Source organism: Phycodurus eques, chromosome 20 (genome assembly GCF_024500275.1).
Source record: "Phycodurus eques isolate BA_2022a chromosome 20, UOR_Pequ_1.1, whole genome shotgun sequence".
NCBI lineage: Eukaryota > Metazoa > Chordata > Actinopteri > Syngnathiformes > Syngnathidae > Phycodurus > Phycodurus eques.
This window is the reverse complement of record NC_084544.1, coordinates 12,256,336-12,500,128: the sequence shown is the minus strand read 5'-3', so window position 1 is coordinate 12,500,128 and position 243,793 is coordinate 12,256,336. Positions and strand designations below refer to the sequence as shown.

Below are 243,793 nucleotides of genomic sequence, written 5' to 3'. Positions count from 1 at the left end.
TTACAGAATGCACCACAACGTGGCGGTGTTACATTTGGTAACATTCACACGGCTTTTGCGGCCTTTACCGTAATCCTACAAAAGCTCCACTTCAGAAAGAAAATTGCAGCTATCAACCTACTGATTTTAGTTTGTGTAACATCCTAGCTTGCATAATTTGAAATATTATCTCTCATAATACAAATACACTAAGCATGTCCGACTCTATAAACAGCATTTGATGGATTATAATATTGTATTGCAGTTCTACTTTTACAGTTACGGTTTCGGACTTACTTCTCGCGATACTTCCAACATCCGCCGGAGCAGAGAACTTGACATGCAATCAACACAGGCAAATTATTATCACCACACAGGTAATGTAATTTACTGTTAAATGTGTTACTTGACAAACTTTAACACTTACATCTGTATTTAGGTTTCGTTTAGATGGTCAACGACTCCTGAAAAGCTGTCGCCTTTTCTGGCTCCTCACTTAGCTTCGATGACAAGCACTCCACTTTTCCATATAGAATTACGACCCACTGCTCAATTACTGCCAGTTTATGCCGTTTTAAGCCAATTCGTTTGTGTTATTCTTTTTTCGGGATGCCATCTTAACGACTTTTACTGATGCAAAGACACTTCAAACAGACTATTGTTTCCGAAAGAACATAATGCCCACCCGAAAGTTCATTTCTCGTCTACTTGTTCCTAATTTAAATTTAATTGAAGGTGATTCGTCACACTCTCCTCATCAATCCACTCACTCGCAGTCTGAAATGTCTTTTTATGGTGCGTGTACTTGTAGTTTAATCCTGTTGGATAGTACTTGAGAAAATTAAAGTGTAATGTTTTGATTGAAGGCAAAAAGTTAGAGTAACCTGCAATCTTGTATTTGATCAAGGCAAATAAGGGTCTGAACCGCTTCAATCATCAACCTGCTGTCTCCATGACAACCCCTCCACTAGTGTCACCTTTTACCGGGCAGCTACCGCCTCAGCAGCAGCAGCAGCAGCAGCAGCAGGCCCAGGCAACTCGTGATGTTAACACGGCCTCGCTGTGCCGCATTGGCCAGGAGACTGTCCAAGACATTGTCCTCAGGACCATGGAGATCTTCCAGCTCCTCAGGAACATGCAGGTGTCTTCATCTTTTTCTCTTTTGGTCCCTATGCTTGCCAATCACTCATTGATAAAGCAAAAAGTGACACAATCAGCACACCTAACATCCACTTGTCACACTCAATGACTTTTGTTACTATGACGGTGTCGGGGGGCAGCAGCATTTCATCACCAAGTCGCGGAATTCCACTTAATCAATTAGTGTAGCTGTGTGGCCCATGACATCGCCAAACACAAAAGATCCTCCACGCCCACGTAGATTACTTGTTGGAACATCTCAGTATGTGCTGGTTATCAGAAGTTAATGCTGGTAACACTGTTAGGTGATGCTAATATATGCTAATACTGCCGCTCGACTTACCTTTTGGCAGGGACACGTAGTCCGTTCATCTTTATGCGGCTCTGGAATTTCTGGAATTGGCTGAGAAACGAAGTGTGAGGGTGGTTATTATGTAAACGAGGTCCACTATTACATAACAGTGGAGCCGAAGTGCGGAACGGCTCGCTTTTCAGATATGGGCAAATAATGAAAGATTTATGTGATTGTTCAATTTCACACTCGATAGGTCAGGCACTCAAGAGACCCAACTATGTGTATACAAGCAATAAAAGGTCAGTTTTCCAAAAATGTTTCATTTAATTTCAGTGGCACCTTGACTTCTGAGTTTTTTTAGTCACTTAGTTGATTATTTTAATTTTTTTGCTTTGGGTTACGAGCCAAAGATTTCAACTACAAGTGCATTTTAGATATGCTGCCAGTTTGATGAAGCATAAATAAAAAAATGTAGCGACATTTTTAGGTACAGTAATGCTCTCAAATGTGGGCAAGGAGAGCCACATTCACTGATGCACTTTCAGCCATTTATTGAACGGGACAAAAAAGTTAAACACAAATACAAATTAAGAGCATTTGCAAAGAGGCGTGGTCTCACGCCCAGATGCTCAAACTGAATTATAACAGGCCAGCCTGGTTTCAGCTGCTGCTGTCACTCACTGGGCCACGCCCCTTAAAGGCACACATTCGACTTACAAATGCAACAGTATGTACAGTAATACATCTCTATAAAATCAGTACATTTCTTTACATCAGGGTCTCAAACTGGACACTGGAGATAGAGTTTGGGCTGCATCAAGTATTCGACAAAAAAAGGTTTCAACTAGTATTCAAAAATTGCACAACGAATCCAGTGTTCTCAATCTTTATTAATAAGAGTTCAGAACATTAATAGTTCTTCAGAACATGATCAAATTTGGTGAACCGGTTCTCTCTCTCTTTGAGACCTCTGAACAATTGCCCCCTATATTCTCTTGTTTTATTATGTTTTTATAGAATACAGTTTTATTTCTATTTATAAAATTTTGGGGTTTGGAACGGAATTTAAATACATTTCAATGGGGAAAATTAATTTTACATGAGTAAACTGAGTTACGAGCTTGGTCACGGAACTTATTAAATTCATAAGTCCCTTGACTTACGAGTTTAATACCACCATATTTTATCCATAATATTTTGCTGCTTTAGTATTTCTGATTGCTGTGCACTCAAAATGTAGCTCAGCTTTGATCGTGTCCTGACAAGGAGGTCAGCATGCGTTAATCATGGAAGACTTCCTGCTTCTTGGAAACAGCCAATGCTGTAACTTGCTCAAATCACCGCCGGCAAAGATCTGTACAAGCAGCACAATGGGCACATACGGGGTTCCTATTTTTAAATTTACTTTAGAATCCATAAAACATATTTATCTTCCTTCTCCCTCCCTGCTTAGCTCCCTTACTGCTTTCATGTCTGTCGATTTTCTCCATATGTTTTTAATACTAGGTCTTCACCTCGTTTGCCCTCAAGGCAGGCTCGTGTCATGTTATGCAAGCAGTTAATATCAGATGTTCTTGTTCCTTTCTAGCAGCCACTGCGATTATGTCACGTCTTTCTTCCGATTTTGTCGCATTATTACAAACGGCAGTCTTTAAATTGTCATTCTTAAACAGCAAGGAGGGTGTTCAGATATTGCAATGAAGTTGCATCTATTTTGTATGAGTTGGAGGAGGCTAATGGATTACTACAAGTCAGAGTGCATTTAGCGGTCATTGGGGATCAATGCAGGCCTTTACTTAACACAACATTTCCTCTGGTTCCTCTCAGCTGCCTAATGGAGTCACTTACCACCCCAACACCCACCAGGATAGACTGGGAAAACTCCAGGAACATCTTCGTATGCTTTCTGTGCTGTTCCGCAAGCTGCGCCTTGTCTACGACAAATGTTCCGAAAACTGTGCTGGGCTAGACCCAATACTTCCCGAGGTATGTCTTTGAGGAAGAGATGAAAATGCAATTAAAAATTATTTTTGCAAATGCATATACACTAAAAGGTAAATGTCAATTTTCTACAAATTTATATGCTTATTATATTGCAATAAACCTTCAGGAAAAGTAATCAAACAAAATAGAGGATGGACAACAGAATCAGCCCCATGCAAAGGGCTGTTCTAATATATATATATATATATATATATATATATATATATTGTGCATTGAAATCTTTTTTTTTTTCTTTCTCACCAACGTGCAGTTTTAATTACCAGTATTATAAAACTGTCCTCTAAATGGAGCATGGAGATAATGTGCATAAATATGTCACCACGGCGGCCAAGAGCTCAACATGAATGAGTACACCCAACAGACTTGTGAGAAAAGCTTAACGTTCCATACACAGTTAATTTCTTTTACATACTATTTGGAACTGAAAATATTATGAAAAATTGATTGCAAAGGAAAGAGATTAGTCAATGTGCAATATAAATTCTCCAACAAATTCGTATAATGTTGCAAAAATTAGTACAATGACCGTTGAGCTCACTTCACAATGCTTACTTTTTATTGAAACCTTACAAAAATGTAAAAAGAGAAACCAGTGAATACAGCAATTTGGGTTCTCAGGAGTTGTTAAACTTTAATTTTTCATTCCCAGGACCAAAGTATTCTTTTGCTTATACATTGCCATATTTCTCCAGTTACCTGTATCTGAACTACTTTTATGTTATACTACTATTTGCAGTACTCACTACACAGCTGTTTTAGCTTTTGGAATTTGACTTTTGTCCAAATGATGCAAATTGTGGTTGCCATGATTAGTGCCACCGTCACATTTATCCCAGCTTTTGACACATGATGCTGGCCAAATTAGAAGACCACTGGAGGAAGTACCGGTACATTGTTACCGCTGCAGACACGCTCTCATTTACACACAAACACACACACACACACACACACTCAGACACACACACTGATCTTTACTCTGGGGGATTATTTATTCACTCCTTTCTAGGTCTTTCTTTTCTATGCTTACATCAGATCCAACGGGCCTTTCAGGTGAGTCTCCAGAGTGTCTTTAGGCTGGTCACGGTCACCATCCACCTTCCGGGACAGCAGCACTTCAGCTCTGCCGCATTCCCTTTATGCATGCATGACCAGACGCACACCAGTACACATCTGTGTCGTGTCCCACTCGCAGACATGCATGTGTGCACTGTAGCATGTTAAGGTAGTTCATAAACAGATGTGCGCACACACACACACACACACACTGGCTCATTGGTCATGCAGTGTTCAGGGATCCATACAGCAAAGCTATCCCTCACTGTTTGATTGGATTTATGACTGCAGCGGACCCCAATTTCGACAGATTGGCTTCGAGCTAATCCCTCTTGAGGATGAAGGAGGATGTGAGAGATCAGTCCTGAATTGGAATAAATCTTTCATGGTTGCCACTGTCTACTCTTTCCGTATTTCTCTAAGGCATTTTCAATAGGACATTGGGTAAATCATACAGTATGTAGTTTGCTGTCTGTGGTCAAAATCAGTAAATGGGAATGTTAACTTGGGACTGTTAGCCCCTTGCTTCTTTCATTTCCTTCCTTCCTTCCTTCCTTCCTTCCTTCCTTCCTTCCTTCCTTCCTTCCTTCCTTCCACTTGTCTTCATTAGGGTTGCAGGTGAGTTGCAGCCTATCCCAACTGACTTTGGGCGAGGGTACATCCTGGAGTGGTTGTCAGTCAGGCGTGGAGCACATACAAACAAAGATCCATTCGCATCTACTGTAAATTTAGAATCTGCAATTAAAGTTATAAAGCATGTTTTTGAATGAGAAAGGAAGCCAGAATACGCAGGGAGAATCGACGCAAACACAGCAGAACATACAAACTTCTCAAAGGAGGCCCTGAGCTAAGATTTGACTGCTTGGAGCTGTGATCTCGGATTGAGGCTTTATGTAGTTCAAATTTGTCACCTTTCCTGGTTGTTCTTTTCTATCAGGTTTGACCCTAAACAGCATAATGGTTACTAACATGAACTTGATTGGATTGTTTGTGAGGTTGGATGGATTTTTCCGCCCAAATTAACGTTGGTGGAGTTTGTGATAGAAAAAGGTGGTCATAGGTTTGGTCTGTACTCAAGTTTGATTACAGTAGTGCCTTGAGATACGATAGATTTGTTCTGTGATCGTACTTGTATCTCAAAACACCTCAAATAATCTTTTCCCATTGAAAGGAATGTAAATGCAATTTATCCGTTCCAGACTCTCCACAACACTCAACTTATTTTTTTAACAGAAAAATTTCACTCAACTGTATTGTACTGTATAAAACCACGTTGTAATAACATTTGTTCTCCACATAACCTGCAAACACAGAAAATGTGACCACAATACATGACTGTACCTAATGTATTGTCTTGTTCCCCTTCTTCTCTGGGGTTGTATTGGCATTTGATAGTGTAGATATAGTGCTATATACTGTAAGTGATACTGAACTGATATTATGCTTCCACTGCAAGGAGGCCAATGTGACTTGATGGTGGCTGGATGTTGTGAAGTGTGCTGCCGCCATCCAGTGTGATTCCGTAGGTTTTCTGTGAGTGCTCTGGTATCGTCCAATATTCCGAAGAATGTAAGCTAAATTGGTTGAAGATTCTGAACTGCCCATTGGTGTGAATGTGAGTTTGAAAGGTTGTTTGTTTATAACTGCCCTGCGAGTGATTGGCAATTAGTTCTGGCCAAAGCCAGCTGTGGTAGGCTCCGGATAATCCTGAACAGGATTAAGTATGGACAGACTTGAAACTGACAAATGTGTACTAAAAATGTACTGCAGGATAAGTATGAGAAAATGGAAAACAAGCCTACAGTTCAATATAAAAGGGTGGGTGTGAGTTTGAAAATTCAGGACTGTCACCGTTCTGGTCTAAACCTTCATTTAATCATCCAAGGCATCCAAGCTATTTTTCTTCATTGGTGTTATTAAAATGCTTCTTTGCGCCCCTGGAGACCCAGTTCAGGGCTGGCCAACTGATAGCACAGCTCACACGCTCACCTAGGACAGAGCGTTGTTGATCTTGGCGTGCGCACCATTTATCATCCTGGACATTTTAGACGCCTGCCTGACAGCCGCTCACTACTGGCTACCCGAAACAGGAAGAGGGATCAATGACTCAGGCAGTGTGACCTCATTGCAGCCCAATTTGCAACAGACCCGATTAATGAACAGATGGGCCAAAGGCACGTTGGCGTTTTTCTTTTCAGCTGTTGTTGTGGCCTAATTCTCAAGCCTTTTACATACTTAAATATTTTGTCTTCGCTTTTCCTGCTCTTACTCTTTTAGCCTGAACTGCATTTTGACTCTTTCCTTCAAACGGTTCCTTTATGCTTTTTTTCGGTGATGCTCCTGCTTTCTCCTTTTATTTACTTATGTATTTTTCAGGTGTTTTCCTACTTTTTCTTATAGGAAGGCAACCTGGTGAACTTCATTATCCCATTCTTCTCTGTCAGGGCAGGAAACCACATCCATCTTTTCATAGAGGAGCCAGGGGTTATGACTCACAGGCACACACACACTACAATCGTCATCCATCTTAGCCCCCTCACTCAGCACATTTTACCCCCTCACACACACACACACACACACACACACAGGCGCAAGCTGCCAAAGTCAGGCCAGTACCTTTTTAAAATTCTATAAGTTCTTGTCAGTGTTGTGGAATTAAGTTCCTCTCCTCTCTCTTTCTCTCTCTCTCTCTCTCTCTCTCTCTCTCTCTCTCTCTCTCAAACCAAAGACAAACTCATACGTTGTCTAATATCCCGCTCATATCATTGCTACCATCTCTCTGCAAGAGTTGGAGCTCATATTTTGGGAGGCTGTCCAGAAACGGATTAGAGCACACAACTTTATCTACATTTTTGTATCTTTTCAGATATTTTCAGACATTCTCAGTCTCCTTTTTTAAATTATATTTCTGCTCATGAGTCCCCTCTTTCTTTAATTATTTCTCCCACTGGACTGCACTCCTTTTTCTGGTCTCTCTGGGTAGTCATGTTTTCCAGTAATTTAGTTTCAACCCTCCTGGTACTTATTTCTGATTCAGTTAGTTTTCTATCCATTTTGTTCTTCCAGACGCTTGATGATTACAGTCTCTGTTTAGTCACGAGTCAGTCATTGTTCCTGGATCATGCAGCTTTCTCTAATCATTTTTCTTAGTTTCAACACACACTCAAATGAAAAGTATTGAAGCAACAGGTATTGAAGCAACATGTTTATAAACATTTTTCACAATTCGTTATTATTATTGTGTTTGTCTGTGTTTTATATGGTGTATCATTGTTTAGAGAATTGTAACACTTGTTTTTTTCAGTAAACTTTTAACTTGAGATTGCCTTTCACCAGTAACACATTTTCATGTTTGAATGCACATTTTAGACCTCTTATTCATATGTTGATTTTTAACAGTGTATTACATACTATTATTACATACAGTGTATTATTACATACGTCTGGCCCACATTCAGAGTTTGAATCTGGGCTCTAACCTTTCTCTGTGGGGTTTTCATGTTCTCCCCTGTGATTCTGTAGCTTTTCTCTGGGTAAGCCTTTTTTTTTTTTTTTTGCAAAAACATACGAGCTAGGCTAGTTGAAAATTCTGAATTGCCCATAGTTGTAAATATGACATTGAATGTTTATTTGTTAATATGTGACCAGCGATGGACTTTCAATTAGTCCACGATATACCTCCACCTCTCGCCTAAAGACGGCTGTGATATGATAGACTCCAGATACACTATATTGCCAAAAGTATTCGCTCATCTGCCTTGGCTCACATATGTTTTGAAGTGAGATCACATTCTAAATCCATATGGTTTAATATAATGTTATTCTAGCCATTGCAGCTGCAACAGCTTTAACTCTTGTGGGAAGGCTTTCAACAATGGTTAAGAGTGAGTTTATGGGAATTTTTGCCTATTCTTCGAGGGGCGTATTTGTGAGGTCACACACTGTTGGACAAGAAGGCCTGGATCAGTGTCCACTCGAAATCAACCCAAAGTTGTTCTATTGGGTTGATGGCAGGACTTTGTGCGGGCCGGTCAAGTTCATCCATACCAAATTCTCTCACTTTATGGACCTTGCTTTGTGGAGTTGTGCACCGAAATGTTGGAACAGGAAGTGATAATCCTCAAACTTTTTGACTGTCGAAAATCTCTCGGTATGCTGAAGCATTCAGAGTCCCTTTTAATGGAGCTCAGGGCAAATATTTTGGACATTTCCAACTTTGTGGAATAGTTTGAAGATGGTCCCTTCCTGTTCCAACATGACTGTACATCAGTGCACAAATCAAGGTTCATAAAGACATGGATGAGAGAGTTTGATGTGGATGAACTTGACTGGCATGCACAATCCTGACCTCAACCCTATACAACACTTTTGGATGAATTAGAGCAGAGACTGAGAGCCAGGTCTTCTTGACCAACATCAGTGTGTAACCTCACAAATGCACTTCTGGTCATAAATTCCCCAAAACACAGCCCCGATAACCTTGGGGAAAACCTTCCCAGAAGAGTTTAAGCTGTTAACTGCAGAGGGTGGACCAATGTCATTTTAAATCCTATGGATTAAGAATGGGATGTCACTTAAATTCCTCTCTGAGGTGAAGCGAATACCTTTGGCAATATAGTGTATAATAAACAAGATTTAAATTTAGAATATACTAAAGAGTCTTGCATGTGAAAGCGCCACCAAAACACAGGACTGACTTGAAACGGACAAAATAATCAGGCAGTGCTCTATAATTATAGTGATCAAATGAATGCTGCAGAATCTCATTTAGCCATTCTAAAGATAAATGTCCTGCCCATGTTACAAAGCTTGGACTCAGCTGCAGACCAAGGCTTCTCCATTAGGATAATGACCTAAAACACACAGAAAAATACCCAAGAATGGCTCAGATCAAAACTTCGGAGTATTCAGAAGAGCCCTGATATAATTTGTATTGAACACCTGTGGAATGAGCTGAAACATGCGGTCTTCTTTCCAACAATTTTGTCCGTGTGTGTACATGTTTTATAAGACAGTTGTTGGAGGCTGCATACTCCTTGACCAAAATTATCAACATTGTAAAAGCCTAATTGGCCCAACACATTTTTGAAGTTGGTGTCTCGAATTTTCTTCGGAGTACTTTGCACTCCCTCTTTCATTCGTTAGATTTTTTTGTCTTTATCAATGAATTTGAAGCATATTAACAATTAATTGGTGCTAGATCGTTTTTATTTTAATTTTTCTTACCTCTCTTAAAGTTAGTAGATTCAATTGTTCATGCCAAAACAAGATAAGGAATCCCCAGTTGCTCCTGGAGCTGTTACTTTACAACCACGACTATATACCCATTAATCATTATGGGACTGAAGGAAATGACAGTGTAAAATACTTAAGGTACCTTGAAGACAAAAGCGCTATTCAAGTGAAGCCTATTTACCATTATTTAAATATTTCCTGTCGGAAACACGACTACAGCATGAGTCATGCTTGCATCTTCTGGGATGACCACTAGGGGTCACTGTGATATTAAGTGGGTCTAAGGAAAGGCCACTTGCTTGAAGGCCCTTGCACATCAGCCCCACTATAGTGTCGAGTAGACAAGGTCAAGCACACAGGGTGTTTAAAAATGAATGAGTTCCCCACTCTCTCTCCTGTCTTTCACTTTGTCCTAGGAAGGCAGGAGAGACTTATCTTGCATTCACAAGCTTACACAGAATCCCCATTTTCACTACTGCATAGGGACAAGATTGCCCATAAATGCCTCATTTTAACCTATAACTGCACTCAAATGTTAAAGTAATGCTTTTACCCGAGAGAGGCAAAAGGGCAGTTTCTTTCAAGTTTGGCTTTCGATTAAAGGTGCGTTGGAACTTAACAAGTCATACTTAGCCAGTATAAGCGCAATAATATGTAGGCAGCTGATTTTTTAAAATTATTTTTTTATTTTTATTTGTCTCTCTCTCCCCCCCCCACCCTCCTCCTGTCCATTTCAGCAACTGATACCCTTTATGGATGACGATGGCACCAAACATGATGACCACTCAGCCGGCCAGAACCGCCCTACTGCCGAGGACAGGAGAGAAATCCAGGAGGTCAACAAGGTATTGTGTCTCAATACAGCCACGCTCTCTCAGGGTTACACACATTAAGTTCCAGCGAGGTGGTTATAAAAAGACAAGGTCGGTTTTCTTAAACAGTTCAAACCTGTGTGGTTTCCTTGTGGTATGATAGTGTTTCATACCATGAACCACCTTTACCACTGCCTGTCATTCAAAGAGCTCTGTGCTGGCGTGGACAAGGTTGTGCTAGAATTAAGGTAAATTCAAGAGTTGAGCCTTCGCCTTTGTTCTTTTTTTTTAATGCCTTGTCTGTTTGGTACGCGCTTTAGAGAGCCTTGCGACAAGTACGATTTATCGCAATTATCTTTTGATACTTTCATCTATGTGATAACGCCAGCTCCTTGTACTTTGCCTTATCTCGCCAGCTTCCTGTTATTTCTGAGCTGAGGTAAATCTGTCCGGACCTCCACTCACTCAATAGATTAAGCAACTTAATTCGATATTTTCTTGACCTTTGAGCCCTATGATTAGAGCCATGTGGGAAAGGAAGTTCCTATCAGGTTACGCTATGGAATTTTGGGAGGAAATTCTTGTGTGCCTAACTGACTGTGATGAGTTTTAAGGTTTTACAGAGATAAGATTTTGTTCCTCGGGCAGCAATCTGGATGCGAACATGCACGATGGATGTGAGAGTTGCTCTCTTTCTCCCAGCAAACCATACCAACACTTTTTTTAAGGGCCTTAAGGGTTCTTAGCAGGGGGATCATATGGTTTTGTTTTGAGTGGGTGGGTAAAAAGGGAAGAATAAGCTGAGCCTTATTTATTGACTGCTGTATCATTAAATTATAATAATAATTTAAAAAAACGTAGTTTATTGCGGATATAAATTACATTTGAAACAGGATTTATTTGGGAATGGGACAGTATTGATTATCCATCCATCCATTTTCTGTACCGCTTCTCCTCACTAGGGTCGCAGGCGTGCTGTAGTCGATGCCAGCTATCTTCGGGCGAGAAGCGGGTACACCCTGAACTGGTCGCCAGCCAATTGCAGGGCACATATAAACAAACAGCCGTCCGCAAGCACTCACATTCACACCTACGGGCAATTTAGAGTCTTCAATCAACCTACCGCGCATGTTTTTAGGATGTGGGAGGAAACTTGATTATCCGGAGAAAACCCACACAGGCATGGGGAGAACATGCATAATTTATTGATTAGACACTTTTTGGGGTCATTGATGTTTGGCACTTCAGTGTTTCTATGATCAAGAGAAAAAAAGAGCCATTTATTATTATTCAAATTTTTTGTATGATAATGATATTTGTGATGTCATAAAGAATTGCTTTCGTCTACACTAGTCTTTCCCAAACAGTTAAGCCACTCTTTCTATTCAACTTCCTGACTTTGACACAGTTCTATTCTCGCACATTTCCGGAATGACACTTTTGAGCATCCATGGTTTTACGCCATATTACTTTTGGAAAGGGTTGTTTACAATGCCTTTGATGTGAATTGGTTACCATAACCAAGAGTGTGGTGCCCCCATTGAACAGATAAAAAGTTTTGATTCCAGTTTGCTTAATCAAACCATTGTGTTGATTAAAATACATAAATAGATATATTACATGATCTTGCCTTATAGACAACAGATGTATATAAACATGTTTTTCTTTATTTCTTTTAGCTGAGGTGTTGACTTTTTGAGTGGCCTCAAATGTCAGCACACTCCTTTGAGCTTTTTCAAATGCGTTAGCTGTCAAATGTTTTTTTGCTCTGCTCTGATAGAGGGGCCTGTGACGTGCAGCACAGATAACGCTTCTTTAGACCGACACGCTGTGTTGTCAGTCAAGTCTGAAAGTCTTTTTGTAAACAACAACAACATGTTGCTTTTCATATGAAAAGATATAACAGAAATTTGCTATTTTATCAAAGTTCTTATCTTAGCACTCAGAAAGTCTCTTGTCAAACCCTCCCTCGATGTTTCATAGCATTTGCCATTATAGATTGCTTTTGGCACATTGTTTTTTGTCCCATTTGCGCCACACAGTACAGTTCCATTTGATTGGGCACACATCAGGTTTATTAGTTTCCACTGTCAAAATGTCAACGCCAAAGGGGCAGCAGTAGCTTAGTCTGTATGGACCAGAGGGCCAATGGAATGAAAAACTACGCAAATCTGTTGTTTGAGCCATGCCAGTCTGCTTGGTGGTCGCCCGAACGGCGCCAAACAAGGGGCAGGCACCACTGTTTCCTTGTTCACCCTAAAACATCCCACTTGTCTTTATGGGCATTTGCTCTTTGTGGAATGTGATTATTGTATTTCCAACTTTGTAGCAGTGTGAAGTTTTAATTCAAATGTATATTGATTCAAAGAAATTAAATAATAAGTTGTGAGCTCCAGATACCACATTTTGTCTGTAAATGGTGGAGCCAGGCACACTGATACACAATTTAGAACTTAGCATCATTACTATATAAAAGAATTGACATCACCAATACTTTTGAATGGGAGTGTACATGCCCCCAAGAACTCCAGTGAAGTGCCGAAAGATGGCAATTTGAACAATATCGACTGTGCTGCTGTAAATTACACCGGCAGCACAACTCACTTAAGTTCTGGCCTGAAAAAGTTTTAGTGGTGCCTCGAGCATGAGAAACCAAAGTTGAACTGGAGTCTTAGACAAGGTGGAGGAAATTGGTAATAACGGGGTGTGCAACCACATTATTTTAGTTAATTTTTACTTCCGTTCTCAAGGAAAGCTTTTCAATTGAGTTATATAGGTTATAGGTCAAATTAACAGTGAAAAAAGTTTTGAAATGATTTACTTTGGTCAAATTTTTTAGATCACAAAAACCTGACATTTGAACAGAGCTGTGTAGACTTATGGCCAATATACTTCAAGTTCAAAGCCACAGTATTCTGGCTCATGCACGAGCATGCATATGTCGCTGTTTGTCACTCCCAGTTGACGTTTACTGTAAGGCAAAGTGTAAAAACAAAACAAGACGTACAGATACAAACATAGAAAAAGAGAATTGAACATTGTATCAACCAAACCATGTCATATCGTCTAACGAAAGTCCCCGAGCTTAATCCTAACCACTATTACGAAACGTCATAGACAGATTTATGGAAATTAGCATGGATGATGCGGTAATTATTAACCTTCAAACAAATGCTACTTTAGCACACATGAAGCAGCATATACAAACACAGCATACAACCTTACTCACAGGCCTATATTTTCCCTGCTCTGTGGGAACGACCACTATTACAGCAGCTTAGTAGAGGAACCTCTTGCTCTTAATTAAGCTGCGTCTACATCCAGTAGAACCCGGCGCTGCATGGCATGTTGCAGCTTAAGGTGGTACTATACTGAAGGCGTGCTACTGTAAATCCGGTTGGTCTAATGTATGAGGAGTGTTGTTCTACACTTGCTTTATATGTAAAGTGCCTTGAGACAAATTCTGTTATTTGACGCTATCTCGATAAAACTGAATTGATTTGAATTCAATTCGAACCTACTTGCATACTGTAATAAACGATGATGAAAGCGGAACCGCTGATATACAGAGGGTTCACTGTATTGTGACGTGTAAACCATCTGCCTGTGTCCCTGCCTTTCTGTGGCAAGCTGAAATGAATTGTACTGCGTAGTTAAAACTTGACCCATTGCTTCAGTGTTTTAGCTTCCATTGCTTAAGGCCCGAGTCATAAAGTTTATAGTAGATGCATAAATACATGTTGCGTAAGTGTGCGGTATTCAGACATTACCTCCTTGCAGTTCCCATATTTTTTTAGAGCGCATTACTTACTGATATATGAAGTGCACCACAGATTCAGGTGAAGCCCCGTCACGTATTATCTAGGAGGCCTTTTAGCTTCCCTTTGTCTTCTGTGGATACCGTATTTTGTTTGTGAATGTGTGCGCACGTACTGAGTGAGAGAGCTTTTGTTTTTTCTTCATAGAAAGAAGATTGTGTTTTCACTTGCACATGTTCATTGAGTGTGTTTGTGTGTGTGTGTGTGCGTGTATGCAGGTTGAAGCCCTTCAGTTTCATCCCTCTCTTTATGTCCATTACTGGCGCTGTACAGATATTGCATGCATGTGTGCGCTGCAATGATAATGGTCCCAGGTCAGCAGTGTCAGCAGCGGTAGAAAGGAGAATTGGTTATTTTTAAGCACTGTGCAGTGCTCCCCTGGCTGCTTTTAAATGTTAACAACACAGGGAAACATTGAGGTGAAGCCTGAGCTCAGCTGCGTTCAGTTTCATCCCAAACAACAGCAGAACAAAACACACCGAACAGCATTTTAACACAATGGCTAAAAAGGCCTAGGAATACTGCTAGATAAAATAATCTATTGCAATACCTTTTAATATAAGCAATGTAAACAAAAATTAACAATCATCTTGCAAAAAAAACAAAACAAAATGCACAAGTGCGGTGGAAATAGGATTTTCCTCTATCAGACACAGCTATACATAAGAGATAAATAACCTGGTATGTGACGTGACCTTCCCCCACTGCAGTACGTTTGCTTGCAAATTGAGTTCTGTCAAATGATCCGAGCATACAGTATAGAGGTTGCGAAGACACAACGGAAATTTGCTCTCAGCAAGTGTTAGGCCTGTTACACACACACAAAGACAATCGGGCTGTTTTTCTTTCAATTTTGCCCTTTGCCCAAGGACATCAAACGCCAAACTTCTTATCTCATGGCTTGTATGATTATCCTGTAAGATAATTCTTAGGTCTAATGTGTTATAACTAATGGATAGTCCCCGATTTTAGGGTTCGAAACAGGTCTGGGCCCGACAACCTTAATATTTACGACCAAAACTCTTCATGTGTGTAGGAAAAGCCAACGTCTCGTGACGTGAAACAGAATGTAGCCAATCAAAGAAGTGCAATGACTCAGGAACAACAAAGTGGCTGTAAGTGAAAGCAAACATGTTTTACCTAATGTCATTTTTTTGTACTGAAGTGGCTTCCCCAGACGGCAAGAAGCTTTTTATTTATCTGCACTACTTCTGACTCCATTCCCTTCGGCAACACTCTGCAAAGATCGATGCATACCCGGAAGTGTCTGACAGTCTTTGTTTTTGTGAGAGCATGTGTGCTCACGTGAGATTTTGAGACCGGTGGCGGAACAGAATCTTTGTGTGTGGTGTTCTGTGTTGAGATTATCGGAGTACACCACACACAATACGACCTAAACTGTTAAATGCCTGATTTTACTCTCTTCATGTATGGCGTTTGTCATAGATAAAAAATATTTTTAAGATTTGAAAAATCCTTGTGTGTCCCAGGCCTTATCCACTACACATGGAAAGAACTTTATATTATATTGTACTAATAAGGAGCTTCCTTGTATGCTGTAGACCTGTTGCTCTGCTGATGCTGACGTCAGCATGCAAACATTCTCACTAACATCGTGACATGTTTATGTTTGGCAGGTGTAATGCTGACCTTGCTTACCATGCCAGTTTTATGTAGCTGTATAAACAACATGAGAAATGTTTATTTTTTTTAGCGTGCCAAACACAGGTTAAAGTTTAGTGGCTGTTTTATTTATTGATGTATTCACATTTTAAATGTTTGTAATTGTACTTCGGATGTCAACGTGCAATAGAAATTGTACAGTATCCTAAAAATGCATGACGAGTTGATGGCACTGGAATTAACTTACCCACAACAACTACACACTGATTAACCTTTCACCCACTGCCTTGCTGGAACATGACAAAATACATAAATATGGCCTGAGGGACTCTAAATTATCCTTGGGTATGAATACGTGGGTGAATGTTTTTTTATTTTGATTTGTTTTGCATATATGGCAACCACTTCAGTGTGTACTCCGCCTCTCGCCCAAAGTCAGCTGGCACAGGCCCCAGCACACCTGCAACCCTAGTGAGGAAAGGCAGTTTAGACGATGGATGTTCTGAAGGATACATTGTGGATCTGTTTTTCTTGCAAGTCGAGTCATTTGTCAAGTCAGTTTAGCCCCTATTATAGGTCACTGCAGGACAAATAAATCATACAAAAATGTAAAGTCAGTATAGCATCACCTCATTCATCATCAGTCTGAGCTCTAGTCTTATGGCTTTGAGTAGAATACTTCATTGCTTAGGGCTACATTATGTAGAGCAGGGGTATCAAACTTGTTTTCATCGTAGGCCAGATGGTAATTATGTTCTCCCTGAGGGGCCCGGTTGTAATAGTGAAAACACACAAAAATATTAAACCGCTACTGTTGTGATGATACGACAGAAATCCGTTATATCGACACACAATTGACAAAATTTAATTGAAACGAGGACAACACGGGTAGTTTTAAACAGAAGTTAAGGAAACATTTTAGACAGCTTTTGTGGGACATAAAATGACGTCGAGGTCACATCTGGCCTGCGGGCCTCGAGTTCGACTTGTCATATAGCGGCGGTGGTACATTAATGTTCTTTGAGAGAAAATCGGGTGAGTGACGTAAAAAGGTCAAACTTCACTGAGTTAATCTAAATATGATCTACAAATAATATATCTTTATTCATCTGTGTATGCCAGCAGTGAATAGTGACAGGCAGTTAGTTACATGCTCTTCCACCAGATGCCAGAAGGTTCATAATAAAATTGGTTTGTGACATTTTGTGAGATTTTTCAAATGTAAAATGTGTGCATTGGCTCTTTAAAGGTTAAGAAACAGATATACAGTTTAGTTTATATTTTATGTAAACCTTACTGTAAACTGACCCACCCGCCCCCCCAAAAATCTCTTTAGTCACTAGCTATCATGATGACATGTACTGAAGTTTCTAACCGTTTAATAGTCTATAAGCAATTTATGCACCGTAATACAATAATTCAGGATTATACTTTCTAAAAGCAGTTTATTCATTTATATTCTCCTTTATTATGTTTTATAAAATATGGTTCTATTATTTTTTATATAGTAAAAACACCTAACAAAGTATTGTGGAGCTGGAGAGTATTAAAGAAATACGATTCCTTTCAATAAGTAATATTAATTTAATATACAGGTAACTTGAGTTAGGAGCTTGTCACAGAATAAATTAAAATTATAAGTCAAATTACCACTGAATAGAGTTTGAAAATGGGATGTCAGGATCAAAGTAAATCGGCATTTCTGCCGGTATGGGGCTTCTATGACTTTTAAACACTGAACCTTCATCGCACAAAAATACTTTGTTCTGGCTCCGAGTTTGGGAAGTTGCTTCATTCGAGTTTTGTGTTTTATTGCTGTGAGTCATCAAACTTTGCTGCCATACTCTGGCCACATGTAGTTTAATGTAGCCCATGTGTCTAGTATATGTACTTCAAATTTTGTGGCAATCAGACAAAATAATAATAAAAGAATACAAAGTTTTTGAAGGATGCCTGGAAATGGCTAAAATGACCTTTTCAAATGGCTTCTTCAAACCGTGGCTGACTTTCCATGTGGATTAGGGCATCGGTTCTTGACACGTGGATCTACTCATAATAGACATGTCTCGCAAACTTCATGCTGTAAGTTAAAGTAGCTTTCGGGCTGAATTTTCAGTCACACCCTCATGGGCCCTACTAGATGTAATTATGTTCACCAAAGTTAATCACACTTATGGATGCAAAGTTTTTTGGGACATGGGAAATTCCTCAAAAAGGTGATTTATTTGAAAAATGATGATGAAACAATTTCAAGAAGGGCTTCTCACTAAGTGCTCATACAATAATACACCGTCCTTAAAATGTAGCCAATTATGCATTTTAGGTTAACTTTCATTTAATTTGTCACCTGTCTGTGATGGTTGGCCATTACCTTTATGGTATTGCTCATTATTTCTCTGTTTTTAACACTTGGTCCAACCCAAAGTGTAAAACTTCATTTTATTAGAAGTGCTTCCCTCTCTGGGACTTGCGTGTGTGCCCCATGTGTTTTGAACATATTTAGTTGTGATTTTCGCCGCGCTTCCCAGCTGCACATTAAGGCGGCAGTAAGGGCAGCAAGCTTTGGGGAGTTAAAGTGGTTAGTCTGATAAGCAGAGTAAAGATGCAGCAGGACAAGGGAAGCAGATGTTTGCAGCCGGGCCACATCTGCTGCAGTCGCTCCAGCCAGATCGAGTGGTTCTGGATGAAGTAGGGAGCAAATGGGAGTGGAGTGTGATAGCTTAGCAGAGGAAAGGAGATAAAAGAAGAACAAAAGGGTAGTAAGATAGATGAATGTACACTGCTAGGGTAAAAGGGTTGATGGAGAAAGAGGTGAAAGATTTATGATAAAGAGTGATAGAAAGGAGAAACACTGATAAATAGCGTGCTGAAGGCAGAAAGAAAAATGGACTATTGGGAGAAGGATGGATGAGCAGATAGCAGATGTCAGAGGGGGTACATTTTCAAACTGAGGGGTAAAGGATGAAGAAATGTGGGAATAATACACAAACGATAGTAGTGAGTGAATCCGCCATTCATGAGTTTTTGAAATGATCTTGTCCAGGAACATCTACTAGGGCCACCTGTCATATACGAAGCAGAACACAGGTTAAGATTGATGAAATCATGTAGTGATGGATGTGTAGACAGCTTGTGGCTTGTCAAGTTAATCAGTTTTATAAAGAAATAACCGATGACTGATAAATGTTAGTTGCAGTGGGGAAAATAGAATGCTCCTCTCAGCGAATTCTGAGAGGAAGATTTATGCTGAAGTGAAAAGATAAGTCCAAGCATTTTGCAAACTTTTGAGCTGATAAGTCACACTGCTGAAGATCAAAAACAGTTTTTAAAAATTGCACGAATATTTTCGGAGACTGACAACCCATGTTGATTTTTGACTTTCTAACATGAGATTTTTCTGTGGTCTCCTGTATGTACTTTTGTAGCTGCATAGCTAAACAACCAATAAAACGGTCTTTTACAATGCCAGTTTTGAACAAGTATCTCCATTCACTGCTAGAAATAATAATAATATTTCATTTTATTTATAGCCGCCTTTAAAGCCAGTGAAGGTAACTGTAATGCAGTTTAAAGGAACTCAAGCAATACAATACAAATAACAGAACATAATACTCAATTAAAATGGCAAATGATGTGGTAAATGTTAAAGTGAATATGCAGTGCGTTATAGGTGTGTCTGGAGTTTGGATTTGAAGAGGGTTAATGAGTCTGAGTTTCGGAGGTCAGGCGGAAGTGCTTTCCAGAGACGGGGGTTTGAGCAGCTAAAGGCTCTGTAAAGGCTTTGGGCAAAGCATGGCAACGTCAAGGCGTTACCGAAAGATATGTCACGGAGAGGTTATTGATGGCCTTGATGGTGCAGATTAGTATTTTACATTGGATATGCTGTAGCCAGTGGATTTGTTGCAGGGCTGGAGTTATGTGGTGAGTGGGGAGTCCTTGTGGGTGGCAGAATTCTGGAGAAGCTGTAGTTTTTGTAGTGACTTGTGGGGGAGACCAGACGGGAAAGAGTTGTAATAATCCAGGCGGGAAATGACGAGGCTATGACGAAGGACCGCAGCAGTGTATGTGAGGGGGTGTGGGGTGTGTGAAAAGTGAAACCATGCAGATCGGTTGATGTCGTTTGTGTGCGCTTGGAAGGAGAGTGTGCTGTCGAGGATGACACCCAGACTCTTAACCTGAGGGGAGGTGGAAACAGAAGAATTATCAAGTGTACTGAAAAAACTGAAATGTTTGTCAGACACTTCAAATTCAGAGCACACAGCGTCCATTTTCAACATTGTTTTTACTGAACCTATTACGCACAGGTCAAAATCAAGTGTCCAAATTAGCCATTTACTTGGGTGACATTGTAAGCTTTGTCAAAACACGTCGTTTTACCGAGCCAACTATCTTTACAAACTGAGAGGCACATGAGCAGGTGATTTGTTGATCACAAGTATCTATTCATCAGAGTGAGCCATTATTTCAGCCATATGCATGTCCTTGTTCTGGCATAGGCATTCCAGACGAAAGTTTGCTTCAACATTTGAAAGCACATTCGTTTGATGATCTTACATTAAAGGGGGGCCTTGGGGAAACTAAACAAAAATATTAGAATTTGAGAAGGGGCCCAATACCTTTTCACGACACTCTACAGTATGTTTCTGGTGTTAAAGCTGTCTCATAACATTTGCTTTTGGTGTTTTTATGGAATACTTGACTGTGATGCATTTTTTTTTTTTTTTTTAAAACATTATTGCTCTTAAAAAACACAAACGTGACATACAATACATACATACATGTTTATGGAAAAACGTGATAAAGTGCTCGGATAAGAGGATTTTAAAATCATACGCATTTTCCTCACGTTCGCCTCTGACTAGAATAACCTTGGAACAGACAACACCCTTGTTATTATTGGACAGGAGAGAGCAGTGTGAGGGAATCCATTGAAGTGTATGCTCCCGAGAGACTATCACGGTAAACAGGAGTGTCGATTTGACACTGCATGTCCACGCGTTCCAATCCCTCACTAATCCCCTGTCTGTAGCCATAGTATAAGCAAGAGACCATCTAAAAGAGACAAAAGCACAGTTGAAATCCTAAATGGAACAATACGTTTTGGGAATATCAGCTATGCGACACATACTACTGTATATGCTATTTTTATGTTTTGGAGGCCATCAAAACTGAAGCTAGTCTCCCCCAGAATAAATTTTGGATAACACCCTGACTAACAGCATGCGTACCAAACTTGGTAATTGAAGATTTTTCAATTTCTGTGCCTTCAAATAATCTTGAGTTGCTTTTGCAGTATAATTAGGGTCATTTGTCCATGTTGAACTGTGAAGCATTATCAGTTTTGCAGCATTTGACCGAATTTAAAGAACATCTGTCAGGTGTTACATCATGTATTAAAAACCAGTGAACCCCTTCCATTAGAGGCTACAAGATGTGGTATGCTTTGGATCATGAGCTGTTCCTTTCCCTCCATCATTCTGATACAAGTTGACCTGGGTTTCATTTGTCCAAAGAATCAAATTCCAGAACATGGGCGGTTTAGTGGTTAATCTGTCAACCTGTAATCTGACAATTTAATGTGGTAATTTTCACTGGAATACTGCACTGCATTATATGAAGTGGATTAAAAAAAAATCTTACTTTATTTTATTCCATGTAATGGGCAAAATATTTGTAGTTATTTGTCCGGGCTGCATCTGCTACAGCAGAGAGACACAGGTTACAGTTTTATGGGGAAGAAGATGTTTATATAGTATAATATTACTTTATTTTAACATGGTCCAAAAACAGCTTCTTCAATGTTGATAAATTTATTACGATTGTAACTATTTGATTATTTCAGCGATTTGTGATGTCATCTACTGTACTTGAGCTTTTGAATGCATGAGCAAATCATGTACATGCCCAACATTATGTTGTGGTAGTCTACATTTCTTACACAACTCTTGTATTGGATATCATTTGATTGTGCAGCTGTACTTAGTTGTGGGTATACTTGTGTAATGTGTATGATAGTCTTCTGTCTGTGTTATCACCTGGAACAATCTTACTGAGTCACGAGATATTACAAAATATGAAATTCGAAAGCAATCAAGTTATTTGATGCAAAAATCATTTTATCATTGGGTTTATTTTCTTCCTTCCTTAAGTAACCAAAATATGTTCATTTTGACATTGATCAACTTAAGTTCAATCCAGACCACATTTTGATCACCTTATCCTTCTACTGTTGTTTCTGGAGACTCATCTAGCTGCCTTTTAAAGGAGATGCACTTCAAGCCCTCGTATTAGCTGTCACTTCCACTGAAACTCCACAACTAAAGCCTTTAACCCGTTGCCCAACATGCCTCTGTCAGATCAACTCTGAAGACATATCCAGCACACCCCCACCTCAATAATTGTGTTGGACAGGTAAGGGTGATAGAGTCGAGGTGGATAAATGAGCCCTTCTTGGTATTGTCTAGATGCTTTATGGGGCATCCTGGCTGTGAGTGATAGTCTTGGTCTCGTTACGTGTCGATTGGGGTAATTGCTGTTTGTCGGGTCTGGCTGACGGATGGTTATGTGATCTGGAAAAGGGTTGGCGGTGGGGAGGAGGTAAGGGGGCCCAAACCTATCACTCGCCACAAGTGTCTTTACTGGGCAGCAGGCTACGTGTGACAATATGTATTTAAATTTAAGTGTACTTGAAAGTATTCTGTCGTTTTGAATAGCCCCCTTTTTGCTATGCTCCAGTGAGATTGTGTGCCTTGCCAGACGATATAATGGGCATTCTCTCCCATCCATTATGGGACTTGCTGTTTATGTATGACGTTTCTGAGCGTGGAAGAAACTTAATATTGTTTGCATAAATATTTCACAAGCATTAGCCATAATTCATTGGTGCCTAATGGGTTGCGATTGCTCAATCTGTGTGCCTCAGACCCCTGGTGTGGTAGAATGTGATTGTGCATATCAATTCTAGGTCCTTAGTCAAATGCAGTGTTCTAATAAAAAAGATGCAGTCACACCCATGTGACCACAAATTACATCTTTAATGGATAGCCTGCGTTACTGGTCACATGCCAATTAGGACAGGAAAAGTACATTTAACTCCCTGCTCATTTAGCTGGAACTTAGTGTTTGGTACAGCTTTTTGCCAGCTGTCTGTAGCAGCTACTTTCCAAATATGTGGAAAGCAACCTTCTGTCTGACTGATGGACCGAGGGTGCGTTTTGCGGAATGAATCATAGCGACTCTTGATAATCATTCCATCTGGATTGTGGGACAGGCAGTCTTGTCGTCAACACATCACTCATCATTTGTCTTCACTGTACTTCCTTTGCATGCGCTGTGTCTCCTGAATGCCTTGGAGATGAGCTTTTATCCCACAGGGGGGTTGTCATGCTGGACCTATATGACATGGCCCCCATCATTCCTCTATTGTGCATCGCCTTCTCTCCCACCCCCCGAGCTGAAGCCTGCCACTGCCACTTGCCTTGCGTTTGATTTGATACCAGCCTAAGTGTGAATAAATTCCTGTCACAGCCCATTAAGGAGGCCTTGGAGAGATCTGGCATGTTATTAATTCTCCACAGTTCCTCATTTTCACGGCCTTCTTCTCTTCGCTCTCTCTCCCACTCTGCTGCTCTTCTCATGCACTCTCACCCCTCTCCCTCTCCTCCCTCCCTTCCATACTCACTGGCTTTCTTAATACCCTGTTAATTACCATGTCTGTTCTCTTTATTCAAATGAGAAATTAAAAGAAGCGGGAGGGTGCTTGCAATTTCAAATTGAAAAGCGATGCATCCACAGTGTGACTCTTTCTCTTCCTTGCAGACCTGTTCGGTAGCTGCTGGCTCAGTGTTTATAATGGATGCCAGTGACACTCGCGGTTAATTGAATCTAAAAAGCACGTGGGAGAGCCTACGGAAGCTGTTGATCAACAAACGCAACCTCTTACTTGCAGCAAGACCCGTGGGAGAGGGATGGCTTGCCCGGTTGCTAGATGTTCTCTATCCATTTACCCCTGCTGTGCCACATCGCTCTCCATACCTTTCTACTTGTCTTCCATCCCTCGTTCCTGCCAATGGTCCCTTTACCAGATCTTGCCACTATGTGCCTTCTTCGAATTAGTAAGCTGTTCACAGCAGGTGCCCGTACCTCGGTCTTATTAGCCCATTAGAGGGTCTGTGTATGCCAAAACGTTTTTAATTGTTTTGCCAAGGTCAGAAGGGTAGTGTCGCCACAAAGGTCTCCCCAAAAATAATCTCAAATAATCTAGTATTTTTTTTGTTTTATTTTATCCCATGCATTTAGTGTCATGTGTTTTGTTTCCCTACGACTATTGCTTACATGGGAGGGGGGGGACGGAGTCTTTGCTCATGCTATTTTCATTTTCATGCTCATTTTCATGCTATTTTTCAGGACCACTGTCTCACTTGTGAATCTCAACTAAAAACATTGAGAAGAAAAAAACGATTAAATGCTTTGATATCCAAAAGCATGACTCTACTCTTTATAGAAAGATCCAGCACAGACTTGTTTAAGCATCAAACCCAAGTTCACATGAAAAGGTTCAGTAAAAGAAAGATGTTTTTAATTTACTTTGAAAGGCTTCACAACTTGAGGCAGTTCTCATGTCGTCAGACATCTACTGGGATTCTGAACAAGACTGATTAAATAAGAATAAAAAAAAAAAAACATATGTCATTTTTCGCTGCTCATTCACACACCAATTGCATTTTGGAGATGAATTGTTAACTTTTAATAATCCGTCCATCCATTTTCTGTACCGCTTCCCAGCTATCTTTGGGCGAGAGGCAGGGTTACACCCTGAACTGGTCGCCAGCCAATCGCAGGGCACGTATAAGCAAACAACCATTCACACCGACGGGCAATTTAGAGTCTTCAATCAACCTACCACGCATGTTTTTGGGATGTGGGAGAAAACGCGAGTACCGGGAGAAAAGGTGGTGAGTCCGGGATTTTAACCCCAGTGACTCAGAACTGTGAGGCAGATGTGCTAACCAGTCGTTCAGCATGCCGCCCACTTTTAATAATGTGTTTTAAAATAGAAGTTTTTGTTACCACTGAAGGAGGCCCCTTTTCTTTCAGGTCAGAGGACAAAGATGTTATGGGGTCAGTTAAAATTCATATTTGCATTGTTTATATGTTACGTCACTTCCAGCAAGTAGTCAACTATAGTTTAGCGAAGAATGAGGTTTTCATTACGCGTATTGAGGACTCCCCGAACATCCCAGAAGCGCAACTCTATCCACCGCAAGGGCTACCGGAAGTGACGTTGCACTTGCCAAACACAACGCACTGTACTCTATACGCAATGGCAAGCAATGTGTTGGAATATGAGGGGGAGGAGGAGGATTTCAACGTGCAGGTGTACCCAACTGAACTTGGCGTCATCAAAACATACGTTTGAGCCGATCAGGAGGTCGGAACCTGACAGTAATGACAACGAGCAGCCAAGTAGCATCTGTACAACAGAAAAAGAGAGTGGACACTGGGTCGAATGGACGCCATGTCAAAAGCATGTCTTTTTCTACAGTCATGGCTAGAAATAACGGCACCCCAGGGGTGGCAATATTTTTGAGCACGACTATACGTATAATACATTCATATATGTTTCAGTGGGCGGCACGGTGGACGACTGGTTAGAGCGTCAGCCTCACAGTTCTGAGGACCCGGGTTCGATCCCCGCCCCCGCCTGTGTGGAGTTTGCATGTTCTCCCCGTGCCTGTGTGGGTTTTCTCCGGGCACTCCGGTTTCCTCCCACATCCCAAAAACATTCATGAATTGGAGACTCTAAAATTGCCCGTAGGTGTGACTGTGAGTGCGAATGGTTGTTTGTTTGTATGTGCCCTGCGATTGGCTGGCAACCAGTTCAGGGTGTACCCCGCCTCCTGCCCGATGACAGCTGGGATAGGCTCCAGCACGCCCGCGACCCTAGTGAGGAGAAGCGGCTCAGAAAATGGATGGATGGATATGTTTCAGTGACACGTCACAAGCTTTTACATCGTATGCAGTATTCCTATATATTGTGCGCACCTTGCTCGAGTAGCTTTATAACACGCCCTTCAGAAAGTCTTTGTCGTTTCTGTTGGCTTGTCATATAACCAAATGTACAGACGACAGTACTGAAAAGTACTGCGTGGGTCTTTTTTTTCCTACTGTCCAGTGCATAATAACCATAATATTATTATCACTTGGAAAGCCAAAGAAACTCTTGCCACTGCCTGAACCATTTGTACAACCAAATGCCACACAATAAACCATCGTGAAATCGCTAAATCATATGACAACAATATACAAGGACGGGAACAACGGCATGGAACGATAGGCGAATGAACAGGCTGTTTGGCTAGTATTACGTCACAGCGCCGGAGAAAGCCGAAAACCGGAATTCATATTTAGGGATTTAACTAAACTAAACTCTATGGAGGTCTAAATAGCCAAAATACAGGACCTTTAAAATTCCTTAAAGGGCCATATTTGTTTATTTATTTATTATTATTATTATTATTTTTTTTTGTCCTGTTCGGCTGTTACGTCAAGCAGAATGGAAAATCTGTGTCCCTTTCATGCCGGAACAGTTTTACTGTCAGAGTGGAGTTTTTAAGCTTCCGCTGTGGTTTCTTATTATAATTGAGGTTTATTGTGAATCAGAGTTGATCACTCGAAGAGGACAAAGTTTCTAGAAGGGAGAGAGAAACAAAGACAAAAGACAAAACACTAATTGTAAACAGGATGAGAGAAGTAAATCATTACATTATCTACAACTGGCTGCCCATCATTGACTTTATAGCAACAATACCCCAACCTTATTGCCCCTCAGTTATTGGCAAAGAGGACCAAATCAAGAAGGTAAACCCCAATCGATGGGTCTAAATAGCAGGCACTCAAGTTCTTAGCAGAGACTGAAGTGCGTGCTAACTCCCAGATATCAAACGACTCAATTTATCAAACTTGTTCTGCCACGGTCAGCTGGCACTGCAGACGTTCCACCTCAATGCTGAGGAGAGCGCCACGGCGGTTGGTGTATGTGAGGATGACAACATGCCTATTGTATTTCTGCCACCTCTGGAAGAGAAGGCTTTTATCTGCCTTCAGAATCCTTTATAAAAAGGCTTTATTCCCCAAGGAAATCTCAATCCAAACACGCACTGGCACTTAAACCCTCCCTTTGAGGAAAGCCATAAAGTTTAGTCAATTAAGTTTTGTTTCCCCCCCCCCCCCTAAAATGGTAGCAAATTGAGTCTGTTTGGCCTGGCTCCCTCTGGGTATACTATCAGATGGTGTGACACAACCCACTTAGGGTCACTGTTCCCTAGGCAAGCATAAAGCTGCTTACTTCCACAAGTTTGACTTTCCTCAAGTATCCCAATTTGTAGAGGATTTTATTGCATGTGCAGTTTGAGAAGTTCATCGGTTATTATATATATATATATATATATATATATAATGAACTTTTTGGATATTCAATATTTGTCATAAATAGTCTTAACAATTTAATTAATACAAATCCATAATTTTATTTGCATTAACCACATATTGCTTTTCAAAGACTGCCTTGTAAGTCCACTTAATAATGACTTCTTAATATAATGATGCTCGCCGTGTTCTCCTGGATTGAATGATAAGTGTGGAGCATGTTATATTTATATTTTAGTTATAAAATATATTTGGCAAAAGTTATATTTTTGCCAAATCCAGTGTGACTGATGCAGATGAAAACCGTGTGGCTGAATTAACTATTAAACTATGACTCACAGTTTTCAAAATGTAAATGAAATTCTTTGATGTCATGAGCGGAAATCTGGGAATGTCTTTACCTTGCTATTCCTCATAAGAATTTGTTCAACAAAGGAAGCCATTATTCTCCCTACGCATAGCCACAGACATCATTGTAAATAAAGTTTAACACACTAAACGTATACATACTACCTACAGAAATGGCTGTGAAAAGATGTTTTATTATGGTATAAAACTGTAATGGAACCTTCGTGGCTGTTGTTGGTTACAAAAATGCCGATTACCCATTCATCACTAAGCCTATCCATCAATACAAAGGTTATCGCAGTGGCATTTTTTTATGTTGAATCTTCATGGTGTGTCATCATCCATAATGATTATTATTGAACGCACACTACATTACACTTTATAATATTTTGCCTGTCTCATGTAGCTAAACAAGGTAACAAACAGGATTTCATACAGCTATTGTATTAGATCCTATTACATTATGCAAGTATGCCTAATGTTGTGGTCAGTGAGTGTATGTTAAGTCACTGGATCATTAGGCCCTTGTTTGTTTTATCTTGCCTTATAAGCGCTTGCAGTATGAAGTTTTGGCTTCTCATCAAAAAGGCCGTTTGGCTAAAGCATTTCCCCTATTTGATTCCTGACTGAATTACAGTGGAGTTAAATGGACATCCGCTCTGATCTAGATTTAAAATGGTATCTGATATGCAGTGGACTGCGTTGCTATATGACCTGATTCGTGTACAGTATATTGTTATAGGTCAACTGGTGCAGAAATTAGCTGTTCTACCTTTTCACAAGTCGAGAGCTAGACATATACTGTAGAATGAATGCGCTGCAGCAATACCTTAAGACTATGTTCTGTTTTGGATTTCTGAAGCAGAGCATACCTGATTGGCTGCTCCTTTATTGTTACCTGACCTGCTAAATTATCATCAGTGTGATGGAAACCCTGCCACAAACTGGGTAGATCTAATTAGTGTAGGTTCATATATTGTGTTTCTTTGGGCTGATTTAGTGTAAAATCCATCATATTCTTTCAGCTCTTGGGTGCCATTTATGTTCTAGATTGTGTTATGACAGTGATCAGAAATGAGCTACAACAGGGCTACAAGAGACAACGCAGTAGATCAAAGTGACACACGGCCAATTGCCGCGAGCACAGTGCACTGTGTTGTCTACAGCGATGCTACATTATACGGTACTGTGCCAACATTTTATGCCACCTTTAAAATTTTAAGCACATATGTGCTGAGAAAACATATTCACAATGTGGTTTAGGATAAAACCTGTTCAGGGTTGGGGCCCACGAGTATAGGTTTTGTCTACAATGTGAGATGGCAAACTGCTGGTCCCGCACAAATATTACAGCTTTTTCAGACATATTTCCAATCTCTTTTCCCATTGTTTTGTTAATGTACCCTGATGCCCAATTCTCCACAGCTCTACTCACCTAGGTTGAGGCAATCTCTTTTGCACTACCAAACAGTACCGCACGAGTCGTCGTGGGAAATCCTTCTGAGGTCAATATAGCGCTGCATCAGTTGGAACACACTGATAAAAACCAAGAATGGATGAGAACGAGAGTCTCTTATATCTATGGCTGCACAATTATAAATTCACCTATTTTGAGAGTGTCATTTCAAGTCAGTTTGATGAGCACCAGTAGTGGTTTCCGTCACCCATAGGTTATCAACCCTGGCTGACCACGTATTAAAAATGATACCTGAGATTATCTGTGGAAAAGCACCAAAAGATATTAGAGCCGGAAGTACCATTCTGTAGAAAAGGGGCATCAGTGTTATTCTCTCCAATCCAAAATATCACGGGTAAAATAATTTGTTTGTTTGGTGTCTGAGGATTTGTTATTTGCAGTTTCAATAAATTAAAATAAGTGGCACCTTTTGGTTTAATTTGGTACTTGGATGACTGTGTGATTCTGACTGGCAAAACTGGAACCGAAAAGTGTACAATGCTCTACTCCGCTCTTCTCCTCTCATCTAATCCCCTCTCCTCACTCACAGACACTTACACTTGTAATTCCCAGCCACATCCACGGAGTCAAAGCTGCGATTTGAGTTGCCAGCGACAGGGCGGATTACCAGAGGGATCCTGAGTGAAAGCACATTTATGCTCCACTTGCTACATTCCCCCCTGCTCCCGACTCGCTCCCTTTACATGCTTGTCATCAAACGTGAGCACATATTTGAATCTCATTCATTTTCAAGCAGCTGCTGCTATCTCAAATCTCCTCTTCAAAAAGCAACAGTGGGGTTCTTAATAGTCACTGAAAGCTTTGTGGTCTTGTTTTCGATTTTGCATTAAATGGGGCAAATGCTGATAAATGATTTGTATTCATCTTGTAATACCATTACACGATTAGCTTTATTTTTCTTTACTGCATAATGGCTCAACAAACCCTCCCCAATTGGCTTTAATGTGATGATAATGCAAGTATATTAATTAATGGAGCGATGGCAATTATAAAGCTTGATAAGCGTGAAGATTTGATAAATCCCAAGTGTTAACCAATTACTTGTGTGATGCACCCATTGAAGAATGATTTCAAGCAAAGCAGTAGTCAACAGAAATAGACTTATAATTGAAAAAAATCCCTAAAGCCTTAAAAATCCCAAAATAGTTATAGTATAGTTCAGATAAGGGATCTTGCACAGCGTCTGTGTTGTCACAGAAATGCGAGAAACTATAGTGACCAGTGGAGCTGGATGGAAAAACTGGTTTGCTTGTCACCCTCCTACTGAAGGCAGATTCTTTGCTCTGATTTGGACTCAGGAGGCAGCATGATGAAGTGCATCAGAAAATGGTAGAAGAGCAGATCATTCAAACTAACGGTCAGATCTTCCGGTAGCAGAATGTTCTTCTTGCTTTATAATCTTAGGATAATGATTAAGCAATTTGGATATAATCCGTCTAATCAGTTAAAATGTTGCAAGAGATCAAATAAAAAAATTGAACTAACATAGCGCAAAACGTAAGGCAATTTGTGTTTGCTACCTTTTCCTTTTTTGCAATAGTGTTTCTTGGCAATAAAGCTTATACCGTTGCAAACCAAGCAGATTACCTTGCTCTTGCCATTCACCCTTTTTTTTGAAGATACAAGCGATTTTGGCAATTTAACAATTTATTCACTTAACAATCAGTAGTGTATGAAAGAACCGTAGGCAGCCAGAACAGCCTGGCAGGTCTTCCAGCCTGGTCAGAAACTGCTGTGGAATAGCATTTCATTCTTCAACTCGCTTTTACCAGCCTGATGTATGTCTTCCATGCGAGGTATATACGACCCCTCTCAACCGTGTGAAGATACTTAAAGGCACGGGTGCCCAAACGTTTTTGCCCCGAGATCTACTTTTCAAGCAACCAACCTCCCGCGATTTATCTTATTTGGGGGCAGGGGGGTGGGGGTGTGTGACCATGTGTCCGGTTTGGGAGCGCAGAGCGCTACCACTGAGCTAAAATTCTGGGCTGCCGACACAGCTCAGCACCAATGTATGTTAATGTACCTTGCGTCACCGAATGAGGCAATCATTACCTGAGTTTACTCCGATGACTTGCACTGAAGTGAATCAGCCAGGGATGATGCCTTATTTTTAAAGTCCCGGAACAATGCCTCAGCTGCTTCAACGAATGCCTCTTTTACCATCTCTCCTTCTTGGAAGGATTTCTTGTTCTTAAGGATGATGTGACTCACCCGGAACGATGCTTCAGTGGCGGCGTTTGCTTTTGAAGTACGTTGTGTGAAAAATAACTGCTGTCCAGACAACTTGGATTTTAGTTCCTTCACCTTTCTCTTTCTCAGCTCGCTTTTTGGCGGGAAGTCAGTGTCGTATTTTCTATGAACAGTCCTGAAATGCCGCTCCACATTTCCCTTCTTTGGTAATGCGATGGCAGACTTGCAGATGAGGCGTACACATTTCGAAAATGTCATTGTAAGAAAATACTCCTCCTCCCATTCCGTATGAAAGTGGTAAGTTTTTGTCTTCTTACTTGGTCCAGCTGCCCCACTAATTTTTAAAGCCTTTCTTAACTTTAAGAGAAAACACCGAGAGATAAAAATTGGATGTAACACCCTGACGAGCTTGTTAGTTTTGACACACTTAGCGCCGTTGTTTGCGCATCTGCAGTTACCTTTTAGCCCCGTTGTTGGCGCATGTGCGTGACCTAAGGGTCAGAAAAATTCAGATGTCATCGATTGGCTGCTCTATATATCAATCAAGCGACGGGATGGATGATTGGATGACATCTTTTTGTTTTTGAATGTCACGCAATCTTATGCGATCTACCAATTGACGCATTGAGCACCCCTGCTTTAAGGTAAACACAGATGACAACATGAAAGCCGGCTGCAAATTATGCTCTGCAAAAAGTGTGAAAAACTTTGCTCGGGCGTCAACGAAAGTGGCCATCCTCCCCCCGAGATGCAGCGGCGGATAGTACGGCAAGCATCGAGTTTCTCAAGGCCTGTCTCCCGCTCCATGCCCTGGAGGCTACCTGGTTCTCTTTCAATGGTACTTTCTCTGCCTACCATGGTAACAACGGGTGGAGTCCAGAGGAAAAACTAAGCAATGGTGTGGAAATGTATCACTTCAGTTGTCCTATCACTGTTTTATTGAAGAACTGAAATGCCTTGTGTTCCAGGCTACATTTAAGTGAAATGTGTAGCAAAATATTGGCTCCGTGGAGGCGAGTGTTGTTATCTTGGAGGTCTCAGCCAGTGGAGTTTAGGGATTGCCAGTGATTGCAAAATCTCATCTCGATAACAGCTCTGCAAGGATAACAAGCCTTGTTTTTCCACTTTTCCACCATCACCACTGCCTTTACCATAAGATGATACTCTATAGGCGTAACAATCAGCATAGTATTCTCCACATCGCCACAATTTGACCCCTCGATCAAACTGCTGTAGTCAGAATCTGGAAACATTGCTGAACATAACGTTCCTCCGCATGCTCAAGTTCCAGTGCACGTGTTGACGATTCCAGAGCAATCGGGCCTCACGGTGAAGGGCAGTCATGGCAGGCCTCCTGGCAGCTGTATGAGACTGTACGCAGTCTGTTCAAGATTGTCTTGGTCTAGGGTTCTGCAAACCTTGACTGCAAAGCATGTAGTTGCCCAGTCAAATGTGGTATGCTGATTTTTGGAACTGACACCTTACTGACCACTGTAACAGGGTCTATGCTTACAGGTGGGGGTATCAGAGGCTCAAAACAAGAGACAAAGTAAGCTGTGTGGAATCAGCAAGGAAGATTTAGCACATTTTTTATGTGTTCAACCCACATATTCAGCTCTGCTGCTCATTCCATAAATGGATGTTTCTTACAAATGTTACAAACATTTAAAAGGGAAATAAATGTGCCTTATAATGCTATAGAATTTGTCAAAAAGCAAAGTAAGATCTACCAAACACAAATTTCCTTACTTTTTGCTGTATTTATTTCCAGCAACACGTGTCATTGTAAGCATGCATAAACCTTGCAGTCATACTCCAGTAATATTGTCAACATGCTGTAATTGCTTTATTCTTCCATCAAAACAGAAGAAAACAAATTATTTCATAGCTGTTAGGGATAGGGAATACAGTTTTATTTTTTATTTAATCAATAAAAAAATACTTCATTTCAAAGTAAGCCAAAACATGTACCCTTTTCTATTGATGAAAAGTTTTTTTTATTCTGTATGAAATCTCTTAAGTCCCGTAGAGAAAATACTCAACTCAGAGTTCATGACTCAGATGCCCTGCTCTTCATGCCAAAAGCTTCAGTTGGTAACGTGTAATACAATAATACAGCAATCTCCAACTTTACAGGATTTTTTATTCCCCCCCTCCCCAAAGAACAGCAGAGAATGATTTAGTTGTTGGATTCATGATCATGAATGTAATGGCAGACCTGCATAAACAAATGTCATTCAATAGAGGAAAAGAGCTGCATCAAATATTCTGCCTTTAGATTAGTCTTTTGTGTACTTGTGTACATTACATGTTTGGAGTCATAGAATACATGTTACTGAAAAGGGCTGTTACTAAGTTCTATTGTTGGAGTTCCAGAGATGAACACTTTTGGTCTAGTTTCGGAATTGAGTGCATCTATTGATTGTATTCTTGACCTCGGACTCAGACATTCCCTCGGATTTCCATTAATTTTCTTGCCTTGGCTTTAGTTTTTTTCTCGCATTGCTTTTTTCTCGCGTCAACAGTTCTTTGTAACTCATTGTTACCTATTTGTCACCCATTTGAAATGGAAGTCATTGTCAATTTGACTCGGTAAACTATTAGATTGTCAAACCCACACATCACAGCAAGATTATGAAAAAAAAAAGTACAAAAATGACTGTCACAAAACTTTGAAGAGGGGGGTGGGCCAAGAAGACCCCATAACAGTTTGAAGATAGAGGAATTTATTTTCCCTATGCGTCTTTTCCACTGCATGGTACCTACTTAACTTTCTGTAACTCTTTTCGCTATTGACCGTTTATTTTTATATTGGCAAAACCAGGTACTTTGAGGTAATATTTTGAGCATGCTCAGCCCATACCATTTGGGCGACACAAACCACTGCCGGTCGCTCATTGGTCAAGCAGATCATTGCGCCGACTATTCAATGTGGCTTTATTATTATTATGATTATTGTTATTATTATTATTAAGTGTGCCATCTCAATAATCGTCTGTGACATCCCCCATGCACCAGGAAGTAGCTTGCTAACTAACGAACATAGACATAGTTTAACCTTGATGGAGTGACATCTTACATATATATCTATAATGCTAAAACAACCAACCAACCAACCAACCAACCAACCAACCAAGACTTTTGCCCAATATTGTATACTTCTATGTTCGTTCATCCACACTGCCATCTTCATATAAGGCAGATCTGACACTTCAGGCAGTCTTTTAGGACAACAGCACTTCCTTCTTTAATTTCTTTGTTGAGTAGTCACTGACCACCGTTCCAAGGCTGCATATCAGTGTGTCACCAGAAGTCTTTTACAGATTGAAAAGACATCAAAATAGAATTGTGCGTTGGGCTGTTGAAAGACAAGAAATGCGAGAGTGCACCTGCAGGGTGAGTTTTGTGTGTGACTGTCTCGCCATTCTGACACAAAGGAGATGGTGTCAAGGTCGCAATCATTTGCTCTCTTCTTCACGATGCAAACACAATACATCTTTGAGCCCTTCCTGGTACTTCTGATGTTATAAATTGAATACTGTATACCTGAAGTTGCAGAAGACTTTTTGTGATAATAGCATTTTAGTTATTTGCATATCGGCACGCTTCCTATAATGAGGATTTGCTGCCTCTGTAGTATTGTCCACTGTGGAAAATGTGGAATTTCATATCTGGAAGTGCTTGGCTGGATTTTTATGTGAAGCAGAAATGAAATGAGGCAAATGTATTGCCTCTGAAGCCAAATTCACCCAGTTATGCTTGAAATTGTCATGACAAGTGCACCTATCTATATGCACTTTCCTTTAAAATCATTAAGGGAAGAAAGAAAAGTTAAACGACACAGTGCTCTATTACCTGAAATGACAAAGGCTTTCGATACTATCTCATTAATGCAGGGTAAATGGCCAAGTTATCTCAAGAGCTGCTCATCAGGGTAATGAGCCATATCATGTATAATACACTCATATAGCCACATGCTCACTCTCAGAATAAAAAGACAAAGTCAAAGAGAGAGATAGCAAAGGGAAGATCCAGGCAGGAGCGTTCATAAGAGGCAGTGAGAGTCCTTCAGAGAGCTAGCGAGAAACTGAAAGGCCTCCAAATGTTCCACTCAGGATTATCTTCAAGGACGATCAGCGAAACAGATGATATTAGAAGAGCTGTGTGAAATCGATGGCTCAAGTTGTAATCTGTGGCGCAAAATGGGCCCGTAATTAGTCATGGCTAAAGGAGTGTTGCCGAGAGACAGAGAGACAGAGATGGATTTCATTTTCGTAGATTTCACTGCAGATACAGTCAGCTCCTACGCAAGTAGCTGTACGTGTTGCACTAATGCTACATTTGACAAATTGGAAATATCTGCATCCAATCGGGCAGTAAACAAAAGACGTGGCTGACCATTCATTCATTCATTCATCTTTCGTTGCGCTTCTTCTCACGAGGGTCGCGGGCGTGCCGGAGCCTATCCCAGCTATCTTCGGGCGAGAGGCGGTGTACACTCTGAACTGGTCGCCAGCCAATCGCAGGGGACATGGCTGACAGCTGCAGCCCAAACACTCCATCATAGATAAAAGAACAAAACAAAAATATTTGACAGAATAACTTAATGTGAAGATGATTAAGCGTTGGCTCCAATTCCATGCGAAACAGCAAAATGAGGACAGGAGGTCCCAAATTTTGTGGGCGACGCTGTTATTGCATCTGGACCCACGGATTGGACCAGACTTCATGATTGGGAAACTCTGACCTTTGCGTGGTGCTCCTTTGCACTTTTCCTCCAAATAGCAATTTTACCCCATTTTATCTCCAAATGGAAATGCAGTATGTGTTTTTTTTTTTTTTAAATCTTCACAGCGTGAAGCCTTCGTTTCTATTTTATAATGCTCATCTGTCGTAATGCGGATGTTTAGTGTGTAGTGATGAGAAAAACTGAGGATATATTCATAAAGATTCTTAACTAAAATCTTTTAGTTAGGTGGCTTAGCCCAGGGCAGGCTCAATCTCGGTCATTTGATCTGATCTGCTATAATGGCTATACAATACAATAAAGCATTACTGCAACTTTGCAGTATTGAATTTGAGGAAGATTTCTAGTCGGGTTTATTTCTATTGTGGAAGGTCCCTTTTATCATTCAAACTTGGTGAGAGGAACTTCCCGTGGCCTTTAATGGACTGTCCATTACAGTATTTGTAGTTCCATCGATGCATTTTCTATACAGTTCAATCCTGTTCTATCCCAGCCGACTCTGGGCGAAAGGCAAACTACATCCTAGACGAGTCAGCAGTCAATCGCAGGGCATTGAAAAAGTATTCATACCACTTGAACGTTTTCACCTCACACGCACAAGCCTGAATGTATTTTGTTGAGTTTGTATGTGCACGGAATTGATATACGGGTTTCAACATTTTAAGCAAACATAAATCTGAAAAGTGTGGATGTGCATTTCCATTCAGCGCCCTGTACTCTGATACTCCTAAATACAATCCAATGCAATCAGTTGACTTCAGAAGTCACCTAATTAGGAAATAGAGTGCACCTTTGTGCAATTTACTCTCAGTATAAATACCCGTGTTCTGTGAACGCCTCAGTGGTTTGTTAGAGAACACACGTGAACCACATCATCATGAAGCCCATGGAACTCAGCAGACAAGTCTGTCTTAGCGAAGTCTTTCGTCGGGTTATGGTTAAACTCTCACATACATTCACTCTTTATACACCTCTATTAATCCATACATAATAAATCCATTTTCTATAGAGACGAGCGAGAGAGTCACACTCAACTTCCAATGCGTGTTTTTGGAATTTGGGAGGAAAGCAGACGACCCACAAAATGAAAACCCCACACAGAAAAAGTCTGAGGCGAGAATGCACTTCATTCACGTCTATTGAGCAAATGCGTACAAATCTTTAATCCAGTTCAGTACATTTTACATGAGTTGTTTGGCCATTTATAGTTTATAGTATTACTACTGCAGCTGCCATAACCTGTTTTCCATTGTAATTAGTCCAGCCAATAAAAAAAAAAAAAAAAGCACACAAATCATTTGTAATTGTCTTGTTTTTACGACAGAAGCTGAAGCAGAAGAACCAGCAGCTGAAGCAGATTATGGATCAAGTCCGCAACCTCATCTGGGAAATCAACTCCATGCTGGCCGTCAGAAGCTGAAGCGCAAACCACAGTCCGCACGCGCACGTGCACATACACACACCCCGAGGACAAGTGGACCCATGAAGATACGGCAGATTTGCTGAGGTGGCACTTTACTGACAAAGCCAAGACTTTATTTCCTGACGAGGAAAGTGGAAAGATGAAGACGAAAGGGCGTCACACTAACCCAGCGGTGAGTTGGAAGTAGGCAAAACATGATATTTTCGGACATCTGTCTACCTCAACAGTCAACGTTTTAATCACGTTTTAATCAGCATTGATTTCAATTGATTCTCTGTGTTTTAATGTATTTGTAGCTCCATAGAGTTTATATCTGTAGAAACACACAAAATCTATTCAATCCTCTTATTTTGTGCGAATGATGAGCTTAAATGTCTTAAATGTTTCAGATTTAATAAACTTAAATGCTGAAATAAGACAAACTTATTATATTATAATTTCGGTCATGATTAACTCTTCACCTCCAGAGTTTTGTTTAAATACACAATATTTTTTTTGTAATCTACACCAGTTGACTAACATGCATGTGATATGGTGTTCATTCACTAATAAGTGCGCTAGAAACACTGTAGACTTTAATTACTTGTGCTGAGATCACTTATAACGACACAGGTTATACTAACATAGCAAGTCACAGGTTCTTGCAGGTGTTTAGACACTCAAAAGAAGAATCCCACCGCACCACTCGACAGTAGCGCTGCCTTGCTCATTTCCCCCACATCCTGTCCTGCCCTTTTCCGTCCTCCTGGCTAGTTATTGCATGTCCTCACCGGGTGTCCCCCTTCCAACCCACAAATAACTGTTGTAATGTTACTTGTGTTGAAATAGCTAGACTGCCTCACTATTGTTCTGCTGTGGTTCTCACCCCTTGGCCACTCTGTTCTGCAAGGCCATGTAGCTGAACAGGACAGGTTTTAAGAAAAACTAGAAACAAAACAACTTGAACACTAACAAATAAAAAATAGCCGATAAATGGAATGAGTATCTTTGAGTTGATGAGTGGTGAGCCTTACCATACCTGATACTTTTTTTTCTTACAAATCATTACTAAAGACAATTGACAGTGCAATACGCGTTTTCAAATAATTTGCCTCAGTTATATATTAGCGTAAAAAAGGTCTATCCTCATTCCGCATTAGTAGTTTTCATTTTTGGAAAGTGCATGTTGGACTTCCATCTAAGTTGGACTTTTTTTGTACAGTTGAAACCTTCAAATTTGAAGTCCCCTGATGTTGGTGCGCAACATAAGGTATAATACTAATTTGAACGACGTGACAGCCGCTAGCGGCCGTTGAGAGTCAGCTGAAAGTCTTTGCGCGCTGTAATCTAAATGAGTTAAATGAAGTAACACAGTGGTGTGAAAATTAAGACTCACGAACAAAAAATGAACATTAATGACTCACTAACAAATTGGACTGTGTTCAATCTTTGAGGTTCCGCTGAATCAGACTTTTCAGAAAGAGGCATGCTTCACAAAAGACTCCATTTGGAGCCACCCAGAAGCAGGTTCAGTGCTTATTTATCATCCACACCGTAATGTCAGGTCCTCATGTATACATGACAATATCAGTGTCTGATACGGTTGTGTTCGATAAAGCGGGAACACACTTGCTTTTCTATAAAGCATTACCACACCTTTGTCCTCATCAAAGGAGGATAGATGCAATTTTGAAGCAAAAAACAAAAGCCTCACTGTGTGTCTGATTAATAAACCTTAGTGGTCAACCACTTACAGGATTTTATTATGTTCCAGGGGGCATTGCTGCATGGAGGCTCTATAATTACTGTACAAATGTGTGCTCACACAGTGGAAACGGAGGTTAGGCGAGGAACATGTTTGTGCTGCCGATGCTGCAAATGAAAACAAGTAGGACTCATTTGTTAGTAAGGCACAAACCATTATACTTGCTAAAAGCTTAAGCTGGCTACATGCACACCGATTTAAAAAATAAATAAATAAGTAAATAAATCCAACTTTTTAAAGTGTGAGAGAGCCCCACACCACGGGCTTCGGGTCGCTTCCCTCTCTAATTTCACGTCACGATCACTTGGTGTTGACAACGCGCACAATATAAGGTTTGGGAAATGTAAATTTTGAGCGAGTTTAATCTTTACAATTGTTGGCCAGACTGTTTTCTGAGCTTATTGGGGAGGGGGAAAAAAAACCTCACTTTTAACTCACTACAACACAGAATAATTGCTCAGAATAGTCTTTTAAAGGAATCCGATCATCATACCTCGGGCTTACATTAGGTCCAATTATTGGTATGTCTGTAGATGTGCATGCACAGTATAATGAGATCCAGTTCTTGCGAGCCAAGGCGAAGGAATCCTAAAATCACCCAACCTACCTTTTTTGATTCGTTCCAACTGACACTGTTTAAACCATAAACCATAGCTCCCTGCTGGATCCCTGCCTCACTTGGTCCTAATGCAAGCAGACTGTAACACCCCAAAAATAAAAATAAATTCCTTGACCTGCACCTTTTATCCAGATCCGAACTTAAATTGAATTGTTTCTTCTTTCACATTTATGTTGTTTTTGTTTCGTCCTACTAACTTGCCTTGCACTTTTTGATCCTGGTGAAGGTAATAATGATGGAGGTATTAATTTAACCGTAAGTTTGTTATTGTGGGTGTAATTTGGTTGCTGTGGAGCTGCGCTGCATTTTACTAAAATGCTTTTGTCTTTAATGGATGCAAAATATTAGAAACGCCATTGCTTCAGCCACTATAATTATATTTTAAGATGCATATCTACCTCTCTGACAGTGTCAATGTAAACTCAACATTATTATCTTTGTAGAGGCTAATATGTCATAGTTATTGTATTAATTTATTTAGTCAGTTTTAATACTACAGGTACAATATATTGCCAAAAGTATTTGCTCACCCATCCAAATAATTGGAATCAGGTGTTCCATTCACTTCCATGGCCACAGATGTATAAAATCGAGCACCCAGTCATGCAGACTGTTTTTACAAACATTTGTGAAAAAATGGGTCGCTCTCATAGAGCTCACTGAATTCCAGCATGGAACTGTGATAGGATGCCACCTGTGTCCAGGTGTGAAATAATTTCCCCGCTCCTAAATATTCCGCAGTCGATTGTATAATAAGAACGTGGAAGCGTTTGGGAATGACAGCAACTCAGCCACAAAGCGGTAGGCCACGTAAACTGACGGAGCGGGGTCAGCGGATGCTGAGGCGCATAGTGTGAAGAGGTCGTCAACTTTCTGCCGAGTCAATCGCTACAGACCTCCAAACTTCATGTGGCTGACAGATTAGCTCAAGAACAGTGCGCAGAGGGCTTCACGGAATGGGTTTCCATGGCCGAGCTGCTGCATCCAAGCCTTACATCACTAAGTGCAATGCAAAGTGTCAGATGCAGTGGTGTAACGCGGTTTCTGGAGTGACGAAATACGCTTCTCCATCTGGCCATCTGATGGATGAGTCTGGGTTTGGCGGTTGCAAAGAGAACAGAACTTGTCTGACTGCATTGTGCGAAGTGTAAAGTTTGGTGGAGGGGGGATTATGGTGTGGGGTTGTTTTTCCAGGAGTTGGGCTTGGCCACTTAGTTCCAGTGAAAGGAACGCTGAATGCTTCAGCATACCAAGAGATTTTGGACAATTCCATGCTCCCAACTATGTGGGAACAGTTTGGAGCTAGCCCCCTTCCTCTTCCAACATGGCTGTGCACCAGTGGACAAAGCAAGGTGCACAAAGACATGGATGACAGAGTCTGGTGTGGATGAACTTGACTGGCCTTAACTCCTGACCTCAACCAGATTTATTAAAAAAAAAAAAAAAAACTTTGGGAAGTATTAGAGTGGAGACTGAGAGCCAAGGCCCTCTTGTCCAACATCAGTGTGTGACCTCACAAATGCGCTTCTGGAAGAAAGGTCATAAATTCCCATAAAGACACTCCTAAACGTTGTGGACAGCCTTCCCTGAAGAGTTGAAGCTCTTATAGTTGCAAAGTGTAGACTGATGTCATATTGAACCCTATGGATTAGGAATGCGATGTCACAAATATGTGAGCAAATAGTTTTGGCAATATATTGTTGTACGCTGAACCGCTCCATCGTTCACTCCCCAACTATATGGCAGATTTTAAGCAATTATTATTATTATTATTTTGTATTTTTACAGTCTAGAGTGGTACCTCGCTCGGGCATGTTTTTGCCTTTTTTGTTACTAACAATGATTTGAGTTGTGCCCGCTAGATGACGGCAGCAAACTAGAGGCAGCAGCAGTGAAGTAACATTTGCCATTTGAGAATATTTGTATCCAGATGAAGGTGAGTGATGTCGGAAGGGCGGGGTCAAATTTTTGGGGTGTTGGGATTGACCATCAGAAAAATGGAGTGAGGTCCCACATTCTGACAGTTGTATCCCACTGTCATGAATTGTGGCCACTGTATTCTGACCTTTGGGGGATCCCATTTGAGAATATTTGTGTCCAAATGAAAGTGAGAGGATGGCAGAAGGGGAGGATAATAGAGTGACGGGGGGGGGGGGGGGGGGGGGGGTGGTTGAACTGTGTTGAACTTTAGAGCTGAAGGTGATCAAAATTTCCATTCGCAATCACTGAGTGGTAATGGACCCACACAGACGGAAGTCAAGCGAGTGGACCACTACACCACCAATGACCAAATGAGACGTGTATCGTCAAATGAGTTTATTTTATTATAAATCATCCTTACAAAATCATTTATCTATCTCATTTGTGACCTCTATAAAAGTCTTTACATAGTAGGAGGAGGGGAGAGGAGAAGGCATCAGGACAGCCGCACGTCTAGTTTGACCTCACACATCAGCTTCTGGTGGATCACGTGACTACAGACGCGAAGACAAATAATCCGAAACATGGGTGTGCAAATGCTAAGATGTAAAGGGGGTTTGTGGTGATATGACAACAAATAAGCGGGCATTGATAAGCACAACAGATGTTCCTCGGAAGTGCAAGAACTCACGTTGACAAAAGGCACAAATCAAGATAAACATCTACCATCTGGCACATTTTTTGTTTTGTTTTTCCCCCCATTTGGGAAGACCTTTCTCCCCCAAAATTGTAGAAGTTGCATATTATTTTGTTTGTTCTGACCCAATTGCGAGCTTGCAGAGGTTATCTTTGTGATCAGCTGAAATGAATCACGTGCAAAATCTAACTCTGGACTCTCTGAAAGAAAAAAAAAAAGACGAACACAATTCTCTGTGCCAACTCGAGGCGAGCAGTGTGGATGAGGCAAACGCAGCACGAGTGTGTCACCGTCCCTCAGTCGTTATCACGTGCAATAACCACAACGTTTCCATCTGGTGCAACTGCGTGTCATTCTCCACGCTACTTTTTATCGGGCCTTTGCAGTTTGACTCCCGCTGAGAGCCAACATGGCACACCCCAATCCAATTTTAGACCAATGGCGTATGTGATCGTCAAAGTTAAAACTCTTACAAAATGTTCCACTTTATTACAAGTGGGACACCAGTGGTTGGTTCCCAGGGGGAAAAAAAACCTCAACAAAAAACAATGTTGAGTGAAACTTAATATGGGTGGTCTTATTGGCGTGTGAACATAAAACTGAATAAATACTTTAACTCCCCTTTGCAATGCAGGATCATCTTAATGTCACTTTATAGTCGAACCAGTCTTGTTTACAAAAAATAAATATGTTTCTGTACAGTGCAGGGAGTTGTCGGCAAACTTGCGGGATATGCAATTTTCTTGGTGATCTGTGACAATTATTCAAACAATCAGGCATTAAAAAAAGGCTTGATGTGAATTCAAGACAAAATGGGGAACAGATGCTTGAAAAAAGTGCTGTAGATGAACACTTTCGCCACGAAGAAATCAAATAAAAGAAACAGGACTGCAAAGGAAATACATGAGATTTCAAATTGGGCGGTGGAAGTAGGGCTTCTAATATGCAAAAATAACTTGATTGGTCTGGATAGCAATACATTTGAATCTGTTCCAAGTATGTTTGTCAACTCGAAATTTCCTGTGAAGAAGTATTCGGGCCACACTGAAGAGAAAACAAATGATGAGAATAAAGTCATATTGTTAATGTGAGGAAAAATTTCTTCAATTATTTTATTTTTTTTCTGTGTGGCCCGAGTAGCTTTCTGTACACACCCACAATCCGCTGGGATTGCCTCCAGCACGGCCGCGACCCTGGTGAGGATAAGCGGTACAGAAAATGGATGGATGATGCTAATAGCTTGGCTTGTATTCTTTCTGTTTCCATTATATCTTTTAGGAAAAGCTTTAAGGTTCCACTGTACTTGTACTTCCTCGTGATTTGGCTTCTATTTAATTTTGCTGTGACATTTTCGAGATTAGCCTCTTTATCACGGCAACATCACCCCTATATGGCACTGTTGCATATTCCAAAAATAATAACATACAAAAAAGTCAGTTAGTGATTCACAGCTTTGGCTGAATGAGAGCCTGACAGAAAGGCAACAAAATGCACGTTTTTTTTTTAAATTTTTTTTTTTTATCATCCCCCCCAATTCAAGTGTCCGAGTAGACTTCTGATCTCGCCAATTAAGGTGCAAACTGTCAGCCTGTTTGATGTTAATATGACAGCATTGTTCGGAGAGATGCTGCTCATTGCAAAAAAATAATAATCTCACAACAATAAAGAAAACTATGGTTACTGGACTGAGGGGCATTTCAAAGGAGCAACTAGGTGTCTCAAACTAATACAGGCAGCGTAAATGTGCAATAAATAATTCTAAAGGCAGACCTGATGTCAAAATGGCACTCCCAGGAAATGATAGTGTTTGCACAAATAGGAAAAGGCCGGCAAGGATGTTACATTTCTGGCCAACGGCGCAAGATGAAATGGCAGTTTGGGTTAGAACATTCTGGGTTTTGCTCCATTCCATCCCAAAATATTCATTTAGCTTGACTGCAATGGAGGGAAAATGTACTCAAACTTATGGTTGGATGAGCTGTCTTTACAGGGCTCACACACGCACACACACAGAAAAGTAAAAGAGTCAGGGGACAATAAGATGTGAAATGAATGAGTGAAACACAGACTAGTGAAAACAAAATAAAACAGAGGATCGGGGACAGGATTTGAGATTTCAAGCTGTGTCAATAGTGGCGACCATGAAGAAGTACAGTATTATGATTAAAATCTCATCAGGATATAATCATGTCAACATCCTTCAAATCAAAAAAACAAAAGAAAAATGGATGATTCTCTGTATTCCAACAATCTCAGAGACAGCTGATTTGTACAAAAATCAAATCAGGCGATCAAGCAGTGGGAGGGTCGAAGTCGGGTCGGGGTGTGAGCAAGTCCTGTATTATGTCCTAAAGCGAGATGGATTGCTAGGAGTTCCTGGGGGGCATTTTGCAGTGGGCGTTGTTATCAGAAACACTGACAAAAAGACACCTTCCCTCTTGTACGGACCCGCTGGGAGAGCAGGATAGTCAATGACATCCACAAAAAAATATGTATCCAAGAGTTGTTGTTGTTGTTTTCAGCAGTGTGCGCAATCTACTGTTTAGTGTCCCCATGTTTGTTTTTGTTCTTCTTCCGCACTCCCAAACATCTGTTCAAATCAGCAACAGCGCTAATGTTCACTGGCGTGGAGGGCGGAGCTTCATTGTCCCCCGCCCTCACACATCCCCCCGGGTGGGGTCCGGCCCGAGGGGGGGCCGGTCCTGTCAGAGCCTCTCGATGTCCCTGTATTTCTTGCGCAGGATGGACACCTGGTCCTTGAACAGGACCGGATCCAGTCTCATCTGGGAGCGGACCAGCGGCATGGCGCCAAACCAGCTGGCAAATTTGTTCATGCACGTCTGCCGCTGAGCGAAGTGGTCCGGGTCGGCCCAGCGAGATGCCCTTGAAGACTGGGGGGGAGGAAAATGGAGAATTAACACTCCTTTTTGTAAGCCATGTTCACACGATCACCTAAAAGTCTAAAGTCCATCCCAAAAGATGAAGAAAATAGTTGTGATAGTGCCTAAATGTTCGCAGGAATTGTTCCAACTTGTGCCTTATTAAGGTTATCTGTAATGTTTAGTTTACAAGGCGTTTTCAAATTAGAAGCAGGGCAGACATTAAATAATTTGAGCATTTATTCAACATCATACAAGAGTTATCCATGTACTTACCGTAACTTCTCGTGTATAATGCGCACCCACAAAGTTGACCTCGAAATTCTGGAAAACCCTTCTATCTATTTATAATGCAGTTTTACAATGCATGATTTTGCTTCTACCCATATGATCAAACCATTTTGTTAGTTTTTTCCCCAAAAACTATTCTGAAGTTAAGCACTTTATTTGAACACGTAATACTTTCTTTTCTTGCTCTTATTTTGAAATTCACAGCCCTATTTTTATTTAGTAAATGAGACAGCACACATTTGTGCTCATGTGTTTGATTACCCAGGCAGAATTTGTAAGATGGGTACAATTCTTTAAAGAAAACATGAAGGGCCAAGATACTTGAACTCCTCCACTTGGGGCAGGATCTCATCCCCGACCCGGAGAGGGCACGCCACCAATTTTCTTTGGGGAAAGAAATGCCTATTATAAACGGAACATTACAGTATATGATCTTTGGGCCCGAGCCTCCCGTTCACTCTTAAGTCCTTTTTCAAGCCCCTGGCACTGGAATTAAGGCCTTTTCATTCATGTGGCTTCTTCCAACTCTCCACCATCTGAATGTCCTTGAAATCCGTGAAAAATCGAACGCACACTTTGAATTTGAAATGGCCTAAAATTTTGACGGGCAGCGTGACTTTTTTCCTTTTCAATTCCATATGAAATATATCCGAATAAAGTCATTTCATCAGAACACTGTACCTAAACACACATGAGATTAAACTGATTAAAAACTTGGTAATGCTTTACTATTGGCCAAATTATAGTCTGATTATGAAGTATAAGAAGTATAAAAGCACTCAACTTTGTCAAAGCAAGTAAGGAAAAGAAGAAGAGTTTGGTGTAGTGTGCCAAAAGGCACCAAGCAGTTTTGTTTGGTTGTGGAGCGCTGACGACTAACCCTCGCCAAAAGGACCAAAATGACCCAGGATGCCGTTGCCGTTTGGAGGTCACGTGCTCTGAAGCACAAATGGAGAGACTACGGACCTCCATGTAGAACAAAATCTCTGCGTGCGATGCAGAAGGGACCGGAAGTGCCCCATTGGCGCCTCCGCTTAATTGAACTGGACTTTGTGTAATCCATATCCAAAATGACACACACACAAAACATTTATGGGAGCTGTGTTACGGCCTCACCTGTCCCATCATGGTCTCCTTGTACTGTTTCTTCTGCGTGACCTTGATCGGCGGTAGCTTGGTGACGGCAGAGACCAGGAAGTTCATGAGGATGTCCTCACAGTTGGCCAGCTGATCCACCATGGTCTTGAGACTAGAGGGCAGGTAGTGGGTGTACAGGTAGTGGTAATACCTGCAAGACACGGTAGAAACCATTCACACCGCTGAGCGAAAGACAGGATCTCACCTCCTTTCCAATGCCAAGTCCTCGCACTGACTAATGACATAATACAAGAGCTACCTTGCTAGTAACAATTAATACACTTTTACAACAATAATAATGCTTAGTTTTGATTATCACTATCAGAGAGGGATCAATCGATACCTTTATTGTTAAATTAATTTCTTAATTGTGAATTAATTATTACCTTTGTTTCCCCCCTTCACAGATATGTGACATATTTCTTTTCACGAAATATTTTTTTAAACAAACTGAACAGTTCGTATTTATACTTGGTTGTCATTATTTTCCATGACTGCTGCTTGGCCATTGTGTATACATAATAATAGAATTAGGTGATTATAAATTTATGAGGTTCACGGTCTTCTGAGGACACCGTAACGATGATGTGGCTCGTGCGTCACAGCGCAAGAAAGACAAAACAAGCAAAGAAGGGAGACGTGAAAATGAAAACAAGTTGATGTGCAAGGCAGCGCTAAATCAGAGCAGCGTGCAAATTTAAAGTGTGAAATAAGCAATGGAGATCTATCCATGCATATAAAGATATAACAAATTATGTTTATGATTGTGTTTGAGTTCACAATGGTGTATAATTGCCCTTCATGATCATTTAAGCTGTTCTGCTTACCTTATTTATTGAGCTTCATGAATACCTGTTAGTATGATACAGGGCAGTTTTACACCACTACTTGACGGTTATTATCTTTATAAATGATGATTCTTTTAAAATATGAATTTGGATTCATACCTAATGAAGAGTCAATTGACTGCATTTGACCAACACTGACGAACGTGTGAAATTTCTGGAGATTAAGATCACATGCAGTAAAGCGAAGAACTAAATGTGAGAGATTTGTCATCGAATGATGAACTCCAGTGGGGGATCACTGTCTATATGGTCTTCATCAAACAAAGGAAATATAACGGTGGCCCAACACTGAAGTACAGCATAAGGAAAAGTACTATACCTGTGATAGATGGCGGCGCCTGTCAGCACCATAGAGTAGTCATTGGTCCACTTGGAGGTATAACCCCAACGCTCCTTGTTGCCGTCCCAGAAGTGGCTGCGTGCGGGATAGCCCACGATTCGCTCGGGAAAACTCTGCCACACGGTGAAGGCAAAGTCCACCTGCACACAGACGGTGACATTTGAACGGAAACAATTTTTTTTTTTTTTAATAACCGGATTTAGTCATGGTAAATGTCAGTAAAAAAAAAAAAAAAAAAAAAAAAAAACACTCCATGGGAACAGCTGAAATGCATTTGTAATTCCATCCATTTTCAATACCGCTTATCCTGGTTAGGGTCGCGGGGCGCTGGAGCCTATCCCAGCTGACTTCGGGCAAAAGGCGGACTACACCCTGAACTGGTCGGCGGTCAGTCGCAGGGCACATATAGACACGGACGACCATTCGCACTCACATTCATAACGTCACTGAGTGGGAACTGAACCCACGCTGCCCGCACCAAAGTCAGGCGAGTGTACCACTACGCCATCAGTGACTTGCATTTGTAATTCATTTGCATTATTTTAATTTGGTAGCAGGTGTGCACAGACTACTATTTGAGTTCGAATGTAATCAGCTAATTATTAAAAATAAACACCCACAAATATACAAATATGCTGCAAAACACTTTTTTATTTTTTTGTTCATTTCTCAACTTAATTCACACACCTGGAATTTGTCAATATTTTCAAAATTTGTGTTGCTTCGTTTAAAATAAATACAGTAAATACAAATGGGACATTTCACAGGGGTTGCGGGCTTTGTTGACCAAACAAAGTAGATGCCAGCAGCCTTCTTACTTGGGGGCCATCAAAAGTGTTCAAACCAAATACCGTAATTTCTTGTGTATAATGCACACCCATGTATAATATTCACCCCCAAAGTTGACCTCAAAATTCTGGGGGTAGGAAAGTATTCAGACCCCCCCCCCCCCCCCTCCTTTTTTTTTTTAGAGAAGAAAAACTGAAAGAAAAACTGAAATATTACACAGGATATCCCTGTACTTGGCCGCGTTCATATTTCCTTCGATTGCAACCAGTCGTCCTGTCCCTGCAGCTGAAAAACACCCCCACGGCATGATGCTGCCACCACCATGTTCACTGTTGTTTTTCGATTGCGGCACTACTAGTCTTTCTTCTTTGTATGTTCCGGCACTATGGACGCACTGTGACACCATGCTGCCTCTCACAGGTCAGTCTTGGTACTACGCCAGACATCTGATCGTCCGTAAGTATATCATTAAGTGAGGAACAACAGACACTATAACAGCAGTAAGAACACGTAAATGTTTTTTTCCTCATCATGTGTGGGGTCACTCACATTTTAAAAATTGGTTACAATGTTGAAAATGTGTGTTTGTGTGTGTTTTTATCATTAACAACACAAAAGGGAAGCACATTTTCCCCCAAACATAGAAACAGTTAAAAAAAAAAAAAAAAAGGCATTATAATTTGTAATTTAAGGCCATGTTTGGTGACCTATACAAGATTCGAGTGACCAGATGTTTCGTCATATTGATGAATACCACCATGAATAATGACACACAGAATTGCTCACCACGAAATGGATTTCGATTTAGCTCCCCCCAAAGAGTGTGACTGGAAAACAGGAAGAAAGCTTTTTGTATTTTGTAGGTTTACTGAAGAGGTCACTGTGACCTGAACTGTCAGATATGAGGATGTCACTGAAGGGAAAACGAAAAGTATGGAGGCACCCTGAAGGAGATTTTGAAGTAATTTAAAATAAATAAATAAAATAGGTTCCACACTGAATGACAAAGCAAATGTGAGTAGAATCTGACATTTATGAAAGTTTTTGTCCAAAGGTAAAGTCATTTGGCATACATCAACACACCTCTGTGGTGGACAACACCGTGTCTTCATCCAGGCTGAGGACGGCATCGGTCACTATGGTCTCGTAGGGGAAGAAGCGGCTGCTCATCACCTGCGGGGCGAGACAGGAAGCACAATGCATTGAAACCGTGTTGTTCCATTCAGATTAGTCCATTCAGGATTGCCTCTCAGGTGTATGAGAGCAATTCCTGAAATACCTTCCTGATTGTCCATTATGTTCGTCAACCCTTCTTTAAAAGTCATTCTCTTATTATATGGAAGTACAGACTCAATCAACTCAATCCATTCATCAGACATTGAATGGATCCAAAGAGTGATTGATCATGGTTAACCACGTACACATATTCGACTCCCCTTCCCCAATTTTCCCTTAACATTTGACCCTCAGGTTATTTCAAGCTGTGACATCACTAACCAGAAAAAAACAAGATCTTTTTGCTCGATTGCAAGCTGCGCCATGTTAACAGCAACAGTGCTGATACAGGCTTCCATGATTGGTCCAGTGTCATCTTTCTCTTCAGAATCAATAAACATAGAAACCACGCAACCAGAAACGACTTGAGTCATGTGTCCAACATTTGGCACAAGCCTACATTTCTTCCTCCTGCCCCCCCCCACAGTTGGAAACTATATACTCTTTCTAGCCAAAACATTTGCTACACCTACACAATACAATGACATCCAGTGTACAAACTAACTCCACCTTTTGTAATCATACCGCTTCCCTCTCATGGATCTTAAAATATTATTGCGTGAATGCTCTTCAGCGGACATACTATTGTATTATTCTGTATTTTGGCTATTTAGACCTCCATCGAGAGACCCTCTAACATGGACTTAGTATAAAAGTCAATTTAATAAAAAAAAAACACCTCGGTTTCGTCATAAAAGTGTCCAGAAGAGGCCCCTCTAAGCGCTACTTCTGTTTGACCCATTTTTGTAGCCGCTTTGTCCATATTTGGCTAGGACCACCCCTTTTCCTCTGATTGTTTGCCTCCGTGTAGAAGACCCACTTGTGAGAACACACGTGTTTGTTATGTTGACAGCGCTGGCTCGGGAGCGGAGAGGTAGGTGGAGATCTTTGTTAGTGATGTAGATAAGCTCGACAAATTCGAATGACCTGATTTCAGGCCTCTCAACAGAAAAGTCTCTTGAACTCAGGAATGTGTGGACAATTTTAATTCATATTTGACATTTACTGAAGCGATATAGAGACAATATGACATCCCAAATACTAGAAAAAGTTGGTTTGGCAAAATATGTTCCCTTTAATGGTCTTACGCATTAACATAGTATGTTGTTTATACTGCACCAACGTTCTTTATTTTGATTGTATTCTTACATTCGCTTTTTGGAAGATCCAAAATATTCACATTTCCCCACCGAGAACAACATCAAAAATGTCCAGCTCATACTACAAATTTCCACTATTCCAATAATGAAGAAATCAACTCAAATATATATTGTTTTCAACTAATTCAAATAATTACAAAATCAAAATGTTCAACTTTCCCATTTTATTATGAAAAACAGTTACAGTCCTACGCCACAAGACACGCGACGAGACTAAAAATAAAACTAGCTGTTTGGATTCATACGCGACGGCGACGCGGAGTAAACGTCTTTTGCAAAGCCGAACGATGACGTCATCGATTGGATCGGCGAATTATGACATGAAAGCCGATTGGCCGATCAGCATAAAATGCTAATTATCGGCCGATACCGATCAAACCGATCAGATCGCTGCAATGTCTAATTACGAATCATTGTACTTATAGTCTATTACTGAATAAACATTCTTACATTGTCATATACGCATTGCTAATAGCTTTCAAAACTGAGCATTGTCATAATTGTAAAGGAAGATACGGCTCTTTTATTGGGTGGCATTAAGTGTGCAAATGCAGCTCTACGGGGTAAGTAAACACGTTAGGTTACTTTGCCAATCTGCTAAACACTATAATAATAATAATAATCGTAGTAAATCAAATATAAATGTGTAAATGCATGTAAATTAATCATATAAATGCTGTCAAAGTATTAGTATACACCAGAGTACTGTGTACTGGAAGTGATAGAGATACGTGGGTGGTGAATCTTAATATTTAGGTCTGCTGTGATGAAAAACACCCAGATGAGTGAGCAGCAGTGTGTGTGTGTGCGTGTGTGTGTGTGTGTGCGGTCAACCTCCCACACAACAAGACACAGCTCAGACACTCAGAACTGTGATGGACACACGCACACTTAAGTAAACACGATTCCAAGCTAACAAACTGGGGAGTATTGCAATTTCATACTGTGTCTTTTTAAAATACCATCTGTTCTGAAAAGCTCTTACAGTTCAATGTCAGTTGACCTTATTTCTTTTCAAACACCTGGCGGCGGGAGCCCGGTGCACTTGGGCGACGCGACCTCGCTCTCAACAGGGCTTCGTCGCCCCCGAGATTGGAGAAAAGAGCAAGAATGCGTGGGATCGGTATTTTGTTGTGTTACTTCACAGTTTTTAAAGAGCTATGTTGTCTTTTGCATTTGTTAACAGATAAAGACAACCAAGGATTATTCACAAACTTTCTTATCAGATTTGTATCTCTGAATGCGAGAATGAATTTGAACACTGCATACAAGTCATCCCCCGTTTACCGCGGGAATTAGCTTCCGGATCACAGCCGCAATCGGTGAAATCCACAGGGTAGCCACCAGAGGCTGGTGTGTGGCTTGCGGTTCGCAGTCGCTTTTTTAGATTTGGGTCGCCAAATGCAGCCACCCCTAGGCTTCGCCCCAAATCGTCAGGTCCACAAAATCTATATTCGCCATTGGCCCTCTGCAGCATGTGGGCTGCCCTAATTTTAGCAAAACAAAAAAAATAATGTCTTTAAAGTCCAGTGAACCCCACTATTCCAGCGAGATGCCACCAAATGGCACAAAACCAGCAAACAGGTGAGTTTTTCAGTGAATACATTACATTCGAATTTCTTGATTGTTGGGGTATTACGACAAAAGCATGTCCCAGACACAGACGCACAGTCTCTTTTACGTTTCACATATGCAGCATCATTTCCCGCGAGTGTTTCGCTTGTGGCCCACATTGTCAGAGGGCGAAAGAGAAAGCGAGGACGGAGAGGAGACTGGAAAAGCGTTCCCTCCCACTCACTTTTAATGAGGCCTCGCTGTGTCATCATTACAGCTGCGATTTCCTGCGGGCACGATAAGAGAAACAAAACAAAGCCCTCACCCCTCTTCAGACTCGCCACTTCTCGAGACGGTGAGACCAAGTTGAGAAGACGAGTACGACAGGACGGTGTGTGTGTGTGCGTGCGTGTCTTCGTGTATAGTGACAGAGAGACCAACAGAGTAGCTGAATAACAAAAGAAAAGGGAGAGGATGAGAGGTGAGTGTTTCCAAACCCCAGGTGGTTTGTAACGTTAGAAGTGCGACATATTAGCCTGGGGCTTCCCGGCGCTCTCCTGGAATGTGAGCTCTTACAGCTGGAATCTGCCTCCAGCAGCAGGAGGAGGGGGGCAAAGAGGGGAAAAGACCATCGATGTGTGCCGGCTACATTAAGCGCACGTTGGGATTCTCACAAGGCAACCGATCGTTTTTGGTAGAGGAAACAGACGCGGGATTGTTGTTAATCCCATAAAAGCACGACATCGCAAATTGTATTTGTTTCATTTACTCAATCTATTGAGACAGAGCTCAAGCCTGTTTGTTCCTACGGGAAGGAAACAATCATTACAGTCGTAAATATGAAGCCAAAGGGCAGACGGCTTTTTGTAACAGCTGTGCACAGTCATTTGGAGAAAATGTGGCACTAAAGACAATAAACTCAGATTTTTTGGGAGGGTTTGTTGTCTTTTTTGGACTATTGCAGCTGTAGATTCACATCCACATATACCCCATTAAGCATCACTAATTAGCAGTTAAGAACATTGGGTGAAAATTGCAAACTGCGTAAACACATAAAACATGTCTGGTATCTTCAGCTCTTCAATCAGATAACATTTAAGGTCAGTGTGTTCTTGCTTAGAAATGAAATATTCTAATAATAATCTGTAAAAGGTTGAAGAAGACGGTGTTCAAATTGGGTCCATTAGAGCGTTGACAAGGTAGGGCTACATGTCCAATATGAGCATTTTCCTCCCCTCGCAATCGACGTCATCCAATGCTCACTTATCGTCTGTGTTTGAAAGATTATCTTAGCGATTACCATGTGGTGTGCGCCAGAGGTGTCAAACATATGGCCAGTGGACTCAATCTGACACGTACATTCGCTGCTATTTTTCCATTTCCAGAGAAACTCACAAAGTCTATGTATTCATTTTCAAATGAAAATAAAATAAATTCATTAATTAATCCAATTCTTTTGAAATGTGAGGCTAATTGTTTCTTTATGGTAAGTCGGTGATTTTCAAACGTTTAACACCAAGGAACACCTAAAAAAAAAAATCTCTCTCCAGGTACCGCCGTAATGACAAACATTAAAATACTGCAGCGTAGTAGGCCCAAGTGTTGATCAAAAACAAGGTCAAAGGTATATTTAATATTATTGTAAGTAACTGTAACATTATGGACAGTTTAAACATTGACACTGTGCTTAAATACGGGACAATGAAAAGTATACTAAAATGACGATTCAATTAAAGTGTATTCCATGTACGTTAAATAAACAGTACTTTACTTACCATATGTACTTTGCTGGATTCAAGTGTTTAAACCAATGTAAGATTATGCACTGTTTAAACATTTAATTCAGTGACTATTTTGTGTACCACTAAAAGGGAGCCCACGTGCCACTGGCGGTACGTGGACCACACTTTGAGAACCACTGTGTCGCTGTCAAAGATTGCTCATATTCAATTGCTTTAAAAAGTTAATCATCAATAAATATGACTATTTTTCAAATGTACTTGTAATATTTGCGCCAAAACAATGGGAACCTTTTTGAAAAGTGGTTATTTATAGCTTATTAAGCCACAAATATCCTAGTCTGGCATACTTGAGATCAAATTGAGGTGAATGTGACCCACAAACTAAAATGAGTTTGACACCCCCGTGGACTGTGTTAAGAGTACATTTTTTTCTGCCCAATCGCCTCAGACAATGGCTCGGGCTGACGATCTTGAGTTATAAACCCGTTCAATATTTCCTCTCGCATATCTTCGTGTGTGTGGTCAACACCCGAGTTTGGTCAAGCCACGGCCTTCGTGATGCGAAACGGAATAATAGCCAATTCGGAACTGACCTGAAACCCGCGCTGTTACCAGACACAAGCAGAGGAGCAACGAGTTGTGTGGAGTGTTTGTTTGTATGCCAAGTCATAGGTTAGTGATAGAGACGATGGCGTGTTCAGACTCGCGTACAAAATCCGGTTACGTCTGTGTAGTGGGAACGGAACTCCGTGAAGACCTCTGAACTGCGGGGCAGATGCGCCTAACCATTAGTTCACTATGCTGGCCCCCTAAAGCTATCCAAGTAGAAATACGGACAATTTAGTGAGGAATTTGCGAGAAAAATATGTTGTCTCTTTCCTTCGGTGCTGACGAGAACAAGCTCGGTAACACACAGTAAACAGCACCCGCCGCAACCACAGAACATTACTACCGTGGTCACATTTGATATAGCTCTTACGTCAGACCTCGTCAGATTGTGACCAGTGGACATGATTTGCAAGAATGTACTGACACTAATACAATTTCAGATTTATTTATCTATGTCAAATTTAATTGAATTATTCCTGTGGCGATGATAGCTGGGCGAGGCTCCAGCACTCCCGCGACCCTTGTGAGGTTAGGCGGCTCAGAAAATGGATGGATGGTTTAAACGGCTTAAAGTCATTAAACAAAACAACAAAACACGATAATCTGCTGAGTGTACAATTCTTCAAAAGGTTTTGTCCCTCTCGTCAAGTGATTTGATATTTTGCTGAAGGAAATATAACAACTACATCCATACACATACATTTGCAATGAGGCTCTTCTCTTTCCCGACATTATGCTTGCGATATTACTTTTCATTTTGCCCATTGCTGAGCCTGAATTCAAACCACCCAAACTGTTCTTTAGCACGGTACAAATTCAAACTCATTAACTCCCAGACACTTGCCAGCTGAATAAAATGCACAATGAAACAATGTCTTAACAGGGTGAGCATCTGCATATTGTGGTACACATAATTTGAAGTAACAAGAATTGGACGGCTCACCTTGTTTTCCCCCTCGATGACTATGACGGGTACGGAGGTGGCGGGCCAGTGGTGCTTGGCGGGGAGGGGCTTGTCACAGTTCCACAGCACAACAATCTGGAGAAAATAAATATACTGCATGAGGAAAATGCCTTGCTTAAAAACAGCTTTAAGTGCTATAAAAACGACATTTTCCTGCCCCGCAGAAGCCAAATGTCAACTATTTATTGCCTGGTTGAATGTTAAAGAGCCACAAGGGCAAGTGAAGTGGTAAAATATTTCCAATCATGGCTTGAGAATGCTTTGTACAATATAATCCTGAGCCAATCACATTGTCAGACCCAGCTTTAATTATGACAAGTAACCTTACCCACTTGCCCCATGTAACGTTTGTGCACAAAATTACGCTCTTGGTCTCGTCTGGGGTCACGTAAATGCCATCTGAAGTTGCACCTTCCCCGTCTCCTATTAGATTCCAAGACGCTTGAGGGGAAACATGCACCGTGTGATTGCCGCCGGACCTCGCACACACTAACACCCACTGGTACATACATCCTCATATCTCTACCTCTTCTTATCTTGAAATGGATGTTTTGTTTGGCATTCACTAAGCTTCAACTCCAAACACTGATTGTGAAATTCTTGTTTGCAGTACACCCAACTGGGGATTTCTCTATATTTGCATGCTTTTGTTAAACATTCCATCTGCGTGTGCCCTGCGATGAGCTGGCGACCAGTTCAGGGCGTACCCCGCCTCTCGCCCGAAGATAGCTATTTTAGGTAAAAAAAAAAAAAAAAAAAAGAAAAACAGTAAGCACGGCGGTAACTGAGCGCGTCTTGTGCTCCGCGCCGTTTGTAACCGAAACATGACGTATATGAAGACCGTCCTGAACCGTGAGCAAGTGGTCATAATGTTGCGGCTGGTCGGTGTAACTACAAAGTCACTCAGTCGAGAGCAAGACCTCCACCAAGACCAACAAATGTTTTTGTTTTTTGTGTGTTTGCCCATTACCTTGTTAGCTAGCATGCTACTTCCTGGTTCATGGAGGTGGTCACTGCAATTACGATTCTGGGAGGTGGACAGCCCCGGACAATAAAAGTACACCGAGGCCCTCTTTAAAAAGGTTTATAATTGCCTACAGATGCCACAAGATGGCAGCAAAACACTACTTCTCTCTTAGACAGGACTTTGTACTGAGCAAGTGCAATTTGGTGAATCTGCGATTAGCGAATGACAAATATGAGGGGAGCACTGCAAATTCTTGTACCTGCAATTTAAATGCTTTTTTCCTTGACCCTTGTAAAAGGTGACTGATGTCAAAATGACTGCAGTGAAACGCGTCATAAAAACAACACAACAAGTGGTGCGCATAGTACGAGTATATTTTAACGTGCAAATGCTGCCCATGTTGATAAAAACATTCTTTATGGGCTGGAGTCCTAACATGATCTAAGGTAAATAACAGTTATTAAATATCTTCTTGCACACAAACATGTAAATGCGATCTTACAAGGGTCTATTTCGGTTTTATTAGAAGGACAGATGGCGTCTTCGCCAGCTCACAGGCTCTCTCAGGGTGCTGATGGTGTGATTGTGGATGCAAGACTTGAGTGTGTGTTTGTGCGTGTGTGTGCACAGCAATGACTGCAGGGAACAGAAAACTGTTGGTGAATCGTTATCAAGGCTGCAAGAAGTCTGTCTTCTCATACACAGCAGGAGGGTTCACTGTGTCAAAAACTTCCAGAGCGTTCTCAAACGCTTTTTTCTTTTTTTTTTTTTTTGCATCAAATTTAGATTTCTTTTTACCCTCTGTGTTATTCCCAGTCCCTCTCCTCCATTCACTTATTTATATCCTCATCTACTCATCGCCCGGCAGTAGTGGGACGTGTACCTGGCTCTCCATCCTGCATGCACAGCCTTAAGAACACAAAGCAGGCTGAAAAAAACAGAAGGTAAAGCAAGGGGAAATGACATAATTTAGCTATTATCATGTTATAGTGGGAGAATAGTCCTGAGAACAAAAGAGCAACCTTGCAATGTGAGGTTGGGCTTTAAAAAAAAAAATCTATATATATATCTTGGGTTATTTTTTATTTTATTGACACATAAACAGTTCAACCTTCAAGGATTTTTACAGATGGGAAAACCTGATCGAGGTTGTTTTTCCACCATACGCTGTAAAGTCAGGATGGTAATCTCTGTGCCAGCTTTATTAAAAATCACGAAGAAAAAAACCGCAGCAGTGTAATCCACAATTGAACCTTTTAAAAGGCTAATTTTATCATCTCCCAATTCATTCTGGTGATTATTATCCGTCACCGTCAGTAAGCGGACTGAAGTGTGTCTCGACCCGCCCTCTAGCCACCTTAGTGCAATACCAAAGCTGTATGATGATCAAGTTAGCACGCACAACTCCTCTTATATACTAACTGAAACCATTTCAACCCAAAGTCACCGACTTTGCGAAACTTGCACAGTAAATACAGACACACACACACAGACACATGCACACAAACACACACAAGCAGCCATTGGGGAGCAAATTCCATTTCATTTCCGATGCTGGTAAGGAGCGAGCCGGGGAATCAATACGTGTTGCCGTGCTGGAAGGGGCCTTGGCTGCCATGGAGACAGATGCAGCACTGCTACAAAGCGCTGTTCAGATTCAGTCCACCAGAGTTAACACGCACGCACACACAAATGTACATACGAACATATCTCTCACCTGTGCACAGTACTGGGACTTGGCCACTGCCACCAGCAGCTTGAGGATGGGTTGGGACTGAGACACCAGATTTGAGACGGCGTGGATGACAGCGGTGAACTTTGGATACGGTTTAACACCTGAAACATAACAACATGACAGACACACATACTTAATAATGAGGTTAGGCAAATCCACAAAACATGGACCGACTGGTAGCTATTAGCGGAATTTAAAAGTTAAGTTAAGTCTTTTTTTGTGCGAGAGATTCACAAATTCGGCATGGAAAACCAGCCATCGTTCCTTTTGTGTTCGGAGGACGAGACTGGAGCAGAATGACAGGGACGCAGCCTGTTCTCATTCTTGGATGCTGTGTGCGCCATTTAGTGCTTGAGTTTCTGGCTTTCATCCCATCCAGCACATTACAGAATCAGCACATCTTGCCAGCTGAATGATTAATGCATCATAGCCAGCCCGTTTGATTCAGCCTTTATGAGGCCTTTTAATACCCACACTAGTGCTGCTTTCCTGGCGGTTTTACACACTTTCAGGCTTGACCAGTTTGTGGTTTCGGATATGGAAGCTTAATTCACGACACAATGAAAATATCTGTTAATGTCAGATATTCTTCTTTGTCAATTCAATATGAAAGTACAGCGAACCCCCTCGTGCGCTGTAGGGATTCCTATTCCTGCTGCGAATAGCGAACATCGGCGAGGAATGGGCATCCCTCCTCAAAAAACCTTTTGATGCTACAAGATTATGGCAAAACACTATTTTTGTCTTAATGAAATGCCTCCAACTCACTTCAGCATTGTTCCTTGACACCAAAATGCTACAACATGGCGACAAAGCACAATTTCTGTCAAGATAAAACTCCAACTCATTTCAACATAGTTCATTCACATTTTTGTCATCAATAAACTACTCAACTTTCTTCAACGTAGTCCGTTGCCACCACAAGATGGTGACAAAGTAATTGAATATTTGTATTGCGCTGGCCTCAGCACAACAAGAGCAAATAGGTGAGTTTTTCGAGAATAATGTAGGATAGGCTAAACCCAACCTTTGAATAGTTGAATTCACAAATCCACTCCCTGCAACAGTCAGTTACTTATATCAAAATATGTTTTACATTCACCAAGTTGAACTCGACATGCATATTTGTAGAGGACCCCAATTTATCCCACCTGGCATGTTCCAATTGTTAATGATTATAAAGAAGAAAAGGTGTTCTGACCCATGGAATGTGATCCAAACAACTGTGAATCTAAAGTATCCCCGGGTTTCCAATGAACACCTCACTGAAAGAGTCAATCAAGACTGAGTGTTTCTAAAGACAGCATTTTTGACACAGCTCTTGCACTGTAAAATCCCTTGGAAATAGTCAACATTACTTTTTGAAATTATAGACAGCACAGTTATGTGCTTCGACGAACTAGATTTATATGTTCGAATCTCGCCTCATTTATTAAAAAAAAACCGCACATGCCAGACTGATCGAAGACTGTAAATTGCCCATAGGAATGAATGTGAATGCTTGTTTGTCTAGCAGCGCCCAGCGATTGGCTGGACCAGTCCTGGGTGTGCCCTATCTTTTGCCCAAAGTCAGCTGTAAAAGGATCCATCTCATTCGCGACGATAAGCCGTACAGAAAATGGATGGATACATGAAATCTTTGATGATAAATCTTCTCATCGTTTCGAGCCTAAAAACATAGTTACTCATTTACCGCTAGCTACTGTATGTGCCATGTTGCCACAGAACACCATGGCATCTTTAAGAGACTCATGTTTGAAATGTGCTCATGTGCTTGCAGGGATGATAGAGTGAAGAAGCAGGGGACGGAGAGGTCCTTGGGTCACATATATGCAGCGCGGGGATAACTCGGCGCTACTGAACCGCGGCGGCGGCAGCAAGCGCTGACTTAAAAGCGATGATGGAGAGGCCAGCGAGTCAGCAGGACAAATAGCACCATCCGTCAAAGGCCCATTCCTCCACTCGCTACGCGCAATAGGGGCAGTCGATCAAGAAGCAAGGCCATATATTTCTGCTGCTCAGACAAGGTCCAAATTCTCAGGCTGAGGAAAACGAACGCACTGGTCACATTACGTACACTGTAGCAATCGAATAATATGTAAAAGACTGTAATGTGACAATGTTGCATTGGATCTCATCTGATTTTGTAGGTGTACCTCGTGTTTTGGACAGTAAGTTCACTTGTTAGGTGATTGGGTGATGATGAGGGAGTTTGAAAGGAGCAGCACCTCTCATTGCTGCATCGTTATATGCGTACATCTGATGAAAAGTGTGTTCATGTGCATCTTACAGACCCAGTGTGGCGTAGAAGAAGGGGAAGTCTCCAAGGTAGCTCGAGTACTGTGGCAGAGCAAAGAGCCCACCGGGGTGACTATTCCACATCAGCGTGCTCCTAGAACTGTGCTCCAAAACACGGTCCTGGATGATCTGCACATAGAAACAACAAGAGAGCGAGCGACATCAATAAATACTACATACAAGCCTCCTAATAGATGTTCGTCTTTAATTTACTGTGTGTGACACAGTGATGTGTTCAATCGGAATACATTCGCATAGTGCTACAGTATAATGGATAGACGCTATGGATTTAAAGGGTGCCATTAAAATGGCAGTGAAGCACTTTCTATTTCTACTCTTACATGTTGGGAATAACATCGTTTGACAGCCCAATCGACTCCTTCCATCCATTCTCAGCTTGTGCCCGTTAGGGTTGCGGGTTGTTGTCTCCCTGGATTGGTTGTCAGCCAATCGCAGGACAGGTATAGACAAACGACCATTCAGACTTATGGACATTTTAGTCTAACGCTAACAATGGTTGGTAAAATGGTTTTGAAAACATCAAAGAGTTTATGGGTCATTTTCATATAATTTGATCAATAACGATACGGACACATTCAAAAAAAAAGTTCTAATTCAGCAATTCCGATAAATGTATCCCATGCTGAAACAGCATGGTAAAGACAAAAGTGCATAACACGAAAGACAAACAGCTTCATAAGACTCGCGAGTTGCACAATTTACGTGTTGCCCTCCAAACGAGTACATAAATGATCCTAACTACTCATTAAACCCTTTCCACGCTTGTCCTTATACAATCTTAACAACGGTAAAGACACGTTCACATATTCACACATATCTTGGAGATACCACCATTTCTCTTGCCGTCTGCTATTGTGTGAATGCAAAATGGCTGCCCCACCCTGGCACTTGAGCTCACAGATCCCGCTGGTGTAATACAACAGCATAATGAGGCTCTCTCCAGTGGCATTAACAGTAAAGACAGCTTGCGGGACAAAGCCTTTTTTTCTTTGAAATAATTATTACCTCTTGATGGACAACAACTGTCAATAATTCAACACAGTAAAATTTATTGATTTTCAAAAGGAAATTCAGTGGGCCAAGTCTCTAGTGTTATTGCTAAAAGTATATGAAAATGGCCCTGATACGATCCTGTGTAAACTGCAATTAGATTTGATGGTATCCAGGAGAAGACGACAATTTTTTATTTCTAAATACTTCAAAGTGCACATGCGGACACGGCAACCAAATTTGGCTGACAAACCGAACTGCACTCTCTTTAATTGGTCCAGACGCTTTGATAACATCACGTTGCCAAAGGCATCTGCATTGGCAAGCTGCACACTAAAACACACAGGCATGCACACGCATGCAGTGTAGTCTTTTAGCCAAAGAGTTCCAGTAACAAAGTCATCAGTCGCATCCAAGCAGGAAGTTAGTCAGGCCTGCCTCAATCCTTTCTGAGCCCAAATGGAGCAGTCACTCAGTGAGTCAGACAGCGGAATGGCCACTATTCTCTCAGCGCTCTCTCCTCGCTGGCGGCCTCGGCTTCTGCTGAACAGGCAGGCAGAGAACAGAGATATTGCTCCCTTGCCCTTGAGCCAAGCTAAATTGCTTCAGTCAAACAGGCACGGGTTTAGGGGCCCTGTTTTATGGCCGCTATTGAATCGGGAGGTGATGGCTGCTGGCTTGGTAACTCGGAGGAGAGTCCGGTGATTTGTAGCGATGGGTGAGGGAGGAGCTGATAGGTATTTGGAATGTAAAAAAGTTATTATTATAGCTCGAGGGGCCCCACCGTGATAATATTGACAAAGCGACATAATGATTCTTCGTAGGGCGGGGGGGAGGTGCGAAAAAAATGCAAGGGGTGAGCTTTTTTAACATCCCCGAAGCTTTGTATCATTTGCTTTTCCCGGAAAGATTAACGCGCTCGCCATTGACTTCTCTCTCAAAACACTGCCTGCCACCTTAAAAGGCCACAGCCTTTCCACCTTACGACGGGCAATTTGGCTCGCTTGACTGCCGCTCCTCCCCCGTCAGCAGAACCTTAGTCGCGGAGTGATGGACGACTTAATCTTCACTCAGAGCAACCGCAATCAACCAATTAGAGCATGACAGATAAATCCTGGTTCTCCGGGAGTGCACAGTGAGTTTGGCTTTAATAGGTGGCCTTTAATAGGTGTACCAGCAACTCTAATTCAGCGGTATTGACCTTGAGTTTGGTAGGATGATGTGTGATTAGACTGCTTCCTTGCAGGAAACGCTGCATGATGGGGGGAACCTGTCGGAAAAGGGGGCACACGCGCTAAGTGTGTTGTAGTGATACGGTCGAACGCAACTGACATGAACCACAGCGGGAAAACTGCAGTTGGCGACGCACACCGAGCGATTGAGCAAAGCACATTTACTGACACGCTGCAACGGAAAACTGTGGCCTCGTATCAGAAATGGAGGCTCCCCATACAATATACTGCATTATATCATGCCGTACCCCGGCGATTCAAATTTTGAATTGCGACAAAACAAGTGGCTGACAGTCGGTCACTCATGAAAGCTCGTGCGCAACCCCGCAAACAGCACGACAGTTCAGTCGGGTCCGGCCGCGCCGCTCTGTGCGCGGCGTGGCCTTAAGCGGATGCAAGGAGTTGTGGAGTCCGGGCGGACGGCTGTAGGGTCGACAGCATGAATTAACCGTGCCGCTTGTTATCTGTGGGGCTGCCACGGTAACGTCATTTACATATGTCACCCCCTCGCCACCCCCCTTTTGCTCTGCTCACCTCGCTCGCCTTGTGCTTTTACAGGATAGTCAATCAGGATTAAGGCCAAGCTGCATTCCACATGCTCACACACACACACACACACACACACACACACACACACACACACAGAGACACACGTGCTGAGTCACCTTGCTTTTTAGTGCAGAGTGACAAAATGGCAAGGCTTGTGTCTGGGTGGTGTGCCTTGTGTATCTGAGCTGACACACCTTGACATATGGAGATGCGCTTTTGACGCGGTGTGTGTATACGCGACAGTTACAGCTTACCGCGAAGCAGGTTAGATAACACTAGACCTGCGACGTAGATATAGTTGCAATCAAATGGCCCCTCCATGCTGTAGCCATGACAGATCGCGAGTGAGAAAACGCTGCATTCGGCAATAAGATCCGACAAGTTGCACTTGAAGATACACCGAAGGGAATCCCGTTCCCGTGTAATGCAGCAAGAGGGTAAATTAAGTGCGTGATGAGATATTTTGATATGAGCAGAGAGAAGAAGTCGATCACATCGGTAAGCTCGGAGAGAAGCATTAGGCGCAGCCTACCACGCAAATTTGATCGAGACGTTCCGGTCACAAACTCCATGAACCAGTTTACTGCTGAATAAAATATGAGGTCAGTGGAAGAGAACTTCAGTTGCCCTGAAGTACTGTGATTCAAATGATAAAACACAGTCTCTGTAGGTTGTATTGACTGGGGGGGGGGGAAGCATTAATAACGGAACAAAACAGCTCATGTCATAAAAACACAGTTCAAATGCTCTCACCCATGTACGACTCCAAATAATTGGTGGAGTCTGCTACATCAACAATTTTGTGCCTTGAACTCATTTTAAGTATTCGGAAGAATTTAAAAAAGTGCTTTGTAAACAACATTTTCTGACAACCTTAATTCTATGAGGTCACATTTGGAATAATCAAAGAGTCTAGGTCATATTTGGAGTAATTTGATTTGGAGTGGATTAAGTAATGAGTATTCCAATCTTTGCTTCATTATGTAAACAAGCATCCAAAATAAATCACTTTGGAGGAAAGTTTGCAGAGATGTTTTCAAGCCAGACTGTCAGTGACGCGGCCTCTGGGGCACAAGAAAAGTCAAGCTTGTTCCCACATTGATGAAAATCTCAGTAAAAGTAGTGTTTACCTAAAGGTGTTTCCTTAACATGTTACTGATTTTAGAGTTTTACTTTGAAAAACAGTTAATTGTACCTTTTTGATGACAATCACTTCCCGGAACAACATGCTGTTGTGACCTAAACTCTAATACGCTCTTGTTGAAATACCCCAGAAAATAACCATTACATTACACGGCGTTTATAGTTTCATATTTTTTACTGTTGAGGAAGGAACTATTACATTTATAATGACATTGTACCAGTATAAAACACGTTTGTCATCGTATTGAATTAAAACTCTGTCATGATAATAATTCCGTTTATTTACTGATTGCTTTGGTTACACTGCCTTCAAGTGAAGCAGGTGACATCCATTTCAACAAAGTTTCCAGGTGTTTTAACAACATTTCGGTGACACACTCGTCAAAATACCCAAGGAGCAAGGATTAGAACACACTTTACACATCCTGTTTCTTGCCTCGCAGAAATTGGGCTGTTTGAGAGAGCGGCCCTGTATGACCCACCGCCGCATATACTGCTGGGCCAACGGTGAGCAATTAATTATGTGCTGCTTATCAAAAGCTAATGCTACTCTGTGCATTGAACAAAACTCATACTGGGAACAGTGTGGTTGTATTACCACACATACATAGTGGTGGAATATGGTTTGACTGAGAAGAGGGTCACTAGTGTGGTCATTGCTGTCTATGTCGACGCGCCCATTGAGACCGAGTCTTTTTCAGCCCTCGCTATCACTGATGCTGTAACTTCAACCACTTCCAAAACAAGCACCACTAATGCTGCACCTCTGTGAGTACCACTGGAATCAATGTATGAGTACTTCATCACTTATCATCAACTACAACCAAATGTGACACGTTTATTACCATTCATCATACTACAGAATAATAGATTCTTTATTGACACATTTGAATGAAAAGAGATTTTCCGTGTCATAGAATTATAAAATTTAACGCAGGCCTTCTCACTGCTTTGTGAACATGCGGTTTACATTTTTGCGCTGTCTATAAATGAGACCCCACCGCGTGGCTCGCGGCACGACACAGACGAGACAACGCGGAACGAAAGCCGGATTTGATCGAATGTGCTGTGACACCGCGACGCCCTGAGAGGGGGATTGATAATGAGAAGCGGTGAGGGTCCGGCTGCGTTCGTGCGTGGGATCCTCACCTCAAGTGTGGTCAGCACTATTTTTTCCACAGAGGAGAAGTAGGCCTCCCACAGGAACTGCGTCTGCTGTCGAAGCGACAGGATCTTATCCTGGTGGATGGAACGCACCGTGGTGGGAATCTGTGAGACACAAAGCAACAAGTGAGTAGTGTTGTTTGTTTGGTTTTGGTTTTTTAATATGTGACGATACTACGTAAGGCGGTGCCTTGAGATACCAGTTGAATTAGTTCTGTGACCACGCTGGTAACTCAACACACACATTTAAAATCATCTTTTCCAAATGAAATAATTGGAAATGCTATTAATCTGATCCAACCTTCCCCCCAAAACAGCAAAACTTGTTGTAAGGTGTATTTTAAATAGGAGAAATAGCACTCCATATTATTGAATTATATAAAAAGATAGATACAGTTATGACAATTAAATAGAATAAAAATATTTTTTGTCACACTGCATCAATTAAATGCTGCTCCTTCTGGTGTGTCTGCCTGGGCCACTTGGGGGCAGTATAAGCAAGACAGACAAATATGCTGTTCCTCAAAGCGTTATTATGAATGGGGGGGAAGTTCTACTAAGAACTGAAGTGGGATTCATAATAAAATCTCAACTCCTCTCTGATGTCATCAGTATGGCACTAATATCCGTCATCCTATGCAGAGGATAACGAGTATGTGACTTTGAGTACTGTTTTATTGTCTGTCTTCATGTTGCTGAACCATTGGTGTTCAAGCTTTTGCTTAAAAGGGTTAAAGCATGGCAACATGGCTATAATTAGCATTAGCATTAAGCTAGCAGGGCTTTAGGCAGTTATTGGCTGTTTTAAATACACAAGGTGTAATTCTCTGTTTCATGTTTCGTTTGACAGTAAACCTCAACTGGGAGTGGCATTAAACAGATTGAAGCCTCTTTTTTGATGAAATTTGTAATTGTTCTTCTCTCACGGTTGGTAGTGAGTCTTTTGAAGAAGTCCTGGCCTCTGTTATGTTGATTTATTAACGTGTCATAATTCATGGTTAAGAAGTCAGTCAATTTTGTGGGTTTGATTGTTGAGTTGCTGCAAAACTGAGTGCCCACGACTCAATACTGTGCCGTTGATTACAAATAGTTTAAAAAAGGCTATTTAAAAAAAAAATAATAATAAAAAAATAAACGAGTAGCATGGCACCCGCAATTCAAAGTGAAGACTTTTGTCTCAATACTTGGAAATAGGAGTTCAAAACACTGAAAGAGAATATTCTCCCATCACATTACAAAAATAATATTTAAAAAAATAAACAATTAATTAATCACAAATGTTCCTTCCCGCGACCCTTGTGAGGATAAGCGGCTCAGAAAATGGATGGATTAATTTTCCTATTTTCAATCAAGGACATTTGGTCAAACGCCCAACCTAAAGGTAATACTAGGATTTTTATTACACTCTTGAATGCTTGTTGTTGTTGTAAATTGACACGACTACGCCTCATTCATTGCCAGCCTTCCCAGTTGAGATGGATATTTGACTTCTAAAGCCATCAATGGCAGTGAATGTGTTAAGTTTTACTGCTTATGGGTATACAATTGACCTTTTTTATTACCTTGGAATCCCAATAAAACTAGATAACTATGTGACGGTCAAACATGGACTACTATTGTACAGTTGTTTTTTTTCCCCCCAGGAGAGTGCATGTATGTCAGCAATAATGTCAATATCATAATTTGTTCATCACTCACTGGACAGTATTAGGGGGACAGGAAATATGGAAAAGCAGTTTGTTGATCCTTTTACCCTTTTTATTTCCAGTGAAGAGTTGTGTACCACATTACATATAGTGATTAAGACGTGATTCAAACTGTATTGAGAAGACTTAAAATGCAATTCTAGTGAGATGCTGGACAGCATAATGAGCTCAGATTAGCCTCCTCTTATGTTGAAAGACTCAATGTCAAACAATATTATTCTGCACTTGATTAAAATTTCAGACTTAATTGGCATATAATTACTTTCCCCCCCAACTCATGAATATCATGCAGTTCCTTCTACTTGCTCATTTTATTTACTTCCCCTCCGGTGTAACAAAAAGCGAGACAGTGATATTTCTAGGAATTGCTGTAGCTGCTCGAATTGAGTTTGGTTGACGACCCCGAAGAAAACAACAATAATGCAATCAATTCTAAGGAAGATAGAGCATGACTTTGCAAGTCATATAGAGGTTTACTTCAGGGGTGGGAGCGCTGCCGTTTGCCTCTCTGGTACCGTTTGCGGGTGATTTACCTGCAGCAGGAGCCTCTCGTCACCGATGACTGCTGCCGTATTCCAGTTGATGATCTCGGAGAAAGGCAGCTCCCAGCCGTTACTAAGCATCACGGGCACGCATGCAGCCTGACAGAGACATATACACACGCAAAGTCAGGGAGGGGAGGTCAGACAGGATACGTTGCCTACACAGACACTATTGATAAGACTTGATACAAGGTGCCTAGCTCAGTCTGGATGGACCTGGCATACACAAAGTTGGGCTTCAAATATACATTACTTCATCTAGAGTAGTTGTGGGCAGTGTGAGTGTGAATGGTTATATTTGTCTATATGGTAATCCCTCACTACAATTCATTTATTGCTGATTCAGTGCATTGAAGATTTTTTTTGTATTGGTCAGTGTCAGTCACGTGCATATCTCCGATGCAGTTAGCTTTAGTGGCTATATGATTTTAATGTGGCAGCAATGACTCACATAAGGACAATTGGGCTCTAATTCTTAGCAGGAAAAGCAACCTTATTGAGTAATCAACTCATACATTCAGTAAGTCAACAAATTCCTTCAGGATACAATGAGCATGACAGAAAATCCACTGTATAAAACACGAGCAGCAGTCAGAGTTTTAGGAAATAAATTCACAAATACCAACCTTAGCCCGAAAAATAGTTAATACACGCACTCAAAACAATTTTGGCAGGAACAAATGCAAGTAAAGAGCAATGTTCAGCTTGATTTTCTACAACTACAGTACTGTAGTTAACAACAACCACAAAGAATTTTGGGGTCCCATAATGATTTTCGCTGAGTACATTCCCAGGACCTATCAGTTAGGACAGAACTAACTAACTTGGAGCATAAATAGTTGAGTTTTTCCACAACAACTCAGGCTAGGTCTGTCTTAACTAAGCCTTATTATATGAACTAATGAAGCCTGTTCTGATGAGTGGCCGAAACATCTAAGTCAACCAGAACAGTGCAGTTGCGATGAATTCAATGCCCTGAGAATGAAATGCCCTGGATGTACAAGAATATTCATAGGCATGGATAACATTCCTATATCAGTGGTCCATCTTTAAAAAAAATTAAATATCATCTCATAGGTCACAAAATTAATTTTGAGAATTGTTCCAAAATAGTAACCACTCCATTTTAATATAGCCACTAAAATCGAAGGTGCCATCCAAGTCAAGAGCAGGTCAATCATTCTGCCATTATAAATATAATAATTCTCTGTTTTGATTGACATTGTCACAGAGGTTAATTTGACAAAATGTTTGGTTTATTATTATTTTTGTAGTTTGCCGTTGCGTAGAACAGCACAATATCACATTGAGAGCTATGTCCGTAATAGTTTCGTTATTTAGTTGTAGTGCGTGTGAGGGGCAATATATTGTAATATTGTGAAACTGTGCTATTCGACACACAACTACAAACTACAACCAGAGTCATGATGGTTAAACGAATTCCTACCAGTGTCAAACAATCTTTGCAAAGGCAAATTTTGGATTCTGTACATGCTTTGGGCGAGTGCTTTTAATTTGTATTTTTGTGTTTGACTGTTTGTCAAAATTACAAAGCAGTGGCTTGTATCTTGGAAACTTTTAAGTTACAGCATTCTTAAAAGTCAAGGTTCCACTTTACTGTACTAGAGTAACTCATAATTTGGATGATGGGGGGGGGGAATAAAAATCAATGTACACTGTGTTTATAGCTACACGATATGATTCTTTGACCACCTTATAAATGCCATACATGGAGCAGGTTAACAAACAGTAGTTTACAGATCCAGGTTTTGTTGTTTGTGGGTCAATATGTGTTCTCTCAAGGGGAATTAATGTTGTGCGCACTACGCTGTAGACCGCATACAGTGAGTACGGAAAGAAAACTGCTATTGTGTTGCAACTGGCAACAAGAATGATGAGTGTGAGGAGATAGTGAAGGAGATGCAAAAACACCCCACACACTGTAGGTGTATGGAATGAGGGGCCAATGGAGTTGTTGTTTCACATTGTAAAAGGGTAATCAATATATCAATAATCAATTTGATTGTTTGTACGAGGAAAAATAGTGGCTGCCTGAGCTACAGTAATTGCACCAATACTATATAGGCAAAATTATTGAGATACTATTTTTAGTACTTTTGTCCATGTAGTGCATCTCAGGAGCATGCAAATGAAACTCTGCCGCTGCCTAGCCTTAAGACTCAGTAGAAAGTTCAATATGAGGACTCCTTTCCAAACACACAAGTAATTAGTCCCTCAGTAAATATGAGGACATGGATTAGTGTGGCTAAACATTTTTTGGGGGGGAAGTCAGCATGAACAACAAGAATGACTCAAAAACACACATCATACGCTGTGGTAAAAAGGGATTATGTTAAATGGCAAAATATTGACAAAAAGTGCATTTTCTTGAACATTGCCAACTCCCCTTTAAGGGCGTATGCAATGTCTGTGTTGTTTGCGCCGCGATAAAACAATACTTCACACAAATAGATAAACCTATTCAAACAAAAACATAGCATCCTACGTAGAATCTTGACATCGAGTGCTTTCATTTCGTTGGGGTGCATGTGAATAAAGCTGTCAAAGGGTGCTGCTGTTTACATATTAGTATTAAATTTGGAACTTCAGTTATGTGCAAGTTAATTATTCATGGGCCACCAGGAGGCAGAGAGCGAGGAGAAAGGGGACTTGAACTCATGATAAAAATAGCCCAATATTTCTGTTTTATTTTTATCGTTTAAAAAAAAGGTGTAATGAGGCTGAATGTGACCTTTGGCAACAGCGTGGCACCGGGATGGAGGCGCGGTAGCGGGACCAGCTGGTGTGTGTGCGTGCGAATTTGACGTCACGACGGCCCCGTCGCTCCCGGGTCATAAAGGTGTCGGCTCAACCGCAACTGGCCCTGGGGCTCCTTCACACACGCACAGAGGTGGCCTCTGTTATGAATAGCTCTGCCCTTCTAAGAGAGCCTTGGAATCCTCCTTCCTCCAGTAGTTCGCTAATCTAAACGGTGAGTCGGTGGATCCAGTGAGTCAAATAGTGAAAGTCAAGTATTGCAGATGAGAGTGAGGTAAGTGTACTTATGAGGTGCACAAGGTCAGGTGAGGTAAAGGACAGTCCAGCAGTAATGCAGAAATAATACAAACGAAAAGGTCAAACGAGTAGTGCCAGTGAGTAACGAGGGAAAACCAGAGTGAATAATGAGGCAATCTTAAGAAAAGCAAATAAAAGGAAGGCCATATTGTACAGCGCTGGAGCAGTGTTGTTAAGCCCGCATTTTTTATATATTCGGCACTATTGGCAACAAACAGAAGTGACACATTTATTTCACCAAACCAGGAATAAAATTGAATTGCCATATTTTGGGGGAATTGTTATTTAATGTGCAATTGAAGAGGTGGAATCCACCCTTTATCCTTTATCAATGGTCTAGGATTCTTAGACAGGATTATTTGGGACTGACACTGTGGTTAAATAGCCTTGTGGCATACATGGTATGTGAAACGTATGCTGCTTCATACGTCTCCCCTTACAGCAGAAAACTATGACAGTAGCCCAATAATAATACTAACAATTTGCAAAGTGAGAATGCAAACCGCTATGAGCGGATAATCGTTCTAGAGTCGTAATTAATGGGGGGGAAAACATTTTTCTTCCCTCCATCAGCCATCTGTATTCGCCCATTTATCAAAGTGTAGCAGCAATTACCAAGCTTTCAAATGTTTTCAAGTGTGAAACAACTGAAAGGGAAGATTATTATTAACGTCGGTCGTGGGCATGAATTTGCACCATGCTTTCTCTTGTATGTTACTGCGGCTGCACGCGAGTATGTTTACCTGCAGGGCCTCGAGAAAGCGAAAGGACCCCAGCCTTCTGCCTCGGGGTACCAAGCAGAAGGTGGAGTTGTGGAGCATCTCTTTGTAGTCATACCTGCGGAGACACAACACACAGGGCTGACGTGAGGTCAAATGCGGAAATGGTAACAATTAAATCATCGCAGGACACAGTATAGACAACCATTTACATTCACAACTTTACAATTTAGACACACTAACCATCATATTACATTTACAAATTACATTACATTTGGTGACCCAATGTGGAGTTGACAACTAAGAACATTTGACCACATATACTATTTTCTTGAAAAGGACGACCCAAATTGTACATAACTCAAATGTAGTATCCTCTTGGGATAATGCTTTCCGTCTCCATCCTGCTCTCTCTCTCTCTCTCTCTCTCTCTCTCTCTCCATTCACATTGAACTCGCAACACTCCACTCATTTGACTTCTTCTCATATCTCGCAACAACATGCTCACTTCCACCTCCGCCTGCACCTCCCGGCGTATTGCTCAAATCCCTCTATCTCAAAAAGCAGGGGAAACCCTCCTTCCCACCCTCACCCTCTGCTCTCTCCAGTGAGGTGTGTCTTATTGCTCACCAAACAGGGTGATCAGCCCTGCCAGGGGTAATGAGCTGAGAGTGACACCTGCTTCCACCAACACAGCTGGCTCAGCATGTGTGTGCGTGTGCGTGTGTGTGTGTGTCTATGAGGGAATGAGGCAGGGGGGGAAACAGCAAAACTGGAGAGAAATGGTGTATATACGTTGTAGGTCCACATGTTCATAATGATCCCTTAAAGCGACACTATTTTCAGACTAAAATAATTTTAAACTGCTTGTACCGTGGAACAGTGTTTGTATGTACTGTATTTTGTCATATTGATAGATGAGGGTGGGATTGGCGTTAGATGTTGAACAAAAAAAAAACAGGACAACATGTAGAAAGTGATGTTGACACAGATGTATCAATATTTTTCCCAAATTCCTCAGCTAAACAGCTCATGAGAACTTATGTAATTTTAAGACTACAAATTTAAAGGTCATTTCTCCTCACACTGCAACTCTACCAGGGACAGAATTTAACACGTATTGTTGGTTGAACAGGGGTGTCAAACTCATTTTTGTCACCGGCCGCGTCGTACCTAAGGTTTCACTGGGCGGGCCATTATGACTGCGAACCCATATAAATCTATGATTGCCTCATTCGCTGACATCAGGCGGAAATCTCTTTTCTCCATCTCTTGTTTGTGGAGCAGGCCATTTTCAACACTTTGTATTTGTCAATAATTTGCAATGATAACATACTCACATGGAGACTGACGAATAGTATCAATTTGTGAAAAAAATATGAAATTGACCAAATTTGGACATCACCGAATTATACACGACAAATTGATCGATAGCTAGTTTTGAAATCAGAAGCCAGTAAAAAAAATTGTTCAATTGTTTTTCCATTTATTTTAAAAGGGAGCTTGCCCACCGAGTACAGGGATGCGTCCATCGACCTGCCATCTGTCTCGCAACTTTTTTCCACTGTTCTGCTCGAAATTATGTTTTCCATTCAGGTCATGGCAAACAAGTGCTTTTTTTGGTTAAAATTGAAACTTAAGGGTGCAAAGACACACTAGGGAAGTCAGCCAATGAGAGAAGCACTTTCTGCAGGTTCTTTTCTTTTTTTAAAGAGTATCGACTTTCAATGTAAAATGATGTGGCAACACGGCGGCCACGTGTCAAATCTTTTGACTCATCTCTGTGACCACCATCCAAAGTGTACACCAATGACAGCTCGCTGTCAGTCAAATACAGTATATAACCTATCTTGGGCTTTGTCGGGCACACAATTTCATTTTTGTTGATGCTGTTTATAATTTGGTCAAAAAAAAACCAAACAAACAAACAAACAAAAAAAGAGTTTCTGATTGATATCTTTTGTATTCAAAATAAATGATTTTGCTGTATCTGTGATTAGTTTTAGCAACATTGTTAGACTGATAATCATGAAAATTTGTCATTAACACCATGTGTTGTGAAATCTTTCATTTCTACTTATCATAACCGAACAGTATAAGGCTACTCTTGTTAAAGTCCAGGAATAATGTAAACTCATATAGGTACACTACATAGACAAAAGTATCCAGACACATTTTTTAATCAGTTCAATTGTGTGTACAGGCCAGACAAAACTACATGGAGACAAGTCAATTAGGTCTGATTTTCCAACTCTAAAATCCCCAAAATGAATGATGAATCCGTTATTTGTTTTCAAAAACAATTTGACTAAGAGGCTAAAGGGGTTGCTTAGGTGAGGGATTAAGTGAGAAGAAAAACATAAAATCTTTAGCCACTAATCGATACAAAGTAAAGGTTACAGGACTCGCACAACAATCTACATGTGCACCCGGCAGTCATTCAGTGGCGCACGCGCGTGCGTCTGATTACAGAGCTGGCCTCTGCTCACACAGACGTGTGCATACACAGTGAGAATACTGTCTCATCTGTTCTTTAGCACTAATGAAGAGCGGGGACATGACAGCCTGTGATAACAACCCACCCTCGTTTACGACTTTATGCACACCGTTCACGCACACTCCAAGGCACATTTGACAGTCACCATCAGCGGATGCTGCCGCATAAATGTGCCTTTCGGGCTAAAGCGCAGTGGACGTGTGTTTACTCCTGGACTCAGGACAGAGTTTCAACACCGCTGCGTTACAATCTTAAACGTATACGGTTCGTTGCAGGCAGGATGGCCGGATAGTTGCGTTTAAGCTCCCCCGCACCTAATGAGGTGTCCAAAGGGAATGAAGGAATTTAATTGTAGTAGTGAAACTCGTGTCATAGATATGCCCTCCAGACTACACACAGTCAGAATCAAATATGATGACTTTTTAAATATATCTACAACTAAATACATTTTAATATAGTTGAAAAGTTTTTCTTCAGTACTCATAGAGTGATTAAACAAATACTTTTCAGAGAGCAAATTCCAGCCTAATATTCATTAAAAGTTACTTTATTTCTTTAATTAATTCACTATTTCTTTTGACGTTATATTTTAGTTTCTCAATATGGGCATTTTTTTCAATTTGCTATATGCCACAATCATCAAAATAATACATATTTTAAATATGAAATACTTCACTACTTCAGTGTGTGCAGTGTGCTGTTCATCTCTATAATTTCACTTTTTGAATTGAACTACCTAATAAAAGATTTACACTATTCACGTGTGAGCATGATTGAACTCGTGAATGCCAGCGATGTGTGCAAGAATGTCATTGACGTGCTCGCGTGAACGCATTTGAGTAGTGTTGATGAGAGCAAGACGCATGGGTATGAGAGCATTTGAGTAGTGTCAATGAGAGCATTTGAGGAGTGTCAATGAGAGCATTTGACTAGTTTCAATGAGAGCATTTGAGTAGTGTTAATGAGAGCAAGACTCGTGTGTATGAGCGCATTTGAGTAGTGCCAATGAGAACATTTGAGTAGTCAATGAGAGCATTTGAGTTGTGTTAACGTACATAGCGTATGAGAGTGTTTGAGTGGTCCTTATGAGAGCCTTTCAGTAGTTTGTGTGTGTGTGTGAAAGCATTTGAATAGTAAGTGTGAGAGCTAATCCTGAATAATGTCCCTAAGGGCCCCTCATATGCACAGCTTCACGTTGCCATTCACCTGTCAAGAAAGACACCATCTTAGCCAATATGCGTGTTTCAGACAGCAAAAAAAAAAAAAAAAAAAAAAACTTCGGGAAAAAGATATTTTTGGAATTTAACACCCCTCATGGAATTTAAATAGACATTTTCCTCCAGTTTTGATAGAAAGCAAACACTATTAAACTGAACCATTTGCAAAACAAATGTCTCCACTTCCTACTGTCTCCATAACCAATCACAGCAGTTTCGATGATGACTGACAAAGCAAATTACAGGTTAAGACCAGGCTTTTTCAGGACTCGTCCACCTGATCACCACTGTGCATGACAGTGTCACCAGGGTTGTGCCAAATGAAACAGGCTCTTTTTATGAGTGCTGAGAGTTTTGAATGTGTTGGGTCCAAGTGAGGCTGCAGGTGGAAGCCTAAAATAGGATGAGCCCTACTGTGTAAATCCACCTTGGCTTTATCTTCTTCCTGCCTCCCACAGCTCCTTTCCTCTTTCCTCTCCCATATTCTGTTGATTTCGACTTAAAATAAGATGTCAGCCTTGTTTTACTTCAGATACATTTTCGGCGCTGTGTGACAACAGCTATTTTGCTGTGTTTGTCCTTGAGGCCTCGTAGCGGTTGAAAGGAAACTACCACTCTCCCCTGCAGGTGTTAACTGACCTTTTCTTTTTTACTCACTAGTATGCAACAAAAGGAGTCTTCAGTTCAGCATGACTCATTTACAAGTCAATGCTACAAAAGCTTGGGCGATGGCGATCATAACTGATAGGTTGAATAATGAATTAATTGTTGACCATTCTGTCGATTGTGTGGGATTGATTGTTGGCTAATTCAATCAAATTATGCATAATAGAGCGCACTGCTTCACTATAACTAGAAGAGACACTGTTAATTTAGCTGTAACTAGAATGTGTCCTGAAGAACAACCACATGGCGTCAACTAAGACCAACAGTAGAACGGTTTTGGTGCCTTGACTCGACAAACCGCATAGATGTCAAACTGGGGGGGGGGGGGGGGGAAACTGGATTTTTATGGTATGGGACCTTTATCGGTTTAATTACACTCCTATAAAACCAATTTGTTTACATTGTCTTTTATTATGTTATTATATTTACATTTTACAATACGATGCTACTTTTCTTTGCGAAAGACGTACCGAAAAAAAAGGGTGTTTTCTGGGGCTGGAACGGATTAATGGCAGTTTAATTTAATTTCAATGGCATCTATATCTTTTATTGAGAATTACATCTCAAAAAGCACTTTACTTAATAAACGGTGGTCTACATTTGATATGTGAGCCGAGTTGTTTCTGGTGCCAACGGGTATCCAACTGATTCTAATTACCGCCTGTTGCTTCAAAAACTGCCACCAGCCAATGTGGTGCCCAGCCAGAGAAAGATCCAATTTGTTGCATATTAAGAATGTTCGCACAGATCACGCTGTAGCGATTATGTTTGAAATAACAATTCTAATTAATTTAGGATAAAGTAATAAGCCGGGAGCGACATTTGCGTTACTTCCGGTTTATCGTAAGTTTAATTTAATTGTTAAAATTCAAATTAATGGATTCGAAAAGGGCACCACGTCAAATTTTTCAAGTTTAACTTTAGACGAAATGACGACAAACCTTCAATCAGTCTCATGATCTGTAGGTTGCTACACTCTGTGACATTTTGAGTCCTAGGTTACAGAGGTCTACTTAAATTCAGAACACACACAAAATACAACCATGAGTGGAATTCTATGGTATATTTAATGAACCACAAAACTACAACAAGAAAATAACACGAAGGAAAATAAGGCGAACCAAAATAAGGCGAACCAAAATGGAAATTAGAACCTCGTGTGTGGTCGCTGGGCTAAACTAAATGAGCGTGTGAGTGTTTAATGCGTTGAGTCAGAGCGAGAGAATGCAAAGTTGGGATTTTGTATGAAGCTAGTAATTTCCCCACAATTATCACGCAATGATGTTGTACATCATAGTAAGGATTGCAGTGTCGACTCACGAACGCTAATCAGCTGGTCTTTGGGGTGGTCTTCCGCCGGACCTCAAGCGGGAAAGAAGCAGGTTCGGTTGAAGATGCACAAAAATAAAAAGAAGTAGGAAAGAAAAGTTGTTGTCCCATTTGGGATGCGCTCATAACTTCCCTGCCAGTTGACCTGGTGGCGAGCCGAGCTCTGGCCCTCAGAGGCTTGCGGGATCCGTCAGGGATGCCAGCAGCTGCTCGTTGAGGGCCCGCCGACCGATCGTGGTTAGGGAAAGCGATAGGAGCCGCATGGTCGACTTCTTCGATCGAAAACCCGCCTCATCGTTCGCGCACGTGGTGGCACCTGAAGGTGCCTGAGGACAAAAAGGGAACAAAAGAAGGGGGAGGGGTGGCCAGAGGCCACCCAGCTGGCGAGCTATCAGCACAGAAGGAAAAAGAAGCCTCAAATCAGCTCAACTCTACACCACTCAACTGAGAAAGGTGTGAGTTTAGAGTTTAAATACCCCAGAGGCGGGGCGGGGCGTAGGAAGAGGGAGTGCCGACTTGGAGAAGACCACGCCCACCAGCCTGAATCTTGTTCACAAATTTGAGTAAATAGGTTTTCAAATAATAATCTCAAACACTCCCAACTTTGTACTCTCATGCATAGAACAATTGTTTAAACTTTGGTCGTGGCAGATGGGTTGCTTATTGTTCAATACAACATTTCGTACTGTTTGATTTCAAATCATGAAAAGCTTTCAAAATCATGCACAGGACCTGACACCAAGGCATTCATTTGGAATATTTCTACAGTTTGCAAGGTATAAAAACAGACATTTGATCTCCTGTGAACAAACATCAAAGGCACGTCCACAAATTGTGCTTGCAGTTCCTCTCAACGCCAGTGGGTGGCGCCTCACGTGCATGGGTGAATATTAACCACATAGTCCGCTGGAAGGGAGTGTCCCTCCAATCTTTAGTCGGGGAAGGAGTCTTTTGAAGACAGGAATCAAGATTTGACGGGAAGCTGCTAATTAGGTCAAGGTCCACTTGACGTACACCAGGCATTGTCTTCGTCACCGTCTAACAGCAGGGCAGTGTGGAGGAGTGGGAGTTCTCAGGTGGTCACAAGTCTCTGTGACGCCTCAAAGTTCCGCCGTGCATGTCCGCTACAACGCCCTCTACCAGACCACTCGCTCAATGCCTAATTTGCTCTAAAGTGTTTGTGCATGTGTATGGATGTGAGTGCTTTCCACCGATGGACATATTTTCTTCATTGTGTACTCATGAGGTTTTATAATTTAACCAAATCTCGACAGAAAATCTGTTGGTCTGTGCATGTTTGGAAGAAGAGGGCATTTCATTATTTTCATATTTGTATACCAAAGCTTGTAAAGGTTCTTCATAAAGATAGACGTCATCTTGGCATAGATGTGCACATCTGTCTCGTAAATAACTCCCAAACAGACCAAGAAAGCAGATTCCAGCAGTAATTAGAAACGAGCCTCAGACTCATTATAGAAGTTGAAGCATATTGTTGTGTGTTCCCATGGGACTATAACAGATGTGCAGGTTGAGTGAGCTTTTAAATAAAAGGTGGGAGGGAGGAGGACAGTTTCTACTGTTAGGGTTTCTTATTTAAAATTTTTTTCAAAGTGTTACTTTATTCCTTGAAATGCAATTTTTTCCCACATGGATCTTCGTTGTGTAAACATTGGCTTCCTAACAAGTGGATCAAAAACCCTGATTCACTTTGGGAGGTCTAAGTCTGGTCTTACCACTCCTCTTGTATTTTTGAAAGCTTCTTTAAATATAAATAGTGAGTTTTAATTATGTTGGTGTGCTGCGATGGATTATTGGGGCCACTTATGAAAAAAAACTCTCTCTTTGTTTTACCTTGAATCTCATCCACTGCCCTGCAAGCTACGACAATACACCAGAGACTTCTCAATGTAATCTGTGTGTTAAGGACACAGAATTTAACAAACTTAAATGAGTATGAGTGGCCTCTTCTTTTTACTAATACTTAAAGGAGTTATATTATGGTTAATTGTTTGCATATAAATAGTTGGGTCTCTATAGACAGATTAACATTAGCTAACAGTGCTACCAGGAATAAGTTCTGCTCAGCGACTCACTTGAATGTTCTGCTTAATTTTTGACGCAGGGGTAAGGGGTTTCGTGTTTGGCAATATAAAGCGCTCCACTTAAAATGTAATTGGCTTGGTGATGAAATGCTGCCCCAAACACGACTCATTTGCAGTCTGGACCCAGACGGGTGACCATTTTCTTCTCTGGAGAAAGTCTCCAGAAGTCTTCAATAACGCGACAAATAGTCGCTAGATTTTCTGTTCATCACTTTGAAAGAAATATTGGATAGAGGGGCCGCAATATTTAAGCCATCGCTCGCTTCAATGCATGCTCTAGCGCCGCCCCAAGCAACAAAATTTGCATTCCGCATTTTAATGAAACAGAACCAACTGGATATAGATTGCGCTGTAATTAAGATTAAGACATGACCAGCATTCAATGACTGCAAAGACCTCTGTGGTACCTTTAATCTGGCATCATTAACAATCATTATTTATCCTAGTTACAGTAAGCATGACTAAGACTTCTGCGTGGCCACCCAAATAGGATTGATGTACTCAGACCATGACAACCCTGATGTCTATCCATATGCAAGCCAAATGTGATTACACCCACATTACAAGACATCTGTCAAACTCAGACTGCAAATTTCACAGCTAGTTTAAAGAAAGTCCATGCATGTATACTGAATATAATTTGAAGTTTACTAATATGAATATCAGAATTTATCTGAACAGGATAGGTTAAAAAGAAATGACTATCAGAATAAAAAAAAAAAAAAAAAAAATCAATTTGATTAAATGCAGTCAGTCAGTGGCTTCTAATCAATAGTGAGTCTGAATTCACTGCTCATCCGCAAATATCTTTAAAATCTTCATTCTTGTGCTGAAAATACACTTTTAGTTCTGCCTTTATGTCTGATGTTGGTGATGTTTTAGATCCTCCGTGATCACTGTAAATGCTAACACAGTGACAAATATACCTCTATGACTGTCAATCAAAACTAAGATCGTCTTTGGAAAACATTGTTTTAAATGTAGCTCTTATATTGGTGCGCAACAGATAACCAGTGTTGTGTGTGAGGTAATGTGTGCTTTAGGCATGCATTTGATTATGTCCATGAGTACTTATGAATAGGCCAAGGTAGGGTAATGTGTGTATGGAAGTGCAGACATAAATATTTGAATCATCTGTAGGCTTGTTCAGGTCACAGATGACTAAACCAAATTTATGGTTCAGCAGCTCTTAACTATCTTATACCCCGTTTGGTCAGATTCTAAACATGTACACTGCAGCTCAGCGTGACGGACAGAGACATGATTTTAAGCTTTTGATTTGCTTTATTGCTATTCTCCCTCTCATACAGATGCAAAGCAGAGTGTGTTGATATTGGCTATTAGCAACTCAAAAGGTCAACAACAAGACATCGCAATTAAAAGGTTAAACAGTCCAGGGGAAATATCCATTAAAACAAATGTTACCGTAGCATTCTAACAGGCATCACAAGTGCTGCTCAATAAATAGAAGACAATTTTTTCAAATTGAAACACAAACTTATATATAAATATGTGTGTGTCACATTCCTATGAATTGCTAAAGGTATCATATTGGATTATTTTTCCTACGTGGTTTCATGCATCATGAGTTGAACTTGATCTGACATTCACTTCAGGGGCCATTTTTACTGAACATCCCAACCCTAACCCTAACCCTAACCCTAACCCTATGTAAAATGTCTCTCTCTCCCCCCTCATAGCTTGTTGTCTATCTTAACTTACAGTGTGTACCTTGGAGAATTCCCCTCACAGCTGCCACAATATGAAGACTTGTGACAATCTCATTTATCGTACAGGTACATACATGCTTCCTGGAAAGTCCCAGGCAGTCCAAGTCTCTGGATGAGATCGAAAAGATGTTCAAAGATGGCGCAGTAATTTAATGCTGGGCACTAAGTAAGGCTGCATGTGGTGGCTGTAAGCCATGTAAGATGAAACAAATAAAAATAAAAAACAAAACATGTCCGCCCACACCCATAAGGACTCGTATAGCAAGCAGGCTTATCAACTTACACAGACTAAATCAGTTGAAGTCAGCAGGCTGCTTTTCCCCTCCAGTCAGTCACTAACACTGATTCTGTCCTACTGCAGATGTGAGCCTGAATATTGTACAAATAGCCTGATAACAAGAAGTCTTCCTGACATGATACTAATTCATTCTGATGGCTTCATCCTTGAAATCTTTTCAATTTGTCCCTTCACATTTATACCACTGTCTACGGATGGAGGCAAGTTTTCAGTTACATTTAGTGTCTGAGCAGGACATAATGTTGCGTTACAGAAAACTGTGAAGTGGAATTTTTTTTTAACGTCAGACTTCATGAGATCCAAGTTGGATACAGTGCATGTATTTCTCGTTTCAATTCCCAGCAGTCTGGAATACAGCATAAGAGTCCCAAACTGCACACACGGAGGACAGACGTGAGGTCAGTTCCAAAGTAGGTGACATGTGCTCCACACACACATCCAGGAAGATTTGGTGGATTTATTTTTGCCTGTAGCGGGATGACTGCTCCTCTACATCAACAATCAGTTCACACTCAAACACGTATATGGACACAAACACACTTCAATCAGTAATTGGCGCCTTGCTGTGTGATCTTGCAGATAAAGGGTCCGTGCTCAGTGGCTGTTCGCTGGGGACCAGCTGTGCCTTCTTGTGCCGCACATCCAGATGGCCCTCAGGATGCCGCACTGTGCCTGTTAGTTTTGTGCACTCGTGTGTGATTGTCTGCTTGTCCAAAAGTGTGAGGCATTTTCAGATTCAGACATGTCAGCGCATGTTCTGCAGTGTCCTCTTTTAAAACATCGACACATTTTGTCATCAGAGCCACGGAAAACAGGGACGCTGGCGGACACCCTGGATGCAGTGTCCTTTCATCTAGGCCACACATGCACATACCTGTGCAAACCAAATTCATCCTAATCTGAGACTGAACGTGAGCTCATTTTTATCCATGAAAACATAAGTTAATGCTCATTTTCAATGCCCTCTCACTGAGAATGATACACGCAAACAAAAACGCACACAGACACACCTTAATTCCTTCCACAATTACTGTATATCATGCATGTAAAATCTTGAAAGGTCTGAATATTACACACTTTGCGGTCGACCCCCTCCTTCCACACACACTTCCAAAGATGCCAGCATGCCGTAACGCACAATGACCCAAATTTCACTTTTCACATGACATGACATACAGTACAAAAGACCATTGCAAAAGCCCCATCTGCAGGCAAACAATGGTTGAGATCTGTGCCAATAGGTGAGCAGCAACTTAATCACCTTTAATTTCCTGTCTGCTAACACATTCTAATGTATTCCCTCTGAAGACTCTTCAAATCAAAATGTAATCGTGTCCCACAGCCAGCTGGGTCTCTCTGTATGGAAAGAAACAGAAAACCTATCCACCGCAGTGTCTGAGATCTCATGGCCTGTAATTTCTCACCATTTCCTCTTTGTAATGCTGTATTGCTGGAATTCAACGTCTGTAATAGGACAAGACTATTTCAGGAGTTGAAAGCAACCCATCCCCCTCGTTCAGCAACTATTTAACCAGTGCAGAATCACTGGAGCATATCACCTGTCAATCACACAGCTGACAAATAGAGGCTTCTAAAGTTTTTAGTTACATCTATCACATGTGTAGAACAAACAGTAATGTTGTGTTACAGAAAAGCAAGCAGTGGGAAATGTTTGCCTTCCGACTAGGAAACATGCATTGCAATGCCACTTGAAGACTCGGAGCAAACCAATGTACCTCGACTTCACTGAGATGTACGAAACCGGACATAATGCTGACACAAAGAGACACACACTTAAAAGAGAGAAGAAGAAGAAGAATCTTCAGCTAACCCAACAAGCATATTTTTGGACTGTGCAAGTCATGTTTCGTCACGTTTGATAACGAGTCCCTCGAGTCTGCCTTTTCTACAAACATGCACCAAAGCTCCCCGCCGTCCACGTTTCATCCGTAAAAAGCCTTGACAGATCATGGAAAACGTGCCAAACCTTGTTCAGAATGGTAGAAACATGAGGTACCAGAACATGAAGGGACAGGAGGGAATAAACTGACATTCGTGGTAGACCCTGGGCAGAATCGTAATGCCCCTTTGACCTTCCAGGACTCAGCAGCCCCTTCGCCTCTCAGGTCAATTATGGATACCCTGATAGACTATGAGAAAATTTAGCAAGATTGTAGTCCAGAGAAACAAAATGGCCGAAATCTCTGAGGTCCTGGCTAACAGGGCTGCTGAAAACATATTCATTGCATCTCTTCCCGTCGAAGTCATGGCATTAACAAAATGCTAAATTGAGTGACCCCCCCCCCCAAAGCCATGTTCGTCAGTCCTTCATAATCTTTATTGTGCATACATTTGAGTTCCAGATCAGTATTATACAGAAAGTATGTCAACCTCATGTGACACCGGGAAGCATCATCCAGTTGGAGGCCGTTTGGGCTGCCGGGGTTTGTGTGTTTCTGTGCGTCTTCAACAGAGTGCATAGAAAGGGGGGGAGGAGGTACAGCTGTCAATCAGAGGCAGAGAGGCAAGCAAAGCGATAGGGTACCCAATGGGTTCATCAGTACCATGTGTCACTCATACGCAGAGATCACACTGATTGTCTGTCGGCACCCATCTGTGAGCATGTGTGTGAAGAGGGAGTGTGTGTGTGTGTGTGTGTGTGACAGAAAATCACGAGGATGGGGTATGAGAGACAAGTATCATGGGGAGAGAGAGACAAAAGGACAGGAAAAATAATGGGAAAGAAAGAGAACAGAATGTCTTCTATGATGCAATTATGATTCAATTTAGATTTTTGCATCAATTATGCAAACATATTCAAGAGACACGTCAAATATTGATGGGCTCTTCAAACTTCTCACACTGGATGTACTAAAAAGGCGAAAAACTTAACCTGGACCTTCTCATAAATCATAAATAGGTGTCAGCTGGAGGTCTACATTTAAATTCAGCCAACACTCCAATGCAGGTTTCGGTCTCTTTGTGTGTTTCTGTATTTATCGGCTTATTTGTGTGCAGGGCACTCTCATGTTGCTGTTGTCAGCGCTGAACTGTGACCTGTCATGTTCGTGTGTGTGTGTGTGTGTATATGTATGTGTGGTGGGCCAGTGCTGGCAGGACGGCTGCATTTTGGAATTTAATACGGTGCTTTGGGAAAGAAGACAAAAAATATCTACTACGATGATAAAACTAGGCTTCACACGATCACGATTCTTGGGGCCAGTTCACCAATCAGCGAGTTTAAAAAAAACAACAATCACTGATCACCGATCCAATGACAAGATGGAGCAATGTGTCTATTTAAATGACTTGTTAATTCACTGTATATACTTGTGTACTGTATACTGAGTATCTTAAAGTATTTATTCTCTAATCCAGTGATTCCCAAACAGTGTGCCGTGGCACATTAGTCTGGCATGAGCAATCTTCAGGGATGCCGTGGGAAATTATCAAATTTTACTAACTGCTCAAAAAAATTATTAATTTACAAGTAATAATGTATCTTTGTTCCTCTATTTATGCCAGTGAGGCATAGTGACAGACAGAACAAAGTAATGCTCTTCTATTAGATGGCAGGAAGTACAATAATTACTGTGTGTCTACTTTTTGTGACATTTTTGTTTGCTGGTGTGCCGAGAGATTTTCCAATTGTAAAATATGTGCCTTCGCTTCATAAAGGTTGGAAATCACTGCTCTAGTCAAGTCATGTATTCTAATCAGTCAGGTCAAACCAACATTTCAACATGACAGAAATAATGGGAGCTAACATACTGTAGTTGAATTACTTTATTATTATCACGCCGGGATGTTTACGCACAACCATTAGTAGTGGCACTGGCTTGCTAGGCTACATAACGTTTTGTTGCCTGCTTGCGAGCGGTATCGTATAATAAGTATGTGAACATACCACAAGCAAGCCTTAAATGATCGTAATCCCCCGAGCACCGGTGACCACCAGCACAAGTTTTTCCCCATTTTGTTCTTATAATAAATGTGTCGCGATGTGGGCGCCATGGTAACCAGTGTACCCGGTCGCGTGTATGAGTTGTCAAGATAAAACCCAGCGATCGTAAAAGACGGGATGCGGTGGTATCAGAATACAAGATTTTATTGCCATACCATTATTATTGCGTACCACACCCTCTGGTGACCAGTATTAGGAGTGGTACTGTAAAAAATAAATACAAATAAAAATTAGTTTTAATAGGAAAGGTGGCTGGAATGTGGCATCCACATTTAACTGTTTATCGTAGATGGCGCAGAAATGGATCCCATTAGTAGCCTCATTTGTATTGATGAACTGGTGACAATGACCACATACATCCTTGCTTTGCATATGCTGTTTTTGGTCGCAGCTGGTCATCGTCTTCAAAGAAAAACATCCCAAGGCTCTCTGGAAGACTACCTGCGAGGCACTATTTGCAAATGTTAATGGAATTAGAAAGTCAAAGCATTATGTGATTGAGCTAAATGAGTCCAATACTCTCCTATTGACTACGAAAACATGAGTCAGTATTGGAGTTCCATTTACAATGGTTTCTACTGAGCTTTGGCTAGACACCTGAATGCATGCCATCTGTTTTGTAAAAATAATGTTGAATGTCTCAGCCATGATAACGACTCCAAATAAGTGTTGAAAGGACAAGAAAAAAATGCTTCTTACGTTGCACAGCTCAATGAAAGGAAAAATCCATTTAATATGGACATGCATTTTAAAATACATTACCTTACCGGATTTGTGTGCGTGTGTGCGTGTGTGTTTGTGAGACCATCCACATTCCTTTGTGTATAGCGCCATGATGTCACTGGCACAAATAGCCCCCTGCGGCTGCAACTGCTGCATGTTGATCATATGACACACCACTGATGGACGAAGGTGGTCTCAAATGACTGAACTGAGGCTCCAAAGCTGTATGGGGTCATGGCGCATAGGTCAAAGGTCACCCTGGTCCCAACCCCAAAGAACAAAAGGGAGGGCTCGACTTTTCAGCAGGAGACTTCGAGTCTGGGTGGCTGGGGATGTCCGACTGTGTGTTTGCTGTCTGGGTCAAGGTGCAACCAGAGTGATGTCGTTGCACGAGTTTGTGTCGGGGTTACAATAACATGCAACATAATGAGCATCTCTGTTCGTGAGAGATAAGTGGTGAAATTTCATGTTCGTGTCAGACCACATATGCTTGTGTGTGTTTGTGTATGTGGTAATGAACCCTGCAGGCCTCCCTCTGAGCGCAGCACTTGGCTGGTATGTGTGTGTCTCTTTTGCGTGTCTGTGTGTGTGTATGTGTAAAGGGAACAGCTGTTCTGCAGCACAACGCCGGGAGGTCAGGGAGAGAGACGGAGCAGCTACAGCTGTGGCCCCGGGGCTTGTGGGAACTGTGGCTTGAACATCGTGGGACAGGCAAGAAAAAGAGTCACGGACAAGCAAAAAGAGACAAAAATCTCAAGTTACAAGCTGAGAAAAGATAACCAGGACTATGTGCAGTGAAGCTGAGAAAGGTGTAATCATGAAATAAAGGAAACACTTTTGTGTGATTTAGAAACCTGTAGAAGGAACACCTTCGAGCCACAAGGTCATTCAAAAGACGAGCGGATTCCTGCACACTGAGGGCTATTTTCCAAGCCACTTAACATGCAACGTAAGGCTTTTAAACATGAATCACACTTCTAAGCTCATAAACAACTTGACTTCACTTGTATATCAGTCCTCTGGCCAAGATTCAGAGTAGTACTTGAATAAAAGACCCCATTGCTTGAGATAATGTCTATTTCAGGGCCGCATATAATAGGATAATTCAGAGAAATCCTTTTTGCGCTGACAATAACAAGCAGTGGTTGAGAGACAGCTCCAGCAGAGATGACCTTGTGGCTGAAAAAGAGCTAAAAGTAACAACTAACTGGGCTTGTTGCTGCATGTAGTACAGCATTTCTGTTAGGGACTCAACACTAAAATCCCTCCTGACAGATTCGGCAAAGGACAAACATCAATAGCAAGAGCCCCATTTTTAGCCTCCGTTGTAAGAGAATGCAAGGGAAGAGCAAGAAACAATGCAAGTAGACGAAAAGATATGGCTTATGTGGAGTACCCACAAAACAAAAAGCAACGTATTCAAGGTGCAGTGTAAAGTATTCTCTCTTTCATATGGAAGCATCAAATAAACACTGCCATTTGCTGTCTGGGAGGGAGCCGAGCCTAAAATCATGACACGTCTGTGAGATTAAAAAGCAGCCGTTTCATTTGTTGTTGGGCTTAAAAGACAACAAATGAGTGTGGCCTTAAAAAGAAAGGATGGATTCTCAGAAGTTGAATGTATTTTTTGTCCCTCACTGCTTAGAAAGTCAGACAAGGTTGCAAAAAAATTGTTTATACAATAACAACATCAGCTTCCTTCAGCTGCTAAATTTTGACTCTAGCAACAAACCAATGTGCTTCTTGTAACTGTGTGTGCCTTCATCTGTCCCAGAAACTCAAAAAGAGACACGGGCGCATATACTGTAGATACACAACACCGCAAGCACAGTGAAGCGAAAACAGGCTAGTAGAAACTCTGCTTCCATGGTACGAGATATCGTCTGATATGCCAAAAATGAATCCGATGGTCGTATGAACACTCAGGAGCAGAACATGACGGCTAATAAAGCCTGACCTGACTTGAAAGCAGCCCAGTATAAAAATGAATCTCGGAATCTGGCCTGCAACGGGCTTAATTTGCACAGTGCATGCTTATCTTACGGTTTAACACAATTTGCTGCGAGACTATGACTTCCATAGGAATGAATGGAAATAATTAAGTAATTAAGCCACAATAATTAGGTAATAATTAGTTAGTCTGCTGTCAAATTGGCACCACTGCAAAACATTGAACAACTCCTTGGCAATTTTGTTATCTTATACATGCTTATGATGTTCTCTTAACACAGCTTGTTGAAGGTTGTTAAAATAGCAAGAAAGAAAAAAAGCTAAAGTGGCACTGGCGTCGGGCCAAAACATCCTACGTCAAAATTGTATATTTTTTCCCAAATGTATACTATTGGTCAGCCCCGAATCCCAATGTGCGTGTATTATTTTTACGAATCACTGACCAATCTAAAGTGTTGAAAATGGCTTGCTCTCTTTGACGATGCAATGTTAATAATAATAATAATAATAATAAATGTTTGGTCTCCTGAAAAGTGATGCTCTGGAGGTACGAGGATTCTGCCCGATACCAGCGATGCCAGTTTATTCTTTGATGTTTGCGGAACTAATGTTTTATGAGCTCTAACGGCGTTTTTCATGACAGAGGTTGGAAGTCTGAAGCAACTGCACAATACAACCTCAGGGACATGCGACTTTTGTGGTTTTGCTGTAAAGTATATTTAAACAAGACCGCTACAAAGATTGATGCACGCAAGTTGCTTGGTTGTTCTGTCAAAGCCCGATCTCTATCGCTGTGGGGAATTTCTCTTAACCCATTACGTTAAGGACAGCCACTGTTTTTACTCAGCCAAAACATGTCATATTATCATCATGAGGGTACAAATTTAAGAGACGTTATTCAAAGCGCTGCCAACAACTGTGACAAGATTCCAACTTATTCTCCAGTTGAATCTGGCAAAGTGCCCAAACACATCAAAAAAGTGCCACAGCAAAGTTCATTTACATACGCCCAGGAACATGCGGTGATGGAGTATTTGTGACCTACTTACAGTATGCTACTGCTACTTACTAGCAGCATCCACATGAAGTATCCATGCACACATCTTTTTAACAGTACTTGGGTGTCACACTTCATATTTATTAAAAAGAAAAACAAATTAAAAAAACTAAAGCATTTTGTTGATTTTGTCTACAAAAACAACTTCAACACGTGTTATTTCAGCATGTGTAATTTTGAAATCGGTAGAGCAAACTATACATTTGGTATGTTTTTTTGGAATTGTGCTATGTTCATTTGTTTTGCTCAGTAACAAACAACCTTGATTCCAACAGAGTAAAAAACAAAACAAAAACAAAACTGGAGATAATTGTATCTCACTATTGTCTAAAAGAGCAGCAAAATGTAGTTTGTAATTGTTAAATGACTTTCAACCAACAACGTAAATCCATTAAAGTCTGAAAAAGCAGATTTACGGATTTAGCTAATTACAGTGTACACTAGATTATTATTATTATTATTATTATTATTATTATTATTATTCTTTCAAAGACTAGCGTGTCATTCATTTAAAAAAACCCTAACCCTGAACCTAATATGAGACAAATCTTGGTCACAATCACCAGCTCAAACCATGATACTGTACATTGTATCTGGCCTGGTTGACATTCTTTCATGTTCCTCCCTGATTATTACTGGATTTGATCGAAGATAGCTGGGATAGGCTCCAGCATACCCGTGACCCTAGTGAGGCTAAGCAGTGTAGAAAATGGAGGGATGGATCTTTCCATCTTCCTTTTTATTGCATCTCTCTCTATTTTGGGGGGTTTCCTCTGTAGAGATTTTTGCACTTTTCGAAATGGAATGAGGACATAGAAAGGAAAAATATAGTGAAGAACAGATGATGTGGTTGTTCCTTAAAACCTTAAAAATGTTATGTGGGAGATTATAAATAAAATCCAATCTTCACCATCCTTCCGATCTGAGTTTGCACATGGTATTAACAGAAATCCAGCAGGAGAAAGCGCAGTCTCCTCTAAATGTGGAAAGGGCATACATAATGTCATGCACCAATAGATGAAGACAAATGTTTTTTCGCATGATTCGCTTTTGCCTTGAGAAACCTTCTTCTTCCCTGACGAGTAACATGGGGAGATTTTTGTAATAAATACATCATATCAATGTCTGATCAATGTTAAAATGTGAAATGAGGAGTGGAGAGAGAGAGAGAACACAAAAGGTACAAAATAACGTAAAATAAAAGAGATGAACAACTTTGTTTGCAGGCACGCAGAAATGCATCCCTCTTATCCAAGCACTTTTAGAATCTCTGAATCTCCAATCTAAGCATGTCTCTCCACTGAGACGCCGGGCAAGCGTCACCCCTTCCCCAAAGCCATAACAATCCAACCACTATTGCTGCTGCACCAAATGGACCTCATTCTAGCAAATGAGTCAGAAGCATACACATAGCCAGTGCTGTTTCATAGATATAAACCTAGCGTCTGATTTACTAAGATCCCAAATAGTGGGCGGCGGGCGCTGAATTGCCTGTTCATTCACTCGAACAGATGGCTTGCGCTGTTGGCAACAGGCGTACAAGTGGTGAAGACCACTGTATTTAAAATAGGGTTTTGCACTTTAGGTAGCGCTGATAGTTTTCACCTTGGAAATTTTGGGGGAGTATTGCAACTGCAAAATGAAGTTTGAAATAATGGAATTGGAAGTGTTCGTGGCAGAGGTAAATAAACATATTACTGAGTGACAGAAAATAATCGATTGAATCTAGCACTGATAAATTGGGGGAAGCCAGCAACTGCATAAAAGCAATGCAATAAAAGCAATTTGTTGATTCAATCACCCAGAGTATGTGGCAGTTGGATGTGTACGCCCATTCTGCATAACACTGTGTTTAAAACATGGGACAGCATACCCAAAAAACTGCTTTGGGAGAGGACAGCACCCATTGTCACCGTGCGTTGAAATGACCCATGTAGATGCAAGGAAATGCAGAGTTGAATGGAGTTTTGTAATAGGTTATATGGCGTGACTCCTTCTTGTGACTGGCTACAAGTCAGCCCTTAAATCATTCAGAATCTCTAAAATTGCAACGCTGAATAGATATGTCGTGATCATTTTTGTTTCTGGCATTTCAAAAATGTTTACACAATCTGAAAAGATACTTTCTCCCTGTCGCCACTGATTTTGCCTGTGCCTACTCGTCAGTGGATATGTACAGCGATGCCCTGCCTTCCAGACGCAGTATTTAAAGATGGTCACCGCAATTCGGCTAGAAACAAATACTTAGCGTCTGCAAAAGCCATCTGCATAAACTCCATCCAAAACGCAGAAAATGAACTGTGTGGCAATTTTGTGCAAATCAGAAAACGCAATCTTGGTGCGCCTGGTTAGATCGGTTTGCGTGGGCAATTAAGATTGCGCTTGTTTTCATACACGCAAACCTTTAGCAAATCAGACCCTTAGTGCTCAGGCTAGTCAGCACACACACTACACCTTGTCTTAGATAAAAACATAAAAGCACATTATGCTTACATAACTTCACACACAAGTCCACTCTCTCTCGGGGAACATCTCAATGTCCCAGGTAGAGACCACCCCCGTCTCAATAAAACAATTTAAAGAGTGCAAAGCCATTTAATCGCACAGTAATGGATTTACCACAAGCTGAGATTCAAATTACCAGAGCGATAAATGCTAATGGTTGTGCTACTCATAACGACGGCATCACATTTTAAAACCACTCGCTAGTACACGGTGACTGATTCCTCCCAACAATTACAACAACACGCATGAACGAGGCAACTTTTTAGTTCATTATCTTAACAACTACTCACCATTTTCTCTTCCTTAAGCACTAAAAGCCGATGCAAATTTACCTCAAATTAATGCATCTAGTAGTTTGAAAACAATATCACACTCGACTCAAAGTATTCATGTTCGTCACGCTTTATGTAGTATGATAAATACATGTGAAAAGATTTTCAAAATGGACATTTCTGTAGATAATGGCGTAACATTATATGCGCACGCATGTAAAAGACTAGCATAATTATGTCCAGTATAGAGGGCCCTCTGACAGAAACCTTTTCCAGGTACTGTATCTGTGTGGTCATCAATGCTGTCTCCCATCCTCAAAGTCAACTGGTTCATCTGTGGGAGAGGGCCTGGATTTCTACTGAGATTGGCACATACACCACTCGCCTTCCTTCACTCAGAGTAGTTCAAAGGACCCGTATAAAACATTTACAACATGGTTCAGCCCTCTTCTACCCCTCCAACCCTGTCAATCTGCTCCTCTGCTCCTTGCTTTGCATCTTTTCTCCTTCCTCGGTCTCTCTGTCGTGATTTTGTCTGAAGTCCGGACATCTCTCTAGGCTTTTATTCCTCCTCTTTTCTCGGTTGATGACCTTGGGTTAAACGCATTTAATTAGCGTACACAGAACCCTCACGCCCCCGTTCGACTGGCAGCTCAGAGACGAGCCCTCTGGTCCAACCAGCCCAAGCAGTGTGAGTTTGCATACTATATGTGTGCAAGGTTTTGGTACCTCCACAATCTGTGAACCCAGAGAAGTAGGTTATGTGATACACTGGTTGGAGACAATAAAAGCAGCACTGGCAACAGACCCAGTCAACAATACTTCGCAGCCCCCATTGAGCCTTCCTCACTCGTCATCACTTTCATTGAAACATACAGTAAAGGGGATGTTGGACTGAAAAAAAAAAAATCTCACTTTCCATTTTACAACCGCTTCAATTGAAATTTTGAAAATCTAAGTTATGGATCAATGAATAGTAACATGGCTTCATATTGAGACAATAAAGCAGGATCATTTTCACTCTCTATATAATTAGTAATTAAAGATATTTTCATGTCATTACCAGTAGATTACACAACCACAAGTATTTGTGGTTGTGTAATCTATTTCTATTGTAAGAAAGAAATAATAATAATAATTCTTCACGGTGAGGAGTGAACAGCTCAGCCGACTGTCTTTTAATCAAAATGACGAGAAATTGATCAAAACAAAAGAAAAAACACATCCGGCAAACAGAGTAGGAATTAAAACAGAGCCGAACAGAAAACAAATACAACAGAAAATCAATGTCTGTTTTGTCTGTAAAAATAAATAAATAATCCCCTCTTGGATTTGAAAAACTCAATCAAACGAAAATGGAGGCTCTGTTGAAAGCCAATGCAATCAACTTTACAGTGGAAAGTCAATAAAATAAAATAAAAATGAAGCCACCAAAATGTATACTGGTAATTGGATGCCGCGGGGAGGAACATGCTTCTTTACTGTAGCATGCAGCCAGAAGAACAACAGCCCACAGTGAGGAAACAAACTAATGTACCGTAAAGGCAGCCCACTGTAGCACTAATGGATTATAGGGTCGTTTTGTAGGGTCTGACTGCAGAAAAACACTGCGGCGCTCAAGACATACTGTACATTTCAATGCTTGGGAAAATTCACCTTCTGATGGGACCTATGTAATAGAAGTCACATTGAGGTCTCACTTCCTGTTTTAACTTTCTTTTTGAACAATAGTGGCCATTTTAAAGTGAACTTTCCATTAAGGCCACTGGGTTTTTTGGTAGGCAGGACTTAACAGTGGCAGGAAAAACAAAAACTAAAATTTAACAGCAACATGGAAGTTGCAATGCTTCCTTTTAGACAAAATTCTACTTTGAAACCGTTCTCAAATATTTGTGACTTCAAAACTCTGGTGTAACATCAGTAAATGGTCAAAGTGACAACATTCGTATTCATTTTGGAAAAAAATGCGCTTGTGTAAAGGCCCCGAACTCACTCAGCAATGTCTTATCTCAAGAGAAAGGGGAGCTACATGGTAAATATGAATATGGAGACCACCCTGGGGACTTGGCTAAAGAGAAAGCCTTTGAGGTAAATGCAGGACTAATTAGGGTACATGAAACACCCAGGGATTCCCACAAGGCCGTGATTTCCTCCTCTCCTTTGAAATGCTTTGGTGTTGTCTCCACTAATGTAGCTAAGGCCTTGTAGCCTTTGATTATACGGAATATCTGTTGTGGGCTAAAACCACAAAAGGGGCTGATTTTCAACCAGTGAATAACCTACAGTATTCACGTTAAAATACCGAACATTTCACCCGACCATCTTTGGATAAGCAGCAGTTACAATATAATAAGCCCATCCACATCATCATAAATTCAAAGAAAAAAACTATTTAAAAAAATGGTCCTATTCAGGATCACAAGGAATCCCAGGTGACCGTGTGCAAGAGGCAGGGTACTCCCTGGACTGAAGACTAGACAGATGATTAACACTTACACATTTAGAGGGTCTATTTAAACTACTTAACATGCAAAATCTTCAAAGATCAAGACGAGATTCAAACCTACAATCTTTGCCTACGAGGCAGACATGCTTAACACGTCTTACATTCCATCGTTCTGACAGAACTTTTAATATGTACATTATTTGATTTTTCCTTGAGATAGAGACCCAGATAGAACCAAAATCACTGTGCATGGGGGCTCTGTGGTGTACGTAAGAGTTCTGTTCCCATGGCGGCAAGTTAATGTAACTCAGATTTGTACATGCGTAGTTTCACTAACCAATGCTAACGCAGTAGTAAAGTCATAATTCGTCAACATTTGTTTGGAAATACACTTCTAGGCCAAAAATATGACGCAATCAAATGAAAAAGAGTAAGTTCCGCGGTAACTGAGCGTTCCTTCTTGTCGCTCGCACGAAATGACGTATACTTTCGCCGCGCAGTTCTTATCCTTGAAATGTCGTAAGTGGGTAAACTAAGCAACCTCTGTAATCTCTTTTCAAGCTTTTTGTATTTGCAAATCAGCGCTCCAATACTCATTATAGGAACAGTCAAATCCACATTAACTACTGAAGACTGCTTCTCGTTCATTTATTCAGTAAGCATTGTTCTTTTTTATAGCTGTCCTACATTTTCAAGCTGCTTTTCATTTGCAAGCCCTTTCATTTGTGCTTTAGGGATTGATTTTGAAGGTAGCAGACCGTGAGGTCAACAAAATATATTCACAAACAATCTCTACTTCTACACCAAATAAGGCAATCTGGGTAAGCCTATGACTAACTGCCAATACAGTCACTTCGTTCCATTGGCCAATCTGATTTGTAGACAATAGCTAATGTAAACTGGTGGCGCATCAAGCTGCACCATCTGCTGATCTGCTGACTATACAGGTCTCTTTCAATCGTCTTTGTGGCACAGAGAGGTGAGCGTAAGTACACAGGAATGGATAAGGAAATTAAATCGTGTTTCAATATTTGTGCACTGCTGTGCACTGTTATATATGGATTTCTGAGGAACTGCATAGGATATTGGCCAGCGCTGATTCAACTTTATTACACAGCAGTCTGGCATAAAAATGGAGATGAGCTGCTTTTTTCCCCCCCCACGGAAAGCCTGCAGTTCTTTTTAGATGCTGTATACTACAATAAAACAAGTTCTCAAATCTCAAAAACAAAACAAAAAATCAAATCTTACCATTATTCTTAATAAGGTGCATCAACTATTCAATTAAATAAAGCTTGTGACATGCACTACAAAGCAGCAAGAAATGTGATTATTGCAAAATGAAAAGGGTTCACCTAACTTTGCCTCAGTGTGCACAGACAGTATTAATGTTTGCTTGCTTTTTATAAAGCTCCGGGTCACATTTTCCGAGCATTGTTTCACCATTTCGTATCGTGGTTACTGCCTGATTCATGAGTCACTGTGTTAGGAAAATAACAGACATTTGAGTAGAGGAACAATGAGTCTGTATTGGGTTGGCGTACATCTCAAAACTGTAGAGAATGAACTCATCTTTGAATGAGGGCTTTAAAGTGAGTCATGCCAGCCTCCTCAGTCATGCTCATTACAGTTGAATTAGACCATATCGTTGCAGTAAGCTCCAGTAATCAGACTACCACGGCAGCTAAGCTAAATTGGCTCATCACTCAGCTGACATTCACTCACATGAGAACAGACATGGCTCCTGACAAATACTCTATGAACATAAATATTGGGACATTTATTCATCAGTCAGGGGTTGGTCTTGACCACTTAGTGCCTCTTAATTTGAATGATTTTATTCAGAGCCTTTTCATGCTTCCAACTATGTTGGAACAGTTTGGAGAAGGCCATTTTACTTTTCTAGCATGACTGAACCCCAGTGCACACAGCAAGGCTCGGCCGAGTTTGGTGTGGAGGAACTTGACTAGTATGCATAGAGCTCTGAGGTAAACCAGCTAACCAAGCTATTTAAGTTCGGTCTTTAAATGGTCATCTAGACAAAAAGAGGGAACAACCTAATGTTTTCTACTATTTTCCAGTAGACCATATTTCATTATCCCAATATGTTTGTCTACATAGTGTCCAGTATGAATTGCGCTTGGAACAGTTGAGGGAGAGCAAATGCGTGGTTAGAATCACATCGTCTACAGGTGTAATATATGATTTTTAGAACAAGGCCACACTCAATCTGGTCGAAGCAGAGCAGGATATCAATATGGTAGGCATCAAGGAGAATGTAATATTGCTCATGTTTAAACCATAGCTACAGAATATGTGAGCATCCCCAGTGGACAATATTTGCTGCAACTTCGCTGCAAAACAAAAAGGAGGGAAAACGAGAGAGAGAAAAAGAAAACCCCAATACACTTGCGTTCATGAGAGGATTGGTGAAATTTTGAGAGGGTTTTAGATTACGTTTTATGTTCAGTTCATTCATTCAGTTCAGTTCAAGTCTCAGGGTGTACTCACACTAGGCCATTTGAACCGCCTTGAGGTGTGACATCACTTAATTGTGCAGCCCTGCATTCCTACAACTTTCCTGACTTGGGGGATTTGTTCGAGTCCTTATGTTTATTTCTATCGTGCTAGGTGGTGATTATCATTAACTGAGCAGAGGAGCGATCGCATTGATCAAGACACATACAGTATATTGTAGAAGTACATGTGCCTGTGCATGACCGAGGGAGCCATTGACTTCTTTTAACTATTATTTCTAGCAGTTGGGTTTATTACGAATGTCCAAGGTGACGGGTAAACATCGTAGCACTCAAACTAGCCGAGCATACCGGACTTCATGTGTCAAGTGGGCAATTGTCAGTACGCCCCAACTTAACTAACATCAAAAATGCACATGTACTGTGTAACACTGTCATTTTAAAAAGGCTAAGTGGCTGCAATATGATTTTTTGCACTCATGTGCCTGTTAAATATTCCAACCAGTTTCATAAAAACAACAACAAAAGACAATACAGGAAGCGGATGACTATGAAATTAGAGAGCACAAGAGGAGAAATGAATAAAAAAGTGTGAGGGAATGTGGAGTCCGGCAGCTTTTGTCGGCTGCTGTGGGCCTCCTTCTGCCGGCCTCTGTGAGAAGCTCACATATCACGTTAAGTCTGCCTCTCACTGTGTTTGACAGTGGGTCTACTGAGGCTCCACTTTAAATGAAGATGCTCCTACTGCTAACACATTCAGATAAAGAAACGCTCTGAGGGGGTTTCCTCAAGCCGTGGGCCTCCGCTGAGCTGACATGGACGAATGAGTGCCTTCGTGGAGGGCAGAGCAGGGCACCGCGGTTAAAGCAATGACCAAAAAGAAAGGATGTAAACAGTGAAACAAACACACATTCAGGCAGTAGGACACAAGCTCAACGGAGGAGGTCCTGTGAGGACATTTGTTCAGTCCTACAGACGGCTGTACCACACATCAATGCATTCCATTTCCTTCAGTAGGATGTCGGCCAATTCCAAAAGCTGAGTCGGGATCAAAAGTTGCAGCATGTATTCGGCATTGGTGTGCAAAATAAACCAGAGGATGTTTGACCTGATGATCAAAGAGCACAAGCCGTATCCTGATGCCGCCTTTAATCAAATACAAAATCTTAAGATGCACGATTCGGACAGCATAAACATTCATGTGAAGTTTCTAAATATAAAAGTTATAGTTTCCCTTAAACAGCACAAGGAATCAAATTGTCAATCAATTAGTCAAAATTCCAACAACAATTGTTGTTGGAAATTTCCAACAATTTTGCACCAATTAAATGTCAAAATTTAATATATTGGGGCAGCATGGTAGGGGTAGTGGTAGGGCATCTGGCTCGCAGTTCGGAGGTTCAGGGATTGAATTTTGCCTTCAGCCTTCCTGTGCAGAGTTTGCATGTTTCCCTGTGCTTGCGTGGGTTTTCTCCACAACTCTAGCTTCCTCCGACATTCCAAAACATTCATGTTAGGTTAAATGAAGATGAATTTAAGACTCAAAATTAGGTTGTACACGGATGTGTGAAGGGATGTTATATGCCCTGTGGTTGACTGATGACGATTCCAGGGTGAACCATTCTTCTTCTTTTAAGTCAGGTGGCATAGGCTCCAGGTTAACCATGACCTTAATGGGGGAAAGCACTATAGAAAATACATGGATGGAAGTTAAAATAAAGAGTAAATAGTGCAAAACAACATACTGTATTCCTTCCTTAAGGAAGGGATGTCGAAAGTTGTTTTCACTAAGGGCCAAATGCAGAAAAATGGAAGGAAGAGGGCGGGCCACTTTGACTTCGGGTTTATGAAACATACTAAAACCATTTAATTAGGCTGTAGGTCAACATACGCTAAGCAGTTAAACATATTTAAAGAAGAAAACATCTAAATCTCAGCTTGGTGTTAACTATTTTTTTTTTTTAAAGTAGTGTGCTGAGTTTAATTGTATTATTACAAAATGTGATGGCCCAATAAAAACGGTGCAGCGGGCCACAAATGGCCCCCGGGTCGGATTTTGGACACATGTGCCTTAACGTAAACAACAATGAATACATCAACTCATTCAAATTGGCTTGAAGATGGACCAAGAGCGACTGTTTGAGAGTCTACATCCACCACAAGTCTGAACACAACCAATCGAGCTAGCAAACAAACTTAACGCAAAGCAAGATACAGTAGGTTTAGAACAAAACAAAAATCAGATCTGTGGTTATTAGGTATAAAGACTGAGGTGACAGTTACATTACATTTTTCTAAAAATTAAGCATATAATGTAGTCAGAAAAACTTAAATACAGCTCTATGCAAGGTCAACCTTGGCAGAGGTCTGGACTCTATTGAGTGCAGCAGTCAATCATGAAGACTCGAACCTGGCTACGAGTCTTCATGAATTATGTGCATGTACAAATTGGGGCTGGGGCCTCAAAGCAGTCAGGGCAAACAATATCTTCCAATGAACAAGGTGGTCATAATTGCATCAATTTATGTCAAAACGACAAAATCTCACGAGAGTGTGGTCGTCTGTCAAAACAAGCAAGAACAGATTTAGAAGTTCCGAGGTAATTCTGAGACAAAACTTCAATAAATAAGACACCACCAGACTGATTGATGACAGGCAGTCGATCTCAACGCTATATTTCATCTCTTACTTATCAGGCAGCCCTGATTCTTAATGAAACTTCCAGAGGCGTGACACACAACCCTTGTGTTGATTGAAGCCAAACACAGCCTCAGCTGTGCCGTGGTTTCTAAACAGGGCGTTGTAATTGCCACTCGTTACGCTTGCCTATTTAACAGTCTGCGCGCCTCCTGGATTGTTCGGTTATCTTTTGACGTCGGCCAGCTGAGCGCCGCTCGTGCTCGGGTTCGCTTTGCAACACATTTTGCAGGGAATATTCAACAGCATTTTTTTTTTCCTCCCCATAAGCTCTTCAAGAGTGTTTACTTATCAGTGAGCACACACTCCTATCGACAGCTCTGCTCCAACACACCGTGAGCTGAGGAGCGTTAAGGCAAGAGAAAAGATGTGGAAAGAGAAAGACGAAAACGCGGTGAAGGAGGCTCTCTGCGAGGCTTTGATATGTACTCAAGAACATATATGGCTCCTTCACCGGCTAATGCTGCCACTTCTTGAACACATCTGTGTGTGGTACGGAAGAGGGAGGTGGCTTATGTGCATCAAGGTGTCTAGTCTCACATTCTCCCGCCCCTTGAGAGCCATTCTGCTGCTCTTAAAATAAGTGGGGAATTCAGGCTTCGTGGCAGGATGCTAAAAAGAACGCGTTGCGATAACTGACTGCCAGGACACGCTGAATCTGGTCACCCAAAGCTTAGAGGGAAACTGATAAAAGACCATTTAGACCACTCTGACAAGATTGGCTGAAAGGCAACCACTCACTGTGAACTAGATGGGCCTAAAATAAATATATGAGCCCCAACAATTCGATGATCAGGCACCCACGAGAGCTTTATTACTTGTAGCGGGGCGAGCAGTACTGATGCCATAAGCCCCTGCTATGCAACAGAATGCGGACTTTCAAGTTATAAAGGTCTTAAATCAAAACTCTCGCTTCAAGTGAAATGCAAGGGCCATGTGACTCGAGAATGCATTGTTATGTGTCATTTAGAGGCGCGCCGACCCAATAAGAAGCCATAAAAAGCATAAATGTGACTGCTTTAGTGGCAATGACACGGTATTGTATACTGCATCTACAGCAACAATTCAGGCATCATTTGCTTCTTTATACACGAACATTGGAATGAAGGGCAACGCTAAAATAAACAAACCTGTGCAGTTAAGATGAAATGGATTCGGAAAAAGCATGAAAGCTGAATATAGTTGCATGGAGTCAAACAAATACTTCCAAGTGAAAAATAAAAAGCATAAAAGAAAGTTGATCAAGATCTTGGTCAAACTGAGCTACTTGTTTGAAGTGTAAAAACTGAATTTGTCGAGTAAACTGTCCTGCATGTCATACTGAAATGCATGGGATTAAATTTAGTGTACCGGTAAATGAAAATGAGAACATGAGAATAAGCACAATTATAATGACAAATGTACATTTGTTGGCAACCTAAGTAAATATATTGGGCATTCAAGATGCATTTTGAAACTAAAAGAGCTCAAGAATAACCTGATAGGATCATATCGAAAAATATGCCTTGGGGATACAGTACATATTCCAAAACATGCAGTTTTACTCTCTAAAATGTCAAAACGTCTCCCCGTAGTGCATTCTGAACAAATCTCTAAACATTTGCCAAATTGCACGTTCCAGTATGTCTAAATTCAATGTGATTTGTGGAGTAAACAAGTGATTTTCTCCAGGGGATGCGAGCCTTCACAACCAGCCCCCAGCCAAATGAGAAAACGAAGTAGCGTGTCAGCCATGGTGCTGCAGCCTAAATGCTGATATATAAAAAATAAAATAAAAATACGCAGTGAGGGACCAAGGAGCCATTGGAGCAAGGTTAACTTGAGCGAGAGCAGGGTCTGTGTAGGAGGGAGTGCGTGGCGGTAAAAAGGCCTGCCGCTTTCTCCGCTACCACCTCGAATCACTTTGTCTGACTGATGAGTGCAAAAGGGACATAGTAATAGCCTGTCTCCCACATTTCGCTAACCATAAATCTCTCGGCATGAAAAATGGGGATGCAATCAGCTGAGAAGAGGGGATCCTGTGCGCGTGTATATGCATGTGTGTTTAAAAAATTTTTTAATGCTGATTGAACGCTACAGCTCCTTGGGTGGTAACCTCAATTATACTGGTCTTGTACATTTGACAAAGGCACAAAAAGTTGCCTTGGTAACCGCGGTGTCTGTAGTCAATAGTTAGTCCTATGAGGTTCATTAGTGTACATTGTCTTTAAAAGGGCAGACGATGAGCCTACCCCTTTTTTGACAGTATTCAGACTCAGTGCTTAATATACAGTTTACACATACTCACAGTCCAAAACAATAAGGACTCTGGCACACTAAAGTAGTTAAACCATCAAACAGAGCTTGTTATTGTACAGTGGCTTTTGACAGGCAGCTCTAGTTGGAGAGTCTTCAAAGATTAGGGATTTGCAATGAAAGGCAGAGCATGAGAGGGGAAAATGGAAAAGGAGCAGGGTCCTCCCTGGCCAGTGACAGATATGTTTCTGCCTAGCGCCTGAATATCAGCCAGCCTGTTTTTGACCCTTCAACTTTCCACAACAGAGACAAAAATCACTAATGGTACTGCACTACATAAAGTTGTGTCCCACAGACTGGTACAGCTTAGTTCAGCTTGGCGGTTTGTTTCCAGCAGGGACTGTGTAAGTGGGCAAGAGCTGCACGAGTGTGACATCATACCAGTGTGACCATCTAATTCTAACATCTAACATACCACAACAGAAAAAGTGGTATTGTCCACACTGCTTATTTTGGAACTCATTAAAAACATTTGACAAAAGCCAAAATTTCACAAAGTGCAACAGATGAGTTCAACAGTTTGGCTTGCCGCAGTACAGTTTGGAATGAATATGTCCTGATCTGCCTTTTTTCTGCCTGGCGATGAGTCATAACTGCGTCAGCCATACAAATATCATGGAATCAAACCAGCATAACACATTCGTAACCACAAATGATTGACTCCAACAAATTATTCTAATATTAGCCAAATAAAAGAAATGAAAATCATCACTGCCTGCTTAATCCACTGTACAGTACCTTTAAAGATGAAGCGTTTTGAGTGGAGTGTTTTAGAGTTAAGTAATGATTCGCTTCCAACCAATTATCAGAATGCCTACTTGGCTGAACACTGTTCTACTCGCAACATTTCTTTCATTATCAAAAGCAGGGACTACCTGGTAGGCTACTATTTCTAGTTGACCTGGTCAGCGGGGCTTCCAAGCCTCACGAGCCCATACAATATTGGCGTCAGAAATTACTGCTGGTTGCTCTTCGGTCAAGCAGATTGGTCATCGGAACGCCATTATAACAATTGGGGAAGCATAGCAAGAAATGACAAAAAAAAAAAACACAAATACTGTTGATGGATTTTGGGCGTCTCGAGTTTGCTTGCCGTTTACACTCACATTTTTTAGACTCTGGTCTGAACATGTTAGCCATGTCCGCCTAGTCGTCATGGTAACAAAAGCCACTCTTGTGTTGGCACAACTCCAGTAAAGGAGGATGGGGTGAGCAGTGGCTAATTTGGATCAAGCCTGTCTCCCAAAACAGTGTGATTTCAGTGTGGCTTGAAAAAGAGGGTGAACGATGTACTAATTCTAGATCCTTGAGGTATTATGGCAAAAGCTTGTCATAGACATGTTAAGGCACCAAAATAAAAATAAACAATAAAAAGTATAACAAACCATTTCTCTTTTAGAATATAATGTCTTGGCTTTATGTTGCAGCATGGGCACACATACATACCGGAAATACCAAGCCATCGGCTACATATGCACACAGTGACATGCACATTCGCACACACACACACACACACACATAGTGACCAAGATGTAGGGCCTCAGCAAAAGCACAATGCTGCCAGTATGCTCGCCGCGCTGCATTCAACCATCAGGGCCGTCAGGTCTGCCAAACAGCTTGCTGCGACACTGTGGCAAATGATGTTGGAGCCCACCGAGGGAAAGAGGGGTGGGAGGTTGGTTGTTGAGGGGATAATAGTGTAAGAGGGAGATAAAGAATGCGAGAAAAGTTCATTATTCACTGCAGTGAAAGAGAGGAAAGGAAAAGGAGGAGGATAAGTCAGGAGGGCAGGTGGAGAATGGGAGTCTCTTGATAGACTGCTACGACTCCCAGACATGGGTCGCATGATCGATGAAGCTAGTCGGACTACCTCCAAGCTAATCAGCCGGTGTGTTGCCCACCATTTCTGGGGTTGGAGTGGTCTCCTTGCTGCTCCTGCTGCTGCTGGTGAGGCCATCAACTTTCCGAAACTCAACTGTGTCAGCGTGCACATACGCTAGATATTGTATCATGTGTGCACCTACTGCTTCTAAAAAGGTGGGCTGCTGCAAGCTTGATACAACATAATTACTTTCGTGAACACAAGAGTTAATGCATACTGTGAGCTTTCTACACTGTCACTCAGACTAAGTGGAGCGAAACCACAAACCCCAGCAGTAACAAACAGGACCGGCTGACCAACACACTGCAGCATTAAAACACTTATTCCAACTCTGGGGCAAAGAAATAAATGTGATCTCTACAGCAAATAGAAAGCCCAGATAGAGGCAAAGATTCAAGCTATTTCCAGTCGGTGTTTGGAGCCATGACATTCCAAACTATAGCTTTCTGACTTTAAAAGCACTTTCAATAATAAAAGTACTTTTTGATTGCAGCAATATGCAACAATATGAAAATCAGAAGATGAAATATCAAAACTAGACATTGTTGATAATATGTAGAGTAGCTGTGATGCCGTTCTAAATTAACTCATTTTGTAATGGGAAAGAGAAAAAGAAAAGTCCTGAAAGCGCAATTGAAAATTGTTCCCATCAAACTGCACTAAAAACGTGTACCGATGTATTTAACCTTTGAGCTCAACAGTCTCAGCCATCTTGCAGTCGGACATCCTTAAAAGATAAAGGACAAGGGATGTACCTTGTAAATTGAACAATAATCCTTGAGATTGTTAAGGAATTGGGACCAGCAGGCTGCTGAAAAGAAGCAAGTTTCTTTGCCAGCTTTCTGATCAAGAGGAACTTCTAAGGTTGAACACAATCTGTTCCAAGATGGTCGGCCTCCACTTTTTTGTTTTTTTAATGACATTTTCTTCAACATTTTTGATGCAAAAATACCAGAGAAAATTAAATATGCTTTTCTGATCTGGTGTGCTGATGGCCTAATTATAAATTTACTGTATAACTGTTGTTGTCTGCTGCAAATCCTTCCTTGGCACGCCATCATACAGTATGTCAAACTCCTGCAATAAAGCAAAGACACTAGCAGTCAAAAGGAACATTTAAATGTTAATGTATCCTTGAAAAACAGCTGAACATTTAATCCACACAGAAAGCATGTCCTCCCTGGCCGTCCCTTGAGGGCTCACGACGTCCCCGCTGCAGCCACAACAGCCGACACCGGGGCCACATCGCTTTCAGGAAACTTCCATAAGAGAGAGTTCAGTGGCCTTCAAAGCTTTGTTTATCTGAAAATAGTCCTCGGAGATCAGAGCAAAAAAAATCTACCCCCCGGCTGCTCTAAATAGCCAAAAGACCCCACACTGAAGAAAAGAGTGTGGGTTGTAATTTGAAGGGATACGGTGGGCAGGGTGAGGATGAAATGAAGGACTAGGGGTGTATGTTGACCATACGGACAAACAATGAAATGCTTTTTAATTCTGTTTATATGGTAATTAAATGTCTACTTTGCTTACCCCAAATAAGTGGCTGTACGTTTACCACCTAACATCCAATGAAACTGTATCAGTACAATTACATGGGCTTGTATGCAAACATGGATGCTAATTAATGTTATTTTCTGCATGATTGTTGAGATCTAAATTGTTGTTGTTCGCGCACAGAAAAACAATGCAAACACCAGAGTTGGCCTCGCGTTTGGGAATTCTGGTGCAGCACTGCAGGTTGCCATGTTTTCAAAAGCGGGCAATTTACGGCACACAACAAAGACCCAAAACAAACTTTTAACATCACTTTGTGCTATTAAAAAACCCAGCAGCTCAAACCAATCGACAGCACGAGGAATGACAGTCTTAAAAGATGGTGCTGAGGGGAGCGTGAACTTCAATTTCACTTATAATGACGATGAAACAATTACAGAACTATTTTTTTATGTTTTATTGAGCTGCGTGTCAAAAGCTGGAAGGAAAGAATAGAAGCGGTGAAGGCTATTTATCGCAGTTACCCTTTAGACTCTGCTTCTGTTCTTTCTTCTCTGCGGCAGAGCAGATAATCTCACATTTTGGCAGAGAGAGAAAATAGTTATTTGTGTGTCTCTTTTCAAATCCCTCCTATTATTTATTTGCATCATTGCCATGCGGTGCATGTACATGTTTCCAGTGTGCCAGTTCTCACGACCAACTCAGCCATGCATACATTCGCACATCACAAACTCACACGGAAAACACACAAGGACGCTCAACGGAAAACACACTTCTCACACAGCCAAATAATCCTAATTTGGATCGACATCGAATTGTACATCTTGATCGATATGGAACTCCTATATACGCCTGAATAATTGTCATTAAGCTGCATAAAATAGTCACTGACGAATGAGAAAATGTCAAAATTGACTCTCTCTTGCAACCAGAATCAAATGGGTTCATTCATGACAATTTGTGCAGTATGTGGTTTGTGTAATCCTGACAAATAATTAAATGCCCTTTTTGTTAGGATTGTTATGCTCATTTCAATCGCCAGCGTGGGTTCGGTTCCAACTCAGCGATGTGTGAATGGTTGTCTCTCTCTATATGTGCCATGTAATTGACCAGCAACCAGTCCAGGGTGTAGACGGCCATTCGCCCAAAGTCAACGGAGATTGAAATTCCACCTCTAGAAAATGGCTGGACGTTATCATGAATTGTTATTTTTCCTTATAAAAAGCCATGATGGCAAATAACGTATACAGAGACAATTGTTGCAGCCAATCAAACACACAAATCAACATGTCTTGCTTTTGCTCTTGCAAGATAACCATGAAAACAGAACTACCACAGCAAAGGTCAAAGGAAAGCTATTCTTACCTAGATAGTGTTGATCAGCAAAGATGACGGGCGGCGGCGGCGGCACCAGGAAAGTGGATGGTGAGGAGAAAAAGAGACACAAAAAGAAGGATTGATGAGTGTGCAAATTCAGCGCCAGTGTAACCTCTTCATTTGAAGTACCAGGAATATAATGCAACAAATCCCCTCTGTTGTCTGAGGGTAAAAATATAATTTTTCCCTTTTCACACTTACACCCTGATTTCATGGACAAAATTCCTAGAGGTTTGCTACCTTTGTTGTTTTAATGACCTTTTTAACAGCAGCCACTTTGACATGGGAAATGAAAGGACAGCTATTTAGTTAACTGGATTACACAAAAAACAAAACAAAAACAACAAAAAAAAGCCTGGTGAGGAGACATGGCATCATTGTGACCTTAGTGGAGGTCTGTGCTCCACAGAGTGAAAATCATAATAGCTAAAACAACATCTAATGTCTAAGTGCTTTAAATCTTTACCACCTTATAGTGAGTTGTCCTAAATTGTCATTTGTACTCTACAACCAACCCATCCTATTTTACCCGCAAACGTCTCCTTTTTCTTCTCCCTTACAACCTGCACTCGACCAGTAGAACACCTGTGGCATACTTTAGGAACTGGCGAAAGCTCTAAAGGCTTCTTCATTCTCGCGCGGATGGCGACCGCTCTGACGTCACAGCGGCTGTCCCGCACGTAGTTTGCCTTTATACTCGAGCGCAACCCACGCGCGCAGTTTTGAAAACGTACTGCAGTTCACCTCCAAGTCGGGGGTGTCGCTACGGCTGGTATTGGATAGGACACCACAGGGTGGAGTGTCGTCTGCATTTTTTGGGCCATTTCCGGCAGCCGTTTTTACTTTCCTTTCAGTAACAAGGATCAAAGCAACAACAATGGCGACCGTGGAACAGTGTCTGCTAGAACAAATGGACCTAGATGACCAGATTATACATTTAATTATGCTGCAAAATCGATCGAGAAGGCGGCAGCGTAGATGGTAGGTAGAACCAAGGGGCACACTGTGTACGTCGTCATAGCATGTGACTAAAACGGACCAATCACGAGAGATGATCTCCGCGGTCGCGGGGCTGACAACGCCCGCATTGCATCACGTGGCCGACGAATTGCCCCACGCGGTCCCTCTGCGTAGCTTGACGCGCACACGGCAAAGATTGTTGCTGCGCGTCGAACGCCGCGGAGATAATCTCTCGTGATTGGTCCGTTTTAGTCACACACTGTGCACATTGCATTACATTTTAATTTTCACCCTTTCCTATTGGAAGCCTTCTCAGGAACACTACACTTCCTCACGCAATCCCTAAGGGGCATGGGAGTGTCTCTGTGGAGGGTAAAGTCAAATACAAGGATGGATTGGGAGTGGGCTGGATGGAAAGCACAGCATGAGTTGGACAGATAAGCTTGAGATGGGAACCACAGCAAACTAAATGTGCCACATTATTTCCCCGTACTATTTAATCAATTTCCCATAAAGTCTGTCGTGTCTTGAGAGAGTGTTATGTACACTATAGCAATCGACATTAATTTGCTATTTTGGAATTGAGTTTATCTGAAAAACATCTACATGGGCTGTATGCCTGGCTTCCTTTTACAAATTAAAGGATTGAAGCATTTTGTCAGATTTCTGCTTGCAGTCTGTTATGATTGCCTATAATCTTCAAGGAATATGGATGTGGCATTGCTATAGATCATGGCTATTATGTTTTAATTATGACAAAATCATTATTACATTAGCACTAGGAGTATTTAAGTAATCTTTTCTGCAAAATAAGAAGATAAGGAATGATCCACTGACAATGAAATGTTCAGGGTAGAAAGTCTCAGAGGTGGTTACTTGCAGTGAGGGGCTCCTTGTTTATGAGAATAATTATGGTCATATTTTATCGCTTTTAGGATGTTACACAGAGCAGCTTAAACACTTAAAGTTCTTCAGGGGCATTTTAGGGTTCTGTCACTCTCAGTTACTTTCCCACCTTCTGGCTGTAAATATTCTTAAATGTCTTTTTGAGACACAGTGTTGGCAATGACAACCTTTTGTCTGCAGGCACCCTGAGACTACCAATTACAGCAAGATGAGGACATTTAGCAGAAGCCTGAGGTCTGCAAGTCTCTTTTAAGTTAACCAGGCACCCGCTCAGACATTCGGTAAGTAAGGGGAGCCTGCGGCCCAAGGAAATCTTTCCGTGGTTGAAACAAAAAAGGGAAAGGGCTGGTGATGAGGCGACTATACAGAAGCTGCAGTGGTTTTAGTTCCACAATTTACATTGTTCAAGTGACCTTGAGGTGTTGCAGGCAAACAACACTGTTTTTGTTTGTTTAATGGTTTTCAGTTTTTTTTTTTTTTTGCAAAGCATCATTATCTTATCGTGTACAGTGGACCCCCACTATTCGCTGGACCACAAATGGCAAAAGAAATCTGTGGATAATTGACACTCATTTTAATTGACCCCCCCCATCCCAAAAAAGGAAAAAAAACGCAAACAAAAATGTAAAAACATTGGGAAATAATCTGCAAATAGGAGAATCCACGGGTGCCGAACTGCAAGTATGCAAGGGTCCGCTGTATATCATTATAACGGACGAATGCATAGAAAAAGCAGGAGGAAAGGCAAATGAGGTTCCCTTTCTAGATAAATATACATATGGCTGGATAAATTGATGATAAGTGAGGAAACATGATGAAAAGGAAGGGAAGGTGGTGGAAGAACACATGAAGGGTATGGAAGAGTCGATGGTTAATTGGATGGAAAAATTGAAGAATGCACAAAAGAAAGAAAGGATCAGAGGAGATGGGGGTGAATAGAAGGAAGGGAGGCTGGAAGGAAAAAGCAACTGCGATAGAAGGAAGAAGGAAGGCTCAAGCAAGGATCATGACAGAGGAGGGAAATACGTTATTGTGCATGCAGAATGTTATATCATTCAGGAGTCCACCGTTAACTGCTTTGATAGGCTAAAAATGTTCTACACTCTAGTCAAAAATCTGGTATATTCTTACGATAACAAATTCGGACAATCCAACTATTTGAGGAATCTCCTGACGACAACATCAACTCAAACAAAACATTCCCGCTGTGATTGATTTATACAAAACAAGAGTAATTCTTGAATTAGACATCGCATAAATCTTAAGCGTTGGCAACATCTGCGCCAAGCGTTGACGGAGCAACCCTACTCTATCAAGGAATCCATGCCACTAAATATCGGAGTCGCTTTGGCCATTACATGTGTTAGAAGGAACAAAGCTTAAGGGAGCCTGAATGGAATCCTTGATAGCCTTGCTCTTTCGAAATATGTGCTCGCCATGTTTATTAGACTCCTTCGGGGTAATCTCAGTATGAAAAGAGGTATACAGGGCACACCATTCAAGTGCCAACAATATTAATTATCACACGGGTAATGTTCACTGCCGAATTCATGTTGGTGTCAAACAAAAGAGAAAAATTATACAACTTGGACAAATAAAAGGCAAAGCACTTTCTGCAAAGGTTACACAGTCATCACTAAGGTTTCCAACCAGTTTTTGTTGCGGTGTGTCGAAGCAGAGGTTGATGGTCATCAGGTGCAGTCACGGCCCTTGTCCATCCCCCCTCAGGTGAATTGACATTTAAGGCGAATTTAAGCACGGCAGTCGTCGGCCGCTGCCCAATACCACAGCGGGCTCTGCGCCGACAGCAGCACCTGCATTTGTCTCCTCAAACCAACCCTGACATTTTGTCTTCTCGGCGTGAACCTGCGTTCGTTCTGTGTGTCTTTGTGTGTGTGTGTGTGTTAAAGAACCAATGTGCTGCCACTTCCTTCCACCCACGATTTTCTTTTGAAACTGCACACACTCAGGTGTCGAACCGCAGAGGAACATCTGTGTGGGCTGAAGGGGAGAGAACACTGGAATCCTCCTCAGCATACCAGCCAGTGTTCAAGGAAAGAAGCCATGGATGGTGTGCTGAAGAACACCCACGGATGATTCAAAGTTCAAATTTTTTGTTTGTTTGACCAACTGAGAATCTCTTTGTGCACGTGATGAACCATCTCTGCACCAGATGGTCACAATACAGCCTCATTTCTACCGAGCAGTACAGTTTCACATTGTACACACATTAGGACTTTTTTTTTTTTTTTTTAAACTGTCAAATGTTTTACAAGGTTTGAATAAAACATTATGTGTACCATTTTGTCACCCACCCAATACTATACAGTTCCTAAAAGGTGACCAGGGCCTCTTCAGTTATTAAAGTACTCTAACGTGTTACGCAATGATTTTAAAACTTTCTGACATTTAAAGATTTGCTAAGGAATTTTTTGTTTGCTTGGTATTGGCAACGATCACTACCACGATAAATAAGAGGGTTCCCAATTAAAGTCGTCCACCATTTAAAAGTACAGATTAAGTCCTGTTTTAAGGGATGGGATAAAATCACAGCATGGCTGTTTTCATCAGAATCAGAATCTTCTTTATTTGCCAAGTATGTCCAAAAAACACACAAGGAATTTGTCTCCGGTAGTTGGAGCCGCTCTAGTACGACAACAGACAGTCAATTGAAAGAGAACACTTTTGAGACACAAAGACATTGAGAAAAACAGTCACTGAGCAATAAAGGGTTGCTAGTTATCTGGTAATGCCGGTACAATTTTTTTTTTTGTTGGGACAATTGTGCAAAAAGTGCTAGAGCAGTTCGAATGACTAATCTCGCAATAGTCCGGTGCAATGACCATTGTGCAAAGAGCGCCAAGACTTTAAGGAGTGTATGCAGTTTAAAGTGACGAGTCGAGCGATAATCTGGGACAATGTTGATTGTGCAAATGTTGCAGATACTCCTCAGTCAGTGTGCAAATGGGGCAGATGCTACTCTGGCATGAGTGGCCAGTATTGGTCAACAAAAGATATGCAAATAGTGCAGCGTGGCGAGACTACTACAGTGAGTGCACGAGTAGTATATAATTGTATAATTGATTCATGCTGGATTCTTATCTTGTTAAGCAGCAGATAAACCACTTAAATACTTTCAGATATGTACACTAGTTCTACACAATCACCTTGTTGGCACTATATTGTTGTTGGCTGCCACTCAAGCAAAGAGCGATTATTGGTGAGCTACATTAATGATGTCACTGCAAGCTCATGCTACTGTGAAATACTGTAACACTTGTGGTCAGGTCACAACACACTAAAGAGGTCTTGTTCCTGTTTAACAACAACAGAAAATATGTCCCTAATTAAGAAGTGATTATCTGTTCTGTTCCAGTTCTGCCCCTGTGCAGAAAAAGCAAGATCCATAAAGGTATGTTTGGATGAGTTAGTGTGGAAGAACGTGAACCACCAACCCTATTGAACACAGGGATGAAGCGGGGGGGGGGGGAGAAAAACCATACGTACACAAACTTCAACATCTTGTAGAAAGCCTTCCCAGAAGAGTGGGAACGCCACGTTTTCTTTAATTTTCACTTCCAGCTATTGGAATGTTTAGTTGGACCGATATTGTGTCCATTTAACGTAAATGTATATGCGCCTCAGCGCAGTTATTGAGTTCAAGCCCTTGGAAAACTCAACAAAATAATAAATAAAATCAACACAAATGTCCAATCATCACAATTCATCATTAGAAAAGACAACTGACAACTGCTCGTAGCTTAAATTTTCAAATTGGACCAAGTCCTTTTCAATATAAAAGTCTGGCACTTATTGAGTATTTTATATCTATTTTTAAAGAGAATAGCAGCTTGGGAGTGAGCTCTTCATGGACGCGTTTACACACACATCCTTACTGCGCCTCTTCACCACTTCGGAGAACAATAGTTCAAACAGGAAGAGAAGTTGGGCATTTCCTGTGCTTTATCCAGTCAGACACTTCCTTTGCACTTCCCTGCAAATAAGCTTCTTTGTGTGTGTTTTAAAAAAACAAAGAATAATAATTATCATCACTGTGTGGCTCACTTTGGAGTGTACCCAAGGGTGTTAGCTGTTATAAAAACTAAATCGCAGCAGCAGACAAAAAAGGACATCATGGGAGAGAAGAACAATCCTTCAGTAAGCAGAGAGGAAATCAAAACTTCCCGAAGTAACCCTGCTTCCTAAGCGGCACAAACATCTTGTGCATGTTCTTGCTTATGAGTTGTCAATCCTCTAACACCCATACATCAACTGGTCTATGTGTGTGTGTATTGTTGCATATTTTCTTGGGTTTGAGTAAGTTTCCAGGTAGAGATGATTGCGCATATGAAGTAAACAATCTACAGTGTTCCCTCGCTATATTGCAGTTCACCTATTGCGGATACAGTGCATTGCAGATTTTTTTCCCCATGTTCACATCGCACATAATTCACCATATGGCAGGATTTTGAGTGTATGCGGTAACTTTTTGGTGGTAAAAATCAACATTTAATAGTCTAAAACAGAACTGTGAAAAAGAGAGTGAGGGGAAAAAAGGGGGAAAATTCATTACAACATACATTACAAGGAATAAAATGTAAATAGTGTACAATACTACTGTGCATTAGTGTATGTTTAGAATTTTACCAGGTGTTTAAGAGGATAAAAAGTGTTTAACAGTATGGTAGAGTGGTAGAGGTTAAAAGGAGTGTCGGGAAGATTAATAAGAGTCTGGAGAGGTTCATACAGCTTTAAAATATGCGGTCACTACTTCGTAGATTTCACCCATTGTGGGGGTGATCCGGAACCTAACCAGAGCAATAAACGAGCGCCTAATGTGTACGACGTAATGTGCTGTCCTGTGTGTTGCTGCACAATACATAATACATTGTACAAGAGCGGTTCTCTCTTCAATTTGCATTGCTTTTGAATGTGTGTGCTTGGGTTTGTGTGTAAGCTTGCTAACTAAAGGGCTGGGGGGCTGATATTAATGAAGCATTTCTCTCAGCGGAGCTGCTTCAGTAAAACAAACCCCTGACGTGATTAATGCTTCCCTTTTGAGAGTCTGTCAGTACGTGAGTTCATGTTTGTACGAACGCATGTGCGCGGGTATCACATTCCTTATTAGTGTGTGACCGACTTTTTGCCTGACATGATATTAGCCTATTCTTACTGTGTTGATGGATTTACGAAGACATATTTACTTCTCGTGTTATATTTTCTCCAGTTGAAAATCATAAAGATAAGAACATTGCAGCAATTACAGCTAAGCCGTAGCAACAGGGTAAAGCTAAGGTAAGCTTGTAGCTCGATATCTTTAAATGTTGATAAATCTGCCAGACCAGAAACCACTGAACAAACCCCACTGACCAGGTACTTTAAATAATTATTTACTACCAAGTAATACATACTTTTGCCAATGGAAAAGTGTCAATCGTATCGAGATGAGTAGGTGCAGTGCTGGAAACAGAACCCCAACTCGAAACAGTAGCTCCTAAAACCTAATGATAGCTGCTTTTGCCAATGGAAATATTACCAATAGTGAGAGAAGACACGCCAAGTCGGAAAAAAAAGCACTCTGTTGATCCCAGGAAGGAGGAATCTGATCTGGTGCCATAGAAACTCTTAGAGAACGAAGTAACTGGAAATAATAATTATCATGGCATCTACAAAGGATCTGTCTAATCTGCTTTAACCACAATATTGCTTTTCTGATTGGTATCTCTATTACATTGCCCTTTCTTTTCTGACTCATTAATGGCACTAATTTAACCTCCTGTTTAGTTTCCAGTTAACAATCAGTCAGGCACTTATCCCTAAATGTACGTGGATGTTTTCGTGTGTGCTCACGTAAGCTTTTAGAAATGACTAAGTTGACATTGATATGGGAAGTACATTAGTGCTTCCTGTTTATGCCTCTCTGCTGCTGCCTGCCTAATAAGCTTCATATCAGCACTGTATTTTCTCAACAGGGCGCCAAAACACTTAAAGCTTCAAGTCGTTGTAGATCCAAATGGTTTAATGCAAGCACAAGCAATGGAACAAAGCTCGATGGATCTATTTTACATGACAAGAAAGACACAGCACAGTAAGGTTTATAAAATGCTTTTGTGCATTGCATAATGTGCATAAACAAAGTAGGAGGCTGTGGCGGGTGCAATGCGTGCGCCCACATTATCTCCTAAGCTTCTCGCAGCGCTGTTCAGCAAGGCGCTTGTCATTCATCTTCATTTCCCAAGGTGCCACTTTCTGTGTGCGTTAAGTGCAAGATGGAGGACATGAGATTCAAACGAGGTTCAATTCTTTGTGACTGTCCACAAATGTCTAAAAATGCTAGCTGTGTTGAACTTTTGTGTTCCCCAATGATGAAATTCAGTCAACAGCCTTGCAAGTGTAGTGGTCTATTGCACTTAATTCATGGTAACCATATCTCCTTCTATCTCCATAACTCCTTCTGACATGAAACACTCTATTGAGCCCTCAAGTATTACCAAGCAACATACCTCATGTACCAGATCAGTGTGGACTCAGTCTTAAGGAAACACACAAAAAAACCAAAATGCCTGGCAATAAAAGTAAAATGACATGAACAGGGACCAAGCACCACATCACTCGGTTCTCTTTCCACTCTCTCCGTCACAGATTTCAGATGTCTGGCAAGAAGCTCGCCAATTTCATCCATTTTATACCGCCTCATCAAATAAGATCAGGCTTTGCGGTTGGTGAAAGCTGTGAAATTAATTGTGTCTAATCACCACAAGCTCCGACAATGGCAGAGCAATTTATGTAATTACATAGCACTAGGAGCAAGAGTGAAATATAATCTTTTATACTTTAGGACAACGATCACCATGTTCAAACATTCTTTTGTAATATGGAGGCTATCAAATGCATGTATCTCTTCTATTTTTTAATGCAAGAAAACACAGTTAATTTTGTTATATACCCATATATTATGGTATGTTGTTTAGTTTCTGATAAAAAAAACCCAAAAGAAAACAAAAAGAAATGCTAATGCACGACAAGTGCCATAGAAAGAAACACATTTGTAAGTCAAACACTAGTTAATATTATTATTATATTCATAAAAATTACACAATAGTACGTTGAATTTGCCTCTCGAGGCTGTGAGCTGCATCGGGATGACATCAGAGCAACCTGATTGGATGCTAATATTTCCTTGCCATGCCAAAATTAAAAAGAAATGTGACTCTAACCCAAAATGATCCCAATATTATCCATTCGATTTCTAAATTGGACTTTAACTGGCTTGGTTCTAATGCTCCAATGGCCTGCACTGCAAAGGCCTTTTACTTGGAACCACTATGAGTTCCTATACCTTGTCTTTTTTATGAGCACTAAAAGGTAGCTTGCATTTAAGATACTGTATGTCTGCTAATAGGATATTATCAAGTCCATCTGATACGCAAAGTACGTATGCTGGTGAGTCAGCAAGAAAATTAATATCTTACTTTGTAAGCTATTTATCATTACAAGGGGTTGTATTAAATGTGGAAAGGGTCTATTATACAGTTAATTTGGTTTATTGGTCACATATCAGCAAAATGAGAACTAAAAATAAAATCCAGTGCTGGTCATCCAAAATAGGCACAAGTCTGCTTTATCAATGACTGTGTAATAAAGTAATTCACATATCATGTTGGGTACTGTACTCCCTGGGTTCCCCCAATCCGCCTAGAGCGATCCATGGATTATGTCAGCATGGGCACGGAAAACAGATCAAACCAAAACAGGCTAAATCTTTGAAATGCCCCACTTTTATTATTATTATTTTTATTTTATTTTTTAAAAGGTCTCAGCCCTGAAATAGCCTCTTTGGAGGGGTAGCAACCCAAATTGCATGATGAAGATGCATTCAGGGCATTTTATATGAGGACAATGCTGCAATCTTAATAAATATTGAAGAGTAGAACATATATATAAGGAGTGCTGTTTACCTGTATGTGGCAAAAAGGTTCAGGAAATAAAGCCTTGGCTCACATGTATAATCATTTATGTCATTTAAACTAACTGTGGTGACAACATAAGGTGCTCGTGTCGAAGTACACTCACTGACTACGACTTTACCACTATGGCTTATATTAAGTGTGTTACATAAACAGCAGCTACAGTTTGAAACGAGAACTGATAGTACCGAGCAGAATCAGCCTACAACCTACGACCTACAAGCAAGACATAAGGTCCAAACAGGAAGAACTTTGTTGCAAATGTCCCTTTTTCTCCTTTTCACTTTTCTCCATCCTCTCCTGTAAATCTTCAGTACTGCATAGCATGGGACCTTGAAGCCAAATTCTTTAAAACATTCCAACAAGGCTTGAGTGTTACAAATGTTCAGCTATAAGGCTTGATAAAATATTGGAAAGAAAAATATTATTGTGGTCTAACCATCAAATTCTCTTGACACATCAGTTAGGCATAGCGATATGGAAAACATTCCACGATCATAGTGTATATTTTTTTAGAGTGTCAAGCATAAATACCGGTAAGTGAGACTAATTCATACTGAGGAAAGCCGTCTGAGGGGTTGTACTGTGTCGCCAGCAAAGCTATTCCTTCTGTTCTGGTCACTTTGTATTTAAATAACAATGCCGCCCATTGATCTCAGGGGCGAGGCTGTCTTGACTCCAATTTATACTGCGCAAGAATGCTGGAATGTTTCCTGACCAGCCCTTTGACCCCTGCCACTGCAGAAGGAGAAGCCTCGGATTTATGTGGGGGAGGGTTGGGAGGTGAACGGGCCTAAAGTGGGCCGTAACCACCACAGACTCACACCTTCGCATGGTTATTACTAACTTCATATTACTCGATAGAGCCAACTCTGGCCACAAATACGTGCAATGCAGGATATGGATGGGAGCATGTCCTGTGGTCATGGATAAATACACAAGTGAAAGGGTGACCACATAGTCAAAACACACAGAGCAGCAAGTTCCAGAGTATACATAAATACACACACACAGCACCAGACTGCCTCGAATAATATGCAGGGATAAAGGCCTCGTAAAACAAACCCTATGTCTTACATGTATGGATAATTGATATGTAAGAAGATATACTGTACTTTAGTCATTCAAAAGGCAATTAGAAAAATCATCTAGCAAGAGTCACTATACCATCAGCCTGGCTTAATGTGAAACCTAAAAGCTTGTTGATGGTCTCTGTGTGCTCTTTCTTCACATTCTTCCATAACCAATGTGATCACAAAGTAGGGACACAGGAAAAATGTGCATCATTACATCATCAGGACTGTGGTCACCTAAGCCATGGGCAAAAACATCCCAAAGCACCAATGCAGAGGGAACGTGAAAGTTATCCCCCCCCCCCAAAAAAAACCAAATAAATAAACGTGGAACGGTAAAACGCCAAATTGACTAATCGAGGTGGAGGGTTACACTAAGTAGCGTGACCAAGGTGGAAAGAATAAACTCTGGGACTTGGCCAAAGCAATTTCAAAGACCTTTGTGAATTGCATGCCCAGTCGACTAATACTGTATGTGCCCCATCCGTAGTGTGGTGCGATTTGTACAACATTTGAAATTTCATTTCCTGATATAGACAATCTCATATCTTGATTATGATATTTATTTTTGTGTTCAAATACGTTTAAATTTGTTTTATTATGTTAAAATGTGCTTAACTGTGCTTAGAAACTTAACTGAGAAAACTATCCTTGCGCTTCAGACCACAACTACCCTATTCACTCAGTCAAGAAATGCGCCGATCACTTCTACTTCGTCTCCTTACTAAACCAAGTATCGACAACTTTGGATCATTAAGGTACCGTAATTACTCGTGTATAACTATTGACTTTTTGTCAAAAGTCAATAGTGCGGCAGAATTTGTGAAATCGTTTTTTTTAATATGACTGAACAACAACCATTTATTTATGGTTATGGTTTGTTTAATGATAATTCTTTTGTGAAATGCTTGACCGTTTTAATTTGAATCCCATTAAAATAAAATGAAATGTGTTTTGACTGGTCCTTCAAATTTTCTTTAAAGAATTGTACCCATCTTACAAATTCTGCCTGGGTAATGAAACATAGGAGCACAACTATGTGTTTTCTAATGTACTAAATAAAAGTAGGGATGGAGCGGTACAGAAAATGGATGGATGGATGAGAATTTCAAAATAAGAGCAAGTAAATAAAATTTTAAAAAATTACGTGTTCAAATAAAGTGCTTAACTTCAAAATAATTCTTTGAAAAAAGCTAACAAAATACCGATAATACTTAATGTTTTGATCATATGGGTAGAAACAAAATCATGCATTGTAAAAATGCATTATACATAGGTAGAAGGTTTTTCCAGAATTTTTATGTCAACTTGTGACAATGCAGGTATATTTAAACAGAGTCCAGGTGGCTAAAATTAAACACACACAGTATACACTTAAACATTTCAAATTTATGGCTTAATTCTAACAGTAAACACTATATACAGTGGTGGCAGTGAAATTATACATTTCTGGTGCTAAGTCTAATGACAGAAATTTGTCATGGAATGCTTTGCTACATCAAGTAGTGGTAGTGAAAAGAAAAGGAAAAACAAATAGGACATACACTGCAGTCATTGGACAGTGACGAGATTTACATTAACCATGAATTATTCCTTACTCTTGCTTAACATGGTAAGAGTTAACATTTAAAATAAAGTCAGGCTAGGGGAAAAATCTAATACAGTCAGCAAGATATGCAGTATAAAGTGAAAAAACATTTGTGTGTGAAAGGCAACCAGACACGAATGCAGATAAATATAGAGAAAGTGTGCTCCAGTGTTGGCAGTTGAGGGTAATTTGAGATGATGGCAAGGGTTACTTTCTTAACTCCAGCTCTGCTACTTCCATTAGAGACCCACACAGGGAGTGTAAACCCTTGGCTGTGACGTATGACTTAGTAAGTACTGGCAGCAGGCGGAGTGAATGGACGATGATAGGTGTACAGTATGTATGTTCTCTATTGGGAAAGCATCATTGGTCAGGCTGATTAGAAATTATCTAAAAAAAATATATATATTTTTTTAAAAGGCAGAAAAGCAGCATTATAGCTGGAAAATAAAGGAGCCCAAGCATAGAAAACAGGGCATTCCCTCAACACCCCGGATCCAACAGATTTGGAAACAGAGGAAGTTAAAAAAAAAATAATAATAAAAATGCCAGTGGGGGGAAATTATAGATCTCCCCGTCAGTCTGCTTATGTCATGAAAACTGTCCAACCACACAGCGTTACCCGAGGTGGCTCAGCGCACTCAGACACTGAGACATGGTATTAACAAGTGAGAGGTTTTGTGTGGTTACATCATCGCACAAAAAGTCAGAAAACGGAAACAAAATAAAACCGAGAATCACCCGAGCTTTGGCGTGCACTGCCGCAGAGAGTGATTACTAAAAAGAAGGAAAGCAGAGACTGAGACTTCCACCCTGTATGACGACGGGGTCTTTGGGTGTCTCAACTGTGCAGCCGCTCTCACAGCGGATCAAAGGCAGCCAAGTGGCATGGCTCTCAGCAGCATTAAGTCAACTTAAGCCTTGACGGAGGCTATACACATGCTCACCCAAATAAAGCTGGCCGAGATTAGACTGACAATGGCCCACAGGATTTCAGACAAGGTCAGACCACAGACACGTAGGGAAAAAGCACGCAGGGAATTAAAGGAGGCCTGAACGAGGGCTGTAATGCTCAAAGTATGGTTGATTTAATTTATAATATCGAAAAAGGTGTTTTAAAGGCCACACATGATGCTCATTTCATGTTATATTTCCTTCAACTGGTAGCTTGAGTCAAGAGCATTGCAAACCATAACAGGTAATGCTTTACCGATCACTACTGAATAGAGTTCAGGAAAAGCTCAATGTGCCCTTGACAGAAGTGAGCGGAGGCCTTCAAATGGGGAAATTTCAAGGGCCTGTGAAACTATTTGTTGATTTAGGAAGTTTTCCTTCCAAAACAGTTTTGAGAGGCAGTGAGTGTCCTTGTGCATCACAGGTGTGCTGTCCCTGATGCAGATAACTGTATAAAAGCTTCCGCTTGTTTTTTAGCTCTTTTGATTGAGTATATGACACACATTAGGATTGATGATGTTAAGTTTTGCCTCCAATCTTATCGATCACAGTTACTATAGCAAATTGCTACTCTTTGCTATTAGTCATAAATCTGTACACACACTGTAAAACACATTTGTAGTGGTTTATCATTTTGTCCACATGCTTTGCAGACTTGGAAACATATTTTAATAGATCAGGTTAGCAATGGTATAAATTACACTGGCATTTTCTATTATTATTATTTTTTAAATAAACCATGTAACATGAGAGAACTGAGCAAGTTTGCATTTGTTTTTTGTTGAACACATTCTGCTGTTTGGTGTGCAGAGCAAAACAAGGTTCACTGACATGGTATGGTAATGGGATACTAATAATTTCTTGAGGAGACAGTTTATCAGTAGTCTTTCTTTGAACCGGTACAAAAGCATTCACAGGGCTTGGCTTGTAAGGAAATCTCTCCATCCTGAGTCCTTTCTTTAATATATCCATCCATCCATCCATTATCTGAGCCGCTTATCCTCACAAGGGTCACGGGAGCGCTGGCGCCTATCCCAGGTATCATCGGGCAGGAGGCGGGGTACACCCTGAACTGGGCACATATAAACAAACAACCATTTGCACTCACATTCACACATACGGGCAATTTAGAGTTTTCAATTAACCTACCATACATGTTTTTGGGATGTGGGAGGAAATCTGAGTGCCCGGAGAAAACCCACGCAGGCACGGGGAGAACATGCAAACTCCACACAGGCGGGGCCGGGGATTGAACCCTGGTCCTCAGAACTGTGAGGCAGACGCTCTAACCAGACCTCCACCGTGCCGCTGTTTCTTTAATATATATCCACCAATTCTTTGCACGTTTCCTGTGTCATTGCCTGTGTCCACATGTATTATTCACAATTTTTGACAGCTTTCCATTACATTTTTGGATCCATAGGGATCTCGCAATTGCGTGTGCATTGGAGTCTTATTTCTGAGTCATAGTCAGTGAGGAAGCCTTCTTAATTTCTTACTAGAAATGTGCTTCCAATATAATAGCCATTTAATTAAATTAGCCATTGGGATTACGACTGTCACAAAGTGCAAATGGCATTCTGGATTTATTTAGTTAGTTTATTTTTTTACATAATTTCTTAAAGAGTATTACTCATAGTATTTCTATTTGAAAATCTGTTGGAAGGCATGGTTTCATACATATCAGTTAAGTTAAATAAAACAATTTGTTTTCACACAAACCTGTTAGATTTTGGAACCAAGTCTTACACCAACCAGCAAAAATCAGTTGAACCTGGCACTACATTTCTGTTAGATGCACCGCGGTAACGCCGAGAGGTTGGGGGATGATGAAGTTGTTGCTCCATAAGTTGCATTATCACAAGGGGACTGAGGAGAAGGACGTTAAAGCTCTTTGGTTATCTTGAAGGTTTGAGGTTTAATATTCAAGATGACAGCTAAGGCCTGTTTTAGTTGACTGACTGACATAAAATAGAGTTGACCTATTTTAAACAGCCCAAAGAAAAATCACCAAGAAAAGAATTGAAACTTCCTACACTGGGAAAATGAAGGAATGATGTGATCAAATTGAGCCAACGGTAAATTTTCTGACAACAGGATGTATTCTCTGCTTCACTTCGCTCACAGTTTTTGGCATACAAGTTAGCTGGGGGGGGGGAGGCAAAAGTAGTTTCATCAGCTGTCACCTGTTTTTGTTTCAGCTGCTTTCATCCACTCAGGTTTTTGTCTTCCTCCTTCGGGCAAAAAAAAGTATGTATTGTTCTGCTGTGACCATCTACAAATGACCTGAAGCTAATGTATGAATCTGCAGTTGTCTCTATGAGAGTTCAGTTCAGTAGACAATGCAGCTTTTTGCATTTACATTGGCCAAATTAACCACTGTAGACCAATTTCTACCAATCAATATGGCCCATTGTGTAGGGTCCCATAATATCAAACCTATACCTGCCTTTTCATTCGCCTTTCATCAAGGTACCGCTTGCAGAAGTTCGACAATTCACTTGTATACAATGGAAGGAGACATTTCTGTCCTATGGTGTTAATACTTGAATATAAAACTGGAACACTGAGATATGTCACAACCAGAAGACTGTATTATGTCACATCTATTTTAATCATTTAATTCATTGGTCAGTCACTGTTTAGTACAAAGTATAGTGGTGAACTGAATTGTACTGTGGGGTGGCACTTGTCGCACGTAGGGACCAAATCCAGATATTGTTTCCGCACCTTGGTCAACGAAGCAGACTGAAAAATGACTACATTTTTTGAGTTGTGGGAGGATACCAGAGCACCCAGAACCCAAAGCAAAGCAGTCCATGCTCGAATCAAACCAGGGACAGAGCTAACCACTTGGAAGGGAAGAAATCATAAATTTCTTAATTTATCAGATTTATGAGATGCATTCACATGCAGATTTGATTAATCCATTATTAAATCCTGTAATGTTGGCAAAATAATGTGAGTGGAACTTGAACACTGCAGTGACAGACTGTTGGCGCACATAAACAGAACCACTGCGAATGTATAACAAACTGAGTGAATAACAATCACTTATATTAAAACTTTGGGGGACAAAAAAAATTCTGAAAAGATTGAGACGCAAGTCTCAATCGCGTGCTCGCGTCTTGTCGCCTTTCCCTACGTACTTTGCACAATGTATACGTTTAAGTCCTGAGTGCCTCAGCTTTCTGCGAGGCAAACCCGCATGCAGAAGGCTGAAGAGTGCGACTCCTTTATTATTGATGTGACTGATATGTGATCGGATTTGTGTGTGATAAGACTCCACTCCTACTAAACACTCTTCCACAATACCGATTGGAGGAAAATGTCACTTCAGTAGAAAGAAACATATTTTTCAGTGCCCGCAATGTACTGTAAAGTTGAGAAAGAGAGGCACACTGCCAAGCACACAGACTTGTACTTACATATAAGGCAAACTAAAAATATTAAAACCTGTGACTCATCCGACTGTTGCCAATGAACCCAGCACCTCAGTCAGAAGGACAGTTCAGCAGGCCAACAGAAACTTTGGATTAACAGAACATTCCACACAACCCATGTGAACTTGAAGAGCCTGGAGTTTGATTATGCCAAATTAGTAGGGCTCAGCTCTCACTAATTATAAGCCTGAAAACATTTTTACTAACAACACTTGTGAACAAAAACGGCATGAACACCAGCGTGATTTCCGAGCAAATCAACACCCAACCATGTGCGGTTCCATAAGACACATGAACAACGGGCATTATCATCATAACACCACAACTCTATAATGTATACTCACCACTACAGTTTTTATCTTCTCTGTCCTTTTAAAGTGTGCTGCCCTGATGTATGTATGTTTCTGAAATATAGCAGTGAGCACAGGCAACAGGGACTATCCCACAGAGCAGAATGAGCCCTCATGCCTGTATACAACAAAAAACTAAACGGACAGCAGGTTGTGGATGACTGAAACTGCAGAGGTATTATAAAAGGGAAACAGAAAATCAGTGCGACGTCCCTGCAAGCACTGACATATAGTGAGCAAAATTGTGAAATAGCTCTGATTTGGCTTTGAAAAATGATTTGAACCAGTTGGGATTTTCTTGTAGAATCAAGAAATAATTGATGATGATGGGTTCAGAATTGAGACCAGTAGAGTGGTAACTAAATGTGACTGAGGCCATGATGGACTGCGACTTTCATTAGCATTACAGAGAATGTCAAGCATGTACCAAGCAAAGTGTAAAAGGCCCACGGGTCTACTTTTTGCCATTTGTCTTCTCTCACATTGTCCCACAAGACTTAAAACGTTTTCAGTTCACAAGACCGCAGTGGATCCTCATCATTTTATTATCCCCGAGAAAGTTCCCAGCTTCCGGTTCTTTCTCAGCTACATATCGACACATACTGTACTAACCCACCTCCACCACCACCTGCCTTCGTTGCCTCTTTCTCCTCACAAGTACATTGCCTAATGAGGCTCTGTGGGAACGCTCTCCGACCCACCTCCCAGAAGACAGACCTGCTTGTGTTCTGCTATTTCTAAGAAGGCACGAATCGTCTGCCTCATGTACCATATGGGTTAATTGTCCAAGCACTCGTGCAGCAAATACAAAAACAAGCATTTATAAAATGTCTATTTGCACAATCATTCATTTAGGGAGCATGAAAAAAAGATGTAAAAACACAAAGATGCAAGAACATTCCACATTCTATCCCAAGCTGATCCAATAAATTCTCTACCCACGTAGAACATTCAGTGTCAGTCGTTTTTCAGGCCATTTAAGTAATTGGCATAGACTGCACCTTTAGCTGTTTTCTTAATGCTACTTACTGTATGTCATGCTTAAGGAAATTTGCACGAGGTCTAAAAACTACGCTTCACGGAAGTGGTGTTGAGGCATTTTTTTTGTCAAATTCCAAATGAACCACAATCACAATTTTGCTAGTTAATAAATAATTGTGGTGCACGGTCGAATAACATCAATCTTCTAAACGAGATGCAACAATTTACCTTTTTTATTTCCATCTTGCATATAATGAAATGAGTCATTAACCAACATTAGTCACGGCATGTCTAGTTTAAAATATTTCTGCTGCTGCATCTATTCGATAGATAGTACATTTTCGGTGACTCAGTACTTCCCTGTTGGTTCACTTGATTAAAATGGAAAATCTCATTCCAGAGGCCCAGTAAAAGGATAAGAAACTTCACATCACAGGGAGCTAAGGAGACTGTCTTTGTTTCTCTTTTTTCGATTAGGAAAAGTCTGGCTGATTTGTTTACCAGGAGACTAATGAGTACTGAATGCAATATGATGCTTCAGATTGGATTTGCTTTGCTTCCTTTTCTCCTTCGCTACTGCTTTCCGTCTTCCTGTTCTCTCATCTCACTTTACTTTCTCTTGCACTCTCACTTTCTCCCTCCCTCTCTCCCTCCCTCCCTCCCTCTCCCTCTGAGTCATTCAGTTAGCAAGTAGATTGTTCTGTACAGATCGATTTCTGTATGCCAAACTTAAGTTAAATGAGGAAAAATAAGATCCTGGACATATGGAAGCAAAGTGAGCAAACGTGATATACTGTATTTCAATTTAAAACTTGGATACTAACAATTTATGCTATTATAAAACTGTCTGCTCAGCAAAAGGAAACACCCACAACCTGTTTATGAACGCCATATAATGCAAAACATTCTTCATCAGACACACTTATCTTGACAAAGACACTGAGTGAATTATACTGAGTCCGTGGTTGTTGCAGCTCAATCCATAACTGAACTTGATAGCCCTTTAACAAATAGATTTTTTCAAATGAAGCTTTAAACAGATGGAGGCAGAAGATTCATGCAGCTATAATGTTAAACTTCTGAATGCGTGCATATCTCAATCTTCCATCCATAGCCATTTACCAAAGCTTTGTCTTTCTGTTAGAAACCCTTCTCACATTTTTCTCTTTGTACAAAACATTTTGGGCTTTCCCCCACCATCCAATTGTTCCAGGGAGTTAAAAAAAATTATGTTTTTGAAAAAAAAAATTTATTATTCAGGACACCAGTTCATTTTTTTATAGACAACTGCAGGAGCATACCGGATTTTTCATTTTACCTTCTCCTGACATTTTGAAGTTTTCTTGAAAGTCCCGCAACAGTTTGATGGAAACACTGAGTCATCAAGAGGAAAATGGCACAATGTCTATTTTTAGTAGATTGTTGGCAAACAGATGATGGAAAACTTATCAAAAGTTGAGATAACTTTCATTGGTGTCTTGCTCAATACCTCTGAAGCAGAAAAGCCTTTAACAAGACATAACAGGGGTCCTTACAAATTTGCTTAGAAGGGTTTCAATATGAATTTGGATTGTTTTTCCTTCCCTCTAGTTTATTGTAATCTACTCAATTCATAACAATGACGACGACATTGAGACTCTCTCTCTCTCTCTCTCTCTCTCTCTCTCTCGCTTTCTCTCTCTCGCAGAAGGAGACTGCAGTGGAAAAAAGGCAACTTTCAACCATTAAAACATGCACCTGCGCATATATGCGACAAGACGACATTTTTAATCGTACAAGCTGAAAAAATTTAAGTCGTAGTCAGTCGCAGTCTTGAGCCCTGTTCCATTTCCTCAAGGTAAGGTCAAGGTAGGTTCAGTTCATTCTGAGTGATCCTATTCGAGGTAATCCCATACCGGTCTAATACACCCAATCCAGCATCGACATATCTTCGGTCTATGTATGCATGAATAATGGTATCAGAGAAAACCCAAGAGGGGGGAAAGCAAATTGGGTTAAAAAGACAAAATTATATGTATTTTGTCCTGGATAAACAGCTGCAGCATTTTTCTGCTGTCAAGCTGCATGGCAGGTCTCTGCAGATCAGCCAAAGAATGTGACTTCTCACACGGTGGCTGGGCTGAGCTTTGAGCTTTGATCCCTGACTGAAGAGATTCGGATTTTCCGGAGCAGTGAGTGATGGGCCAACGAAAGGGGTTGGCACTGGGAAAAGCCAGGAGGTTACTAAGGCAAAAGGGATTGTGTTTGCAGGGGGAAAATTAGTTGGAGGGATTGGAGGGCAGGGGGTCCACCACACATTCTCCTTTTTCAATTCCTTTCTCTCTTGGAAGCTGCCAGCTTCACTCAATGAGACGGAGGGGATGTGGAGGAATAACACTTGTCTGTAGTTCCAGGGGTATTTTGCTGCCAGCACTGTACCAGAGATGTGACAAGACAGATTCCGAACAATGCTAGTGACATGCATAACTAATTATTATGAGAGAGCTTTGACTTGGTCTCAGGGTCGGGCTCTTGATGTGGCAGGTCCCGCCTCTACCAGGCAATTCTGCACTCTGGCTGTCTGGTCACACCATCCCTCCACACCCTTCATTTCCTTTCTCAGCGGACATCCTTTGAAATGGTGAACAATAAGGCCAAAGTCCACACCTCGGTTTTCCCCTCAAACAAATTTTTCCCTGGCACTGGTTCACCCATGCTATTCGCGCATGTCTCCCGGGGATCTTGTTGATTGAGGGATAAAAGCCTTAAAAGCAGCTCTAGTCTGCTGATTAGGGCAGTTAAAACAACAAAGCATGCTTATTTTCTAGTATTATAAATAGAAAAAGACTGTCATCTTATCTTTAATGAAGCAAAGGAATACAAATTATTTATCCTGGTTAAAAAAATAAACTATTAAAACCAGAATATTTGAAAGCATTCATCTTCATTTTGATCAGAAGTACCAAATTCCAGATTAGGTTCTGGATCTGCATCCCATTGTCACTTACAATGGCCAAATATAAATAAGAAATAAATGATGACCTTTTACTTTATAACATGCTGCAGATTAAATTGCTGTTGTTTAGTCACATACTGTTAAACCAAAACTATGAAACCTTCCGGTCAATCCTTGGATTCTGTGGGAAAGTACACAAATGTACAGCGTGTGCCCTCTTTACTAATCCCCTCAGGAAATGTTAAAAGAAAATAAAGAGGCTATGATGCATGAGGGACGTTTTAAGATGAAACAGCTGGGTTCTCAATTCAATGATTTCGGCCATCTCTTTATTGTGGGACTTCTTATGCTTGATTGCCACTCGAGAAGCATCTTGTTTGCAGATTGAATTGGTGTTGTGCTTATTACACCAACTCTTTTCCAGTTAAGTAAAATCCTTCATTAATTAAAAAAATAAAAATGTTCAGGGACAGAAATTCTGGCATAGAATGAGGTTTGGACACAAACAGTGGTTAGTGCTGACCACATTGGCTACAGCAGCTGTTTGCCTGTGCTATGCTGTGGCTTTAAGCAAACACTAACACACGTGTACAGTGTACAGTACATAAATATTTAAATGCCCAGACAGGGCCCGCCTGTTTCTATGTTCTGCTCAGGAGCGGAACGAGTCTCTGTGGTCTTGGAAGGTTCACTAATGCATATGCGCTGTTTATCTTGTGCTCATAGACCTGCTGTGGCCCGACCTCCTCCAGCTTGATACTATCTGCCGCCGAGGGGCACACATTCTCCCATTGTCCCTTAACTCAACTGTTGATGTTTGGGTCACAGCTACTGTATACCCACAGTTTGGTACATTGGTCCACAGCTATGCAGTTTTGTGAGCCCAACACTCAGTTCACTACTCTCTGGCCTCGACTCACTTTGTCACCCTCTTAATTTCTCCTTTCCACAATCTCCCCTTGTCTCCAACACTGCGTCTGCCTCCCGACCCTGCTGTGTCTCATTTTGTGCTCTATTGTTGGAAACAAGTGAGTTTACGGCGGAGCCGGTCAGCCTGAAAACACAAGAAGGGGCCGGCACGGTCGCAGCCGTGCGTGACAGATACAATAACCCCTACAGCGGAAGCACCCATGTGCTAAATTGCTGCCACAAATGTTCTTCCATCAGGTCACCGCATGACCATGAGAGCCATTCAGCATTTTCAAACCATGATGCACCTTCCTTTCCTGTTACATAATTGTTGTCCACCAATGTCTATCAAACTCTCAGTTCAAGGTAAAGGGGGATTGATGGGAAGATGAGAAATTATGAGGTACTGTAGCTGGTCAATCTGAAATAAATGCTCCAAGAAAAAAGAAAACTGAGTTTCAGTGAGGGATCATACACACAGTCTAATGTCGTACAATTGGTATCACATGCAGGCTCATGGAGCTACTGTAATTCAGCATAAAAACCTGCCCATTATGATGTTGAATAAAACGTATGAATTTCCCCAGACTAATAAACGTCGCTACGGCTGAGGGGAGGAAGATGTAAACACATGCAAACTGTCGTGGGTGGCCGCCTGTATTCCATCAGCCAAAACAGAGCAGCTGTGCAATAGTAGTATGTTCTGCAGTCAAGGATTTTCCTCTCTGCACCAATGGGAGTTTAACACATATTTGTGAACATCCATCCACGCAATAACAGACTGATAAGGAGTGACTGTGTGACACATATGGCCTTGATAAGGTCATGTTGGCTAATGTTGGCAGACAATCATTAACACCACAGTTACCACATAAGTTGAACTCTGGGAGAACGACACACTTCGGGGTGTGATGAGCGTGTGTGAAAAATATGCCTCAGGATGTAAATGATACACTTAAGTTGTTGACTAGGTGGAAATTTACAATTTGTTGTAATACAATAGCCCCCCCCCCCCCCCCCCCCCCCCGTTTAAAATCTGGAAAGAGTGCTAATTCGGATTCTCAGTCTCGCACACATCCAAATACAATTATGGACATTGCTCCCGAGTGTTTAACGGAAATCATGCTTCTACAATGGTTACCAGTAATTGTGCCACAAGAAGGAATACAGTATAATAAATCCCCCAGTTTTTATGACATAAACCTTCATTGGGATACCACCATGCAACTACAGGAAATAAGGGGGGAAATATGAGCTGGCCTCTCTTTTGCAGCTTGCACAGATTCTATTCTCCAGGGAAAACATTCTACAAGAATTTGAAGTATGTCTGTGGGAGTATTCTCCCATCCGTCCAGCATCTGTGAGGTCAGAGGTCACTGATGTTAGATGAAAGTGCCCACAATATTAGTTCCCATTCATCACAAAGACCCCAGTCATGCATGGTTCATGCTTTGGTAGCCAAAACAACTTTGACAGTGGAAATACAAAAAAAAATAAAAAATATGTACTGTACTGGACAGAACCCAGTTCTTCTGTTCAGTGCAACTGGGACTTCACCCAGTACAAACCCCAAAATTGTGTCTCACAGTTAAACATTTTTTTCAATATCAGTAATGGAACACACATATAAAGATTGCTATGGGCTTGATTAAGGTAAGCAAGTAACTGTTAAAGATAACCTTTATTAGTCCCACAATGGGAATATTTGCATCGTTTCAGCAGCAATAGCGGATACAGCAAATTGACAAAAAATACCATGCATGGAGGACACAGGATATGTAACCATTGTATATGCTCACCTCAAATAAGGTGTGCAGAAATTTTGTTAAACTATCACAAACATCTTCACAATTCTGCAGCCATTCATATTTTTATTTCTCAACAGGTCAGAACTGTGTGTGAGCTATTTCAAACATCACCAATAATACTGTGAATGTTATATAAGACACGATTTATGGCACTGCCATTGCTTGCGCCGCATAAAAGTGGCACGAAATATTTTGAAATGTCTGTATAAAATCTGCATAAGAAACTCTTGATGTTGCATCTTCTGGGGAGTCACACATTCATGTTGCTAATATCAACAAGGGAAACAGAACTCTAATCAAACCATGCAGTTTTGGGTGTGTATCAAATTCAAATTATAAATCCAATAGGAAAAGAAGATTCAGGAGGCGTTTCTGCAGCTGGAGAGGTTCTGATTTATTTAAGGGTAATGATTTAAAATGGAATAGGCACAGCGGATGAAGCAGCTTCAGTGATGCTACAGCCAAGTAGGGGGTGATAGAGCTCTCAGATCTCCTTGCCTCAGTTGTTTTTTTTTATATATATAGTATATAGTATATAGTATAGTCCGTGTGTTGCCTTTCCCAAAAGCTGTCGTGCTTATCAGCATCCAGAAAGCGACGCCGCCGGCTTTGAGGCTCATTTTGGTCTCACTCCATGCTTCACATTAAATGCAATTTATTGAATAATGAATCTCTTCTGCTCCGCACATGAGTAAATTCACTCAACCTTCAACCCAAAACACTCTGGAGGAGTTGTTCTCCATGACACAGACAGAGAGAAATCTGATGTCCTCATGCTGATGAGCAAAAATATTACGTAAAGTCCACAGGGTGCCCATTTCGTCCACCATAGGAGCACTGCTCTTGGGTCACATGGCTAATTTGTTTTGCCACTGAGTTGGAAAATGTATGTTTCATATATACCAAATATTACTTCTATTAGTTTTACAGTTCCATTGTTTCGGCCATGTTGTGCATACTAACTAGGGGACAGGGGGTAACACGTGACGACTTCTACCTTTTCCTCTCTTTGCAAAGACTTTTCTTTTTTTTTGTAATAAAAACCCACAAAGACAAGATTGGTTCCTTACTTATTCTGTCATAAAAATATTTGACAAAACACCACGCTGACTACTACGAGTACCCCAAAAAATACTTGAATAGGAACCCTACATGCTGATACATTATTCATGTTCTGTAGCTTCTGGAGGTTCCACATGAGTGGCTATAGTTAGAGCTAGGAGCATTTTCTGCCCAAACAACACCCTGCTGAGTATGCAGGAAGGATGATTTGACTCCTGTGTTGACAGTGATGAAGACGCTGGGTAGGAAGGTTGCCCGAAGGCTTAAAGAGGAGAACACTGAATTTAGAGAGCAAGACAAAGTGGGTACAGTACTGAATCAGTTCTACTTTGTTAAAGGGAACAGACATTGGCCTCACACCATGCATGCATGCATGCACATGCACACACACACACACAGACACACACACACACTAGCGCACGCACAGCTCAGACTGCAGAGTAAACCTAACACATACTTGTCTGGATTTCTGTCTGACCTCTCGCCGGCTACAGTGTAAACACTAAGCAGATATTCCAACCAATGCAATCCTGAAAAGTTCACACCACAAACTTAATACATACTAGACTTCAGAACAAAGCTTCAGACATTAGCCAATAGCGTGCATAACCAGCAGTTATTAGCAAAAACTTTCCTTATTCCCCGGAAAAGTCATAAATCCCAGGGGAATACAAGTGTGTTTACAGATAGTGAGCTATGTAGCTGGGAGCAAATACCCCCAAGTCACCAGATACTGCAAAAACCGCAGACAAGCAAACAGAAGCGCTTCCTTTTACACATGCACGCACACGCACACACACAACGGAATAATCTCTGGAGAATTGGACTTTTTACCTCAATATAAAGGGAATGACATTGAACACGTAGCAAACACCACCACCGACTAAATAAGCTCTGAAACAGTCTTTGACATGCAGGAAGTGATGTTTTAACCCCCAATGTTGGAGAAAAGCCATTACACTCATCGTACCATCATGGACGGTTTAAATTAGCAGTTTGAAAAGTTACTTTTCTTTTTAAATGAAAGACAAGAGCACATTCCAAGGCTGGGAATGAATAATGGAGTCTGTTTTCTTCATCAGACTGGAAGGTCAGTGAAGTACATTCTATAGCATATTCAGAGTCTGGGCAGCAAAATTAATGTTCAGGCAACCAGGTGGTACACAGAGAGGATGAATGCACCTCTGGAGACAACTGGGCAGAATACCAAGTAGAGAGTGCTTTGACAAATACAATTAGTGGGAACAGGTACAACACTGTGCCTTTGCGGTAATGCAATTATGTACCATCTTAATATGGGCAAATGCAGAGAAACTTTGCATGTTAGCGGGCATTCCCTCGTTTGTAGGAATTCAGCTAATTTTCTTAGATGCTTGGATTTGATGTCATGAGAAATTTAAGGTTCTTTCACATGAGCAAAAAGTGATGAACACATGAAGTCCTTGCAGAAGTCCCAACAATTACTGATTAGTCAGGCTCTCTCGTCAGTTTAGAGTACTGACAAATGACGTACTATGTAATGGATAAGACCTTTCAACAGGGCTTCAAAAATATTAAATGGACCCTGGATTTAGCAGAGAATTAATCCCGCATTCATGGAGAAAATCGGTTCCTCAAACAACAATAGTGACATACTGTATAAATCAGCAGGGTGTAATAAAAGACCTGTTGAAAAACTAACGTACTAATGTATTGCACCATTTATTTGAACCTTTCAACATCCCATGTAGTAAATCTTTTATTTAAAATGTATTGCGTTCTTTAATGACAAAAAATTATCCCTGACAGCTTGAAGACAACTAGAGAATTGTAGGTGGTATGGCGGTGATAAGGAAAATGTTGATGTGGCAGAATCCTAGCAGAAAATCCTTGTCCTGCTGCTTCCCATGAAAGACAAAAACATGGCATTTGAATTATCGCACATGTAAACACATCAAACATTGTTTGTAATCTCCTTCATAATCCCACTTTTTAAGACATTTACTGTGGCAGCGGTTTGATGAAGGACGTCTTCTCAGATGCAACCCAGATTTATTTGAACATCTCTGTGATCTGAACTCGTGTGCAGCTGCTACTTGTTTCACATCATTGTCGACACAGCGCGTTTAGACAAGGAGACACGTTCTCATGATAGTTGCAACAGAGCATCTCGCTTCTGGATCAAAAAAGTGCCTCTTTTTCCCCCTCGCCTGTCTGGCTTCTGGATGCCATTCTACGCCGTGTCAAAGACAAACAAGACGAAGACTCTTTGATAACAAAGCAGTCTTATGTGACTATCTGGGGATATAAGTGCTCCAATGCACCCACATGAGCATAAAAATAAACTAGAAGAATGGCACTCAGTAGAGCACAGGCTCCTCCCAAGACTAAACAACGCCAAACATGGCTCCGTTATTGCACATGATTTCTGCAGGTGGCAAAAATGCACATAAGGTGAGCGTCACATCACATTAGGACAAAAATATGAATATAAATTCCAAGTTCGGCGCCAGCGTGTATTTGGTTCTTCTTGGGAACATATACACCCAGTTATCGGTATGTACCTTTTAACCAATCAATTACCTCAATGCCTTTTTAGAATCATTTGCTTTGTTTTGATGGGAAGAAAGTGTTAAAGACACACGGCAGCAGTTTGGCACACACGAAACAAATAAACATTTTTTTCGACTCAGGAAAACAAGACCCAGACAGGAACAACTGGACAAGTTTAAGATGGACTAACCAGTAGGGGAAAAAAATGCCACCAAATATCAAACCGCAGTGGAAATGACTCATACGCTCAGAAATGTTTCCATGTGTGATGTCATAAAATCGTGCAGACGCCGCTTAAAAAAAAAAAAGCAGGGTCTTAAGAAGCTTTTCATGAGACTTTTTACTTGTATGCAATATTAAGAGGTTGTTTATGTGGGGGCTTTTAGGCTGTGGGAGCATGATGATGAGATAAAACTGTGAGCTGAGAAAACAGAGAAGCAGAATTAACTCATGAAGAGTGTGAGTGTTAATTTAGAATATTCAGCATTACCACCACTGGCTACACTTTGTCCCTGAGCCTAAAATGAGCGTATATTCCTTCTGCGCATTCTGAAAAGGAGGCTCCATCAAACTCGGGAATAAATAGCATGAAAGTGAACCACCAAACAAGCTGCCAAGGCAACTGGGAAAACCCTTATAAACCAAAATGACAACTTCCTTCCTCTTTTAGGTCAATCATGCACCCATGTTCTCCTCCGTGGGACCAGATGCACTCATCTGGCCAAACCCATTTCTGCTCTCGTTTATTTTGATGTATCCATTGATCCGTGAAGTGCGATGGAATCTGCCAAATGAGAACCTGGTTTGGTAGCCGACACTGTGCGAGCAGCCATTGCCCCAGAAGCAAAAGGCAAAAGGGAAGTAGGAACTACAGCAGTCAAAGTCATGGATGGAAAGAGCTAAAACACGAAGGAGTGACATTGGGCCATATGGCAAGGGCTGCGATGTCAACAAGGCACAAGTGTTTCCTCAGGAAGAGAGTAAACCTCAACACAAAAGGACCCATTGCAACATTTACACCCGGAGAGTGGAAGTCAAACCGAGTCATAAAGCACGAAGAACCAGAAGGGGAAAATAGAGCCCTTCCATCAGCCTGCGAGACAGCCAGACCTACACCAACAAAACACTCTCTCTCTTTCAAGCCTTGGCCCCTTAAACATTGAGCTGTGCACACATTCTTCAGTGACATAATGCTTTTTTAAGCTATTGCCCTCTTCAACTCCAAACCTTCACAACCCCCTACCCATCCTTGTTACCTTGACTCAGAATACCCTCTTCTGTCAATTACTATTTGAATATGAATACAAGCAAAGGGGTTACGTGTTTGTTTTCACTCTTGAGGCGGTGAGAAACAAGGGAGGGAGATCAATGTGCGAACTGACTTCAAGGATCCACTGCCATTGAGGTGCCTTTCGGTAAATGTAAGCCAAACGGCCTCTTGAGGCCATAAAAAAGCTGCCATTTTGTAGGATCGTAAAAAAACAACCCCACCTCCCATTTTCCCCAGTGGTGCAGTTGCAACAGCCAAAGGGATAACGGTGCTCAAAGAAGGGATGGGTCACGTGTTCTATATTGAAGGATTTTTTTTTCTTTTTTTTTTTACGGTGAGTGTGCTTGTGCCTGGGGCAAGCCACTTACATATAAGCCATCTTTTCTACCCACTTCCCCTCTTTGATGAGATAACTCTGGTCAGGTACTCCACAGTGGCAGTCACTCAGGAAGAGGGACAAACCCTTGGGAGCAGCGGTGACCCCTCACTTTCTCTCACGAACCCAGCCTCACCTCTCATGCAATGAGCTCAATAGATTAGCTGAAGAGGAAAATATGCCCATGTACGGTATTAGCATATCTTAATTAATTCATAGATGAGCGAAAGAATAATGTTTTATGACATCACAAAATCCATCCGCCTATCTCGTTTAGGGTCACAGCAGTAGCTATAGTCTGTCCCACCTGAATAGAACGAAAGGGGAACTACACCAGAGACGGATCACCCATCAGTGGCCTGGGAATTACGCGGGGTCCGGCATTAACAGTGGGGAGGTGGCCCGGGGCCACCACACCGCTGTGTCGGGCCACCACCTTCGTATAGACACTGTCCCGCTCTGGCCATTACAAATTTCTAAATCACAGAAAATTTCCGCTTGCCAGAAGTAGCCCAAAACTGCATTCTCGGTGTCGGTCTGAAATTCTTTTATTACCGAAACATCCCATCCAAGACAGGATGTTTTGATGATAGAAGGAGAAACCGCTACCAGCACCGACCAGCACAGCCTGACGGGATAAACGGGCACAAATTCGGGTTAGCCTCAATATGACAGGTAATATAACAATACTCACAGGCATAAACTCCTTTTTCACAGATTAGAAAGAATATATTCATATTATAATCACGACTTTCATCTTCTACTCTTTTTTTAAGCTTTCAGTAAACAAGTAGCTCTATGCATGCATCGCCCCACATCGCCCCCTAAGATGCACACAATAGCAACAACAGATACAGTCAATGACTGTATAAAAAGATGATTTTTTTTTTCCTGACTGTGACATGAAATTAGACTAAACATTTCCTGTTTTAAGTCAATTAGGATTACCAAAATATTTTCTATTTGCTAAATGCCAGAAGAATGACGGATTTGTTATGACAACTATAATAGACAAGACATCCATCTATCCATTTTCTGTACCGCTTTTCCTCACTAGGGTCGCGGGCGTGCTGGAGCCTATCCCAGCTATCTTCGGGTGAGAGGCACCCTGAACTGGTCGCATGCCAATTGCAGGGCACATATAGACAAACAACCATTCACACTCACATTCACACCTATGGGCAATTTAGAGTCTTCCATTAACCTACCACGCATGTTTTTGGGATGTGTGAGGAAACCAGACTACCCGGAGAAAACCCTCACAGGCACGGGGAGAACATGCAAATGCCATACTGGCGCGGCCGGGATTTGAACCCCGGTCCAAGGAACTGTGAGGCAGATGTGCTAACCAGTCTTACACCATGCCGCCTAGACAAAACAGTCATGGCTAAATTAATTGGCGCATTTTTGTATGTATTTATTTTTGGTAGTTGAATAAATACAAAGTTTTTAAATAAATGAATAATTGTGTTTCTTAATCATGATTTCAATATCAACAAAATGATCGGGATTATTATTTTTCCGATCATCGCCCTAGTGTAGCATCCCGACCCCCCTTCAAACTGCACAGGCGTGCAAGAGCTGCAAAGCAAACCCAAACAAACATGTCAGATAATACAGCCAATAGCACTCACCTTAAATATATTGAAAGATTTACAGCTAATCCATATGATCGGTATCGTCAGATCTCACTCATGGATTATCGGTACGGGAATCGGCACCATAAAACCCTGATCGAAGCACTCCTAATTATACATAGTGTGCACAACATCAAGACACAAGATAAAGCATCGTTGGAATATCAGTGCTAAGTAAATATTTTAATTATTTTGAAAACAATTTAGTCTTTTAAGCATTATTATTCATTTGTGCAATCGCAATGCCTTGATTTTTGTGAGGTTAATACAGGGTCTTCGCCATGAATGCAACTGTACAAATAAATTCTTAAAGGGGCTTAAATAATACAGTATAAAGACGATAAATACAAAATAATCACTAAAACTAATTATATCATGAATATACTGGGCCAGTACAAGTTCTGACAGGGCCTCCACAACTTGGCTCATGGTGGCCCTGTCAGGCCACCGCTCAAAAAGGCTTAACATCAGAGCCCGTTATGAATGGGACTTCGAGTGGGATTCAATCCCATGCCAACTGCAGAAAAACTACACTAATGGCCTCGCAAAGAGTCTCATTTTATTACGAAAAAATCGTGAGGTACACCTCTTCATTAACCAGTCTAGGGTGTCTCCTCCCATAATTTTCCATATATATGAAAAATAAAACGTTTTTTTTCCAATAATATGCTGTGCATGACTATCATTGTTTTGAAAACACATTTCAATGCGTATCCTTCACTGCTCAAGAACACCTATTAGCACAGCTGTAGGTATGCTTGTATGGCAATGGTGATACGTTGCGTGAGATGATTTATGTTTTGTATCTTTTCTTGATACAGCATGGCCTCAAAATGCCCCCAACAATAAAAATCAAGTTGGGTGAGAGCGAGGTCACTCCACAGCACCACGACAACCAATCCAAGTATCGGGAAACTGCTGATCTAACTATAGACGCAACAACCATAATGAGATGGAACTCCATTTTGCTGAAAGTAAACTGGGACATTATGATCCTCGTTTAGCAGGAATTGAAAAATGCACAGCATCAATTTCAGGGCAAATGGAATCTTTGTCGACTCATCCAGTGAGGATTAATATTATTCCATAACATACGTTTTGCCAATAACCTAGCACCATGTTTTATTCAAATTTGATTGCCCCCATGCAACTTCTTCCTGAGCTGACCCTCAGGATGAGTTCAATTCATGTCGCTTCATATAAAAACATTTTTAGGGTATCTCAAAACCAAATGTAGGGAAGTGTATGGGACACCCTGTATAAACTCTTTGTTAGACACTTTAGTAATCTCTTAATCTTCAGTCTTTTACCTCGTTTAACTATTCGGAATCAGAATTAAAGTATGTTTAAAAAAAAAAAAAAAGGAAATTGTAGCCACTAGCTTGTAGACTTTAGTACGATAGCTAACATTGTACTTTCAAATAAAAATATACACATTTATCATATTTACACAAATCATGATCCCAAAGATATGACGGAATAAACGTGCGCAACAGAAAACTAATACTGATTAACAACACAATCGCCTGAATTTCCAGCGACGTGTCAATGCTACTATGATGAAGAATGGATGTGGAAGGCACTTCTGTGCCGGTGTGATGTGCCCCAGTGCACATAGTAAGGTCCTTAAAGGCAATGTTGGATGAGTTTGGTGTGGAAGAACTTGACTGGTCATATATTGCCCTCTCAACATCAGTGACCAGTGACCTCACAAATGTTCAAGGTGAGGAGACAAACATTGCCACAGACACGCTCTAAAACAGATCAATATGTTGTGTAAGTGAAGTCATACTATGTTGCACAACCTAACTGCAAACTTTGCACTGGACAGAGTCGATTGCGAATGTCTTTTCTGAAATGTCCTCACATTTTAATTGAGGATTTGTCAATTCAAATAAGGTCAGTAAAGACGTGTGTCAAATGATGAGATGGATTGACGTCATTAACAAACAAGAACATGGAGTGAAATTCTAAGACTCAGATTAGAGACAAAGAGAAAAGGACAACAGAACTGAAGGCTAAACAATGCTGAAGCTGAATTGGGGAACAGTGTGTATGTGTGCTCTACTCACATTTGGAATGACAAATAGATGAGTGTGAATTGTAAATTGTGTTAAAGTAAGATTAAACAGCACAAATTACAAAAACGTTGGCTGTCAAATAATAGACTGTGGACTGATGTGGGGAATGTGCAGGAAGTGACTCTCATCGGTATGTTCATTACTATTCAATCGGCCCAATTCGGCAGACAGAGGGAGCAGGTGTCACTGCTCTGCATACACGCCTAACTCATGGCGTAAATACAAACACACAACTCAATATTCAGTAGTTAGGATGACGATGACTATTCCTGGGTGGCTTATCTCATACCTCATGCACAGATAAATTTATATAATCTCCAACACTACGACCAAAGCAACTGTGCTGCATTGAGACTTCTTTTATAGCTTTTGCCCCTAAGGACTAATGTAAATATCTTTCCAAAATTGCGGACGATTTATACACATCCATTAACGCTTGTTGGAATATTTAATTACGTATGTGTTTTGGGTAAAAACACACCTGCAAACCTCACCACAAACGCGACGACTCACCACAAACGCGACATCATAAAACACAATCGAATGCATTCTTACAAAGAGAAATGTTCCGGAGCAATTCATTCATTTGTGACAGAGCAGGTATCTAAACATTGCAATTTATTTCAACTATTCACCCTGCAGAAGAACCAATGACAATGATAAAAGCTGTGCAGATATTATCAGACAAATAGCACTGTCTGAGAGAAAGTTATTTGTAGCCTTTAAACACAAAGGAAATGTTTAATGTATGTGGTACATTTGTATTTATTTAAACAGAAGTTGTACTTGGGAAAAATGTCACCAGTGAGCCCTGTGAATGTGGGATGACAGTAAACAGAATATGCACCCAGAGCTGTGCTGCTACCTCAGCATGCCCTGTTTCACACAGAGAGAGCGGAGACATTTTAATAGTATGTCGTTCTAAACAGGAGGGGGGGGGGAAAAAAAAGGGGGGGGGGGGGGAAGAAAGACAGATGGTAGAACTCCGAGTTCATTTTGCTCACCAACCATGCAGACAGCAGCCATGTCTTTGAATCTCACTCTGGGAGAGATTTTAATGGGGGGGGGGGGCAATCACCTGTCTCTTCTGATCACCACTTTTTGCTCACCCTCTTTCGTTTCTGCACCGTTCCCAAAAAGTAACCACTACTCTCGTGTCTGTTTCAATGTAAAATGTACCATGTTACCAGCAGGAGCTGAAAGACAAGACAAGGTTGACATCTCCGTGTGTCTCCTGTGAACACATTCCTCTGAAGATTTTCCCGACAGTCCTGGAAATAAATACTCACGCCTTGTTCTTCATTACTGTTTCAGTTTCTGTTTCCACGATCAATCAAATCGGAGGAGAAATTTGTTTTTTCCTGTATAAATGTGGAGAGCATGCTAATTCTCTCATCAATTGTGATTTTTGGGAGATAAAAAAAAGGTACAAAGTCTTGAGGTTCACAGACTAGTGGGAGCAGAGTTCACATCCACCCTAAAATTGTTTCCCCACTCTTGCCCCCCACACCACCGCCGCAACCACCTTTGAGGCCAGAGGCGGCTTGGCTGCACTGGTAATCCCTCAATGAATGTGGGTCACCGATTGGGGCTTTGCCTTCCTCGCTAAGCAAGGGGACAGACAGCGGGGTCGTGACCCCAGTCATACAGGGTGCACTCACACACACACATGCGCCTGTTCACGGCCAATGTAGCAAGACAAAGAACCGAACGCAGGCATGTGCACGTACACATATGGAAACGACGCCATAGAAGACAGAAAAAAACCACACACAAAAAAACCCACTTTTCAACCCAAAGATTTTGGAGAGAGTGACAACTAAACTTAGGATGGCATTACTCCTACAGAGACTGAACATGTAAAAAGAAATGTGGCCTTGGTTCCTTTATACCATATATGTCAAACTTTTACTAGTACCGTATACACATGTTTTGGCGTAGAGCAAAAATATGCAAGGGCCAAGTCAAAATTCTGATGTTTTCATATTTAAGGGGCTTTTGATGGACCCTTCTTCTCATGTACAAGTGATACAATGACCTGGCCCAGATAAAAATCAAATGAGGATGAAACGCCTTAAACAGCACCATGAACCACACTAAAATTTTGAAGGACTATCTGATGGATATCCTGTCAAATAAGATAAAATAGCATGCACCTTTTTTAGAGCCAATGGCTTATACATCGCTTACGCAAACACATCCAAATATCAAAGACTCCTAATTAGGCTGCAAGAGCCATGCTCCAACTAATTATATGGTCCATCATTAACATTCTTCGTCACGAGGTGATGTGTTATCTAAGGGAGAACAGGCAATCATGAAATATTCATGATTTATTAATCTGACAACAGGAAAAACAAACACAGGGAGCCTAAGCAGAGTGACACTCTCTGGTGCCGAGCAGAAAGGTAGCGACATGACCGTCTGCTTCTTGCTGCTCACTCCACATCGCCAAGCAGGAGTCCACTCTCAGGCAACACAGTGCTGACATTCAGGTGGCTGCAATATTCCCACTCAAAGGCGTGTTTTTATGAGATAAGGTGGAGAGAACGCGGTGCTCGCTTTCCTGCACTTGGCCAACCTCAAGTCCCGCCTCCCTTTGCTGTTGTGTCGACAAAATGTCAAACCCTGCCTGGTCTTTTGGAAACGGTATGCACGGAAGTGTGGCGAGAAGCCATCTCAAGCACAATAAAATCATGCGTCTCCATTATATTGACAAAGACTGGGAAAGGGAGGAAAAAGTGCCAACTGTACAAGAGTGAAATGAGCGTCACAAAAGCACTAGAAAGGATTTCTCCCGAGCAAGAACATTTTTACTAATGAAACTGCTGCAATAAAACAAGCAGTGTTCAGTTTGTGTTCCTGTCACTACGACCTAATGGGAACAAATTCAATGCGTTATTTTCTCGACCAAATTCCTTTATTGCAGCACCTGCAATAACTCCAATGATGTGTTGCCAAAGTAGTCACATCTCACTTTTCTTTTGCAATGTTACAAATCGGTTTAGGACATTTCCATTCTGCAAATGTCTTCTTTTTATTCACTTTTCCATGTGACATTGATGGTGGCAGCCATTCAAGTCGTACCGAGACAATTCTACCTTAAAACGCTTATAAGGCAATTAGGGATGCACCACTTTTTTTAGACAGAGTCTGCGTACAAGACATTTTTTTTTTTTTAAGTCATTACGTCTTACAGTGGTGATGAAAATGTTTTCCTTCAACTAAATATTGTTGAAAACCACAATTGTTTTTGAACATGGCAAAGGTTTCACTAACATATAACACTTTTTAGAGGAACAACTTGTCATTACTGACATTATAACATACAACAGCAAGCATGTTTTTCTAAATCTTACCACACATTTCACCTAATGTATCCTGTAACTCAAGGCGTTTCATCTGTGTCTCATTCTGAACACTAGGGGATACGATGCAAAATGAGTGCATGCATAAAAGAAAAAGAAGAGATGAAGAAGAATGTACAGTCTGGTGGACATAAAAAAAGCAGGTATACAGTATGGATGCCATGTTTTTTTTTCATTTAACAATGACAGGAAACCTTAAGTGATACCTTTTTATGCAATCTTTCACTTCGCTTTACTCGACGAGCCGCACCACGGCTTCGTGACAGGATGGGAGCGTGGCGTAGTGGAGCGGGTGACCGATGTTAAAACTAAGCGCGTGCTGGAAATACCTCCGTCGTGGCTTTGTGATGGGAGCGCGGCTGGCTCAGCCGGAGCCAAGCAGGGCAGAGCCAAGCAGAGCGGAGCCAAGCAGCGTGGAGCCAAACAGCATGGATCCAAGCGATGCGGAGCGGGCGATGAGGCTCCCAACTCTGTACTTGCCGAACGGTTCACAGGTGAGCACAGCCTAATTTGCAATTGGTTAAAAGTGTCGCCACCTTATGTTTACCTTAAAATATCTCCTCATGGCTGACATGGCCTCTACCCGGAAGGTAGATCTCAGGCTGGTAAAGTATCGATGCATTTTTACAAGTATGGGTACGGTACAGAAATGCACTACACTCCAGCATCCCTAAAAGAAATCATCGCAACAAAGGAAAAAAAGGGAACACAGTATTTTCAGCCCGGCCTTGTACAACGCTCGACAGTAACATACACACTTAGAGACACACTCTTGATATTAGATGAAGCTGTACTTTAAAATTGAACACCAAAAAGAGAACATCATCACCCTTAAAGTGTGCCTACAATTGCGCTGCCTTGCTTCTTTCTAACTCGTGACTTTAAATGGCAGTCCAGGGCATTGTAAGTGTTTTGGTCGTCCCATTTACAGACATTTAAATGGCACTGCTCCATCCGCTGCCATTTAATTAGGGAAGGTTTTACAAATCTTTCAATTTTAGCACAGTTTACAGAACGTGGCGGAGCATTCCCAAAACAGCTGTGTACAAGGGACTAGTAATTAATGTAGGCCAATATGTCCTATAAGAAGTGAGCACACATGCCTTTGTATGAAGAATAATAAACATGTGTAGACACATAATTACTGTCTAACCCTTTAGACATTATAAAGGGGTTGAATTTAATGACCGTTTCTTGAGGCAGACAATAATTTTAATGCTCCTCTGATGCAGCGGATGCAAGTCGTAACAGACATGATGCATATTCCACAACTTGAAAGCAGCTTGAAGTGATCACATTTTTCACATTCCTTTCCTGTGTTCCAGTGGATTTCCTGCACAGTCACACTTGAAATGTTTTTACAGCGAGCTGCCCATCGTTAATTAACTATATTCTCACCGTCTGTACTCCTATACAACCACCTGTTCAAATAGTAGCTTGTGAGTATCCAATAGCAGGCTTGATTACCAAGGTGTGTGAAAGATTTATGACCGAATGTTAGTTGTAGTCCGGCATTGAAAAGGCTCTTGCATCGGGATTTGACCGTGGAACATGAACCACAGGAACGCAAATGAAGCTAACAAAATTATTGTCGGAGCCAGTTCAGATATTTATACTAGCGTCCTCGTCTGCCCTCCTGCTGGATTCTTTTGGAAAGCGCCATTCCTTTGGAAGGCAAAAGATGTCAAAGGTCAAGGGGCACAGTGCCTGTATGACCATGCATGTGTTGTTGGTGTGGATGCAAAAGCATTGCAAACCATCAAATCTAAAGCATGTGTTCAGAATCTGTTTCACGGAATCTCTCCATCTTTGTGTCAGCAATAAGGATCAAGCCACAGTCAGCTATATAGGCACACACATACATATACACACGAATATATATATATATATATATATATATATATATATAGAGTCTGAGCCCTCTCGTCAACAACTAACAGCTGTTTGGACACGTGCATGCATTCCAGAGTCTGCAAAGCAGCATCTCTGCACAGCATTGGCCTCCTCACCCTCAGCCTGTTGGATGCACTGAAATCAATTTAACTAAGAGGGCTGTGTCAGGGTTTCTGCAACGGGTGGGCTGACAAACAAATGAGTTTACATTAGATTAAAACGGAAAGCATTAGTTGATTCCGTTCAAACAAAACAGGAAATACACAACATTAGGGCTGCACAATTAATCGAACTTTAATCGTGATCGCGATTTTGGCTGCCACGATAAAATGAGCCTGATTGTCGGTGATTTGATTTTCTTTTTTTACATTTAAAATGCAGCCACTGCTGCATATGAAAAGTGCTTCATGTGTAGCAGTGCCCACAACCTCGTCAGTCAGTCACCAAGGGGTGAACATATAGTTAAGGATTCATCAAGAGCCGGCACCCACTCTGTATCCAACTTCAAAACTCACACATAAAATGGCATTGATGTCCAATGTAGTAATGTATGAAGTTCTTATTTCGAAGGGCGCCCTCTCAGCACGTTGTTGGAGAGGCGGCATGTCACGTTAAGACATACTGTAGTATTAACAATGGTTGTAGCGCCTGCCTTGATTGAAAGTGTTCAGCTGGCCTGACCACAGTTAGGAAGAAGAAGAAGAAAAAAAGAGAGGGAAAACACAACTGTCGAGTTCTTTGCAGTTTGTCGAGCGTGCACGACTGACCAATGGTCAAGCAGAACAACGGAAACGTACAGTCCTTGACAATTCACTACGGCGGAGATTTTCAAATGGAAGGTCGGTACGGAACAGTGCAAACTATGAAAACAAAACAGGATTCATTCAGTTTTGAGTGAAAAGACCAGTCAAACGGAACCTCAATGCTGCAAATGAGATGAAAAACTAGAAGGAGCACACAGCAAAATAAATCAAACCACCATGGAATGCAAGACAACTTTGTCAGATTCAGATCCATCCAAAAAGCCACTTCTTTTATTCCCAATCAGATGATTACCGGAGATGGTCCTGAGATTTCCTGAGTAAACTTAGCTGATTTCAGCCATCCAGAAACATGTGAAATGCCAGCTAATCGATTACACTTTTTGCAAGCGACATGAACCCCAATATATGAACAGAAGTGAGTCAAGCACTCCCCTAACATTAACTGTGTCATACTGTTACCCCCAACAAATGAATGGCACAGTACCCATTGTTAGTATTATTTTGTTGCACTATAAGGCATTGGAAACTTCCCTGTTTGTTGGAAACGTGACTCAACTCTTTCCAAGTCTAACATGTATGAACACGATTTCCTTTTCCTGCTGACTTTCCATACAAACACACAGATCCCACAATACCACCATAAAAATAGGCCCACCATTGTGCCACTTTGCATGTTGACACAGATCCAAACAACGCCTGGGATGCCTTTTTATCGTTTTGGTGTGCCGCAAAGGTTTCTCACAACCACACTGGTGTGTTGCATAACCATGCACAACCGCTTCGGCAGTCATGTTAATGCGGGTGTCAATTCAAAACTGAAACTTTCACCGCGTTCAGTTTACGCTTGGCTCACACTACGTCATTTCAGTCAGATTTCTTTTCAGAGTGCAATTTTCAGCTCTTTATTTTGATTTTAAAATGAAAGCGCACTTAGCGATTATCTTTTCTTTTTTTCCCTCCCCTGCATAGATGCCTTTCTCCAATAGTTCCTCGAGTTTTCCCTTAACCTTGACAAGGCGTGAGTGTGTACAGGTGCAGGTGCACACCCACACCCACAAGGCACAACGCTGACAAGGGCTGTTATCACATGCCTGAGTTTATCCAGACTTTAAAGGGGCGGAGGATCCCCAGGTTGATAAATGCAGATCAAACCAGAGGCCTCGCAGACGGGGGGGGGGAGCTTGACAGCGCAGCTCCTTCTGTAATGCAACTCTGTAAAGCCCACCCTTCTATATTAAAGCACCCAAAAATGCAGCAGCTGTAGGGACTCATTATCACCTAGAGAAATGCGAGCCCTCCAAAATTAGGGGTAATCAACTAAGCCTGGGGCCTGACTGGAAAATAGGACGCTCTCTTGTAAAGACTAAAGCATTATGACTGATTTATTTGCACTAAATAATTTGATGACTGAGCTCAGCATGTAAACACACACACACACACACACACACAGCGCAGACAACTGAAAGCATACAGGGATTCTGATGCTGAGCTTCAGAAAGAAAAGAGGTGAGGGGGCTCATTAACTTGAGAGGGTTATTGGAAAATTAAGAGGCAATGAGGTGCGATTACCTGTAGCGGGTGAGAATTACAAGGCCCCGGGCTATTAGGATTTGATATTTTCTTACATTTCGCTGTACAACTCAAGATGCTAGTTTGATTTCAATGCGATGGTTCCAGAAAAAGACGAAGCAGAGTGGAGGCTCCTGTCAATGTAAACGCCGGTTTACCTGTCGTACTCCGCGTTGTCCTTGTCACAGCGCGCGTCCTTGTGCTTCTGCCAGTCTTTGCCGTGCTTGCAGGTGGTGAGCAGCACCACGTCCTCTGCGTTGTGGACGTGATACAAGGCATTCCTGGTGTCCGAACCGATACCGGTCAGGTAGCGCTTTCCCTTGAAGACGAGCATGTACTTTCGGAAAGGGGGGATGGAGTTATATTTCAGGTAACCCCTCTCCCCGCCGGTCCTCGGGTGCTCCTTGGAGAAAAGAGGGATGGAAACGTCGAAGTTGGCTCTGAAGTTTTCCGTGCTGATGCTGGCCTTGGCCAGCATCGCCTGTCCGATGTCGAAGCCCAAGTCTTCCGTGTAGTCCGGCCACGTCCCGGAATATAAATTAAATAGAAGATGGTTCCTGCCATCGTTCCACAGAGGCAAGTTCTGGATCTTGGTCTTCAGGTTGTGGACGTACTGCGGAGACAGCTGGTCCCGGTCGAGGGTGTCCAAACTCAGCACGAACAAACACGCCTGGCCCGGGTCCGAGGTGTAAACCCCGGAGCCCTCAATAGCGGACAAAATGTTCTGGTAACTCTCGGAGATCTTCTCCCCCTTCTGCTGCGGGTAAACATAAACTTTGAAAGCGTTCTTTTGACACCGGGAGAAGTCGAAGCACGAATCCATTCGGCACCTTTTGCCTTTGTAAACACTGGCGTTCACGTCGCGGTCACGCTTCACAGGCGCGTGCACGTTGTACTCCTCGGTGTCAGTCTGATCCCAGGGCACGAACGGCTGTAAACGGTCCGAGAAGTGAGGCCACGGGTGATCGGATCGGTACCCGTGACGGCTGCTATCGTGCCGGTGCCTGCTCGCCGTGGGAAGCGGAACCGCTCCGAGGTAGACAAGCGCCAGACAAGCACCGGCCGAGAGCAGGATCAAGTAGCGTTTTTTGGCCTGCATGTGTCCGGGGTACAGGCGAGACTTGCTTGGGAATAAGAACAGCGAAGTGGCCCGAAGTTAGGCTCTCAGCAAGCCCGCTTACACGGCTCCATCCCCCGGCTGCCTCCTCCAAGGATCCCCAACCCCCCTTCTGCGTATTCGGTTCCCAAATCCAGCGATTGATCCAGCGCATGTGGGCGATGTTAACAGCGGCTTCCGTTTTTCTCGCGTCTGTGGACTTGCAGCATGTCGAGGGGGCTTGGGTGCACCGAAAACGGCGAGTGCCGCCCGAACCTTGCGCGTCTCCACACTCTCATTCGGAGCTTTTCAAACGGAAAAGTGCCCGTCCGGGAAGTCGCCCCCTCCGGGGAAACCGCAGCAGGGGTCCCCCTCGGGTCCCCTCGGTGGAAAGCTTAGCTGAATAACTCGGGTCTTAACACGTGAAAAGCGGCGAGAGTGCGAAAGCAGAGTCGGCGTGATTCGGTGCTGCTTCGCCTTTCTCCAATCACTCCATGGTTCTCCGGTCAAGGCAGGCGACGCGGCACGAGGAGCAGTTCAGCGGCACCACCATAATCTGACGAATCCTGGCATTGCTCTTCTTCTTCTTCTTCTTCTTATCTCCAACAAGCTCGGCCGAGATGCGCTGATAGAAAATAGAGCCAAGTTCTCCGCGCCACGGGGAAACGGAGACCGCGCACTGCGCGCAGGCTCGTTAATGTTCCCCCCAAAAAAGGTGGATTCCTCAGTCCCGGTGAGCAATTCCCGACTGCTCAATTGTTCCGTTTGTTAGTCGCTAACATTCCAATCCCGACACGACTGCAATTGACGTGACGTCCCATCCACGTTCAGCCGCGCCGCTGATTGGTCCGCCCAACAGCGGAAGAGGCGGGACTTCGCCTCATGCACCCATTCATAACCAGAGTGCTCCGCAATCCGCATGTGCAAATCATCTCATTGTAAATACTGTGGAGTTGGTTTGGAGAGGTGCCAAGGGCCATGGCACCCTCTACTGAGACCACAAATTGAACTCTGCTATGACTCGCCCCAGCGTACTGTTGGCGCTCCTGACTGGAGCAAAGGTTTTTTTCGCCTCAGTTCCTCCTGCTACTTCCTCATTTAGAGTGCTGGGAGTTAAGGAACAAAGTATACCAAAGTAGATTTTTCAGGTTTAATCTGAAAAGACGCATTCAGATAAGGAGTATTTTTTTTTCATCATAAGGTAATTTAAAAATTTTTGGTCAATTCTCAACAGCAATATAATATGAACATATTGTTTTGATAGCATGTCCAATTTTTTTTTCTTCTTCTCAGTAAGAACCACTACGCAAGCAAATAACAAAAAAAAGGAAGCAATTTTTGTGTGCAGGTGTTTTTTTTTTTTTTTACACTTGTACAACCCCAACTCCAATGAAGTTGGGACGTTGTGTTAAACATAAATAAAAACAGAATACAATGATTTACAAATCATCTTCGACCTATATTTAATTGAATACACGACAAAGACAGGATATTTAATGTTCAAACTGATAAACTTGATTGTTTTTAGCAAATAATCATGAACTTAGAATTTTATGGCTCCAACACGTTCCAAAAAAGCTGGGACAGGGTCATGTTTACCACTGAGTTACATCACCTTTTCTTTGAACAACATTCAATAAATGTTTGGGAACTGAGGACACTAATTGTTGAAGCTTTGTAGGTGGAATTCTTTCCCGTTCTTGTCTGATGTACAGCTTCTGCTGTTCAACAGTCCGGGGTCTCCGTTGTCGTATTTTATGCTTCATAATGTGCCACACATTTTCAATGGGAGAAGGCCAGTCTCGTAGCCGCACTCTTTTACTACGAAGCCACACTGTTGTAACACGTGCAGAATGTGGTTTGGCTTCGTCTTGCTGAAATAAGCAGGGGCGTCCATGAAAAAGACGTTGCTTGGATGGCAGCATATGTTTCTCCAAAACCTGTATGTACCTTTCGGCATTAATGGTGCCTTCACAGATGTGTAAGTCACCCATACCATTGGCACTAACACAGCCGCATACCACCACAGATGCTGGCTTTTGAACTTTGCGTCCATAACAGTCCGGATGGTTCTTTTCCTCTTTGGCCCGGAGGACACGACGTCCGCAATTTCCAAAAACAATTTGAAATGTCGACTTGCGGACCACAGAACATTTTTCCACTTTGCATCAGTCCATCTTAGATGAGCTCGGGACCAGAGAAGCCGGTGGCTTTTCTGGGTGTTGTTGATAAATGGCTTTTGCTTTGCATAGTAGAGTTTCAAGTTGCACTTACGGATGTAGCGCCGAACTGTATTTACTGACATTGGTTTTCCTGAAGTGTTCCTGAGCCCATGTGGTGATATCCTTTACACATTGATGTCGGTTTTTGATGCAGTGCCGCCCGAGGGATCGAAGGTCAGTGGCATTCAATGTTGGTTTTCGGCCTTGCCGCTTACATGCAGTGATTTCTCCAGATTTTCTGAACCTTTTGATGATATTATGGTATGATATTATGCTGAAATCCCTAAATTCTTTCCAATTGTACATTGAGGAACATTGTCCTTCAACTGTTCGACTATTTTCTCACGCACTTGTTCACAAAGAGGTGAACCTCGCCCCATCGTTGCTTGTGAAAGACTGAGCAATTCAGGGAAGCTCCTTTTATACCCAATCATGGCACCCACCTGTTCCCAATGAGCCTGTTCACCTGTGGGATGTTCCAAACAGGTGTTTGATGAGCATTCCTCAACTTTCTCATTCTTTATTGCCCCCTGTCCCAGCTTTTTTGGAACATGTTGAAATTCGAAAAAAAAAAATATATATATATATAAAAATAATAATAAAATTCGAAGTTAATGATTATTTGCTAAAAACAATAAAGTTTATCAGTTTGAACATTAAATAGTTTCTCTTTGTAGTGTATTCAATTAAATATAGGTCAAACATGCTTCGCAAATCATTGTATTCTGTTTTTATTTATGTTTAACACAATGGCCCAACTTCATTGGAATTGGGGTTGTACTTCAGTACTTTTCAATGTCTGTGTTTTGTTCAGTATTTCAATTTCCCATGAAAGTTTCCCCCGTTTCCACTAACAAACTAAGCACCAAAGTTTGAAAGCAGAGGCGACCTTTGCAACAAAGAAATTCATCGTAGAGAAGTGCTTCTCGCTGAGTGTCACCATGCTTCATAAAGCAACATAATCCTCCTCGCTGCTATTTGGTGGCACAATACTCAGACAGGGTGAAGAGGCCATCCCCGTTTTTTTATCGGCCAATTAGCTCAAAAGAGGGGCACTAATTAGCGGGGCCGGCTGGGAGACAAGCCAGTATCCCATGACTGGCCAGCGCTCATCATTGGAATATGTTTGTGACCAAAAGGTCTTGGTGCAATTTCAAAGGGCCGCTTTCTAGTTCTTGGCTGCCACTTTTGCTCCGCTTTTTATAAAGTTAACGAAACTTTATATGGAAAATGTGAGATCTTTATGATTTTAAAAAAAAAATGTGACAGGTTTACTGTAACAGATTCACCAAGTTTTATCATTGCTCTGAGAGTTTATATTGACACAGTGAAATAGGCCGGCAAATATACTCCAACTGCCTCTTGACATTCTAGTCTTGCTGGAACTTTTTATATTCCATAGTTGAAAACTATATTTCCAAGTACTTTACAAAACATCCATCCATCCATTATCTGAGCCGCTTATCCTCACAAGGGTCGTGGGAGTGCTGGAGCCTATCCAAGCTATTAACGGGCAGGAGGCGGGGTACCCCCTGAACTGGTCGTTACAAAAACAACTGTAATTCAATAACACATTTTCTCCTAGTAATGTAATGGATTACAATTCCATAAACTTTGCAATTCAATTATATCATCTCATTACTTGTAATTAGTTACTCCCCAACACCAAGTTAGGCCGAACCTCGGAGTCCTCGATTGTGACATAAAATACAACGACAGTCAATTACGAAGCGAGTGAAAGTTTGCCCTATCCTTATTAATTTTGTTTGGCGGCGCGTTTAATGTTTATTACAATTAATGTTTTACAGAACGCAATTTTATTTTACCTTTGTGTCAGTCTCCAGTGCGACGTGACTCACCTTCCCATTACGCCTTCGTCATGAAAGACTGATACCTCGTTTACACTGACCACTAAAGCTGCCATTTAATCCTTTTTGTCCATTACTCTGTAAGAACACCACCTACACGGAATAGAGGGTGAAGGGAATAAAGAACCTTTGTTGTGAAATGCACAGGTAATCGGCCATTTTAATTAAAAAAACGCCATCATTCTGGGATTGGGGTCGCACTTGAATGAACTCCTCCGATTACCGGTAAATTGCAAAAATTGTTAGTTTTCATTATTGAGTGTGGGTTGATCTTGATGACCAAGTTTATGATTCACCATGAAACTTTCAGAGGTTGCACAATGTCCGATTTTGACCAAAATTGAAGAAGTTGCCACCTGAGGGCCCACAGCAAACAAAGTTTGCAGCTTTAATTAGGACTTAATTCTTCTCAGTATTGCCACTCTGCAATAGTTTTTGTCTACTTTGTTAATGATCAATATTAATGCAGTATTGCAAATTTTCATTTCTTAATGGCCTTCTGTTTATTTTAGATTAGATTTAGTTTTAGGTGTGTCTGGCACCTCCAACCTTCCAGTACCAAAGCCAAGTCTTTACTGAATTAGTCACTATTGTCATCACTTGTTGCTTCAAACTAGGACCTTGCTAACAAGCCACAATAATGTCCATTTGTTCTGTCGCGGTCGCAAATTGTTGTTACTTTATTCCTTGTTACTGAAAGGAAAGTAAAAACAGCTACCGGAAATGGAAAAAGAAAATGCAGAGGAAACTCCACCCTGTGCTGTCCTGTCCTGTCCAATACCAGCCGTAGCGACACCACTGAGTTGGAGGAGAACTGCAGTACACTTTCAAAACAGCACGCGTGGGTTGCGCTTGAGTACAAAGGCAAACCACGCGTGGGACAGCCGCAGTGACGTCAGCGCGGTCCCGTCCGCATGAGTATAAAGAAGCCTTTAGAGACTGGAGGGCCATCACTCATGAGTCATGCTATCAGATCATTTCCTTCCAGAATTGTTTTTTATCTACAGTGGGTTGCCCCCCCCCCCCCCCTCTAAATGCTCAGGGCCCCTGGATAGTTGTACCCCCCCATTTGACAGCCTTGTGCTCTACTAAATAGAGGGGCCATTGTAAGCCAAAAATGTCAGGGATGATTTTGTTGTTACACTCCAGCCCTGGCAGGGACTGAACCACCAACCTTTTAAGGGTGAAAATACTGTACATAACTCTTGGTGAAGTCATTAAGTCTGTCTATTATGAAATTTGAACAAACAGTAGCCACTTCTTCTTAAAGTGAGACTTATTCATTGCGTGAACAAAGTAATACCAAGGCAATAATTCAAGGCATCACAATCTTATAGGGGTATTTTATGCCTCAGTGGGGTTATTTATGGGTTATGTGGCGTAGTGTCGAGTGGGAGTCATGCCAGTGAGCTATTTAATCCTTCATCTGTCCTGGTGCTAATATTCCCATTCCCCCCCCCCCCCCCCCCCCCCTTCAAGCCCATGTTGCACTCATATCTCTTATCGGAGATTTGAGGGTGAGTCAACACAGCCATCTGTGATACCTTGTGAAGCAGACCCCTTGAATAACAAACACTCACATGTAGGGTGTGGAAACAAACAAGAGGATCCTTGTGCTGATGACATTTCCTTTTAGGAAAATATGATGGGAGTGTGGAAGTACTATGATTACATGCAAACATTGGTTTACGTTGAAGTGAAAGACTTACAAAGAAGTTATCATGACAAAATGGTTAATTTCCTGATCTAGACACACAGGTCAAATTTCCATGTAATACCATGATGATGCCATGATTAGTTTGACATCAAAAGATGAAAATGAGGCAATAGAGCAACATTTAATCTTTTATTTCTTGTATTTATGTACCTCTGGTACTTAGAAAACATCACCTTGAGTTAATCTAAACTGGTACTAACTCATATGTGAGCATGTTAAGCCAATATCTATATAAATAATAAAACTGCACTGCTATAATTAAATCAAACTGTTGCTTAGCAACAATGTATGTGTGGACCAGCTCACCTGTTAGAAGAGATTTATTTTTCCTGTTAAATCAATTTTCGGCATAATTTATAATTATGGTAATTGAAAATGACCTGTTTTGGGGCAATTGTTACTGTTGCTGCCACAGGTATTAATAAACCATACATGGTTAGCAACTTTTACTTAATCTATCCATCCATCCATTTTCCGTACCGCTTATCCTCACTTGGTCCGCGGGGATGCTGGAGCCTATCCCAGCTGACTCTGGGCGAGAAGCAGGGTACGCCCTGAAGTGGTCGCCAGCCAAATGCAGGGCACACAGAGACATACAACCGTTTATCATTCACCAGTCTTAAATTAACCCTCCATGCATGTTTCTGGGACGTGAGAGGAAACCGGAGTACCCGGAGAAAACTCAACACTCAAACTCCACACAGGCGAGGCCGGATTTGAACCCCGGTCCTCAGAACTGTGAGGCAGACGTGCTGACCAGTCATCCACCATGCGTATTTTTTTTTAGTTTTTTTTTTTAAAGGTAAAATGCACATTAATGAACACCAGTACAATATTGTAAATGTGCCAAAGTTAGCATACAGCTAATTTACATTCGTAGTCAAATATAGCCAAGACATATCAACAAATCATAATTTCATATCAAAACAGGGTCTCAGATGTCTGACTTATAAGTGCAAGTGATAACGTGCTTTCAATACTTCTAAAGTGCAACAGTTTCTAGAGTTTATTTCTAAATAATCAACTTGGAAATTGAAATTGCAGGAAAGTCCCAATGTGTTAGTCCTCTCCTGCCGCTTGGGGATGACCAAGACATAGGAACTATCAATGTGCTGGGATACATTCAGAATGGGAATCCTCTTTATTTGTTAAGTATGTCAAAAACACTCAAGGAATTTGTCTACGCTAGTTGGAGCCACTCTAGTATGACAATAGACAGCCATTTTGACAGTAAATACTTGAGACGCACTGAGGGTGTAACGGTACACTCGTCTGACTTTGGTGCGGGCAGCGTGGGTTCAGTTCCCACTCAGTGACGGTGTGAATGGGAGTGCCAATGGTTGTCTGTGTCTATATGTGCCCTGCGACTGACCGGTGACCAGTTCAGGGTGTCGTCTGCCTTTCGCCTGAAGTCAGCTGGGATAGGCTCCAGCGCCCCGCGACCCTAACCAGGATAAACGGTGTTGAAAATGGATGGATGGATACTTGAGACGTAAAAACATAAAAACACACTACGGAGAGTCTCTTAGCCTCTAGCAATTTAATAGCAAGAAGGAAGAAGCTGTTGGAATGCCTGCTGGTTTAACAAGGTAGTTTGCATTGTTCGATCGTGCCTACCTGAGGGAAAGAGCTGGAAGAGTTGGTGACCAGGATGTGGCGGGTCCAAGACGATTTTGCATTCTCTTGTCTTAGTTCTGGCAGCGTGCAAGTTCTCAAGGGTGGGTAGGGGGGTACCGATGATTTTTCCGGCGGAGTTTGTCCATTTTTGTGGCAGCACCAAACCAGACTGTGACGGATGAACACAGGACTGATTCGATGACTGCTGGTTAGAACTGCCTCAACTTCACTCAATCATTCATTCATACATATTATACACAGTTAAAGACTTGGGTCAAAAAGCTTACAGAATAAATACATGCATTTCAGGCCTACATACGTATATGTATGGCTGCACCGCTGAACAACATAATGGAAACTGCCCAACTGTTAAGAGCATCATAGCACATGAACATACGTATACTGTATGTATCATATGTATGTGACATAGAAAATACAAGTCATTCTACATTTCACTAATATTGGATTTAAATTCTTTCAAGTATATTATGCATATTTTCATGTATCATTTTCCATTTCAATGTTATACTGTAACAGTTATTCTTGACAGTTCTCATTTGTGGTGTGAGCAACGGTTGTGGGTTTCGTGCCTTGCTCAAGAACACCCCCATATTTTTATCTACGGTGTGTCTTTAATATGAGACCTTCTGCCTCAATAATCCTACTGAGCTAAAGCCACCTTTTCATGCACCTGCTTTCAACCCTATATGCCTTCAATGTGTGTATTGAGCCATTCAGGCATTCCAGAAATATAAAATGTCTTCAGCATCATGCTGCAAATACCTTAAAAAAGGTTGGCAAATGGATGAGGATGATTTGTGAACTATTGTATTCATTGAGCCAGATATACATTTGAATTATGTGATAAGATTGTAACCGCTATCTGTATCTGATAACAGAATAGATTTAGCGGCCACCTGCGTTGGGTGAATGAAACAGCACGAGAAAGCTGGTCAAATAATAATGCAACGTTTTCCGTTTTGTAAAGTGCATCCTCTCCGTGACGTCAAGAAGCAAAGATGAAAACTTGGATATTCAGGTTGCGGTAAACACATTCCTGAGGCTGGATGTTAATCTGATGGCTCAGCAAATTTCAGGCGAGGGGAAGACAAAACAGTCTTTGAGAGTGTTAAGACTGCTTCTGATTGGTTGTTGATAAACTGTCCTCTGAATGATGTCGCAAACTGGGCTGCAAGTACACCGAGATGACAAAGGGCTTGAGAGAATGTTTGCATGCAAGCACCCAAATATACACCCGTAAGGGTATTTCTTGTGATCCGTGCACCTAGCTTCTGTATCTCTGGTCACTTCAGGTAAAGCGGCACCTCATATGAGCCCAAAATTTTTTTTAAAAGGACCAGTCATTCGCAGGGGCCAGGCACATTTAGACAAACAACCGTTCACATTCGCATTTACACCTATGGATAATTTTGTCTTCAATTCATCTAACATGCATGTTTTCAGAATGTGGGTCAAAGATTGGAGCCCTCAACTTCAGAACTACCAGGGCAATATGCTAAGCACTTGTTCACCATGCTGTCCACTGCAAACTATCACCACAACCAACAAACTGTCGAACTAATACATTTCTGACTATACAAACAATTACTAGCCCTTTTTAGAAGAAAAGAGACAAATGTTTATGTTTTGTTTGTTTCTGCAATGCGTATTATGGTGTATGAACTGTTGCCTCCACGGTATGCTTTCAGTGTCTTTAAAGGGAAACTAAACCCAAGATGTTAAATCTTTGTTATATTTTAAATGTGTATATCTTCTTTATTGTTCTGTTGTACTGTTCACTTGATCCTACCAAGTATTTACTCTCAAAAATACATTTAAAAGGTCACATCTGCTTTCATGTATTTGCTTAGGAGGTATTCCTGATGACTTTAGTTTCTTAGAAAACCATAGTGGTTGTAAATATTCAGCAACGACAAGCTACATGACATAAGATTTCATGTAATGTACAAAAGATATACAATAATCCATGATCATAAACATCATCATCTACATGTACTGACCAAGTTACAAGCTGACCAGGATCCTGTTTTGCGGATCTGTTTCATATGAAGAAGTCCATGTACAATGCTTTTTTTTTTTTACTCTTCGCTATGCTTCCTCTGATGACCGCGGCGTGTTTTCCATCTCATCCATGGTGTACACAGGGTCAATTAAGTAGATCCATTCCTCTATCTAATCTGTCAGCTGCAAAGTTCAATGGCGTGCTGTACTAGCAGGCAAATCTCTACTGGCGCTTCGACGTCACTTCCGGTCTGTATCTGATAAGGATTTTGCCGAACATGGTGCCCCCTTCACGTTGACCGATTCTTTCTATTGTGTACACAATATTATTCAGGGTAGTGTAGTGCTGGCACACACCATGAATTCTTGCTTTAAAAATTGGGGAGGGGGGGGGGGGATTAGTTCCCCTTTTTGGTCATTGGCATTGGCTTTTTTTCCATAACGAGTTCTGCTTCTGCACTAACGAACGAAATGGCAAACAATGGGAGGAACATGCCATCCAGCTCCAGCCCACTGGTCAAACGGTAAAGCGGCTTAAGTTCAGAAAGACAAGCGCTAGAATTTTTGTCTATCGTTGGAATATTTTGATGTAAGCATTTCTATACAGTAACTGTGCGGCATATGTGCTTACACAGGCTGGCGCGCTCCAATGATGTAGCGTGTAATTTTGCCCAACACACACAACGGTGCTGCATTTATTTGGTAGGCTGAGAAAGTAGAAAGTTTTTGGCCTGTCAACTGCACTGTTATTTCCTAGATTTCAATCCTACAGATCTCAAATTGAGGAAAGAAAAAAATAATAATAATAAATTCCATATCTTGTCACCGCTGATAGCCAATAGCACAGTGACAAACAGGGGAGAAGTTTAAGAAAAAGAGCAATGTGACAAATGTAGCTGTGACAAGTGAATGGCAGTCAATCTTGACTCTCACGGATTGCTTCAGGTTACTGAACGCTAAATGGCGCAGTCTTGGCTATCCATACAAAGTGCTGCTCTCTCTGTGAGTGGGATGCCGAGTGATCTCCCCATTCTTTATGTATTTTAAGTGACCTTTCAGCTCCTGTGCTGAGATTGCTACAGGCAAATGGAGCTGGGTTTAAATGTTTGGAGGAGTGGGCGGGAGACTGTCGTTTATTGCCAGGACCCTGAATGAGCTGGCCTGAAACTCTGCAATTTTAACCCCAGAATCCTTCTGGGAAGTGCCAGCTGGCAGCCAGCAGCGAATGAAGCATTTTAGGTAAGATGTAGTGATAGGTTTTTCCATCCATCCATTTTCTGAGCCGCCTATCCTCACAAGGGTGAGCCTATCCGAGCTACCATCGGGGAGGAGGCGGGGTACACCCTGAACTGGTTGCCAGCCAATCGCAGAGCACATACAAACATACAACCATCCACACTCAGATTCACACCTACGGGCAATTTAGAGTCTTCAATTAGCCTACCATGCATGTTTTTGGGATGTGGGAAGAAACCGGAGTGCCCGGAGAAAACCCACGTAGGCATGGGGAGAACATGCAAACTCCTCACAGGCGGGGCCGGGGATTGAACCCCGGTCCTCAGAACTGTGAGGCAGACGCTCTAACCAGTCGTACACTGTGCCGCCGTGATAGGTTTTTGTCCTCATTAAAACAGAAAACCCAACCACTGGCTTCCTCGTTATTAGTATTCAACCGCAATCCACTTGATTTGAGAGATTTGGCTGCTCTGAGGCCTCTGAAGCTAAGCGGAGAATAATGTATCTTGTCATTTTGCCTTTACACAAAGCAGTGAGATGCAACATTACATATGCAGGGGAATCATGGTTGAGCACAATCAGTTACTGGTTACATTTGTTAGCCATTTGAAGAAAAAAAAATCCCATTGGAAATAACTGGTCCAAATAATTTAACTGTGATTAATATTAAGACGTCAAAACAATTAAACACTAAGTGCCACTGCCGTATTAAGGTGTAATGCAAAGGTACCGTAATTTCTCATGTATAATGCGCACCCATGTATAATACGCACACTCAAAGTTGACCTCAAAATTCTGGAAAACCCTTCTCCCTACGTGTAATGCATTTTTAGAATGCATGATTTTGCTACTACCCATATAATCAAAACATTATTATGTGGATTTTGTTAGTTTTTTTTCAAAGAATTATACTGAAGTTAAGCACTCTATTTGAACACGTAATCCTTCTTTTATTTACTTGCCCTTTTTTAAAGTCACAGCTCTACTTTTATTTAGTTATGCTGTACTTGCCTTTTAACTTTATTATTGTAATCTATTTTATGTTCCAATAAACATACACTTCAGCACACTTTCTGCTGAACGTGCCAATCACTTTGAATTGTCGTCCTCTCTTGAGCGCTTCGCCAGGGTCATTAAATCTACCGAGCTGATCAAATCAGCAGCATTCAAAGGAGCTCATGCTGGTATCATGAATTCAGAAAGTGCTGATGATGTCGTGAGACCTGCTGCCTACAGTATTGTAGCATTTTGCATCCATTCAGAGATTCCCTAATTTCCTCTTGGACTATTCTGCACAGTAATCCACTTAATTTACAATTACGTATGCAGGCCCTTCTCATATGGATTGATGAATGCTCCCAAGTAATCCCACTGACATAACGAGGGAATATGGAAATTAGGACCTATAGTCTATATCGTCTATTTTATATCCTTGCATCATAAACTGTAAAAATTAACAGCCCTAAATTTAGCAACACAAGCGTCAACACACGCACATAGTTATACATACTGTATGAACACCCATGGCAACTGTCTCCTCTCATTTTGAATTTGGTATGAACAGCCTGTCTTTCACAATATGAAGGGATAAAGCTCGTCTGTGCATAGTGAATGTTAATGTCTTACCTCCCCCGCATTGTCCACTCTCTTAGGCGCTTTAACCTTTAACCCAATCTCCACTCTAGCGACCTCTGTTTTTCACAGCGCGTTCACTGAAGGCTGCCGGCTATTTGGAATTGCAGGGGAGAATTATTGGCAGTATTGTGAGGTCGCGGAATATGACCAACTGCTCCCCTGCAAGTAAGAATATGCAGTGTTAGTGTGTGATACTGAAGCACAAATGGACTCTATAAACTCAAGTCAAAAGGCTAGTAAGCTCGTTTGGGCACTATGCGACGACAGAGACTGACATGCAGTAAATCTAATTAGAAAATGGCTGCGTGATTGCTGAGCATCAGTGAAAAAGACCAACCAAACGTCACACGCAAAAAATAGATGACTTCAGAGCATTCTGATTGGATGCTGTGGAAGTGTTATGAAACTCCAATATGCTGTAATATGTGTGACATCATTGGTGCATAATTGAATGTGTGTGTTTGTTTGCAAGAGAACCAACCTAACCTGGGCCAATGACAAGTATGGATTGTATTACCATGACGATTGGGGTGGAGCCTTGACTCTAAAAATTCAACTGCAAACCTCAACAAAGCTCACTTTGATGTATCCAGATCATTTTAACAGTGGCTCTTCGCACTGGTACACAAACTACTACTTGCACACAAACATTTAAAAAAATGTATTTCCCTCTAACCATTAAAATTGTGTAAATGGTACTCGCTACGGTTATACTGTAGCTTTAACCATGAATAAATGAAGACATTTCAAAACACAAAATGAAAGATGCAGTGTCAAGCTTTTATGTTTGTGGTGCAATTACATTATCAGCATATTCTATATTAACTAAGAACTCAGAAATTCTGAAATAAATTGAGAACTGTAATGCTGATTAATGTGTAAGAATATGAATATTTGTCATTCATTCATCTTTCGTTCCACTTATCCTCACTAGGGTCACCCAGCTATCTTGGGGCGAAAGGCGGGGTACACCCAGAACTGGTCGCCAGCCAATCGCAGGGCACATTTAAACAAACAACCATTCGCACTCACATTCACATCCACGGGCAATTTAGAGTCTTCAATTAATGCATGTTTTTGGGATGTGGGAGGAAACCGGAGTGCCCGGAGAAAACCCACGCAGGCACGGGGAGAACAGGCGAGGCCGGGATTTGAAACCCGGTCCTCAGAACTGTGAGGCAGATGTGCTAACCAGTCGTTCACCGTGCCGCGAATATTTTTCAACCTGTAGAAAATTTGTTGAATATCAGTTAGTGCTTTTTTTTTTTTTTTTTTTTTTTTACAATCATTACAATCATAACTGCAGTGGAAAATTACGTCATATGAATTTGAGACCGGCAGCATCGGTGATGTAGTAGTTAACGCGTCTGCCTCACAATTCTGATATTTGGGGTTCGAATCTCGGCTTTGGCCTTCTTGTGTGTTGTTTGCAATATTCTAAGAGCATAAAGAACATGACGTATCTAAAGCAGGCCACAGCCAAAGAAGGTGTGTACATTTCTAACTTTGCAATTTACAGGAGCACGCCTTGTCATTACCATAGCCAGAGCAATCAATCATCAGATGTAAAAAGGTGCAAATGTGAATGTGAATGGTTGTTTGGCTCTATTGTCTGTACGTGCCTTGTGATTGACTTGTGACCAGTCCAGGGTGATGGAGGTAATATTAGATGACACTATAGTAATTTGTAATACATATACAGTATCTTATTTTATCTGATTATAAGTATTTATCAAGTTTTCCGCTTAAGGGAAATTCATTCTTTAATCTTGCCCTTATCAGAGTCTCTGTCTGTTCTGATTACATATCTACATTTCCAATGACATTTTGATTATTTGTACATTGTTTTTTTTCGACCAGCCAAGCTTTTTGTGTGACTGTGTCTTTGTCTTTTTTAACATGACTCAGCTTCTCTGGCCGTTTACTTCAGTTAGTCGCTCTGAACGAGATGGGAGATGAAATCAAATGATCATACTCTCTTTTGAGCCTTTGCGTTCTCATTGAAAAAAACAAACAAACAAACAAACAGCAAAAGTAACAGAGAAATGTGATTTTCCTGCTCCATATGACTAATATTTACTTCATGACATGTCCATAGAAGCAAGCACAGCACATCGTCTCTTCCTTTCTCCCAACCTTTCGACAGCAAAGAGCAGATAGATGAGTTGACAGCTGAGAAGGATGCAGGGAAAGGGTTAGAATGACATGTGGGGACATGTTTTGAGTGCTGCCTTAACTTGACAGTGCAGGGTTAATTATGGATGGCCCTCTTAGTGTTGGCGAGGACTCAAGACTAAGTCGAAGAGACGACCGAAGCCTCGGCTGCCTTCTGGCTATGCTTCTCTTGTGTTTTATTACTGCTAAAGGTTACGACGGGTGGCGGCGTTCAATACTCAGGAGTTGAAACAAGCTCACTGACATAAGAAGTTAACAACAGTCTCGGTTAATATCTTATGGCTGATCTATTTGTATTCACACGTTGAGTGAAAAATATATGGTTGTATACTTTCCCAAACTTTCCAAAACATCCAACACTTCTTCTTTCCCTTTTAGGTTAACCCTGTACTTTTTATTGGTTGCCGACAGTCTGCAATTAGTCTGCCTGCTATTCTAAATGTGGAATCACAATATAGTATAGATGTTTACGCCCAATCAAAATGACAGGTTATATCACATGGTCGACGCCGAGTCGCATCAGGAGGGCAATGGAGGCACCACACCTCCGGTGAGGAGGAGGAGGAAAGAGTCCCACCCCCCAGGGCCGCACACCGCAAATCCAGGGTCAAGAAGATAGAAGCTAGAATACATGCGAGTGACCCTTTCATATGCACAGGAGTCTAGAACAACAAGATAATATGTATTTTTAGATTACATTCTTTCACAGGTAGACAGGAACACAAAAATCTATTAGGTTAACTTTTTTTTAATGAAAAAAGGTGAACCTCCTCTTTGAATTCTCCGCCGACAAAGAAATATATTGTCGCTAGAGCGGCCCGGGCAATCCGCCATTTCCCTTCACGATCATTCTGTGTTGTTTGTGGTTCAATAAAATAATACAGGTGGGGCTTCAAAACTTTGTTACCCCGATAAAACTGCCAGTTCTTTTTATTTTGATTTTGCAGGGGACTGGAATTTGTTCTTTCTCCTCCAGTTACGTCTCGTTCAGCTGCGTTGCAGTGTGCGGCCGATATAAAGTTTGAACCCAATCCATTCTGGAACATCAGATTTTTCTGGATTAAACACCTCATGACTCAAACTGTATAAAATATGGTTTTATATGGGCTATCTATATCGGGTCTGAAACGTATCTCCTGCGATGAACGGGGCTCACTGCTGTGAAAAATGTGTTTTCTTTGGGCTGAGTTGGAGGTTTTTCTTTTACTCTGTATTGTTTTGTTACCGCAATGGTTGGCTGCGACAGTCAACTTCGACTAGACAGCACTTGGCGGTTTACAGACTCAAGTTTAATGGCATGTAAGTGCGCATCTGAACAATCTGTCATATCCTCACATTATCATACAGTGCACATAAAAGCACATTCGATCTCTTACATGCTGCAATTATCTTGGTGTGGTCTCTATGTTTTTAAAGCTGTTTCCTCATGTGAACGCGATATACAATGGGGCAGCACCACAGTAATACCTAGTTTGGTTTTGTAGACAGTTTTGAGGCAAGTGCAGAGATTACAGGTTGCAGGAAAGTACATTGCAGTCATTTCGCCAGATTGTAATTAGGTTGTCAACAAGAGTCATAAACTGACATTTTAAAGTTAGTTATTCCTTTTGTCATTTACTGCTTTGACTATTTTCATTGGCAAATAACTCTTCTAACCCGTCTCCTCCTTGGGCGAGGAAGTGTGCAATGATTGATACAAATGAAGCTCTGATTGTCAGTACATATTTAAAACGATGTAATATCAATGATCACGTCGAAACGCACGCTGTCGACAAGCCCGAGAAAATTATATGATCTGTTGTCCTTCATACATCGACATTTTTATTATTATTATTTATTATCTGTCCTGTCCAACTGCATGGGCTTGCAGAATGGTGGATCTGTATGCCTTTTGCGCTGGAACACTTTTGCTGGGAAAAAACTCCCTCTGGTTATTTTTGTTTTCATTATTCTGATGGTTATTGAAAATGCAGCCGGACAGAAAAGGGTTTAAGGAGACAGACGCAGGGACAGAATGGACAAGGGGAATAGGGGTGCGAACCGCAGCAGAAAAATAGTTAGTCTCGATATTGGAGCACAAGTAATGTTACAACAGTCCAATCGTGTTCTTGTTTGTGGATGAGGGGGGGGGGGGACACTCGGTGATGACATGCAATAACTAACCAATGGGACAAGATGAGCGAGGACAGGACAGGAATGTCGGAAATGAGCAAGACAATGCTACTGATGAGTGGTGCGGTGGGATGCTTTTTATGGTGTCTAAACACCAGTAAGAACCCGTGAGTTGATATCTTAATATGTTATTATTAGTTGTCCCAGCGCAAACAATTAAAGCCTATAGCGCGTCTGGGGAACTTTTTAGTGAATGAACACCATATCACATGCACGTTAGTCAACTGGTTTATGGAGTTGCTGAGCCGGCATATTGAGGAACGGTGGGCCCGGCCCCCTCCACTCGCAAGGGGGGCCCAACCCGGCGAGCCCATCCTACGGGGGACTCGGCCAGGGGGACGCCACCCGCTCCAGGGCCTCGGAGTCAAACCAAGGGAAATGTGAATACCCACCACCCACTCTATCAGACAACTGGCAACCATTTTCTCTATACCGTGATCATGTGTGGTTTGGTGTTGTGCATTCAAGATGACATACATCAAGACTAATGTTTGACAAGGCACGTCCTTTGATCTTTTGCCTAAAGTCAGCTGGCGTAGGCTCCAGCCCAATGACGAAACGCGATATAGAAATTAGATGAACGATTCTGTACATATTTCATTTCATTTTCATTTTCATTCAGGATTTTACTAAAAACTGATGAGTTACGGAAGGTTTTTTCCACCATTTAAGTTAAATAATAAGAACAATATGCCTGAGTCCCTTAACCACTATGAAATTATGGAAAAATATAGAGTATATTGTTAGGTCGTCCTGCCCATCCTCCATTTTTTTTTTTTGTGTGCATTTGCAATGAGTCTGTGCTTGTGGAACTAATGATTCACTTCTTGAGAGTTCATTCACCTGAGACCGTTTGGAGTCAATTACTGTTATTACCTTCGTATTTTACCTGCAACGCTTGCGTTTGGGGATATGGAGGGCAATTTTTGCCTCATCATGGGAAATCCAGCCATCTGGTTTCATTCATCATTTTCTCTCATCTTGTCACGCCACATCACCCCAACACACTTCCCTCATTTGTTCCCTAATTTGTTTAGATAAAGGAAGAATGACGTTAAAATGTAAAACACAAGTATAGAGAAAGAGAGAGAAAAAAGGAGAACTGCAGAGCTGTGAATCCAGTTCGATGGAATGTGTGTGTATGGCGTTAGAGCAATTACAGCGTTCCTTATTAGTCGCTAAGCTCTGCATGAATGTGTTGACACTATAGCCTGGGCTAAACTAAGAGAACTTTCCAAACATTTTCTATGGTGACAAAGTCCCCACAAACATTTACAAAATGGAGAAATGACCTTTGACCTTTGATCCTTGTGATCACAGTGATTTCACTACTTTTTTTTCCCCAATTCAGAAATCGTGGTAACATATTTGAGCTATTGGGTGTTATCGTTTGCCTGTCAGCATTGGAGCGCGTCAAGCCGGTTCTCGATAGAGTTCGTCTCCACTCGCCCAGACTCAGACATCGCAGGACCTTGGTTCATGTTTGCTCACTCTTTAAAGTTGCCTCGAGTCTGCCGAACTCAGTGCAGACTCTGAGGAAAAAGTTATACAGAGGCTAAATCTTAATGTTGTGACATTCCACGTCATTTTTACTCAGTAGAAATGTCAAAATGTTGCTTCCTGCTGCAATCTTGAATCCAGTTTTGTAACCATTATATGGCTGTGTCAATGTGGGAGAGCTCATTGAAAACCTCACACTTGCACATCGTGATAGCTATAAGAAGGCTGATTTACAGGCAATTGCTGAATATTATGACGTGTCTCTCTATTGGATCATCTAATTAACCTTGAGGTTCTTATTTTACTGACATCTGCGCTTATTTCTGGAATGGAAGCATGCCATTTTGCGCGTGTAAGAGCTGGTGCTTGAAGAACACAGGTTTTTGGAGCCCTAAAACGGAGTCAGGTCAGATCTTTGGCATGGTGGACCCTCAACTGGTTGCCAGTGAATGGCAGGACACAACCATTCGTTCATTTCCGGCATCTCTTGTGAGATAATGTAAAAAAATAATAATGCTGAACTAATGCTGACCCAAAATGTACTGATATGAACTTGAGCTAAAATGACCTCAGCTACCCTAAGCATCTTTGGCAGATTTCCCTTAATAAAAGAAACATTTTGACGTAGAAAATCAATTGAAGTTGCGCTGTTTGGAGCTTTGACATCATCTACAGTAGCTCAGCCATCTATTGTTGAATAACAATTCAATGAATAGGGTTATTGTCAGATATACCGTAGGACAAATTTGGAGAAAGTCTCAGCTGAACTGTTGCTTTTTTTTGTCTCTCACAACATTAGATACACTCGCTCAATCTGCTGTGTTTCTTAAATTTTGACTTCTGTTTAAGTTTAGTAATGTAACAAACACAACACCAACGTGTAGTTATGCACCACTGCGAACTACGGGATTCCAGAAATAATACATTTAGTTCAATAAATACCTGTGACCGTGGCAATCAAAGCTGAACATTATTATCTTTGCATCTTTTAAAAATGTCTTGGGTCTTATTAAGTTGTGCAGGTTCACCTCAGGACATGTACGGTGAGTATACAATACTGTAGCTAACGAGCTAGAAAGATCTCTTTTTTTTTTTCTACCTGTAACGACCATAAAGTCTTTAAATATAGATAAAGGATACCTGTTGCAAATTGCAACGAGACACACCGAAACTTGATGAATGCGGGCATAGGGAATCGCAGCGGCACACAGATCAAACCTCCCATGCCAATTTCCTGTGCTTGCTGTCCAGCATGACATTAGTTTAGATGGATGATCTGTGATTTTTCTTTTTTCAATCTCCAGCTGTTTCATCCCATCTATGGCAGAGTAAAAAAGATTCGTTCCACCGGAGATCCTCTCGCCAAGGTCAGCCGTAAACCTTTGTGACTCCTTCAAACCTGCACTTTTTCTTGCATCTTTATTCAAAATGGAATAAAAATCCAGCTCATAAGCAGGAGTGGACTCCAATACAAATGATAGTTGCTGCCACTCAGGGCCTTTTTGTTCCTGCATTTATCAAACAAGAACCATCAGTGGACAGCAGTCTCCACGAGCATGTTCAGGAATAAACTGAAATGATAATTTGAATATGCCTCATCATTAGGACCTTGATAACATTATCGTGGAGACAGATAGAGTGTGTGAAAGTGAGACATTTTGAGGGGATCTTAAAAAGTTTATGAAATCGTCTTAGAAAGTGTCGAGGTTAATGAGCTACTGTGCAATGTTGAGGGTACTACTCCTCATAGTCTCATGACAAACGGTGTGAGAAGTAGCCATCATTGGCACGGATCTAAACTACGGCCTGGGGGCCATTTGCGGCATCCCTGAGCTTTTCCTTCAAATAGCATTTGACACAGCCCCTGGTCAAGTATTGTACTTCTTACAACATTAATAGCAGCATTTCTATTCATACAGCTTCAAAGATCTTTTTCAGATGCAAATCACGAGAATTGCAAATTGCTCTACTTCCTCCACCGTGTCAAGGTCTAATTTGTGAAACATACCACACCAATGATCCTAACAAAGTAAAAACTACTTTAAACATTGTCGACCTCCTACTGTATATACTGTGAGTTGTTCTAGAGGTGGTTCTGAAAGCGGAGTTATTCATTTGCGATACGGAACCGCAGCCACCCCAACTGTTCGCCTTATCACCTTCAACAGGCGGCTGTGACGCAGCACTTTTCCCCAAACTAACGATGAAATAAACAACATATAAAGGCTCGATCGATTGATTTGAGCATATTCAATAAATAAAAAGAATGTCATAGTGACCCTTGCATTTTTTTGACTATTCTTTATGCGACCCTCAGAGGACGAAATATGGACACCCCTGGACGAGGGCGATTAGGATGACCACCTGTGTGGTACACGGCCCCACCTCTGGAAGGGCGATGTAGTTTGATGGAGTTTTTCCCCAATCCAATACAGGTTAAATCAAGATTTGCTAATCCTCTGCAAAAACTGTAAAACTGCAATGTGGACTGCACAAAACTGGCATTTTACTAAATGTCCGTAATTAACTACTTTTTGCATAGTGTTAAAGGATTTATAGCTTAACTTTCCATAGATTTTCTTAAAGTTACAGTGTGATTCCTCATAAATGTACTTTCCAGTGTTGATCTAATATTCCTTTGTAGAAAGATAATATAACAAGTGAAGTTGCTGCGGATGAAGAAGGAAATGAAAGGTTCTCAAGCTACTTTTAAGGGATGTGGACAGAAATTGTTTTTTGCTCATGAATGTACATGAGAACAGAACAAATACAAAAAGGGTAAAAGGCAGTAAATTGAAATGGATCATGTTTAAAAGCCCATAGTGCAGGTGTGTACGGTACATCCCCAGGACAGGATGGAGGATTCCACAAAAGGAAATTACTTTGAGATTGTGTTTTCTCAAAATAATGACAAAGAAAGAAATTTACTGAGAGGATGTGGTGTGATTATCATTTTACGAACATTTGTTTTCACTACTGAGAGCCTTCGAATCCCCTTGCTGCCACTTAACAAGAGAGGCCAAATGTTTTTTTTTTTCCTCACCAAGTAGAGCATAGATGACTCAAAGATCTAACTTCCTTCAAGTTCCAGGAACATGTGGATGTCATGCCCAAAAGGCCACCCGCATAGATATGTGTATCATAAAGTGATGAATTGACAGACCACCAAAGACATCCTTCATTTCAAACTTAACACAGGCAACATCAGAGAGACCACAATGATATACATCTTTGATGCTAAAAGCAAAATTACCCACATGACAACATAATGGATGCCTCATTTAACTTTTGGACAGTGACAGAGGCACTTGTGTTTCATTATTTATGTTAAAAAGCTTTAATAAGCGCGTACTTATAATGACTTTCTTCTTTTTGCTCCACGTCTAGGTCATCATTTCGGGTCCGTTTCATCACCCTGCTCTTGCTCACAGTAAGTCGAAGTAGACTTCTGCATACTCGTGCAACTGAATGGGGAATCGGGTACCATGTAACCGAGATACAATAAATAAGAGCGGTCCCTTGCACCTGCAATTCATCAGATTGAGCCTTAACAAGGTGCTGTTCTCGCAGGTACAAAGAAAACAGTTTTGATGGGCATGTATGCATCATAGCATCTTTATAGTCCCACTACATTTGAGAATGATTGGGGTGGCTTCTCATCGAGGGGCGTTGCGAGGCCTATTTTAGGGGGGTGGAAATGCAAAGCTGCTCACTGACACATTTCCCAGAAATATGCAGATAACTAGAGATTGACTTGGTTGTTACATTTCACACTTCTTGGGCGGGCAGGCACTCCAAACACACAACTATTTGTACACAAACAGTAACATTTCCATTTCTATTTGAGCTCAAATGACCATAAATTGTTGATTTAAGCAATTATTTATTTGCGCAAGTGTTCTCACACCGAACATGTGGGTGGCTGCGTGAAAATGTAATACCCTTGTGAATCCACAGTATGTATGAAGGCCATTGTGTGTGAGCGTGCATGATCAAGAGAGCAAGGCCTGAAATCTGGATGTAACCTCGTGGCCCAGCTGTTTTTATTCCATATTCAGTGGAGTTTAATATTGAGGGACTCTGAGCTGTCAAAACATATCCAGGGTGATAACACGCACTGCAGTTCTAATGTGTTTGGTTTCCTGCTGAGGTACATTTTTCCATGGTAGATATAGTGGTGGTAATATTTCTGAGGCCGAATGCTTTGTGGATGGAGCAGAGAGTTGGAAATAGATTGATTGCATGTTTCAGTGGTCCTGTTTATCATGTTTAGCTTGTGTCTCACTGCAGATATAATGCTGCATTAATTCAACTTCGAGGCTCATCAAAACAAAATGTAATGTACAATTGAAAATCACATTCCTTCATTCCCCCCAAAATAACGGTACGGAAAATCTATGGATGGATGGATGTACTTAGCCATGACTTTGATTATTTAAATGAGAGCTGGTTGCTGTGGAAGTAGGTCACATTCATGTCCCATCCAAACGATAACAGCATTTAGGTTGTCTTTGTTCTAGCACACATATTGGATAAATATGTGTTTCTATGCTGTACTTTAGAGATAATTGAGTGTGCCAGCATCTACTGTACCTCCGCCAAAATAAGCACAATACTATACCGCTTGGAACCTGACATTAAAATAGCTTGTTTGCTTGGCGCTTTGATATGACAGTGATTGTCTGTCAAAAAGGAATACCTCGGTTACAAAGCTAATTCTAGCGGGCTCGATATGACAACACATGCTGCCTATATCCATCTCTCCATGTTCTATCGTGCCTGTCCTCATTAGGGTCATGGGTGAGCTGGATCCTATCCCAGCTGAATTTGAGTGAGAGGCGGTGTACCTTACACCCTGGACTAGTCACCAGCCAATCGCATCCGCTCAATACATCGAGTTGTTTTGTGCTAAATATTGCCCAAGAGCACTGGTGCTCAAGCGTTTTTGGAATACCATCACTGCTAAGCAATGATTATTAACTATGTATGTGTTAGATATATCTTAGTAGTTATCATTTATTTGCTTAGCTTGCATTAGTATTTTGCATTAGTAGCTTGCATTAGTATTATGGACAATATTTAGATAGAAAGATGTCTCGCCTTCAAGAAGATGACTCAGCAACATTTGATGGAAGGGCGCCTTGACCAAGGACGTGATCGGATGTGGTCGGGGACGGGACAGGTGTCGGCTGGTCCTATGTTTTGTGTTGTGTCTTAATGCTTAGAATATTATGTCTTGTAGAACTCTCCTATTTTCAAATAAATGTAGGAGCGACGGGGGAGATTGTTTAGAGCGTGTTGAGAGGCTGTAACCTGAACAATCTCCCATGCGCCCTCCTCATGAGTAAAATGACCAACGTCTTCATTCCTTTTGTGTTTATTCATTATAATGTTTGGTGAGATAAATCCAACAGTATGTAAGGTTGAGCAAAATACGATTCCAAGACCATGTAACTGGATGAACTGTGCCTCGCCTCAGAGAGGCTAAATATTCTCCAGGAAGCTCATGCACATTTTATTAGTTCGGGGAGGTCGATCTTTGGTGGAAGGATTATGATTATTATTATGATTATTATAAATACGTATTATATATTATCGTAAGATTTGTGTTCATCTATTAATGTGGCATGTGAAGGCATGTCGAGAAAATTGTTTGCTGTGAATTCATCCATCCGGCTTCTTCTGGTTATCCGGGCTTGGGTCACAGGGTCAGCAGCTTTCCTCTCCCCAGCCACTTCGTTCAGATCTTTCAAAGGGATCCCAAGGCATTCCCAGGCCAGCTGAGAGACATTGGGCTTGATTTACTAAGATCCTAAATAGCAGGAGAAAAATTGCAAACTCACGCTAACAGATGCGCTGTCAGTGGGTGTGTTGCGTGTGATCTACTAAAGATTGCTATTTCTTCCCATCCATCCATCCATCCATCCATCCATTTTCTGAACCGCTTCTCCTCACTAGGGTCGCGGGCGTGCTGGAGCCTATCCCAGCTATCATCGGGCAGGAGTCGGGGTACACCCTGAACTGGTTGCCAGCCAATCGCAGGGCACATACAAACAAACAACCATTCGCACTCACATGCAATTTAGAGTTGTCAATTAACCTACCATGCATGTTTTTGGGATGTGGGAGGAAACCGGAGTGCCCGGAGAAAACCCACGCAGGCACGGGGGGAGAAGATGCAAACTCCACACAGGCGGGGCCGGGGATTGAACCCCGGTCCTCAGAGCTGTGAGGCTGTTAACAATCTTACTCAAACATTTCCCTCTGCAGTTAAAACCTTTATGACTTAAGAGTTTGACCCTGGAATAAATTTATTTCCACAAATTCTTCCAGTAATAATTCTTTAAAGATCTGACCAGTGTCTTGAAATAGATTTTGTTAAACTTTACAGAGTCCATGCTGATTTTCGAATGTATTCACATTTATTTGAATGGACAGTGCATATTAATGGCTGAGCAAAGCTTTGCAGTAGACCAGATTTAACACGATACTCATTTCCATCTCTAGTACCATGCAGGAAACACTGAGGCTGTCGATTAATATAATTGTTTCAATTTTTTTTAAAGAAAGTATCTACAATACACTAATGAAATAGATTGAGACTAATTTAACAGAAATATTAAGTCTTTCTGTAAGGTTTCATGGTCACATCTTGTTCTGTGAGGTCACAATCTGCAAAAAAAAAAACAAAATAAACTTCCAATATTGGAAATGAACCAAGTGGGAATGGAATGTAAAAACAGCAGCAACGTTCCGTACCATACGGAACACTGTGAAGGCCCTATCAATCAGATGAGAAAAATATGTCTGCACATGGTTCTTGCCAAGAACAGGAAACCACTCCAAAATAATGACAGGAAGACAAAATACATATAGAGGAGGCTGCCTGGAGGCAATTTAGAGTAGATACCGGAATCGCTATTGTTATGTTTGTTTCTTATTTAAACAAACCAGGAACAAGAACATCTCAACTCTTTATTTTTCTTCAGTACAACTCCCGTACTCATTTGTAGACCGACAACAATACACACCCTTGCCGTTTTGGTCGACCGCTCTCAGCCTTCTGGATAATGTACTATCCAAACATTTACCAAAACATCTATCTTTAAAAGACAATCATTTTTTTTGTAACTATTTCATTTAAAATTGCTTCCTCAAAAAAATCAAATAAAAATAAAAGAAACATTGAACATTTGATTCATTTCACCTTAGCTTAATCATAAATATCAAAACTTTCTTTTCTCAATATAAATCATTAAAACCCCTAACTTAAACCATAGTGCCATAAAACAGTAACACAGTATCACTTGCTCCTTGCTCCACATTTTTCTTTTTTCCTCCCAGAGTGCATATGACTTCTGCAGGTTTCTCTAAATCTGTGCTTTATCTATCTTGCTGGGTCTGTTTTTTTTTTTTTTTTTAACCGCTGCTAAACTCGGAACAGATTTTTCAAGGTCAGTTGTTGTCTTGGAACTCTTTAAACTCCTCGCTACCTGTTCTGGTGTTGTCACTTCTGGCGGCTGTGTGGTATTCTGTGTGCCGTTGGTTTGTGGACGGACGCCGACATGATGTCTCCCTAAAGCTGTTCCACAATCTGTCTTGATTATGTAAGACCGTGCGACTTCCTGCTGTACCAGTCCCGGCTACGTCCATGTTCTGGTCGAGGAGTCCAGAAAGCAGACCGTGTACCCTTGTGTTGCAGGTGCTTTCCACTTTTGTCCTGCCATTTCTTCTGTTTTTCTTTATCCTTTTCTTTTGTGTGTGTCTCCTTGACAGCCTCTTCTGGTTTCAGCAAGTCTTCATGCTGAAGGTGCGAGTGAATACAATGTCCCATCAACATCAGAGCTGGTGACATGCCATTTTGCACAGGTACGCTACTGTAGATGAATAAACCCTTCTGATAATTCACTTTTCCTTCTTGAGCCTTTTCTATGAGCCTTTTCCATCCTTATTCTTATCTTAATTGAACACGTCCATTTGACCTGGTGTAGTTTGGGCTTAACGTCTGGCTAAAACCCGACTCTTTTTCAAATTCTGCAAACCTGCAGCTTGAAAACGATTGTCCATCATTTAAAAACTGTTCATTTACGACTCCATGTCTTGCAAATACAGTCTTGTGCCCGGCACACACATGAAGACAATCGGCTTGTTTTTGTCCCCATTTTGCCTCTTCTTGACCAAGGACGTCAAACGGCAGACTATCTTATGTCTTACAAAACTGTCCTATAAGATTATCCTGAAGTAGGATGTGTCTTAAGAGTGGATTTGTCCCGATTATAAGCTCTGAAATGGGTTGGAGTCGACAATCTTCAATGTTTTCTACCAAAAATCATTATGTGTGTGGGGAAAGCCGAGTCACGACGCCATGAATTGTGACGTGGAACAAAATGTAGCCAATCAAGAAGAGGAAACGACTGCAAATAAAGCCAAACATGTTACCCGATGTCGTTGTTTTGTATAAAAGTGAGTTCCCCCGATGGCAATAAGTATTTTCCAGAGACAAGGGTTATGCTGGTCTATGTCTGTTTCTTTTCTGCTATTGTGTGTTCTCTTTTGAGTGACAGGAAGCGATGACACTATCATGTCCGCATGACCCTGTCGTTCGGCATTTTTTGTCCTGTCTGCTGTTTGCATTTTCACCAACTGCATGCGAAAGTGTGTCTTCAACAAATGTAGATCCTATTCACATCATATTTTCTGCAGCTGTCTCATCATGCGTTGACACCAGGGGCTTATGATCCATTTCCACCTCAATTGCTTGACCATATACAGGACATACTAATGGAATCTTTCACATCAGTAGAAGCGGTTTGTCAATTGGAGCATATCTTGTCATAGTTGATTTAAAGGTTCTGGATGCATAGGCGACAGGTTGTGGTTCTTCGTCACGCAACTGTCGTCTTACCGCCCCTAGTCCATGATGTGATATGTCAGCTGATATCTGACTGTCCTTTTCTGGGTTGTAGAGCTTCAGCACAGGACCCTTGGTGAGTATTCCATCTACATTTTCAAAGCAGTCTTCCAGTTCATGTGATCATGTCTAGTCATTGTTTGTTTCCTGCTAAGAGACATCTGAGCGGCACTGACTTTGTTGACAGTGGCAGGATGAACTTTGAAAGGTAAGTAACCATACCTAGTAACCTCCTCATCATCCTTGTGCTCCAATTTCTCAATGAATGACGTTGGGTCTGGACCAAAAGTGGGTAGTAACGAGCTACATTTACTCCATTACAATGACTCAATAACTTGTCAGAGACGTTTTCATGCAGCATTCTTCTTACTTTTACTGGAGTATTTTGGTTAAGAAGAAATGCTACTTTTACGCCGTAACATTGAGCTCAATTCCAATCGCTACTTGCATTTTTACTGTATGTACATGTAGTCATTATTACTCGCGCTATCTATTTTGTTTTGTCAGTGAGACTTGGGTCACGTGACCCCGTTTCACCAACCCAATGTAACTACTAGTGAAATTTGACTCCATTGGAGCAATAAAACGTAGGCAGGAAATCACACCAAGTCTCCAGGGCCCGACACAGAAGCAATGTTTTCAAAGTGACTAATTTACACGTAGCATGGCAGAAACAATGGACTAAAACATTGCCGTGCGACTCGCAATCAGAAGAGGCACATTACCCCTTTTTGTCATTTTATAAAGTTTTCATTCCTTATTGTTGAGGTCCAATTGATATTGGACTTGTGACCCTGAACAGAATGAGTGGCTGAATGGCAGAATGGTGTGAACCAATCCCAGCCTCAGAGACGAGCCTCTCTTTGTGACTTGTTTTTATTTATGAAGTGTTGCTCTCCTGTCTTTATAACATACAGTATACTGCTCTCTCTTCCCTGCACAACTCCTTGGCTTCATCACGTGTGGTTTCTGATGCCTTGCACGTTCGCAGTTTTGTTAAATGTCAGGTCTCGCTCGCTCGTCTTTCTCTGAGTCCATTATCAGGTATGCCACAGCCAATTTTTGTTGCCGATTAAAGACACTCAAAAATGTCCAAATTCACATCTTATTGTGTGTGGTTCAGCTAAGTTTAGTTTGTATCTCTCATATGTAATATTCTTTCTGGTGGTACAAAATAGTCTTTCCACCTTTCCATTAGCAGGGTTGCATCTTTTTCAAGTTGAAAATTGTTTTATATGTCCAACGCATCCTCGCCTATGACGTGATTATTGTCTTCTTCGCCGCTTCCACTTGCAGCCATACACGTACCTGTACTTGTTAAATTTCAACTTAAAACTTGTCCAGTTATTTGCCAGGTTCCCCGTCAGCTGCATAGACGTGAACTTAGCTTATCCATGTTTGCTGTAGGTTTTCGACAAGAGCTGACACGTGGTGCTCGTGTTTGCCTTTAGCTAATATTTGATGCGTGCAGAACTTTGCTTCTTCTTGCGGCGATTATCAGTCTTCTAACACTGTGTTATGTTTGTTTCTTATTTAAACGAACCAGGCACAGCAAAGTGTAACAACATATCAACTCTTTACTCTTCATTTTTTTCTCCTACTTTTAAGAACATTTTCACTTTTAAATGATATTTCTTGCACTGTACACTGTTTTAATTGTCCTTTTATTTTTTCTCTCTTTGTTTTAAATGTTTATAAGCTGTTTTTACTTTGTGTCAAAATGGATTTAATCATGTAAAGCGCATTGAGTTACCTTGTGTATGAAATGCGCTATATAAATAAATTTGCTTTGCTTTGCTGACTGAAAACAATTGTGTTTGACATCAAAGTCAGGATCAACAGTTCAGCTTTTGATTTATTTACTTCTGGATCTGACACCCAATGGAGAAGATCAAACCTTTTGTTTGAACCCACCCATTTTTGATCTAAGTAACCTTTTTGCATTTTAACTCGTTTGGACGGGACAAGTGCACTCATTACATACAGTTTTGTTGGTTCTTCATTAGTATGATCACATAAATTTTAAAATGATTGTTGCCTCAAGGATGAAACAAAATCATGGTCACTGCGACCTCATGTTCTTTTGAATGCTTGGCAATCGCAAACATTGACACGGACAGAGGAAAGAAGTCACGGTGGCTCTGCAAAGAGTCAAACAGTTGTGAGATGGAAGTTTTACCTTTCACTTTTTGTTCATTATAATTATGTCTTCAGACTTGTGATTTTAACATTAAGAGGAAAACCTGCTAGACATCTTAATTTGAAGGGAAAGAACTCTCTTGGATCAATACAAAGCAAGTGAAACCATTGTGCAAACCTCATTATCTGACCAATTGAAAATAAATAGACAGTAAAGAGAAATTGTATTCATCCACTCATCCATCCATTTTCTATAGCACTTATCCTCACTTGGGTCGCGGGCTGCTGGAGCCTATCCCAGCTGTCTCCGGGCGGGAGGCGGATTACACCCTGAACCGGTCGCCAGCCAATCGCAGAGAAATTGTATTCAGTTGTTTCTATTTTGAAGAAGTCAGCTTCTGAAGAACACAGTGACAAATGAGGAGAATCAGACAGGTAACATAAATAATTGTTGTTCTTTTTGCATGTTTTTGGAATGTGGGAGAAAACCCACGGGCTACGCAAGAAGGGGGAACATGCAAACCCCACACAGGATTTGAACCCAGGTCCTCAGAACTGTGAGGCACATGTGCTAACCAGTCCCTCACCGTTCCGTCTAATAATGTAAGCTATATATAAGTGCATATAAGAGTTGGAGTGGTTTATGTTATTTTTTCCCCATCCCATCTAGTAATCTGTGGCATCCCTCGGTCGGGATATGTTTGTAAATGTACAGAATCTATAATATGCTGCAGTGCATTTGAGAGATCTGGGTCTTATTTGCATCAAGTTCCAGTCTTCAAATGAGGTCTTCTAGATCCGTGGTGGTCTTCAGCTGTTGTTGCCCTGGGACCTGTTACGAAGTCGTAACCCACTTCCATAGAAGTTAAGAACAATACAGATTTTGGGAGGTTTAAAAATAGCCTCTGAAAACTCATGTACAGTAGTGATGGGATGATGATACCTCAAGGAGTGTATTGACACAGTACACAAACTGTGTCGGCACTGTATTGACACTGTGTTGGTCAATCAATAGTGACCCCTGCAGTAGTTCTAAAATCATTGCAGGCAAACAAAATGAAAATAAGATGGAAACGCTTACATGCTGCAAACCCAACATCAGCCTGTGAAATAATATTTAATCGCTAGTCCTTTACTTGCCATATGATCTCATCATTGTATAATTTCATGTACTCAATTTGTTTGCCCAGTTGTTTTTGAGAAGAGTTCAAAATTTGGTTAAAACCTTGTTTGTGTAAATGCTAAAATGAGTTGCTCGGTTAAATATAGCAAATTTGTCTGTAATAAAATTCAGTTATAATTTGTAACTTTAGTATGGAATTTTGTTCACTTAAGTGTTAAATCGTACGAAATAAGACTGAAGCAACAACTAGTGGTACATCAAGAGAACTTGATTTCCTCTCCAGGTTTTGTATGTGTCCTGTGCAACAGGCATGGAGATTATCATCATCGGTAGCTGTCGATGTTGTTTTGTTGTCACGTGGGTCTGGAGGCAACTCCAGTTTTTATACTGATAAACAATCTCACATCTCTGGTGCCTCCATGTTCATTCGCACACACACGAGTATTCCTACACGATCGTAACATGGATACAAAAACCCACAAAGAAAAATAAATATTCAGAAAAAAACTCACGAAAGCGCATGTACAAAAATGTACTTCCTGTGACAATAATTCTAAACAATACCGAACTGCAGAAAACATGAAATAAAAAGTTCAAAAAAACTATGTGCATTATGTACGTTAGATTACTCTTTTGTATCAATGGTTCTGACCAATCAGTATCAAACCATTGGAAAGTCTCTCTCTTCTTTTTTGAAGCGACACCCCAAGCAACATGCAAACTCCACACAGAAAGATTTGCTGTACACACACATATAAAGCATACTTTAAGGGTTGATGTGGTTTATATGACTGGATCTTTTCCCATCCCATTCAGTAATCCATGGCGTATTGTGTTCTGGACAGGTTTGTAAATGTATAATATGCTGCTGTGCATTTGCAATTTCTGGCTCTTTCGTGGCATTATGTCCCAACTGTCAACTGACGGTGGAGAATTTGGACCGTGTTTGACATCACTGAGCATACTGGAAGCAGGGGCTGCTGGATGGAACCACCAGAAACTCACAAAGACACTCGCAGACATGACCCACAAACTCCTTCATTGACAGACGCTTGGCAGGCTTGGGATGCTGGAGCTGAACACGGAGTGTCAACAACATCAAACTGCTCCGACATAATCCTTCTCATCCCTCAGAGAGGACAGCACATAAAACAGGAAATCAATCAATACACCCGTCCTCTCTGTCAATAAGCCAAATGAGGCCTTTTAAATAGCTCAAGCATTGGCATCAGGAACCCTGTCTTTTTGAAACTCGTGTGATACAGTCATGAAACCTGTCATGAAGAGACCCATTTCGTAAAAATTACATATTTGAGAAAGCCAGTTGAGAGACTTTTTGTCTTTAGAATCTTTGATTAATTGACTCTTTTGTTCTTAAGATCATTAAACCAACAAAGAACGGGACATCAACTGAATTTGATTTTCTGGTCTGGTTTTATGTGTCCTTTCTGAGAGGTGGGTGTGGAGATTAACGTCCAACTGTCGCTTGGACTGGTTTGGAACTGATGCTGTTTTGTCGTCATATGGGAATGGATAAGATTCCAGTTTTTATACTGATAAACACAATCTCACATCTCTGGTGCCTCCGAGTTCATGCGCACACACTCAAGTATGCATACAAGATCGAAAGATAGATACGAAAACCCAGAAAGAAAAAAAATAATCGAAAAACCCCTACGCAAGTGCTTGTACAAAATGTACTTCCTGTTAACTGTAATGCTACCCCATCCCAAACGACAGGAAAAAGAAAACTATTAATTAACAGTGATTCTTGCCAATCATTGTACTATTGGAACATCTTTTATTCTGAAACGATAGCACAAGGAGCATGTATTTGTGGAATGAGCAGCACAACTGAATTGTAAAATGTAAAATGGAACAATTCATTGTCGCCTCTGCTAAACAACTTATTCCTCTGATGCTATTGGCTCTTGTTTGGTGTTCTTTTGTGGATTGGATGACTGTAGTATTATCAGTAACATGAAAACAACAACAACAAAAAAAACAACTTTTAACAAATGGTCGGGAACGTAGTAGCGTGTGAAAGAAATGTACACAGACACAACACCCTGGCACCTCCTGCTCACCAGCCTGGTACCACTGCTGTTGGATGGCACTGCACAGCTCAACGAGGAGCTGTAACAAGTCAGCCAACGTGGTTGTGTTGCATGAAGTTCTTATTTCCTCATTAAGGTGCTAGCAAAGTGACTTACAAGGCATAAAACATATGCTTTAGTCCCATTTAAAAATATTATTATTGTCAAGATGTTCAATTAACATCAACTGAGGTCAAAGGTCAAATCTGTACATTTTTAAAGCTTTCCTTATCAAAATTTAGAGAGGCATGCCCCAACCATGAACGCTATCACTCTTTTGCATGCAAAGAGACAGTTGCTCAATGAATTTGAATTACTTTCATTTTGCATGCCAAGTTATACCATTTGGGCTTGGGTCCTTCCTTTAATTTAAGGGATAAATAATTGGGCGGCACGGTGGGCGACTGGTTAGAGCGTCTGCCTCACAGTTCTGTGGACCGGGGTTCAAATCCCGGCCCCGCCTGTGTGGCGTTTGCATGTTCTCCCCCGTGCCTGTGTGGGTTTTCTCCGGGCACTCCGGTTTCCTCCCACATCCCAAAAACATGCATGGTAGGTTAATTGACAACTCTACATTGCCCCTAGGTGTGAATGTGAGTGCGAATGGTTGTTTGTTTCTATGTGCCCTGCGATTGGCTGGCAACCAGTTCAGGGTGTACCCCGCCTCCTGCCCAATGATAGCTGGGATAGGCTCCAGCACTCCCGTGACCCTTGTGAGGATAAGCGGCTCAGAGAATGGATGGATGGATGGATGGATAAATAGTTGGGTTTCCACACCGACACACAGGCAAGCGCTGTCCTCTCTAGCCTATCAGCATGAACTGATGAAGCCTGCGCGAATGAGAGGTGAAACATTTTCTATGACAACCAGAACAGTCCAGTTGCGATTGATTCAATGCCCTGCCAGTGAAAGGACCCGGATGAATGAGAATATTCACTGTTAAAATCACGGATACTAGCGGTTGAAATTAGTTTCCTCTGTAGACTCACCTTAGAAATAGGGTGAGAAGCTCAGTCATCGGGGTAAAGACCCAGCTTCTCCGCATCGAGAAAGTGAACGGATAAGATGGATTAACATTAATAATAACAATTAAAAATAATGAAAAGAACCTTGGCGGAATGGTGTGCGAACTGGTTAGCACGTCTGCCTCACGGTTCTGAGGACCGGGGTTCAAATCCCGGCCACGCCTGTGTGGAGTTTGCATGTTCTCCCCGTGCCTGCGTGGGTTTTCTCCGGGCACTCCGGTTTCCTCCCACATCCCAAAAACATGCGTGGTCGGTTGAATGAAGACTCTAAATTGCCCGTAGGTGTGAATGTGAGTGCAAATGTTTGGAAAATGGATGGACAGATAAAAGCTCCTTGGGGAAGCCAGGTCAAAGTTTCACTTGTTTCTTTGGTGTTACAAGGTTCAACAACATGTTTTGCAGTCATACATCTAGAAAGGGGGCAAATCAGGACATTATTGTTAATCATTTGCCAGGACATTGGAAATACCCTAAACTCAAATATTGTCCATGAAGGTAGGGGGCAAGGGTGAATGAAGAGTTTCCAAATGAATATCAACCTTTCCTCGTTGGTTGAAAGTGAGGAGGCCATCAGAAAGCACATATTTCCCTCGGGAAATGAGCAACGCCACATTTCAATGCCCTTCTTCTTAATCAATTTCTCCCAAAAACTGCATGTTACATCAATTCACCTGTTCTTTAGGCCCCCCCCCCCCTCCCCTCAACATGGGATCAATCCTAATTAAAGCCATAAAAGTAGTCACTCAGAGCTGACAGATCAAGGCCCAGCAGAGTGAAATGTTTCTGCTATTTTAGCTTTTTCATAACTGGCAGCATGCAGAGAAACTGCTCATTAGAAGGCAAGTGTGACAGAACCTCTCTCCCACACACCCCACCGCTCCACTAGAAGTCACCCAAACAGAGGGGAGGCAGAGAGAGGAGGAGGAGGAGAGAGGCAGATGGTGGCAAAAAGTCTGAGGAGAGGAAAAAAAAAAAAAGCATGTGCAGAAGGAATGCTAGAGGCGGAGTGAAAGTGAAAAAAATGAGATGGAGAGTGAGCGATACAGCTGTGGAAGGAAAGAGAGGGCAGCAGAGAGAGGAAACATGCCAGTGGATGTCATTAGCCTCGGACCAAAGGCTGTTTAACGAGCACGCTCGCAGCGCCACTCCATTGTCAGGGGTGCCTGCTGGCTTTTAACCTCCACGTTCTGCTGCAGTCTGTTCCATCATGGTTGAACATATGGGGAAGCTGGGGGTGATTTATTTTCTCTACTGACCTCCCTGTGGAGAAACCAGAGCACATAGATGCACATGCTTAGAAAACCCATTTTCCTCAGGATCTCAATCCTGTTCCTTTATATTGCTTTAAGGAAGACAAAATATTTATTATCACTGCTCCCCTTTTCCTCCTTTCAACCATCAGAGGGATAATTGTGTGACACATAAGTAAACACTGTGGTATTAATACTGTTGATGTTGAGCAGCGGGCTTGCTTGCTTGCTTGTCGCCAATGTTTTGCTGTCTAATTGAACCAGCACCACGGGAGGGATGGACATCATTTCCCAGCAGCATGGTGCAAAACCCTTGTGGAGGTCTGAGGGCACTAATTGGCAGCCCCCTCTAAAAACCTCAAAATGACATTTCCAAAGGGTGGAAAAAAATGTTTGTGACGGTGATTTTATTCTCTGATGTTTTACTAAGGCGGCATGTTGGCAAGTGGTTAGAGCGCCTGCCTCACAGTTCTGAGGACCGGGGTTCAATCCCCGGCCCCGCCTGTGTGGAGTTTGCATGTTATCCCCTGTGCCTGTGTGGGTTTTCTCCGGGCACTCCGGTTTCCTCCCACATCCCAAAAACATGCATGCTAGGTTAATTGAAGACCATAAATTGCCCGTCAGTGTGAATGTGTGCGCGGATGGTTGTTTGTTGACATGTTACCTGCGATTGGCTGGCAACCCCGCCTCCTGCCCGATGATAGGTGGGATAGGCTGCGGCGCTCCCGCAACCCTTGTGAGGATAAGCGGCTCAGAAAATTGACGGATGGATGGATGGATGTTTTACCAACCGCTTTAGAAGTATTCCATCACCTTGCCAAATGTTCAATGGGATCATTTTTGTTTGTTGAATGGGTATCTTTGTTCGCCCCACCTCCCAGCTGGAAATGACACAAGAAAGTGGCAAAAACTAAGGCGACATGTTAAGGTATGTAAATTCAGAATAAACTCACTATTTCTATTTCATTTTTTTTACATTTTGACAAATGTTTCAGTGTCACATATTATACACTGACCAAATTATAAGTTATTAAAGGCTCCGGTTCTGTCTCATGCAAATGAACCACTGCTCACCCAACCCCCGTTTACGAGTGAGCCAATGCCGAGTACCATTTTCCTTACCAGGACAAATTGGGACATGGCAAGGCATGACGACGAGGCGAGCAGCTACTTGCTCACAAACATCCGAAAGTCTGACAGGAAAAGCGGGCCCCTATGAAGAGAAAGTAAAAGCATCGTTTGTACAGCAGCACTCATCACCAACTGTCAAATACACTTGTCACTCACTTAGTATTGTGGATCCATACATGTGGCGCATGCAGTGCACACATTGCGAAAAACAACTACCGCCCGCATCCATGCCGACTACTTTGCCGAACATTTGAGTAAGGCTATTAGCTAATGCTAATACAGTATGTGTCGACAGTACAACATTTGACTTTGACATAATAATGCTTCCGTCTAGCTTGTGGCTTCCGTACGTGTTGAAAATAGCTGATCATCGCCCAGTCTAACTGTCAAACAGACAAATAATGGGCAGTATCCATCCATCCATCCAGTTTCTGTACCGCTTATCCTCACTAGGGTCACGGGCGTGCTGGAGCCTATCTCAGTTATCTTCGGGCGAGAGGCGGGGTACACCTTGAACTGGTCCCCATCCAATCGCAGGTAATGGGCAGTACCCAATTCAGAACTGCTTGCCCCCAGAAACAAAGGGTTTGTGAGCTGCACAAAGCATTTACTTGGTTGTGTAATTTCATACTTGATGTGTGGGCAGGCACTCCAGAGACCCAATTACTTTTATCCAAGCAATTAAAAAGTACGTTTTAAATAATGTCCCATTTTAGATTATTAAGGTTTTGTACACGTCTGCTATTGGAAGAATCTGTCTCCAGTTACAGACAAACAATTATCTATATCCTCTTGTTGAAATTGTATTGCAACAATACCAGCCCCACAGCAACCTGCAGCAGATCTTGTAAGTTCAAGAGGCTGCTACAGAAAGTCAGAGGGATGGATGAGCTTATCCTCAACAGTGCTGACACTGGTTGTGGCAAAACTGGCAAGATTAAACCTCCCTGAAAAGTATCTGTTGGAGAGGAGCAGCTGGCAGAGCGAAGGGACCCGGGAGTTCACAGGCGGGTGGATGTCAGCTCCATCTATACAGAATCAACACACAGTGAAGAAGCCGATAAGACGGCTTAAGTTCCTCAGTTGGAGGAGACGCTCTCCTGATGCTCACTTGCATGTGTGCAAAGTTCTGTGAAGATAACTCCATGTACATATATATATATATAAAGAAGCCAGGGCGCACTGACGCCTCCAGACGCGGATGCTGACACATGTCGAGATAATGATACACACACAGACACTGACACGCGAAGCCCACCGAGATATGAGCCGATGCTTGCCAAAATAAGCAACATCCACTGCCTCGGAAAAGCAGTCTTCTTAACACACATATTGAGGGGATCAGTGAGAAGTAGGATAAAAAGGAGATAGATGAAAGACAAAAGCAACACAAAATGCAAAGAGATCACTAAACAAAGGATAAAAGTATGATAAAACGCCTAAGGGTGGGGGTGAGGTGAAAAAAGACAACACTTGGGATTCAAACAAGAGGCGGTTGAGAAGATACAGGATACATAAACAAACTTTCTTTCCCCCACTTCTTGTAAGAGAGTAAGAACTTAAAAGAACACGCACGTTAACCTTTGTTCTGCCCGATGTCATACAGATGCCTGCTTATGTTTGACAGAAACGCATTTGATTGGTGTTGGATGTGTCTGAAAGATTACACAAATTACAAATACATTGTGTAAGAAGATGGCGGTAACTGTGTTTGTATTGTAATGACTGTATTTGTTCATTTTGTAAACCAATCACATCAGGGTAACACAATGTATGTGTGTATTATACCAGACCATCAGTACATTGAATCATGTAATATCTGCTCTTGAGCTGTATCAAATTTTGCCTTTACAGAGATAATAATAATCAGATTTAATTGCTACTGAAGGGGACGCCTATTCTAGTGATAAATCTGCAGTGGTGTTGAAGCGCACTGCACCCTACTGAGAGCTGTTTCTAATATTTTGCCTATAAAGTTACACAAGAAGGATACAGTTGTCACGGTCCCAGTTATTTGGACTTAATCTTTGGTCTTGTGCTTTTTGGTTAGAAATGATAGCTGTGTTCCTATTTGTGTGCCTGCCCCGGTGACTCATCATTAGTTTGTATCTTGTTCATGGTCCTCCAGTGCCTTCCCCCCTCCTTGTGTCTCCTCCAATCAGCTCTCGTCGCCCACTCGCATGGTCCATGTGCCTCAATGTTATGCTGGTCTGCGTGCATTTAATTTGCATTTGCATGTTTACATTCATGTTGAATAGAGGTTAGCACATCTGTCTCACAGTTCTGAGCTTAGGGATTTGTATCTCAGTTCTGGCCTTCAGTGTGGCGTTTGCATGTTCAGCCCATGCTTATGTGGGTTTTCTGTGGGTACTCCATCATCCTCCTATTTTCATAAAGCACGCATGTTACTGTAGATTAATCAGGGATTGATGGTATCCGGGTAGTGCCAAGTGTGAAGTGGAACTTGTTCGTAACCTTTCCTTTTTTCGACACTAGGGATCTGGACTTTGCTGGCCTAAAGCACATGCAAGACGTCAGGAGCCCCCTGCTCCCTGGCATGTGTGTAAATCATCCACGAAGGCCCCGAAGGATGGCTGATGGACACCGGACCTGGTTAAGAGCCTAGCAACAATGCTGAAAAATATATTTCCCTCAACACTGAGCAGTGAGATGTTTCTGAACTAGTTGATGGACTTTGACTCTTCATAGAGTAGCTTCGGGCAGTTGTTGTAAACCCTGCAAGGTATCCTACTTGGGTCTGAGCTTGCTCTGGCCTTCTTGATCACCTCCTGGATCTCCTTTCAGCTGGGCTCCTTCTCATCAAGGTCCAAAGTTGGTGCAGGTAGATCATTCAGGTACTAGCAGTGGCCCAGATCTTGCTCCCTGGATCTTTCACAGACGGTGTCTACGAGGTAGGGGTCGATCTCAGCTTTGGAGCAGGTGAGCTGGCCACTCCGCTTCTTCCCAAGCAGTTCATATATATGATATGTGATAAACATTGTGACAATGTCACTCCAAATGAACACTATATACACTTATTTTTGCAGCTCTTGTCTTGGATCTCATTTCCATACATATGTGTGCGAGTGGTTGAACAATGAGAATGCGAAAACAACTACAAGTAACATTAAGATGCATATCAAGCCAAACTGCTACAAGAGCTTAACATTGATTGTTGTGACGTTAGACTAAACAAGCACTGGGCAAGGAATGAGTGATGGAAAAAATTATTGCATCCGAACTGAAAAAAGAGGAAAAAGAAGGTCAAAAGATAAATAGAGAGGAGGAAAATTTCACACATGCATGCAAGGATAAAAAGAGAAAATAGAAATGAGTGCACTGAAAGTGTGTGTTGCATGTCTCCAGAAAGGAAAGCAGGCAGGGGAACTGAGTGTTAATGATTTTCTGTCATATCTCTCTCTTCAACCCTCACATTTCCTCACCCCCACCACAGATGCGCACACACACATGCTGTGGGATCCAGAACAGTCCTTCATTAAAAGCACCCCTGTTATGTGTTCAATTTCATATTCTATTTGATTATTCCTTATATTCAAGGATTAATCATACTATCTTTTGTGAAAGTAGCTTCTGAAATGATGCAAGCTCTGTAAAGAGTAGGGGTGTAATGGTTCATGTGTTTGGATTTTTTGGGTGCTGAAAGTTTCGGTACAGTACACAGGCAAACAAAATTTTATAAATTAGGACAGGAAGTGCAAGTGCCTCACGCTACTCTGTAAACAAATAGAGTGCAGCTCAGCCTCTGGCTAGCAGACGTCACATTGGAAATGCTCGCGATTTTAAATGTTTCTATTGCTTGACCTCCAAACATCCGTTCAGTCATAAGCACATAATTCTGATTAATTTGCTTTTATTGGATTTATTTCATACTCCATTTAAAAGAAAAGCATGCTTTCCATCAAAGTGTAGTGTTTTAGATGGAGTGGTGCATGTCTCAATGGTCACGACACATCCGCTAAGGTAGGTATTTTCATATTTAAAGTGGGCTATATTTATGAAATGTATTTCTATGTCATTCAGAAGTCTCAGGAAACCTCCATACTCCATGATTTACAGCCAGCCTCAGACTTCAATGAGTGACAGCTCTTGAGTGGCTGTGCACACATTTCTAACTTACGCATGCTTGGTGTGTCAGAAGTCTAGATGGGAGAATGAACGTAGATGGAATGTGTGCAAGCCAGGTGTGTAAAAAATAAATACATAAATAAAAAGACTTAAGCACAAACGGGAGAATATGACCGTTAACATTTAAGATATTTTTACTTTTTTTGTCTAAATTATTGTTATAATTTTTAAATAATTTGATTCTTTAATTTATTGCAGAATATTCTGCTAGATGTTTGCAGTTTTTTCATTTTAAATGTAATTAAATTGGCCTAATTAACAAAAGATAATCAGTTTGATCTTTTAGCTTTTTATTCTATTGTGTACAGACTGTGAACCAAACTGCTCCCTTAAAACCAAGGTACATACCATACCGTGAGTTTTGGCATTTTGTTACACCTGTGGTAAATAGCCTGTTTAATCTGACAATTAATTTAAAAAAGACATGGTATGGGGCTTTGTGCTGTGATTAATAAATAAAAATCACAGCTTTGAGTACTATGAAAACCACAATATCTTGACGTCACAATCTATCTCTTTTGTAGCCTTTCTATTGCATTCCTATTGTCGCAGGATCAGTATTTTGTTCTGATATAACTATGATGTAAATTTCAATTTCGCAGTGTAATTATGTTGTGAACGTCAGAAGCTAAATACATTAGATGGATAGAAAAAAACATGTTTCAATTTAGCAGTACAATTATATTGTGAATACGTGAGAAGCTGAATACATTACTTAGAAAAAAAAGTCCCTATTGTACAATAGTATGATGCCAACTGGAAAGTGTCTGGGTCCCTCACCTCTTACATGAGTGTGCCCCAGTGCACAACGAGTAAATGAAGATTAATTAGCTCATCCCGTTTCTAATATTTTGGTTACCTCATTTAGCTACATGAGTTAAAATAGCACTCAGTATGAAAATGTAAAGTTTACTGTACTTTCACACAACTCAAACTACAAAGAAAATAATAAACACATTGTTAAATTAATAACTCTCTGAGCATATCAATCAATAATGAGAATTGTTATTGTTTTAACAGCATGCATAAACTTAATCCCTGACTGTCATGGATCATCATTTTCATTCAGAATAACTAATCTTTCTCGTTATTTTGTTTCCCGGTTGTTTTAAAAGGTCTCCACAGACATTTGACTATGTTAGAACAACATCACCGTATCATTTAAAGGTCCCATATTTTGGCTATTTATGGTAGACCTTCACAGAGTGACTCTCTAACATGGACTTAGTATAAAAGTGTCAATTTCATTATTAAAAACAAACAAACAAACAAAAAACACCTTAGTTTTGTTATACGAGTGTCCAGAAAAGGCCCCTCTGACAGCTACTTCTGTTTGACCCAGTTTTGAATCTGCTTTGTCCATATTTGGCTAAGACCACCCCTTTTCCTCTGATTGGATGCTTCCGTGTAGAAGACCCTCTTGTGAGAGCACACGTTTGTTATGTTGACAGCACTGGCTTGGGAGCAGAGAGGAAGGCGGAGATCTTCGTTAGTGACGTAGATAAGATTGGAAAATTCGAATGACCTGCTTTCAGGCCTCTCAACATAAAAATGCCTGGAACTCTGGAATGCGTAGATAATTTAATTCATATTTCACATGGTTACTTTACTACCATAGAGACAATATTACATCCCAACTACTAGAAAAAGTTTGTTTGGGAAAATACGGGACCTTTCAATTATATCCTGTAGCCTGTCTACTTCGCTATTTCAATCATCACGCTAGCTTGGTAGATATCCAGTGTGTTAGTCATGTCGATATACACTAGTTTAAAACAAAGTCAAATAGTTCTATTCTATCCTGGGTATTGATTCCAGTATTAGGCTGGTATTGGACTATGGATAGTTCAATCTTCTAGCCACCATTTCTCAATTGTGTTTTAGCTCCACTTGGGAACGACAATGACCAGAAATACAACTAAAAGAAGAAGTAAAATACAATAAAAACATTTAACCACGTATTTCATAGCTCTGGATTTGTTTTTTTTCAATTACATTTTAATTCTTAATTTTCTTAAAATTTTATATAATTCTTGGTTTGGCCAATCTACGGTACGCACACTGTGCATTGACCAGTTGATTGAAAGGCGCTCTATAAACCTGCAGTATTTCCCTAACTTCATCAGCCCATGGCACCCATTTTACATAAACAAATCTCAACTATGAATGCTAAAATAATGATCTCATCTCACTGTACTCATAAATTGACAATTTGTTAATATATATATTGTAAGCCATGTCACAGTCTGTTGTAGAGGATGGCAACATGTGGATACACAGGTTTATTGTACCTGCAGTGTTCTGCCTGTCACTGGTAAAGGTAGATGAGTAGTTATATTTGTAACTTGTAAATAATACATATCAGACAGTCAGACATTAAGTGGAAATGCATTATTTACTCCAACAACTCTGATTCGCACGACACACAAGTGTACCACAACACATTGGTGGGGAATCACTGGTTTATTACATTTGATAGATATGAAATGACTTTTGAAATGTGAACCGCTTTCTTTGTTATGCTTTCAAAAAGTGAATTCCGGTGGAAATTATGGGGTTTGTGTGGCAGTGTTATACCCTTTTTCTGGTCGGCATTTTATATTTAATGCAGAGCACTTTTTCAATTCATGAAATTAAGAAAAATAAACCTGTCCGAGAAATCATGTTGATATACATCCCCGTGTCTACTAGATTGATTTGATTTCAGTTGTTAAGTTTTGTTACTCACAATTACAGTTCAGTCAGCTGCAGTGGTCATTTTCCAGCTATGTAGCTAAGTGGTTTAAAGCAAGGGAAACAAACTAAAAAATAGCACTAATAAACAGAGCCCATGTTTACAAGAAGATAGTCAGAATCGGAATCAGAATCATCTTTATTTTTCCAAGTATGTCCAAAAAACACACAAGAAATTTGTCTCCGGTAGTTGGAACTACTCTAGTACGACAACAGACAGTCAATTGACAGAACACCTTTGACACATAAAGACATTGAGAAAAACAGTCGCTGAGCAATAAAAGGTTGCTAGTAATCTGGTAATACCGGTACAATTTTCTTTTTTTGACAATTGTGCAAAAAGATGCAGTTACAATAATTACATTAGTTATCTTTATGCACCTTAAAAATAGCAGATCAAATAGTTTGATTTGCTTGTCCTCTTAGATCGTTTGCATATGCAATTGTTTATACATGACTATGATAACTCTTTTTTTATCCATTCTGCAATAAGGTTGATAAAAGCACAAAATAAAAAACACATTGAGAAGCCATCATTCAATCTGCATGTCGTTCAGCTGTACGGTCACGGGTTGTGGTCGTTGTTGTGATGCCATGAGAAATTACTGTGTTTGTGTGCCTATGTGTATGTACATATATCTATTTCCTTGTTGTTGTTACTGTTGTACTACGGATGTGTTGATTGTAAAATTGAATTTCTCTTCTGAGACTAAAAAGTCATCTGAATCTGAATTTGAACCTTTTGCCGCCTCAGTGTCCATGCGCACTGTCACTCTTGTGTATTCTGAGTGTGCGTTGCATGAGTTATCGTTTCCATGCAACAGTGTTGTGCAAGGTTGAGTGTGGCGGCTCTCCCTTGTGTAACACTACTATTAGCACTCATGCCAAACACCTCTCAGGTGCTGCGACACCGTGGGCTTAGCCAGTTTGCGCCAGTTGTCAGCAGTTTCCAGATCACGAAGCTGATGAGCTATCAGAGCCAAATCCACATTGCAAAGTTCCCGTCCTGCCAATTCTTTGCACTTTGAACAATGCACACGCTGGAGAGTCACTGTTACTAATCAATATTTTACTGGCAGCAACCCTGCGTCATTTCAGTGCTTCAGTCCAGGATACGGATGAGTAAAACATGAAAATTAATTCTGCGTCTGTTGTAGTCCAAGCACACTGTATGGCTTGACTGTTATGCTGAACATCAAAAATGGCGGCAGAAAATTGACATAGTGGTTCCCACGTCTGCATCACAGTTCTGTGTTTCGGGATCGCACCTCGGCTCCGGCTATCCTGTGTGGATGGTTTGCATGATCTCTTTGTGCTCGCGTAGATTTTCTCAGGGTACTCAAGCTTCCTCTCCACTCTAAATTGTCCGTAGGTGTGGATGCGAGAATGAATGGTTGTTGGATTGGCGAGTGAACCATCATCCTAATGAGAACAAACACTATGGAAAAATGGATAGAGGACTGTAAAATGCCACTCAGGCCCCCCTCAAAAAATGGGATTGGCACCAGACTTCGTGGAGCTCAGCTTCCTTATCAGGTACATCTTCGGGTGGCACTTCCTCAGGATCACCTCTGCATACATTTTAGAGTGCATCGCTTGCAGGAACATGACAGACTTAAGTCGATGGGAACATGTGCACATGGGACAAAATGACCCACATATAATACATAATATGCCCCCTCTAACGTTTCGTCTTGTCATCGAGATATTTCCTTTAATAAAAGTCAAAAAATGATTTTGTCCTGTTAATTAAAGGATGTTTTGATGTATTTGTTGAATGGTAGCATCATTATCAGTTAGTATAGAGCCAGACTCCAGCAAGCGGTCCTTTGCATGTATGAAACCACATTTCCTTTAATGGAAAATGCAACTTCAATGCAAACAAGTTTCAACATGATCCTATTTCAAATCAAACAATGTCAGAATACCAAATGTAATAAAATTGTCAGCCCTCTCCTTCCTCATGCTGCATTGACAAAAAAAACCGACATCTCTGTCCAACCATGAAATAGCGTGTGAATATTCTAATTCATCCAGGTCATTTCATTCTCAGGGTATTGAATCGATCACAACTGAACTATTCTTGTTGTCTTCGAAGACAGTTTCACCTCTCATCCGAACAGGCTTCATCAGCTCTAGCCTGAGTGTTGGTGTAGAAACTCAACTATTTATCCCCTAAGTTAGAGGCACGCCTCAACCACGAATGTTATCACTCTTTTTGGTATGCAAAACGACAGTGCAGGAAAGAGCTGTCCTATCCAACTTATGTGCAGGAACTGATGAAGCCTGCTCAGATGAGGGAAATGTTTTCTAAGACCACCCGAACAACCATGAAATAGCCACTTGTGTTTTAGCCTAAACAAATCCATCCACTGCTGTGTGACAGAAACACACGCACGCATACCTTGAGGCTTTCGTAATCCTCGAGGACTGTATGTCCTGGAGGCCTGATCAATACTATTCAATCAGCGAGCAGGTCTTTGCTGTTTTAGTCTGCTGCTGCTATATCCCAACAATGAATGACCGGACACAGAGGAACCTGTCCACAAATGGAATCCCATTACAATGCAATTGCTCTCATGGGCTGCAATTTCCCCCCCCCCCACTTTTCAACCATAGCCCTTTTTTCGATTGACAGCTCTGAGAGAGAGGAGGAAATGTTAACTATACACATAGGCTTTGTTGGCTGTCATATTCATATATATATATATATATATATATATATACACGCGCACACACACACACACACACACACATCATTCCAGTACATCAATATTTGCTCTTTAGAGGTTGTTACACTGTTTGCTACATATAATGAATGTACACTCACGCACAGAGAAGACACAGCTGACTGGTTTCATGACAGGCGTGTGCTTTTAGGGTTAGTAACGATAAATAATCTTAACAGTGAGTGGCCATCATGATGTAACAGATGTAACAAAGATTCTCTTCATATAAATATGACAGACATTTCAATGACAGACACAGCTGTCACAGCTTGTTTCCCATCCTTGCTATTTTCAATATAGCTTACCTAAAAATAGTTTGGAGAGAGAAGATGACAAAACAATAAATAAAGCAGTGTCATACAGAGAAGTGTCAAGAAAAAAAAGGGATATCTGTGATGTTGTTGCCTTGCTCGCTCCTCGTTAACGGCAAAGATTTTTAAGTCGGAGCGTCCCTCAGTTCGGTTTAAGTCATAACTTGTTGTTAGTTGCCAGAGTTGTTTACCCACTTGGACAAGGATTTTGGGGACACCTCGGGAGTTTCCTTCTCATGGTCCGTGCTGCTTCCCCCCCCCCACGTTTCTGTTTCATCTACTTCATGTTTCTTTTCACAATGACAAGTGTTCATCTTAAACGTCCCTACTGATTTGTTTTGTTCTGTGTCTATTTTCCCACTAAGGGTAGATTTAGACAACAACAACACGGTATGGGGGGAAGAATGCTTATTTTTTATGTTTTTTAAACTTTTCACGTTAAGATGACAGCGTTGTTGTCGCTATCCCTATTGGCTGAAAACGATATAATATGCATGGCAGACCTGTGGGAATGTCATTTTGTGAAAGAACACTACATAGGGTATAAAGTATGCACAACAACAGCGCATATGACTAAAAAAATTGCACGTATGTACCACATTTCCAATAATTGTTGCCCTGTACAGTATCTAATAGACACCATGTCTCAATTAGTTGCTGTGTGCATATTACCTTGAAACAAAGAGATGACAATACTGTATCTTTGTCCATTACATGTCTATAAGGAGTCTTGAAATGGAAAGTAGTTTTATTTTTACTTCATTTTAGTTTTATTATAGTGTGTGTCATGTACTGCCCTGGAGTACCGTTTTGGAGCCTAGATGGCGCTTTGCGCCCTCTCGTCCTCTCTCTCCCCTCACCTCTGTTTCAGCTTCTCCTCAAGCCACGCACCTGTCTTCAATCAACTCTCATCGCCACCTACATTTATGCCTGCCTGTTCCCGGAAATCCTCGCCAAAGTATTGCAGCCTCTCCTAGCGGTACCACGGCCCACCGTACTCATGTAAGCTACTCAACTCCTCGTTCTCCTGTGAACTCTTGTGTCTCCTCGTTCTCAGTGTTCCTGACCCACGTCATTCCTGCCAGCCCCCTGTTCTGTCCACTGCCTGCCACCTGTCAAGGCCGCCGCCTGTCAACACATCCAGGACCACCTCCATAACCTTTGCTCAATAAACTGTTCATCATTTTACATCAGCCTCTGCCTGCTCTTGGGTTCAGTGGTTAACATCTCTTCATTTACTTTTATGGCAGTTAGGCATATTATTTGTTGCAAATTACAATGTTACGTAAAATATTTTCTGTACACTTAGTAACATGGTTATGATGGAAACAGTTTCAGTTTGGAACAAATGATTGCACTTTACAATATATGTTATGGAAAAATGGTTTTGAACTTATAGCAACTTGGAAGTCAACCAGCATCATGGAGTGCCTTTTTTGAATTTTTTTTTTTTTTTTTAAGAATGGTCTCCATCTTTGAGTTCAGAAAATGAAGACCGCACGATGGACATCAGGCATTGTCAAACATTGTTTACATGACAGCATCTACTCGATGTGCAGATAGAGGGACAATGGAGAGTGCACGACACACGGACAAGGTTGTGTAAAGTTTCTCTCTCTTTTGTGGTTATTAGGAAACAATGTGAGGAATAATTGAAGATTTATGTACAGTAATTGTCTTGCCATTGCACAAAAGTCCTAAATTGGATTAGGACCACCATCCCATGAGGGACCATAAACCTTCAAGTGCTACAGTGAAGTGTGAGTGAGAGTTTTAAGGAGTGGCTCAAAGGTGTTACTGTAAGGGTAAAATAGCCTTTTTGGATGAGTTATAGCCAGCCACAATACATAAAGTACCATGTTATTATAGGGGATGCAACACTGCAGAAAACATCTGTCTTTTAATGATTTCTCATTGTTTTGCAGACAATGTTGGGGACAAGGAATTTCAGGTGATTTCTTAAAACTGCCTGGCAATGTAATGATTTGAGATTTGATTTATGTAATGGAAACCTTTGGTCAGATTGCAGAATTCTGGCAGGATTGTTTGGACTGCGAAGAAAAATCAGTTTGGTACTTGTGGGAGGATTTTCAGGAGTGGCTTGCATTCTTCATGGGATTGTTTCCAATCTTCCCACAGATGAGATGACATGGAAAGCTGTACGAAGTCTGGGAAGAGGACCGGGGATCAGATACTGGTGGTCTGGTTGTAGGCTATCAAGGTGGTGGTCACTTCTGTGACGGCTCCATCGGCTTATGGTGAAGATGGGGCGCATTCCAGGGAGCCTGCAGAAAGAAAAACACTGAAGTAAGAAAAGGCTATTGCTGAAACTGTGGGAAATGGCAAGAAAAACATGTTGAGAACAAAGAAGTGGTGACGACTGTCACAGCAAAGTGGGGGGAGTCAAAGTGAAACTGAGAAAAGTGACGTACTGTAGATGAGAGAGGAAATTTGGAAAAAGGCAATAAAAGAAGAGACTTGAGATAACAAGCATGGGGAGACTTAGGCATGAAAATGGATCACGAGGCTGGAATTAGAAAACTAGAAGAGAGAGCGGAGAGATAAGAGAAACGGGATAAAAGAAAGAAAGAGTGAATAGAAAGCAAGCGGATGCCATTAGAAAATAGCACATAGCAAATCAATGCGGCGAGCATCTTTGAGGTTCCGGGCGCCGCAAAGAGAGCAGCAGTGTTTCCATGAAAACAAATACACAAGCGTGTGTGTTTCAAATGTAAAGTCGGGTGCATGAGTGGATGAGATGCCAGGTTTATTGCAGAGCATGTGTGCTGATGTTTGAGCATTTATATCCCGGTGTATGTCTACGTGCACGAAGGAACGTGTGTGTAAAAAGAGGTTTCGTGTTGCTTTGTCCTTGGATGATTGTATTGTTTTTCAAAGTTGTCATCAAAGATTTAGTCAGCTGCAAAATCTAATGCTAATCTAATGTAAAGACGGGTGGATGAGTGGAACAAATGAAGCAGACAGAGATAAATGACATAAAACTCAGCGCATGCTATGACCCCAAAAAGATGCATGCCAGCCATTCTCTGAACAATAGCATCTAAAGTGTGTGCTGCAAGATCAGCGCAAGGATACAAGTAAGTGATGACAACACCCTCGAGAAGTTGGGCCTGAAACCATGGAAAACTCTGGCAACCAGTCCAGGGCCAACCGCTGCTCTTGCCTCATGAGGACAAGTGCGAAAGACAACCGATTGATGGATTATCATATTGGGTTGCACAAAACGTTTTCTTTGGTATATTCTTACACCGTGCGCCAACTCGTATTTCTGTTTGAAGACCTTCCTGCACAATTTGACAGGACACCCTTTGTGCTTCAACCTTAATAATAGCACCCCACCACCACCACAATCCGTGTCATAATCCAAACTATGGCAACACCACTTGGACAAACTACATTTTCAATGAAGGTGAGATTTCTTGGAGGTTGCTGTTCTACATGAAAAAAGTTACACTAGACCACCACACAATTTAAGAGTTAAGCCACACCCTGAATGAACAACATTGGTATTTATCAAATGTTTTTTTTTTTTTTTCTTTGTTCATGCTTCTGTAATGGTTAATACACCAGTATGAAGAAACTAGCTAAAATGATATTAAATCCTGAACTCGAATTTTGTATTGCCAAATTAAAATTCTACTTGCCATCCTGAACAGAAGAATTAATTTTAGTGGTTGAATGTTGTGCTTGATTTTTTTTCCCCTGAGTTCTCAGTCCAGTGGGTTAGCGCAAATTTAGCCAGTTTGAAATTCCTCATGGGGGTGGGCTAATAAATTCTTGAAGCACTATATATTATGATCTCTCTATGTGTATTTTCTGCCCATCTAAAAAGTAAAAAAGGAAAAAGTCGAAAAGGGGCACTGGAGAACTGCCTGGGGCTTTTCTTGTCTTCATCTTCATTTCAAAGAATGTTTGCTTTGTCAGCTACAGAGTGACGAGGCCACACATTTACACCGTTCTCCAAACAGTAAGTAGTGTGATCCGAATCTTAATTTTGCAGGTTGTTTGCATTCCCACATACGCGTACACACATTACTCTCAGCGGTGAACAAGAACAAGCGATATTTCTTATCAATAATGTCAGCTTCACGATGTGTCTCTGAGTTACCACTAAGCACACACATCTCCATCGCTCCCTTCTCCTCGCTCTGCATCTTAATATCAAGGATATCTTGCAATGTAGGTATACCGACGAATGCAATGATATATTATGAGAGGTTATTGCAGCTGCAAAATGTAAAATCAATACAAGTTGACGTTTTCACAACCGCACTGTAAAAAAAAGAGGAGCACATAATCTTTTAGCTTTTATTACGCCAAAGTGTAAATTACTCTGTTGTTGTATATTACAATTATTTAACATGACTATAATCTGCTGAATTAATTGGAACAGACCAACGTATAAATACTTTACTGACGGTCTTCCCTGAATCTAAAACCTGCGGGTGAGCTTCAGCAGATGAGAGCGAATATAAGACGAGGAACACAATTTAAATATCGACTTATGTGCTCTATCTGATGTTAAATTAGCCAATAGCGGACCCTGCTTAGCACACAATATCTACAGTGTACATACAAGTCTGCCGAGTGTCATCAAAGTTAATGCTGAGTACAACATTTGTTTTGTTTTCTCGCTTTCTCTCGCACGCACGCAGACTTATCATCCATCCGTTCTCCGTGCCACTTATCCTCACTAGGGTCGCGGGCGTGCTGGAGCCTATCCCAGCTATCTTGGGGCGAGAGGCGGGGTACACCCTGAACTGGTCGCCAGCCAATCCAGATTTATCATATTTAAGAAAAAAACAACTCACCATGCCCAGCTTCCAAATGCCAGCACAGATATAGTTGCTCCGATTCTGTCTATCCATCACGCAAGATACTGTTTGCTGGGTCCACATGCTTTACTTTGTGTTTACCCAAACATTGTATGGCTGCCTATCTATAAATATATATGTACTTGTATCTTGGAAGGTTACATAGATAAAGTTGAGAGCATAAATTTGTAGGTTTTAGAAGAATGAAGTTATAATAAAAAAATACAGTGAGTTTCTCAGGTGAACCCACAGTAAGATCAACTTGATTTTACAAAATAAAGTTGTAGTACAAGAAAAGAAAAAGCGACGTAATCATTGTAATAACTAACTAGTCAGAAAAGAGTATTAAGTAGAGACAAAGATTAACCGAGTACAAAGTTAGAATTTTGCAAGCACAGCCAGCAGACTGTAGCATAGACTGTATATAATATCGTAAATTACATTTTAGACTCATGAGGCGCAACACAGGCTTTGAGTAGAAAATTGTTCAATAACAAAAACAAAAAACGGGTTCAGACAGGAATTAGCTTAGTTTAATACCGCTATGTCTAATCACAAAAATGGCAGACACACAGTTTTGATAAGCTGCCATTAAAAAGATATGAGGTGTATAGGCCAGGTTCATATTTGTTCCATGAAATAATGGAAAATATATACATTACAAAGGTTTGAGTGAATATATAAATATATGCAATCTGATATTTTTGTAAAAAATCTGGATGAATTCTCATGATAATATGCTTAAACATGGAATTTGCAGTCAAAAAAAGTCATATGTTAAAACTGTCTATGACATGACAGTATAATATTAAAATGATCTTTTGAAAAATAATTTCACTCCGGCCCCATGTTATGCTTAACATTTTATATGCATTATTATTTTAAAACTTGTCCCGCCACAGTAGTAACTGTAGAAACAGAAAGCGTAAGCGACTAGTGTGTCGATCCCTTTGTCGTGCACCCTCTGGCCACAGCCTTGCTGTTGGTACACCTAGCAGCCTCATACAGACTTTTTAATTTGCCTGGATTATTTACCTCTGGTTAGCAACAAAAGCTCCAAATCAGAAATTGGACAGCTCTTGAGCCAAAACAAGGGTAAACTTTCTGAAGTGATTGCTACATTCAAATCTTGTTAGCGGTTTGAAAACTGCAAACTCCACGTTTAAGTGAGACTCGGTCTTACATTAAAGACATTTTGGCATCTTTTCAGCCGTGACAACACATCCATATGATGATTCCTCCTCTGCTCCTCATTCCATCACTCCTTAGAGAGAATCTCCTCGCCAGCTTAAACCAGAAAGTGCAAGAAAATAAGTCAAATCTATGCACAACAAGAGCCAGATGTATCGTGGGTCTGGTGTGTATTTTGGTATTTCCATTTCATTTCATGTCAAGTTTCCGTGCTACTTATTTCAGCCACAAAAGCACACACATATAACAGTGTCGCGTCCATATTTTTTCAGCTTTTCGTTGCACAGCAGGGGACTTGCTTGCAGAGCTCAGTACCATTTTTTAACTGTGCCGCACCATTATGCAGTATCGCTCTCCTGACAGTACTGACGTATCCTTTGGGGCTTAACGGAGCCAAAACTGGAACATTGAAAAGATGCCAGGTTTATTGCAGAGCATGTGTGCTGATGTTTGAGCATTTATATCCCGGTGCATGTCTACGTGCACAAAGGAACGTGTGTGTAAAAAGAGGTTTCGTGTTGCTTTGTCCTTGGATGATTGTATTGTTTTTCAAAGCTGTCATCAAAGATTTAGTCAGCTGCAAAATCTAATGCTAATGAAAAAAAATTCTGACTCCAAAACAAGTGCAAAGCAGCAGGGAAGCACCAACAACACTGTGTATAGTAGGGATGGGGCGCTGCTGAGCTCGACTCTGGACTTTGTGAGTTGGTGGGGAGAATACTTCGAAGACCTCCTCAATTCCACCGACACGTCTTCCCATGAGGAAGCAGAGTCTGGGTTCTCTGAGGCGGGCTCTCCTATCTCTGGGGTTGAGGTCAACAAAGTGGTTAAAAAGCTCCTCGGTGGCAAGGCTGGATGAGATTCGCCCGGAGTTCCTAAAGGTTCTGGATGTTGTGGGGCTGTCCTGGTTGACACGCCTCTACAACATTGCGTGGACATCGGGGACAGTGCCTCTGGATTGGCAGACTGGGGTGGTGGTTCCCCTTTTTAAGAAGGGGGACCGGAGGATGTGTTCCAAATACAGGGGGCTCACACTCCTCAGTCTCCCTGGTAAGGTCTATTCAGGGTTGCTGGGTCGGAGGGTCCCTGTACGACCGGAGTCAGAGTTTGGTCCACATATCCGGCAGTAAGTCGGACTCGTTTCTAGTGAGGGTTGGACTCCGCCAAGGCTGCCCTTTGTCACCGATTCTGTTCATAACCTTTATGGACAGAATTTTCTAGGCGCAGCCGAGGTGTAGAGGGAGTCCGGTTTGGTGGCCTCAGTATTGCATCTCTGCTTTTTGCAGATGATGTGGTTCTGTTGTCTTCATCAAGCCGTGATCTCCAACTCTCACTGAAGCGGTTCGAAGCAGAGTGTGAAGCGGCTGGGATGAGAATCAGCACCTCCAAATCTGAGACCATGGTCCTCAGTCGGAAAAGGGTGGCGTGCCCTCTCCAGGTCGGGGATGAGTTCCTGCCCCAAGTGGAGGAGTTCAAGTATCTTGGGGTCTTGTTCACAAGTGAGGGAAGAATGGAACGGGAGATCGACAGGTGGACTGGTGCAGCGTCTGCAGTTATGCGGACTTTGTGGTTAAATGTAACACTTGATTAATTTCTGACTTGTCAGAGAAGCCCAGTGAGAAATTTTAGGTAGGGTGAATTCTATTTTGAATTCCTGTTCAAAATCACAAAACGTCGAGAGCTCAATGAAAAATAAGAGTCCACATTCAAGCAATTCATGATGCTGGAATACATTTGTTAGGCTCTCTAAATGGTCATTAAATGAGGAAAATGCCCATTAAATGAGGACAAAAAAAAGTTAACATTTGCTATTTTTGTTTGCGTGCACCACAATGACCTCATGTTGTGTGCCACTGCCATGTTTCCCCTCCAGGATTCCTTTAAAGGTCTGTTATTGTTTATCACAAGAGTCAGTATAGTCCCCAAAGAGGGCTCAGGGATAAGCAATATACTAGGAAACCAAAACAGAGGCTTTTACCATATGAAAGGCAAATGGAGAAAAGAGGGAGGGAATTGAAAAGGGGATGAGAAATAAAAGATGGCGATGTGGAATGAGGATAGCGTGTCTCCTAAAAGACAGGGAAAGAGCAGCAAGCATGGGATGAGGGAAAGAGAGTGGAGTAGAGGAGAGCGATTCATATAACGAAATAGCTGTATGCCCCAAGTGGCTTCTGTCTTGTTGTCTTTTTACAGCTCCAGCTCTCAGGATTACCGCATTTACACTTCTGCTTAAAAATAGCTCCAGTGATAATTTATTTAGCTTGAGTACGCCATCCGCTATTGTGTTCCCTGAGAATACAGATACATACATATACAGATTTTGCCCCCAAATCTGATTCTTGTGCTCTGAATAGCTGTTCTTTGAGTTTTGATATTCTTAAAGTTGGATTCTCCTTGTCTCCCAATCTGAAAACACACTGTTTACCACTGCATCCCGATGTACTCCTTCGACATGTAGTCTTTACAACTAATTGCAACAGCAACCATTCCTATCCACGCCAAATACATTACTTTGCTTAAAGGGAGTCATTAGTAGAGGTCCAACAAAATTTATTGAGAACCTGCTGTAATGTACGAGTATTGTACTGTATTTTGTATTAATCCATATACTTTGGAGGTTGTTCAAAAAAGCTTTTTAATTAAAAAATCTAATGAAAATAATGAATGTATTAAAAAAGGTCAAAACCAAGATTTTTTTTGCAGTAAAAACGTTTTTAAAATGAAGCTTGTGTTGGTGTCGCTGGATGCATGAATTATTACCGAAATATAAAATTTTGCATATGAAGTGATTTTGAGTACTCAGTGCATCATGTTTGCATCACAGGAATTCAAAGTTCAACGCTGTATTGGATTGTAGTTAAGTATAGTGACCGAATCAATGAGCGTTCATGTATTTACTTTAGTAAACACGCATGGCAACAACTTAGACATTGCCAAGTTATTTTACATTACTACAGCTGGTGCTCCAACAAAAGATTGCAGAAAAGTGGAGCAATCTGATAACTAGGTACACTTATACAATGTGTACCGTATGGAACTGGACCAAACTGTACCGTGGGTTAGAAATGGTCTACAGATCCTACAATGTCCTAGAAACAGTCCTCTGAGATTTAAATCCATATTGACTGCCACACACATTGCATATTTGTCATGATGCAAACCTCCTGTTCCACCACATTTCAAAAGTCACACTATCAGATGGAAATTTGTTTACCGTATGAGCACAGTGAACGCCTATTCAACAAACCAGTTTTGGATTGCATCTCCATCATATGATAGTATACAGTGGTCCTAAAGGCCGTGGAGGTGTCTGGCATGTGCGACGTGTGACCGCACAGGGCGACAGTTCACCCCCCCCACCCGCCAAAGAAAACGTTTTTTTCCACCCTTTGTGGAGGCACCCTCTGTAAGAGTACTACGAGGCACAGTAAGGCAGTCTTAGTATATGTTCATAATGAATGTGAAGCTCAGGGCTCTGTTTTGTTCTAATTATTATTCCTGTTGTTTCCATATCTACCACATTGTGAAAATGAACAAGGTGCTCACTGAACAGAATACTAACCTTTGTCATTATACAAACAAAATAAAAGCAAAACACATAAAAACACACACCCACACACACGTGCACACACATGCACACACATACACAGACACTACTACTACTATTATTAAGGTACAACAAACCACAACAATAAACACATAATTCCCAACACTGTTTATCAAAACGCTGCTAGGCATGCTGGGGAGTGCAGCTCCTGCTATAACATTAGAGAGGTTATCTCAGTATGCTGAGCGGCTTTTGTAAGTAGTTGAAGTTAATTACGTTTTATCGTTAATGTTCGTTGTTGTTTGTGTTTCCTAGTAGTAATAGTAGTTGTCTGCGTGTTGTATGCATTTCTTGTTGTACCCCAAGTTAAGTTAGTACTCTGTTTAGTGAGGACACTGTTCATTTCTGTGTATTAAGCTCTTTGCGCACTTGCTGATTTCTGCTGCATGTTCAATAAACCAGCTGAGATTCCAAGCAAAACTGGAATATATTCACTCACTCCACGACTTATTTACTAATGCAACTAATTCCTATTAGGGTGGTGCAACACATCTTAAAACTCCCGACCAGGCCAGTATCATGTATTGGAAATATGATTAATCATCTAGCAATTAAATTATCAGTTCAATTATCTTCATGAAAGAAAGTTATGCCGGAAATATGACAGTTGTATTATCTTTAATTTGTGCAATGTAACATTGGTTTTCTTGTTGTTTGACTCCTTGAATTTAATTGTTTTGTTGTTGTTGCAGTATTGTAATTTCTTTATAGTTCTATGTATTTTGAAGAAAATATTAGGTCCACTCCAGTGTGTTTTTCATCAGTTAATGTGTTAGTCTTGGTAGTCTTGATCTAGGTGAATAGCGTTACAGCAACACTTCTGTTTCAAGGACAAGATTTTAAGTCAATGTAAGATTCTCAAATAGGGGAAAACGAATCTGTTACCATTTTGGCCTTGGGATACATCTGTCGAGTGTCTTTTGAGTATACTTGAAGGACAAAACATTGAACAGGGCATGTTCAAAGTTGATCGCACTTTAACATAAGCTATGCGAGGCCTTCAAAGAGCCAAGACAAAAAGGCTTGGCTACTGGTTTGAAGAAGAAGAGCTTCAGTAGCTGAGGTTAAAAGGGGGTCATCAGTCTTTGTAGCATGACAAATCAAATTTTCCGAAGAAATGTGATGACTCGACATTGGGGAGGGCTGCAGAGATGGAGATGGTGGGAGCAGAGAAAGAAATAGGGCTCCAAACAAGGAAGTGCCTGAGACTAGTTCCATCTCCTCTTTTCAGTTTTCAGACCATCTTTTGTTTCCCTTTCTGCGGCTTTCAGAGTTCCAAATGCCGCTCATGACCTCACATGGCGCCATGGCTCAGAAACTCCATCAACTATTATTTCTCTTTGTTACAGTCATAATGGGATTGAATTGTTCCCTCTGACATTTCTGCTCTACTGCGGACAGTGAGCCTTTCTATGGTAGAAAGGAGGCACTGCGTGTTATTTTTTTCGTTCACACTTTCAAATTATTCATTAGGCAGGAGTAGTCTATGTGATGGTAATTGATTTATGAATCCTTCCTAAATTATCTATGCTCAGGAGAAGGTAGTCTTCACACAGTGGAGCAGAGTTCCTTCTAATAGCTTTTAGGATCAGTACAGCGGATAGGAATGATGATTAAATTCAACCTGGAACCAGAACAAATTACCCCTTTTTCTGATGGCTCTGCAGGTTTAAGGCTCGTTAGATTGATTTCATATACATACAGAGCTTAAACTTGACTTTGGTTCCTGTGCTTGCAGTTGTGTTGAAAAGGTGAAAGTACTATTCAAAAGTCCATTACATTCATTGGAAATGTACACAAGCAGAAGTCTTGGGACAGTTTTATTAAAGCCAGAAAAGCCCACAGTGGAATTGAAATAACTTGAAACTGATGAGACTGGAATTTGAAATATGCGTATTCACAAAGCTTCTGGGAGAACGTCCTTTGGACAGATGAAAGCTGAGAAAAAGATGAGCTTTTTGGTAAGTTTCATTTTGTCTATGCTTACATATGCAAAAATGAAGCATACAAACAAAAGAACAGTGCAACTACTGGGAAACAGGGAGGAGGCTTGTTTATGTTATGGGGCTGTTTTGATGCACCTTACACAGGGTTTCTTGAATCTGAGCATGGTACAATTATATCTCAAGACTATTAAGGCATTCTGGGGTGAAATGTGCTGCCCAGTAACAGAAAGCTCAGTCTCAGTCGCAGGTCATGGGTCTTCCAACAGTATAATGACTCAAAAACACCAGAGAATGGCTAAGAACAAAACATTTTACTCTTCTGAAATGGCCTTCAATAAAAATCCTTTTAAACATCTATGGATCTGAAAATGCAGTTTAGAGAAGGCACTCTTCAAACCTGGGACAACTAGATCAGTTTTTGCAGATGAGGAATGCCCCAAAATACCTGACAACCAACTATAAAGTTAAGGGTTCTATCATTTTGATCCAGGCCATTCCCATTAGTTAGCTGGACCACAATTCAAGAAAATGATGGACCACAATGCAAGAGCACCGCCCAATTTTCAGACTGGATAAACATTCTGTATGCCACATTAATTAAGGGCCAACCAGAACAAAAAAACATGCTTGCCACAACAAGGGTTGCGATGAGAACTGAGAATACGCATCAAAGGACTGCCATCACAGATCAAATACAATGGAATGTCTGTGACAAAAACAAAGAACTGATTAAGTGTGCTCTTATGATATTACTCTAGTTAGTAACATGCAGAGGTCAGACAATGAATAGCTTTGAGGTCGCATGAGGTCTTTGGCTATCACTGCACTGAAGATCATCTTATGCATTAGTGAACAACTCGTGTAAAGCTTGAAGGATCTCTTTAAGGATCTTATTCTTATCTTATTCTTATCTTATACCACTTGTCAATGGTTCACCACTAAAATGCATATATTATTTTCTCAATATTTCATGCAGTAAATAATTCAAAACATGATTAAGCCCTTCCAATTCAAAATGGAAAAATTCTGAGTAAATTATGCAGATAAATTAGGCTCAAGTGAAATCAAGGCTTCCTCCCTGGAACAAAAGTAATCATCATGAAAGGAAAATGTCATTTTCACTCAATTAAAAACTTTTGGAAACACTTTAATTTGTCTTGAGTGTCTCTGGGATTTGGGGAGTTCAAACTAATGTGCTTGTCTGGTAATTAAATAAGAGATCAAGTTGATGATTTGTACCACCGGTGCATATCAAGCTAGTAATACTTTTTGTGTTTGGAAGTGTGACATTTGCGTATTTTCTTGTGCGGGTAAATGCATCTGTGCAAGCATTTCTTAAGACACATTTAAGTGTTACTTCTTAAGGTCTTATGACAAAGATTTCATCTTTTTCTTTGTGACCTAGTGGCAAAAATAAATATATTAATTCAACTGATCGTCCACTGTGCCGCCACCATGTATAGACATTTAAAAACAACTTTTTTTTTTTATAATTATGATAAACAGCTTGATAATTATTTTCATCTTCTTACGCCATCAATCCCTTTCTTTTGGATAGAGGCAATGGTGCTGTGAGGATTACATTTTTGGACTTCTCCAGTGCTTTCACCACTGCCCAGCCTTTGCTACTCAGGGACAAACTGGCACAAATGGGTATTAGTTCACACCAAGCGACAGGATTACTATTTGACAGGCAGATCTCAGAATGTAAGGCCGGAAGACTGCACGTCGGACACTGCAGTTTGTAGCGAGGGAGCACAACAGGGGACTGTGCTTTCTCCTGTCCCATTCACCCTGTACAATTCAGAGCTTTGGTTTTCTTTTTTTTTTTTTTTGCGGACAACACTGCAATCGTGGGTCATATCACGAGTGGACATGAGGAGAACTACAGGACACTGATTAAGGACTTTGTCAAATGACGTGACTCCAACAATCTGCAGCTAAACAACACCAAGACCAGGTAAATCGTGGTAGACTTTAGGTAACCCACACCTCACCTTGAACTGGTTTGCATAAATGGTGACAGTGTGGGATACAGACATACAAATAACTGGGGGTGCAGCTGAATGAAAGGATGAACTGAACACCAAGAAAAGGGATGATTTTTTTGCTGGATAAACTGAGCAGGAAGGCAGGCTCTGTCGTGGTCACAGAGTCGGACATCCTGAGATTTGTGGCAGAGAGGCGAACGCTGAACAATCTTTTGTGCATCGCAAACAAGCCACAGCATCCACTACATTTAGCAACATCTCCAGGCAGAGGATATATCCCTCCACTATATCCATCTATCCATCCATCTTTACAGATATCAAAATAAAATAGCAGAAAATAGTACCTAACCAACAGGCAAATATTCATGTACTGTAAGGTATAACCCTTGAAATAGTTTTCTTAATGCAGTTTTATGTAGTGTACTGTCTAAAAGTGGTGATTCGGTTCCACCCACACACACATTCACAGTAAATCACCCCTAGTGATTGATTGTGGATTCTGTATGTGCTACGTGCCCCAGCTGACACTGTGACGTTAAACGTGCTTTAACCAGCTGGGGGTCTGAATACGTGACGAGGCTATTGCTTTCCCACGGGGATCAAACCTGCCGCTGTTGCCCTTGAGCAAGACACGTCAACCTTAGCACTGTTAAGTATGCATCGTACCAAGCCGACTGGGTGTAAATGTACGTCGTGTTACTGTCAGGGTGTGTAGGTCCCAGTGAGTACATAGGAGGGCACCTGGAGGGGTGAAGGAGCTATGCGATGAATATTAATCACCCTCTGTGTTTGGATTTAGGGTGGGACTCGAGGGATTGGAGTGAAGTATTACCTTGGGGGATATGTCGATGATATACATTCATTAAGTATCAGTACTACCGTGCGTAAGGCTGCAACAGGGCACCATGTCCCTGCATGCCCTCCAGGATGAACACAGCTTTGTGTGTGCATGTGAGGTGAGATTATACAACCACTGGGCTGCAACAGCGTTCAAACTGCACAGTATACAGAACCTTCATGCTGCTTACTCATCCGTGGTAAACATTTTCACCGGCGTCTACCTGTAGTTTCATAATATGTCTGGGTCAACAGACAATGGGAAATCAGGGGGAGGCTAATGGAATCAATTAGTGAACCTGCTTCACTGCCGGAAATTATGAGTGCTGTTTTAAAGGGGCATTAGACATAGAGCTAGGGGACAATGTTTACTGTGTTTAATGTTTACTTTTACTGTAAAAGCTGCATAAGCGTCCATTTTTTGATGTTTTTCAGAGACCTTCATGTATTACTGAAAACCTCAATAAAAAGAGTGTCTTTCATAACCAAGCACATGTAACATTTTCAATAACCAAGTGTTTTTTTTTTAAATAATCAAGCAATTACTGAGAGAGTTTTGCCAAAGAGGGGAAAAAAATACAATATGAAAACTTTAAAAGTGTAAATCTACAAATATGGAAAAGATTACATTGTGCAATGTGCGAAAAGCAACTGGTGTTTAACAGGGAGGAATTAAGACTACATTGCTTGTTCTGTTGTTTTAAAATGGGACAATAATATTGAGAAAAAATACTTCGGTTGTGTCAGTGTTTTCTGGAAAAGTAAAACGTTAAAACTCGGAACAGCAATCATGTAGCTATGACATTGCACAAACCTCAACAAATCTCATGTTTGGTTTTAGTGTTGGTTTTTCTTTGACTTTTTTCCACCATACAAGGGTACCAGTGATGGCAAAAAAGACAACTGTCATGATGACCATAGAACTGTAAAAGATTTCCTGAATGAACATGCCCTGATTAACAGCAATAAGTTATAATAAAGCAATAATAGCAATAATAATAAAATAATTGTTTAGTCAAATGTACTGTATTACCAACTATACCATCGGGGGCAAGTACAAAATAATAATTATTTTTAATCACACACTTGCATTACAGTAAAGAATGATAAAATGTTCAGTACAGTTACTATAATTTTTTTTGTGGTGGCACTACAGGAATCACAGAAGGATGAAATTAACAAGTATCACATGAACATTTTTGAACAGCAGATCAGATCTACAAATGCACCTGTCTTTGGGGATATTATAATAAAACCTCCTTGTGATGGATGGATATGGATTGTATGATGATACAAGGTATAAGTAGGAAGAGGAGGACAAAGATAATGGCCAAGCTCTAGGGAGACAAAAACATCAGGACAAAGGAAGTGTACAGTGATGAGACAGATGTAAGGAACAGAGGTAGGAAGGGCCAAGGGAGAAAGAACAAAGTATTGACAGACCAGTGGGTGGAATACAAAACATTTAAAAGAAGACAATGGACAAACATTTGAGAAACAGCTTGGACTTGGTTGAATATGCCAGATGGTTTGACTAAAAGTGAATACTGCAGAAAAAGTGAAGAGCACAGAAAATCAGGGAATATCTTGAAAGCATACATTTTCTGCATGTTTTCAGGTTTTGGCAGGGTTGGGGTTTAAAATAAACATTGAATTGTTTCCAAATATTTGATTTGGGTTTGCTTGATGCTTACCAGTGGAACCTCAACGATAGAACACCTTAAAGCTTGTGACATTTTGTGTCCGTGCAATATTTTGGGCCAATTATGCCCGAAACGGGCCCATGAAATGAATTTATGTCAGCTAAATGCAAGACTAAGAAACCCCATACATATACATTTAGACACCCATTTCTGTTTGCTTGTGCCTTTTTAAGTAAATCGCTTGTCTAGCTGAGTGAGCACATGAGACTTGAACAAAATCTACTTGACCTTTTCTGGTCCCAAACGCGAGTAAAAACAATTGTGTGCTAAATTCAGCACCATTAAACCAAGGCGTTCCATTGTTCATTACCAGTGGAGGAGAAAATGAATTTGTATTCATGGATCACTGGTTGCAAGGCAAGCAGGTTGTACACAAACCAATCTCCCCACTCAGTCTGACAACCAAACAACCAGCCATCAAACCAAAGGGCCATCATTCCTACACTGCGCTACACGGCCATTGCTGGCAAGCGTATTGTGACTCATGTTTGCCAGCTGGAGACAGTTGACGGACAAATAAGAATTACAGCGCTCGCCTCTTTATCTTCCTGTTGGACTTAATACTGCACTCATGTGATTGATGGCTGAATGCAGGCCTCAGTGTGTATGAGATGAAGCGACAGGAGCTTCGATGCCCAACAAAAAGAGAACAAAAAGGAGAAAGAGGACAAGAGGAATTGAAAAGATAGTGAATAGGCATTGTTCATCTTTGGAGGGATGAGCTGCCATTTGTTCAGGAGAATACTGTTGTCTGCTTCAATACAACATGCATGTTCTTTGGAAGTTCTACAAATTTAAAAGTTAGTGATTTTGCTTTCTGTTGAGTGCAGCTGCATTTGAATAATTATGGCTCACAACTTTGGGGATGACCCAGTTCGTCAGCAGCTCTACTCTCAGCCGCGGAAACCAATGCTAAAATCAGCATTCTGATACTGCGCTGATTTGTTCAGAGGCCTGCCAAGGGTAATAAACACTTGATTGGCCCGATTTACTAAGTTTGCACATTCAAAATTGGGCACAAATGGATGTGGAAGCTGATCTACTGACTGATCTTAACCAGGATTGCGTTTGCAAAACGTACTAAATTAATGCTCAGTTAATTTTCCGCATTGTTGGGAGGAGTATATGCAAATAGACACATTTATCACATGCAAAGTGATTGATCAAACCTAAGATGAATTATTATTATTTCACGTCTTTAAAAAACGCATCTGAAAGGCATTTGCAAATGAGGTGCAAAATGGCGCCAGCACAGGCAAATTGAGAAGCAGCATGGGCAAAGGTTTTCCGTTCATGTAAACATTTTCAAAATCCATCCATCTTCTTCATTTTCAAAATGCCAATAAAATGATCGCGACATATGGTCTATTCAGCAAAACAATTTTAGGGCTTCTGAATGATAAAAGGGCTAATATGTAACCAGCCACAAGAAGGAGTCATGCCATATCGTCAATGACAAAACTCCTTTCAACTCTGCAGTTTCGCACGCCTGAGTCATTTTCAGCCCACTGTGACAACACGTGTGCACGATCTGTTAAGAGTGAGTAACACGCAATTTAGCGCCCGCTATTTGCAATCTGAGTACACTAGGCACTTTGTCTGATTTTTAATTCTGTATTATAAATATTGTGGGTATTTGCACATGATCAGATAAAACATCCATCCATCCATCCATTTTCTGAGCCGCTTCTCCTCACTAGGGTCGCGTGCGTGCTGGAGCCTATCCCAGCTGTCATCGGGCAGGAGGCGGGGTACACCCTGAACTGGTTGCCAGCCAATCGCAGGGCACATACAAACGAACAACCAGTCGCACTCACAGTCACACCTATGGGCAATTTAGAGTTTTTGGGATGTGGGAGGAAACCGGAGTGCCCGGAGAAAACCCACGCAGGCACGGGTAGAACATGCAAACTCCATACAGACGGGGCCGGGGATTGAACCCGGGCCCCTCAGAACTGTGAGGCTGACGCTCTAACCAGTCATCCACTAACCCAGATAAAACAAAAATAACAAAAATAGAATTGTAAAAATGGTATTTGCTCCCCCTTCCAATGAATTCAATTAATGTAATATTTTCTAAAAGGCTTGTCCATCCGTAAATCAATTTTCTATACCCCTTGTCTTCATTTGGGTCATGGGTGTCATGATCCACACAATGGGTAACTGGAGCTGATTCCAGCTAACTTCAGGTGAGAGGCACCTTGAACTGATCACCCGTCAATCCAAAGGCACGTATAGACAAACAGCCCTTGTCATCCTTGTCCTCATGGAGCCTGACTTGGCGCTGCTGTCAGTGGTGCCATTTAAACACATTTAGACACCTCTTTTACTTTTTACTACTAAATTGGGAACAAAAACTAAGATGGTGTTTGTATATTGGTTGGGATTTATTTTGCTATGTAATTTGGTTAAAAAGTGGATTCATATATTTGAAGAAAAAAAAAAACATTTACAATATTTTAGCCCATTTCTACAGGAAAATATCTATCTATCCTTTTTGCTTAGCTGGCTTGGGGGCAAAAATTTTGGTCGACTGGTCTCCAATGAATTGCAGTCACAGAAAATAGTGAGAAGACAATGTGAACCATTGCAAATGTTTGCAGCTTCATTGGGCACCAGTATTACCTTGACATCATCTACCTTAAGTATGCCCCTCGCTGGCTAAGACATCTTGGGTCAGCCCTTCAAATCTGTAGAAGCACTGAAACTAAAAACCAAACAAATTTCACACAATTACATTTTCTGTTTAACCAACCCCCTTCTTTTCCTTTCGGCTTGTTTCTTTAGGGGTCGCCACTGCGCTTCATCCTTTTCCATTTAAGCCTCTCCCCTGCATCCTGCTGTCGAACACCAACGTCTTCCCTCACGACATCCATCGACCTTCTCTTTGGTCTTCCTCTAGCTCTCTTGCCTGGCAGCTCCATCCTCATCATCATTCTACCAATATACTCACTATTTCTCATCTCGACGTGTCCAAACCATCGAAGTCTGCTCTCTCTAACTTTGTCTCCAAAACATCGAAGCTTGGCTGTCCCTCTGATGAGCTCATTTCTAATTTTATCCAACCTGGTCACTCCGAGAGTGAACCTCAACATCTTCATTTCCGCCACCTCTAGCTCTGCTTCCTGTTGTCTCTTCAGTGCCACTGTCTCTAATCCATACGTCATGGCTGGCCTCACCACTGTTTTATAAACTTTTCCCTTCGTCCTAGCAGAGACTCTTCTGTCACATAACACACCTGACACCTTCCTCCACACATTCCTACCTGCTTGGACCCGTTTCTTCACTTCCTGACCACACTCACCATTGCTCTGGACGGTTGACCCCAAGTATTTAAAGTCCTCCACCCTTGCTATCTCTTCTCCCTGCAGCCCCATTCTTCCCCCACCACCTCTCTCATTCATGCACATATATTCTGTCTTAATTCGGCTCATCTTCATTCCTCTGCTTAGCAGTGCATGCCTCCATCTTTCTAACTGTTCCTCCACCTGCTCCCTGCTTTCACTGCAGATCACAATGGCATCTGCAAACATCATGGTCCACAGGGATTCCAGTCTAACCTCATCTGTTAGCCTATCCATCACCACTGCAAACAGGAAGGGGCTCAGGGCTGATCCCTGATGCAGTCCCACCTCCACCTTAAATTCGTCTGTCACACCTACAGCACACCTCACCGCTGTTCTGCGGCTCTCGTACATGTCCTGTATTATTCTAACATACTTCTCTCCCTCTCCAGACTTCCACATGCAGTACCACAGTTCCTCTCTGGGTACTCTGTCATAGGCTCTCTCTTGATCTACAAAGACACAATGTAGCTCCTTCTGACCTTCTCTGTACTTTTCCATCAACTTCCTCAAGGCAAATAATGCATCTGTGGTACTCTTTCTAGGCATGAAACCATACTGTTGCTCGCAAATACTCACTTCTGTCCTGAGTCTAGCCTCCACTACTCTTTCCCAAAACTTAATTGTGTGGCTCATCAACTTTATTCCTCTATAGTTCCCACAGCTCTGCACATCACCCTTGTTCTTAAAAATGGGCACCAGCACACTTTTCTGCCATTCCTATTGAACAACCTGGTCAAAAACTCGACAGCCACCTCTCCTAGATGCTTCAATACCTCCACAGGAATGTTATCAGGACCAACTGCCTTTCCATTTTTCATCCTCTTTAATGCCTTTCTAACTTCCCCCTTACTAATCATTCCCACTTCCTGGTCCACCACACTTGCCTCTTCTACTCTCCCTTCTCTCTCATTTTCCTCATTCATCAACTCCTCGAAGTATTCTTTTCATCTATCTAGCACACTACTGGCACCAGTCAACATATTGCCATCTCTATCCTTAATCACCCTAACCTGCCTGACATCTTTCCCATCTCTATCCCTCTGTTTGGCCAATCCGTATAGATCCTTTTCTCCTTCTTTAGTGTCCAACCTGGGATACATGTCATCACATGCCTCTTGTTTGGCTTTTGCCACCTCTACCTTTGCCCTATGTCGCATCACAATGTATTTCTTTCGCCTCTCCTCGGTCCCCTATCACTACCTTACAGTCGGTAACCTCCTTCAGATTACATCGTCTGCACAAGATGCAATCCACCTGGGTGCTTCTACCTCCGCTCTTGTAGGTCACCCCAAGTTCCTGCCTTTTCTGGAAAAAAGTGTTCACTCCAGCCATTTGCATCCTTATTGCAAAGTCTAACAACATCTGTCCCTCGAAGTTCCTTTCCTGGATGCCGTACTGACCCATCACTTCTTCATCACCCCATTTCCTTCATCAACATGTCCATTACAATCTGCACCAATCACGACTCTCTCTCTGTCTGGGATGCTCAGAACTACTTCGTCTAGCTCCTTCCAGAATTTCTCTTTCACCTCTAGGTCACATCCTACCTGTGGGGCATAGCCACTAATCACATTATACATAACACTCTCAATTTCAAGTTTCAGCCTCATCACTCAATCTGATACTCTTTTCACCTCCAAGACATTCTTAGCCAACTCTTCTTTCAAAATAACCCCGACTCCATTTCTCTTCTCATCTACACTATGGTAAAATTATTTGAACCCTGCCCCTAAAATTCTAGCCTTACTGCCTTTGCATCTGGTCTCCTGGACACACAATATATCAACCTTTCTCCTAATCATCATGTCAACCAACCCCCGAGATTTTCCTGTCATAGTCCCAACATTCAAAGTCCCCACATTCAGTTCTAGGCTCTGTGCTTTCCTCTTCTCTTTCTGCCGAAGAACCCGCTTTCCACCTCCTCTTCTTCTTCTTCGACCCACAGTAGCTGAATTTCCACCGGCGCCCTGCAGGTTGACTGTGCCGGTGGCGGACGTTGTTAACCCGGGCCACGACCGATCCGGTATGGAATTCTTTGGATGAACGCTCATATTTGTTTGGCAAAGTTTTAAGCCAAATGCCTTTCCTGGCGCAACCCTCTGCATTTATCCGTGCTTGGGACCGGCCTACAGTTTGCACTGGCTTGTGCCCCCCATAGGGCTGCATTTATTTAACCAACCCCAAAACACACTTAACTAAACTTCATTTAATATAGAGATCTACTTTACATATATTATGACAATAAGGCTCTCAGCCATAAAACCCATTTCACTTCTCCTTACATTATTTTCCCACTTTAAGCCCTTCACTACTTGACCATTATTGATTGACAAGCGGTACTCCTCACTGAATGTATCCAACATTTTCTCAGGAGTCTACGTATGCAACAAGCATAGTTAAATGCAACTATTGTAACAGCCAAAAGAGTCTTAAGGACCAGCTGTGATAAACATGCCAAAAAATATGCATAAGTATGTCTGAACACTTAAATAAAAACACTTTCAAGGTCATTCATTTTCTTTGTGTCGGTAAGAAGTCTTGAATATCCACACGCAATCACAAACCCTCTGAGCCAACTCTTAATTACAGAAGCAGCCACTTCAGGCAATTTGAAAGCAGCCGTGATAAACTAAGGTGTTTACATCATCAAAAAGCAGCTTTGCTTGCAGGTGAATTGCAGAAATTGCACTGTTCATCACTCGCCAAGAACGGGGAGCGCTGACTCGACTCTACTTCAATTTTAAATACGTTGTCCCATGTAAAAATAGTGAAACAGATTTGCTGTACAAAAACGCAAAGCCATTCCACTCATTATGACATGACATCTATTATATAGTGAGTAAAATGCAAGCCAGACCTGTCTCACTTTTGTATCTTCAGCTTCTCATCACCTGGAAGTCACAACAGGCAGGTTTCATGTTTTTATTGCCAAAAACAACATGCTGCTTCACTACTACTTTATTTAGACGCCTTCTCAAATGAGGAAACAAAAAATTACGTGTAGGTTAAGATGCCTCCATTAGATGGTATATTTTTCCTCTTATCCCTGAAACGTGAGCACTCAGTAATTACAGATTCATTACAGATTCATTGGAATGTACACAGGCACGTAATATGCAGAAAAGCGTCTCTGTTGTTTCCAGGATGAGCCCGGCTTGCCAACCTTTTTCTCCAAATTCTAGAAATGTGCTTAAAACCAGCATAGTAATTTGTTGGTCATGGTAAGAGCAAAGAAGCCAGAAGGTGTGGGAGGAAAAACTGAAATTTTATTCTAACCAGTGAGCCAGGAGGCTTTTGTGACAAGAGGAAAGACGACAAATGGACCTAAAAAGTAAAATCTGAGTTTTCTGAAAGCAATGCCAATGATTATGTAAATGAGGACAGATGGTTATTTATGCCTAAACTCTCTTACTATACACCTCCGATGACAAACTGGTGGCCCGGGGGCCAGATCTGCCCCACTGCATCATTTTATGTGGCCAGCGAAAGCAAATCAAAATTGCTCGTGTTCTGGTCTAATACCATTGAGATATGTGCAAGCAATTTTTTGTTACCAATCCCCTTTGGAAAAGAAATATAATAGTTGAAAAACATGTTTTTATAGGCTTCTGCTTTCAAAACTGGCTATTCATCAATGTGTTGTGTATACTGTATGTAATTACAGTATATGAGGTAATCTTTGATTTATATGGGTTCACAGTTGTAGCGGCCCTCCGAGGGATGTCATAACTACGATGTGGCCCGTGACAAAAATTAGTTTGACACCGCTGCTATACACAATTAATTCTAAGGTGGTATGGTTAGCACATCTGCCATTACAATCAAAATTATCAAGGTTTGAATCTTGGCTCAGATTTCGAGCTACCATCCTCCCGTACAAAAAACAAACAAAAAATTAAAATACATGTATAAACTTTAATTTCATTTTATCTGGAATCGTGATACTTTTGGTGTTTAAAAAAATCTACTTCAATTATGTGCAAAACCTATAAATTGCTATGCATGGAAATCCACTGTCTAAAGAAAAAAGTCCCACGACTTTATAAATGGACATTAAGGTGAGGCTTTTTAGTTGAGAAGTTATTTAAAATGCTGTCAAGTCCTCTTGAAAGTCAAAGACAACCCTACTGCACTATCATGAGGTTTCCAATGTTGGAGTGCTTTGCTCTGAACCAAGCAGGCTGACGACTCAATGCAAGTAGAAAGCAGGCAGACGTCTTTAACCCGGGAAGACACAAGAAGTCATGAACAAATAAGCTCAGAACCAAGTAGTGAATTTGGAAACAAATGCTGGAAGTCAGGTGTGGCCAGGAGCAGAGTGGAAAATTCCACCACAGCAGATTATGACACCCATTGCTAATGAGAGAAAATGCTCATTTACTTTTACATCAGACCTACACATCAGCAGAACCAGCGTTCTTGAGAAAACATTCAAATCCAATATGCAGACCTCAGAGACTGATTCCACGTATGTTTTTTGTGTGCAAGGCTGTAAACATTCAACTGCATTTCATGATTTCTGGAGAAAAATGAACTCATGCAACGAGTCCTATGAGCTCAATGAACGAGAACATTAATTTCCCAGGAGGTAGAGATCTGATGTCACCTGACAGCCATGTATCCTGCACACTCACGGAGGAACAAGGGTGTAAAAATAAGATTCCATTATATGATAACTTAATCAAATGCATGCATACTTTCAACTTCAGGTTGAAACAATATGGACCCAGGGTAGTGAAGTGCGATGTGTCTTCCCGAAGATGCAGTCATACATCCTACAGGTGAGCAGTTTTCCAAATGTGTTTTCAGTTCAATGAAGATGGTCACAAGCCATGCAATCAGTGGATTCTGAAATGGATGCATCAACTTTTTTTGTGTGTGTATATGTGCAGACACGTCTACAGGTGTTCTCACCCATGTGCCTCCTTCCCAATTTTCCATTAGGCCGAGCACTGTCAGTAGAGTCGTATAGTGTAGACACATTCGATCAGTCTCAGGGAATAGTGTGTGCCTGCAGCACAGTGCATGGCCACCCCTTCTTCTCCCAGGAGCCACGTCCCCTTAATTGAAACTCAACTGAAACACAAGCCTGCAAAGTACAGAGGCTCCCGCAAGCAACACTGTCATCTGCAGCATCCCGGCCTCACATACTAGTGATGGACAGCCACTGGCCTGGAGAACAAACGATGCGATGCACACACACTCAAACCTATACGAGATGTTCCCTTATTCCTAAACACACAATGGAACATGCCAGAACGCAATCCCACAGGGGCACACACAAAAATGGCACAACATCATGGTCCGCTCTATGAGGAGCGTTCAAGGGAGATAAAGTAGATGGTGGTCAAATTGGAGGCTCAGTGGAAGAATGAATGATGAAAATGAAACACAGGCAAAATATTGACAGGACAAGAAGAGGGGTACAAATATGTAGACAAATCTGATGTTAAGGAGGGTAGAGGTAAATGGAAAGTCAAGTGTGGACAGCAAATGAGTAGTTAGTGCGTCTCTGTGATTGCTTGTTTCACTGGGTTAAGGCCGTAGGCTATGCACTAATCACTGCTTAAGTCTGTTAATTGTGGAGGCACGGCAAAATGACAGTATGGATAAAGAAATAAAATGAAGCCAGTACCAAAAAATTATACACCTGCTGCTTCACAATGTGTGTGTATTGCCAGCTACTGCATTACGTTCATGAACTCATGTATCACTTATAGTGTTTCCTTTTTCCCGTCTAACTGTGGGTGAGAGGCTAGGTCCACGCTGGTCAAGTTGTCAGTCAACTGTAGAACTTTATGATATGAACATTTGCTCTTAATTTTACTTATTGTTCTTTTCAGTGTGGCCCTGACACTCTGTCTTACATGCAACAGTTCTGGCGCTGCGTGTACTAAAGGTGCGTATGCACAAAAATGTGGCGCACGTTCTTTTTCATGGCGAAGTTCAGATATTAAAAGAGTGAAATGACGGTGGAAATGTGCGGTGCCTCACGCAAACGTCATGGCTGGCGTTGGCACTTTTCTGCAGCTGTTGGTCCATTGGAGACACTTAGAGGTGATGCTGGGAAACTGTTATAATAAAACTGCAGATCAGAGACACTTGAAAAATTTGCAGTGATGAACAATTAATGCCCGCCAACATTTGATTTCAACAATGTAAAAGATGCAAGGACTCAGAATTCACTTGATAACCAGTGTATTTAATGAATCACTGATATTTGTGAGGACACCTATTCATTGGTCAAGGCGATCATTTATGCCGCCTATTGTCCTCACAATCTCGTCTTCTGACTCCAGCACAGTACAGGTGAGGACACGGCCAGTCGGGCGGGCAGCAGCGTCCGGTTGTTGGAGAGTAATTGCGTCGGGTTGCCGGAGATGACGCCAGGAACGGTGGACAAATCCTCCACGTCTGTGACACCAGAGACAGTGGGGATGGTGGATGAATCGTCCAAACATGTATCATGTGGCTGCGACTGAGTGTCCTCGCCTGTGTATTAAAAAAATATGAGCTATCAAATAGGAGTCAACGTTTTTGATATCCTCTTTGATAGGCTGACATGCTTCTATTTGGATTCAAAAGATTTATTACAAATATCATACATACAACATTTACGCATGAACCTTTATCTCATAGGGCTGACTGTATGTTACTGTATGAACACATTTGTTGTGAGTTATAAAAATAAATGGTATTTACCTTGTGGGGTGATCAGAGTCAGCCACATGTGCTCCTACCACCACTGAGGAAGCAGTGTCACCCAAGATTGCAGCGACTCTCTCCTCAAACGGGGTTGTGTTGGCCACACTTTGGCGGTGGGCAGTGGTCCTCCGCTTCACATCCACCTTTATGTCTAACCACTTCTTTTTTCGTTCGGCGTGTGCGCTATTCCGACCCCACAGCATTGACAGCCGCAACCACGCTGTCCCATTCACTCCTCTTTTGCTTGTTGTTAACGCCAGAGGACAGCGTGCCAAAGAGGATTTTCTTGTGCACATCCACTCCATTGAGCAGCGTCTCAACTTCACATTCTGAATTTTTGTTTTCTTCATTACCTTGCTCATTTTCACGCAGAGATTGGGATCGCAGCTGCAGGGTTCATTTAAATGTGATTTGCATATTTAAATGTGGGCGTGGACAGGGAGGGGGTTGGCTACTCCAACATGTGCGCTCAATTCTACATTGATTGGGATGTACGAAGGAAATGTGCTTGGATTCATGTGTACGCACAGATTCATCCATCCATCCATTTTCTGAGCCGCTTCTCCTCACTCGGGTCGCGGGGCACAGATTCATACATCTGGATATTTTTGTGCTTATGAAGTTTTCTGGATTTCCATGCACGTCTTTGTACATGAGGCCCCTGGACATTTTTTTTACAAGATATGAAAATTATCAACGACAATTATTGGAAAAATTTATAATTATGGAAACATCTTGTTTCAGGGAAGCAGCTATCTGCCACCCTTTATTCAATTAAAATTAAAAAATCATAATTATCCACAGGGAACAATTCCAGGCATACTAAGCAGGTGTCAATGAAAACACCTGACATATAATCACTATATCACACAACTAAGGCAAAGTAAATTAATGTGTATAATGTGTGGGGACGCAATATGAGAAATACATTTATAATTATTTACAAATCGAATTATGTGACTTTGAGACTTTAAGGTGGGAAATATAGTAACAGCAGTATTGTAGTGGGATGTGGAATATTATAATATTACTGACATTACTGGTGATTAGGAATTTTTTAATTCAATCCCATTTTCTAAGTACAGTTGCAATTACATATTTTTAACTGACTTGCTGATGCATCAAAGGTGTAATGTCAATGAATACTAAACTTCGATAGGGACTGAATAAAATAACCATGGCCCACAATTATAAACATAAATCTCATATGACTAGAACTGCATAGTTTAGATTACCAAAATGGCATCCTTCAATTGTTTTAAATACTGCATAGCTCAATGTGCCATAAAACTTCCAAAAACAATCATGTTCCACTGATTTGATTGACTTGCGTGCTTACATACAGTATACACTTGGCCAATGTTAAATACAGCTGTAATGAGTGCAACAAAACTCTACCTAACATGGTCAATTTTGGTTAACGCTGTCAAGAACAGTAAATTAGTGTCAAAGCTGTGACATTTTGAGTATTTTATGCCGGCTCAGAGGCTGCTTCTTTGCGGCCCGTGAAAGCATGTGATATCTTCGTCGCTGGAAAGGAGTCGTGAGAGAAGGAAGGTGGTGCGTGTATTTGATTGATTTTGATTTTCACAGCTTTCAGAGACACGCCCACAGTGTCTGACAACCGAATGAATGTCTCAATTCTTGAGCCTTTTGGAAGCCTGATTTCACATACTTTGCGATTAATTTTTTTATCCATACATTCATTGTCCGACTTGTTAACAACACTCTTCCATGTGAAGTGTCCAATTTACAAGATATTTTTTTCTCCTGTTTGGTTGCACTTTAACATGTTTGACTGTTTGTACTGTTCAATAAATGGCTGACGGTGCATCTGCGACTGACGCTTTCCTCTTTGGCTTTTTGGCTTTAGCTTTTAAGTCAGCCTAAAACAGACCCACTGACCTATCAATTATTATTTAGCTTCCAAACCATTTGCCTTGTTCCACACCCAGGTCTGTAATTCGACATGTCAAAGTCACATGGTACAAAGCGGCGGTAATATGCTGACAAGGTCCTTTCTAACCTTCCTCTGGCTTCCCACCATTAACAAGCAGCAGCAGGACACTGCTTAGCATGCACTCAACACCTGTCTCGCCTCCAGAACTGTTTTCCGGCAGCTTCGTCGTCAGCATCTCTTACTGTGATTGGTGTAGTGTTGAAGAGTGAGTGAGGCTCTTGGTATTCTGCTAATCCTCCTGTACAGTTGCAGAGGCTAATGGAGGTTAACAAGAGCTTCACTTATACGCATATACGCACGCTCCCCGAGTTCCTTAGAGGCCAGAGGAAAAAGTAAAGTACGTGCTATATCGAAACCTCTCTACGGGCCTGCTCATTTAGAATGGTTGTAGCTCGCTGATGGAGTTACTGTATGAAGGCAGAAAGGTGGATTTGGAAGGAATAGAAGACAGGAAGACGCCAGTGATGCCAGTGGGGGTGAAAAGAAGACCCTTTATAAAGTAACATGATAAAAAACAATGTCCCTAATTTTGGAATCGGATATTCTCAGATCGGAATCAGGCCAAAAATCTGAGCAGTCAGTAAGGGTAATACGGCTTGGTCGAGAAAGTCATTTATGACCTTTATGAGAGTACCGCCGATCCTTCTTTCAAAATCACCCATCCATCCATTTCTGTCCATCTTATCCTCAATAGGGTCGCGGAGGTGCTGGAGCCCATATCAGCTATCTTCGGCCGAGAGGTGGTGTACACCCTGAACTGGTCGCCAGCCAGTCGCAGGGCACAAACAACCATCCGCACTCACATTCACACCTACAGGCACAATTTAGAGTCTTGAATCAACCTCCACGCATGTTTTTGGGATGTGAGTGGAAACTGGAGTACCCGGAGAAAACCCACGCAGGCACGGGGAGAACATCTAAACTCCACACCGGTCCGCAGAACTGTGAGGCAGATGTGCTAACCAGTCATCCACTGTGAAGCCTTTTCAAAATTCAACGTAACGTTAATATACTATAACACTTTCTTGAAATGCAAATAGATACAAGTCAGCGTGTTAAGACTCATTTAACTAGCATCGTTAACATCAGCTCATTTCAGCTTTGACATAACTTCACAAAGCAGAGAAGAGCATACTAAGTAAGTAACTAGCCATTTATGAGAAATAAGTACTTTTACTGTTGCATTGCATTTTGATTTTATTTAGAAAAACTTTAGTTTATTTTGTTTTTACATTTACTCATGTGCCTAGGGACTGCATTCAATGGAAACAAGTCGTTATTTATCCAAAGATGTCAAAATATAAAATTTTAAAGCTTTAATTGCAATACTGTGAAACCACGGTATTTTTGCTCATGCTTATCATATTAGAATTGGATACCGGCCCATGTCTAACGTATATAGACAAGTGTCTGACCAAACAACACAAATAATCACATTAAAAAACACCTGTGTTGAATCTAACGATAAGAAGATGGTCTAAAAATAACTGAGATGTGTGAGAAAAATAATTGCAAATGGTGGCCAATGGAGTAATTTGGAGGTTACCAGGCCAACCAAACGGTGTATGTAATATTTGTATTATTTATGATTATTGTTTACATCAGTAAACAACTCCACATGGTTGTGGACTTTTTATTTCCTTTTTATCATTACTATATAATAAATAAGAAAAACCTCCATGGGTATGGACTAAATAACATAGCAGAAACACTTCATTGTTACTGTTTTAAACTACATCAATGATAAAGGAATTAATATAATGCAAGAAGGATATAATTTGTCCAGAGGAAACAGTCCATTGTACCTTTTAAATAATGGATTAGAAATGTACAATATAGGACATCCTTGCCATCAATCATATATTAGCTTCACATTTGAATATTCCATTTACTTATCATGAAGTGTCTTTACATTAACCCGATGCAGGAGGTCAGAAATGAATTACACAAAGTTCTATTCTGCGTTTTTAGTGGGCATGTGGCACATCATCTACTAAGATTGCGATCTTTTTCTAAGATCCCAAATAGTGGGCGATAAATGGTGAAATTGTGCGCGCTGTTGGCAACAGGTGTAAAAGTGGTGGACACGGCTGTATTTAAAAGGGGGGTTTAAGTACAGTATCTCTGAAGGTGAGGTTGAGGCTCTCATGTAACACAGTACCACAACCGCAAAATTAAGTTTGAAGTGGTGGAACTGTAAGTGTTAGTGGAAAAGGCAAAGAAATATTACGGATTTACAGAAAATAAATAAATCGCTCTGATAATTTTGGGAAAGCCAGCAACCGTATAAAAGCCATGTTTTGTTTGATTTAACTCAGCCTGAGAGCATGGCAATTAGAAGTACCTGCCTGTCCTCCGTAACATTGCATTTAAACCTGGGACAGCACACCCAGAAGAGTGCTATGGGAGAGGCCAGCTCCAATTCCCAACGTGTGCTGAAATGAACCAGATGCATGGAAATGCAGCGCTGAAAGAACGTTTGTCAGGTGATATGGCATGACTCCTCCTTGTGATTGGCTCCAAGTTAGCCCTTGGACCATACAGAGACTCCAAAATTGCATTTTTGAATAGACCACCTGTCAGGATAATTTGTATTAATATTAACTCATTCACTGCCAGCCTTCCCAGTTGACATAGATATTTGACTTCTAAAGCCGTCAATGGCAGTGAATGTGTTAAATTGTAGTTTTCCAAATTATTTGCTGTCTCTTTTCATGTTTCAAAAATGTTTACGTGAGCAGAAAACCGTGGACTGCTCCCATGGAAAAGGATGACGCGCTGTGACGACCCCTAACAGGACAAGCCAAAAGGAAAAGAAGAAGATTTAAAGATGCAAAATCAGCCATCGCAAATTGTCTCATGTTTGATCAATCCCATTGCACGTGCTATATTAATCTATTTGCATATACTCCTCCCAGAACATAATCTTGGGAGTGTCTGGTTCGTAGATAGGTTTCCACAACTTAGTGTGAACATTCAAGTTTGTGCCCGTTTGTGCAAATCTTTAGTAAATCATGCCTTTAGTGTTATTTCCCTGCGCTTGTTTCCACTCAATGTCAATGTATTCAAGTTCTCAATAGACAGCAGATGAGATTACAAGATTATGGTAAGCAGTATAGTTCAAGTTTCATAGCACTGTTTGAAGGATTGTAACAATACCTTTTAGGTTTGGTTGTATGATTTTTTTTCGGAGTTTCTTTTTTACATTTGATTTTATTCCGTTATCACGGTTTGTGCCTGGTCCTCTGTCTTATATAGTACAATACTTCTGCATGTGGGAAGCTTGGCGACATGACGTACATGAATACCGCCTTGAGGACAAAGTTGCAGCTCACTGCACTGTTTTACAGTTTATATGTTTACAAACAAACACTGCTGAAAGGGGTCATTTATTTGTATGGTTCTAGGACCTTGCACTGTACTACTCAAGTTTATCACATTATTTTCTTAGTTACAAGTCACTGATGGTGGTGTGGGTCGCTCGCTTGACTTGATGATGGATGATTTAGTGTTGCTTTGAACTTCCTAGAGCGTCACATAATTTTAGTCACAATGCATGATTTCCTCCCTCTCCCTAATTTCCACCCATGAATCAACCTTTTAGGAGGTCAAATGATGAGAGATATCACCCATAACAAAGGAGAGATATCACCCAGATGAGAGATATCACCCATAACAAATAATGAATTTGCTACCTAAATTACATCCGATGTTTTGGACTCATGGGAGACTCTCAGCCTGGATCTTTCGAATAAGTCAGAGTTAATACATTCTTGGTACTTTTACATAAAATCTAGGCTTGGGCTGAGCAGACCACACATCCCTAGAAATAGTAGGGGAATTCTGCTCAATATCGTTGTCACATAGTATTGTAATTGTGCGGGGCTATGGTGATAGGGCTGCAGCTTCTCTGTTTGGATATTGCTGGGTTATATTTCCCAGGAGTCTGGAGCAGCGTTAAAAAAGTCTCTCAAAGTCTTTCTGTCTTCTTGATAGTTGTCTCACTGACTTCCACTCACTGTCACACCTATTGGCAAGACAACAAATCTCATCTCCCACTTTGACACAGATTTATTGAAAAGCAAGAAAATACATGAAGTATATCTAACAGCTATATAGAGGCAGATTTAAATTGGAACTGAAAAGTTGAACACAGTCCAACCGGTTGACCTCCACTTTGTTCATATTTTGAAATAGCCTTTTCCACATGAACAAACGGAAATTTAAATCTTTTTCAACTCACACAGAAAAAAAGTATATTAAGGATGTCATTTGTTTAATACATACATATATTTTTAAATTCTAATTGTTAAAACATATTAGCTTGCTCATTTCAAGTGATATAAATGTATTTTATTTACTATAATTTATAGCGCTTCACAAAACTGAAATGTTTCATTTGTTACCAAAGGATTTTATTTAATTGAATGTGATTTGAGCATTCATTAGGGACATGAACGGAAGAAGCGACGTTGACATTGGTAAGAAAATTTTATGAAGTTTGCATTTTGTTAACATTACAGTTAGGTTAAAGTAAATTATGTATCTGACCTGGACTGGACATAATATTTTGCCCTTGAATCGGATCCACTATTGTTTGAAGAGTGCAAAATGAACATACAAAAAATAATACAAATACAAATAAATAATAGCGAGATACATACATACTTTCGATGTTACTATACATACATAATAGATACAATACAAATACAAAAAGATGGTAGCCTATTGGGGACAGGGGAAATGCTGCTTAAACGTATACATTTCTCTCAGATAAACCAGAAAGACGCCATAAAATGTTGTTAAATAACAACAGTAAAAGCCTGTACTTGTGTGAAGCTTGTATGAGTGTGAATGTATATGAGCACTGAAACTCGCTGCTGGGTTTCAAAACTAAACTAAGCTAAGTTAGCAAGAGCTAACGTTTGACAAACACTGGTAATGTTTGTTCCAACATTCAAACATGGTTTACATGCAATAATAACTTTCAGAATACACTAAATAAATCATTTTTATTGAATCAATGCTAAATAAAATATTAAATGCGTCGAAAGCGAGAAGCGACCCAGGATAAAAAGGAAGGACTATGAAATTTAATGTGTGGAAGAATCATTTCATGTTCTGTTGCAGAAGGTGAACTTTGTTGTGCAAAAATGAGATTGTCTGACAGATTAGCTTTAAGATCCTTCACTGTCTCAGATATGGACTGAAAAGCATCACAAAGATGAATATTCCTAAAGTCTGGAATAAAATATGTTTTCATTTTCATTGGGACATGATTCAAAGCAGAGCGTTTACAGCTCTTCAGAGGACAAATTTCAATCACATGTTATTAAATCCAACAGTAGCACAGAGAGACAGAGCTCACTGGACACCGCTGCAACCACGACACCTTCCAGAGATTTCTAAAAGCACAATCGCTTGCACATTCACTTTCTTGGGAGACATATTGAGGGCTAATTTAGAGCAAGAAATAAAAGATGTGTATCTGTTTGTAAGCTACGTTACGCACAGAGCAACTGACGTTCAAGCTAGTGTGAAAGAAAGCAGAATTGAGAATTTCATGTGGGGGATGTGGCTATTCTTGAACTGAAGTATAATTTGTGAAACGAATCGCTTTTCCTCATTTATTATTTATTTCATTTCTTTTTTACTATATTTGTAAACTGATTTGTTTAAGAACAGTGGTGTCCGTGAACCAAGGTTTCAATTTATATGTACTAAAAATGTTGTTTAAGTTTGCACTTCTTACTTCGACACTGACTTGCTCGCTGCATTTGTTCTTCCTTGTTTTCCATCAATCGAATCAGTTTCATTACCAGTCATGCCGAAGATGCCTTCACCGACCTCTGGATTTTAGAAATACAAACAACATAAACTGACAAACATTCACTGACATTGATTCTATTTACATGTTCACATATAACTTTGTTTTTTTCTTTCCTGAAATTGTGGTTGGGTGGTTTATTTGGCCAACTGCAAACAGTACCGGACATTTTTAGGGGAAATATAGAGCATATATTTTCTTTTGCCAAATTTGTTTCAAGTGCGGGGGCACTTTCTCCGGGCACTCCGGTTTCCTCCCACATCCCAAAAACATGCATTAATTGGAGACTCTAAATTGCCCGTAGGCATGACTGTGAGTGCGAAGGGTTGTTTGTTTGTATGTGCCCTGCAATTGGCCGGCAACCAGTTCAGGGTGTACCCCGCCTCCTGCCCGATGATAGTTGGGATAGGGTCCAGCACGCCCGCGACACTAGTGAGGAGAAGCGGCTCAGAAAATGGATGGATGGATGGATGTTTCAAGTGAAGGTTGAAATGGTTAGCAGCTTATGCTTCACTACAAACAGCAGAATTTTCTTGTAAGATGCCGCCACAAACTTCAATTTTACAGATGCAAATTCTGTTCTGAAAGCAATGCGATGTGGTAATGAAGTCAACTGTAATTGCAGCAACTACAATTATTTATTTATTTTCCTGAGAGGAAAAGGTGTGGTTTGTGTGCCTAGCAATTAAAAGAGGCCAAGCATCTATTCAACCAAAGGCAACTTTGAACTTTCATTCTATTTCTCCTTGTACTTGCTCTCCGTCTCCTTTCCTCTGTCCGACACACATTCGGAAATTAATGTTAACACACTCTTCTCAAGAGGGACCATCTTTAGCCGCGACGCTTTAGCAGATCGAATTGGCAGTGTAAAGCCAGGTAATGATAATATCCCATCCCGCTCCAGTCATTAGATAAGCATTAACACTGACGCCGCAGATTTTAATTTTGAATAACAATAAACCTTTGTCTAAGTCTCACCTTTTAATAACCGAGCAAATTATGACTGAGAGAATCATAATCAACTCCTCGGTCAGTTCCTTAATTACACCGGCTGCGCTTTTCCATCATCTGTTGGAGATTGCACCCCCTCTCCCCCCAGGATGACAACACACAAGAGGCGAAATTAAGTCAGAGACAAGAAGGGATTCAGCTGGTGTTTGAAGTGGCCCAGAATAACAGTACTGATGTAAAACACAGTGGATTGCAAGGTCGCTGTCTGTCAGATGTGTCATTAAATTGAAGTGTTACCATAAATAAATTCATAGCTGGCTGTGCCCATGCAGTTTTTGAGAATAATACCGGTTTTCTTTTCTTTTGACACTACTGTGGTACAATATATTGAATGAATTGACAATCAAAATAAATAAAAGGATTTTTGTGCAAATTATTACAGTAATGTCTTAGTCCTTATACAGATGCCTTGACCTACTGTAACCAGATTTCATCTGAAATAACAATATATTTCATAACTCACAGTGAAAAGGCCCACTTTTAAATTGAATAACATGCGACATGCTCCATTTATGGGGTTCATGCTTCAGGGGGAAGAAGAATTTTAAAATTTAAGTATTTCTGCGTAAATGTAGTAATTAATTATATATATTTTTGTACGTGTCCACCACTTATTAACTTTGAGGCAGAGGGACCTGTCATTTCATTTGCAGTTTCTGCTTTAGAAAATGACATTCATTCTGCTAATAAATAAGTCCACTATACAACAGTTCTCCATACAATTTCATTACTAAAAAAAAAAAGGCTAAGTAACAACTAAGCATTAAATAAAGTCATAAAATATAACAGTAGTGAGGGAACAGGTTAAATGGCAATCTGCTCGTCAAAGTCAAAGGCACTCAAAGGTGAACTTCATCCAACTCTTTGTGGTAATTGGCCAATAAAATAAAACACTAACAAATGTTGTTGGTTTTTTTCCTGGCCCTGAAGTGGTAATTAGATATAGGGAGAAGAAAGTTGCAATCTTATCTGACTGATGATATGAAGGGTGCATAATGAAGACTAATATGTCGCTTATAAATAGCTGGTGGGTGGATTCGGTGTCAAACGAGCTGAGTGTGCAGTGTACCGTGGTGTTGAACTGCCACGGTAGTAAATAACTGCCAGAGCAGAATCGTTGCGTCATTTGTTAATAGTATTTTCGGTCCCTATTTTCATTTTACTGACATCACTGAAACACACCGACATGCTATAATTCAAAACCAAAAACTGTAACCGTAACAATGACAGCACAGTAGGGTGATAAAATGTGGAAAGACTCAATTACAGTAGGTCCAAGGTTGAGCATGTATAGCTTTATGTGTTCTACATTAATTTTGCATCTATATGCTTTTTGCTATGAGTCACTGCCAGTAGCGAGACAAATGACAATACATTGAACTAACAGTGAAACATGGGGAATGAAAGAGGGATTCAAATAAGAGATGCTTCCAACTACTTAATTTTTTTCAACCTCCATAATTACTGTTTGTGTACATTCAGCGGTCACAAGAGGTTATGTTTTCCTTTTTTGAATTTTTTTTGTCAAGCTTGGAAACAGCGGCACGGTGGGCGACTGGTTAGAGTGTCAGCCTCAAAGTTCTGAGGACCCGGGTTCAATCCCCGGCCCCGCCTGTGTGGAGTTTACATGTTCTCCCGGTTTCCTTCCACATCCCAAAAACATGCATGAATTGGAGAATCTAAATTGCCCGTAGGTGTGAATGTGAGTGCGAATGGTTGTTGTTTGTATGTGCCCTGCGATTGGCTGGCAACCAGTTCAGGATGTACCCCGCCTCCTGCCCGATGATAGCTGGGATAGGCTCCAGCACGCCCGCGACCCTAGTGAGAAGCGGCTCGGAAAATGGATGGGTGGATGGATGAAGCTTGGAAACCCTGACAGAGACTGTCCTGCTAATAAACAAACTGTAAACTGTATCACTTACAAAAAGGCTTCTGTGTGAATGACACTGAGCAAATGAGGGCAGGCTGGTATGTCCACAAAAAATGTTGTGGCTAATTATACAAGTTGTGAGCGTGTAAATAAATATAGTCATGTTGCACGTGTGTGTAATTTTTCCGGTAACAGGTGCAAGTTTTTTTTTATTATTCAAAATAATCTCCAAGAGTGTCAACAGATTGCAGTGCAACGAGGCACAATGTATTTTGACAGTGAAAATTGTGCCTTCTGCAAAAGCCACCTCACTTCAAACCTGTTATACAGTATTTCCATTCTCAATATGGTGACTTGTGTATATGAAGTAATGTGTCAGTGGAAATTGATGCTTTGCCTGTCCTAAAGAGATTAATAAAAACCATGGGATGGTGAAGTGTTAAAGTTGGTTAAGAAAAAAAACAACAAAAACAAAAAACTGCACAGGTGGAGTAAACCGCAACCATAATTCACCCCCCCAAAAAAATAGCACTGTACAAATGAACCAGGTTTAGGACAAGACTCCAGTTCAGTTCAGCTAGCAACAGAGGCAACTTTGAAATTTAATAATAAGCAGAACCGAGATGGAAATAGTCTGCTTCGCCTGGTTGGGTTGACGTTGGGAAACGGAAAATTCCAGTCCCAGTAATGGTACAGTATATAGGTATAACCAAAGGTGATGTAACCATAATATCAAGGGGACTAGTGGTGCTATATGTGTACATTTGTGGCGGTGAACATTTATCTTTAAGGGGTGCTGGGCAGCTGGAGCCAGTCCACTTAATTTAGGCTGGTGGAGGCAGTACTTCAATACCAAGCAGGCAAATTACACTTGTCAGTTAGTGTGATGATCTGTGCATGTGGCCCATGCAGCAGACACATTGCCAAACACAAATATCCGTTGCCCTCATCTCGAAAACATTGCTGAACATCCGAGTATGTGCTGGTTAGAAGATAATTCTGTTACAGTGCAGCTATGCTTAACGTTTGGCTTTGACATGAGCGACCTAAAAAGTATTTTTTAGTGGCTGGGAAATGACAGCTCACCTAGCCTAGCTACCCAGTCATGTATGGAGAAACTCAGTGCGGATGTGGTTATTATATAAATTAACCCCACTGTAACGTAACAGTGGGGTTAATAGTGGAAATTTAGAATGCCTCGTGTACGAACATTTTCACACTTGATCGGTGCGCAAGCACTCCAAAGTCCCAACTTTGATTGATTGGTTTGATTCCAACCCTTGTCACCCCCTGAATAGCTTTTTCTAAAAAGTGAACCAAAATCTCTGTACGATGCAATTTATGTCGTTCTCCACCACTGCAAACTACACCTATTATAGCCATCCAGCTATCCATTTTCTAAACCGCATATTCTCATTAGCCATGGGTAAACTGAGGTCTATCCGAGTCGACTGTGGGTGAGGGCAACGTAGAACCTGGATTGTTTACCAGCCAATCGCAGACACCAATAATAATAATAATAATAGTAATAATAATAACAATAATTGACCAAATAAACATACTCTTCAATGAATACCTCTTAGAAACTGTTTATAATTACAATCTTTGTAAAGTCAGAATTTTTGCTTCAGCTCAGTAGATTACTGTATATTATTGTTCATTTAATAAAGTGAGTGTCTCTTCATTAACACGGATGTCCTACAGGCAGGTTTGGCATTCTTCCCTTCAGTGTGAGCTTTACTGTTAATGTCAAGACAGATTTATGTATAGTAATTCCGCAAGTGAAACCGCAGTAAACCACTTTCACCATGAGCGATGGCACACCTTATACTGCCACACAGCTACACAATTTCATTAATTCACACTGCCATTTAGCATTGGCATGCTTCCCGGTAAGAGAAGCACAGGAACATAGGTGCATTAGTTGTGAACTTCATTATTTTCTGTTTTTCCTAAGATACAGGAGTGCAGCTACTGGTATAAACTGAGTAAAACTCAATATAAAGGATTTATCCCGGGGTAGCAAACACTAGCCATCCCTCATTAGCTGTATCAGCTGTAGGTGGCTGCTGGAATAGTTGCAGGGCCAGGCTATCCTGGGGTCAGACTGGAGGATAATCAAAAGATATAATGACACAAGGAATGTCCCTGAAGCACAGCCACTGGTGGGGGCAACGGATCGCTGCCCAGTATCAGACACAGAACACGGAGGACATACAGATATAGACACATAAAGGATGGAGAGGAAAAGGGGGCATGCGCCTCTGGCAATTTAACAGCAACAACAAAAGCGGAGCGACACTGAAAGACAGGACGCTTGTATGTAAATAAACTGATGGAATAAGTGTAAACAAAAAAATCTAAAGGGCGAGGGAGCGATAAAATGAGCTTAGCGTTAATATCTGCAGTGTTGAATGGAATGAATTTGTTCAGTGGAGCAAGATCAGTCATGGGGAAAAAGACAAAAAAAAAAAGAAACAGCTCCAGAAACAGCTCACTGTAGCCACGTTTCCACAAAGCAGTACATTTTCCTAATATATATTTTACAAAAAATGTATTTCCCTTGTCAAAAGTTGACAAACCACGTGTACCACTTTTTGGGTGAGGGGGTAACTCAAGTGTGGAGTGGGCCACTGCAGTGTGCTAATTGGTTATCAAAGAGTCAAAACTAGATACAACAACAAGACGAAAAGAAGAAAAACAAAATGTTTTTTCTCGAACAAAGCTTTGTCATCCTCTTGTAAGAAACAGCCACATGACAATAAGAAAGAACACAAAATGTTGGATGTACTCCATTGTTGCCCTTTTCCCACTGCCTCCTTCTTCTTCGTTTATTTAATTCATTTGTGGGTTACACTGGGTCGCTTTGTGATGATGTTACGTAATTTATGCAACTGTCTGGCCCGCAGACTTGGTGTAAACACAAGAAAATAATTGTCATTTTTGTCCAACAATGAAAAGCAGTTGACCCGCATATTATAAACAAAATAAATACTTCGGCACACCAAAAACTGCATACAACAGCAAACCACAGTGGAACACACATGAAGACCCTCACGTTTCCACAATTTGGAAACTGGACAACATTTTCAGGAAAATATGCCTCAAAAGCTGCAAATGAACTTGGAGGTTTGCCCAAGTCTTGGGCAAACCTGCTTTTAAAAATGTTTTCTTTTTTTTTTTTTTCTCCTTTTGGGACACCACCAGTGAAACAGAAAAAGTGTGATGATGAGCATCAAACCATGCAATTCGCAATATGTAGAACGTCACGTGAACAAACCTGGAAAACAGGTCCTGTGTATGCTACGCTAATGAGCATGACTACTCTGTGGTGACATCTTTTGTACAACAACAACAAAAAAAGACATTGTAGATGTAGGAAGTGCATATGTTTGCTTTGCACAGCCCCTTCGCCAGTGCTTAGACGCATTTTGCCGAATGCGGAAGTAGGTTGTGCATATACCGGATTGTAGTTAAGTGGAACATGCATCTCTGTCCATGCTGCTCAGTATAATATAACCAAAGCATGGATATTTCTAGAATGCCTTTTCTAAACATACTGTGGAAACTTTATGGAAAACTGAAGACCCTTTGCTTTCATCAGTGAGATGAGATGCTAAAAAGTGACCAATCCAGGTGCATAACAATCCCGCCATTGCACCACAGCAAATATTGGCCATTTTACTTACATGTAAGCTACAAACCTTAAGCTCATGTTGCAGCCACAAGAGCTTTTTCCCGCCTGTAGGATTCACCTTTTTGAAATCAGAAAGGCATGCAAGTGCAAAATGGACCAAAGCCAGCAAGCGTCAAGGGCTATCTGATAGAAGCTGATTAGATATGTATTGCTTTTTTCGAGAGGACAACAGATGTGCAAACAAAGTTAATGTCTAGCCACCTCACTACACCACTGAACAATAGATAACAGTCTCAAATTTCAATTTGTCTCATTTGTTTATCTCATGTTTGTTTGTCTCAAACTGCCCTGTAGTGCTTATTCTCCGCCAGAGACAAGCGCATTAGGAATGAATGACAACCATGCTGGACAGTTGTGTTTAATTATTTGGGGTTTATACGGTAGCATGTACTGATGATAATTTATAGATAATTTAATAGATAGATTGTGTTCACTCTAATTCAAGAAAAAAGAAAAAAAATGCCTTTAAAGCATAGAAGACTAATGGTAAAGAAATTACATACATTTGTTTTTAAGAATCCCCACCACGCATTCATGTGTTTTCATTGCATTGAATGATGTGGTAAAAATGTTATGCCTTTAGTTGTTTTACCGTACCAGTATATTCTTTTTTTAAACACTGTAAGTCACAATTTTAAGCCAAAGGCATTTAAAGTTACCCATCAGTCATGTCTGCCCTTAAAGTGAGAGATGTTAAAATAATAATGGATGACCAGGTGCGCTGCTGTGCTTTTGCTAAGTATGCTGTCATAAATCATCAACAGACCAGTCATAGTCCCAAAATGCATAAAATATATCATGTCCTTTGTATGTACCCTGTCATTGCTCAACACGCCTTTCAAAGAAGCTAACCTTGGCTGTTTTCGTAATGGGCCTCATTTACTAACAATGCGCATGCATCTTTGATGCGCACATCTGTGATTCATCAATATGTTTGAACTTGCTTTTGCGAGCAAATTTAGAAGCTCCTCAGACCATGCGTACGCACGAATAATGCAGGATCAGCTTCTGATAAAACATCAAACACACATCTTTTATCCAAGATGCATGACATATTGGAAATACAAAACCATAATAACAAGTTTAATGATAATAACTCAAACCAGGAATTTGCTAATGAGTTGACTGTCCTAAATAACAATGATAAGGAAACTTCTCATCACTTTTAACCTCCTTCCGTGCAGTATGTATATTATGTATGATGTTGTTACTCAACGAGCAGGAAATGCGATCGGACTGCTAGCTTTTCCAAGGCTTCAGTAGTCTAATCCCTATAATAATAATCTGATCCATTTTTTTATGTCCATGTGCAAATGTAAATCGATCAATTTGCACACACACCGCCGTGACGTACCTCCCATCGGCATGTCTCATATATTTTCTTTTGCTTCCAACGGTAATTTTGGAATAATTGCTGTGCTATATTTATTCCTTAGTATGTATTTTAACAACATATAAAAGTGTTTTTTTCACTGTGTGTATGTTTTGTGCCACAGTCTCTAATTAGATTTCAGGAATTTTTAAAAATAGGATAAAAATGATGAAAGTCATTAAACATTCTGGAGCCATCTCTTATGACTTAAAAGCTTGGATGGATGCCCTTTTATAGGGAAATAGGGGCGCGGTTATGCAGGTTGCAGCTTGCAGGCACTGATAATGAACTTTGATTCACTAACATACGCACGGTGGTGAGAAGAATATGGGCCGGTACGCGTGTGTCATGAATCTGATGTTGATTTTACATATACGCTCAACTTGTCTACAGAGTAAGAACACTCCTACACATTATTAGTGCATGAGGCCCATTGTTCTTATACTATTTTGTGATAAACATCACAACATGGAGTCCAACATGGACTAAAATAAGAGAGAATATTCTTCATAAGTCCTCCATTCATGCTGCGGTCGCCGTTAGCTATGTATACTTCATTTAGCAGACATTCCTTGACTAGTCTCTGTCTGATCTGTGAGAATAAGACTTTTGAATAGATGAGAAGAACAATGAATTTAGAAATGTTTTGATTTTAGATGAGCCAGTGTACAAAAGCCCTCAATTTTCAATTGTTATAACTTGACAACGTTAAAAGGGGCACGGACCGTTTGGGGGGCCCCTGGCTGACCGAGAGCAGTAACTTAAAGTAATACACATTCAATTTCAAGGTTGTGTAAATATTAAGCTAGGTAAAAAGTGGTGGAAAATTATGGATCTTAAATTACCCACAGGAACCATATTCTCACATTGTGGTCTTTGCTGTGGTAACGCTTTATTTGACCTGAATACAAACTCTCACAAGCATAGGGATTGCCATGACAACCAACTTAGTACAATCTTCTCCTGTAGTGCAATTTTCCTCTACTCCCCATTACATGTAAAGACAGTAATTCTGTAGCCATTGAACAGGCTGTTTTATGGGATGATGACAAGTACAGTAAGTGCGCTTAGGTCTATTGATCCAGATTTGTAAGATCATGAGCAAGCGCTCAGAAGCTGATGGCGTGCGTTCAGAAGTCGGCTCCTTCCGTGCTGTCTGGGCTCCTGTATGTCCGGAGTTGGTCAGGGAAGCGAGAGACGGCATCAGACTGAGTGGAACCAGTGCATGGAGCCAGGCAACTGATATAAGACCTTTTATTGCTATCTCATTTCACGCTAAATGAATGAACAGGGCTTTATTACCATGAAACTGTAGCCATCAACTTCTTCTATAGCCACTCAGAACATTTTCGACCCCTTGATATAAGTGGAGTACATTACAAAGGGCGTCCACGAAAAGCATTACAAAAGGACCACGTGGTACTGATCCGCACAGACGACGTAAAACAATAAAAACGTAAAACCGATCCGAACCGTTCGCAGGTGAGCCACAGCCTATTCCAGGTGACTTTGTGCTGAAGAAGGAGCTAAGCCGAAAGGCGAAGATCTCTATTACCGGTCGATCTACGTTCCTACCCTCACTGATGGTCACGAGCTGTGGGTCGTGACCGAAAGAACAAGATCCCGGCCGGATGCAAGCGGCCGAAATGTGTTTCCTCCGCAGGGTGTCCGGGCTCTCCCTTAGAGATAAGCTCGGTCATCCGGGAGGGGCTCAGAGTAGAGCCGCTGCTCCTCTGCATTGAGAGGAGCCAGATGAGGTGGCTCGGGCATCTGATTAGGATGCCTCGTGGATGCCTCCCTGGTGAGGTGTTCCGGGCATGTCCCAACGAGAGGAGACTCCGGGGACGACCCACGCTGGAGAGACTAAGTCTCTTGGCTTGCCTGGGAACGCCTCAGGATCCCCTCGGAACAGCTGGAGGAAGTGGCTGGGGAGAGGAAAGTCTGGGCGTCCCTGCTAAAGCTGCTGCCCCCGCGACCCAACCTCGGATAAGCGGAAGAAAATGGATGGATGGATGGATGGATGGATGGATGTATATCAACAAAATACCACTCACATTCACATTCACTCCTATGGTCAAAAAAGGAAAACGTTTTGATCTGGTTCCATTATCAATTTTTTTCATTTACTCGTAAAAATGGCTAGTGCTTTCACAACAGGAAAGTGATTTCTGTATTAATAAGATTGATAAATCAAGAGGTAAGTCCTTACTTTTCATCCCCGCGCTTAGGATTTAAGGTTGAAGTGGCTTTCATCTCTTTAAAGTTATGGTGAACTATGACGTCTAAGCTGGGGAACGGTTCACGGTTTTATGAAAGATATATATTCCACATTTATACCTAAATGGGGACAGAAAAAAAAACCCCACTTTGTCTAAGGTGTTCACTTTCACATCTTTCGGGCACTGAGCCATAGTTGAAGTCTCTGAGGAAGGAATCTCACTGACAGGAAATGATGAAAAATAATTAATTTGACCTTCCCTTGCGGGAAGTATAAGCGAGAAAGAAAAAGAGGGTGGAGACAGTGTAGAGCAGAGTAAGGACGGATGAAGTCAAGGGAACCATAAGGCAGAAGGGCTTTCATAGAGGCAGCGGTACTGACGGGAGAACTCGGCTAATGAGAGCTCTTGGCTCACTGTGCACCGAAGCAAGTCATCTGATTCACGGAAAAGCCCAAGGGAAGAACAGAAGTCAGACTGAGCGCCTTGAGTGTTTTCAACAGAAAGAACAAAAACATACTGTATACAGGACTGTATAATCCACTTCAGGGCAAGACGTACAGTATTTTGACCTTGCAGAGAAAATAAATAAATAAAAAAACAGCGAGTGGCATGACTGCCTTAAATACTGTAAATAATATTTGAATGATGTCCTTATTATGTCTCTGTCATCTAAATTGTGTTCTTTGCTTCAGGTTCATGAACAGATTTCCATTTGTAGTTCATCACCAGCGTCAACAGCAATTGCAATTTTCACTGGAAATAGTGTGCAAATGTTGGGATGTCAAGGAAACAAATTTATTGAGGACAGTAACGCTGGATAACACAGCACACCATAACAACTGTCAATTATGACATCACACCAATACACCGGACTCTTGGAATTCAAACGACATAATTCTAAATTCAACCACACGGCTCAAAAGTCTGAACAGGTGTTTTGCTTTGACTTTGGCTTCTGTGACACTTATTCCAAAAGAAGGACAGCACAAGAGGGCAAGTTACCGCCGTACCTATTTTTCCTTTGATTGTTTTATAATTAGGATTTTAAGTGTTTTTCATATGCATTTCAGCAACTATGACTTAACTACTTTGTTAGTGTCAATGCAACCTATTAGTTGCATCAATATATTTCTGTCCATGATGACACGGAAATGTCTTGGAGGAAAAGTCCAATATTTAAAAGAAAAAAAGAATGTGTTTCATTCTTTGGTCAAATTTGTAACCATTGAAGCTGAAGAAAAAATATTATTTTTAAACATAAGATTTGTTTTCATCTTTGAACTCTAGATGAGATGAATGTGAATGTCAGCATTGACACAAACTAAACAGCGCCATTGGTGCATGACGGTTGGCTCACCAAATGCTGTCTTTTGAATGACTTAAGCTGAAGTACAAAAAAGAAAGTGGTGACAAGCCAGTGGAAAACATTGGGTAGTTTTTTATTTTTTTTATTCCACCTCCTAACCACTCTGTTTCAGAATAGAAACTTGATCTCCTGTTGTGTATATGGTACTTAAAACAAGTGGAAAAAACAAATCAGACAGTGACAGAACAATGTAAGCGTTCATCGGCAGTCATGCATGTATGCGCCTGAAGAAATTGAAATAGTCAGTCCTCTCTTAACACTGTTTTGGTCTTTATTATAATATTTGCCTTGACACTTCACAATGTTTAGTACCTAATAGCTGCTGCTTGTCATGAATGGGTCTGTGCGTGTATGGTGCAGTTTGTTTTCACTGACAATGTCTACCGTTAGCGGGTAGACATTGTCAGTGAAAACAAACTTGACCACACGCCATGTTATTTCATGGCCTTAAATGACAATTTCAGCAGTGGTTTGTGTTATTTAATATAATAAATACACAGGTAAATGCAATTTTCAACTTTTTAAAGTAAGACTGTGTTATAACAATACATAGGCTTGGTTGGCTCCCATCAGCTTGTCTATTTTCCTGCTCATTTCCATTACATGAATACATGCATAATGCACATACAAATCATAATCATTACAACTTGTTCAATTTGAAATAAAGAATGGATATTCGAGTACTACGGGAAAAAAAGTAAAACATTTGTTTTAAAATAAACGTTTTTATATTTTTAATGAAATGTTAGAATCTTTGTCTACATTCTGAACTGCTGTTTACATGCCAGTGTTGTACTGAGAGGAATAATAGTACCCAGAGGTGTTGCTACAGCGTGGATTCAGCTCAGCTTTAGTTGATTAGTTTTAATCAACTGAATTCCTCACAATCAATAGAATTCTTCTTAATTATTAATGAAAGCACGAAACAACTCGAATAACACCCAATGGAGCATGGACCTCTGAAAATGCTCAACTGATGAAAAACTCCAAAGTTTGTTGGTGAGCAGGCAACTTCAAGTTATGAAAAGTATTTATAGTATTACATATTTTTGATTCAGGAGGAATTGAGCCATCGAAAACACAGTGACCTAACTAAAAAATAAAATAAAAATAATAACAATAATTTTCAACCTGCAACTTTTATTTCGATGTACACCAACATTTAATTGGTTCATCCGCTGGCTCAGCGCTTATACCAACAAACCATATGAATATTCATTGCATTCTAGTCGTGAGAAATACAAAGATTCCATAATCCTTGCCGGAATTTCAGAAGCCGACAAGCAAGCTTTTTAGTAGCAGTAACATATTTAGGTCTACTGTGGGCAAGGGTCAGATCCAATGTAGTATTACCACCTTCCAATCGAGTGCATTGTATACTCTTGTTTCATTTCGGTTCGAAAGGACTGTGTCTTGGGCATCATAGTGACCTAGTGGTTAGTATGTCTGCCTCACGTTTCTGAAGTTTGCAGTTTGAATCTCTGGTCCAGTTTAAAATGTTCTTCCCATGCTTGCATATTGGTTTTCCCACAACATTCATGTTGGGTTAATTGAAGACTTTAAATTGTCCATTGGTGTGAATTGTTGTTTATATATTCCCTCCGATAAGCTGGTGACCAGTCCAGGGTGTACCACACCTCTCGCCCAAAATCTAATGGGGTAAGCACCAACTCAACAGCGACCCTAGTGAGGATGAGTGCTATGGCAAGTGGATGCATGAATGATTGTCTCTCTTTAGTCTCGCTAATATTTTAGCTAATAAACAACGACAGTAGTTAGTACTTCTTGCTGACAAAACGCAAACAAGTTACTTTGGAAGTAATATTGATTTTACGTTTGCTTTCATTAGTTTGGCAGCCAAAATTCTTCCCAGATGAATACATAACAAACTTCACCAACACTTAAAACGTTGGCATTCCCAAATATTGAAAGGTATTCGGTGTGATTTGTTTCACATTCGTCTCTGTCACTCTCAATGAGTCTTTGTTTGATGAAATGAAGCATAAACATTCAGGCCGTGTCTACATGCACAGATTAGTGTGGCGTACTCTGAAAACCACTTTCATGGGGCGCCGTCATCTGTGTAATTCAAGTAGTGTTTGAGAGTAATGATTTCACTAGCCAGTTAATAGCATATTTATTAGCACGGGGTAGCAAACGCCGTTAATGGTCCTGAGCATGAAATTGAACGCAGAAAAAGTTGAAAATTGGATTTATTTTTTACGTGTAAAAAATGCAACACTTCACCAACTTCCCATCTATGCATTGCAGTTAATTAAGAGAGCCCGTGCAACCGTTCAAGGGTTTCGCACACACTTTTGAATGTGTAAAAGCCCTTGTGAAAAAAAACCAACACGATAATACAGCTCATCTTGCTTTGTCTCAGACCTGTCTGACGTTTGATGTAAATCCATAACTCACTTCCATTTCCCCTTGACATCTTGTCTCAGGCGAAGGAATATTGTTGTTTCAGATGGATACAGGCTTAATTTAAACTGTACAGCTCGTGGGTCTATCTTGCAAAATCAGACCTGCGAGAGGAAAAAAGCAATTGGCCAGACAGAAAGTATATCATGTTTTCTCATGAGATGCAGCTTTATTGCTTTCTGTTACCTATCGATCCTTGATATTACAATTTTTTTTTCATACTTGTTTTTGCTTTGTTGAGAATGGATTTTATTATGATGCCACTATCTTTTCAATTCCTGACTGCACAGTCTAGTTGTCTGAAAAGTTCTGAAAATGTAACATTCATATAGTTAAATTACAAAGCCTTTATTTCAGATGATGTCAAAGGACATAAGGCATTTGATAATTTAAACTAATTGTCATCATTCCCATTTTACCCTAGTCCGCTGATATTATTTCTTTGGGGAAGAAAACAAAGAATAAAATATGGAAAATAGCAGGAAAAAAAGGACAGGCACATCTGAGACTTGAACATTAATTGTATGTAGTTAAGCCCAAAACTATTAATACCCTGACCAAAGTAGTTAATCTTATTGTCTTTATTTTAAATCCCTGACAATTTTGAGGAACATTTTTAACACCTTTTTGAAGGATCCAGGTAGTTTAACAACAGTAATCTCAAATCACTGCAAACAATTAGGAATGTAGACCATCTGATGTGTCTGTATTCAGACTTTGGACATATCACTTTTTGTCCAAAACAATGGAAATAGCATACACAAAAAACAAACAACTGCGATTGGCTGGCAACCAGTTCAGGGTGTACCCCGCCTCCTGCCCGATGACAGCTGGGATAGGCTCCAGCCCGCCCGCGACCCTAGTGAGGAGAAGCGGCTCAGAAAATGGATGGATGGATGGAAAAAAACAAACAAACAAACAAACAAAAAACCTAAATATAATGTACACATTTTTAGCTTAGAGTTACCCACTCAAATTTATATAATAATAGTTTTTTTTCTTATTTATTTAGTATGAGTGCCACGTCAACACATCTTTGTCCATGCTAATTTTTTATTTTTTTTTCCATTGACGTAAAACTCAAGAGGCTGCTGTTGTCTGGGTTTGTTTGGCCTGTCTCAGATGACTGTAGCCTCACACACTTCCATGACAAGCCTCCTTTCTCTGTTGTCTTCGAATAGCACTGACATGGGGAAATCTAATTATTCCTGTCCTATGGCCCAGTAACCCTTAAAGGTTAATCACTGTCCGTCTAGCCAGCGATGTCTGGGTGCACTTCAGTAATTACAACACCTCACGCTCGCTTTTTTTTCCTCCTTCAGCCTTTTTATTAGTGCCCCTAT

The 243,793-nt window shown here is 41.0% G+C and overlaps 3 protein-coding genes across 5 annotated transcripts in view; 1 reads left to right on the top strand and 2 right to left on the bottom strand.

Moving 5' to 3' along the window:
- The first annotated feature begins 297 nt into the window (after positions 1-297).
- med30 (mediator complex subunit 30) lies at positions 298-39,398 on the top strand. 2 transcript variants are annotated; one of them, XM_061665427.1, is made up of 5 exons: positions 298-356; positions 887-1,120; positions 3,242-3,400; positions 10,444-10,551; positions 37,476-39,398. In XM_061665427.1, the coding sequence occupies exons 2-5, from the start codon at positions 932-934 to the stop codon at positions 37,569-37,571; spliced, it is 552 nt and encodes a 183-aa protein (XP_061521411.1). In that variant the 5' UTR covers positions 298-356; positions 887-931; the 3' UTR covers positions 37,572-39,398. The 2 variants fall into 2 exon arrangements, with proteins under 2 accessions (XP_061521411.1, XP_061521410.1); XM_061665426.1 differs by having other exon boundaries at positions 319-356; positions 951-1,120.
- Positions 39,399-42,773: 3,375 nt separating this feature from the next.
- On the bottom strand, positions 42,774-149,571 carry LOC133395353 (exostosin-1b). The gene is made up of 11 exons (XM_061664130.1): positions 147,846-149,571; positions 72,308-72,401; positions 68,481-68,588; positions 66,227-66,346; positions 61,139-61,271; positions 58,827-58,945; positions 56,122-56,217; positions 49,922-50,011; positions 48,029-48,189; positions 46,841-47,012; positions 42,774-45,445 (listed from the first exon to the last, which is right to left on the bottom strand). Exons 1-11 carry the CDS (start codon positions 148,784-148,786, stop codon positions 45,260-45,262), a joined length of 2,220 nt encoding a protein of 739 aa, XP_061520114.1. The 5' UTR covers positions 148,787-149,571; the 3' UTR covers positions 42,774-45,259.
- A 42,056-nt stretch (positions 149,572-191,627) lies between these two features.
- Positions 191,628-243,793, bottom strand: part of samd12 (sterile alpha motif domain containing 12) — a 91,548-nt gene continuing 39,382 nt past the window's right edge. For both annotated transcript variants that reach the window (XM_061665312.1, XM_061665314.1), the window contains one exon: positions 191,628-196,824. In XM_061665312.1, coding sequence (XP_061521296.1) covers positions 196,793-196,824 — 32 coding nt within the window. In that variant the 3' untranslated portion in view covers positions 191,628-196,792. The remainder of the gene's footprint in view (positions 196,825-243,793) is intronic.

Excerpts from the sequence above, each read along its gene's own strand:
- med30 (XM_061665426.1), top strand. The coding sequence starts at position 320 with ATGCAATCAACACAGGCAAATTATTATCACCACACAG. Across the intron at positions 1,121-3,241 it reads AGCTCCTCAGGAACATGCAG|CTGCCTAATGGAGTCACTTA; the intron begins GTGTCTTCATCT and ends GGTTCCTCTCAG. Across the intron at positions 3,401-10,443 it reads TAGACCCAATACTTCCCGAG|CAACTGATACCCTTTATGGA; the intron begins GTATGTCTTTGA and ends TGTCCATTTCAG.
- LOC133395353 (XM_061664130.1), bottom strand. The coding sequence starts at position 148,786 with ATGCAGGCCAAAAAACGCTACTTGATCCTGCTCTCGGCCGGTGCTTGT. Across the intron at positions 68,589-72,307 it reads GCTTTCTCGAGGCCCTGCAG|GCTGCATGCGTGCCCGTGAT; the intron begins GTAAACATACTC and ends TGTCTCTGTCAG. Across the intron at positions 56,218-58,826 it reads AGTCCCAGTACTGTGCACAG|ATTGTTGTGCTGTGGAACTG; the intron begins GTGAGAGATATG and ends TATTTTCTCCAG.